General features: G+C 39.2%; 5 protein-coding genes across 6 annotated transcripts; 3 read left to right on the plus strand and 2 right to left on the minus strand.

Annotated features, from left to right (window-relative positions):
- The first annotated feature begins 71844 nt into the window (after positions 1–71844).
- On the plus strand, positions 71845–78224 carry katnbl1 (katanin p80 subunit B-like 1). Its single transcript, XM_054618596.1, has 10 exons — positions 71845–71995; positions 72546–72686; positions 72831–72868; positions 73072–73351; positions 73478–73593; positions 73690–73740; positions 74401–74490; positions 74771–74875; positions 75728–75821; positions 77652–78224. The coding sequence occupies exons 2-10, from the start codon at positions 72678–72680 to the stop codon at positions 77682–77684; spliced, it is 816 nt and encodes a 271-aa protein (XP_054474571.1). The 5' UTR covers positions 71845–71995; positions 72546–72677; the 3' UTR covers positions 77685–78224.
- Positions 78225–78953: 729 nt separating this feature from the next.
- Positions 78954–82223, plus strand: emc7b (ER membrane protein complex subunit 7b). Its single transcript, XM_054618727.1, has 5 exons — positions 78954–79313; positions 80214–80333; positions 80460–80598; positions 81061–81141; positions 81397–82223. Exons 1-5 carry the CDS (start codon positions 79075–79077, stop codon positions 81544–81546), a joined length of 729 nt encoding a protein of 242 aa, XP_054474702.1. The 5' UTR covers positions 78954–79074; the 3' UTR covers positions 81547–82223.
- A 3824-nt stretch (positions 82224–86047) lies between these two features.
- Positions 86048–97249, minus strand: LOC129106991 (muscarinic acetylcholine receptor M5-like). Of its 2 annotated transcripts, XM_054618314.1 has the most exons (2): positions 97208–97249; positions 86048–87538 (listed from the first exon to the last, which is right to left on the minus strand). In XM_054618314.1, the coding sequence occupies exons 1-2, from the start codon at positions 97247–97249 to the stop codon at positions 86048–86050; spliced, it is 1533 nt and encodes a 510-aa protein (XP_054474289.1). The 2 variants fall into 2 exon arrangements, with proteins under 2 accessions (XP_054474289.1, XP_054474288.1); XM_054618313.1 differs by lacking the exon at positions 97208–97249 and having other exon boundaries at positions 86048–87589.
- Positions 88302–116936, plus strand: aven (apoptosis, caspase activation inhibitor). Its single transcript, XM_054618315.1, has 6 exons — positions 88302–88557; positions 90398–90569; positions 112712–112782; positions 114113–114208; positions 114322–114628; positions 115766–116936. The coding sequence occupies exons 1-6, from the start codon at positions 88357–88359 to the stop codon at positions 115918–115920; spliced, it is 1002 nt and encodes a 333-aa protein (XP_054474290.1). The 5' UTR covers positions 88302–88356; the 3' UTR covers positions 115921–116936.
- Positions 116937–117191: 255 nt separating this feature from the next.
- ryr3 (ryanodine receptor 3) lies at positions 117192–232454 on the minus strand. The gene is made up of 105 exons (XM_054618316.1): positions 232378–232454; positions 208400–208519; positions 203483–203587; positions 197544–197618; positions 197084–197162; positions 196634–196746; positions 194453–194537; positions 194018–194111; positions 193041–193115; positions 191492–191648; positions 189936–190100; positions 188660–188781; positions 188344–188524; positions 187522–187657; positions 185353–185448; positions 185103–185221; positions 183616–183749; positions 183075–183316; positions 182068–182260; positions 181465–181681; positions 180957–181061; positions 179824–179927; positions 179258–179341; positions 178608–178767; positions 178292–178436; positions 177393–177598; positions 176937–177111; positions 176063–176271; positions 175680–175843; positions 175225–175273; positions 174954–175114; positions 173552–173714; positions 172449–172535; positions 171687–171913; positions 170767–170979; positions 169350–169959; positions 168647–168847; positions 166018–166120; positions 165539–165673; positions 162166–162439; positions 161486–161600; positions 158272–158404; positions 156878–156972; positions 156106–156241; positions 155823–156006; positions 154130–154232; positions 153186–153306; positions 151447–151616; positions 150654–150874; positions 150098–150188; positions 149812–149952; positions 149051–149214; positions 148760–148838; positions 148467–148556; positions 147784–147927; positions 146659–146721; positions 146458–146533; positions 146227–146350; positions 145411–145526; positions 145237–145304; positions 145013–145134; positions 144729–144778; positions 144582–144642; positions 144248–144486; positions 143926–144007; positions 142931–143061; positions 142672–142790; positions 142132–142330; positions 141267–141361; positions 140812–140957; positions 140485–140572; positions 140277–140369; positions 137733–137900; positions 137207–137266; positions 136960–137094; positions 136369–136481; positions 135118–135214; positions 133986–134098; positions 133611–133662; positions 133467–133523; positions 133212–133311; positions 132717–132796; positions 132464–132540; positions 132296–132369; positions 130370–130450; positions 130142–130230; positions 129921–130049; positions 129702–129806; positions 129212–129293; positions 127792–129074; positions 127621–127673; positions 127385–127550; positions 127143–127229; positions 125478–125672; positions 125218–125348; positions 124920–124962; positions 123908–124035; positions 123468–123528; positions 122629–122775; positions 121491–121625; positions 120901–121057; positions 120719–120783; positions 120248–120348; positions 120109–120160; positions 117192–117291 (listed from the first exon to the last, which is right to left on the minus strand). Exons 1-105 carry the CDS (start codon positions 232423–232425, stop codon positions 117196–117198), a joined length of 14502 nt encoding a protein of 4833 aa, XP_054474291.1. The 5' UTR covers positions 232426–232454; the 3' UTR covers positions 117192–117195.
- Positions 232455–236825: the final 4371 nt, after the last annotated feature.

Genomic DNA, 236825 nt, shown 5'->3' on the forward strand with positions numbered 1-236825 from the left:
GTTCTTAGGAATCATTTTATCATATATATATATATATATATATATATATATATATATATATATATATATATATATATATATATATATATATATTCATGCTCGCAGAAACAGAACCCAACAATACCTTTGAACAGCCCAGGAGCACAACTTCATAATGAATAATTTGCGTAACTGTGTCCATATTATATCATCCTCCTAAAGTAAGCCTTATCCCTGAGCTACAGCTTCAAACTAATCCTACAACTTGCGTAACTTTTGGCCCTGTTTTGATTTTTTAAAGCGGCATGTGTGCCATATTGTAACATCATTAAATCTCTCAATCATATCTGTCGACATGCTTAGAGTGATTTCCAAGCCGGGCTGCAAATTGCATAAATCTTGATTTTGGAGAATTTACTTACATACATTCATTCGTGATATAAACTGGGCCCATAGCTTAAAAAGCCTCTCCATGAGAAGGATGAATTTGTCCGGCGTCTTTAAGGAATGATCCATTGCCAGGTGAAACAACTTAGCCAAGTCATCCATTAAATCATTCATTTTATCCTGTGCCAATAATTCAAAGGGTTCAAAGTGTTGTTTAAATCTGGTGATTTAAACAAAGCTCTAGAGTGTCCACACGCTACCGTATGCATACATTTGCAAGTTGGATAAAAACCTCACATAATACACAAACTGTTCGGTCCCAAAAACATTCATTCATTCATCTGTCTGCGGTAAGAAGGTGATTGTTATGTAATCAATCATGGTGTGTAAATATTACATAATGAGGACTGGGTCGAGGTTTGGTGGACACACTAGTTCTGAGATGAACCAGATGCCGTCTCGCTTAGTTTTGAGAACACACTGGAGTCATTGAGTACCGAGGAGGTTCCACATATCCTGTCCACGGGCTGTGTGTGTGTGTGTGTACGTGTTTGAATGTGTGTTTGTGTGTGTGTGTGTGTGTGTGTGTGTGTGTGTGTGTGTGTGTGTGTGTGTGTGTGTGTGTGTGTGTGTGTGTGTGTGTGTGTGTGGTTTACATCTCCACAGAGTGCTAAATCTACCAACTGAGTGAACTTTTTAGTGTGGCTTTCTGTGATTATTTCACTTTGATGTAGTTTGGAATCAGCCTCTGTCTCTCCTGTTTCATAGGCAGTGCAAAATGAGATAAATAATGTAAAAGCTTTTCTTCACTTGGTTCATAAACGCCAAATAATCCAACTGATTTGAGATCAATGCTTCATATTGGCAGGAGGGTGTGAGTGATAGTAACATGTGAGTGTCCAATAGCCAACTGACAGTACGACATTCGCCTGTGAACTAAACTGCCATTTACATGTTACAAATTCACTATTTTACATGGAGAAGTCTAACAAGCGAAAAACTGAAATGCTGTCCAGGCCTGTCATGATATCGAATTAGGTGTATGATATATTGTCCCAGAAATAATTGGGATAAACAATATTATTTTCATTTTAAGACCATTTAATTCCGTGCCTGAGGGGACAACACTGGTAATGATCACCATGCACTTACATGAATGGGACCACATACAAAGATAATTAAATTACCTCGTTTTCAGTTCGAGTTGTCCTATCAACAGTGTAACAGAAGTCTCTCTTATGATTACATTACATTACATTACAGTCATTTAGCAGACGCTTTTATCCAAAGCGACTTACAATCAGTAGTATATTACATATCATTCACCCATTCACACACTGATGACAGGCTACCATGCAAGGTGCCACCATCAGACTCTAACTAACATTCATGCAACATCCAGTCCACACCGATGGCAAGCCTTCGGGAGCAACTTGGGGTTAAGTATCTTGCCCAAGGACACATCGACTGCCGAAGCCGGGTATCGAACCACCGACCCTCTGATTAGGGAACTACCTTGCTCTCCACTACGCCACAGCCGCCCCTCATTCACACAAACACACACACACCAATGGCATAAACTTCACGAGCGGTGATTTGATATGTGGACTAGAGCAGCGGGCGATCGATCCGCCAATATTCTGATTAATGGACAACCCACTCTATATCCTGAGCCATACATCTCAATACATTTCTGTGCTGCTCTGGTCGATGTAAGTTGCAATACAAAAATGGGATCCAGGAGATGAAATTGTAAAAAGTAAGACGTATCATGCTGAACACCAAATCAACAACAAACAGATAAAATGTACCTCACCATAAAACTGATATTAGAAAGTCAAGACAAGAGTTGTATCAGTGCAAAAACAATACTAACCCTTATAGCTCAAATATGCAGTTTGACACATTGTCTCACTCTCTGTATTAAGATAGTCGATGTCAAGCCGCCACTTTGTCTCAGGGGCAACTCATGGTATTGCAATGAAGAATACTCCTTGGGGCCTATGAAGCATTTTCCTGGAAGACCACCATCATAGTTGCCCCCGAAGGCTTGCCATCGGTGTGGACTGGATGTTGCATGAATGTTAGTTAGAGTCTGATGGTGGCACCTTGCATGGTAGCCTGTCATCAGTGTGTGAATGGGTGAATGATATGTAATATACTACTGATTGTAAGTCGCTTTGGATAAAAGCGTCTGCTAAATGACTGTAATGTAATGTAATGAATGAGTATTTGTGTATCTCCTGGTGGGCAGTTGGCACATTGTATGCCATCAGTGTGTAAATGTTGGCATGTGGCGTAAAACGCTTTGAGGGGTCTGAAGACTAGAAAGGCACTTTTTAAAAATGCAAGTCAATTTACAATTCTATAACAATGCCAAGCTCAAGGGCAGTACTACACTGTACTTCCTGGTAAATCCTGCTGTCCCTTCATGATTGATCCTTAGTCTGGCACAAAGCCACCTTCAAACTAGAAGCTTTCACAGTGTTCTTCCTTTGGGCAGAAAGTCATCTGTTTCAATCTGCTGCAGGACCAACATCAATGATCACCATAAATCTACTGAGCTTCTCCGCGTTCTGTTTTCTGCCCTTTTCAAAGTTATATCTCTGTAAAGCTTCTCGCTCCAAGACAGGCTCACATATAACGTGACTTTCCCTCCCACTGAGAGGCCCTGTGCTTCGGGGTCTTTGGAATGGGGAGCAGATGCTGGAGGAAACATCAGGTACTGACAACCTGAGGGTGGAGGAGAGGATGTCTCCTCAGACTGACAATCCTCCCTCAAGGGGTCCTTCTGTTGAGCATTTAAGCTACTTTTAGCTCACCATCTCTCTAATCAAACTCATCAACCCCATTTTAAGCAGCACCAGGCAGCTGTTTTCAACAAACCAGCTCTGATAAACCCACTGACCACTGTCTTCTCAGTGCCAGACACCAGACAAAGAGACAGATGGACCTACTGACTGGCAAGCGAGCTAAAAGCCCAAAATAGTTATTTCAGGAAGATCAAGCTATAAGAAAAAGAGAGGATGGATGTTGGACTTTTGTCAGTCCAATGGGCCGGACACATGACTCCAAGGAATGCTAATGGTGCTCAAAGTCTTCTGAATGTTTTAGCTGATGCATTAGATCACTTTAGCAGTTGATACTACATCAAGCCTTCAGCTTGTTTTAGAGTTATTCTGCCCTCAATTAACCACAATAATTACATAACATGCTTTTAATATCCTGTTGTTGCTTCAGTTTACACCAAAGTCGACACCTGCATCCCCTGTTTTCTATCTCATCACGCACTTTTGCTAGGATTCATCACCGTCCTATTTGTCCAGCATATTCACATTCATGGTTGCTAATGTATCGCATGTATCCTTGAAGTCTAACAACCTAGTGGGGCATGAAATCCTGCAATTTTACATTGACGTTTACTTTGATGCAATTAAAATGTTGCATAAACATTGCTCCATGGCACTGTAGTCAAAAACTACTTCTATGGTTTGTATAACATGTTTGTCATTTTTCTATGGATGTCTAAGGACCTCTGTATGTGTTAGACTTAAATGTGACACATTGTTTTCCATTTTACTACTCTTTAAGACACCAAGACACTTTAATAGAAACTTCGCATTGACATGGTGGAGGGTGGAGGTGGGTGGAGAGTTTGTTTTAGCTGTTGGAGCTCTCAGTAACTGAGTAACTGGTCAGTCCATTTTTTGCGTTGCTTTGCAAGAAGACACTCTTGAAGTTCCTTCCACTGAAATTCAGCCATCCAAATATTTGTATATTAATGGGATTTTCAAGTGTTTGAGATCAGATGAACTCTGATCTGCTGCTCATCTGCTCTGTTTTTCCTGTCAAATCCGCCAAGATGTTACACAATTGCTTTCCCGCGGAGGTTGACTAACTTTAAGGGCCTAGTCAAATATTCCATTAAAACAGAAAGCAATCCGCATATCTACAGGCACCTGCAGTATGACTACATGCATTGCAATGGGTAAATTCGAACACTGATTTATAGGAAAAAAAAGGTAAATCTTGTCTTATTTTTCATTTTGCTGTGTTTTTCATGGCTAGCGGGATTTCAGTGATCTGCACCCAGAAAGCTGAGAGCAGTGAGGTCATTATTAAACCCTCAGAGCAGCCAAAAGGCCAATTAATTTACCATCCAGCAGCCTCAGTTGAACCGGGAGCATGTCTAAAGCAAACCAAAGGACAGTCTGAGGTCATACCAGACTTTGATCTTGTACTATGCTTTTGCTTTGCTCAAATTCAAAGTGCAGCTGTTTTACTAGCAGGGAGCAAGAATTTAAAAGGGTAAGAGGAGAATTACATCACTCTGATTGTTATAAAACTCAGGAGTTTGGCTTCAATTTACAGGATTGGCTAACTAGCATCTGCTAGATAAAGAGGAGTAACAAAAACAAACAAAAACAAACTATATTATTTCAAAAGAAATATGTGACTTTTCTGAAAAAGATTATTTTGTTACACAACAGAAAAATAGCAGTGTGTGTTTTATGATCCATTCCAAGTGCTTTCTATAGGAAGAACCATTTGAGATAAGATACACTGTACTGGTCCTATGCAGAAAACTTAAAGTGACACAGCAGAAGTATAATATTAGATTGATGAGTTACTTAAAACAGTAGTTAAACATTTTGAGAAACATGCTTTCTTGTTGAGAGTTTGATGAGATGATCAATACCACTCTCATATCTGTCAGATAAAGTAGGAAGAATGGAAACAGGTGAAAACAGCTAGCCTGGCTTCGTCCAGTGCTACTAAGGGTAAACATGACAAGTTGTAGGTTTACAAGACTTGATGTGAGGAACTATTTCTTGGCTAGAAGTAAGGACTTCTTGAAGTCTTTCCATGTAACACTTTACAAAATACACAACTTGTCGTTTTAACACTTTGGTTATACATGGATCATACAAATAAGTTATAACATGTTATTTTTTGTAGTTTTAGAGGTGTATCTGTGCAGATTTTTGCCACATTTGGACAAAGCCAGACCAGCTATTTCCCCGTTACCAGTCTTTATGCTAAACTATACCAACATTCTGTTAGCTACAGATATGAGAGTAGTACCAATGTAAACCCACAAGAAAGAAATGCATGTAGTGTTTCCCTAAATGTCAAATAATTCCAACTCCATTATTACAAAATACATTATGAACAAAAACAATACAAAAAAATTAACGTAAAAAACACAAATAAAAGGCAATTATTACTTTATACTTCAAACTTAGATAAGAAATAACTATTAATTACATTGAGAATAAAACTAGTCACAAATAAATCAAGGAGATTAGGAAGTTGTAAGAACAAATTGTATAATAAATCACACTTGAGGAAATGTTATTATGGTGGTGTGTGTAGTGTCTGCGGTGTTAGTATAAATGATAGTGATGCCCCCCTTTTTCAATTTCAAGGACTATTTTCTTATTATTTAACAGGCAAACACCAAATTCTGACAACTTGACCTGAGATGCCCCGCATTCAAAGTACAGCTGTGGTGCACAGTTTGTGGGAGACAACAAGTATGTGTTGTGACCTTACCAAAATAACTAGACGGCCACTCAGAGAGCACAGAGCTTTACCAAGGCCGTCTCCATTAGTGAAAAATAATGTGTATATATCGGCCACTTCATTCGGATCCCCTCCAAAATTGAACGGGTTCGATGCTGCACCAGTCCACAAAGTTTCATGATAATTAGGCCACTGGTTTTTCCTTAATCCTGCTGACAAAAAGACAAACAAATCAATAAGCAAACAAACCAGACCAACAACATAACCTCCTTGGCAAAGGTAGTAATCGGCAAAACAGGTGCATGCAAAAAAAGCCATCATGACCTAAGTTGGATAGTCAGTGGAAAAGCACTTGGAAATGTTAACATGACAGCTTCAGCACTAATCCTGGCTGAATGATTGGCTGCTCAGACTTCTCCCTCTATGACATGAACTTTTCAGAGTCCAAAGTTCAGTATATGTTGGGCTGAAACCTAGAACCAATTATCATTAATTCTGAAATGACACAGTTTTCTAACATAAATCAACATACTTCCTTTGGTTAGGCACAGAAGCTGAAACTCAATCATGTTGGGATGCCATGTACTCTGTCCCCTCTTTATATTTTATGACAGCTGTGCCGTTTCTGACAGCATGATGCCGGCCGCAGTGTGCCAGGGTTATGAGATGCCGTGTGGTCCACGCCCTCTGCAGTCCCATGGTGGTTCATTAGTGATCATTTTCCAAGAATTGGCTGTAGAACATTTGATAATATAACTACACTGGATGTTTTAATGAAACAATGCATTGAGCCAAAGAGTGACATGATACCAGAAACGGCCAGAGTGACTTTCTTCTCTAGGTGGCTGTAAAACGGATAAATGAGAGCTAGTTAGCACAGTTTGCACATGTGAACACACAAAGAAACTTGCATATTTCTTTGTGTGGGAACTTTTATTTTCAATAATTATTCCTATAAACTTCCCTTGTTTATCACATCTCCTCTTTAGGGCTCAACTGTTTCAGTGTATTGATGCTGTTTATTGTTTATAGTTTGGTTTAGATTAGATTAGGAAGTAAAGTCATTAAATGACTCACAAGCATATAAAATGTGCGTGCCTGTTGTGTGTATGTGCCTCTCCACATGTGTGCAGCGTGTTTATGCGTGTACTGTAGGGGCGGTCAGACGCAGCCATTGACAGAAGAAGAGTGGGCCTCCAAATATTGACAAAGTGTTACGTCAGATTTTTCTCAAAGGTCAGACCTCACAAAACCCGGTCGCTCCTTTAAAAACTCAAAATAGCCCTTGACTGCATTCCTGTCTCCCTCCTGAGACACGCAGGCCAGACATAACAGTGTTCTGACTGTGTACTGAAGTGAAGGGCTGCTAGCACCTTATCAGTGCTGTGTGTGTGTGTTGGACGTGGGTGGACAAGTTGTGTGTTTGTGGCACAAAAATTAACATTACTGGTTACAGAGAAATGCAAGAAGGCCCGATTAATACTCAGGAAACTGTTGGTTAAATTAAAGCTGAAGTTTTCTTTTAAACTTTCACTTTATCTCAGTTATGTTGCACTGCAATAATGGATATTTTACATAACAAGAACTCTTGCTCAAGTACTCTGATGCATTTTTGCTGTGATTTTATGTTATGTAAGTACAATTTGCCAAAGGGGAAATCCCATTCATATTGTGCGGCACTTTTCACAGGCTTTAATATCTCCAGCCATCACAAATTGCAGAACTCTGTCAACAGAACTTGTAAAAACAGCAGCATATGCACCGATGCCAGCAGTCCGAGGTATCAATGTCACACTCCCTCATATTGTTTCAATGCCCTAATTGAAGCTCCAAAAATCCCCAGATTTTCCCCCGAGCTTATCAGGTATGAATAACACATCAAGGATCAGTGTTAAAAAAAAACTTTCGCGGAGCCGAGGAGGGGCCAACTTTGATTGTTCAGTTAACGAACTGCAACCGACTATTCTTCTACAGTTCACCCATGAATATGGCCAGCAACTCACATAAAATCCTTTAATAATGTTGTAAACCTGCAAAAATATCAACTTGCTTACTCACGTATAACTTACTTTAGGATTAGTAACATTTCCGCTGAAAGTAGACATCCTGATTAAAACATTTTGATCAGTCAGTGTTTCCCACTGAAAAAAAACCCTCTAACTTCAGGGTCCCTTCTACAGCCTTTTAAATGTCTCTTTAAAAAAACTTTAGAGTTAAGGTAAAAACTTTAAAAAATAATAAATTAAACTATTGGAAAGGTCAATGAACAACTTGAAACAGTTCATAAGTCAATTGTAACTTGATAATGTGACCTTAAACTAACACGATACAATAATATTTGGAAATTAATTTTATCTTTTCTTTTTTTTTACGTGTCTATTAAGAGTCAGACCACATCAAAACAGCCGAACGGTGTGAGGCGTGTTTAAATTCCTCAAGGCTGTGTCACCGTGGTAGGTTTGTTTCCAAAATACGGCAAAACATATTTGTTTTTTCCTAACAATCATCTTGGCTGTCAGCACATCATTGAAACAAAGTATTGACAAGTAGCAGCAAAAAATAATTAGTCGGGAAGATAAAACATCCACACTGACAAATCCACGTCTGTGCTCAGTCTCTCTCATAATAAAAGTTCAGGCTTGTCCGATCATGTCTCATTGACAGCTTGGCTCTCTCTCAGATCGACGCTTTAACAAACATGTCCTTAACTAGTTTTCTCCCAAAAAACCATTAGCCACTTTTTTGGGGGGTTTCCTCTTGCTTTGGGGCGTGTGTGCAGCTTGTCACACAATGTTGCGATCCTCGCTGGAGTTAAGACCAGAGAGGTATCTACGCCTCCGGCGGGTTGAACATATTTCGCAGATTTAATATCTCCCCCCAGCATCTGGGAGATAAAAGGCTATAATGAGGGTTGAAGCAGCTGCCAGATAATCTCAAACACCATCTCTTCGCACGCTGTTTATCACTCAGGTCATTTAACATACTGTACAAATTAGCTTCCGAAAGAACACTCTCTCAGGGATTTTGTGCAATTGCTAATGTCACTTAGCAACTTTGTACATTACATTGGTGCGTCCGAAGTGAAGCAAGAGCACGTTATTTCCCATGGGTTTAGAGCAAAATTGGAAATCCAGTCGAATTTCTTCCCGTCTTCAGTCTTGCAAGCAAACATGTTCCTTGGGTTTACTTTCCATATTCTAAGATAAAATAACATTTACTACAGCCATGCTGTGGCCAGTCAACTCACCCATGGACTGATTCTTCTGTCGAGCTGTTTTTGTTAAATCCCTAATGGCCTTTGGCAAACAGGAAATTGTGTTTGTTAAAGGCCGCTAAACACTAACTGTTCAGAAAACTCACAAAAGTGTTGTTGTGGTCATATATGGCCGTACTAGAATTTTATTTTTGTCCTGCTAAGTGTTTTATAGATTGAGTCATTCTTTTAAAATTTACAAGAATAAAGTGTGATGAATATGTCCACTGTCCACTTATTTTTGAGCAAAGAGTCAAGAGTCGAACCGTCTATTTACACTTCATCAAATATTGTGTTGTTGAACTGTTTTTGCCCCTTCTCTTGGACAGTAATCAAAAAGTTATCAAACTTTCTGTTTCTTTTGTTTTTCTTTTGTTATACTCGGGTCTTAAAACCATGATTTGTGTGTGTTATTCTACAGTAGTTGAATACTGAGATCCATGAATGAGCAGCTTTGAAAGCATGCCAACAGAAGATGAAAAATAGAGTTCCGTAATTCCTTGTTTTTTCCATGACCCTTAGAATTTTTTTAAAATTTCCACTTTTCAAATACACATTCATACTCGACTTGGTTCATCTTTGCACTTTTCACACTTTTTACATCAATCCGTGTAAAGTATTAGTGGTTTTCTTTTCTTTTTCTTTTCTTAAATTTTCTTTTTTTTTTTACCCAGTTTGAATTCTCTGAGGGGTTATCTTCTTGAGTTTCTGATCCAAACCCCTGTGAGACTGATACTCATGGGAATATCGGAGGATCTCCAGCAGATGAAAAGCGTCATGCCCCCGTGGCGATGTTCAGACTGTCTGGCTCTGTCTTTGTCCCTCTGACTCACTGTCATCACAGTCATCGCCGTCTCTCCCCATCCACTGTCCCACTCCAAGCTCCTGTCTGGAGCCGTGCACGGCTAAGCCTGGCTTGGGTTTGCCTATATCTGGGTTGTCACCACCCGCCAAAGTGAAATTCACTGGAATCCAACACTGACTTCCAGTTTGCGGTCCTCAAAGCTTTTCCCACTGCTTGAGCCAATAAACAAATAACAACATGATTGAGTTTCGCAGATGCAGCCAAAACTTTTTTCTCTTAAACTGAAACATGATGCAGATTATTCTGGAGCTTTAAATCAATTTTCAAACCCGCGGCCAAAAAAATCCAGGGGAAACATGAAGTGTGGACAGTGTATAATCTGGGATGTCATGCTTCATAGAAATCTAAGTGAAATCCTGACATTTCCCTAACATTTTTCCACTAAGACTTTTCATTTTGACGCAGGTTCTCCATCATGTCACCGTAGTGTTTTGAAGTGGAACTAACTGCCTGTGGCTGAAGCTGCAGTGGAAAAGCAGTGATGCAGTTGCGGAACGAGTGTCTCCTTTCTGGTTACAATTAAGTGATTTATAATCTGGCTGCTCCTCTGCTGGGTGTCTGGGTTTCTTCTTCCCTTTCCCCTTTCCTCTCATTCTTTCCTTCATCGGCCACTGTAAAATAAGTGAGAGTGGATCTGTGTTGTTGCCACATCACAGACTCATTTGTCAACTACACCAGGTCATTTTTAGTTTCCCAAAAGGTTGCACTGTACACTACTCAGTCTGGTTATTTGATTAAATAATTAAGCAAATTACATGTAATAACAGACAATAAATCTGTTTTGTAATATTAAAAGCGATTGATCACATTGTTCAAATAATTGAGATGCCCTTTAAACAATCAAATGCAAATCTAATGGACGCGAAGAAAAGAATGCACTTGCTGCTGTTTGATCACCATTGAGTAGAAATCCCAAACGTAAAAGACTTTCCATGGTTGTTTTGGAATCTCCGTCCTAAACTTGTTCACACGCTCATCTCCAGTTGGACGGTAGGAGAAAGTCTGATCTCTTTCAGAAGGATGCAGGAAAGTTGTTCCAAAGACATGTCCAAACTAATTAACTGGTTGACATTTTTGGGAAATTCTGTGTGAGTATTTAGATTTTTGTTTTTCTGGTGACATGCTCATCTCTTCCATGTCCTGACTTACGTTACACTGAGTTCATTTCTGGTGTTAACCTGAAGAAGCATACATTTGTTTTGATGGTTTTCCAGTGTACCCATTTTGAAAGCTGTATCGTGTTACATTGCCAGCAAGTTAGCAGCAGCAGCTTTAATGTCAGTATATAACTGCAAAGACAAATTTGCCCCAATACAGTGAGGTGAACCTTAAAGCCACTCTGACAAGGAGTTTTATGTGATAATAACATCTTTGGAAAAATAAAACAATTCTCATTTAAATGTAGTCAATTCATCTCTTCGCTCGGGTCGGAAAACTAGAAGGGGTAGGCATTGTTGTCAAGGACAAAGCTTCCACACATGGGCACTTATGTTGGACATTTTCTAATTATACAAAGTGGCTTTAACAAGATCCAAAAGGGCTATGAATGCACTATGATTTATTGATTTAATGGCATTTAAAATGTAAGGAACACAAGTTTAATTTGAGCTCATTTTGATAATTGCATATAAACATCCTCAGTAATTTCCTTATCGAGAGAGTCCTCTGGAAATTGAACGCTAAATTTCATCCAAAAACATACATGTTTTCCTTCTATGTGGATTTCCTGCATGGCATTACAGCCTATAAATCAACCAACTATGTTTTGATGTCAGCAGCAGGAAATGGGTTATATAGTCGACCTGTTATCTTCTAGAGGAGTCTGGATGCCATGCATTTTTTTCTGTAGGCCACAGATGAGTTGTTTAGCACAGCAGTTCTGCCGTTAAGTCGGAACGGAAGCACTCTTCCTTGATCATGGCCAGAGAACAGAGTACTTAGAGGCTGATAAGGCATTCTTGCTCACTATCAGATGCAGCCTAATTGCTCTGAGGTTATTATTGTGTCTGACGGATAACTACTTTGTAAAGGCATACGATGCTGATTTACCCAGGCAGCTTTGCCCCAAATATGTCAGTGGATTTTGTCCAAGAACTGTGATGACGTGATAGAAATTCAGCCCAGTATTCTTCTGGGTTTTAAAGTGAGTGGAGGTACAATTTTCGTGCCTGAAATCCACAAAAATATAACATTCTTTTACCTTTATACCTCTTCCGTGATTATTTAAATAATCCGTAAATATTTTGTCTGTGAGATATCCAAATCCACTTTGGCCCAGTTCAGTCGATCAGGATTAAAATGAGATAGAAAACCATTACAGAGGAAGTAAAGATGCTGTGGCTCAAAACTGGGTGAAATTCCCTTTAGCAGTCTAAAGTGTTACATAATGGGCCCTAATGCATCACAGGAGCTGGAGAAAATCGCTGTATTACTGCCCAGATTGGACAAGTATGCCTTTGATCCTCTGAGAAAAACAGAGGCTCCAGGCACAGTCAGCACTTCAACTGATCTGCCGACGACAGTATCATTAGGAGACATCCACCTACCTTTTCACTAGTGATTGTGAGGTATTAATATCCATTTTTTTACAATATTTCAGCCTGCCCTAAACAATAATACTGTTTAGTTTCAAAGACATAACAAGAAACTGTTAAGAGCTCTGAGATACTAATCCAAAAGCAAACCTCTTTTGCTCTAAAGGGATTTACCCTTTGTCATCTACAGAACCAGAAATAATTCCTTGACCTGAAAACCTTAAGATCCTGAAGACCCTGGGACACCCTTCTTATATTTTGATTGAGCCTTTACATGTATTTGTAGCGCTGCAGTCTGTGCTGTTGGTCTATTTGACTCATTAAAGCCACAGCAACAAGCACCAGTATGGACAACAACACTGGGGGCTGCAACTGAAGATCTTTTATCGATAAGTTAATTAATTGTTTGGTCTATAAAATTAGTTGATGTCTTTAAAATGCTTGTTTTATCAAAAAACAAACAACCCTAAAATATTCAGATTTTTATAATAATAGAAAAAGAAAAGCAAAAAATCCTCTCAGAAGCTAAGCTGTTTTGCTTGAAATATGACTTAAACAATTCATCTGTTGTCAAATTGGTTGCCAATCAATGCTAGGATGATCAAAACGTTTTCAACATTGAATCTTTACACTATCCCAGTTCTGGAAGGGACATGTGTTTAATTTATCTTTGCATGACTAACCAAAGTTTCAGCTATCTGATGTGATGAGGAAGTTGGCTCAAAAACTAAACCAGACCAGGACAGACCACGATGGATCACATTACAGCATTAGGACTCAGGGTTGGTTGTCACTGATGGGCAACTGATACAGAAATACCAGTTTGCTCCCAGTGGCTCAGTCTCCCTGCAAGCTCTGCTGCAACCCAAATTTCGGCCTCACCATTGGACTGAAACATGGCTCACACGTGTGTCAGCTGATAAAAAGCCTTCAATAACAGACCGAGCTGTTTTGGTACTCCCTGTTCTCCACAAGTAAACTTGATGCAGCTGTCCTGGTCTCCTCCTTGTAAATGACATTGTACTTGCTTACGTTATTGGTTATTTAAATGAGAATACTGCAGCTGGGCATAGACACACACAAGAAAGTTATGTTGATTGTTTTTATTCTATTTTATGCATAACAACTGTGTTTCAAGCTATTTGTAGTTGGATATAATTTGTTATCTTTGCTTATAAATAACCCCCCATTCTCTTTTGTTTATAATCCGTGCACATGTTTTTAAAATACATTTTTTGTATTGTTTTGTATTTTTGCAATCTTGTTAAGTATGTAGCTTTATAACAAGGTCAACCCAAACCAAATAATGGTTTAATATTACAAACTCAATCCAACCCTCACTTTTGTTAATACATAAATAAGGATGGATGTAGTCAAGGTCGGCCTTTTAAGGGTCAGTAGAGTGTGCAGAGGTTTTAAAAGGGTTGTTAACTCAATAATTGCGCCTAGCTTGGTGCCAAGTATTACTCATAATGCATTCATAAATTACTTATTATTGTTTCTACACAGATGAATTGAATAATTCCGACATTAGACAATTTAAGCAAACATGCCAATAATGGAATGACAGTTAATATGTCTCATTATCACATAATACAACACTGGATTACGTGTGTGCATACATATGCACCTCTGTGTGTGAAAAGTTTAAAATGCATCAAATTGATGTAATTGTTTCCAACGTATGGCTCTGCAATGTCAGGGGCCACCACAGTGGAAGTCACCTTGCCTGTCAGCTCTTGTTCGGGGCCGCAACAGACAAAAAGTGTCCATCTACCCGTAGGACAACAGACCTTGTAGAGGCTGAAGAGAGCCAAGCGCATGGAAACATGACTGTCGTTCTGTGTTTTCAAGACATTCTGAGCCAATAGCTAACATCTGTGAAAACCATGAGACGGAGCAGTAGGGCTGCCAGCCAGATACTGAAGTTAAATTATTGATCCCGGTTTACGAGAAGGTCAAGGCCAAAATCTGATAACGCAGAAAAGCAACTCTAGAGCCGCTACAGATTTAATGTCTCGCCCAAGAACTCTTGACTTGAATTTTGATGTTTACAAAATCATTAGAGTGAATAAAAAGGCAGTTTTTAGACTGTACTGTTAAGGACTTAAGACCATTTTCACAGAAGGCATTTTGATTTGTCATAACAGAGTAGGCACAGGTGCCATTACGAACAATAACAATGTCTCAATTAAATATTGAGACATATCTACCCTATATCCACCCTATTCCACTTTATTATTTTTGTAATCTTCTTCATCATTCCTATGGGTAAAAAAGTAAACTTGTATTGAACAACAGCATCATAAAACAATTAAAACAAATGGCTTTTTTTAGGCTGCAGTTGGTGTTACTGGTGAATTGTATTGCGTTGTAGCGACAAGTGTTTGTGATATTTTGTCCACCCCATTTTGAGTTGCAAGATTTGACATTGGGTACATTTCAATTAACGCTTAACAGCCCTCAACATGTTGCCGTTGAACTGGCTCATAGCTAACGTTGCTAACAGTGCAAACTACAGCAAAAGTGCTGAGTTAACAGGGTTTACCTGAGGGGGAATCAGAAGGTGGCTGCTATGCTTCTGCAATGATGCTGTGGGTCAGGACGGCATTATCAGCGGTTACCGCCTTATTACAACTATAACTCAGTTGTTTTTTTTTTATCTTAGTAGACATAGAGATGTGCAGGCCCCTGGAGCAATACTGGGCCCCTCTAGTTTTCACTTTGCTTCATTGGAAAAAGAGAGAGGTGGACATGTTGCATAACTTTCCATACAGAAACATATTTCTGGCAATTTGCCAGGTCATTGGCTTTCCACCTCCCACTGCATCCAAAGGTTGCACAGCTTTAATGTGCTTTTCCTTTGCAAAGTTCTGGACCATTTGCTCCTAATTTGATGGTTCCTAGCACCTCTTATTCACACTCTATGCACTCTTTATGCTGTTTATGATGCAAGGTAAAAGTCACTTTTCTCTGGACTGTGGAGGAAAAAACCTGGAGAGTACGTCATGACTTTATTCTTTAAAGAATAGAATTGACTGTCAATGCGAAATAAACTTGTACCTAGATTGAGGCTTAAAAGATTTTTTGTGAAATGGAATTAAGCTGCCTAAATATGTGTTTATTGTTTCTATGCCATAGTTGTAAATACCCTGAGAATGACATGACTTTATGTAAAAAGCACCTTAATACAGCAATTATTAAGTATCAAAAACAGGAAATATATTCATGCTGGATTTTGTTTACAGTTAGTTTGTAAAATATTATTTTGCCGATGTCATAAACAGACTGAGGAAAAAACACAACTTATTTTAGCATAAGACTCAAATACCATGTGTTTTTTATCCTTTCTTTTTCAATTTTTTTTTGATTGAGCATATTCCATGCGATGTTCCTGCACATCTGGCTCTTGTGTGTGCCACTGTTCTGCTGCCTTCTGGTGACTGGAGCTTGTTTCTTTATGACCAAATGATTTCCTCATTTCCCAAATCTGTAGCATTTTTCTTGACACTCAGCCAGCCTGCCAATGTAAACAAAGTACAGAGAAGCTCAGATTACAACACACAGGCTCAAGGCGTTCCTGAGAATGGGAGGGACGTGAGGTCACAGTGACCTTGACTTTTGACCATCAAAATCAATCAGTTCATCTTTGAGTCCAGATGGATATTTGTGCCAAATTTGGAGAAATTTCCTTGAAGTGTTCCAGAGATAAGGCCTCCACAAGGATGGACCGGGTGTTCGGACAACATAACTAAATGATTCCTCCTGTCACGGCTGCCACCTGTGCATAAATATAGTTAATACATTTGAAAATCATGGATAAAGACAAGAGAATATTTTAAGATATTATAAACACCACGTAACACAGTGCTACCAGTCGTCCGCAACCCTCCAACCAAAATCTCTCATTTCTTCATGTCATCACTTTTTCCATCTGTTAGATTAAATCTTCTGAAAAATAGCCCCAAGTAAAATGGCTCACATCGTATGCGTCAGCGGAGGATGCCTTGAATTACAGACAGCTGCTGCATAAGAGTCCACCTAGTGTCTGATGTGGACTGAGCAACAAAGGAAGGAAGGAAAAACAAAGAACATATGAAGGAACAGCGTAATCCTCTTTTGTGATAGACGCCTTTGGCTTGAGATCAAATGTGAATGAAGAGCATCTTTATTACATTTGAGATTTATGGCCAAAAATGTTGCAGTGGTCAAATGGTAATAACTATTATTCTTGTTTTGTGAGCAGAAAACCATGTAGTCAAAAGCAAGGTTTTTGTTTATAATGTACAGTTGAAAAGCTAACAAGAATGCTATTAAATCAAATTCAATAGATCAAATGAGTATGAAGTGATGAACGCCTTTTCTTTAGCACCTTTAGCTTATTGTTTGGTTGTCCAACTCGTGAAAACTGCTCCCATCAACCATGTTTCTAGCTTCGAGCTGTTTTCAGCAGAAAAGTTGACAACATAACTTCATTACAAAATTAGCGACACTCATGTAAGGAGCCGTTAGCAAGCTGAAGAAACAGATATTTTGCTCAGAAGTGGATGGACACAAAAACTGAGCTAAAGGTTGAGTGAATGTTGAAGACATTCATCATGTGGATAGAAACTCAACTACGACTGCTAATGGAGCTCCATATTTACGGAATGTGTTTAAATGTTGTGGGCAATTATACATTTTTATAAATCTACAATCATATGTTCCATATATTTTCTTATTTAAAACCAATCCTATGAAAATGCACTCCCACGAATTCCCCAGCCTGTCAGCCCAAGCCAATTGGTTACTAGTGAAAATAATACTTGGGTATTTTAATATATTTATATGTATATAATACAAATATAGTTTTTCATTTTCAGTAATTTCAAAACACAAATTTAACTCAAACAGAAGAAAATAGTGCATTTGTTGAACTATTTTTAGTCAAGGGTTTTGTGCGATAGTGAGTATTTATGGCATACGGTGTATGTGAGATTGACTCAGAATAAAATATAGCTTGTGTTAATTATAATAAAGGAACATTTTCTCAACAATGTGTGTTTAATAGTTTTGGGATATGAGGGAAAATATGGTAAAGAGTAATAATATCAGGTTTTGGCAACACATACTATACAAATTAGTACGATCATTGTTGGTTTTAACATTTTCATTGCATTTGCTGGAAAAAAATATTTCATAACCAGAATAATCCTTTTAAGGGTACACTGATGACATGGGCACCAAAAGTCATGTCAGGTATTGAACAATCAACCCAAACTAATAAACATCATAATTCAATCCAATTCAATATAATTCAATTTAATTCAATTTAGTTTATTTTGTATAGCCCTAAATCACAAATCATAATTTTGCCTCAAAGGTATTTACAATGTGTACACAAACGACTTCCTCTGTCCCGGGACCCTGGCATGGTTACAGGGAAAACTCCCCAAAAATAACCTTTAACGGGGAGAAAAAAAAGGATGAAACCTTAGGGAGAGCAACAGAGGAGGGATCTTTCTCACAGGATGGACAGAAGTGAAATAGACGTCACGTATAAAGAATGACATAACAGAGTTACAACACATTCAATACATATTAATGATTAATGAGAGTAGCCGACAGAATAATGAAGTTCTAGTTCTAGTTACAGCAGCAGTGGATATAATTGAATAATGATAATACAATCATTACTGGTATCAGTAATAGTATTAGTAATGTGACCAATAATGATAATAGCAGTGGGTCTCAGCAGGGCAACGGCAGGAGGCAGGATCACGGTCAAGGTATTACCACGATCCATGGAAACCTGTGAGGTAAGAAAGCACAAAGACTCTGGGGAGGAAGCAAAGTTAGTAATGTGCAATGATAGGAAATAAATTCTTACAGAAGGAGAGAGGAGCTCAGTGTATCCTAGGAAGTCACCCGGCAGCCTAGGCCTATAGCAGCATATCTAGGGCTGGACCAAGGCAAACCTGAGCCAGTCCTAACTATAAACCTGAGACAGTCCTTAATATAAACCTGAGCCAGCCCTAAATATAAGCGTCATCAAAAGCAGAGTCTTAAGCCTTCTCTTAAATGTGGTGTGTGTGTCTGCCTCCCGGACTGAAACTGGAAGCTGGTTCCACAGAAGAGGAACTTGATAGCTGAATGCTCTGACTCCCATCGTACTTTTTGATACTGTAGGAACCACAAGTAACCCTGCATTCTGGGAGCACAGCCGTCAGGTGGGGTAATAGGGTACAATAAGCTCTTTAAGATATGATGGTGCCTTTTTAGGGTTTAAGGCTTAGGGCTTTGTAGGTGAGGAGAATGATTTTAAATTGAATTTACAGTGAGCTAGTGCAGAGAAGCTAATACAGGAGTAATATGATCTCTTTTCTTGGTTTTAGTTAGTACACCTGCTGCAGCATTCTGGATACATTTGAAGCAGCCTGATTATAAGGAATTGCAGTAATCTAGTCTGGAAGTAACAAATGCATTAACACATTTTTCTGCATCGCTTTTAGACAGGATGTGCCTGATTTTTTTAATGTTATGTAGGTGAAAAAAGGCAGTCCTTAAAATTTGTTTTATGTAGTAGTTAAAGGACATATCCTGATCAAAGATAATTCAGAGATTCTTTACGGTGGTGCTGGAGGACAGGGCATAACTTTATCATTAGATAATTGATTTCGGAGGTGTTCTGGGCCTAGTAGAATAACTTCAGTTAAGTCTAAGTTTAACATCAGGAAGTTGCAGGTCATCCAGGTTTTTATATCTTTAAGACATGCTTGAAGTTTAGCAAACTGGTTGGTTTCGTCTGGCTAAATCAATAGATATAATTGGGTATCATCAGCATAACAATGACATTTATGGAGTGTTTTCCTGTAATATTACCTAATGGAAGCATATATAAGGTAAACAAAATTGGTCCAAGCACAGAACCTTGTGGAACTCCGTGACAAACTTTTGTGTGAATAGAGCATTTATGGTTTACATATACAAACTGGGATGATCTGATAGATAGGACTTAAACCAGCTTATTGAGGTTCCTTTACTGCTAATCAAATTTTCTAGTCTCTGTAATAGTATGTGATAGTCGAATGGTGTCAAATGCAGCACTAAGGTAAGTGCAGAGACAATCCCTTGTCTAATGCAATTAGAAGGTCATTAGTAATTTTCACCAGTGCTGTTTTTGTGCTATGATGCACTCTAAGATCCTTACTTTTGAACATTTTTCAGGAACCAATCATCCTTACCTTCAGTGAGAACACTCTCATCATTACTGTGAAAAACAAGCAAACACATCTATTTCCCCATGCTGAGATAATTGGCTGTGGGTTTGCTGCATGGAGCCCAAGGCAGGAAACTGCCACGCTGCTACCCGCATCAGACAGAGTTGTGTTTGTTTGGCAGTGAGGTAGGTGGGCCAGGCAGGTCCCCATGGAGGACTGAGCGGGCTGAGCTCTGAGGCATGTGTGCAGGATAAGAGAAATGCCAACCAACACAAGCGGTAGATAAGGCAGTATGTCCAGACGGACAGTGTGTCCGAGGTTGCAAAGAATACTTAGACTTGCAAAATGTCCCTTTTGGGGCACATTAGAGCTTATCAGTAGGTGACTGTCTGTGAACATACTGTACCTGAATCTATCTTCTGTGCTTTTCAGTTACACAGTTTGATTTCAGATGGTCAATGGTAACTTAACTGTGACAATTAAGCTGAGGCTAGCAGTCAACAACATGAGGCAAAGGGATTCAATTGCGATGCTAAAAATGATGAAGACTAAATGGCTCGAAAATAAAAGCTGTTTCATGATAGAAAGCCAAGCAAAAGTGCGAAGAGAGATTTTGACCAAATGAGTGGTAAGAGTGTTAACTTCCTGTGATAAAGGAATACTGTAGGCTTGAAAGGTGGTTATAATGGATCGCAAAGGTGACCTAAAACAAAGGTATTACAAATCCCATGGAACATTCTCACACCACTGCAGTATAAACCACTACACAATTATTGTTTCATTTCATTTTCTTACTATTTAGCTATTTTGTGAAGTAACTACAAGAGTTAGGAACATATTGAAGTAGATCATAGCCGTGATAGTTGATAATGCTACAGGGGTGGCTTGAGATTCTTAGTTGCCGTTATCGTAATTATCAAAATGAATTGCGTTTGATTTCACTTTGATAACACTTCACTACACAATTAGCCTGACTTTGTTTTCTTTTGGGGTATTTTAAGTAATTTTTTTCAAGAATATTGAAGAAATGTGTTGATTAAGAGTAAATAGTTTTTATTTCTACATATAGTCCACTCTTGTCACCATTTTTGTAGACATTTTTCTGTCACAATTATTTTTTTTCTGTCACAATTTTTCTGTCAAATGTCCATTTGTTTATTTTGCCATTTTGAATTACGAGTGCAGTGCCCATTCTCTAGCCTGGCCAAGTGCTACTTGTGCTTGCAGTGTTGTCGAGAACCACTCAGCGACCTCTAAAGAAGTGAAGCAGAGTTTGCATCCAGCAACAAAAGTGAACTGCAGTCAACGAGCTGCAGCCTCCACAGGTTCTCGACTCATGGTGGAGTTACACCAAATCCAGCCAACAAATGGAGAGACCAGGGGGAACCCAATTGGTCCGGTTTGCTCCTGCAAGTGAGCAAGGCTTGGTTCTGGCTAGACTGTTTTCAACATGGCGGCCGGGTGCCAAACTTCCAAATGTTTTAGCTGAACAGTAAACTAAATGCCTAAACAGCACAGACTGTTTGATCTGAGTTTCGAGATCCTACTGCCTTGCAATGGACAAACTTGATTCCCATAAAGTTGGGCTGAGTCATTATGCAAATTTAGATAAGGCGACTGGTGAATCAACACACCGAGTTGCTTCAATCATGCAACACGCGGTTGGCTCTCTTACTCTCCATAAAAAATGAATCGGATTGGTCGACTTTACATACATCAACTAATTTGGTGGAACTCCACCTTCAGTCTGCTCAGCAATGTTGAACATGTCACTTGTCCAAATTGCCTCCATTCCCTCAGGTCCTCGGCAACACACCCACCAAGTGTGAATAAGATCTGATAGACAGATCTTGATATGAGAGGGACACAACCACATACATACAGACAGACAGACTGAGTGATTCCTTGCTTTACAGTTAGTGTGTGAAACTTTCTCGTTCAGTCCAAGTGTGTGTGAATGTATGCGGTCATATTTGTACTTGAACTGCGTGAGTGCTAGTTTCCAATACTCTAAATTTCTATATCAAAACATTCTTCTGCTTGTTTTCTCAAACTGGATTTCCACTGGTTCCAACAAATGCTCTTCCACTGCTGAACAGGGCCTTGTCTCTGCTACGTGAGAACGTAAAGGACTGCTTTCTTTTTGTGAACGTCTGGCGAGGCCATGTCGAAGTTGGCCAGACCCTTAATGCTCTATCCTGGTTCGGTCCGGTTTCCACACACTTCACTCATTGACAAGGGGATGGCAAACTCTTGAGATTGTCAGCATCTGTCCAAGAGAAAGCAAAACAAGCGCTGTTTCACACATCTCTGGCCCAAACGTGGCTCCACTTACTGTCAGAAGAATTTCCTCACTCTGCGTGATGAATTCAAGGTGGATCAGTTGTCTCTCTCACAGAGATGGAGGAGGCCGTCTGACTGCTGCTACCATAACAGTTTCCTCATCCGGAAAAAAGAGAGATCAAAGACGCAAGGAGAGGGGAGGAGCAGACTTCCCTCCTGCTCACTGAGTAAATGCAGGGAGTTCTATCTCTCTGAATGGATGATTAGATTGTGCAGGACTCCGTCATCTGAATAAACACAAGTTACTATAGTGACCTGTTTGGAATCTAAACCACAGACCAAGTGTTATTCCTCTTTATTTATCTCAATTAATAGGAAAAGCTATTGATCACATGGAATTTTATCGCCCTCGGCATATTGTGTGTTTTTTTTCAACAATCTGAACACAAAACAATCGATATTTTACTGCTGCCAGAACCTAATTAACACAAAATATGGTTTTACTTGAAGTCAAAACCGGGAAACAATTTGCCACCAACCATAAAGAGCTGCAAAAAATCTTGCCTTCTGATGTTTGTTTGGAACCCCTGAGTCATCGTCGAAGCTAAATGTCCTGACAGCATGATTAGAAGTTTGACGTGTGTGCTTGTGGCACATTTCAATGTAACACAGCATCAACAGGAAATGTCGGTTTCCTGCCACATGGAGATGATTGGAAGAGGAAGTTAATCCTTCAAAAGTTGACATGCACTGCTAACTGATAGCTAACAATGCTGAGTTCAATACAAAATACTTTAGATACAAGAATGTCAGTTATGCAACAAAGGCCACATCCAAAGTCACTAAAATAATTATATTTAGCCTCATAACATTGGTAACATTAGCTTAATTTGTGTGGTGGTGTTTCAAGATTCATGTAATTTTATCTACGGTGATCTTAGTATTTGGCTAGCAATGTTTATTTAATGTTTAGCTTGTTCACTTATCAATGATGTAGTCCAGATTATAGCAGGAATACAATATATTCCTACTTCGTTATACTTTATTTGAGGGAACTATAACGTTAGGTAACTTGACGCAACTGTCACTAATATAGCTTATTGTAATTTGATGGGTTATTGTTGTGCGGACCTTTAAGCTAAGATAGCTAATATGTGCTAACACCAGTTGTCACTTGTTAGCACACTAAATATTAATGATGGAGAGCAGTCAAACACCAGTGTCAGTGAGGCCAGGCATGTGTACTATGAAAGTCAGTGCTTCGTTGTGATGAATCCTCAGAGAATTATCACCTGATTTTGCAGTTCACCTCAGATCTATGGAGCATTTAAGCATATTTTCTACACTGTGTGTAGTTTATAATTAGGAGGGGTGAAGATATAAAAATACAAATATGTTTGGTTGAAGGTTTTTCCTCTCTGAAATATAAAAGCACACTAGTTTGACGTCAGTTGTCAAAACTAGTTAGGCTGCTGGCTTCGGTTGTTGTAATCATTAATTTGATTACCTTTCACACCTCTGCCAATTGTAAAATGAGCTTGGAATTAGTTATACCAATCTCATCTGTGGCTTTCCTTTTGTTTGACCTTGGCATTTCGTTGACATGTGGAGGTTTCATGTGGAAACTTGTTTTAATAGTTCAGCAGTAGTGATTTTAGGAGCTGGAGGAAACAAGGCCTTTTTAAAATGTTGTATTTTTTGTACAACATTTATTACTGTATGTTGTATGTTGAATTATTATTTTCCCTTTATCCTGCTGTTATTCCAGCAGGATAAAGGGTGTAATGGCAAATGGATATAACCATGTCATACTGGAGCCTACTGCAAAGTGTTGAGCTGTCATTTAATTATTGTCATTAAATGCATACTATTACGTTTATATGTTCAACAGGGCTCTCTTGTGTTCATGCATGGGTCACAAGCATTTGTGAAATTTGTCAAAATCTATAAAAAATAAATAATCTCATATTGTAGTTTAGGGTGCCAGTGGTAGATTTGAACTGGAATATTAATAATCTTGGATTTATTACACCTCATCTGAGATTATTTCTGGATAGTCTTGTAGGGTGTGCAGTGCAGCCATTCTTTCCATCTTGTACTTCAAGCTTTAAGACATCCTGTATGTCTATGGATATCCAGTTGTATGTTGGTAAAAGGGCCAGTGCTTTTGTACTGTGAAAAGCTGCAGCTCTACCCACAAAAACAAGCCGAGGAAAGTCTAATTCTGCATTGTAGTAAACAAAATGTAGGATCATATTTTACCTTAGCATTGGTATGGGTCAGATTCCAGGCCCACTGACCTGTGAGTCCCCGCTGCCAGCTGCTAATCAGCCTCCTCCAAATCGGCTCCCAGCACATGAGCAGCGATGGGAAGCAAGGTTTCCACCACGTTCTGTCTAAACGCTCTCAGATGAGAAAGTCCCTGACGTAGGTAAACTGGAGCCAATGCCAATTAGGATGCATTCATGCCTCATGAGTGTTTTCCATCTGCCTCAGTACATCGATCAATTTCTTTATTTGCTGTAAGGCTCTTTAGAATCTGGTTCATTGAGATATTCTGTTTTTTTTGGGCAGAATTAGTGAGCTGTCGGTGTTGGAATGATAAAACTATGAATATTCTACGGTTTTTCTTATTTTACAAATTTGTTTTGAATATGAAAGTACATTTTGTGTTTCTTGTGCTTTCCGACAATCATGTAATAACTGTGATAGATTACAGGAGAAGGATGTGTGGTGTGACAGATTATGGTGGATGTGTGGTGAGACAGATTATTTATTTGTTGTGACTCAGCAATGACCCTCAGAGCCCAAGAATGTATTCAAATTGTCCGTCTTGTACGATGTTTTTTTGTGTCTGGTATTAGTGCTGACATGATAATTAATAATAATAATTGGGATCACCACTCGGGTGGCTCTCACTTCTAAACAAAAACAGTCTGTTCCGAAACACACAGGGAGTGTGGAAGGCAGCAGCTCGGATCACTGCCAAGAGGGAACAATAGTTACTCTGTTGTCCTGGTTTGGCCTGACCGGCCTCACTGTGGGCACCTCCTGCAGCTCCTGTCTGCGGACATTCCTGGCATACTGCAGTTTGAAGTTTGGACATTGAACGCAACACTTAATACAAAGTTCTTGCACTCCAGAAGGTCTCATAGAAAGGTGTGTTGGATCATAAAGCGCCTGTTGCTGTGATTGAAACTGGTGGTCTGAGGTGGTCTGTGAAGTAGACACACAGGTGCAATCTCATACCAAAAATGCATACCAAAATATTTCTGAATGCAAACAAATCTTAATGAACACACCGTCCTACCTGCTGCAACACAGTGACCAAACCGCCGCTATCTGTGTGGGACTTGAGCCGGAAGAAACAAACAGTGTGGCTGCTTTTGTGGCATCTGCACACAAACAAAGCCCCATGTCTTTATGTGTCTGTGGTCAGGGAGGAAGCTCATCATATCTGGAGAGACATGTCTGACTGACATCCATCCATCATGTAATTACAAGGGCCTGTTACTGTATATCCGTCTGAAAGTAGATCACACACTGTGCAGCCTCCGTCTCGACCAGCTGTGACATAATTGATGTCTTCCTCTCAGCGCTGTCTTCCTGTTTGTTTGATCACACTGACACTGCACTCTTTGCCTAGCACAGCTGTTTGAGGGAGAAATCCCTCTTGCCCATGTAAGGGCAGACCCAGGCGGCATAATAGGAGCTGTCCATTTTCCCATGGAGGTCGCTCAGCTGAGGTGGCATTTGCAAAGAGGGAACTGAAAAAACCTGCTGTCTCCCTCTTTGTCGTAGCAGAAAGAATGACTGTGCTGTACAGGAGTTTGCAGAGACATTAAAGCAACAAGACCAGAGATAAAAGGGGAGACTTTCCCTGTGTTATAGTTTTCTTTTATTTAGTTTTTTATGTTTTTATTTGTCCCCATCTTTGGTTCTCAATCTTTATGATGTTGATAAAAAAGTTTTCTTTATTCCAAGTCCTAGATAAAGAGTACAACTGTTTATGTGACTCCAGACAGACATAAGATAAGATAAGATAAGATAATCCTTTATTAGTCCCGCAGCGGGGAAATTTACTCACTATCATGGCACATATAGTTTTTCATTTGTCAGTCTATCTGTATACATATATAACCGATATAGCCATTATAATAAAGGCCAAATCAAGCTTGATCCCTTAGGTGTTTGGTCTCTAGCATGTTGTGGTGATCATAAACTCAAAAAATAAACTCCAAACTATTCAACTTGAAAGTAAAGTTATAATGACAGGGACTTTTTTGGTCTTCAGTCTAGTGCAAACCTGCTGCCTTTACTTTACTTTATTACACTGCATTGACTCAGTGTCTGGGTAACAAGACCCCCCATATATATTTATTGTTTTAAATTTTACAACAAATTTAAAGATTTATGTACAGTAAATTCAAACTCAGCAGGAATCAAACTGAAACTAAAAATAATGAAAATATTACGTACAGCTAAATTTTATACATTAATAAGTGTATTTATTCACATTAATTATGAATCACAAGCGTCTTCTGTGGAAACCTATAAAATGTGTAAGTGCCTTATATGGAGGCCCTCTCTCAGGTAATCTGGGTTTATATTGACAGTTAGTGCCAAAGCACCATCTAGATAAAGTTTAACAGGAATGAGGAAATGCCGGGTAAACCCCACACGGTGTTCAGACGTCATGTCGCTGTTGCTGCTCCAGCAGGGGTTCACATTCCTGACAGCTGATTCAGACACAAAAAGTGATTTCTTCAAATAGTGATTTCCATCATATTGGCATGAGTCAGTAATTTCCCTGTAAGACAGCAGTCAAACAGTGCTTCCTCAGGCATGTAACCAGTTTAACTCTTGGGAAATTATTTCACTGATGGCTGTCTGGAGCTCTGTCTTTACTATTTTAGTCTGTCTACCAAATGATTCATACAAACAAAATATGCTCACTTAAATTCTTGGTTTAGGTTACATTAGACATGCAGCCAAATATTACAAAAACTAAGAAATCCTGACCTTGAAGTCCAGATAATCACTATACTTATTTAATTTTATTATAATATTCAGATGGTTGGTCTGAGATTAAGAGCTAAACCCAAATTAAGTCATTGTTTCCGGTAAAGCATATTAATACAATCTTGGGCAGAAGCCCTTCAATATTCATAGGGCTCAATATTAACTTTTAAAATGGTTGCAAGGCTGGCAATCACCAGCTTTAGGTTGTCGTCCAAAATTAATTAAAAAAAATATACATGCTTGTCATTTATAGTCACCTTGTATGCGAGTAATTAAAATGCAAAAGAGTTATACTTCAGCTTTATATAAAAAATCTTGTAATGGTTGCTTCTCGGCTCAAGTGCTTGACTAGCCCCGTGGTTCTGTAGGCTATGCTACCTTGAACTATTGATCTTGATGTGTCACATCATCGAGGTGCTGTACATGCTTTGCAGTAAAATTTTCTATTCAGCTCAAACATGGCGGGATACATCTCAATTTACACATATATTTGGTGATGTTGATGGGTTCCTCAAACTTTTCACTTGGCAATATTTGAATTTAAATTGTAATAGTGTTTCAATTTGCAGGCAACTCAGCTTCTTAAGTCTCAAATGAGAAACTAAAAGGTAACTACTGGATTTTTGTGTATCAATGCATTAGTTCCTTTTACAACATTTGCAATGTAAATTTTTCAAATATTTTGAGCCAGCGTTCATTATTTGCGATTGCTCATTGCTAAGTTTCCTCTACTGGCTTTACTCTTAATTGGTAGCATAGATACAAACAAAACAATGACCCACCCAGCATTATGTCATACAGTAGAACTACTACTGGTTAAAATCTCCACAGAGTACTTTTAAGATGACATATTTTAACCTTACTCTATTAGCTGGAAAATGAAAAAACACTTGTCACACAATAAAATCAGGCACCAAACCTGTTGTCATTACAGGAAAGAAAATCCTTTTTTTTTGGATATTATCTGAATTCAGGAACTCAGTATATTTCAAGAGTTATATTTCACATAACGTAAATTAACTCTTTGCAGGGTTTTTCAGGGGTTTGAACAAAATATAATTTTGTCAAAGGTCAGTAGTTGAAAACAACACGAGAAAAGAATACCTTAAAAAGTCACGTGACTCGCTCCAGTACATGTTGATACAAAAATATGCATGGTTTACAGCCTCCCTGCAGCTATCACAAGCCTTGTCTCCGGCTGCCCGGAGGTCCATCCACTGGAGGTAAATTCCAGGAACCAGGAGTCTATATGAGCTCCATGTTGGTTTTTATTAGCAGTAAAGCCTTTAACAGTCCTCCCAGAAAGACCTCAGCTTTAGCAGATCCTCCATGCTATTTAAATCACGAAACTGACGGTGGGTATGGACAGCATGACTTTGATGAGGCTGTCATGGATTACGCTGTCTGGTTAGGTGCGACTCATAATATGTGTCGCATTACACTGACTGCAAGGCGAAGATATAATACATGCCTGTGAGATGAAATTAAGTTCATGAGGTAATGTCATCTACAGCATGTGGCCTACTTTTCATTGATGCCAGCAAGTTTTACGAGAAAAGTCCAATTTATTTACTGTAAAAAGTAGTTTTGGGCTGCCATCAGCATTAGTTACACCGTGTGAGCGACATATTCCATGAGAAATACAAACTTGCTGAATTTAATGCCAACCCAATGACTAAGGCAGCTTCTAACAGCATTTTATTAGGAATATTACTCCGGCCAAGCTGAATTTCTGGATGAAATGTTTCACGCCTTCATACCTCACCATTTAATGGCATTGACAACTCCATAGGGAAAGAGCACCTCGCCCCTGCTAGGTGATCCTTCATCTCATTTATAAATCAAAGTCAGTATTTCTGGTCATAAAGGGACACTCTGTGCACCCACGGGTTCTCTCTGACACTCTCTTTCCTCTCCAGCAGGGCCAGGTCACCTACAGTGCCTCCCGTGTTCACTCCCCTTTGAAGCACTATTTTGATGAGGAATGGTGTTTTCCGTGCATTAAACATTTCAAAGCCGGGTTGGCGAGGGCGATCAAAGCGAGTTTGTGGGCACATGAAGTCCTGCTGCCTCGGATCTCTCTCCTCTGGACTTGTAAAAACCTGAGAGGGCGATATTTTGGTCCGGCGCTTAAGACCTTTCTTCCTCCTTGTTTTTCAGTGGCTGTGGCCTTGAGCCGATGTTGATGAGACAATGGTGATGACACCCGCTCGCCCCGCCACTGTCTTTTGATAGTAAAGTCAGGGCTTTCCTGAGGAATCTGCCCACGCAGGGCTCTCTATCCCCGCCTTTGAACAAGCAGCAGGTTCCCATTAGGAAGACTTGGAGGGAAACGACTGGGGGGGTGAGCCCTTAACTTTATGGGGCCCACTCCTCATCCTATTGTTTTATAGGGAAGACAAAGAGTAGAGGGGTATAATTTAGGAGATGCAGAGACAGAGCAGTTGCATGTGAATTCTCAAGAATGTATTGCTACATACAGGGAGGATCTCTGCAGAGTGGCTATTATTATATGGAACTGCTCGGTAAACACGAGGCTACTGTCAGTTAGCTTAGCTTAGCACAGAGGCTGGAAACAGTGGGAAATCTGTATATCTGGATTTGTTAGAATAGTGACTTCCAGGGGTTCAGCAAGAAAGTGAATGAGCCCATTTCGTTACTAAAAGCGACACCTTTACATTACACAAAGTTGTTTGATCCATTGTTAATATAAAACATTGATTCGTTTTTTATTGGCTCAGCTATAGTGTAATTTTATTATGAAACAATACTGGATGACATATTGAACTTAAATGGCATTGTTCAACCACCAGTGAAGCTTTCTGTACAGCCGTATGCCACCTAAGAGGAGCTTGTATTTTTCCAAACATGGCTCAAATCAACAGCTTTTAATTGAGTTGGAAACATACAAATTTGTGTGCCTCACTTTCACGTCACTTTGGATCCTGTGGGCGAGATAAAATTCAGTGAAAGTCGGCTCTCTTAAGAAGCCTTAAGGACAACCAAAGTCTCCTCACACAAATAACACTTTTGGGTGTGAGAGTGAAAACAACTGGCAAACAACAGCTTTGTCTGCATATGATAGAGGTTATCCACTGTTCCTCCCACAGCAATAATTACCATCAATAAGAAATTGATGAATTGACTCCAGATGTTGAATTAAACATTTTCCAGCCTTCCCTCTGTGATCGATTCACATGCAGTATTGGCCTTTTTGCAACCTTCCGTTGTCATCACCAATTCACCGTGTTCTCCCAAGTCCAAGTAGTTAAATCAAGTTTTCCCAACCTGGGGGTCCGTCTCTCTCTTGGCTACATTACTTTCCGTAATCCTTGCGTGTTTATTGCGAAATACAGAATCATTTGATTATTTCGTGCCTCTAAAAATTATTCAAATTAAACAATTTAAAATGGAAATAACATAATTTTCTTTCGGTTGGACTACTCACAACTTGTAGACATAGGCTTTGGCTCAGGAGGTAGGAACAGTTTGGTCGACTAGTTACTGTAATTACAGTTCACTGCAACACACCAGTTTTTGTGTTTTTAACCTCTCTGCTAGGAGACAGCCATGGCCGGAGGCATTTCTTTTGCGTTTAGCATCTATCTGTCCCGTTCTCATGAACCTGGTATCTTAGGAAAGCCTGCAGGGAAATTCTGCAAATTTGGCAAAAACTACATGGACAAGGACGAACCGATAAGATTTTGGTGGTCAAAGGTCAAGGTCACTTGACCTCACCTGGTCCCCGAAGCAACTTTGAAACTGGGTTGCATTACAACCAATTTTTGCTTCAGAAAAAAACAAAAGCAGAAACTTAAACGAATCTGGAAAGAAAATGGCTGAGAGACGCGGTCAATACCTGTTGTCTTCTTTCTTCTTCAGCGAGAACTGAATGTGAGGTTGTGTCAGTGTAATATCTGTCAAAAGTAGTATGCTAGCTAATGTTAGCCAAGGGCTAGAATATTTACAGTTGCTTGGAAAGACATGGACAAAGTATGTCGTCCCGCAGAAAAGGTCGTCACTTTAGAAAACATTTGTGTGGCGTTCTAGAAGAAATGGACAAACAACTTTTGTTTTTTAATTTGCAAATTGCTTTGCATCGCTGTTCATGGGTGAAAGAAAAGCAAATATTAAAACTTTGTTTGGACAGAAGAGATCAATATGAGTAGAGGGCACTTTCATATCAGCTACATCTGCAGCTTGTGAAAGGAGTTGTGACGAGACAAGGGTTAAAGCTAATGGTTATTTTGATTATCAGGTGAGAAAAAATAATGATTATTTCTTTATTAATAGTTTCTTATGAAAAATACCATCACAGTTTTCAAGCACAAGGTCATGTCTTTAAATATTTTGTCCGTCTTTAAGGGGTCATAACCCAAAAGCTTTCCCCAAAACAGGCTGGGAGCTACTTATTAAAATCACTCTTCCTAAACTTACCTTTACAGTGAATGAAATATGATAAATGCTTTACAGTGAGCGCTTGAGGCATCTTCATTGCTTAGTCATTTATCTACAGCAGGCTATACCCAGATATTATATGTACACCTAATTACTCCAAACCTACCGGGTGAAATTTACTAAGTCTGAAATGTTTGTGTTTAGCATCCTGTCGATAGGGACAGAACCATCGTTGTGAAATGTGAAAACCTGCTTTTCAATCTTGACTGGAAATAGATGTTTACTTAAAACGGTTGCCGAAGGTTAGCTAAATACTTTCCATGAGCGGCAAAAAGAGGCGCCTGTGCATCTGACCGGGAACGAGATTGGATTTACCTGCCCGACATCAGGCCTGCGGAGGACAGACTTCATAGTGTGTGAATGAGGTTAGTGCTGAATAACATCTGACAGACATCTCCCTCTGGTTTGAGAACCCTATTGAATAATGAGCCATTCATAAACATCCCTCTGTTCATTAATTAACTCCTAGAAACAAGTAAAATTTGCTTTTTAATTTTACATGACTTCCGTGAAAGGAATCTTTCCAGAAATGACTAAATCAACCCCGTCACCTGACCCTGAGGAGATAAAAAGTTTGTTCTGTTATTTAAATGGAAGGGATAATCCACAATGAGAATACACCTTGCTTTTTACTCACAATCCTTGTAACAGCATGCAAGAGTAACCCTCCAGCTATGAGTATTAATTCACAACAGTCTGAAGGTCATAAATATCCTCCAATATCCCTCACTGCCATGAGGCGTTTTTGGACCAAACAGTTCTGGGGACTCCCTGAGAGCAACCGCCCTCTGGGCAGCTCCCCCGAGAACCGCAAATCCTTTTTTTTTTCTATTTGAAATTCGCACCGCCAATAAAACTTCTATGGACACCAAAATCTTCCATGTGTCCAAGGGAAATGATGTCTACACTCGAACACCATATGATACAGTACATACAACGACACAAACTGCAAAATAAGTTTTGTTTCCCTCTTTCTGGTGTGTTCTCGACTCCCCCTTTCTTATTTTTTCTGTTTCCTTGTAATCTCAGCTTTTTCACAAACTCCCTCTTTATCTTGCTCTTGTAAGGCAAGTCGAGAAGCCGACAATACATTTTAGTTTTTAACATTCGAGGGAAGCTGGAAGTAAGCATGAGATGATAAATGACAAAGAAAATGTTGAAGACAGGAAGAGGGTAGCGAGAGTCTAAAACATTTAATTTCATGAAAGAGTTGACAATTTGCCCTTAAGCTGCCTCAGCCAGCAGAGAGTTTTCAACTGCTCAAATTATCTGGCCAGCTGATAAATCAATCAGGCACTTTCACACTCTTGTTATGATACATCGCTGCTCCAGGTTCAGTCACTCTGCAGCTTTTCTATTAAAGCTAACCAAACCAAACACAACCTCCCTGTAGTCATGTTTCTTTGGCTTCACAGCACCGACTACGTGCCCACATCCAGCAGCGGTTCCTGTACACTCTGCCATTCGTACTGTAGGTCCAGAACTCTCCGGCTCAGGCCTGAAAAACCTCTGTGTCTCTGTCCAACCCCCCCTAGAACCAGATCAGAGCCTCTCTGTGGAGCCCTAAAGGTAAAGTCCACGATGTTACCTGTGGGAGGTCTTCCTGGGTGTTGGACCGGAGCTAGGAAACAACGGATAAATTGAATTTCCACATTTTGACTTGTCTCACAGCCGTTTTCTTTCTCTGATTTTGAGCTACGCATAGGGGTGAGCTGAACAAGTCTCAAACAGATCCATTCAAAAAGACGTATCACTCCTCCTCCCCTTATCATCCCCTGATACTCAAAACAAATTGGCTCGTACTCATCTGAAAAGCTTTTGCATTTTTATTGGCGAGATATGGTTTGCTGTCCATTATGTCCTTTCTCTCTTCATTTCCTGCCCCCCTCAAAGGTTGTTTTTTTTCTTAAGTATAGCAGCACTATTTTGGTTACTGTTTAATATTAATTTCTTACCACTGTGAAGGCATTGGCCAGCTTCACAGATAAGTGATGTCTGTATTTAAAGCTGGGGCATGTTGAAGCTATTCAGTAGTTTTTCCAGTCAGGAAAATCGATAAAATATGATAATGTTCTGCCGCTGAGCAATTCAACCATTTGATCCTGCAGACTGTAAAAGAAAAAGTCACATGTTGGGACACGTTTAGTGTAATGGCTGTGTTTTCTTCATGAGCAATTCAATCTAGTTGATTTGCAGAATTAAACAAAAATAGAACTGTATGTATGAATGTACATGCATGTAAACTAAATATAACTGTTCATTATGCATAAGCCAACTAATAGTTTTTGGGGAAATGCTTCTTAAACAGTAGCAAATATTGCATTTGTTTCAGACACTTTAAATGCATTATCTAGTGCTGTAGGAATGAGTCATAAAACCTTCAAATGAGTCAGCATTTTTGCAGTACCAGTTCCCTCCTCTCAAAGTCAACCATTATTTTAATGAGTTTTTGGTTGGATGCCTGAAATAAGGTATGTGGTTAACAAAGCTTAAGAAATTTTAACTTTTCGTTCAAAGATATAAAATACTTCATTAAATATCCCTCTTGTGAATAATGAAGCCCATAGATATCCTAAAAAGTTGGTTGTAAACAAGTGGCTACAAAACGTCATCAAGCCAAATAGTCGGCCTTACATTAGTATTTTACCTCTGCCGATTGTATTCTCGCTTCAAAATCCTAAAAGCGGTGTTGCATTATGAAAATTATCTTTCTGAATGAAAAAATTAATGTTTGTTATTTTTCTCCCATAATCCAATGGAAAAGATCCCATGGGAACCAGCACAATGTTAACTTCCGGGTATGGCCTACAAAAATATGTAATTCCTGCAACACTCTGTACCTGTTTGTTCTTGTTTTTCATTGTTATGAAGGAACCTGACTCCCACTTTAAAGGTGCACTTTTTGGAGGTGTTTTGGTGCAATGGAGATCTATATAAGAATAAGATATCAGAATTGGATTCATAGGCAATACTCGATAGTTAAATAAATGTATTGGTGGTTTTACTCATTTCATGGGATTTGTTGACATCAACTAAAATATGGAATAGAGACAGCCCTAATCCTTTAAATGTGCAGAGTACTCGTTATCTTGTTACCAAAATGTAAATTTAGCCCCAAATGAATAGTTTCATTGTCTGATGACTAAACAGAAAAATGCTCCCCACGATTTATTCCACATTAACTGTGAATTTATCCTTCTAATTTCTTTCCAGATCATTTCACCTGGAATACCTCCATCTAAATTCTCTAGATTCAACATGTTGGACAGAGTCCATCAACCTCCAGTAGGTTAGGACATTTTGTTCCCAAACAGAAGAAAGCCTGGAAAAGCTGTTTGGAAGCCATGAATCTCATGTCCTGGTAAAGTACTTGTCGAGTCATTGATATTGATCAACAACACAACCATCCACAGAAATGTTACAGCCATTTTGAGTTATGGCCCACATATTTTTCCTTCAAATGATCCACTTTTCAAAATATTGTATCTCATAAATAGCTATTAAAAGAGCAGTTTTGAGTGATAACTATCCTAATTATTTCAGCTTGATGAAACATTTGTGTGTTTTAGACATTTTATACAGATTTATTTTCCAGTAATCCACAAAATGAAGATGATTGATAGCTAAGAGGACTGAGAAAGTTACTTTATTCGAGTTGTGCTTTGCCAGATCAAACTAATCATTATCACTTCATACTTGATTTTCGGGGCTGCTCTGGTGAAGACATAATGAACTCTAGAGGATGATTCTGGGAGGAGAGGCATATTTCAGCAGACCTCCAGTTAAAATTGACTTTTCTTCCAGATGGGAAGAGTTTTCAACAGTTTTCAACAGTCACAGTCACAAATATCCATCTTCTCTGACTTCATGTAATGCGTTTGTGTTTTGGTAAGCCAGTGCAGTAAACCAATCGGCGTCCTGTGAGGAGCTACTGGCAGCTACAGCCGTTACTATTGGTGTGTGCCAGACGACACGGATAGTCAGCTGGTCGTTCAAAACAAACAAATGCTTTTCTCAATGGAAAATGTATTTTCGCTCTTCTCCAGACTAGCTTTGGCAAGAGTTTGATTGACAGGTGGTTCATCCAATCACCTACTAAGGGTTTCTTGAACATGCCTGACCTTTCCCAAACAGTTTCCATCGACGGCTTCGAAAATGGTTCTGTTTAACAAACCATATGGCGGGTCAGATAGACACTGTCGTTCACAGTGCATTCTGTAAAAACTACAACCTGTAATCTAGCTAATGATAATGTGTGATAGTGGTTACTACTGTAGATAGTAAGCTACTTAGCCTTGCATGCTGACATTTGCAGCTGACATCAGAGCAGACAAACACTGTCTAATTTAGTCCTTACACTTTTAATCATGTGTTTTTAATATTTTACACCACCCGTTTGGAGTCTAACGATGCCAACTCTTGATTTTACTACTTCCCTATTCACCCCACCTCGACGTGCAGAAATCCAGAGCTTCACAAGTCTGCTGGGCCTAGTTATGGTGGCTAAGCTGTTGCTGTTTGTTGGAGGGTTTTAGCGGACGGACATTCCACCTAATAAACAGGCCGAGTGTTGCCCGTCAGTCAGAAGCACCTGGGCCTGAACGTACAGTAGCCACCCCTGTGTCCCGCAGTGAGGGGAATACAGGTCCACTGTGGCGGGATGTTGACCCCAGTCTCTTCCACCAACTTCCTTTGATGGACAGTATGTCTCCTTTGCAGGTGTGCATCAGCCTTATAAAGAGATGTCTTTGTGTGTCATGTTTGCCCTCTGCCCGTTTCATCATTAAGCTATTGGAATGAGAAAAAAAAAAGCGCTGTGGGGGCAAAAAGTGACCAGCCATCTAGGTTTACCAAATTATGAAGCAGCTTTCATGAGAGAGGGGGGCCCCTGCTGCAGTTCCTGCCGAACACACGGATGTCTGTTTGCAAAGGGAGCGCTCGCGGTCTGCCCATGCTGGCTTGTTGCCCCGTGTCCATGCATTCCCCGCTTTGCAACCCCTATACATACCACTAACTGCATATTCACTCTTTTTTTGTCTCTCACGCCTCCCCACAGCCCTACAATCCTTTTAATTCTCCCTCGTTCCCAATCTTTCGTATGCCTTCACCCTCGCCTGGAATGTTTTTACACAGAGGGAAAATAAACCACCATATATACCAACGCCCAGCACTCCAATCTCCTCCATTTAGAGCCTGATTCAGGGCATTAGGGATGAAGAGGGGAGGTGAGGAAGAGCACACGGCAGCCGACATGCAATTGTAAACTTAGCCGCCTCAGAAATGTTTACCTGGACCTCCAGTGTCATACTTTCCTTGGGTGTTACTCTTTCTCTCTCTGCACCCGCAGAATGGCGCCTTTGTGAGCAGTGAGAGTTCAGCACCTTCCCGGCCCCACGGCTAGTCTTTCAAGCTAATGCTTCATCATATTCCTGCTCAAGAGGAATGGTTCTTAACTGGGTCCCCAAAAGTCCATGTGAAGATATGTCCTCTGTATTTTTTTGTCAAATCTTTAGGAAATGTGTTTTTAAATCCGCCCTTTTCTTGCCTGACATGTTTTTCGTGTGTACAATTAGGAGGAAGTGTATTTCAATTGCATTTACCTGCTCGGGCCACTCAGTGTAGATTTGCTTTGGCACCCAGAGAGCTGGGTGTTTTCTTTTGACAGGACCAGCTTTAATGTGTTACATAAGGAAGTGACCTCTGAAGGAGTGAAAACATACGACAGAAATGTAAAAAGGATTTCTCATTGCCAAAATAATATCCACACCATATCCATTGAGTTGAAGTCACAACCGCTTCCAGAGGGGTTTCAGTATTTTCGTCACAAGCCTTTGGCTGCACTGCTCTCTGTGGTTCACTTTGGCTCCATTCTCATCTCTGTTCTGCTTCCAGTTCTTCGACTGGCATTTATAAATAAAAAACGTCAACGTAAATTTAGCTACTTTTTCTTTTTACATCCAATGTCACCATGTCATCAAAAAAGGAAAATGTGTAGTCTTTCTGCTTTGAGGTTCTTGAGGTCATGAGGTATCTGTAAAGATCCTCGATTGGGGGTTTACTTGTTGTCTTGGACATGCTGTTAGCAAAAGTTGTACAGCCATTAAAGGCACAACTACTCTAAATGTTTCAGGGACATGTGTGAACTGTGTACCCAAAACCTGTTTTGGGTGTTTATGTTTGTATTGAGAACATCTAGATCTATTTGTTCTCATACCAGTAATTGTGATTGATGATTGATTTGTCACAAATGGTAAAAAAAAATCTGGAACCATGGATCACCTTTAGGCGACAGCACAATAATCACAACACCAACACAACATTACCCCAAACTGGTAGATTTAGCGAACATGTTAGCAACAATTTGCTTATCTCCAAATTTAGCAGAAGGCAACCTAAGCTCTTGGAGTCAGACGAATGTAAGTCCAACACTCTTCTTTAAGCTCTTTTTTTGGTCTCCATCAACTCCAAGCTGCTAAATGCTCCACTATCTTCTCCAGCTAGTCTTTACCTGTGTCTGGCTGCCGTTAAGTGCTGAGCTGGAACAATACAGTACGCTGTTTACAACAGATTTAGACTCTTGTTTTGGTAGCTGAACGTGTGGGGCGGGACATGTGCCAAATGTTTTTGGGCAGTTCCTGCTGTTAGTTACAAACTGCAGAGTTGGATTATGATTATCTGTGGTTGCTTCGCTACGAGAGACATCTTTCTATTAAACATAGTCATTTGATCCATTGTTAATATAAAACAACTAATTATAGCAGCTTTAAAGCTACTTAGTGTTGGTTGTAGTAAAATAATAAATCACTGTCTTTAATTGATAATGAAAATATCACTTGCAGCTCGAGCTCACATGCAACCATGGAGATTTATGGCACCTCTGATATTTTCAGAAACAGAGTGAGAAACCTAAAGTAACATAGCAAGGAAAGCTGACATACAGGAGCCACCTCTGTAGATGGGAATTTTCTGTGTGAATCGTTAAAGTTGTTGAGACCCTCTGATGGCTATCAAATTCCGACTGATGCTTGGACCTGTGGCCTCAGGGCTGCTGAGTCTTCAGGTGCCTTCAGGGGCCTTGAAATGTCCCTCTGACCAGGGCCAATGTGGGTCAGTTTACCATGCACCAGTGCTGCAGACCCGGGGCCCATCAGATAAGATGTCCTAGGACATTCCAGAGTCGCGGCCCCCTCCTCTAGGGCCCGTGCAGAGATTCCTCCGGAGCGCTGGGGAAACGGCTCCCTCTGGAATGCCGGGATTTGATTGATCCATCAGAAGATCAGGCTAAACCTACAGAAGATGATCTTGACTTTGCTCCAGCTACTTTTACTCTCCAGACACATTGGAAAAAATTAAACTAACATTATGAGAGATTAATTGTTCTGTGTTGTCAGCAGTGGAAATTTGTCGGCCTCATACAAACTTTGATAAACTTACAGCCGTAAGGAGAGAAAGGTTATTTTACTGTTGGTCTTCAGTACACTGAGGTCCATTTTTGTTGGTTTTCCCTTGATGCTGTTGTAGTTTCTGACTCCAGTATTCATTTATTCATTCGTGGCTATCATCACTCATGCTTACAAATCAGCACTTATGCTTGGTTCCTGCATGTTTTTAGTAGTAACAGTTGCAGCATAAAAATATGGGTTTACAGAACATGTACAACCATCATGTGCAGCTGTGGATGTCTTGACTTCAGGAAAAATATACTGCTCCCCCAAATCAATAAGCTTATCTTATATACATGTTTTCATTTTGAAAAGTCTATACATTTCTGTACAACTCTTATAGGCCACATGTATTGCTTAATTACTCTGGATATTGATCGGAATCAAATTAAACACATACAAGTTTTGCAGACACATTTAGTGTTTACATTTTGGGACATTTTGGGCCTGAAAAATTAAGGGGAAAAATAAATTAGGTTTCTTCAAAACCTTATTGCTGTGCAAATAAGTATTATATAAAAGAAATGTAAAGACAAAGGTTTGGTGTTCTGCTCCCAGTCTGATACAAGGCCAGACTGACAGCCAGTGAAAACACTGCAACTGCTCTTTTAATACATCAAGCCAACGTAGACAATTAACAAACACAATGAAATTCATATGAAAAATAAAACTACTTACATGCACATCTTTCCCATGCCAGAAGATTGAACCACCAGAAGTTTAAAAATAACACTGGATGTGCTGGATATGATTTATGTTATGTAATGAGCAATAAAAGTAAAATGCCTATGAAAACAACACAGATTATTTCTGTGAACGTTAGATGTTGAATGCAGACCTAATTTTTCTTCTTTGCTGTTATTTTTTTTGCAGAGAGGCTTTTAAGCTCCCTGCAAACATGCCAATAAACTCTTCAATCACACAATTTCGGTGTTGGAAGAGGTATTTTAGCTCAGCATGGATGGGTGCTTCAACAGTCCCAAGGGAGACTATGGGAACAGAAATTGGTTCTTTTTTATCCAATTTACTGGAAAACCATTCCTGCAACAAAGTGGATGGATGTAAATATTAGTGCTACCCAAAGCAGTGACATCCACCTCCATCCTTCCGCAAATTGTCCCTTGAGGCTCTTACGCTTTCTTTATCAAGCACATGATACCGTTATAACAAAAAGGCACAAACTTCTCCATCATTGACGCCATCCTGTGGTTCAACACCAGGCAACTGTCTGTGGCCGTGAATGATCATTCATTATCTTCCCTTCTTTCATTAATTATAGAAACATGAGATTTATGGATTATTTTCAGTATTGATTCATTGTTTAGTGTATGAGTAATAGGAATATTGTGAAAAAAACATCACATGTTCAAGGCAGCATAATCCAAATCCAAAGGTTGAAAAAGAGTATGTGTTACTTCTTCTTGATAAACGACTTACTACAATGAATTACTCTATAATCACTCAAAAGCTGAATTTTCAATCATCCAATTCATTAATTGTTTTGGCAGTTATGATGGTATGTTGTTTTCCCTTAAAACAAAACAAAAAAGAATCAATAAACCAGGACAGTCGAAGCTGCTAGGAATGATTCCTGAAAGCATTAAATGCCCTTAAGTTTAACGTTTTCAGCACCTTAAAAACACAAGCATGTTGAGTTGGTTTTTACAAGACATATTTTTAGCCTCCAGCTGGTATAAATCCCTCAATATTCCACATTAGACTCTGTGAAAACCTGTCTGAGGTGGTTTATTTTCTTTGCCCGCCAGGAAGCCCCAAACGGCTTACAGCCTAAATTCAGTCTTTGTGTGTAAAGATTGAAATACTTGCACGAGACAGCATTTTGTTCAAATGGGAAGGTCAAGTCCAAGGAAGTGGTATTGTTTCTTTTTATGCTTGTGATATTTATAGAAAGCCTCAATTTAGCCTGAAACAGCCCAGTCCTTTTTGGTGAAGCTGTGTGGTATGAGATGTAAAATATAAATTGGCAGTGTTTCACCACAAATCAACTTCCCCTTGGATTTAATGCCATGGCTAAAAGCATTTTGTCTGTTTGTCTGTACCCAATAAATAAATACCCAATATTGTCAACAAATGTGGCTCATGTGAAACAGTCTGTGTGTCTACTCGTTTTTGTTTGAAGGAGCAAATAAACAACTTAAGCTATTGTTTAAGAGTTCACAATCATTCAATGCTGTTTCAGTTGACCCTTAACTATGGTTAAATATGGTCTTGAAATGTCAGGAAGGTATGAAAAAATACTTAATGCCCAAGCCTATTCTGCAAAGCTTGACAGACCTACTGCGCTTGGTTGTGTTTCTGGGAATATTTCCATCCAGCAACAACACCTGACCCTGGCATATCAGTTTTTTAGTTATAACTCCCCCTTATTGACTCAAGCAGGCAAGACAACATGCATTTTACATTAAAATGATCATATTCCTAGTACTCTAGTATTATTTCTTTTCAACCCAACACAGTTGTCCAACAGTGACTCAATTCCGTTACGCTCACTAGGTGCCAAATATTGCACCAGTGTTGCGACTCTTTGTGCAAAGATCGCGTCATTTCATAATAAAGCCTTAACGAACATTTACATAATGAAGACCAGTGTCTGAGTCCATTATTTTAACCATGTCACGTATTCCATGTCTGAAAAGGCCTTATATAAATGCAGAAGTTCTCCAGCTGATAAATCTCCCTTTTTAAATGACTGTAGCTCCCACGGCTGACAAACCAACCTCTGCTGTTAGATATTTTGTAATATGGCAGCATCAACTCCAGCGTCTCATCAAAGATACATATATCTAGTTCTTGTTTTGAACTGCAGTTAAAATGTCTCTGCACGCTTAAAACAAGGCAGAGGACTGAGTGAGTGTGATCTACTGCGTCTCCAAGTTCAGAGACAGAGAAAGTGCCAAAAACACTGAAGTTGCCAAAATACTTGCTCTATGTCATCATTATCTCTTCTATCCATTCATGTGTTGGATGGTAGAACTTTACTTTTAACAGACGCTGATATAATTTACGAGCAAATCCCTGCACAGTATCCAGCAGGGAAATGGTGAACTAGTCATGCACTGCTAGAAATTACTTTGATGGAAGATTTTCCACATCAATGCAAAAGATACAAAATAGGACTGGATAGTGTAATACGAATATAGAGACCTTTTATATAAACCTGCAGGATGTCTTGGTGGTTGGCTGAAAAAGGAGAATACATGTATTTTTCTCCAGCTCCTGGAATCTCTACAGTAAAAATTTAATCTAGAAATCAAACAGCATATAAGAAAAGACAGAGCTTGGCATTCTCCTCAGACCAAACATCCGTCTTTGCCAGTGACTTCTGGCCCTCCTGCATCAACAGCAGCTTTGTGCAGTAAAACTGGCCCCTTTGATTTGGCCTATTTCATTTGCAGGCAGCCTGTACTGTACGTTGCAGGTAGGAGTTCCAGAGTACACAAGCCTCTGGATATGACGTGCGGTGCTTTTAGGACCTCCTGAGCAGTCTGTGAAAGGTCAAAGTGCTTGTGAACAAGCTGAGCAATTGTCAAATAGCAGCAGCTGGTTGCAGTGCGACATGCCAGCATCAGCTGAGGCCAAGTCTCAGAGGGGGGTCATAGGGAGGAGGAGGAGGAGGAGGAGGAGGAGGAGGAGGATGTGTGTAAAAGCCAAGTGAGCCTTTGCTTTATTGGGATGCTTAGGTATGACATGTCGTAGGCCACAGAACTGCCATGACCCAAACATTAGCCTTCCGTAAGATTTTGACCTCTCAGTTTTTTTCCCTTTGTGAAATCATCAGCTTTGTGCCACTAGACGTTAACAAATAATGCAGGTTATGTTATATCACACTATAATCAACCAATTTACACATTGGAGACTGTTGAGTACTGGTCACAGAGCATTCTCAATAGCTGCCCCCTCACTCTGGAACTCTCTCCCCAAACACATCCAAGACTGCAATAATCTTTCAATGTTCAAATCAGAAATCAAAACTCACCTCTTCAAAACTGCTTTTAATGTCTGACTAATGCTGTGTGTTTTAAGTTTTAAGTTTTTAGTGTGTAGCTTTTAAATGCTGTTTTTTAATGTCTGTAAAGCGTCTTTGAGTACTCTGAAAAGCGCTCTATAAATAGAATGTATTATTATTATTATTATTTGTCATTTCAGTCGGTGTTTATGGGAACCACAACATTACCTACAAATGCTACATAACATGAAAGGTAATTACCACGTTAACTAATGGGCTATTAATGTTTATTTCTAGCTCTGTCTAGCTCTGTTCATTTCTTTTTAGGGAGTGTTTTCATAGCTATGGATGAAATGCTTCTCATAGTGTATATGAGAGAGACACCCCGTTTGTCTTACAAAGAAAATGTGTCTAAGTGTGCACTGATCAGTCTGCTAGTATAAGCTGGTGACTTTTGACGGCTGGTCAAACTGACATTTTTAGATTTCAACCAGAGTTAACACATAAACGCAGAAGCAACCAATGTTAAAGAGAAACCCTATTGTATTGATCATATGAGTGACTGTAAATTATTTACATAGCTGTGAATCAACCATTGCTGCTGTGAAAGTACATTTCAATGTAAGATCTAAGCAGAGGGGTCCCAACTTATTAAAAAATAAAGCAATGTCTACTTTAAACCCCTTGCCACTTGTTGCCTACCAGTTATGTCCAGTTCAACCAATAATTTTGCCTTATTTATATGAATTCCATTAAATTATCCAGTAATTTGCAAAAAAAATGTGCAAAGTTTATGTAATTGACAACCACTTATGGAGACCCAGCAATCCAGTCTTCCATCAATAAGAGTTTTTGAAGGCTGATAATAGGGCCGTATCCAGAGAGCCCATGGCAATGCGTTAAAAAAAACGGCATATAAACACCACAATATTTCCCACATTCCCTGGTGTCATTTTTACGCATTTAAGGCTTTTTGTGTCTCTGTACGCCTCTTTCTGCTTTTGTCAATTAATGCCTTGTCGTTACCATGAAACGGTAGCGGTTATTTTTAGGAAAAATAATTAAGGTGAGGGTTGAAGTTTAAGGACACAAAACCACTTAAGTTTAGGAAAAACATCATGGTTGGCATTTTCAGTACACACTACATGAAGTACAAATGACACGCAAAAAACAAGAGAGTCGTTCTTATTGCATGAAAAAAGATTAACAAATGAATTCATAAACCAATATGTGAGAGCGAGCTAGTGAAAACACTGGGCAATACTGCCATTTTTATGATTTAGTCAATTGCGAAAGTTGTTACTACTTGTCATTATTTTTAGATTTGGCAATTTTTATGATTAAATATTGTCATAGAACCTCAGAGTGAAACAATCTCCAAAATGTAGACCAATTTTTTGAAACAAAAACTCTGAAATCAAAATTAGATTATTGAATTGTTTTTCTTTGGGTCACTGGTTCCTTGAGGCAGGCTGATACATTATTATCCTCACATGATTGTTGAACGATCAGATGAATAAAAACATGCGCAAAGAAAGTATAATTTCATTTTACAGATTTTTTCATTGTTCTTTGGTCAAAGAGGAATTTCTATCATCCTCAGGGAGGGCCACATTGTTGAACAGCCAGAACACACAAAGGCCATTATTAATCAAAATCTGTCCAATTTCTGCATACTGCCACATCAGTCTGATCCAGTCAATTTATTTTTGTTGCAATTAGTGAAATTCAATCAGTGTCTTACCTCTTCAGCCAAAATGAAGAGACCCGTCTTGTTTGATTAGAGTTGGGTCGATCACATCCTTGTGGTGTGGCTCTTACCCAGACCTTCACATCCTCTTCCTGCGTTTGGCGTGAATGACATGAATAAGATTCAGTGCTTTTTCTGTCTTTGAGTCTGGGTCAGAAGTATCGTAACTGTGCCTCATATGACTTTGTCTTATTAACTAAGTGGTACTGGGCCAGGACACATGTACATACACACTTTAAACACACCCAAAGTCACCTTCTCTGTACTCATCAAGGGCCCATGTGAAGTCTGGATCACCGGCTCTGTAAGTCACGGTGGTACCAACACCACTGGGTCAAAGCTTATGCCCAATGGTATGTGTTATCTGCCAGCGGATGGCTGAATCCTCATGAATGCTACATCACCCGATCTGCTCCACACAGACACACTCAGTGAGTCGTTCATTCGCTTGCTCACACACTGCAACTGTTTGGCAAACGTCCTTCTGCCTGCTGACAACCACAGGCCTGTTTCACAGATCTCCCCAGCAGCCCTCTCCTCCTCCTTCCTCTAAAATTGTTGACTTTACCCACTTCGTTTTGGAAGGAGGAAAAGAGAGCAGTGGGCCTCCGGAGAGACACGACCCAGCCAGAGGCCTCAGTGAGGCAGCTTGAAGGCCGGCCTCTGTTCCCCTGAACCCTTACTCTGACAGGAGAGGTACTGAGGGACAGTAGATAAAAGAGAAGAGATGGAATTTTATGGAAAAATGTTCGTTTAACTTTCCAATGACGGGAACACACATTCCTTTTTATCTACTTTATGTGTCAGTGCAGCATTCTAACATGAGTGAATCATTATATTCACCTTATTGAGTCAATATAGCGGACATGTCAGCAAACAGCTGCGTAACTAGATTAGCATTTATTTGGAGCCGTGTCTAGGTGATAAATTCTAAGTCCAATATTCACTCTCTGTTTAGCTCTATTTTTGTCTCCACCAGCTGCTGATGCAAATATCTGTCTCTTTAGCTGCTGAAGGCTCCACTGTTCGGTTTACTTTTTGAATTGCTAGTTAAATATCCTCACCTTAAGATTTGCACTGTAGCCCAATGATTCTGATAGCCGACGAAGCAGCTGTGCCTAAATCATCTCTCATTTTTTATGTCTGTTTGTATTCACAAAGCAGAGGTTCTGTTGCCATGGTTACCTTCAAGCGTGTTGTACTCTTTCCACCCCTGCCCAATAACTGTGGATGTGGTGACCCAGTGTTGTGTTCACTTAAACACAACACTTACTCCATGGGTTTCTTACAACTTAGGGATGGGTCATGATTTAAAAGTTTTTACGAATTGTCATTATACAAAAATATCCAGTACATGTGTCTTTAAATCAATTGTCGCTTGTTATTACAAGCGCCTGGTAGTTATAGGTTGGTCAAACAAGTGTGGCGCATTCAATTTATCTTCCTTCTGTTGTGGATTGCTGATTAATATCCATGCATGTGGTTGTGTGTGTGTGTGTGTGTGTGTGTGTGTGTGTGTGTGTGTGTGTGTGGAAACTGGGGGATGTGATTTAGCGGCGATGCATCATAAAACACACTTCTTTCAAAGTCAACAGAAACATAATAAAACTCTTTGTCTTTCCACTGATCCAACAATTTGGTCAAAATAAACCTTAATTGACTTATTATGGTTGAATAGTATATCTGCCCATCCCTATTACAACTCTTTGGGTACTGCACCTTGCTCTTGAGTTTGCCTCTTTAGTGAAGCAAACAAACTGTTTTCCCTCAGGTGATTAAAAAAGAAGTGTAAAAAAAAGATTGACATATAAGGATCATAAACAGTACCAAAATATTAAAACTGCTCTTTTGGCTATGAAAATTCCTTACTTTGACGCCACCCAGTAGTATTATGAAGGATGACACTGGTAGACATTAATGGAGGCAGCTACACACATGCATGACTGCACCCATTTTCAACTGTTTGGTTTATCTTTCTGCAAACAAAAACTTAATGCATCAGAGTAATTTGAAAGATGCAATAACCAAATTTTAATTCCACACATTTTTCAGCTCCCAATGCTGATCCTTCATTGTATCCAGCCCAGTGTTTGGGTCTGTCATGTTTGTTTTTCTCCTCTCTCAGACGGCCCCTAACTGATCACCTCCAATGTCTGTTTTCAGAGCCGCAGGGGTTGAGTGCACATGTGACATATACACACTAACACACACTGGAGGGGTCTGTTTTTTTGGAGGTGTAAATTAGGAGAATACAGATGAGTGAAGTGAGTGGTCCTTGGTGTGCCTGTGTGTTGTTAGTCGACATTATTCAGCAGCTTACTGCACCCTAGTGTAAAGTCGTCTCCTCTGTCTTTTATGATGAACATAAACAGTGAATGTGCACATGAACACACACTTCTTTAACAGGGTACATACACACACCACAGTGCTGAGTGTGATACTTTGTCATCCAAAGATATTTACTATAAATCTGCACAGTTGTATGTTACATTTTGCAAGGTGGTGACGGCTGTGGCGTCTTCACACAATGAGGTTTGCAGTCGCAGCACTGCAGACACTTGTTTGTGGAGTGCAGAAAAATAACAGGCATGAGAGCTTAGCTGCAAAGATTGAGACAAAACTTCATTATCCTGAAGCAAAATCTCTCTCCTGTTGTGTATCTTAGTTCAACTGAAGCAGGAAACACAGAAGAATTTGACCATTTAGCCAAACATATAAACATTTTTGTGATAGATTTATTTTCCCTATTTCTCATGTACAAGCGTGAAAAACAACTGGATGAAAACTCACATGCCATCATGATGGTCCTTTCTTATGTGCTTCACGTATGGCCTTTATTGTATAAAGAAACACACAAAGCCTTCAAACATTTACAGCACTTATCCTTTAATAGCTATGTTATGGTGTTGTTTGACTGTCTCACTGTGTTGATGCAGGGGAAGCTCTTCCTTTTGCTGAGGACAGCACCCCAGAGAACTGAGACCTGGACAAGCCAGACACACTGTTATCAGTCCGTCTCCGTTCCATGGATGAGACGGTCCTCAACCAAACAGGAAATCTGTCGACAATCAGAGAGGAGGCGAGAGCTGGAAGTGGGGAAGATAAAACAGTAATAAAACAAAGAGAGGAGCGAAGAGAAGAATGCTGCCATGCTTCCGTAGAGTATTTATATATATGTATATATATATATATATATATATATATATATAAAAATATAAAACATATTCTGGTTTGTTGAGCATTTGTTTGTTTACCACATAATTCCATATGTGTTCCTTCATAGTTTGGATGTCTTCAATGAGAAGGTGTGTCCAAACTTTTGACTGGTACTGTATATATATATATATATATATATATATATATATATATATATATATATATATCATTTAGCAAAGCAAGTGAGTGCCCATAGCAACAGCAGGCACACTTATCTCCTCCCCCTTGAGGAGTGTGATGTTAAACACCCGGGACTTTTAGCCGTTGCAGCCCTCTCCACGTCCAGAAGCCAGGGCCCCGCCACAGCTCCAACTCTGACGCCAAAGTCAGAGAATTCTTCTGGTACAGTCCTCAACACTGCATCGTCCGCCAGTGATACCAGTGATACCAGCCTCCACGCACACAGTGCCTGCGGCCAGCGCTGCTGACGCAACTGGAGCACTGCGATTGATTTCCACAGTGATGGCGCAAAAAATCTTCACTCACATCAGCCTGTAGTTGTATTGCGTCCTTCATTTAGCAGACCTTAGTGTACTACTGCTTCATTCTCCCAAGTGGGCTCTAAACATCCATGTTGGAAAATGTCACCCACGGCAATTAATCCAAGTAATGAGAAACAAATCTTGGAATGTTCTCCCCGCACATTTTCTTAAAGGCAACTATTTATTTTGTTGATGTCTTTCTGTGACCGTTAATGGAAAAAGCACAGCTGTGTAGTAGGGCAAAGTTCAAACAAAACTCTTCTCCAGAACTCTTATCAACTCAGAGTCAAAAGTGTTCGCAGCCAACAGGACGATCTCGTTCTGGCTTAATGTCTTCATTTTCAAGGCAAGAAAGTTAAGCACGCAACCGCCACAATAACTTTGCAGTAAACAGTCATATAGTGTAGGTCATCCTTTAATAACAATGTTGGCGGGCCATTCCCCTGCTCCTCCTGTGTCCTTTAGCGAGACACCGAACTCCAAGTTTCTCTTCACAGCAGCCCACTGCTCCTAACTGCTAAAGATGTATATGACGATTGAAATAACGTCTTATGTTTTCACATGTGGAAATAGCGCGTGAATGCAAATCTCTGCACATCTGCGACATACAGCTACAGAAAGTCACAGAGGCAGGTATGACAGGCCAGTACTCCTCCTCCATCCTCAGCACAGTGCTGCTCTGTCAGGAGGCCAAACCCTAAAACCACAGCCTCATTAAAAGTTACATAACTGCTCAACAGATGCTCACTGTCACAGTCCTTCTACCGAGCTCTGCTGCTTCTCTAATAAACACTGATGGATGTCCCTGGAACAGCCCGATCGCATGATACCCTCATGTGGGAAATTCTCCTAAAACCTGGTGCGTCACATACGTCTCCACATTTTCCACTCTGCTGCCTTCATGCAAACGAATCTGCACTTTAAATACCTGGGGGTTACAATATCTTTAGTGTATATCCGACATAATTATCAGATGGCATGCCGAAAAGGTACCTGATACTGAGCAGCTGAGTTCTGTCCAGCTCTGTCTGCCACATTAAGGGAAATGAGCCTTTTAAGCATCGAGCAGCAGCAGCAGCTGTAGATACCATCCCAGTCTGCAGCACAAAGAGGTGGCAGGTACATAGAAATGTGTGGTGCTCACTTTTGTTTGCACACCTGCAGATGTAACCCAGTAATTTTGATGCGGCCTCATGCACCTTCATTAAAACCTGTGTAAACAGGGAGCTCAAATAAAATTGGGGGTTGTTTGAAGACACTACCGGCATTATTTTGATAGCGTTTTAATATCAAAACAGTTTGTTTTAATCAAGTTGCAACCACCAAAATTTAGAAGTGAAAGCCAATGTGCAAGCTGCTGTTTGTCTAATGGCCACTTAGCACTGGTTCCAAGAAAATCAGACTGTGTGGAAGTCAAGAGAAAACAACCAAGTTCCACCTTGGAAAAAGGAAATTCTCTCTGCAAGGGTCTAATGGTTAATTTTACTTCAACTAGAAGACGTTTTGTCAATATAAGTTGATAAAGGACAACATAACGGATGCTGGTGCAGATACTGGCAGAGCCCTCTCCATAGCAACGAGTCTGGGCACGGTGGAGTTGGGGTGACTGCGGGTGCCTGCAAGATAGAAAATAAGAAAAAGGGCTATTTTATGCACAAGAAATGGCACGATATTGGATGAATGAGATGAAGAGAGAGCTGCGTAGTCTCATTGCCTAACTTCGATAAACTTCCTATTCCTCAAATATGAATGTAGAATTGTTGTCCAACTAAGAACATGTTAAGTGGTTGTCAGAGCAGGAAAGGTAGATATGACCACGGCCTTTCTCTCTGAGGAGACCCAAGTCCAGCTTGAAATATGCGGAGGTCCAGGCCCCGCTGTTTCTGTAGCCCTGGAGCATATCTGGTGGTAAAGGGGGTGGTGTCGGGGTATGTGAGGCAGTATCGGACCATAGCTGGCGGAGTGGTCCAGACAGAGAGGGGCATTGTATGATTGGACTCACACAAACCCACACCACCCGACACCCTCCTGCTCCCCCTCGTACTGTACCTCAACGTCTGGCTTCTCTTCATTACACAAGATAACATTAATTCCATATTAAATAAACTTGGAAATGAGGCCTCGTTTGAAGTCGCCTTCCTTCCCCGTTTTCCTTCATACTGAACTTTGTCTCTTCAGCTAACCTCCTCTGCATCCTGTCTTTAATTTTACCCTTTACAATCTCCTTGTATCGACCTCATTGGGAGTCTGTCTGTTTGGCTTAACTCACCCTCCTCCATCATTTAGATAAACAGCTTCTTCCCCACACTGCTGACCTGACTGGGTGACCCTATGGTTTAACTGTAACCAATCGCTTTAATTGGTTTTGGAAAGATTTCCTTTCCTGTTTCGGAACACCTGAGTGGTGAGAGAGCGAGCCACTGTTCAGAGACACTCCTGAGCTCTTTACTCATTTGTTCACGTCCATCAGGGAGCCATCACTGATTTTGGACAGTTAAACATTGATCCTTGGAAATTCAATATTTAGAAGTTACACAGCCCTTTACAACTCTTGGGTTTTGACAGAGAGTCTTGCCTGCAGATTTTATGTACAGAAACTTCTCTGTCAGATGATGCAAGATGGCGACAAAACAATCTGCCTGATCCCGACAGGATTACATTGCGTTGTCTTGCAATCTGTTGACCAGCTTTTGATGCTCAGTGAATCAAAAAGCAGCTATTTAAAATCTCATTGCAAAGCTCTGAGCCATGAGTTTGGATTTCCTGGTATAAGTCATTTGATTCAACCAATATTGAAATTATCACAGCTTGGCCATCAGTCGATTGCATCTGCAGGTCAGGGTATAAAAATTCATAAAGAAACAATGGCTTCAACAGAAACCATGATAGAGTTAAAAGATATTTCTTTCCTTTCATACTGATGACAATGACAAATATTTTCCAACCTGTCAAATGTGGTGAGCTTCTCGCAGATATGATTGAAAAGCAGGATGTTTATTGAGCAATTTTATAAATAGGTCAAGAACTAAGAATTACCTTTTCCATCAAATCAATTTGCTTTTTCTCTCTCACACATTGCTCTTATTTTGCACTCTTTTATTATCCTTTTTTATTTGCCAAAAAGAGCTTTTCGTTCAAGAAAGAAAACAAAAATGATCAAAACCACATTTGATCTTAAAGGCAGGAGACTTGGAGACAGAAGAAGTCTCAGTTGGACGTCTGACTCTTGTTTTGGTGCAGAGTTACAAAAAGTATGAGCAGTGAGGTTGCAAAATCAACATCAAGTGAGAAACTCCTTCAATACAAAGAATAATTTAAGCCAGACATCTGAAATCACTCTGTAAATTGGACAATTTTGAGAGTTTTATAGATTTAATAACCAACAGTTACATGAATCAAATTAAGCTTATATGATTACTATGGACTCACTGACTATACATAGAACTTTGGATCTATATTCATCCATTTCGGGTGTTTGTGTTAAGATAAAGCTGTAAACCGCGTGACCTGACCACCATGACTCAGCTCGGAGAGTCACTGCTCTGTTTTCGTCGAGAAAAACAGACTGTGAACATCTTTATCATTCTCTTTCTCAGTTTCCTCTGGTGTACCCTCAGACTGAAACAAACTGTAGGATTCAGTGAGGAGGAATGCTGATTCCTTTCCAGCAGTCTGTCTGATGCCCTTTGCTATTTGCATGAAACAATATTTGAATTACAAATATTAAATGAGGCATATGAATGATTCATGATAATTCAGCATAAATCGCCTTCGCTATTAATGTATAACCAAACTTGGCTTTAGGAAGTTGCTTTAATTAATTCCTTTTAGTAGAGGGGGTTATGTTATGTTTGGTCACAAGAGGTGGCAGAGAAGAACGCCTGCAGGTGTGGACATTTTGATTGAAATAAAACTTTGAAATAAAACTTTACTGCTTTAAAGTAACAAGAAAATATGGATACTGAAGGCTGCTTGTAGTGCAAATGGTACAAAAATAACATGTTCACCTCCATGGAACAAGAAAAGTAACTTTACTACTCTGGATCATATAAGGATGACTTTCTTTTCCTGAATAGGTTCCTTCAAGTCAAGGCGGTTGAAGCAAAATGCTGTATATTTTCACAAGTTGTATGTTTGATCTTCAGGGTTGTTTGTAACCATGGTAACAGTATGACTCAAGAGTTGGCACAGATAGTCCGTCTATAGTTCGGTCCATCACTTTGGTCCAGACTAAAATATCTCAACAAATCCTGGTTGAATTAGTATGCAATTATGTACAGACATCCATGGTCCCCAGAGGATAAATCCTAATGACTTTGGTGATAACCTGACTTTTCCATTTGCGTGAAATGTCTTGACAACTATTGCTGTAAAAGGATTGTCATGAAATTTGGTGCAGACATCATTGAACCCTCACAATGATCCCTTCACTTTCCATTTAGAGCCATTGACGGGTCAGACATTTCATTTGATAAGTATCAGTACTGCTGGTTTACTACCAAATACCTACAGAATTAATAACATTACCATCAGCCTCAGCTGTACTTTGTGTTTGGCGCTATTTAGTAAAGGCTAGCAAGCTAACACGCAATACTAATTTGGTGAACATGATTCATCTTATACTAGCTTAACATCAGCTTGTTTCCTTAAACCAAGGTTTTTTCAATTGGATCCTCGTTAAATAAATAAATAATTGTGTCTCCGGCTGATTCATCATATCTGAAGTTAATATTTAGTTCACAATCACTGGTCGCCAAGGTTTGTTGTAGAGATGTCAGTGACAAAAGTGGCAATGATATGAACACGATGTCAAACAATATATTAGCTGATATAAACCTACATTCTTCCAGTATATCTGTTAGATGCTAATATTGGCCCAGCTACAATATTTATGTGAAGATTGAAACATGCAAACGGTGAAAAAAATGTACTGTGATACATATAGCCTGTATGTCTCTTTACCGATATTACTTAACCAGCCTGGTCAACAGTGACAAAATAACTTAATTGCAGTCGATGCTTTTTCAACTTTATGAATGACTACAGTCACTGGAGAGTTGTGCAAACCACTAAACAAGAATGTTGACTCAAGAAAAGCCTTAAAAAGCATCATGTCTATGTGATCATCCAGGAGATTTAAGTGACCCTTTGATGAGTCGGTTGTGCAACTTTTGCGGACCCTGGTTGAATCTTTGGTGGAAGGTAAACAGCAAAGACTAGCAAATACGGCAAAGCTTTGAGTTGATTCAGGCACAGACAGAGAAGATTAGACCTGCAGCGAGTAGTATGCTACTTCTAAAGAAAGTGAGCCAAATGAGTTTTAGTATAGAAAGTAATACTGTATGAAGGGGAATCTCTACTGATAAAACAACCTTAGCTTAAGTGTTGGAACTTTTTGAGGGTGAAAGTCAGCAACACAAATGAAAAATTAGTGTATAACATCATAACATTTTAATTCATTCAACAGATTTTATCTGATACTAATAAAAAAGTACCCTAACTTTTAATCAACATTTTTAAGTATGTATGGGGTTTTTTTCTGATCCTGAACTGTAAACTGTTCAAATAAACCCTAAAATCAGACTGAATTACAATATTGTTTCACTCCATTCATTCAACCTGACATTGTCTTAATGTCAGCTGATTTACTGTTAGGAGTTAAGGTTATTTGTCACCAACTAACCAATCATCAGCGTCTGACACAGTATCCATCCCACTGATGTTGTTTTCAGTCAAGATGGAAGCTGCAGTAACAATTACTTGGAGCACCTCACATGCCATGATAGTTCTCAGTTTGTGTAGGTAACAAACACAAACTATTCACCACAAGCTGCAGACCTTCTGCTCTTCAGCTGCCAGATGGCTTCACATATCCAGCATCGCATGGCCTCTGGACCGTCACCGTCGTCACTTACATCATGTTTAATCATCAAAAAAGGTCGAGCTTTCATCGGCTCCTGGTCATGAGTTGATAACGTGTTCTTTATATGCCACATTCCTTTGGGCCTTACCTGGGTAACGTGATCCGCTAACTCCAAAGATCTCCATGAATGTCACTGATCAATTCATATGTGTTTTCAACCCATGGGGGCGAGAGTAACATGAGATCTGAGACTCACTCTGAGCTCATTCCCCTGTATTTTAAGAGCTTATCAGCAGAATACTGTGGTCTTTAGGGGCAGGAACGTAACTGTTAGGCTGTAGTACTGTTATTATGCAGTTTGTCTGAATTTATTGCCCATGAGTGACAACTGTGGTCTTGCATGAGCACATGTTTTTTCTTTGCATGTGTGCAAGTCTGTAGCATCTGGTTGAGACAACAATAATGAACTGTCAGTGTGCACAATTATACTGTCAGTCAATCTTAGGCCAGTTAATTATGATTACTGTAATTAAGGGATGGACTCACAGGGGTAGATGATTGCACAGGGAGGAATTTGGAGGCTGTAAACAAGCTATTAACATGTTTACTAGTGATTAAAGAAACCATAACATCACGTTACAGGTGTAACATTACTGGATCTGATCCATATTTGATCCGAGTTTAGCATGTTCTTAATTAAATCAAAGTTCATTGAGTCATTGATTGAAAACAAGAATCATTTTTCTACAATGAGCCTTTGTGTAAATTCATGGCACATTTTCACGCTACAAGTTCCAGGAAAATTCTAAACATTGAATGAAACCACAAATAACTTAACAATAAAGTAAATATGGATTTTATATCAGAATTAATTCCAAGATCATTTAGACAAACCACAAAGCATTCCACCAGGCTGCAAAGAAGTTGTTACTGATCACATTTAAATGATGTATATAAACCACAGAACAGGAACTGCAGCCTTTCAACAACCATGTCTGGTTGACCATTCTTCTCATAGCTTGGTGATTCACAGCATTAACATACAGGACCTAAGAGGGGGGACGGGGGGGATCCAGAGGGCAGGAATGTTCTGGTGTTTAAGTCTCATGACCTGAGATACTCTTGCAATAATAACAGAGTGAAAGGCTTAGTGACTAATCAGGGCCAGCAGGAATGTAGGACACTAAAGTGTGAGGAGAAGGGGAACGTGTTGGCAGGTCTGTAAATATAATCCACTACGATGGATGCCGTTGTGATGTAAACAATGGCTCATTAATATATTCTTCTTTATTATCAAGATCTGATCTGTGTGATTTTATTTTATAACAACCATATTTTAAGTAAATGTTACATTTTTGAGTGATTTTTAAGATGATGGACAGATAGATGAGGAGGCATTAAATCTCTTAATTTTAACTGGGGAGCATTGTTTTCCTGCAGGTTCTTGCGTGATGAACAAGGGGGAAAAAATACTTCTCGAATGTGATCTGATAGGACTTTTTGAATTCACACTTTGTTTATTAAATCATCATGAATTAACGTTTTGAGACAAACTGCATCCTGTCAGGATTTGTGGGGACGATTACTTATTCACTAACCAGTGAGGATAACCCTCTACAAACACACATACTGACTAACCCAACACATAGCTGGTCTATTTCCCTCCTCGGGTTTCTGGTGCTGAGAGATTAACTTGTGCAACAGTTCTAAGAGTCGTATGTTTGTTATTCTACACTTGGTCACCAACAGCTTGAAAACATTTCCCAGTAACTGAAACATCTTTTAGTCTTTAGGACTGGAAGTCTTTCCACTGGGCAATTTACTTTCTCTGGCTTTTTGATATTTTCCCATCAACCACCACCCACTCCCAATGGAAATAGTCCCCAATCTTTCCAATGTTTAAGAATAAGACATTTTTCCTCTTTTTCCTGTTTACCTGTCGTTCCCAACCTGCTCTGCAGTTGCCATTAGTGTGTCCCTGCCAATCCCAGAAACTAGTACACCTGCTGCCCATTCCCTCATTATGTCGCCTGCCGTACAAGCTCTCTTTCAAACATTTGCTCTGCCTCTGAGTTACTTGGTGGTTCATCCCTTGGCTATATACAGTATGAGCTCTATAGCTACAAATGCCCCTACCTGAGGGGTCAAATGCCACATACTAGAGCCACACAATGGTCAAAATATGGCACATGACGGAGCTTTTTTTAATAGATGAAATAGCTGCTGTACAGGTTTCTTAGCAGGGTTTTTTCTTGCCAGGACCAGTTTTGTTATCTCCTGCTACTTTTCTGATTCCAATCAGGCAAAATGGCTATTTGTAAAGTCACTACTTCTATGAAACACATGCATGCTTGCAACATGAAACTCTGCATGATTTCATGAAACAGAATTTTCTTTCTGGTTCTATATTGATACCTGGCCCAACAGAACTGAACGGACATTGAGGCAGTAGACTTCCAAATGTGTTTGCACATTAATGTGTTTTATTTTTATTTTATCCCAATCATTAGTGCAGGAAGCCAACAGGTGGTCAGCCTGCTCAGCCAGAGTTCGTCTCAGATACGCAAGAGTCATTTGACCAAGAGGACAACCCAGTAGAATCAGGGTTTGAAGGAACAGCCAGATGCTTCACTACCTCAGCCTGACTTTCTCTCAGCCAACCTTTCCACGTTGTGGGACAGGAGCTCTGCATGCTGCAGAGAACGTGATCGGCAAGTGTTTTTTTACTTCTTCACATGGCCATATGTTGATGTGCAGAGTGTTATTCCAGCAGCACGGAGAGCCACAGGCGGGTTTCTCACATCTGCTCAGCATGTTGCTGTGTGTTCAGTTCCAGTAGGAGGCTTGGCTGTCCTCAGACCACTGTTCTGGTAGTGCACAGAAGCAGAGTGGTGTAATGGGCTGGCGACCTGGTCAGCTGGAGAGGACAGACATGTGTCGGCCCACAGATGTCTAAATACTTCTTCTATTTTTCATCCACACTGGCTGGACAAGCCATCTGACAAAAGTAAAGCTGCAATCTGTTCCTGATATTTCCGTTTGTGGCTCATTGACTGAGCTGTTTAGTTCTGCGTGGGAAGTGGTATTCGCTGTGTGTGCCCCCTCTCCCCTCAGCTATTTATTCACTTTATCTCTGCCTTTTGGTTCAAATTGTAGTCAAATATTTTTGGGGTTAGTGGTCCGTGATTTGTGCTCTCTCCAGGCTTGTCCAATTACTTCTCATTGAGAATTGACGGGTGAGTGAGAGAGCAGTGGAAATATTGTTATAGTCCAGCTGTGGTCAGGTGGTAGAGTGGTAAGACAGCACAGCATGAAGTAGGAGGAGGAGGAGGAGGAGGAGGAGGAAGAGGAGGAGGAAGAATGCTGTAATATTTGTAAGTTGTCATTCATCAAACTAATTTGGAGCCCCTATGACACACGGATTATATGCAGCAAGTTATTGCAGTGAATATGTAAAAAAATTTTAAACCTGGAATGTTTTCTTTTCATTAAGGCTTCTTTGGTTAGATAAATTAGTCAATCAACTGGGATAATTCATTTTTTTTTTTTTTATGTCATTTGTTATGGAAAATGCCCGGCACTTACTGATTTATGCTGAAAAGTGGCAAATTTGCTGTTTTTCATGTTATTTAGAACTAATGGTAAGACAAAACAGCAATTTCAATCTAGCACATTGGAATTTTTGTGCTATTTTGAAGACAAAACAATTAATCGATTCATTGTAAAGAAACACACACACACACACACACACACACACACACACACACACACACACACACACATATATACATATATATATATGTATATTTAATCTCAAAATTTGCTGTGACCTATTCTGCTCGGAGCGCCAAAAAGACTGCATCTGAAAAAATTCAACTATACCATTTTAAGATTACACCAGCCGTGACACCACATCATGCCAGGGGCATAAAGTGTTGAGGATGTATGTTGCAGGATTTGAAGAAGGGGGTGTATCTTATAACATCGTGGTTTTGGCTTACTTGTCATTATCTTATTTGAAATTTAGAATTTAGAAAGTTAGTCGAAATGTTTTGTTGAATTGCAAAATGTGTCATTAGCAATGACTGTAAGTTTAGGTTAGCTTTTTCTCTTTTTGCTATCAAAGCACACAACACACACACTAGTAGGTGAACTGTCATGACCAAATTTGCATCGCTCAATATGAAGTGAAGTTATATGTTGTTGGGAGTGAGGCATATGATGACTGACTTGTCCATCTCTTCTGCTTTGGTTCAGTGAGAAATAAGCTGCAGTTGATGTTAAGAGAAGACATTTATTTTTATTGAAATGCATAAAGCTTCAGTTTTACAGCTTAAATAGAGACATTACACAAGAAAATTGATAGTGTAACGTCCCATCTTGAATGTAAAAAAACATTTTTGAGGACATTCCCCAGGTCCCCAAACAGCATGTTGCTCCTTAACGGTAACATAAACTTATCCTGAAGGCCAGAATAGAATATGATATACATATGTGTTTTTCTTGTGTTGAGAAGTGATTTTCCCACAGGTTGAACACTTGACAGACTGGTTGCTGACGTGCAGGGTAGTATATCAGCCTTCCATGGATCTAGTTTGAGACTAAACCCAGCCAAAGAAATTAGCACTTGAACGTGCGGAGGGTAGCTCCCTTCAGAGACCCAGTGGAGCTGTCAGGCAAGGCACGTAGCACTATGGGGTATCCATAAAGTAGCCAAATGGAAACTCTTTTCAATTAGCTTGCAATGTTTTGTGAGGGAAACACAAACACACACACACACTTAGGCCACATGAGGCCGGGTGTAGTGTTTCATGGAGGTGAGACCCCTGACGGTACCAGGCTTTAAAACATCTTAAGCTCAGCATGAATCTTCTATATTGCTTTTACATAACTCCATTCACAGCAAATTATCCAGCTGTGCATGACTCCTGTGAACAATTTATGAAAGTCATATTGCATTTTGAGGAGTGTACAAACATAAATGCACAAAGTGCATGCGTTTATGTTGGTTTTGAAAAGAAGAATTGCATTTTTGAGTAGGTTTTTGAGTTTTTGTGTGTGCTTGTCTCAACTGAGCAGCTGTATGCGTCTCCTTTAGGGCTGCAAAAAAGATTGTTTTCATCAACTTATCTGCATATCATTTCTTGATTGATTGATTCATTATTTAATCTAAACGAAAGTATGAAATATCAGATACTGAAAAGATATTGTTTTTGATGAAATGCACGTTGAGTTTTAAGATGCACTATATAAATATAGTTTTGCAGTTTCATATACTAAAAGTTACTGTGAGGACCTTTTAATGGGTTATGAAACAGTCTCAATTTGATACTGATGCCTCTATATGACCTTTATGTGTAAACGAGACCATCTGAGAGAAAATAGCTGCATGCACCTGCATGAAATCCGACTTCAGCGGGGTCTCAGGCTGCGACCAGCCCACCATGGACTGACCCTGATCCGGCGTCGCTGCCACCTTCAACCTGCTTTCGGAAGCTCTGGGGAGAAGAGTAGATCTCTGCGCCCTGCAGCAGCTTGTCCTCCTCAAGCCAGGAGCAGAGCTTCCCCTCACTGCTCTGCTGGTCCCTGCTGTGAGCCAACACTCACACTACGTTGCTGGAGACCCAGGCAGTACTGCTGGACCCGCTGGAGGACTGAGCGAAGGAAAACTGTTAGACCCTGCTGCAGTAAAATGAAAGGTTTACAAAAGGGACTCAGAAACATAACCACTTTCGACCACGGGGCCCGTCAAAATCAACACAAAATAAAAGTTACTTGTAGTAGCTTTAAGCTCACCGCTAGACCTATGAACAGTGCATAAAGGGAAAAAAAGACAAATGAATGCTTTTGCAAACTGCAGAGCTATGAAAGAATCTTGCCAATGGCAATGTGTACTACCTGGCCAAATCCTCCATACGTTAGCTGGTTGGCATGCAGTAAATATCACTGCAACACAGTACATATATGTCTTCCTGCAGGAACCATACTAAACCATTGTACAGGACCTCGTTGCCATTGTGTAAAGCTGTTAGCATTGTGTACTGTATGTACCCAGATTTGGGTACATTGTGTGCTATAATTTGACTGGTTTGTTGCATCCTAACCAATAACATAGGCATTTGCAATTCTGTGTATTTTTCCATTGATGGACTCTTTCCATTCTTCTGCTACTTTATAAAGTTTTCTGTGTGTGTGCGTGTGTGTGTCTGGGTATATGCATGGTTGCATGCATGCATGAGTGCAAACATCAGGACGTCATGATCATCCAAAGCCATATGTAGAGAGGAAAATCCTGACTGGCCTAAATCAACAATAAACATCAGTGTCACACAGCCCAACACCCTCCTCCTATTTTAATTTTAGAATTTAAAAGTGTTTAGTGTAGTCAGTGGTGCAGATCACTCTCCAGTGGACGCTAGTAATGTTTATTCATCCGTACACACAGTCAGCTGTATATAGCTGTGGAATATTGACTTCATCTCCGAGTGCTGGGAAATGGACAACTAATCTCCTGTATGAGGCCGCTCTTTCATGTCGTCTGTGGCCTGTATGTTACGTGTTGGGATCCTAAGGTTACAAAAACAGGCAGCTGACAGGGAGCCATGTGAGAAAGGGTCAAGATGGAAATTGAATTACACTTGTCAATTGCTAATAGAGCCTAAGGTAGCTGGTTCATCCTTGGTGGAAACAAGTTGTTGAAAAGAGTTACAAAAAACAGATTATAGAAAACAGATTATGTTCAGATCAGATTTCTGACTTCATGTGATCTGTATCCAAACTATAAGCTGGAAACTGTCACTGCTGTCAGTTCTCAGTCTGGCTGGGAACCTCTTGTGTCAAGTGAAAGGTCAACACTGAGGTTAAGGACAGGGGAGCCCAAACGTATGCCATGCTATTCACCATAATTCCAAATTATTATTATTTTTATTTTTTTTATAAATGTCTTAATTGAGTAATACAGATTTAACAGACAAGTGAAATTCAGCTGCATTACCATATTCTGTGAAGCATGACATCTATCACATCTGTCCTCCACATCTGGTTAATTTCAGTTAGCCAGACTTAAAAGAAGTGAATTCAGGGCACATTGCATTTGAATTACAAACCCTAGCTTGATCAAGAGTTCTGTTGTGCTTTAAATTCTAACAAGACACATCTTTTGTAAAATTCAATTCTGGTGATGTGCACATCTGCCATAGATTGGCAAAAGTCTCCAACCTCTTGGGTTGATTAAACCCCTGAGGTACAGGAAAAAAGAAAATCTTATTCAAAGGGTTTTATTTTGCAATGTTATCGTAGTCAATAGAACCACTGACAAGAGTTATGAAAATAAAAGCCAATGTGTAATAAATTAATGATTTCTTGAAAGAAGTGGATATATTTCCAGCTACATCCTCTCACCCAGCTCAACCCTTGTCCTTGTTCAAAACAAGTGTTGAAGCTCAAAGGTCAATCTGCAATCCAAATAGGCCTGCCCTTTCCAGACATTCCCGTCTAGGAGGTGCAGCACATAGATGCATCTATTTCCTGTCAATTTCATGCTCTCTGCTATGAACGACCAACGTGCAGAACATTTCTAAAGACCTCAAGCCAAAGCATACATTCAACTAAATTTGATCCATAAATCTCTGGCTGAAAAAAAAAAAAAATCTGTCGAAACTCAGTGCAGCCATATGTTCTATACATGCTAAGAAATGTGGTTTGCAGTGTGAGAGCACTTTATCATCATTGGGTCTGTGCGCATGCCGTGAAGTTATACAAGTGTGTTTTTACTGGCTTGGCCTGAGTTTCACATCCTGAATCCAAATGATTATAGTAACCGATGTAGACGTTTGATAGTGTTATACTTGCCGGTAGCACTCAGGCAATTGCTCAAAGTGAGATGGGTTAGCATAGAATAACAAGCAGATATAGCGGCTCCTTAAAAAATTGGAACATGTGACAGAGACTTGAATGACAGCTCAAGGTCAAAGGTTAAATGTGAAGGGGGCAGCTGAGAATCAGGGTCACTATGCGAGAGTCAGGCGGCCTGTGATGGTCTGACGTAGGTTAAGCTCTGAGTTATCACTTGTCAGGAGTTGTTCTCATGTTGTGTTTGGATGTGATGTTGATTGTTTTGCTGTGGCCTAATTCGATTTCTGAGACCTTTGCCTGGTTGTAAATTATGAAGGAAGACATCCGCGTCCTAAAGACCATTTCACACATACTTGATCAATGGCTCTTTATTCTTTTATAAATACCGAGAAGTGCAAATTAAGCTATCAGAGAAATTACACCTGTTTATGCTTGATGCTCTGTTGCTGGGCACATGTTATTTTTATAGTTGTTATGAATGGCTGTACTCTTAGGCAATAGATAAGTTGTTTGAAAATGGGGATAACGGTGCACTTTTTTAGACATTCTTTCCTGCAAGGCATCCATAGTGTTGCACTCGGTTTTTCACGTGAAAAGTGACAGAAATTGCTGTGTCAGGAATTTGAAAAAAGGTATTTAAAGATAAGCCCAAACTCTGGCTTTTTCTCACCTCTGCACTGCTGGCTAATCACAGCCATAAGAAGGTGAGAATGTAGCATTGTCAGGTTTGGAAATTTACAGAAATTGTCTGAAACCATTCCAATGTCAGACAGGTGTAGGGGGTTTCCGTAGCTATTCGACTCTCTTATGAGAGCTTCACTCCAATTAGATTTTTTGCACTTGTTAAGGCAGGACCATTGGCACCTTCATCCTTGGGTGATGACTGCTGATGGTTTCTCTGATAGACTGTATCAAACATGGACGTTATCTCCCTAACGTCTCCAATAAGTTTCTGAAGAGCCAAAATAATATAAAAGTGGGTTGCTCCAGCCGAAGCCATCTTGGCAGTTACAACACAGCCTGACTCCCGGGCCGGCTACGTGGAGCGTGGATGAAGCTCAGATAGGCCAAGTGAAGCCTGGTTGCTAAATCAAGCCGTTCCCAACTTGCTCGAAGCTACCAAGCTAGCTAAGGCTAAAAAAGCTAGGCTGTTGCTAACCGGCTAACTCTGTGATCTTGTTGCTCACGGTTGCCGATTGGTACAGCTGCTCACATATAAATAAAACAAAATTAAAGTTATATTTAACCCACCATAAAAACTGGATCACATGATTTATCCATTCAATCAATAAATTCATTTGACACATGAATTCGTATAAGGTAAAGTTGAAACACCAGTGAAATCCAACCCCCTCAGCTCCTTCAATTTGTACATTAGCGTCAACATATTTCCCCATATAGCACACACCTCCTTCTGTTTTCTTGCCAGAGTCCTCCATTCTGTCAGATCAGTGTATAGCAAAAGAGTCATGGTTGAATGGCTGATCCCTGATGGCACAGTGGTCATCCAGCGTCCGAACCACATCCACAGATTGGCCAGTGGGATGCCTGGCGTACAATTAACCACACAGCAGGCTATAATTATGAGCATCCCCTTAATGTCAACTTGAAACGGTTGGCAGGTCCCTTAACAACATGTTTCAGCATGACATTATTTTGAACTAGTCCAATTTACAATGTACTCAGTATTCACGCTGTAATGTACAAATTGATTGTGTCTGGTGCTAATAGACAGACAATGAAAGGTACATATTGTGGCCATGTTTACCCAACCTGGGTAGTTCAAAGCTATGAAAGCTGCTCATGATACATATCCAACTTTTGACAATTTGACCATCAAAGAACACAGCATGTCACACAGTAGGTGCACCTATTTCAAATATTAAAAAAGTTTAAACATTATTAGAGACCTGTGAGAGAACAAACCATACCACCTTTTGCCTGCCATGTCTTTCACTCCGTACACTCACTTTGTGATTTTCTTTGCGTAATCTTTGTGACTTTGGTGGCTCTACAACTCTAAAAAAAGACTATCCAAGAGGGACTGATCGGCTCTCCTGCAGCCGCTGGCAGCAAACCCGTCTGTCTAGACACCAAGCCAGATGTCCAGCAGCTACAGACACACACTGCCATCTAGTGTCGCAGTGAGCTCTGAAAGGATGCCGGAGTTCATACCCTCAACATCTGTTTGCTGTAAAGGGCCACCTACATGGAGATTTGTATGTCCTGACTTGGTGCAACAAAAAGGGATCTGCCACTCATCCAAACGTGCCTCCTCAGCCGACTAGAGGCTCAAATTAATCAGCACTTCGGCCCGAAATTGTAAACAAACTTGGCAGAAAACAGATCCAGACAGGCTGGATTACAAGCTACTCTTACAGCATTAAACAAACATACAACCTGTACTTTGTGGCCATATTATGGATGTTTTGAAGCTGATAAATTCAATGCATGTATTTGGTTTTTCTATGAAATGATTGTGGTTAGTTGAAATCTTCAGAACATTACTGACCGTGGTGGTAAAAAGTACATATACATTTGTCTGATAACCAAACAGTGTTTTTAATAAATAAACAAATATATATATATTTTTTTTTTAATAAATCAAACACAAACCCCTATTGTGTGCAGATCTGAGAACATTACAGGGAGCCAACTCCTTTTTTTCTTTCCCAAACAATAGCTCTTCTTTGCCATGAGGAAACAAAAAACAGAGGATGGGGTGATGTTAAAAAGAGAGAACCAGCGATGCTGCTTGAAATTTGTGAGATAAAATCTGAAGTCCCTGATTATCTGACAAAGTATGGCAATATTTCCACAATCAGCCATACAGCTGATGTGTGTTAGATGTCATTGCTGTAATTAAATTATATTAGCATGTCTCCTGCTGGTCCTCTGTGGAAGGTCCTTGTGCTGTCCCGTGAGAAGAGGTATAACATACATTAAAATATCTATAGAGGGCGATGTAAATATAGGCTCCTATAGAGGCTGAGCTGAGATGTAGTTTTATTGGTTAGGGGGTTATTAGACGATTCCCCAGGGAATTTCCCCCCAGGTATTATGAGTCAAAACACTAGCCTGGTTTGAGAAATCCTGGGCATCCGTCCCTGAATCATATGACAGGAATGCACAAATTGCTGCCACCTCTCCCTTCCTGACATCCTTGCCATCCCTTTGATTTTATTTGGTTTGTGGTCCTTGGACGAGGACCTCAAATCATTCATCGTGGCAGAGAGCCGCTCTGAGAACAGAGATGCTGTGTGTGAAGCACCTCTCAAAACAGTCTTACATAATGTCAACACAATTACCCACCTTAAACTCTAGTGGCTACAAGTAAATTCGAGGGCAGCAGGCCAAAGCTTTTTTTCACTCCCTGATTGGAGGGCTTTTATAAAGGGGGAAGGGGGAGACAGGAAAAGACAGATTAGGGAGCAAAGTTGATTGGTCTTCAGTACCGTGTCCTTTCGCTCTCTTGATAAAAGAAAGTAGCAGATTATTTTTCTTATTTGTTGTCGATCCCAAGGGAAGGAGCTTTGTGCTTCCACTTGTTAAGAACTTTGTGTTGACTTTAGATCAAATGCAAACATTTGGTAATAAGCATCAAACACAAAGTACAGCTGAGGCTGATGGGAATGTCATTTGCTTTGCAGGTAGTTGGTCATGTACCAAAAAATTCTGAATTTTACCCAGATGGTGGTTCTAAATTAAAAGAGATCTCTAAAGTTATTATAATGTATACTGAGGGGTAAATGTCCCAAAATGAATGACACTAAATCCCATAGCTGCTGAGACATTTCACTCAAAGTCACAAATGTCAACGTCATGATGGACCAAGAAGACAAATCAGAAGATTTGTAACAGTCATGAAGATTCATTGTCTGGGAACACTGTATCAAACTTTGGGCAAATCCATCTTGGAGATGTTTCACTGGACCAAATCTCTATTCCATCCACTATCACCCTTTGGTGATGATTCTACGTGATTATTGAGCACGTCTGTATGCCAGACCCCCTGAAAGTTGGACCGGCTCATGGACTGGATTGGATTTATTTTGTCCTTTAGCTTCTAGAAAAAAAAAAGATTTGGCTGAATAACACAGTTTTATTCATGTTTCGCTGCAAACAAAAGGTTTTTTTTTTATCATCGCAAGTCATGCTGCTTCTTAGCAATAAGCACATCCTGCTACAAGAGACTAAACCTTTTATGAATATGAAGAGAATTTTTCTTTCACCTCAAAGTAATTCCAGCTTAAATTTTTAACACCCGCAGACTTTTCATCTGCAGGAAACCTTGTCATATTAATCCTTCCTCACTAATGTAAATCTCCTAATACTCTTACTGACTTTGTGGGTGGTTGCTTTTGTCTGAGAAAATTAGATTAAGCGGTTCATGTTTATCTTTTAAGAGGAAATATGGTTACAAAAAGGCCCAGATGACTGAAATGAACACAGTCTGTGCATTCTTAATTTTTTTGTGAGCTGATATATAGAAGATTAGTGTAAATATGTATTACATATTCGGTAGTTACTAGCAAGTTATCTGACTGTACCCTCTTTTACAGTTAGTATCTGGGCTTCAGTAAATATTTTTGTGTTGTATAATTTATTACAACTTGGATAGATGTCCATCTCAAATTGACCATAAAGTGTGACTAATGTTTTGAATGTGCATATTAGAATTTACCTCTAGTCTATGGATATTAGACATTTTATTGTTTTATACATATTTTCTACTTTCAAAAACAAAAGGCATGTCCTTCTAGGTTAAACTGAAACTGAAATCGCATTACTCAGTCACGATAATGAAATCTGCCTCAATTTCAAACTAAAACATCTGTATGCTAATTTGTTTCAAAGCAAAGTGATGCACTCTGTAATGACTATCATACTGTATGCCTTGGAGACTGCTATATGTCACATAACCACCACTGTGAAGTATACAAGGGGTGGACACACTATTTTGAACACCTGCACATCTAATGCAATAGTGATGGACTTTATAACGCTGTGTCCTATGGTATGGACGGTAGAGACGGGAAAGAGTTAACATCATCGGACAACTCAAGAGTTTTGTATGATTACAGTGTTGGTGGCGTGAGAGTATAAAAATGCTAATAAAAAAAAATGCTAATAAAAACCACAGACTACGGCTGTATTAATTACTATATTATATTATATATTTTTAGTTCCCACTGGTTCTTTTGGTATCTCCAACATGACATAAACAACACATTAGGGTGAACATGGCCAACAGTATAACTGCTTAGCATCAGCATGTTAGCATTGTCATTGTGAGCAATTTTAGCATTCTGGAGTAGCATTTAGCTCAACGCATGGCTGTAGACTCTGGGTCTCTGTCTTTGACCTTTACTGATGTATGGAGAACCACAGTACAACAAAGATAATGCCTTTTTTGTGACCACATCAGATGGTATCATCTCACTTCAGACCGATCTTGTTTTTTGAGTCTGAATGTTTTGTAACATGCCTGTAAAAGCAGTGTAGTTTAAAATATCCACATCATTTGTTGTAGGCTTAAATGTGATTTAGATTCTAGACTGCCACTGCTCAACACAATTTACCAAAGATGAACCAAAATCTAATTACGCTTCCCTTCAAACGACTGGAACATTTTGTTTGGAAGTTGTTCATATACACCAACAGTACAATGATTTGAGTTAATCTTACTTTGGTTTATTTTAATTTGAGAATTGGTATGTTTGGGTTTGGTACATGCAACTGCACTCTGATTATTGGACAAAAACAAAAACAGCCACCAGGCATTTTCATTTTTGTGGCTGTCTGAGGAAAGAGACAGAATAATAATAGAATAGTATGTTGGACCACTATGAGTTCCTTCTCTGTGCTATGGCATAGATTCTACAAGTTTCACAAGTGCATTAAATCCAATATACTTTTTAGGGTTAGGGTTCCTATTTCTCAGTGGTTGGCTCGTAATTGTGCAGCATTCTGTGTCCATTGCTACAACAAGATGCTGAATTGAGAAGAGAAGTGGTGACAGCGCTTGAGTGATTCACATTGTTTTCATTTTCATCCTCCCTCTTAATGACCACTCACATCCTGAATATCATCCTGAGAACATTCCACTTCCATCAGGATAGAAATGTTTCACCATAAGGTGATGAAGGCGATCACTCAGAATTACTTTGTATTTTTTGGCATTTACGTCGCCCGCTAAGGTTTTCAGTCTACTTAAAACGTGCCAGGAATTTTCCTCCTTGGTAACATAACAGAGTAGCCAGAAACCACTCACTCAAAGATATTGTGAAATGGATCTTCAAATAAAAAGTGCAGGATTAAGGGGTGTGCAGCAGCCAAATGTGGCAATAGACAGCATTGACTCATTGAAGAACTTGATTGAAGATGATATGAGTTGTATATGAGTCCATAGATGAGTCTCTTTAAAGCTCCAAGATTTAAGGATTATAGCCCCATGATCACCATAAAGCAATAGTTGAAAAAGGGTTTGAGAAGACGACTCACGCCTCTGTACGACAATTATGTAGCAGCGACAACAAATGGGTCATCTTAGCTTAGCATAAAGATTAGAAACTGGGGGAAACAGCTAGCCCGGCTCATTACAAAGTTGACAAACGCTTATCAACACTTGTAAAACGCAGTAATTGTGTTCATGTTTTATCTTCTGTAAAAATGACATTTTGTGTTTTTTTGCAGGGTGTATGTACCGGACTATTTCTTGGAACAGTAATTTACTGGAGTCTCCACTGGTTGCCTGCACCAAGACTAAAACATAGACACATCCCCAAAAAACGCAAATTGACATTTTTCGCTTTTTGTAGAAATCAAACAAACAAGATCTAACTTGTTGATTAGCTTGTGTTACCTGTGGACAGAGCAAAGCTAGCGGTTTCGACCTGTTTCAAGTCTTTGTGCTAAGCTAAGCTACCTGACTGCTGGCTCCAGCAACTTAGTTACCTTACAGACCATCTAACCCTACTACTTTAAGAAACAATCATGCACATCTTGCTACTTTATTGAGTGAGATAATGATCATGTAGAGAGAGAAGAAACTTACAGAGTTTCTACAACCTACATAAAATGTATCTTCTTTCCAATGATCACCTTACGCAACGTGTGAGTGAGAAGGAAAAACTAAACTAAAAAACTCCACTGGTATTTCTGTGCCGTGTATGCTCTTGCTTCAGCATACAAATTGTTAGCAGATTTACAAAATCACAAATCTGTTAGTGATCTATTTTAAGAGAGAGTGTGTGGCGGAGCAGGTGGGTCTCCTCAGGAGTCAGAAAGCTGCAAATAGACCTGCCGAAATATTTCCAAAACAAGATACTGCCCACAGCAGATTGAACTCACTTTTGAGAAATGCTCGGATAAATTCATAAGCTTTGCCAATATCTATTCACGATTTAAACTCTGCTCAAGGCCCTGCTGCGAAGAGAATTTGATGACTAAATAAAACAAAGTAGTTTAAACCAGACCACATCGAAGGTGAGATGCTGAAAATATTTGTTGCTATGACTCCGTATTTGATCTGTTGTGTAACTTGTGTTTCCTTTTTAAAGGAATATTGCTTAGGGTGCTGTATCGTGACCAGAAGACCGAATCATTCAATTGTGAGACTCAAAAACATGAATGATCTGTACGGAAAAACTTTGTGAACAGCAAAAATTCCATGCTGTCCGTATCACAATAAACAGACAAATGCAGTTGTACAGTTGAAAAGGCAGGTAAGCTTGAGCAGACTTAAAACTAAATCTTAATGTAACCTTATTATCTCTACTCAACAACACTGTCATGCTTATGGCTGGTTCTTCTCATATTCATTTGATAAGATGTTTTGGTCTAAACAACCTTCAACAGGAGGTCATTTATATTGCCCAGACAATATATTTTTTCAAGTTCTGCTGCCCTTTAAGGGGCAAGTTAATAAGGAGTGTAAAAATAAACCATATTTTTTCAATATGTTTTTTATCTCTGAAGAGTTTTTAAAGAAGAAAATGAAGAAAAAGAAAAGTAAAAGACAAGAAGGTGGCGGGCTACATACTCTTGGTCAATTCTGAAACCTTTTGTTCAGTATGTACCTGCCCTGCCTGGTGTAACTGCTGCGGTAGATACTATTATTTATATTACCACCATATGTACATATAGATGCTAAACTGCATGCCTTTGTCTCAGTAGCTGTGCACTGTGCAGTGGCTATAAAGTTGACTCTAATCTAATCTGAAAAAAAGAAAATCATTGAAAATGATTAAAGAACTAATCATTGCATCTTCCGTAACCTGCTTATCCAGTTAAGGGTCGCAGGGGTGCTGGAGCCTATCTCAGCTGTCAATGGACGAAGGCAGGGTTCACCCTGGACAGGTCGCCAGTCTGTCGCAGGGCTGACATATAGAGACAAACAACCATTCACACTCACATCCACACCTACGGGCAATTTAGAGTCTTCAATGCACCTAAGCTGCATGTCTTGAGAACCCGGAGAGAACCCACGCTGACACGGGGAGAACATGCAAACTCCACACAGAAGGCCGTCCAGCCCGGGAATTGAACCCCGGCCCCTCTTGCTGTGAGGCGACAGTGCTAACCACTACACCACCGTGCAGCCCTTCATCATTGCATCTTTAAAATCTTAAAAGGATCGTAATGCTTTTAAGACCATATTAATAGGACTTAAAGAATATGAGATATTCACTGACACAAGAGGCCACAACATTTTTTCCAATAAGATGTCATCTGCAAGCTTCACAACAGAGTTCTCTTTATGTTGGGGATAGCAGTCCTGTACAGTGTGAACAGGAGTGGGCTGAGCACACAGCCCTGAGGGGCTCCGGTGTTCAACACTAGAGTTAAGGAGGTGTGGCCGCCAATCCGAACTGCCTGAGGTCAGTTTGTGAGTACGTCTAATAACCAGTGCCAGAGTGAGGTACTCAATCCCAAAGAAGAACCCGTTTCTGCAGCGTGCCACTGGGCAGTGACTTTTTAGGTGCAGGTACAATGGTGGCTGTCTTGAAGGAGCATGGGAACACTCTCCTGTGACTGATATGTCCAAAATGTGACTGACGACATAGGTTGGCTGGATGGCACAACACAGGATATTATCAGGACTAGCAGCTTTACTCCCTCACACTCATCAGGGTTTTTCCTCACATCCGCTGTGGATACTGACAGAGGTTGGTCCTCTGGAGACAGGGCAGACTTCCTCCGACTACATCTCAGAGGGAATATTGTACTTTTTACTCCACTACATTTGTTAAACAGCTTTAGATACTTGCCAGATTATAATTCCTCAAACCTTTCCTGTCCAGTGAAAAGCATGCATCCCCAAAGTTGGTCATTTTGAAGTTGAAGGTTTTTAATAAACTGGAGGATTAAGTGTTTTTTCTGTGCAGCAGTAGTTCAAATTAGCATAACTTTATAGATTAACTGTGGTAAAAAGCAACGTATATGAGAAACATTAATGGAGCAGTCATATTAATCATCATTTTTTGAAAGCCTACTTTAGGAACATTTTGTTGATACATAATTTTACTTAATTAAGGATTTGAATGCTGAACTTTTTACAGTATTATTTTTACAGTGTGGTATTAGTACACTGAATACTTGGATACCTGGAGGAGAGAGAAATCATAGCATGCCTTTCTGCACTGCAGCCTTTGTGACACTGGGTGGCGCCATGGCGCACTTGGATTTAAATTTGTTTCGCAATGTCCAGCAGTCGTCGCTAAATATCCAGCTTTTCGTTGCCAAAATCTATCCCACAATCCCCACACACCGGCGGTGTATTCATTTGAATGGTACAACTCCTAAACGCTAGCGGGACCTACACAGAGAGGAGTGCTCTGGAGTTCAACCAGTTTTTCACGTTTTGGATTTACACACCTGAGGAGACCCAGTGCGTCTTCACACAATGATCAGGTTTGTTGTGAAGCCTTACTGTTAAAATGGTGAAAGTAAACTGCAGCTTATTTAGCCATATGTTTCCTGAGTTGGAAAGGCTAACTAGCCAGCTAGCTCGCACTAGCGGCCCAGCTCGTTACTTTCAACGTCTCCGTGTATCCTTGATAGTTGAGCTACACGCTAACAGTTGCAGCTAACTAGCTAGCTAGGAGCATAAGCTAACTTTAAGCTAATGTCCGTAAAGAAATGCTCTGCTCAGACTGTCGGTTGCAAGACATTAAACCTACTAGTTAAACTTTAAACAACGCGTAACGTAAGTGACATTTGTTGTAGCTCACCTAACTAACATACATGCTTGTATCGCAGCAGCCAACGCCTTTGTAACTCAAATATTGCGTTTTTGTTTTGTTTATCTAATCTGAATGTCTGCTTTTAGTCTCTTTTGAAACACACTGCTGCATGTTCAATCACATGTTGAATGGAGGAGGCCAACCTGTTAGATGTTAGGCTAAAAAAAAAGTGACTTTGACTTGCAATAACTGAGTTTTCCCTTCTGTTTTCCCCACAGTTGTTTATCCAGCAGTGTCTCACAGTGTGGAAGCTGGTAAGCATGTCCGGCAACGAGAAGTCTTGAAGATCAACCAGAATAAATCCATATGGCTCTCGGCAATCCTGCCTGCATTTTTCTCCTGAAAAGAACATGAAGCAGGTATGGAGATGTGAGGACAAATACCACGTCTTATCGTGTAAATAATTATGTTTCTTAAATTCTTGTGACTTTATAGTACAGTTCAGTGGTGTTGTAGAAGTAGATATTGTAGTAGTGGCTTCATCCCTTATCCTTTTGTTTTAGGTGGATATTATAAATAAGGAAGATTTAGATAAAGAAAGGTGAGTCTCTGATCCACATCTATGGGATTCATCTAATTATGATCACTCATTCGGTCTGTGTCCCACAGATATTCCCTCTCAGTCACTGGACCATTAAGGCACCTCTCTTTAACCATTATCACCATGTCTGTGGCTATGAATTTAACGGTTATCCAAACTATGACAGCTTTGCATCTGGTCCATAACAACTTTGCTCTTGGCAGATTTCAAGTCCATTACGGAAGACACAGCCCAGGCAAAGCAAAGCGATTGTCATCTTGCAAGAGGAAGGGTTGTCCATTGGTGGAGGTGGGCTTAAAGCTGCACCGCAAATCATCAGATGTAGGCTGTGCCCGTAAACCCGGCATGGCCAACAAAGAAAATGAGCTGACGTGCACCGATGATGTGCGGGGAATGCACTATGACAACTGCGGGCTCCCTATGAACTCTGCAGAGGCCTCCAAGATGGCAGGGGCCAGCTCCAAGTACAGAGACTTAACTGAAGTGAGTTAAAACTGATGCTCTGTTCTACAAAAACCTAAATCATTTTAATTCTTTCTAGGGTTTCATAAAATTTCAACACTTTTGCAGACTGAATCCCCTTTGTGCATTGTTTGTCTTTACGTACAGCTATCAAAGGACCATGAAGCCATGACTCATGTCCTTTTCGGAAGGAACCTACGACTAAAAGTAGCCCAAACACTATGGCGAAAAAATGCCAGTGAATTAGTGGCCTACCTAATAAGGTAAATCGGTGAAAGCTAATACTGCCTTATTGTAGTTTGTGTTAAATCCTCAATCACATAACATGCTTCATCTTTAATCGTTTGTTGGTTTTACAGAATTGAAGACACAGGGGTGCTGCTTGACTGCTTACCTGTCTTAACAAATAAGTGAGTCTCATCCGGGTGTTTCACATATTCATTTTTAAACGATTCCGCTTCACCTGTAATGACTAGAATGCACAATAGTTCAGACCTGTATTAAACAAGATCATGTAGCATCATTATAGCTGCAACTAATTATTGTATAGATTAATCCACCTATTCTCAATGAATCTAAAAGTCTGTATATTGGCAAGAAGTGTGCAGCATGTGTAACATTTCTTGTTTTCACTAAATGTTGACATCTCAATTTACAAAAAATGTCAAACTAAATATCACTGGATATTTAGTATTTCCGCTTGCTAATCAATTAATTGTTTACGTAAATTATCAAACATTTCTGTTAACTTATTTTAGCTCCAAGCAACAAAATCTAAATCATGTTTTTGGAATGATCTTCTTATGAATACAAATACACTTCTTATAATATGAAACAACACCAGCACAACAGGCCAGATTGAGCATGACGTTGAAAAACTTTTAGTTAACAGAGAGGAAGTCCCAAAGTCTTAAATCGCCTCTTTCATCTGTCTTTTGTATTTGCTGATAGATAATTTGACTGAAATCAAAAATGAAGACTGTTGGAGCCTTTGTTTTTTTCTGTGCCTGCCTGCATTACTGACAATCTGCTCCCTTTCTTTCATCTTGTGTTTTCTTGTTTCTCCTCAGCCTTCAAACTGAAGCACCATGTTTGTCACTTGGTTGCTGTGTTGACCTCATGCCCCTTGTTAAAGTGATTCTTGCCAGTAAATATGAAGAGTAAGTGTCACTGAGAAAAAGTTTGTTTACTGTTTTAGTCTTGACGACAATTTTCCATGTGTTTAAGATGCTTCAGTCTGTGAGATGAATGACTAATAAACTGAAGTGAGAACTGATGAAAGCCTCTTGGATGAGTAATAATCTCTTTTCCTTAGCACTTGTGACTTATGACCTGGAGAAGTTTTAACGATATCTTTTGACATTATGATTTGACTAACTTTCTTATTCTGTCTTTTTTTTTTTTTTTTTTTTTTTTTTTTTTTTTTTTTTTTTTTTTCAGGAACATCTTGGTGGGTTTACACTGGGTTCAATCCGTCATCAGGAAATGGTGGCCAGAACTTTCTAAGAATGAGAAAAGACTGCGGGACAGTTGTTCAGAAGACAGGTGGGCAGTGAATGCTTAAATACATCCCAATGCTCTGACACAACCAATATACATATTTTGAAACTTGGTCTTATTTTCCAAGGTTTTCATTCTATAGAAATCTTTGTCAAAACAGTTTAATGGATGTACAATACTTCACTGGAAATGCTGCTAATCAGCACAGTAGAAACTGACAGGAGATACTTTAGCTCCATGACATTTAATGTTACTTATCATTATTATACCTTTTTTACTTATACTGCTCCTACTTAATATTGCACCATGCCCTCTTTGCCTTCACCTTTGGATGGGTTCTGGGCAGATATGCTTGCATCTTGGTTGTGTTACTGCAATACATTACTTTTTTCAGAACAGAGTATACATCACTTCTTGTTACATTGTTGTCTTGTCAAAGACGGAAAAGGAAAACTTCACATCCACCATAATTTGCATAAAGTTTTCCGTGTTATCCTTTTTGAACTTTGAAAATATGTTAATGTGCCTCACATGTGAACTGAATGATTCTGGGATCATAATGGGTATAAAATGGTCACTAACACTGTTACTCGTACAGTAGATATTCATTAACCTAAATGTTTGCGTTAATGAATATCTAAGAAATATCAAAAAAAATGTTCTGGTTAGAGCTGATGTTGTAGTGCTGCTGACTTTACCATGTACCTGTTTGAGTTTCTGAATCTAAGTTTTTAAGAAGTTATGTGAAAAAGTAGTCAGACATGTTTCTAACTACAGTCGTGAACATGTAGCGGGAGAGCTCTTCGCACAGTGTTTTGGGGCTTCTACAGTCACTTACTATGGGTTCTGTGTGCCATTGCCACATATTGCAATGCTAATGTTTGTATTTTATTGCAGGAATATTGAAGTCATGAAGCAGAGGCTGAAGGACTTGTGGAAGGAAGGAGCCCGGTTACGTTTGGTTCCAGGATCTACGGGAGAGCTGGCAAAGGTGAGAAGTATTATATGGTAGTACTTACCAGGGATTTCTTTTCATGACTAGTGTAGTGCACTGCCTGTTCAGAACGGGCTGAATGCTTGGCCTGTGGTTTTGCTGCTTGCAGTTCCTAGAGAACCACTTATACAAACAACTTAAAACTCAACACTTTGCTTCCTTGGGTCCTGAGCAATATACCTGTCAGTTCCTACTATTATTTACGGTTAGTAACCCTGGTGAAATACACTCTGGTTCAGGATAAAACACCAGGGACCGACTTTACCGTTAACCAAGCTAGGAAACCTGGGCCTGTGGTCCCAAGCAGCTATAGATTTAATATGATGTTTAGATATGAAAGATACAGAATTATGTAACCATTCAAAGTCGTTGTACTCTGAAATAACTGACAAAAGTCTCCGAAAACGTTTAAAAGAGAGGCAACTCAACTGTAGACTACTTTCTGTGTACCCCTAATTCAACGGAAAACATTTTAGAAATACATTTACCTGACAGAGAAATTTTACTGGTAACGTTGCAGATTCAGATTTTACTCACTTAATATAACAAATAAACTCTGCATTAATCATTTAACTATCCAGCCATATAAAAAGCTCCACCTTGAACAAATGTTAAGTAAATTTAAGTCCAATGTGTATAATGCCTCTCTTTCACTCTTCACTTGGTAGTGGTAAACATTTGAATGCAGGACATGAACTATTTGGTATGGATAGTTGTACTATTTATGGTTAATAGTTTTATTTCAGAAAAAAGTTAATTAACCACTCCAAATTCCAACATTCCCAGTTAGAGAAAGGGTGAAAAGTAAAGCAAGACAGTGTTTGGCCCACAAACAGGGACACACCCAAATCGTGGCCTACTCCCGGTCACACCAGTGAAATACACTAAGGTTCAATTCTGCTCGTGTTTACTCGCTGTTGACAATATGCTGGACTCGGAGCCCTGAAGCCCTGTCCCCACTGCTGAACCAGTGCTGTCCACTAGTTTATTCAAATTGTATCAATACTGAGTGTTTTGTATGTCTTAATTGCACCAAATATGACAAAAGCCCTCCCTTGGATCCCAAGCAATACATCTGCATTGTGTGAGGTAGAGCGGATGAACACGTCTTGAGGTATGCGAAGAATACACAGAAGGACAGACACAGATTCCTTGCTTTATAGTTTGATGCACAAGTTGACTTGTCAGGGCTTGGAAAATGTAAAAAATTGTCAAGTTTCATTTGACCTTTTAATATATGGATTATTGGCTTTGTCTGGGTTACCTGTTAAAAGGTTTCATGAAAAGTGCTTTTTCTAATTAATTTATTTTTTAGCTGAAGCATTTAATTAGTTTTCCTGTTTTTTGGCAAAACTAAATGAAAACAATTGTAAATGGTTTGAGATGAACATTGTATCACAGGTGCTCCTTCTCTTTTTTTCCACCCTCTGTTGATTTTGTGTGGACACAGTCAACCACTCCCACCTTGAAAGAGACTCGTCCACCATAAGCTGACAGGCATTAGCAGTTGAATTTGTTTTGTGGTTGTGGTTCATTTGTTTCCATCTTCACAACCTGCTTCCTCCTGACATTTCATGAGCTGTTTTAAAAGGAATGACTGATTGTAAGTTTTAAGTATTCGTTCCAGAAAGCCAAATCAACTTCCTGTCTTTATAGTCAATGATTTATAAGCAAGTTATCCAGTATATTGTGATGTTTGTAAAGGGAAAATCATGGGTGGTTTTAAAAGTTGATTAAATGTAAAACAAAGATTACTTGAATGTCTGCAGAGTACTGTTTCACTGGCTGTTACAACAACTTACGCGTTATCTCCACTTCATGTTGCAGGCCATCGAGTCTTATCTACTGCAGCTGCCCTGACGGTTGTCAATGTAGCTCTGTGAGGATGTGACCACTACTGCCGGATCATGGCTGTGTTACGAACTGATAATGACGCCAGAGAAGGAGACTGGTTCATTCTGCCACTTAAACTAAACCCCATTATTGGGACTGAACTTGACATTTCAGACAACTCCCTCAGTTAGAGCTGGAGACTCTTGCGGAGGACTGAGACACACCAACACACACACACACACACACACACACACACACAGCAAATGACTGCTTCACATTGAAGTGGACCTTGCGAAGGGGCATATTTAGTGGACCTCCATGAGACTGGGTGTAACGTTGCTTTATGAAGTGCCAAGCTCTTTGTCTCTCGCTACATCACTCTTTGCCATGGAATGCAAATGCACTTGTGGAAGTAATGAATGCTCCGCTGTTTTAATGTTTTTTTTGCGCCTGGGTTCTCTGGAATCATGAACTTGAATCTGCAACAGTCTTAAGTTATTAGAACTCCTCTTGTTTTCACTTTGCCTCTTCATATGACATTTGACTGTATAATATAAATTGTAAAAACAAGTGATTCTTTTAATCTTCTTTTAAATAAATTTGATAAAAATCATATGGATTACTTTGTGTGTGTGAGAGAGTGAGTGTGAGTGAGAGAGTGAGAAGTTACACGAAGAATAGCAAATGTGTGTAAGTAAACCTACATAATTGCTATTCCTTTGTGATCTGGCTTAATTGCTGAATGTCATCCAAAATGGCCAGACTAGTTTTTCAACAGTTTCTGTTTGTAGTTAATGCCAGGCCATGTGAATAGACTCTTGTTCTGGTTGGTGCACTTCTGTTTTTATAACTTTATTAATGAAAATAAGTTTCCATTTTCCGTTTGCCAAAACAAAAGTGTCTATCGTTTTAAATACTGGAAAGCCCAGTCATTAAAGAAAATAGGACAAGTGTAGTAAAGGTTGATTGAATTATAGGGGGACATTTTTTTTAAAATTTCGTTATGAAGATACTTCTTTAGATGTAATTTGAAGAGTCAACATGGGTATTCCTCATTGGTATTCCTAGAAAAACTGCATTAGAAACTAAACAAAATGGATCACATCACATTACAAAAGCATTACATTTGCTAACTAAATACCTAACATTCAAAATATATTATTACATCTTTAACTGACGGCTTTAAATTCTGTTTATAGCCATAGTTATCACAGGAAAAAGTACAATACATCAGACATCATCAAAGTGTCAATGTCGGTTTGTGAAATAAAGTTTTGGTTTTTTTTTTCAAAGTGACGTCATTTTCCGCAGCCACAGCTGATGTGCAGAGTCTTCCGCTCCTTCTCCAAACTGCTCTTCAGTACACATTGACGGAAATACCGTCGGACCTCATTTTAACTTGATAAAGACAGACAATATGATTTTCAGGGAAAGAATACCGCTGCTGTGGGTTCTCGTGCAGGCTGCAGTCGTCGTAGCGTGGTGCTTCACTGACATGGAGACGGGGCCTGGCGCAGGTGTAACGTTATCGACGCAGCCGAACGGAGATCGGTTCAAAATCGAGGGGAGAGCGATAGTTCCGGGGGTGAAAACACAAGACTGGGTCTCCGCGGCAAGGATCCTCGTGGAAGGGGAAGAGTACGTGGGATTTGTGAGGTAAGAAACAGCAGCATGTATACCCGCTAAGCTAGCTGGCTAGCCTGTTAGCCTGGACCGGTAGCATTAGCATAGCCGGCTAGCCGAAACCGTTGCCTGACGTGCCGCTGATGCTAACTGCACGACAGCTGCTGTCGGCAGACGGCAGACTGCCCTTACTCACTTACAGCTCAATAACTGTGGATATGACTCGTGTCACTGAAGTTATTTTCATTATGAGCTTAACCAGGCCTCTCGGTCTCATGGTGACTAACGTTAGCTGCGATCACAACAAACTTTGGCCACAAGAGACGTGTATGTTGTTGCAGCCTAAAAGCACTGAGATATATATATATATATATATATATATATATATATATATATATATATATATATATATAATAAGCCTTTATATTGAAACAAAGGCTTCCCACTAACATCATAAGCATTTATCAGTTTTATCCAACTATTTGTAGAAACCTATATATGGTATTGATTTGTCAGAGATGATGCCGAATTGAAGGTGATTGGACTATCGTAGGTAGTCCGATGTTCCCATTTAGGTTACTGTGCAAGGCTTGTGTAAATCTACAAATATAATAGGATATATAGATGTATTTCACTTGAGAGTTACTTGACAGGGATTTAGGAGATGGCTGGTCTGTTTCCTAAGGCAGAGCCTCAAATGTCAACCTAGATAACCACAATAAATTGCTAGTTTATTATATACATAAATCTGAACCTATAATTGATATAAAAGGGCTGGACAAAAGACACACTTCACAATACAATGTGATCTTATTCAACAGCTCCACATACGGCAGTGTCAAACATGTCAAAGTCAAATCAACACCTCGCTCTCCCTAACCCTAACTAACTGTACACATGAGCAGTCTTGAAAAAATCCCATTCTTGTTACAGAACTGATGGAAGTTTTGCTGTGAACGACGTCCCCTCAGGATCCTACGTTGTGGAAGTTGTCACCCCTAACTATAGATTTGAGCCAGTACGTGTTGATATTACATCCAAGGGCAAAATGAGGTAAGACTATTCTGAGAAAACAAAAAGGCATACACAAATGTCTCACATTGATCAGCATTGCATTTTATTAAGCGTACTGTTTAGGAGGCATCTCTAACCCACTTGTGACCATGTGTCATTTCATAGGGCACGTCTTGTGAACTACATCAAGACTTCAGAAGTAATTCGCCAGCCATATCCTCTTCAAATCAGAGCTAATGGCCCTCACACCTACTTCATGAAGAGAGAAACCTGGGGCTGGACAGATTTTCTCATGAACCCAATGGTAAACACCATACTGGTTATATTGCACTGAACTTGCTGAATATGTATGATGTAAGCCCCCAGGGAGGCTGTTCCTAGCTGTAAAAATGAGTTTAGATTGAGGTTAGTGAAAGTTTCGAGTAATTTGGGTGAGCAAAATGATTCATTTTTTTCCTGTGCAATGCATATCATTACATTGCCTTTCATGGCCATGTGATGTGCAGTGCACAGAAAGAAAAGTTAACTGCTTTTGTACAAGCAAGATGGTCATTAAAAGTTATTCAGTAGTCAAACCAGACTGTGCCAAACATGTGCTGTTGCTCAATCCTTGATTAAGTAAGTGTATGTTTCTTATTAACATTTTTAGTTGTTGGTAAATGTTTTCAGTTCAGACCACTCTATGTATACTATATGCAAATCTTAAAGGTAGTTATTGTTCTTCTAGGTCTCTTGTTTAAATTTGTCGTCTTTGTTACTCCTGCAGGTCATGATGATGGTTCTGCCCCTGCTGATCATTGTTCTACTGCCCAAGGTGGTCAACACCAATGACCCAGAGATGAGAAAGGTAAAGAATCCATTATAGCCTAACATATTGTGTATGCATTGAGTTCATCATCATGCAGTGTCTCTGAATTGTTTTTGGTGCATTTTGATCAATTTAGTGAGGATGTATTAATTCGTAGAAAGGTTCCTGAGAGAATAGCGTTTCAAATGTCAGTAATTCATGATACTCTGTCCTGGCCCCAACTTGAAGTGTTTTTCAATAGTCAGTCCCAGTTCTTCATCTACAGCTGTTTTCATTTCACTGCCTTCTTTACAGGAAATGGAGCAGTCCATGAACATGCTGAACCCCAACCCCGAGCTTCCAGACGTCTCTGAGCTCATGACCAAGCTCTTCTCCGGCTCCAAGGGCTCCAGCAAGGCAGGCAGCAGCAGCAAGGGCACCAGGCCAGCTGTCAAGAGGAGGTAGTACTATACATGGCCCTTCAATCTGCCTAAACAAGCTCAAGTGATGCCATGGAAGCAAGATTTTTAAGTGTCATTTTTTCCCCTGGGTCTATTGTACAGTTTTCTTTATTATTAGATGTTTTAAGCACATCTTGATTTCTAATATTCTATTGGAAACCTTCATACTGCACTGATAGAAATTTCTTAAACACTTCAAAAGCTGTTATCTTTCATTTGCTCTATACTTCCTACATGTGGCTCTTCTACTCATCCATCTTTTTTGTGCTAACCCTCCAGTGTGCATTTTTCCACTGCTGCTAATTCCACTACCTGAAAGAGAACATATATACAGAGATTTTTTTTTTTCAATTTCAGTAATATGACTGTGAATGAAGATTAATTGAATTTTAAGAGTGATAAATTCTTATTTAAAAGCCTAGATGAATAAATTACAATGCTGTATAACAACTGTGTTTTTATTTCAGACCATTTTATTTATTTTGAGAGTGAACACATGCTCTTTTCATTTTTGAATCATTGTGTGGTGTACTGTATGATTTAAGATTCACATACTGTAAATTACAATGGTACTGATTGGCAGTTCAAAGGAAGAAAGAGCTGTGTGTTGCTTCAAGATCTCTAGAGTGTAACTTTACTTTTAATAAAGCGGACAGTAAAGTCCATATTAAAGTAATAATAAAATGTGTTTGTGCTAAATGTTCTCCCTACATGATATGTCACTCTTGGTTGCTGATAGGACAGATATAAGGACAAATTAATTTGATTATAACATTTACAAACAATCCCAACTCAAGTTTCTAGCTTTTTCCAGAGCTTTCAGGCATATCACATAGTCCTCATCAGCGAAGGGGTTGTCATGGAGATTAATCTATTCAAATGTGAACGGAGTAGCTGTTATGATTTTGGGGTAAAAGTTAAGTTTTAACAGACACATGCTAAGAGTGGATGTAATCATAATTGCAAAATATCTCACACAACAAGAGATTAATCTCCATCACAACTAAACAAACTCCATTCACTGATGAAGACCCGCTTATATGGTTGAAATCTCAGTAAAGAGCAAGTAAATGGATATTAATTATGGATTTTTTCTTTTTACTACTATGGCTAAGAATGAACTTTGATGCTTTAAGATGGGATATTCAGGTAAAGTATAAACGCAAAAGGTCCTCTCTATATGGAGCCAAATCAAGGCCCTATATTTTTGATCATTTGAAGAAAAACTGAAAGTTCAAGTTTTGGTCTTGAACTATGAAAAATGCAACAATATATTGCTGCTTTTTTCGAAACTATTGGCCAGGATTTGGCTCCATATCTTTGGATCCATTGTTTGGTTTCTCCGAGCTACTGGAGAAAACATGGCGGAGTACGTGTAGAGGAGCCAGTCCCTATTGAGATATGAAGGGCTCATTCTGAGCTCATGAAAACACAATTCTTAGTAACAAGTGCTAACATACTAATGAAAACATAGTTATATTACATTCAACTTCTGCCAATAGATCCTTTTAAATACTACATACTGTCCCTTTTAGAGGTCACAATCTAAAAAGATTGGGAACCGCTGCTTTAAGCAATGAGGCTGGCAATTATAGTTAATATTGTCAACAAACCCTATAATTAGACCGAAAGCTTTCTCAATATGTTAAATTTTAGATCTTTCAAAAAACAGAAAATTATTATTAGAAAATATATACTAACTTTTTTTTTTTTAAAGCTTAAGGATTTATTAAAACAGCTGTGGACTGTACTTTTCAGCACACAATACTCAAACTTGTGAAAATTGTTTATTTATTGAGGACTATTTTCAACTGCGGATTCGATGTGTAGATTAACATTTACGGCAGCAGGACGGTGTATGTGGGATTCTCTCAAAGCAAGTTGCTGTACCCATATTCTTTATAATGAAGGAACACATCACCCAGTGGTTTACTCAAGAAGTTTAGAAATATGGTGGTATATGACAGAGGAACACATTATATCAAGTTTTGGTTACACAGCTTGTTTTTGGGATTGATTTGCTGTACAATTTAGTCTTTTCACAGTTTTTGTTGACAATAAGAAAACTATGGATTATCACTAGACTCATCTTTTAATAATAATGAAGACTGAAGTAGTATTACATCTGCAAACATTGAGTTTTAGGATCAGTGAGACCTCAGATGACCTCCGGGAGGTCCGAGCTCTGTTCCGCACTCAGCAACAGTCATATTTGTGAATGTTATCCATGGCATGTTAGTTTTATTACCCAACAGTTTGACAGGGTAATAATTGGCATCATTTCTTGAAAAAAAAAAGATTTACAATAATAACCAAATCACATCAGATTCTACACATTTGATTTGAAAGTTCATGCGGACCAAAATAAAATTCTGCCTTTGAGTTTGTATTTCACTGTTCAAATCAGTACACACAGACTCACTTTTACAAAACTGCACAGAAGGACAATGAGCACAAATTCATTCACAAAGCTCTTTTGCCTCTGAGCAGAACAAAAGGCACAGAGGTTAGTAAGATAACATTTGACATTACATCACTAAAAGACAAAGAAGTGCAATAACTTACAACAGCGTCACTCATCCATTAGAAAGACATGTTGGTAGTCAGGCTTCATTATTTTTAAATACCATGTGTCCCAAGTTTTTTTTTTTGTTGCAATAATATGAAAATTGACAGGAATAAAGGTGTGATCCATAAACAATCAAATGTTCCATGTTACCTCTGTGAAACTAATGCAGCTGTGAATGCACAGTAATGTACAGATTAGCCCTTGAACACAAGATCAAATATCGATTTAAAGAGCCAAGATAGAAAACTAAAACATTCACTAAACACTCATATACACAAAAGCAATTTACATTTACCATTATATAGGTGTAAAATCCAACAGAATCAGTGAAATTCTTATACTTTCTTATACTACAGATTACTTGAAATGACTGAAATGTGTATGCCTACAATATATCCTTTATATACAGTGCAAGTGAGCAATCGAATAAAGGAGGATTATACTGTATGAGGTGTAAAGGACTGGTTCAGTGTTTTTATCCACATGCTCACACAAAAAATAAAATGTACGTTACAAGTATGTTGTTTGTAATTCCTCTTTTCTACATTTGCCGGGAAGTGATTTCTTCAAAGTGACTTATTCAAATTTTCAGTTAAAGCTAGGTGTCAGCAGTCTGCCAGAGTTAGCTAGATCAAGCCGGGGTCTTACAATTTTGCAGTGTTTTTGGTACAAAAAATACCTTTGTCTCTGACTATGTAGATTAATGAAAATGAACCAGACAATATTAGAGATGTGCTGACATGTCTGTAGGGAAGTTGGTAAACCCGTTGTCATTCCCAGGCAACAAATACTAATGTTTTTTCACGCCCCTCGGTATCTGTTTATGCTGCATAAGGCACCTTTAAGCACCTGTATGAAACACATCAAGCTTTCAAGTAACAACAATGTGAACCCATCAGCGTCATTATTAAACGCTCAGAGAAAAGGCTCCGAGAATGTGATGATGTAGTGTAATGACAGTACAAAGACACACAGGATGGGAGGAGTGAAAATCTGCAAAAAAAGGCAGCTGAATCTTCATATTAGCTTTGGCTGAATTTTAAAGAACCCCTGCAAAGTCTTGAAATTACATTTACTTCTTCAAAATAAATAAAAATCCTGAATCTATGAACGTACTAATACATTTGAGAAACGATACAGTTGGAAGGAATCACTTTTTTGCCACTATGGAGAGGAGGAATGAGTACGCTGACCAATAACTCTTTCAACGTAAATATTGGCATGTGAGTGTTCTATTAACGGAGTACACATGTTTAGCATAGCAATCCTATGACATCGTTGGACTCATGATGGACAGTTTCAAAATGGATGCAGCAGAACCAGAAAAATCTACTTTTTTATTCCACACATTCTTCTTCTTCTGATGTAACCTTGCACTTATATTACCCACAGTGCAACTTGACTGCTGACATTTCTTTTGGTGTGTTATGCTAGTAGCAGCTAATGTAGCCGGAAGCCGCCAGCCTGCAGCTGAGATTAGGAGTAAGCTACAGAGGTCTGGTCAGCTCACTTCTCTCCAGATTTCTTTAATTTCCAAACTTGTAGTCTTCAGCAAACAATGCTGACCCAAGTGGCATCATTTGAGGCAATTTATCAGCCTTTGGAGCAACACTTTATAGAACCTTTTTCACATGCAATAGTGGTGCCCAATGCCGGTAAACAGGCTTCAATGTATAAAATCAGTGGAGTACTGATTGTATTTATTTAACAATATCAATAAATGTTTTAACCATTGTAACCATGTTTTCTGTAGTCATCTGGAGCAGCAGTTTAAGTGCTGTATCAGGCTCAGCTCATTTCCCACCGACAATCACATGCAGCAACAATCACATGCAGCACTTCATGCTGAAGATGACTACTGACTACAGTTTATATCAAGAAAATCCAAATGTGGGCAAAAGCAATAAATCAGTTCCAATATTACATTTTTTCCACATCAAGTCATTTTATTGTTGACGTTTGGGTTTTGCCCACCCCAGTACAGCTTGTCGTCGCCTCTCCTCCTCCTCCTCCACTGGCAGAGTAGAAGCATGCGGAAGGTCTTCTGAAAGGTCTTGTTGCAGAGCGCGTAGCACATGGGGTTGATGGTGCTGTTGACGTAGCACAGCCAGTAGCCAAGGTGCCACAGGGACGTGGGGATGCACTCGGTACAGAACGTGGAGATGAGCACCATGATGTTGTAGGGCGTCCATGTGAGGATGAAAGCCAGCAGGATGGCACTGAGAGTCTGGGCCGCTTTCTTCTCTTTCACAAGCACCATCCTCTTCCGCTTGGTGATCTGGTTTTTCAGGACGGGGTCAATGGGTTTGGATGTGGTGGAGGAGGAAGGGGAGGCGTTTTTGGTGAGCTCTTCTGTTTTAGGCAGGCATGGTGTGGCAGTCAGTGGTTTGCCGTTTTTACCCTTTGAGATAGAGCCAGGTTTGAATTTACAAGAGATGGATTTTTTACTGCTCTTCTTTTGAGGAGTTGAAAAGTAAAGATCTTCCGTATAATCACTCACCTGTCCATTCTTATTACTTTGTCCACTATCTTGCTCTTTGAAAGATCCCTGTGGGGTTTCTATTGACACATGCTGCTCCTCCTCTTCAGATGAGGAGTAGCTGTTAAAGGAAGTGATCTGATCTGCTTTTGCCCATGCCTCGTCCGATCTCGTGGTAGTTTTAGTGGCATTACTTTGGTTAGATGAGGACCATGAGGCCTGACTCCTCTCTCTCCTCTCTCTGGTGAAATGAAAGCAAGAATTAATGATAGTTTTCTGTGGTTTAGTCCCTTCTAGAACAACTTCAGTAGCCAGGCCCTGCAGCTCTGCCAAATCTTTGGTGCGTCTCTGCGTCTCCTTGTAGATCCTACAGTAGAGGATGGTCATAACAGAGACAGGGATGTAGAAAGCAGCAATGGCTGTACCAAATGTGATCACAGGCTCTGTTAAAAACTGGATCTGGCACTGGTCAGCAGGCACGTTTCTCTCTCCTACAAAGTATTGCCAGCACAGTATGGGTGGCGCCCAGAGGACAAAAGACACCAGCCATGCGAGGCCAATCATGATGGCGGCTCTCTTTGGGGTCCTTTTAGCCCTGTAGGTTAGCGGCCTTGTGATGGAGAAGTACCTGTCAAAACTGATGACCAGTAAGTTCATAACCGAAGCATTGCTGGCAACATAATCCACTGCTAGCCAGAGATCACATGCAAGGTTTCCCAAGGACCAGTAACCCATCAGGATATATGTGGTGTATAAGTTCATTGACAGCACTCCGATGATGAGGTCAGCGAAAGCCAGACTCAATAGGTAGTAGTTGTTTACAGTCTTCAGCTGGCTGTTGACTTTGAAGGACAGCAACACCAGCACGTTACCAACAATGGTTATCAAGCTGACAATGGCTGACACTGTAGCGATGGTAATAACCTCCCAGACGTTGTGGGGAGTCACCTGGACCTGTGATGTGTTGGCAAAAGAGCTGTTTGGAGGGTGTACTTCCATGTTGTTATCCCTCTGTGTTACTGTTGACAGGTCAGATAGAGGTGCCAGATTGTGTCTCCATTAAGACTTTTCCTGAAATAAAAAGACAAACATTATTGATTTGTTTTTCAAATGTCTCTTTCTCTCTCTCTCTCTCTCTCTCTCTCTATCTATCTATCTATCTATCTATCTATCTATCTATCTATCTATCTATCTATCTATCTATCTATCTATCTATCTATCTATCTATCTATCTATCTATCTATCAGAAGCAGAATCAGGTTTATTGGCCATGTATGTGTATGCATACAAGAAATTTGACTCTGGTTTCTTCCACTCACTAACGTACAAGGAGATCAAAGAAGAACAAAGATAAGGATAAACATTTAACTGCTATGTACACATAAATATAAAATGCAAAAGTATATATATGAACATAAAAAACAAAAACAATGACAACGAAATGGAGATAATAGTGCATATCTATCTATCTATCTATCTATCTATCTATCTATCTATCTATCTATCTATCTATCTATCTATCTATCTATCTATCTATCTATCTATCTATCTATCTATCTATCTATCTATCTATATCTGTCTGTCTGTCTGTCTGTCTGTCTGTCTATATATATATAATGACATAAATTCTTAAAAATTGATTCTTGTCTAAATCACTCGGAACCATCAAAAACGCCATTTTGTCGTGGGACACCATTCAATGTAACACTCATTCGCTTCAACTTCTAGGTGTCACATGTTAAACATTCCGGCCGCAATTGACAGCAATGGACGCTAGACCTAACGCTAGCGGAGGCAGAGGAGGCAGTTGGAGAAGAGGCGGCCGAGGTGGAAACAACAGCGACAGTGTCAGTGGTGAACACCGGGGCAGAGGCAGAGGAGGCCAATACCGCGGCCGGGGGAAAAGAGACCACTACCGCGGGCGTGGACGCGGGGGAAGCGCCCACTCAGCGGAGTTCAGACACCGGGTGAGAGAGCACGGAAGTTTACGTTACGTCCCATAGGCTGCCCCCGTTACCCCGTTACCCCAAAAGCGCGCACTGTCCTCGGACTGTGATGTAAAACTCACTAAGACCTCCTCTTCAACTCGGCCTATTGTCTATGTCATGTGCACCAAAAATACAAACTGGAACCGAGCGTTGTGAAAACTTTTAGGTATTGTTCTTCAAATCAAAGTTTCTCTTTTTTTTTGTTTTTTGGATCAAATCAATGCCAAGTTCACGTCAACACGTTTGCCAATATGTGACGTTGTTTTCCACAAAATCAAAGCACAGCCTGTATAAGTTGCAGAGCTGTGAGTCATACTCAATATAAATAGCTACAGCACACATATTGTTTAATTGCTGTGCATTACAGAAGTGGGTTTACGTGATCACAGTCTCTCTACTGTACATGCTTAATCCACATAACGAGTTCCTGTCAGCATGTGTAGAGTTGTGGTGCTCCACAACACTCGAGCATTATCACTGGGCCTTAAAGTGACACTAGAGAGTTCAGATTCATTTTCCCTCTGGGATGCTTTGTCAATTGATGCTCCTGCCATGGTAACTACAGAAATGGAAGAAAACAATAGGGGCTCTTTGATTGCAATCATACAAATCTCCTTTGAAACAGGGGCTCCTTGATTGCAATCATGAAAAATCCCCATTAATGGACCCTTAGCTACCATGTGGTCTATGATGATACTGTTGGATGAAAAATTACCTCTGTTGAGTTATTTTTTTTTCTGTGATTGTGTTTTGACATGGCACCACAGAAACTGAGCATGCCTTGTCCCTCTGACACACCAGCCCATTTCCATGACAACCTTGGTAGTGGTTTGTGCAGCCATGTGACAAAACGGCAAGAAATCTATGACGCAGACAGATTTAATTAGTTCAATGTTGGATGTCTGTTCTTAGTCATTCAGTGGGTCGTGCCGTTTACCTTGACCCGTTTTGTTAGGCTTAGCTACCAATCATGAATAATAGCTATGTGTTAATGACCAATTTACAAAATGCTCTTTGAATTTTACTTTGTGGAGCTTTGTCAGAGGAAGTGTTAATTCTGTTATGGGAAAATCTTTAGTCACAGTACCCAAGGCCAGCTGGCTTTGCAAATTTTACACTTGTTCAAGTTTGTAGAAAGGTCTGAATTACTTTTTCACACTATTTGCCGTGTCTGTATATTCTGCATAATCCTCTCCAGTTCTTTTTGTTTATATTTCAGAGGTTATGTAATAGTGTGCCAGTTGGTGCACATACATTTCCTAACCAACAATTCAGATGGGTAGATGGTACAGGAGAAAACAGATGCCTGCACAATTACTCTTCAGGACTGTGGAAGACCATTTATTTTTTGTGATCATTTTAACCCAGCACCTGCAAAGAACCATTATTTTCATTAACAATTAATCTGCAGAATATTTTCTTGAATATTCGTTTTATCTGTCAAATGTATATTTCAAGGTGGCATCTTATAAATATCTTTACATTTAAGGAGCTGGCACCATTTCACTTTAGGCATTTCTTCTTGACCAGCAAAACACCTATTAGTTTTCTGTCAATCCGATTTATCAACTTATCTACTGTGTTCATCTTCTAATTTGATTGAGGGCTAAGGCTTTTTGAACTTTCTCTCCTATCCCAATGTCCAATCTCCACATCTTGTTTCCTATGGGAAATCGTTGAATCATTTTTAAATACAGTTTCCTCTTTTCTTGAAGTATTCAGTTTTATTACCTTGCCCTTTTTAGGAGAGAATGTTGCAAAGGTTGTTGCCTTAATCTCATTCCTCACTGTGTACCCTGCCATGTTCCTCTTCCTTCAGGATCAAGATGAGGGGGACAACTTTCAGGAGGAAGGCGACAGAGTGGAGGTTTTCTCCAGGAGGAAACTGGAGTCAAACTGGGACCGTTATGAGGCCTCAGAGACGCCGAAGCCTGATGATGACTCGCCCACTCAGAGAGGAACAGACTACCACGTCCTGCTGGAGTCTGCAGGTAAGAACGCTCCACAAAAAAAGCTTGAGGAGGTTGCTTGTTTTGACCACCACACCTGTAGTGTTCAGTCAGCCTTTGACAGGGGAGATAAGTCAAACATCTGAGCTTCCCAAACACTTGAAATATTCCTATAATTCAGAGTTTTTTGGACTTAGATGTGTATACATCACAAGAACAAATGTAAGCCAAATAGCCAGGAAGCAAAGACAAATTGTCTCTCCATTACACATGTTTATAATTGCTACTACACCATTTTGCTTCAGTTTGCACAAATACATGCTGGCGCTTTTCTTTTTTCTACCAATAATGATCAAACATCACTGGATTAAAGGACCAGTACAAAGGTATTTAAGCACTGGGTTGACTTTTAGTTTGCGTATTAGCCTCTCTGGGATAACGACATGTAAAATTCACACTGTGTCAAAGACTCCTCTGAGTCTAATTGTACTTTTCTTAAGTTGTCTCTGTATCCTAATTAGTTCTAAAGAAGTGTCTGTGTTGGACACTGCTGTCAGACGGCTGCATAAATCCTTGTTTGACTTTGTTTGCTTATTTCAGCCTCAGTGCTCCGTGTTTTAGCCCCCTGGGCTCTCAACAGTCTCTCATCCCTGTTTTTGTTGATATTTCTCTCCCCCAAAGGAGCACAAGTAGAAAGCTCAGTGTCGTCTTATTAGAGCAGATCTCGAGATCTCTTCATATTTAAGAATTTTTTTCAGATAGCAGACCACAATGTGTCACATTTTGCAAAATCGCTTCGGTTGTTGGCTTATTAGCATACTACTTTTAATGTTTTATTAACTGTGGTTTAAAAGTCTAGAAATGTTATGAAAGGTTTCATAATATCTAGTGTTGGGTGATTTGAATTTTATGAATCAACAGGATGTGACCTGGGTATTAAGATGCCATTATTCAAATTAGTGCTACGCCAACACATTGACCTTTTGTTCTTAATTAACAAACATCCACCAGTTGTTTTTCCTTTTATGATGACATATAAATGAACTTGAAAGTATAAAAATTTGACTTTACTTTCTTTGCATATTTTATGTTTTAGTTTCTCATCCATTTATGTTTCAGTATATTTAAAAGGCTTGTTAATGGTTTCATAAAGGTTTAAAGCTGTACTAGTCAAAATATTTTAATATGGACAAAAGGTGAAATGACAATGTGTGATTTGATTGTTGTTGTTAATAGCGACAAATGCACAGATAATTATCAGCTGACTGCAGTTTGAGTTTCCCTCTGATTTATGGGTCATTTTTAGTGTTTTTCAGCTTTTTGTTTTGGTTTAATGGCCCACAGCTTTGCTGTTTTGGTAAAGTTTCATATCTCCTTTCAGCAACTGTTTTCAGTGAAAAAGCTTCAACAATACTCTTTGTGTTTCAGCAAACAGCCAATGTTAGCAAGTATTTGGTGAAAACAATGGAGCCTGTAGCACGTTTTAATGCAGCTTTAAGCGTAGTTTCAGAGGCTTGCAGTTATGGAAACATCATCAAATTCTGTGAGGAACACTTTGTTTTAATACGATTTCTGGCATTCAAATTAATACATGCACAAAATATGTCTTAAAATATTGGTTTTATTATCAACTTTGAATAAAACCCCACATTTGTTAATCATTGCTGATGGATGTGAAAAAATTAAATGGATCATATTTGGACCAAAGCCCTAATTTGTTAAATTCAAAATGCTAATATTACCTGCCGAGCAAGTACTGTTTCTTATTCAACATCTGTCTGATCTTGCTGTCTGGTCAGATTTCAGCCAAGTTTGTTGCCTTTAAGCCTAATATCCAGGTGTTGACTCTGACGTTCTGTGCAGTTATGAGGCCGTTTTTAACTTGGGATGAGTGTTTAAGCAGCTAAATGTTTTCACAGGATTGTTTTTTTTTCTCACGCCATTAGAGAGTTGGAGAGTTTTGCAACGCCGCGTCTCTCTCCCCTTCTCTTGTAGCGTAAATGCCAAAGGTTCTTCGGTGAGTTTTTTGACTCGTATCTCTCGTCTCTGTGTTTTGCCCACATTGTCAGATTAGTCATGCCGTACAGCAAGAGGCTGCAGCTCTCTAGAGGATACTTAATTGTATGTGGGAGGCGATGCTTTCAAGAGTCGTTTTCCTGGCCAATTAAGGTAGCCGTTGAATCAGGAATCTGCCACAGAAACCTCCCTTTTCCTCTTGGCTTAGGTTATTATAAAAGACTTCTTATTAGGGAGCTTCTTTGTCTGTCTTTTTTTGTATCCAAGGTGTTGAGGTATTCTGGTTGTTGTATTGGCAAGACTGGGCAGAAAATACAGGTCAGAAGTATGTGCAGATGTTAAGTATATTAGGATGGAAATGATTTAGAGCAGTGCATTCCAACCTTTGCGATGCATCATACATTTCTTCCAAGATTCTGAATCCCAGAGCAGAGCAGGTTTAGATATGAGTGAGATTAAGGGCTGACTTTACAAGATTTTAATCAAATTGATATGTTTTCCTATGCCACAAAGCGGTATGGCATAAGGATGCTGCCTAAGAAGACATTTTATCCGATCATGTTGTTCGTCCACTATTGTGAGAGCTGAGCACATATGAACAACCTAAAACAAAACTCTATAAATATATATCTGTGTAGGTGGGGATTGTTTTGTTCTACCTGACATTAAAGGGCAGAAAGCATTGTAATTTTGTCCAAGTGAGACCATGCAACTTTTCAAAGAAGATTTTAAAAGCTGAAACAATCAATTGATTAGTTGATTGACGGAAAATTTATGTAAAACAAATTTGATATCATTTTACCATTTTTTTTCAAATACTGAATAGCTCTGTTATTCAGATAAGACAAGGAAATCCAAATATATCAAGTTGATGCAGTTTTTCTCTATTTTCTGACGTTTTATTGTATAAACAATTACTTGAGAAAATTGGCAGGTTAATAGCTCATGAAAATAATTAGTAGTTTCGACCGTCAAGACATCAGCCATCTCCTGTTACAAATTATAAATTTAATTAATTATCAATACAAAACCTTTTCTCAATTTAATGTACTTGACATTACAGAGTCAGTGCAGTGACTCTATGACTCTTCTGTACTCTGTATTATGCTTTAGATAGGCATTTTACTTTATCATACGGTCGTTGTGGTTGCTGTTCAGCAAAAGTTACAAACCATCTGAAACTTTCAAGAGTTTCTGGCTGAGTGGAAGTCAGGCTGAGTAGATAATTAAACAAATCACTATCATCAGCTCCTCCTCCTGCTCAGTAGAGTGGAAATACACCTGTCAACACATGTAAACACTGGCTGTGTTCAAGACTGCTAATTTTCTTCCCACAATTGAGATCTTATTTAAATGTAAATAAAACAAAGTGGAAAGTAAAAATGACAATTTTGTCTGATTACAGAGAAATGCTTAAAGTTACATTTTGACTGGAAAAGAGCTGCTGTTGCTTCACAACTCCAGTGCCAAGTTGAATTAAAGATGAGTGATTGTCTTAATAAAATTGTTACTGAGGCTTTAGATACCAATTTTATGATCATAGGCATTTATGAATGGCACCTAATCTATTATCTAAAATAATTTTATGTTCACCACTTTTACTTCAATTAATAAATACAAAATTGTGGTTCTAATATAATCAGAAATAGTAATAATGTATGTGCCATTATTGTACAGTCAAAACAACATTTAACATCTAGGTGCTAAGATAAAGTGGAAATGTGGACATGCACCAGGCACATTCTATCTGCTAATGAAGATCATGAGATATGATTGAAAGCCCCAGAACACCTACTAAATGGAAGTTTATGTGAGATTGTTTTGTCAGCATTTGAAATGATCATAATTCTATGTTGGGAAATGTAGTGTTAAAGATTTTAACAGTTGAACTCCTTCGATCAACTTCATCAAAAATGGGTTTAATCGAGCTCCAATAAACGTTGTGATTTTGGTCTATTTTCTTTTCACATGATAACTTTTCCCTTTTACATTCTGTGCTGTAATAATAATTATTCAAAATATAATAAACAAATACATTCTGAGGTATTATTATAGGTAAAAAGAGTTAATCGATCCACAGGGAAAAAATCACAGGCTGCCAAGCAAAATATAAAGTAATTAAAATAAGCTCCCTCTTTACCAGCTGCAACATTCAAGTGATGAACACATGAACATAAATAATCATAATTCAATAATATAATTATTGTTCTGAATGAGGCATTCAGCATAATGCTTTTTTTTTTAAACTTTTGATACCTAAAGTATATTCTGATATACTTTGAATGTGGGACAGAGTATTTCCACACTGTAGTTTTGCTAGTTTTACTTCAGTGAAACATTTGAGTACATCTTCCATCACTTTAATAATAATGCAGTCCATACATCCCACTCCTTTCATTCTTACATTCTACCTAAGATGGTCTAGTGCAGATTCTGTAGCTGCTGTTTATATAATCTCCATTTATATAACCTCAGATAACTTCTGTATCCAAATGCATTTGCTACTGCACTGACTCCCTCAAAGAGCATTGACAATCTTATCCCTTCATGTATTAGTCAATTCATACATTAGAAATGAATGCACACAAAGGATAAATCTAAGCTCAAGGTCTATAAAGACTTCTACCTTTTTTTTAAATTTAATTTTGCCTTGACGATCTTTTTCAAATATATAATTAAGTCATCAGGACAGTCATTGGCTGACTTTCTATTTGCAAAGGCTCTATTGAAGGTCTACTGTACTCTGTGTGATTAGGAAAAATGGAGCCTGACAGGGAAATAATGTAAACAGTCTGTTTGATTTGAATTGAAGGTCATGTTGATTTCCGTTGTCTTGTGGTCTCATAGATGGCGATAATGTAGCCCCACTGCTTGTCCAAACATCCCAAGTGCTTTTAGCATTCATGTGTTTTGATTGAATCTGATGATTAATTTTCAAGGATGAAACCTTGGCGCTTTTGATTCTCGAAAATATTTCCGGACCAGTGCCTTTAGAAGCTGCTTTTGTGCAGAAAGCTTTTCATCTGAGAGGAATTTCAGCGAAACGTGGTTGTGTTGGATGAATTAAAACACTAAAAGTTGCCTTAAGGAATGAATCGCTGTCAACTGTTTCTTAACCCGAAGGTTATTTTATTTTGTCATGTCTCGTCTCATTCCTCACATTGTTGGGGGTTGATTGAGCCGTTGCCAGGGGTAATGATAACACATGGTGCAATTGCCTTGTTCTGTGTGTGTCCATGTGTCTGCGTGTGTGTCCATGTGCCTGTATGACTTGGGGGGGAATCGCTGGGCAGTTATTTACATCCTAACACGGTCATCTATCTGTACACATTAACACAAGGATCAATCCTCCTCCCCCGCAGCCGTAGTTTACCAGGGCTGCTAATGGGCACCTATCAAGGCTCAATCATAATGAAACAAAAGGAAATCGCATTAGAGCTTCAGTGGTTCAGCTAACTAGATTGACAAACACAAGGATGTTTTCCTAACCGAGATGAATAGTCCCAATCATGCCATTAATTTATATTTTCCGGTGTCGTTATGGATACTTGATTAGCCATCGAGACTGGAGGAAACTGGCATCAAAGCAGAGGAATGAGGCTGTTCATGTACTGTCTGTTTGGCAAAAACAGGAAACAAAGCGTTATTATTGGTTCGTTTCCATGCAATTGCTGATTATGATGATCCAGCGGAGGATGGTGTGAGGTCAAATAATACAGCAGATGGATAATCGACCCTTTCACTGAGATCATCCCACAGAACGGTCTACCAACTTTGATGCTTAAATATCGGTTCCATTGTTTAAGTGTAAGTACCTGAGCATATAAAGCTTCATTTCAGGGCTGCAATTCTTTTCTTTTTATGATAAACTGCCAATTAACTCATTTCAATTAATTAAACTGTCTCAATGTTGAAAAATAGTTTAAAAAAAACCAAAAAAAAAACGCCCTATAAAAAAGTTCCACACAGCCATAGGTCAAGTCTTCAGATACCTTTTTTCGACTGACCCATAATCCAACATATGAAATATAGAATTAGTGCTGTAACTAAAAGTATATATATATTTTTTGATATGTATCTATATATAATCTGTGTTATTTTTACAGTTGTTGGACAAGACATTTCATGACCACGCCACCATCAAGGACAGTCAATGACATTTTCACTGTTTTCTGACATTCTATTGACCAATCGATTAATTGAGAAACATTATCATCAAATTAAACAATAATGAAAAAAGTAATTTTCAGCTGCAGAAAATAAGCAAATCTTTACATTTCACTAGCTCAAACAAGTGTATTCTTGGCATTTTTCCTAACTAATCTATTGTTGTTTCAGTTCATATTTAAAATTTCTTTGGATAAAAATCACAGTGTTTATACCTCCAAGGATGTAGTGGTACAAGTGTTTGGATGCCAGTCATGAGACTTTTCATCCCCAGGGTTTTTAATGATACCTTAAATCAAATCATCTTACTCCTTGTACCTCCCACTTAATCATGAGTAAAAAAAAAAAAAAGAACACAGCTACACGGCCATAACCAGACTTACCAAAATATATGTAATATCAGTATCAATTAAATAACCTTTTGTGGTTGTCAAAAGTGAGTGTTTGAAATCCACATTGAACAAAATGTACTGTAGAGCTCCAAACTATGAAAGCACCAGTGACAACTGATGAACCCCAGCACTTGTTCCATGATTCATTAATATGGCTACTCTGGTTATATTTACTATTCAGTAATAAAAATTTTACAATGTTAGAATTTATAATAAGATTTCACTGAACAGTGAGTTGACAGCTGCTCCTGTGCACTGTTTAATTTCCTGTCATAATAGCCACATCAAACGGAATATATACTCACCCCTGTATGGTTCTGCCACAGCACAATCCTGCAGCGTTAAATGGCCGTTTGGCCAGATCTTTGATACGCTGTTTCTCCTAAAACTCCCTCAGTCTGGCAGAGTTTTTTCTCTCCCTGTGTCTTTCCCAGCTTCTGTAGTTCTCTCTTTCACAGCGCTGACTTCACACCTTCCCTCGCTGGCTCGCTCTTCCCCTCCCCTGTTCCCCCTGGCTGACTTTTTTTTCCTCTGTGCTCCTTTTTCTCCAACGAGGTGAAAAACACACTTGTCAAATACAGGTAGGTCATCACACGGTCTCTCATCCTCATCAGTTGCTTAGTACGAGGTACTTTGATGCAAACAAGTTTTTCAGAATCGAAGCGTAGCGCTGTATAGCTCCCCAACGGTCTGGTTTCTCTCTGAGAAAAGATGGTAAATGCAACAGCTGTTCAGTGTCAATGTCCATGTGACAGAGCAGCTTAGGTGCGTCGCTGGTGCGGTACAGACCTTTTTCACAGAAGGGTGAATTACTGGAACTCCTGGTCCTCAGCAGTTATCAAGTGAAGATCCCATCAAAGCTTTGTTCTCTTTCACCGAAAATAAACTCATCATCTTCTGTGGGAAATTGATGAAAGCAGCATAAAGCCAGTTTTTCACTCTTTCAGCAAAATTTGAGCAGCTCCACTGGCAGGGAAAGCGGACTTAAGCTTCCTCCACCTTCAAGGCTGCACAGATGGAATTACTTTCTTTCCTCCTACCAGGCTTCTGCTTGCCGCTTCTGAGAAGTCTGCTGCTGCACGCTGCACTCACGTCCTTACAAACATGCAGATTTTAACCGTGAGCCACGATTAGGAGAAATTCCCACATGGCCGGAAGCCTCATCCTGTATTTGAGCACTGGGCAACATGCAAGAGAAGGAAGGAAGAGGTGAGGAGGTAGAGGAGTAGGATGAAGCCGAGCAGAGGAGAGGAGGAGCCGGAGGAGGAGTCCATGTGTGGATGTCAGCAGCGCTTCAGAAAGGGCCGCTGTGTGCCTTTTGCTTACAGCTGTTTGTCTTCATCAGAGAGGAAATGCATTTACACAAATGCTGGCTACGTCACACCTCATGGTGACTGTGTTAATCCCCAAAGTGTTAATCCCCTCTTTAAAAAGTATCTTGAGTGACTGTGGAAGTAGTCCTTCACTCCACTGCTTTCAGTTTGCCAGGTAATCTCATGTGCCTCATAGGGAGCACGTTTCAGTGTGTGCTTTTTGTTTCTGTTGGTATGACCTTCGCTGTTCAGATAAGCTTATGGCTGTGGGGAGGAAACCAAATTTGTTTTTTTCTTCATACGTAGCTGCCCTGAACAAATGAACACATTTTGTGAGTGGCTGAAATGGAAATTTTGTGAGAAAGAGGGATGATCTGTTGTATAGCTCAGCAGATACAGGATTTTGGGGGCTCATACTGATATTGATCTTTGGGATTTAAAATATCCTATAAAAGAATATATCGGTCAATAGTACTTTAGTAAAACATAAATACATAACGTAAACAAACAATCTTGATAGGGATACCTTTGATTTTCTTATTGTGACTGAGATACATACTGAGCAGGACATTTTATAATTGAATAATGCACTTAGCTCAGCGCTCTCTAGTGAGGAAACTGAAAATGGTAACACTGTTTTTAAATGACCACAAACCTAGTTTGGCATGTACTGAAATTTGTTGTTAGTCATCGGCCCATATAAACACTAATAACGATACATCTACAATAAGCTAACATCAGCTGATATATCGACCCAGCTGATTATCGTACTATCCCTTATCTTTAGTTAGGAAACAGCTTTTATGAAACTGGCAAGACACTTTTTTTTTGTCAGTTACTACCACTTACGGCTGGGCAATGTCACCTAAAACTAGTATTACAATTAACCTCGGTAAAGATGAATTAATGACATTTTAAGTAATACACCTGTGTACAAGATTCCCTGTCCCAACAGTGGAGGTTTTATACATTCTTTACACTGATTATGACTATATTAATAATATTTATTATTCTCAGTAGTTAACAGTTTTCTAATATGCTATTCACATCAAATAGTTAATTGAATTCTAAATAGATCTGAATAACACTTCAATTAACTTTCTCACCTGCAATCACCAGCAGCTGCGTTCCTCCAACATTGGAGTCATTTTATTTGTATGGAGGAATTTATGTATTGAATGTGACTTAAATTTGGTTGGTTGGAGAGTCATAGTGTTTCACTAGCTGTAACTTTTCTTGATTAATTGCTCAGCTGTATTACCACCACAACAATACTATCCATTTTGGGAGGAAGAATCTGGGACTTCAGCCTCCCCAGAAACATGTAGAAAATGTAATGTGTTTGTAGAATCATTATATGACGGATTAAGGATGAGGAGAAACATGGAAAAGATCAATAATACTAAATTGAATCTACTATTGGCATGAGGCTAGTCAAGGATTTCGGCTCTTTAACGTCCCAAGCTAATTCTTAACTGGCTTTAAAGCAATGCTTTGGTCTATTTGTTGTTTTTGGGGATTTCCTTTTAGTTTTTCATCCATGTCCTACTCGCTGTTGAATTCATGAGCAGTTATTTATACCAGTGAGCGGCGTCTTCTCCAGTGGAGAACAGCTTGGTGACCGTTGTTGACGCAATGAGACACATCCTCATGTGTTGTGACACCTGACATCATCGCCCAACGTCCCACTGACATGAGGCCTTGAAACATTGCCAAGTTGTCGTGAATTTGAGCGTTTAATATATTTGTACGCATTTGTACGAAGTTATATATTTCAAGCATAATTAAACCTAAACCCATACATTTTCTAATGTGGTTTAAATCAGCCAGTCAATGACATGGAACATTGGTCCAGCTGGGAAAGTGTGATGCCACAGGTCTTAGATCTTAGTCCATTAAAATACAAACAGTTTGTGAAATGTGTTGCTTCCAGTGCATTGGTCCTGTTTTTAACAGACCTCATTAACATTATTTACCAGGGTGAGTTTGTCCCAACCAAAGCAAATTATCTGGTTTGTGTTTGTACCATACTCCACCACACTGGTTTACTGTCTTATTGATACTAATTAGATGCCATGATGAACACCATTCTTGATACAGTATATTGTTTTTGAAAAATGTATGAAACGAATATTGATATTGCTCCTCCTTGAAGACTGCGGTAGAAATGGAGCTCCCTTTACTCTCTTAATAATATCATTTTGTGCATTGTGAAACGTCATGCATGCATAAATCGGTCTTTTCACTACAACAAAGGTATTCGCTTTGAAAATTGTCGCTGCATTATGCGATTATTGTAATTGAGGGTTTGATGACCACTGCTTATCATCTTCTCGCCCAACAAGCCTGCAGTGAAGAGCCACCATTTTTCTGGCTCCTTCAGAAATCACATCTTGTCCTGAAAGGACCACAGCTGTTTCCTCCTTGATAAACAGGTTGAATAGACCGGGTGCATTACTTTGAAATAGTTTCGATTTCATGTGAATATATCATGTGGTCCCCTAAGCTGCAGGCTTGCAATTGATTATCAGGAGAATGCAATACAATAGATGAGAGGCATGTCTAATGCATCCCCCAGGGAGTTCATATATTGAGGCACACAGATATACGGTGATTGCTCGATTTCTGTAAATTAAGCACATCACAGGCCTCCACCCACACAGCTCACCCCTGTGACAGCAGCACTGTGTCCCGGTGCTGTTGACCACCTTTTTTGTTGAGAATAGAGGTTATCAAAAGCTAACGTTATTGATCAGAGAACTATACAGAAGTCCTCAACTACGAGCTGTACTTATTCAGGTAGCATGAAGAGAAAATACTCAAGAGAGTGGATTTATTTTGTATTCATTTTATGAATTGTTTTAGTGTAGTCTGTTTTTAAAAAGGGAGAAAGAAAGAAAGTAGCTGTTTGTTATTGTTTTTGCGTGGCATTTTGTCTTCTTGAAGTATCTGGGTGGGGTCTTGCAGCAGGTGGTCAAGATTCGGCTTGACCAGAGATTATGCTGAAGGTTTTCAATATTTTAAGGCTGTCTTGTTGACATCTATACAATATCGAAGAAGCAAGAGATTTGTGGTGTTCGAAACAGACGAGTGGTGGTTCCCATTATTAGGCTGTGCTCAAGTTATTGGCGTATCATGCCACTCACCCTCCCAAGGAAAGCTTGAGCTACGGAGCTAGAAAAAAGCCATCGACCGATTGTTGAACCTCAGATTCAGCAAGAGCAATGTGGCCTCCACCTAATGTGGAACCCTCAGTGAAGAGCACTAGTTTATGGGGAAAAGGATGAAAACTTCGCATTAAACCAAATGTATTAGTGAATATTGGTAACTCTTGTTATGTGCAGCCTTTAAGGCTGTCAAAATATTGATGTTGAACATGACTATTGATTTTTGTCCACAGATGATATATAACTGTGTCAGAGCTGCATTGTCAAATAGCCGTTCATTCCCAAAAGCTGAGCCAATTATTTAAAAAGACTGCGGTTTAAAAAGAAAAAACAAATTATTAATTTAATGGTGTGTTTCTGTGCCTCAATTAAAGATAATTGCTTTGTGTGCTTCCCACCTCCCACACTGTGTTGCTTGTCTTGTGGTAAATAACAATAGAGGTGCTGATAATATTGGCACATAGAGCTTTCCACCAGATACATCCTCGTCCTGTCTGAGCGGTTTTTTTTTTGCATTTATTGTCAACTCAGGCTGCTCATTAGCTGTGACCAACCAAATGTACCATTTGTCACCAGTCAAACGGTCTTTATTCAAACAAACACCAAACAGTGTGCGCCCAATTCTGTCAACAGGCGTTGGTGTCACTAGCAAACCAAGATGACCCTCGCTTCAAGTAGCATTTGAATGAGTTACAACTACTTTAGTTCACCGAAGTAATATTCCCTCCAATGTAGATAATAAGGAATCAATAGCATGTGATAGACAGCTTGGCTTCTGTAATTGTGCCATCTTGAACCGGCCCCATTACTCATGTTTAAGATCTTGTCTTGCTCCGAAGTCCCTAAGAATATGAATGTGACCTCAGTCTGCAATTGGGGGACCAAGATGAACGAGAGTCATTAAAAGCTCCAACAGAAACACAAGCAGAGTTGACTCCGGGGCATTTGTGCCTTACAACAACTAGTCAGGCTAGAAAATGAATTGCATTAAATGTCAACGTACACATTAGTGCAGCAAGATCACGTCAACGTCCACTGATGTCCAATATTAAATTAAATATCTATAGACGGCACTTTGCAGCCTGTGCAAAGTGCCAGATGGGTTTCCTGTCTATTTTTACAGCAATTTTATGGTTTAGAATCCCCTCTCCTGATCAACATCCTCACATTTTTCCTTAGACACCACCTCTCTCCTTCAAGCATCATGGAAAGCTTCCATTGATACTATAAAATAATAAAGACCCCCCTCTCCTGCGGCTCTTACCGCCCAATTTTAGACTATGAAATATTAGCTAAGGTACTGGCTGTGCGTTTGGAAGCTGTCCTGCTATCTTTAATTTCCGCATAGCAGACAGGCTTTATTAAGAACAGACTTTTTTGATGTGAGAAGATTATTTAATGTTATGTACAACTCCTCGAACTCAAAGGACCCCGAATTATGCTTTTCCACTTTTTTCCACTCTTTCCCTCTTCTTTAGTGTGTTATATATATTTTTTCATATGTAAAAGGTCCGTAGAGTGTAAAACCTGAAGTCCACGCCTAAAAGGAGTTGCCCTCCCCCTCAGAAGCTCCTGAGCTGCCTGAAACGGCTCCATTGAATTCTCTCCTTCACTTCAGTAACTTTATGAGGTCATGATGTTACAGAAGTCATGTAAAACTCCTTCCGGCTAGTTTGTCCCATCCTCAAACAACAAAAGAGAGGGACGGAGCTGGAGCTCCGGAGGAAGAGTTTTTGAAATGTGAAACGTTGACCAATCACAACAGAGCGGGCTAGCTTCACCATTCAGAGCAGACTTTGCTTTCTGGAGGGAGGAGCCAGCGCTACAACGGCGCATTTCAGAGAGGGGGTGAGAAGAGGTGCTGCAGGACAGAATGATGAGAAAAACAAGGCGGGTTATGAGCATTAAAGCATATAAACATGTTGTAACTGTAACTTGAGATAAAAATATGCACCCTGAAAATAGCATAATAGGAAGTAATTGTTGATTTGATTTCCACATTCAAACCTCTCTTCATGTGTAATTTGAGAGGTTTTATTTTGAACCAATCATCATTTTCTTTATGGCAGTATTCCGGTCAAACAGCTTGGACGAACAGGATCAGAAGGGCTGTGTTTTTATGAGTCTACATCTGTGCAAGTTGTTTAATATATCTTTGTTTAAAGTCATTTCTCTCGCAACTCAAATGTGTCATCCAATGCAGGCGATTTGCTGATTTTAGATTAGATTTGCTTGATTCAACCTTATTGTCATTGAACTGAGTAAAGGCACTGAAATTCAGTTTAGCATCTAACGGGAAGTGCAAAAAGTAATGTACACAGTAGTATCTAGAATCAACAGTTATACACAGAATAAATATAGAATGGAGAATAAACAGTAGATATGAATATGCTAAGATATATACATTTCGTTAAAAATATATAGTGCTGGAATGAGTAAAATAGAGGCAATATTGAGATATTGTATACAGAATAAAGAGCTGGAAGTTCATGCATACAGTTTACTGAAGACCACGGTAGGGTTTTCACTGTTAATATTAAACAAGCAAATTGAAAACGTCGCTATGAACTTTGGGAAATTTTGCACCAGAAGACTGGGCACAATATTTTCAAAAGAATCCGGTGAAAAGAACTCTTCCACATTGTCTTTGTGAAGCCACAAGCACAATTAATGTTCCTACAAACCGTATTTGTCTTGTAAGAGTGTCTTAACAGAGTGCAGCGGGCGCTGTGTGTGTTTAGTGTCTTTGAGAGTGCAGCATCATGACTCAGTCAGACTCAGACAGTTTTGAGTGTCTCCTGATGAATTTACTACAAAAACGGAGGAACTCTGGATTTCTGGAGTGAATAGATCAAACCGTGGTGGCTGCTCTGGATGTCTTGTTTGGATTTTAGTACTACGATGTCTGTCACATTTCATCCGCTCAAGTCTTCAAAGGACTGAAACATTCATGCTTTCTGGCAGGTTGGTGCTTATTTTAGGCGATCCTCAGGTCTTTATTTAGCTGCCCGTGGGTGCTTTGTTCTTATCTTCATGTGGCCTTTGAGGCCTTTTTGTAAAGAGAGAAAAAAAGGCTTTGCCTGTGAAAACAAAAGCGCAGTTTTTTTTAACCAATTTAACAAATAAAATGCAGCAGTTTGTCAGTTTTTGTTGTGCGTACATAGCATTTTCCCAGCTTTTTTATTTACTTTTTGCAAGGTGAATAATGAATATTTGCCAGGGCAGCTAAATAACTAAAATGTCCTCTATGTTCCTGGCGGATCTGTGTTCAGACAAGTCAGTGTTGCCTGCTTGTTTCATGCTATTGATCCATTTTAAGCATGGTGTTGATCAGTATTAGCTGTTTACTCATCTATTCAGCTAACCTAATAGCTGAGGCTCCTTGCATCTTCATAATGAGGGACCCAGATGTCCTGGCACTCTCGGCCGATGGTTATTTCTGCCACAGGGACCAGCGCCGGGAGGCTACATGTCAGCCTAAATCACACACTTATTCTTAGCTGTCTGGAGCAAGATGACGTCGGATTGAATGAAGAGAACAGCGAAGAAAAATGTTTTCCTATAAAGGAGTGATAATAGACTACCTCGTTCAGAAATTGTTGTTTGTATTGATTGTGTCTAAAGATTCGATTTGTTGCATGCTTTACCTCTCGAGTCATTTTTCAGCTCAAGTAAGATCGGCCAGATTTACACATCAGTGCATTTTTGTAACAGAGAGTCAATTTCACCGACGCCAGTATGAGATTCAGTTGAGTAAGAGATATGCAGTTCTGCCGCAAATACACAGTTTTTATAAACAAAAAGAAACATTGATTATCTTAAAAATCATTGCAACCCCTAGCTTCACGTGGCAATGTTCACCACCAGTCTGTGGGGGTTTAGCTAGTTTTAGCCACCATAGCATCGTGACTCAAGGTGTGGTAATGTCGGTTGACTGAAAAAATGAATAAAATAAGAATATAAATGTTTATTTGAGGGGATTTCTATGTCAGGGACTTAAGTCTGTAACATTTTTAAGTATTTATCAGTTTAAATTTATCATTTGGTCAATATTACTTTATATTTCCATCGGATTCAAGCTTACAATGCTTTTGGATTACTCTTCCACTGCTTCTGTGTATTGTCCTCTGATGTTATTATTTCATACGAAAACATGAATGTATTTAAGTGGCTATCAAATTGACATGGATCACAGTACTGTGTATACTGCACTAGCTCCACATATTTCTTTTTGGACACTTTTGATCTCAGTAGTCCGGAAATTAATATAGAACATGGAAAACAACAAGGATTGTAGCCTAATGATATCCAGCTAGGCAATTTATGGATGTCTGTATCACCTGTTTGCTTATGATTGATTAGATTCCGGTTAGGTAGAGCCTGAGCCACAGCATCGAAGCTCTAAACAAGCTGGACGCCCATATACAACACATCTAATGAGAACGAGGCCTCGGGTTGATCGGAGCTCTTCTGATACGACTTTGTCATAAACACAACGTCACGCAATCACAATTAAAAGTTAAGAGTAAATAGCTTCAGCCCTCTTTATTGTCTCGCCTGGTTTGCTCAGGATTTTAATTGCAATTAGCGCAGACAGTGATTTATCGATGCATAGTGAGTTTTCAGCGCTGTGCCGTGTTAGGCTAATTGGTTTGGTTAAAAAGGCGTGACAGGGAGCACGCTGGAGGTACTGTAGCTCTCTGACGGAGGATCGGCTCCATAGATTGCAACAAGTTCCTCTAAACTGTCTTTTCTGCATGTTTTCTTAGGTCTGTATTTCTCTTTCTTGCTTCCATCTTCCCTCAATATTTTACTCTTATCTTTCCTTTTGTCTTTCTCCAACAATTTCCATCCTGTCCCTCCTCTTAGTGCTACCAAACACCTATCAGATGGGATTTGTCACAAAAGTAATAACACTCGATCCGTTTTCTATGAGCCGCCTCGTTCCATCTCCTCTCTTATCAAGTGACGATCTGCCACGACAGCCGGTTTAAAAAGAGTAGTAATCATTCACTGATCACACACCATTACTCCACAGCTAAATGAAGGGGGAAAGAGGGAGCAGGGAATGTGTGTATTCCTCTTCCAGTGAGGTAAAATGTCAACATTTCACTGCAGGTGTTAGTGGAGACTGAGCAGCGGTACTGTCGCTCCTCACATGTCCCTCCTGTTTCTATTCAACCAGTCTCTGCTGGAGAGGATAACCAAGGTTAAGTTAAGGCTGCAGCTGTGCACAGCGAGTCGACTGAGTCTGTGCAGCGCTGTGTACTAAAGGTGGGGCTCACTCAACAAGGATGTGCAACAGTGGTGTGTGTGTGGTGTGCGTGGCTGTCTGCACTGGAACCAACAGGGCAACAGTGGCCTGATCTGGCAAACAGGACACACAAGTCATGTAATAACATCATCAGCTTTCCGTCATCCTGCGACATCTTATATGTATTTTCTCAATTCATCACCCTGTTCATATCAGAGCGATACACATCCAGCTCGTCTTATCTCCGTCCTGACTAGGTGCTAGTGCTCGACAGTCTTACAAAGCAGAACAAGGGGGTGGGGGGTGGGGGTGAAGATGAACAGCGGTAGGGTGAGAGCAGAGTGAGGTTGAGTGGAGCAGGAAAAGAGCAGAGCGGAACAGAAAGGAGCAGGAAAGAAAGGGCAGGAGCGAGGCCACAACACATCCCAAATATAAAAGATGAGAGCGGGACGAGCCATACATAGCTCCGAGAAGCCGGCCTGCAAGCAAAAAGCCACATTTGTTAATGTGAGGTTGAGCCAGCGAGATGTCAAGAGACAGGATACCACATCATACAGAAGTTACACAATGCCATCCCAGCCACTTAGAACAAAGCATGAGTAATGCAGTGTTTATTCACTGTGGAATAACTCAGCGAGGTTCACTGACGCACTTAGACAATCATTTCAGTTATGAATTGATCTTTAATCAGTGGTGTAGTGTGTCGTCAGGAGCTTTACTGGCATTGTAGTAATCACAATAGTATTCAACTAAATTCTTACGCAGGACGGGAAAAGTTTCTTATGTGGTTGAATAATGTGTTGAATACAGTTGAATAATGTGGGAATGACGGAAAAGCAATAAACACTTAACTAAATGTTTTGTAGCTGTGGGTCTTTCAGTTTACTTTAGTTCTGAAACAATCAGTCGATAAAGCGACTGCAATGTTAAACAGAAAATGTATCAACATTTTTGGTATTCAATAAATCCTTAGTCATTTATCCAAGCTGAATGCCTAATATTTTCTGGTTCTGATCTGATAAGTTGGATATTTTTTGGGTCAGATCACAATCCAGGATTCCAAGTTGAAGTTTTAGATTGTACAGAACAAAATGTGACTGCAGAACTGCTTTGATTTTTATCCTTTATAACATGGAGGCAACTAGTAACAATTTGTATAAAGGTAACAATAAGTAGAATCAAAAGCATTTACAGCATTTTCTTTAAATAAGCTGTATTTAAGCATGTTTTCGCAAATAAAAACATGAGTCATGCCAAAGATCGTTAAGATACAAAACGCTAAGGGGTCTTTTACGATATTAACAGTGTTAAAAGTTTGCTTGATCAACATCACCTCATTTTCTTTCCTGTCAAAAATCTGTCCATCTTGTTCTTTAGAGGACTTTTTGCTTTCTGGACAAACATTGCTAATGGGACTTTTGATAGCCCTGCAAACATCAGACCACTCCTGTATTTTTATGTAAACAGGCCCTATCATGCTATTTTCCCGGTGCATATTTTTATCTCAAGTTACAGTTACAACATGTTTACATGCGTTCATGCTCATAATCTGCCTTGTTTTTCTCCTCCTGGCTGTCCTGCAGCATCTCTTCTCACCCTCTCTCTTAAATGCGACGTTGTGGCGCTTGCTCCTCCCTCCAAAAAGCAAAGTATGCTCTGATTGGTCAGCTAGTCCGCTCTGTTGTGATTGGTCAACGTTTCACATTTCAAAAAACTCTTCCTCCGGAGCTTCAGCTCCATCCCTCTCTTTTGTTGTTTGAGGGCGGGCCAAACTAGCCGGAAGGAGTTTTACGTCACTTCCGTAACATTATGACCTCATAAAGTTACTGAAGTAAAGCCGTTTCAGGCAGCTTCTGTGGGGGAGGGTAACTCCTTTTAGGCGTGGACTTCAGGTTTTACACTCTACGGACATTTTACATGTACAAAAATATATATAACACACTAAAGAAGAGGGAAAAAGTGGAAAAGCATAATAGGGCCACTTTAACTTATCTTATTTTCCCTATATCAACATAATACACAACAGTATATGTTTGGTATTTTTGCTCTTTTTTTAGCCATTAATCAGCCCGTTGTTGTAGCTCTTGTTCCAGTTACGATCTTCATATTTGATATGAGGGCTTTTTGTGTGAACTAAGCCCAAATACCAGCATTTATTTAGTGGAGTGCAGTTTGATTCAAATGCATATTTTCACAGAGCTTGGTGACACGTGGGACTACAGGTCTAAAACAGCTTCAGCCGAGAGCAGAGACGGGGATTTAAGTCTCGCAGATCTATTTGGACGAGTAGAAATGAAGAGTTGGCTTCGATCTCTCTTTCATTTTCCTTCATTCGCTTCTTCTTCTTCTTCACACGCACCCATCTTCCTCCTCCTCCTCCAACCCTCTATCTCTTTCTTTCTTTCTTTCTGTTTTCTGGAGGTTTGACTGAAGTTTTTCTCATCCTCACCGGCATCCGTTGCCATGGTTGTGTCAGCGCTCTCCGAACTACCTGGGATGGTATTTCCATGGACACAGATCAGGATGACACTGGGCTGTGAGGTGTAGGAGGGAGGCAGTTCACCGGTGTCAGCAGTCCTGTGTGTTGGAGACAGACAGGAGATGGAGGAGGAGGAGGAGGAGGATTTGGGTCTGCAAAGCTATTAAACAAAGAGGAGCAGGAGTTGAAAAAAGAGGAAAACGGAAGAAGTGAGAGGCCGCTGTTGAAGGTTAATTTTTTTACACAATGCAGATAAAAATTTTAACGCAGTTTAAACAAAACAAACTGTGAACAAAACAAGAGGGATGAATCCCTCGGGAAGTCTCGCACTGAATCCTGAAGCTGTTGCATTAACACCGGAGACGACATATTAACATTTGAACGACATGATTATACAGATTTTCCTGCACTTGATGATGAATCACAAATTATTGTCTAAATGAGAAAGTGACTGTTGGATTAATTCTTCTGTGTTTACATTAAAGGAGATGGAAGAACTGGTTTTAATGGGTAATTTACTGACATTGATATTTAAGAATAAGAAGAGTCGGTCAACAAGTTATCGACTTTGAAATTTAAGTATCATGAATAGTAATAAAAACAAAACATTATTTCATGAGAATTGAAGTAAAAATATTCATAAAATACAGCTTTAATTTTTCATTTGCAGATACCAATATTATTTTGTGATATGCCAATAAAATCAGCAAGGATAATATATCATTTTTTTGTGTTAATCGGGTCCTAGTTTGCATTCTTGGATTGATATATTTCTGAAAATATGGGATTGGGACATTTTTTATTACATGTTTTTGACCTTTCTGTTCTGACATTCTTGTTGTTCATTTAGATTTGGGGCAAAAGGATCTTCAGGGGTAACATCATAAGAAACACATTTACAAATGGTTATTGCTGATTGATATTTCTTTTAAATAGAATATTGGATTGTTTTACCTCCTCAGGAGCCTAAAAGCTATTCAAATAAGACGATCTGACTAGGGAACTTCTTGGCTATTGTGCTGCTTTTGGGTAAATTGATCATAAACCCAATCAAAAGTTTGACACACCTTCTCATTCAACTACTTTGAAGAATCTAAAATATATATATTCTGGTTTGCTGAGCATTTGTTTGTTTACCACATAATTCCATATGTGTTCCTTCATAGTTTGGATGTCTTCAATATTAATCTACAATGTAGATAAAAATAAAAATAGAAATAAAGAAAAAACATTGAATGAGAAGGTGTGTCCAAACTTTTGACTGGAGTACATTAACAAAGAAATATTGACAAATGAATGCTTTAATAGTTTCCTTAGGTGTGTGCCAAGTGTTTGATAAGTGATTGAGATTATTGTAGGGGGTTAGGCAAAATATGTGGACTGTCATTTTACTTCAACAAGCTTCATCGTGTCGACCTTATCCAATCTTTCTTGACTTTCTCACAGAGTTAATGGCTCCTTGGTTTCTTATTTGATGGTGAGGCGCGTGTGTGAGTATTGTTACCAAACAATCTTCTTAAGATAAGGTTTAAGATTTCGATTTTACGTCCACCATAGCCCGGTTAATATGCCCAGCGTTTTCTCTTTGAGGGTAAACATCAGTCGATTTCCTCGATAACACACGTATGCCCCCCCCCAGCCGTCACATACAGCTGACATTCCCCTTCCCTTCTCTTATCCGCCTGCCTCGCAGTCATTATAACCTTGATAATGCTCCTATTCATAAATCATGCCTCCTCAGCCTGTTTGACAGCAGGGACCTCGGCCGTCTGGCAGCCTTTCCTTCTTGACCCCTAACCTTTACTCCCCGTGCAGCCAAGCAATCAAGAACAACCGCAGATGGTGCTGAGCGTCTCCGTGTGAAAGGCTGAGTGTCTTTCATGTAACAGAACGAGAGGCTGCGACTGACTGCAGCTCCTCAGTCAGGTCTCCCACTGACTGTCCATCTGTGTGTGGCAGACTGGGCAGAGTCTGCTGTGCTTGTGAGCTGCTTCACCTTCAGCATACTTTGATTTAAGGGAGTAAGCGTTGCACATCCACACCCTGTGTGGTGAAGCTTCAGCCAGAACAATATTTTGTTTACCAACTGCAATTTCTTACTGGTTTTAAACCAGTAGAAATTTACTAGAAATAATCCTGCAGGAGACCATAGACTCATTTGTACTGTACATGCATTTTTTTATGTACAGTCTTGTATGCCAAATATGAAGCTACAGTTTGGAAAAAAAAGGAAATATTAGAAAAAGAAAACTCAATTAATAAATCTTTTGGGGCATTTTTGCCTGTTTTCAGCCCTAATTTTTAAATCCACTTTAACATTATAAAGGCTATTTTTGCCCCATGCATCTGTTAATAATTTACTAAAGGATTGCCATAATTCATTTTATTTATTCAATTCAGCCATTGTTTTTGCCTCAGACCTCAATGTTTCTTTAGATGCATTAGTGCTGTGACCATTGTTTGGACTCTGGTGGTTGGTGCTTGGCCATGACATAGTTGCGTCACACACCCATGTCGCGGCTTCTTAAGGTGGAAATACACCCTACACACAGGGACAACCTTTATCTGTGGCCCCCCATTTAAAGGGCCTCAAACAGCTATAGATTTGTTTTGATGTTTGGATGTTTTCTTCACTTTGGACATAGCTTTCTCCCCCTCAAGTATTCAAGTAATCCTTCCTTCTATGTTTTAACAAAGATAACATTTCTCAACTTCCTCTAAATGTATTCACACTCAGCCTGTTATTCCACCCAGAATTACAACATTGCTGCGAGGTTGTGGTGAAAGCCACATCCACAACATGAGGAGTTTTAATAGTGGTGCTTCACATCTGACACGGTGCATCCTCGTTGAGCAGTTTGTATTGGATGTCGTGTTTTGACTGAGCACTCCTCATGGTTTCTCTCTGTACCGACATACATTTCATCCGAACAGTTTTCTCATTTGTTCATCTGCGTCTGTTTTTCTTGATTTAAAAACTCAGCTTCCAACACCTCAGAAAATTCTCTCCTGGATGTGTGGCACTGCTGCTGCCGTTTGTGATTATTAACAATACAACCTCAGTGCCTTTCTAGTTACGAGAGCCCTCAGCCAGCCGATGTTTTGGAAGCAAAGTGGTGTCACATGCTCGCCTGATGTAACTCTCATACGGATCAACACTTTAAACAAAGCTATTAACTGCTTGCCAGAGAAACACTGTGTTAGCATTTCAGACATTTTAGGTGTGAAGGCCATTCCTTTGGCTTACATGAGCCTAGCGTTGTGTTTGTATTTTAGAGAAATGAATAAACTGAAGAGATTAGTGTTGTTTTTATTCAAACTATAACAGACTGCAATCCTGTAGGACCTTGAATGCTGCAGTTGTATGTCAAACTCCGGTCTGTGTGTCTTTCTCAGGCGATTCCTTCACTCAATTCCGGTTTTCAGAAGAAAAGGACTGGGAGATGGACTCATCTGCAGCCAGTCAGGTAAATCTATATTCTACACAGTCTGCAGCATTCTGCATTGCTTTTTTGTCTTTCATGGATTTAACCCACTGTCTCAAACAGACATTACGTTTGGATTGAAATAGCACAGCAGTTAGAAAGCAGAAAGAGCTAAGTAACACTTGTTAGCTCCCCAGCAGCATGTCTGTTGGTTGGTCGGTACACTAATATATCTCAACAACCATCAGATGGTTTGGCACCAAATTTTGTACAGACAGTCATGTTACCTAGCGGATGAATCTCCCTGACTTATCCTCTTCTGCCACCATTAGTTTGACATTAGTGGGTGTGAGTGAAATTGTCTCAACAATTACTGCAATAACAATGACCTGCTAGTTTATCTTGACTTCCAGTTGCACATATTTTATCACTAAAACTGTCTACAGGACAGCAGAGTTGCTGTCCATCTTTCGGCACAGGCTGAAAACTCACCTCTTCAAGAAGTATTACCCTGAGCCTTCCGCCTAGCACTTATTGTATTCGTATTAGTTTGTTGCACTTATTGTATTCGTATTAGTTTGTTTCTCCACTATACTTTTGCTCTGGTTTATGCTCTTAGATGCTTGTTTAAGAAAGGAGATGCACTTATTCTCTTGAATACCTATGTTGAATACACTTATTGTAAGTCGCTTTGGATAAAAGCGTCTGCTAAATGACTGTAATGTAATGTAATGTTATAAAGAAGTCTCAAGTCTGATTCCTTATATACTACGATGCCCTCATTATGATAGATTTTGCTGAAAAGCTAAAGCGATATCGATAAGGCAGCGTAGACCCATTCAGGATCAGGACTGATGCTGATGACCAAGGTGACCAAATCATTTTGGGGGAATTGACCTCCAAAATTGAAGCATTGCTTTAACTTACATGACTTGAATGTTTAAAAGTACACGCAAATATACTGTTATTGCTTATTTGAGAAAATAAATTTAAAAAAAAGAAAGCTTAAATTTAACCTTTTTAAATCATCATTAATCCCGACTCTACCAGCATTCGGTTCCTGGACTCTTTCTACTCTTTAAGTACAGTCAGAGCTACAATGCGTTGTACAAATGAGTACTGACCTGCACTAGTAGGCTAATTACAGTATAAAGAATTAGCATGTTGCATTGAAGTTTTGACAGTTTTTCACATCCCCAGGCAAAGAATAGATCCCACAATACTTCAATTATAGTTTTATCTCATGCCAGACTTTTGATTCCATATCATGATGAAGATCCGGTGTGCTTTGGCTGTAGATTTTAAATTTTCAGTTGAAGTGTCCGCTGGATTGTGGCTGATTTTACAGTTTGTTTTCATGTTCCCTCTCTAGTTGTCTGCAGTGTTTGTGGACCTCCCAGCGCTCGCCCAGATCCTTCAACAAGTGCCTCTCCATCAGAGGCTCAACCTGGAGGCTGAGCTGCTTCAGGTTGGCTGTTTGACTGAATATCCTGCACCAACTAATGTTTGACTTGAAGGTTAAATATTTCTTATCGCATTGGATTCCCTGTTGCAGTTCATTTTAAGCTTATCCTGTTGCAGGTCTCTACACCATTAGAACTGCCCTCCCTGATCCTCACTACTAAGCAGGAGATGCCCAAAGCAGCCACATTTACTCCTACGTCTGCAACTTTAGAAATCGCCAGCACTGACCAGAAAGTCCCCGTGGCTACAAACCCAGCGTCAAACTCGGACTCACCGTTTCCCTCGAGTGCTGCAGAGCCTCCGGTGGATGATGGTGGTGATGAGGAGCTGGACCAGCTGCTCAGTTTACAGAAACCAGTCTGGGATGTTTCAGGAAGTCAATCCGTCAGTGTCGCAGATGAGGAGAGTGCGGTTCCAAAGAAAGGTGAGTGCATTCAGCTTGTTTTATTTAAAAAGGTCTACGCTGTATTTAGATTTGACATTTTTGGAAATGTGCTTATTGGCTTTCTGTGGGAGAGGTATATGAGAGGATTGATACCACTCATGTCTGTACAGTAAGTATGAAGCTACAGCTAACAACCGCTTAGCTTAGCATAAAGACTGAACACAATGGGAACAGCTAACCTGGTTCTGTCAAAAGGTGACAGGATTTGCCTATCAGCAAATTTAAATTTACCAATTAACATGACATAACATTTTATGACATAATATACCATGACTGTTCTTGACATTTTTATTATACTATACCACTACATTTACAAACTATACTAGACTCTACTATGACATTTACACAACAACATATTAGACATACTAGACACTATCTTTTCTTGACCTTTTTCTACATACTATGACTTCTTTCGACACTCGTTACTATATAGTTTTCTATGAATTTTTATGACGTTTTTCGACACGCTATACTATGTGTTTTTGATGGTTTTTTTCGACATAATTATACTGACATTTTTACAACATACTATACAATGATTTTTTTTACATATGTTTGAGCCATACTAAACCATGATTTATCATGACGTTTTTCGTCATACGACATGATTGTTTTCAACATAATTTACCATGACTTTTTAGTAATTCTTTTGACATCGAAACGCTATACTATGACTTTTTGAAAATCTTTACTTTTCAAGATTTTTTTTTGACATACTATGCAATTTTTTCCTGACTTTTATGCCGTTTGACACACTATACTATGCGTATTCATTACTGTTTTCTACATACTATACTGTGATTGCTTTTGACTTTTTTTTAACATACTATACTTATTTCACGACGTGTATCAACATACTGTACAATGCCTTTTTTTGTTGATACTATTTCACATTTTTCTACAAACTACTATGCATTTCTTTGACTTTTTTTAAAAATAGTTTAGTATGACTAACAATACAAGGCCATTGACATTTTAATCTCACTGATGCAAGCTCGATCTTCAGAAATTAACATTCAGCATTGAAAGGTGCTTAAGCGCAAAATAGATTTCATGTTCACAACTTATAACTAGGTAAGTCACATTTTGAAGACCTTATGTTCTTTTATTATGCAGCGCTCGAGCAAGTGAAGGAGATGGAGCCTGTGTTGACAGAGGAGAAAATGGATGAGGCAAAAGACAAAGATGTTACACCTCCCAAATCTGCTTCCGTCAAGCAGGAAATGACAGAGGAAGACCTGGAGGACTGGCTCGACAGCATGATCTCCTGACCATCAACAACCAAGGAAAGGACTTGATTAAAGACAGGAGATGTATAAGGAAACTGGACTTAACCCTTCTCGTATTTTAATTTAGCCTTCAGATGACCACCATATTTTTCCTGGGCTGAATGAGAAAGAAAAGTGATAATGTGTGCAAATGTTCCTGCTGCACTTCATGTTTCAGAGACAGAATTCTTTGTTCCTTGTGTAAGTTGCACATCGCAAGATTGTCGCAGTCAGAGGAATCTCAGCTGCATAAAAGGACAGACAGATAGTGAAATGTTGCTTTATTGCGTCAATTGCTTTATTCATTTCCTCCCCCTCATCAAAATAAATGCAGTTTACCAAAGCTACTACATACATACAAATAGCCATACAATAGCAGTGAACTATTTTGTCGCGAATAAATCCTTGAACTAGGTGGGTTTTTTTTTTCATTTCCCTCTGTTTAGGGGTTCTTTCACTCTGACAGAGGTGCAGGTTGGCATGACAAAGCTTAAAAACAACCAAACTAAACTACATTTACATAACTATAATCTAGATTTTATATGACAAATAATTTCTCTTTTTATAATTTAAAAGCCGCAAAACTATGTTGAGCTAAATCTGCTTGTAACTAATCCAGGCAAGAGCACTGCTTGTGTCAGGAGGGACAGAATGATTCATTTTTTGCATAGTTTCTCATAAGGCACGCTGGCACTTGATAACACCTAAAGTCAGTCGTCTCTGGTCCTGGAAGAACCATTTTCTGTAACTCCTCATTTCATCTGACAAATTTTTAAAAGGCAGATCAGGTTTTACTCATGTCGGATAATGTTTACTGGATCAATACAGATCATACTAGAAGCACACATCCATTCAGTTTGTTTGATAAAACATGACACAAACGTAACATCCTGGTGTTAACCTAGAAATTGTGCATATTCAGACATTCAGTTGTCATGCTGTAACCCTTCTCGTGTATCAAATGTCTACACACACAACAAATTGTGCAACAGGTTGGGGTTAAGCAAGTGAAAAGGCAATGTGAATCAGAATCAAAAGAAGACTTTGCATATAAGAGGCGTCGTGGCAAGTGACTTTTTTTCAGTAATGTGGAAGAGGACTTGGATGCACAAACCCAAAGAAATTCAAGAAAAATTTCTTTTTGTATCACCATGGCAGCAGACAAAGTCCAGAGAGTGTTGACGTTCTGTTAACAGGGTGAAGTCAACTTCACTGTCCCTCATAAATAAAAGGTAAGTAGAGAGGCGTGTTTGAGGCACAACACAAGAATGGCCCTCTCTAACCCAACTGGTCCTCGTATTGTTTACGGAAGCAGTCTCCAGTAGGGAAGAAGTCCCAGCATCTCTCCTGGTACAACTTCCACACATAGGACTCCTGGAGGAAAAAAAAAAAGTTTATAGTTTCAGTAGTACTCAATAAATATCACATATTAAGATTAGTTTACTAGTTATGGTGAGTACCACTATGACTGAGGACTACTATGATTAAAAAAAAGTAATTTGTATTTCTCGTTAAAAGAAATAAGAACGTCATAGTATATTAAACCCTTAAACAAATGGTAAAAAGTCATGGTATAGTATTTCATTTAAAGAGTAAAGTAAGTCATAAAAATGAATAGTGAAGTTTAAAAATGTAATGGAAAAAGTAAACGGACTATATGAAATAAAACTGGAGAGGAGTGTGTTGAAAAAACAAAAGTGAAAGTATAGCGGGTCGAAAAAAGTTGTGACAAAGTCATAGTATACTATGTCAATATAAGTCTTTGTATAGTATGAGAACAACTTCGTAAAAAAGTTGTGGTATAGTGTGTCTAAAAAAAGTCATGAAATAGTAATATAGCGTGTCGAAAACACAAAAAAACGTCATAAAAAGTCATGGTATAGTGTTACGGGAAAAAAAATTAAAAAAAAGGTTATAGTATGTCAATAAAAGTCAGTATGGTATGGAAAAAAAATTGCTAAAATGGATACAATAGAGTATGTTGAAAGAAATTCTAAAATAGTCTTAATATAGGATGAAAAAATAAAGTCACAAATGTAATAGTATAGCGTGTCGAAAAAAATCATTAAAAACGTATAGTATAGCATGTCAAAAAAGTATATTATAGTATGTCGAAAAATAGTATAGCGTGTCGTAATAATAAAGTGAAGGTATATATAGTATGTTGAAAAACATCTTAAAATAGTCATTATATAGTATGTCGAAAAAGTCAGAAAAAAGGCATAGTATAGCATGTCGAAGGAAGTTGTAAAAAAGTAAAAGTTTAGTTTACCAATAAAAGTTATAGTATGTTGTAAAAAGTCATTATATAATAGCTGTCGAAAAAGTAAATAAAAAGTCATAGTTTAGTGTGTTGATAAAAGTCATAAAAATATTCAGTGTTGAAATAAATAATAAAAAAGTCAGAAAAAAGCATGTGGAAAAGTTAATAAAATCATACTATTGTATGTCGAAAAGTCAGAAAAAAGTCATAGTATAGGATGTCCAAAAAATGCATTGTATAGCATGTGGGAAAGAAAGTCACATAAGAGTCATAATATAGTATGGCAAAAAAAGGCATAAAAAAGTTAGAGTATAGCGTGTCTTAAAACGTTGTTAATTTGTCATAATATAGCATGTTGGAAAAAAGTCATTTAACTAATAATATAGTATGTCAGAAAAAAGTCGGTCAAGTCATTATATAATAACTGTCGAAAAATAAATAAAAAGTCATAGTATAGTGTGTTGATAAAATACATTGTATGTGAAAAGTTGTAAATAAGTCATAGTATGGTTTGTCGAAAAAAGTAATATTAAAAGTCAAAATATAGTATGTCGTAAAACATCATGAAGAAGTCATAGTAAAGTAAGTCGAAAAAGGTAATTGTATAGCATGTTGGGGAAAAAAAATGAATAAAAAAATAGTCATAATATAGGATAATAAAAATGTCAACCAGTCAAAGTATAGTATGCCAATTAAAGTCATTGTATAGTATGTGAAAAACTCCTAAAACAGTCATAATATAGTATGGGGGAAAAAATCATAAAAGTCATAGTATAGAATGTCAATAAAAGTCATAATATAGTATGGGGGAAAAAATCATAAAAGTCATAGTATAGAATGTCAATAAAAGTCATAAAAAAAAGTCATAATATAGTATGGCAAAAAAAGTCATACTATAGCATGTCGAAAAGTCATAAATAAGTCATAGTATAGTATAGTATCAATAAAAGTTAGAGTATAGTATGTGACAAAAGTCAAAATAGTCATAATATAGGATGTCGATAAAAGTCATTGTATAGTATGTGAAAAAAAGTCCTCAAATTTTCACAATATAGTATGTCAAAAAACATTAGAAAAATAGTCATAACATAGTATGTTAAAAAACGTCCTAAAAAAGTCTTAGTATAGCTTGTCGAAAAACGTAATAAAATAAAAGTAGTATAGTTTGTCATAAAATCTTTTCTATGCAAATTGTGACAATAATGTGACATATTTATATTTGTGACTGTAATGTGTCAAGAAGGATTGTTGAAATGGGTGATTCCTACCCGTGTCCTACAGAGCTCTCACATGCTCATGGGATACAAGCACTGCATTGGTTTTGATTAGTGAAACGTCCAAATGAGCAACAGGAAATCTACTATTGCAAATTTGGTGAAACGGGCCCGGGGATTTAAAAAAACATTATATATATATATTGTGTGGTACTGTAAGAAAATACGACAGTAATTTATACATCATTAAGTATTATTTAAATTAAGACTGAAACTGAGTGATCCATAAGACCAGCCTTTATTTTCTGCGGAAAAACAAAAAGTGTGTTCACAACATTGAAGCTTTGTGATTTTTTTCTCTAATGGCAGCTGAAAAATGATTACTTTTGCAGCTGTGAGGATCTGCAACAAAGATTATTTTTCAACTACAAAATTTGTGACATAAGAACAGTGCAGGCAAATCAAATAAAAACAACTTGAATCTCAGGTGCACAACAAAGTGGCAAAGTGAACCCACGCATTGCTTCTTCCTTCTGCCGAGCTGTACTTATGCAACATCACAAGTGGGTTGAAATGTTGCACAAGTAAAACCTACTGAAGTTACTGTAACCTTCCTTTGGTCTTAAGATTCATCAGACATCATATCTCACAGGAGAAAATGCTGTAGAGAAGAGAAGCGCAGCTTAAAGATTGGTTTGGAGACTCGTCACATACCTGACCCGTGTGTTCAGTCTCATCCTTGTTAATCAGGTACATCAGGAAGAACCTGCACACAGGAGCAACATGAGGTGTGAAAAATGTCCACATTGTAGATCAGAAATACGGATCGACTTTGATTTGTCGCTGCACTCACAGGTAGTTAGCTAGGTTGTGCTCTTGTAAGGTGTGGGTTTCAAACCCGTGAGGCGTCCGGTCAAAGTAGTCATTCCCGATGCCACAGATGAAGCATTTGGTCTGAAAGAGGAATTAGAGTGGATGTTTACATTTTCATACAGGACCAAAGTATCACTTCTTATACATACCGCAATACCCTTCTTTATTACAGGGCAAATACGAGGATTGTTTTCTGTTATCTTACAGGAGAAGATAGTTACTGTTGTAGATATATTTTCTGCATAATTTCGGTAGACAGTTTTCACATCAGACAAAATGAACCAGGCAAATGCACCAGACTGGGTTTGTTTAAAACAAACCAAAGAGTTTGATTATTAAAGCACCCTTCGTATCAGTATTTTCCTACACATCTATGTATCTGCATATGACTAAAATAAAATCATGTTGTGTCTGAATTGCTAATACAACACAGTTTCTGGTTGAGTCTCACCTCCATGTCCTCCTTCACCTGCTCCTGCTGGTCTCTGAGCTCACCAAAGGCATCAATGATCAAACCTGAAGGAGGGTGCAGCAGTTGTTTGTACGGCACGACTTATAACACATTTGTAGTTACGTTTATGCTTTAGTAAGCAGAACACAGATAAATGACATGACAATGCAAAGATTGTGTACCCTGAATGATGGCCAGCAGAATGACAATGACAAAGAAGAAGAAGGTGATGTCAAACAGGATGCGCCAGAGCTCATAGGGGTCTCCAGCTGGGTCCTCCAACTCGTCTCCAATACCACCACCAGCTCTCACACCCACATACATGTGGAACAAATAACACTGCCAATAGAAAAAAAACAGGAAAGTAACTTTTATCTTCACTTTTTTTTGAGGAAGGGGATCATGAGTAGAGTATTAAAGGCAGTTGTGTCTTCTTTTGTGATGGCTTTTATTTTCGTCCTTCATTTCAGACAAAAAACTAAATTAATTTCACGATGTTACTGAGTATTCAGTTTGCGACTGGAAATTTTGCGTCATCTGGTGCTAGAAGATGATATAAAGCATTCTTTTAGAGGGAGAAAAAACATTTAATTTACCAGTTATGTAGTAAGTCATTTGTGATATTTTTCATTGTTTTTTAAAAATGTATTCTTACTAAAGAATTTTTTTTTTCTAGTCAGTTTAGTTGTCACCTTTGTCCTTGCTGAAGGCTGCAGACATGGAAAGACATTTTTTTCCACTTTTTAAAATGTTCTACTAAATAAATATGTACCGTCATCATATCGTCACACTTCATGTCGGGCTCGTCTTCATCCTCGCTCTTATTGTAGAACTTCCTGAAGAAGTTGAAGGCCACCACGGTGTACAGATAGACGACCACGGCCAGCAAGCCCACGGTCAGCACAAGCTAGCAGGAGAAACAAATCATGAGAATACATTGAAGTACGTACATATCACTGTAACAATTTACCTTTATTTATTCCCAGTAACAATTTGAACGGAGAGTTGAGGGGGCAGCAGTGCCTGTTCTTTTTTTAAATGTAGATTGTTAGAGGAATCTCTGTAGTTTATGTCAGAGAACTGAAATAACATGTCAATGTCAGGGCAGTCTGATTTTTATAGAGTAAGTTCAGCATAAAAGAAGTGCAATATTCTTCGGCCTTGACAGCTGAATTTAGGATTTTATGGGGGCTTTCATCAATATATATATATATTCAGAAACCTTCAGCAATTCAGTAGTTTAAAGTCACAACATTACAGAACTTCTTTCTGAAAAGAACTCCATTTCTATGTGGACAACACCTGGTATATTTACTTTGAGAAAGAAAATAAAGACAATAAAAAGATGAAACCCCCTTGCAGAAGCTAAACATTTCAACCTTTATTCCATTACTTTTAGCCATTTCAACCATTTATTCACTACTTTTTGCTTGTTAACCAATAGTCGTAGATTGACTACTTTTAGCTAAGTATTTTTAACACTTTATCCATTGCAATTTAACTAATTATTTGAGTTGTCATTATTTTTAGCAAGCTATTTTAGCCATTCAAAGCTTCGAGCTAACGGTTCTGACTTCCCAGCTTGTTTGCTATGAAATCACAGTGAGAAGTTAATCAAATTCTATCTCATCTTTAATTTGCCTGATATTCTGGTAAAAATACTAGGTATAAGTTGTTTATACTGTGCTTCACTAAATGACTGCAAACTAGACTGCAGACCACAAACAACATACCTTTACTCTTTTAACAATTACAAACCCTACAAAATGCCCTTAATTTTAAGGCTTTCTAGATCTGAGGAGAAGCCTGGGAGAAGGGAAGATAAGGAAATGCTGCTCTGTCAAATGATTGAGCAGTGATCACCGTTGATGTTCTTATGTGCTCTGGTTCCCTCTGCTGGTTGTACGTACCTGCTTGCCGTTGTGGGTAACGGAAGACAGGATGGTGCGAAGGGTCTTGATGCCCATGGCGATGTCCAGCAGATGGGCAGCAAAGAAGAAGTTGTTGAAGTGCCCGAAAATGGACACGGTGGTGTACCAGATCAGATACAGAAAGTACTGCAGGGAAATAAAGGCAATTCATTAGTGACAAATGATGGGTCCATAAAATATTTTCAAAATCTTTGCATTACTATATATTTGTACATTTGTCTTCAAGCGGGTTCAAAATCTTATTGTACAGTTTGTATAGTATACTATTGGGACATATGTAGATTTTGCATCATTAAATAAACATTTTATTCTCCAGATCTTATTTTTACTCTTATTTTAATTAAATTTTGTCATTAATTGCAAACTAGTCTCTGAGCACAGCCTTCATAGTATTCCAACCTGCATTTCACTATGCACCATTTGTGTGTATGTGTGACAAATACAATCTTTGAAAACAACATCCAAGGTGTTTGCTGGTTGACTCTACTATGATTTAAACTTCTTCAATAACCAGTTAATCTAAACGTCAATTCTGCACTCCTTTCCCAGAAGAACTACCCATAAACTTAACCATTGGCATTTTCCTATTCATAATGCTATACTTTGACTGCTTTCATCTTACATACGACTCTCCTGGTTAAATACATTTAAATAGAAAAATGAATACAAATGATGCTATCTTATCTAACTTATTCAATGAATTACACAAATAACTTTAATAGCCAGAACCCTGATCACAAGTCAAACATTTCAATTTATTCCCCCCCACAGTGCTGTGAATACAAAGTGCTTTTAGTACACACATTACATAAACTTACATTGTCAGTCAGAACCACGCCCATTTTCCAGATGTGGTACTTTGTATCAATGGAGCTCAGCCTGCCAACGAGAAAACAAAATGTTGAATCACAGTAGTGGCATTGCTGTATAGCTCACATGCAAGCATAAAAAAATAAAAATAAACTATAACTATGCATGAGGATTATAAGGTGTTTTATTTTGAGTCCTGCTAATTATCATAAAAAAAATGTGAAGATACTGTATTGTTTATGGTTAAACTCAATGATTGTCTTTTATACCTGAATCCATCCAACAGAACCACCACACCTTTATCTTCAGGTGATGTTCAAACATTCATGCTCGAGTTAAGGCCTAATCTAAAAGCCTTTTGATTCAATTTCAACAACATCTTAAGACAAAGAAACTCATGTTTCTTTTCATTGGTTGTAAATAGAGAAAACAAGAGTTGAGTTCTCACCAGGAGAGCAGGGAAGCTTCCTTCTCTACGGCCTCCACTGTTGGGTCAAAATCCAGAGCGCTCTTATCCAGGCCTAGGAGCTCAGCGATGCGTTCAGCTCCATAAAGGTCACCATATTTGTTGATCACCTAAACATTCAGAGACATAAGAGATCAGCTCGGTCCCAAACATCAAACTGTGAGAAAGAAGTACAGTTTCTGTTTTATAGACGATGCAGCAACGCAGGATGCTCCAGAATCTGTATAATGTATATCCATACTAACCTAACATAACATGTTAACAACTACTGAAACTGCATTACATAAACAATCTTCTAATATGGATTCCAGGAAGAAATGTTATCTATAATATGTCAAATAAGGTGGTCTGGAGAGGAATTGTTCAAGAACCCCTCAATAGGTGACCAACCACGAATCCAAAATGACAGATACAATATTACTACATATCCATTCATTCATTCATTCAATGAAATTTTGAGGAATCATTTTGGGCATGCCCTGATGATGATGTCATGATGTCCACACAACACACAAGAGTACAATTAAAACAGAACAAAATGCACACAAAAAGAAAAAAATATAAAATACATACAACAACCAGAGAAATACAGACAGTGTTAAAAATTGTGACATTCAAAAGCGGAGTAGTTTGTAATCATGGTTTTAAGTTAACCCATAGGTACAATTGTGTTTAGCTTTAATTTGTGTGGTAAAATGTTTCAAGTGTGTGCAGCACAAAAACTGAAACCAGTTTTCGCAAAATAAGTGCTTCAAGCTTTGAAGACACTTGTAAGAGTCAAATACTGACAATAAGACCAATTCAAATTTAATAAGGACATGATATAGGGCCTTTATAGATAAATCGACAACAATGCATGTCACACTTTACTGTAAGAGATGCCCACCATATCTAGTTATATCGTTTATTTCAGTGTAAAGGTATATGGTTGATCAGTTGTCAGTATCACTGCAGTGTCGTTTACTTTGGCCTGATATTCTTCTGAAACACTCACCTTGCGCTTGATAAACTTGTCCCAGTAGTTGCTGGGGAAAGACCTGTAATAGAAAAGTTACAGTTAGTTGTGGAAATGCAATAGTTTAATAAAACTATTTAATTCCCTCCCAAAGTCTGATATATACTGAACAGCTAGGAATGATCATTATTTTCATTATTGATTATTGTTGGGAAGCTAGAATCTACACGGTTGGCATTTGATTTGATTTAATGACTTAGAATGACTGATAGGAAATGAATCAATAACGATCAACAACTAATTTAGTGATTAGGTGTGAGCGAGGCCAGTGACTCACGGGGTGTTGATGACGAGTCGATCCCACTGGCCCTTGATGTCCTCGTCGGACGGCTGTTCGGTGATGTAGAGACCATCAAATTCAAGCTTCCTGGCAATCTCTTTCTCCCTCTTGAACACCACCAAAGGAACCTTGAGGCAAAATATTAAGATGGGTAACTAAAACTGTAGCTTACACACAGGAATCATCTGCAATGAAAATATTATCCGCTTGGTGAAGACAGTCTGTTGAAATAGTAATAGTATCTTAAATATACCGACCTTCAGACAGTAGTACCCGAACAGACAGACGAGTGAGATGACAGTATGGAATATAGCCAGGAAGCGCAGGGTTGGTAACATGTAGCCGCTGCTCTCCTGCAGGACAAACTCATCCATGTCGAACAATGTGTTCGCATCCTCCTCGCCATCCCACGTGTGATCCTCATCTATTTCTTCATCAGCTTCACCAGTGACCTAAAAAGCAAAGAGTAAATTTTGCATATTCACTTTATGATCAGTGTCATTTAAATGTTCTTATTTAATGTTAATATTAACATTAAATAAGAACATTTAAATGACCTTATCTAAACACACAAATTAAAAGCATCCCTGTGAATATACAACGGTCAGAGCTAGTGATGTAGTATAAACAGTGAAAAGACTACTTACTGTAGGTGGGTCAAACAAACAAAGTACTTTTAATCACCAGAGCTATGTATGAGTCTCAAAGTGTAATTGAGTCATTTTGAAGTAACATTTCAATTTTTTTGGTTTTTAGTTCACATACTTATTTTCAGCCAACCCATGATGTTTTTCCTTAACCGAAGTGTTTTTTTTGCCAAAACCTGAAGTTAATTTAGTTGGCTGAACGTTAAATTGTTTCCGCAGTGTAGATGTGTAATTTTAACACGTTACGTGCCACCACCACGCAATGCACTGTTAAGAGGTCGTGTTCATTTCACGTATTTCTGTAAGATCTCGTTGACTTTTTTTTCCTACTACATATTTATTTCTAGTTTTTGGTTTTATTCTTTGTCCTTCAGGTTGCCTAATATGCTTGCTGAAATTGTTAGTGATCATCACATTAAAATCAAGGTGTTTACATAATAATTTCAATGAAACAGCTGGATAGGTCGAGGGATATGTTTGGTATCCCCAAAGAACAGCAATGAAGAAAAAATACCCCTTAGTAACTAAATCAGACTGCTTAAGTATGACATCAGCTCTAGCTAAACTTATGCATGTTTGTATGGAATGAAGATTATGGAAAACTTAAATGTCTAGTCTTGTTACTTTCTTTTACAGAATTTCCGATTTTATATTATTTAGTTTTTGTACATTTGCTTGTGTTGAGACAACATTAGACAATTGAGAAGTTTGACTTCTTGTGTTGAATAAAAAAGGTGGTGTAGAAACACAAGTTAAAGAAACTGAAGAAACAATCACAATTTAAAAGGAAGTACAGTTTTTTTGGCTTTGGGTACTATCTGGGTACGAATCTGAATTGAAGCACTAGAAATATGTAAAAAGTCAAAATATCATCAGAATGTTTTTACAAGAGTGGATTGAAAGAGTGCCATTCAATCGAAAGAGACTGATAAAATGAAATTCAAGCTAAAGTTCCTCTAAAAAAAATGAAATGGTAGCAAATCAAAAACATTAGTTCCGTGTGGACTGAATATAAATGCCAGATTTTCATATTTTCTACATGGTTTTCCATTTTTTTCCTCGAGTTGACCAGTGCTCTTTTAATAAGGTCATCCTGTTGAACCCTCTTTTTCTGAAATGGTTTAAAAGCACCAACTGTTTAACTCTAAGCATCCAACTCCTACTACTAAAGCGTAGTAGAGGGAATTGCAAATTACTTGGCATTTTCTTTTCCAAATTTCTGGAAATTCAGTTAAAATTTGCGCTACATTTGGATGGAAACTTAGCTTGAGTTACCTTGTAGAAGAGAAGAATGAAGTTGATGGCAAAACACACAAACAGAGCCAGGAAACGCAGGTTGTAGAAGTTACGGGCCAGGTAGTTCTGTAGTAAAAAGGTTTGATTAACTGCAAGATTAATAACTTTGTAATCGCCTGTGTACATTTGGGGGAAAAAAACAGGTATGAGTTCCGAAACCAACAATGCTGAGGAGCAAGACATTTTGAAACAATTTAAAAGAAAGCATAAGTAGGGCTCACCAGCAACTTGGTCAGATAGACCTTCAGAACAGCAAAGATAGTCCACATGAAGGCCGGTGAAGCCTCTTTAGGCTGACTAGATCTGGCCTTGGGCTTCTCCTCCACCACTGGCGCCTTGGCCTCCTCCTCCTTCTTTGGCTTATCCTCCTTCTCCTGGTTCTCTGTGCTGTATTCAAAACAGTTTGTTTTATTTTATATGATAATAATTCATTTTCCTCACACCTAATTTTACTCACTCTGCCTTCTCCTGTCCGCTCTCGGGCTTCTCGACAGGCTTGGCAGCAGCTTTCTGTAAGGGGAGAATTATATTCTAAATGGCTGAGAGACTGAATGGAAGTGATAATGAAAACCAGAATTTTACAAATTATTTATCACACAGATGAAGTTATTGAATTGTGACTACAAACCTTCTTTTGATCAGTTGTGGAGGTCTCTGCACTCAACTCAGAAATATCACCCAGGCCCGGCTCCACATGTTTTCCTCCTTCCCTCTTGGGATTCGACAGCATCTCCAACATCGCATCAACCTCTGAGTCGCCTGCTGGTGCCATGGCTGTATCTAAGCTTCCTGATGACTCTATGGCCTCCATCTTCTCTCCTTCAATAACATCTCCGTGAATACGGAACTGGGTTGGGTCAGGCATGTTTCCGAGGATGTCAGTCACCTTTATGTTCTTGGCTCCCTCAACCAGGCCACCGCCAAACATGGAGGACCAGATGACATGGAAGAACCCAAAGATGAGGCTGTAGATTCCCTTGAAAAAGCCGATGAAGAGCATCCAGAAGAATGAGAAGAAGCCGGTAATAATCTCCTTGACGCCCAGCTTCTTGATTTTCTTGAACTGCTTGCGTGCGTTTTTAACAGAAAACATTTGGTGGACATGGCCGATCTTCTTCTTGACTGAGCGGCATACGGTGGTGAAGGCTGAGGCAGACTCCAGGGAACCCTCTTCCTCTCCTGCCAGCTCGTCCAGGATACTGTGTAACTCTTCCTCTTCCTCCTCCTCAGGTTGTTCAACCACATCTGGCTCAGAGATCTGCGAGGCCAGCTGCATCTCAAAAATGGTGTCCTCACAGAAATTCACAAACATCTCCATCTTCTCGCTCTCCGTGCCCTCGTTGACCACATCAAAGATGAACTGACGCTTGGACTCTTTGACCTGTGGCTTCTCCCACTGCTCACGGCTCGACTCGCTAATCTCAAAGTACACCCTCTCTATCCGCTTTGCACTGCCCATGGTTTCAATACGACCCAGATAAGGCTCAAAGTACCTAAGCACACTCTCTGCAAGGTCTAAGAAGGTGGCGAGCCTAGAGTCGTGTGGCATGTGTTCAGACAGGTTTGTCAGCAGCACTGCCACATTGAAGCCGATATCTTTGGCTGGCTCGTGGAACCGCTCCACGAAGTCCTTATAATTGAACATGTCATTCTCATCAGCCTCCGTACACGAGAGCAAGAATTCAATCTCAGACTGGCTGTACTGCATCTGGCTCTCCATTGACTTCTGGAACTCCTTCTTTGAAATAATGCCTTTGCACTCAGGGTCGTACTCTCTGAAGCTGTCAGAGGACGTCAGGTCCTTCAGTTTGAGGAACATATCAAAGAACTTGAGGATCATCTCCACATTGTTAGAAGACTCCACCAGGGTGTCAACCATCTGCTTTCCAATTGTTCCGTTCACCACATTACCTGATCACACACAAACACAATGCATTATGAACTACATGATTTATACTAAAGAACAATAAACGTGTGCTTGAACTGTGTCGACATGTTTGTGTTCTTGTTAATTTCTTTGTCAGCTAATGACAAATTCAGGCTCTTACCCTCTAGCAGAGACAGCAACATGATAACCATGTCCTTCTGTAAATCCATCAGCTCCTTCAACAGCTCGATCTGACTGGCGTCCTACAAGGAGATAAGAGTCTTTATGTTAAAGCTTTGCTCTGTTTTGAGTTTTCCTGAAGGAAGAACAAAACAAATATACTCCAAATGTTCACCTCAGTAATGTATTTGAATGCCTTTACTACAAGGTAATCATTAAAGAGGCCCAATAGAAGTTGTGTAAAATGTCTTAAATTACTAACCTATCATAGTTTTATGTCATAATGTTTTATGCTTGAAGATATTGATATGAGATATATTGATAAGTGAGATATATTTTTGGGGTCACAAGATGTTAAAAGTAGCAAGAAGGAAGAGAGTACTTCTATTGAACAAAATAATTGATTGTTACAGTTGTATCCTCTCATGCTGAACTATAATATTTTGTAAGGAGATGCTTTTCAAGTAGAAGAATTACAAGGTTTATTGTACCTGAGACAGCTTCATTTGCATGTTGGCAAACACATGCAAGAAGCCAACAACTGCATCCCAAAGTCTGCTGTGAGCCAAACTCTGCTGGTTCCCAATACACGGGCCCTGTAGGAAAGAGATGATGGGAAAGAAAGAAAAAAACACATGATGAAATATTTTACTAATTTCAATCTTTACATTGTGGATTTAATAGTGTTGACCCAGGGATCAGCTTCTTACCTGAATATACTCAGTCAGTGAGTTGAATATCTGCTTGGCAACAGATAAAGCTTTGGAGAAGTTGACTTTTCCAGTCTCATCAATGATATCTTTGCCAGAGTAGTACCAGTAGAAGTCACTGATAGATTCCTAGAAAGCAGGATCACATGGATAGCCAATGAAAATGGTGGTGCTAGTAGTATTAGTGTGTGAACATTTTGCATTTTGTGTGTTTTACACACCTGCAGACGTAGCAGATAGTCAACGGTGCTGATAATGATGTTGACTGTGGTTGTGTTTCCAGTTTGGGTTCTCAGGAAGTTCTGGAAATCTGACAGAAATAAATAGTTTCTCATCCATGCCCTTCCTCTTATGGATCACTGTGCCATCGTGGCGCAGTACAGAAACAAGTCATACAAACAAAACAACGCTCCATGAAGACTTTAAAATAACCATAAGAACAAGCTCACCTCCGTTGTGTCCCTCGCATAGAAGTTGCAGAAACCGAAACAAATCTTTAGTAAATTCATCATTCTGTAGCACCTTGGAACCTTAGAAGAAAATAAATCTTGGTTACAACAACTATGACCCTACCGAAAACAATTTGAGTTTTTACTTATTCAAAATAGCAAGGTCTGTAAAACCTCCTCAGAAGCAATTACTATGAGGCAAGCAGGACACCTTTCATGTTCAATACATAATTGAAGTCCAGGGCCTTTAGATTGCAGGTTTTAAACTGAATCCAAAGTGCTTTTTGTAAAAATGCCCTTAAACAACAATGAAACACAACATTTCCATAAGCTGGAGGAAGCTTGACAACTTTCACATGTAGGCGTGGGTTTGAGCCTGATGAAAGGGGTCATTCCAAGAAAAAAGCCGTGGACAGACCTGGTTACACAATTCACTTAAGAAAATCAACCAGATAATCCAGTGCACAAATACCTTTCTGTGAGCAATCAGACCATGTGAAAGTTTACATTTGTATGGAAACCAGCTTTGTGAAATATGCCCCAAATCCAAAGCAAGACAAAGCTTTGCTTAGGCTGTGGAAGAGTCCACAAACCTTCAGTCAAACCCTTGAGATATGTCACTGATAGCCTTAGAAAAACAGCTTTGAGCATCAGTATTAGGGTTTGCATTAGTAAATGGTAACATGAAAGGAATATGAACAAATAACACACAAAAGGACAGGCAATGTATTCTCGCGGATCGACTTTTTGTGTACACTCTACATGCAATTTGTCCCTTTAGACATCTGGGGGAGGGAGAGACTGGGTACCGAATACAGCAGGTAGTATGAACCACAGAAATGAGACATTCAGGGTGGAAGCATAGCCATGTCAGGATGATCTGAATTTGCTATTTACCCCGCTGATTGTTGGCTGCCATCGATGTTTTTTTTTTTAAAATGACAGGAAGGAGACAAACAATACACAAAGACATAAGCAAAAAGAGAGGACATTGGATTACAATACAAAGAATTATGAATTTATCCTCTACGAGTGAAAAACAAAGTCATGCAGTTAAAGAGAATAGTTTTAGAGGGGGTGGAGATCAGAGGCCTGGTGTGAGTCTATGTTGTATCAAGATGAGTACCGAATAAGAATTAAGTTATGGGGAAAAACAGTAACACTGACACAAGTAGTAACACTGAATTGTTTAACACAGAACTCGGTGGAAATGTTTAGCAGAGGACTGAATGATGAAAAGACGAACATAGTTTGATGTGAAAAGCGTCAAGTGAAGAGTGTTTGTGTTGAAAGTTGGAGAGAGGTTCATTTTAATGCTGGACCATGTCCCTTTAGACGGGTTTTGTACTGTTAACAGCCACTCAATAACCACTGCTGTGAAATAGATGACAACATACATACATTCTTTAATATGATCATAAAGGTTAAAAGAAATCGGTTTTATAATTCTAATAAATCCCATGGTAAATATTACACAGTCCCATAATATATATTTAAAACTCCTGCTTGTTTTACTGCAAAAGTAGACGTAAAAGACAACACACTCCCGACTTAAATGGCTTCAAGACTGTAGCGCAAGCAGCAAACTATTTGTATTAATCAAAATTCACATTAATAGCAAAGTTATTTTGATTATTTCATCTACAAGGGCCATACAGAAACTACTAATTAGGAACTAGCATTTATTAACCGCTTTCTAACGACACAGAGGTTATGCAGTTGTCATGGTTCAGCATTACTTTAGTGAAGGGAAAAAGATGTGTGTTTTGTTGTTTTGTGAACAAGAGTAAAAACATGTGCTTTCAACAGTGGGGATCTCCTGAACTTCACAAGAAAACTATGTCAAAAATGTGATGCTCAGAACACTGAGGAGGGGAAAACAGGTAGAATCAGATTGCCCATCTGGAAAGACTTCTCTTAACTTACTTGAACCTTCCTCTGTCACCATACCAAGTCCTTCTGCTTTGTTCTGCCTTTCAAATGCATTTAAGTCCAAGACACTGGGGAAAGAAAAATCAAAAAGTAAAATAGAAGCACTTGATGTAAGCACAGAAATGATCATTTTTAAGAATAGATAATATAACAGTATAGTACCTGCAAGACTGCATCAGTCCTGAGAGACTCTTGAAAAAGCCTGCATCTCTTTTCTCTTTCAGGTAATCAAGCATTTTCTGGGATAAGGGAAAAAGCATTAAACATCCTACTGTCAAAAACAAGTGCTACTCCAGTGTAATTTCTGAATATGTTGTGGGTGTATATGATGATGGTTGGACTGAAGAATAAGAATGATACAGTAGATAGGACAAAAAGATGAAAATAGTTGGATATTTTAGCTGCTTAATCTGACCTGCTGAACTTGCACATTGCCTCCATTTAAAATGGAGATTCCTAGTTTGAGGGTGCATGTCACCATGGGGCCCAGACGTCCTGATGAAAAAGGATAAGATAAAAGCTGCAAGTCAACAACATGAAGGACAAAAAAAGGTTTGTGTGATAATAAAGGATAAATCACAGCAGCAGATCAGAGGGTCTGTAAAAGAAAACACAATGTGTGTGTTTGCATTTGGCAAGGATATATTTCAGGCTATCAAAACATATTACATAATGTTTGAGATGGCAGGTCAGCTTTTTTGCAGTAAAATGGTCTTATGCATATTCATCATTTCCCCCAGAATGATATGCTTGTCATCGTTGAAAAACCTTTGAATTGCATTTAAACTTCATGTAGCTATCTCCCCAGAAAAAAAGCACTTCATAAAACAGCAGAAAGTTTTACAGAATTATTTCCCTAAAACTGCTTTCACAATGTCGAGCTGCAGAAACGATCATTGCTCATTGCTACCTTTACTGGCGCTGATCATCTGCAGCACCATTTCTGCGGCCCCACGGGCGTGCAGCCTCGCCTGCTGATACAGGATCTTTTGCTTTTCCATCTCTTTTTCCTGAGTAGCAAAACAGATGAGCAATCATAATCAGCATAAACTTTAATGTACCTGTTGTAATTATTTGCAGGTTGCAGAGTTTTGGTTTTCTAAGATTGTTTTTTAAGACTGTGACAGACATTGTTATGAGGATATCTGCCTGAATGAGAGAATACCTCGAATGTCTTTTCTTTCCCCTCCTCCTCTTCTTCCTCCTCATCCTCTGCACAGCTCTGAAGACACAAAGGTCAACATTCATGTCGTTAACTCAAGTCTTTCCAGAATTATTTAAACATCAAAAATAACTAAAAGGCCACTACCTTTGCCATCATGTCTGCATACGCAATATACAAAGGATCTTCTTCCAAGTGACTGAAAAGAAGTGAGGTCACAACAAATATCAAAAAAATGTATCATTATATTTTATACTACATGCAACAAGAGCTCTCTTTGTTAAACAATCCAACTACTACAACCTCATTGATTAAAGCATCTGTATCATCTCTTAGAATGTCACTGTTGAGTCAATTGAAATACCCGATACAACTAATTAATGAGGAAATTATTATAACACTAGCACATTTAAAATAAACCACAGATAAACCAAAAATGTGTAATATCTTCCATCATACCTTTGCCTTTCAAAAAGCACATTGAAAGAAATATGTTCACGTTCAGTAATTTAACTCTCTCACCTTCTCTCCGTCAGAGCGTTGTGGCTGAAGTGGAGGATGAGTTGGTGGAGAGGATCTGGCTGGATCTCAGCCACCTCCTCTTCCTCCTCCTCCACAATTTTCATTGGGGTTTTCTGCAAGAGTCCACAGGTGTAAACAGTTAGCACTGTCTCATCTGATCACAAATCATCCCTCTAATAAAATATATATATTGTTTTATCTTCCAAAAAACACTGACAATTGTGCCCATTCACACATTTGTCAAAAACACTGTAATGAGTCGGTAACATTCAACGAGCAGTAGCATGCAGATGCTTTTTTGTCATGTCCTGGTGATCCGTGGAAAGGACAGGGCGAAGAAGTTAAGAGTGGATGATGAACAGCGTTGAATCCAGTTTTCAAATACATGCATGTTACAGCAAACAGATGTAAGCAGTAAGCCATTTGGTGGGATGACTTTGAACATGAAGAATGACACTAACAGTATAGGAGCCTTACAAAGAGAGACTACACAAATGTCCACGAGTCCAAACTGATTTTGACATACTTGTAGAATAAAACTTTTTTTTAAATCCCCAGCATGAAGCAACTGTATCTAAGTCTGTACTTTATTCAAATTCAGTGGCACAGTTTTAGTGTCTTTATGAATTTTCTGTGCATCTGCTTACTAAGATCTAATGAAATGTGATCTTCACATGACTACGCAAGCATGCCACTGACGTCACGGCCACAGAACGTACTGTAACGTCACCTTTACACTCACACTACAGACTTACAGAGTACAGCGAAAAGACAACTGATGGGTTGGATCCTGGTCTGACAGCCAAACATCTAGTGACTCCTATTCAGAGGCCCTCCTTACCACTGCGCTCAGAAAGGCATAGCCTGCTTTCCTAGAGCTGTGAGCGCCGGAGCTGGCCCTGTGTTTCCTGAGTTGGTCATGCAGCCTCTGACCCCTGACGGATCTCTGTTTGAAGGGTTTTGCGCGCCTAGAGCGAGGGCCGCCCCTGGGTGCTTTCGGCGAGGTCCCCACCCGGGCACGATCCCAAGGCTCGACGGGCGCAGAGCTAAAGAAGCATTCGGCAGACAGGACTGGCAGAGGGGTGCCAACGCAGGGCACACGGGGCAAGGGCAAGGCGAGCCCAGTACTTACTGCCAGATCCTGTACTAGCTTCTCCTCAAAGGAGTATTCCTCTGCCTCTATCCAAAGTCTCTGATAGGCCGGGATGAAGAAGTTGATAGAGCGATGCCTGGGGAGGGGGGAGGTGAGGGGAGGTCAGGAGGAATGGAGGGGAGTGGGGAGGGAGGTACAGTGGCATTAGGGTAGGTTCTGGTGAGTTTTTGGAGGAGACAGGAAGGAGAGATGAAGGGGAGGAAGGGGTTACAGGAAATGCATTTCAGGCAGGGTGGTGATTGGTCAATGCTGGACCCACTGGCTCTTCTGACTGGTCACATTTGGTCTCTAACATAACTACAGTTCCTTCCATTAGGTTGTAAAATTCATTAGAGGAGCATGCACATTTTAGGGGATATATGCAGTTTTCCAACAAAAAGGTGCATCAATAACCTTGTTTTTTGCAATTATTAGATTTACATTGCATATTTTGCTTTAAAAAGATGCACATTTGTGTTGGAAAACTGACCAATTTTTGGCAAAAAGTCAAATGAAAAACAGATCTTTAAGAGCAGGAAGCAAAATGACATGAAACAGCTTTCACGCTGTACATTACTGTAATCGAGCATACTTTTGTAAACCAGGTAGACAACTAATAAAAGTCAAAATTGTTAAAAATAAATTTCTTTCTGTCTTTCTTCTTTTCTCCTTCAATCCTTCCTTGTACACCTGAAATGAGACAAAGGCCTGCATCTTGCAGTGTGTTTCAGCTTTCCAAATAAGTTTGTTTCAGTCAATTCTTGGGCTCATGCTAGCTGACCAATCAGAATCAACAGTGTAGAAACAATTGATTGGCAGGTAGGCAGAGATCGGTCCACAGCCTGGTGGATGAAGGGAGGGGGGGTTGAACTGATGAAGCATTCGCCCTGTAGTTTCACTTTACCGTCAGCAGGGAGAACAGGCGGTCAAAGCTGGAGGCTTTGAATGCCCTTTCCAGCCAAACCTTCCGATAGCCATTCAGGAAGTAATTATTATTTTTGTATCTGAGGGAGGATGAGGTAGTGTTATGCAAGAAAACAACACAGAGGAGAGAATGTCATTAGGGAGGTGATGAGGGTTTTACAGGGGCACACAATCAAGAAAAAGAAATGCCCCAACCCCCGACAACTACTTTGGGATTGCCTGTTATGTACGGTTAGATCGACACAAAGCCATGTCTTAATTGGGTTTTTATGTCAATATTGAATTATTGACATTGTAAATTAGTTGATAGGTGTTTAAGAGACTCACCGGGGTAGATTGTAGAGTGGAGCCATGCGGAAACACGCCACCACAGCCCGCTTACGCTGTTTGGACAGGAGCTTTTGCCTGATTAACTTCTTATTTCTCAGAGGCTGCTCCACCTGAGGGATGAAGAAATGATGCCGGTAACACGCAAAGTTGGGACCAGTTTTGTAGTGACAAAGATTCTATATGCTTGGTGCTATATTATGTAAAATGCTTTAATGCTGCAAGAAATTATTATTTTCACTATCAATGAATCTCTTAGTTACTTTTTCAAAGGACTCGAACTGCTTGTTATGTCTAACCATCAGTCCCAAACCCAAAATGTTCAAATTCAAAATTAAATAAAAGACAGAAAAACAGCACACTATTTCAATAGATAAAACAAGTGAATCTTTGTCGTTAATAATGACATCAATAACTAACTGATTATTAACATTATTGCCTAGGAAATAAAGCTGCCTTTTATGCCTTTGCTAATAATGTGTGACCTGAGTAGATATAGATTGTTGATCTACTTTTACGTCTGAAGAGTAATACTACATGTAATTACCTTTTATGTCCTCTGATGTTATGTTGTAAGAGTTATGTTTCTACCTGCTCCAGGTGGAAGACTGCAGCTGAGATGCTCTGGACTCGGTCCACTGTGTCTTCTGAGTTTGCAGGTTCCTCGCTCTTCACCACCACGTCCTGGTACAGGTTCAGTTGCCACTGAACTGCTGGGTCATCAGACTACGACACAATCAAACAACAATCAAAAACAATGAATAAACAGCAGCATTATACTTGTATTACTGAAACCGATCCTTTACTAGAAAAACCACTAGATAGAACATAATCCCACCTTCTCCTGAAGATGGAAATTCTGACGCAAGTGCTCCTTCACCTCGTCATCTGTGTCTTTCTATGAAGGGAAAGGGTATTCATAACAAATAAAAAAAATGCAGTGTTAATACCCTATTAGTAGAAAACTTAAAAGTAAATAGACAGGGTGCTTATGTGTGTATAAAGCTATCACAATGGGGAACATTTCTAAAATATTTGTGATTATATAACCTACTGAATGCCTACCGCACCAAAGAAGACATTTTTTGTCGATAAAGGGCTTTAACTGGCAATGTAAAAAAAAGAGCTACAGGTGACCACTCCACATGGTTTCCCCTCAACAAGTGTCTTGTGCTCTCATTGGCTTTCGCTCCCCAACAGAATCCCCGGCAGGTTCATATATTTAGCATGTTATATACCTGGGCTGTGTATGTGAGACACCGGCAAGCCTCTCAGCTGGCGTCTTTAACAGTTTAAACGTAGTGCTCGGGCGCCGAGCCAATGAAGCTCTGATCTTGGGTCTTGTATTGTGAACTATGCATTACCAGACTGTAGCGTATCTTGGCGAGGGAGATGAGCTCCTGGTCTCCTGGGGTGCACATGTTGAGGCCGATTGGCAGCAATTTCTTCAGGGCAGCTACAATAAGGGAGGTCTGGATGGAGTAGTACTCTCCACGACGGCGCTTGTGTTTCCTCTCCTGGTCGCCCCCGGACTACAGAGAGAAAGGAGACAATGAAATCCTAAAAGACATATCTTTTTAACATTGCTTACTTCTTAACAATTATTTTAAGTTGACCTTTCTTGTATTTGTAATTTAACTTTATCCTATTTCATTGTCTTTGTTTAATTATCTTATCTTAAATATCATTAATCTTTGCTTTATCTTAATCTCTTTGTGTTGCATTCCATGCATTACTTTTGCCATAAAAAAAAAGTTTATTATTGTAAACTGTTATCATCAATGTTATTTAGAGATCAAAAAGAATACAGCTCACTCAAACATCATCTGGTTGTGGGATACTCTCCCTGCTATGTCATGTTTTGTCATGTGTGTTTTGTTCTTTGGTTTATTGTGTTTACTTATTGTACTGTAGAAGCAAATTCTATATTTTTAGTTTTTAGTCCATCAAACAGGTTCCATCAAAACGTTTTACGTGACATCTACTATTGTTTTTATGTGTTTAAATAAAGACAATTTATTCAACTATATGAATTATTTTTCTACTTCCAAAATCAAATAAAAATCATCACATCCTTAATCATGGATTTGCATCAGATTGATGTTTTTATTTACTGAATGTTTGCTACCTTCTACCAGGCAGCGTGAGAATTTATATAGGCTTTCAGGTCACAAAAAGTGTTTCACCTTCAAAAACCATCGATTAAGATTAAACGCATACTATGACCCAAAGTGCATCAACATAAATCAGTTAACAAGCAGAGTCATCTGGGATCAAGAGCGGAGGAGCTTTTTTCTCCACTGTGGGCTAGTGCGTCAAAACACCCCAAGAGTGCAAATAAATAAACGATCCGGCTCTGCCAAAACAAATAAACAAGAAACTCCCTCAGTGACAGCCTGTTGAGTAACTACTAGACCGAACACTGTCACCATCCAGATATATGAGCCGACTTACTACAACAAATATCCCCATGAAATGTGATACTGTATGCCGTAAACCTCTGTGGAGGTGAATTGAAGAGGTTTGAACTCTTACAGTTGATTTGTAGAACATCTCACATCTAGATCAGTGTGTCCAGCAAATGTAAGGGGATCTATTAAAAAGACTGGAAAAGTGCTTAGAAGGAGTTTTCCTTTCATAAGCAAAGTTTTGTGAAATACAGTAGCAAAAAAAAAAACGGAGCACATGGGGGATCCCGTCAGCAAAAGTATTCAAGTTGTGTTCAGCTTTTCCAAAAGTGCTGACACAGTGATAAAGGACAGCTGGTGAGGAGTGAGACGAGTCCAAAATAAACCCAGAGAGAACCAAGATGTACTCTCCTCCATCTCCTTGGGTCGTTAAAGGACATATGTCTTACAGAATGAAGAGGTCCCCTTACAAAGAAAGTTAATTTTGGGAGGCCTGTGAGTTGCCTCGCCTTTACGGAGTCAATGTTATCTACACTCTTTCAAATCTTAATGGGCTAAACGTCAGAGTTTTGCTGTCTTAAAACCCAAACCATTAGCTCAATGCTAATAACAAAACAATATTTCTTGGCACAACAATGACATTTCAGGTTTACATAGTTCAATTTCTGACCCAAATGAAATTCATGCAGACAGAAGATTTGTCAGTGTTGATTCCTAATGTCCCCTAGTAAAAATGCAGGCAGAAAAAATTAAGTGGTTTCTTTAATATTTTAAAGGTAATTCAGTCTCTCAATACTTATAGCTCCTCTGACATTTATGGTACTCAGTCCAGTTATTAGTTGTTGCTAAAGGCATAAACATTACAATAATACTGTATCACTTTTAAAATGGCTAAGTCATTTTCTCTAACAGCTGACTTCTGAAGGTTTTTGGCAAATGTTACTTAAAAAATTGAAAAACTGTCTATTTTCAGCAACAAATGAATACACATCTGATTCTCCAATTGACAACATGCTACTAATACCAGCTGTGGTGACATTGGTACAGCCGTCTCTTTTTAAGGCATTGGTAGGCATATGAATGTGTATATTTTTATTGTGCTTTTTTATGTAATGTCCTTATCTGGACCCTGAGTCTGAAATAAAAGTTTGATTGATTTATTGAATGAGCATTTACGACAGAAGAAGCGTTTATGTCAGACTGACTTGAAATAAACTACAGTACCCATGTTCGTCCTAATAAGAAAAAACCTCAATGTGGCTCGTTGATGAGTTTTTAATAGTTTCTGGCCTAAAATTGAGCTCTGTGGCACAGATGAACAAGTTGCATCAGGCTTCGGCTACAAATAGGATTAATTCATTGTTGTATTAAAAGCTTTGATGAAGATGTTTTTATTAAGTTAATCAAGAAATCGTTTCAGCCCTAATCACTTTCAGAAGTCTGTGTGTCTTTGTGCGTGTCTGTGTGTTACCAGCAACATCTAATATCCTTTATATTTACCTTGGACATCTTCGCCTTGCTCTCTCCGGTCAGGAAGCCCAAATTGTTGATCTCATTCTGAACCACAAAGTTTTGCTCCTCACGCTTAAAGTTCTGGTTTCAGAGGACAAAGACAAGAGGTTGGCCAAGAAAGACATCCTCAAGACCAGCATTATGTTATCAAACTCTATATTGTGATATGACCACCTGACTGAATGGTAAGACTTACATGGGACTTGCACCAGAGAATGAAGATCTCCGCCACCATCCTGAAGAGCTCAGTGGAGTCTGCATCCGGCTCCTTCAGCCACCTGGACCTGGAATGGCAGAGACATGACCGAGAGACATTTTTTATTGAGTTACATTTAGTTGTGTTACATCTCTGCAGGACACGGCAATACTATGCATTCATTAATCCAAAATATAGGTGGTAAAAGCTCAGGGACTACAGGAAAACAATTAATGATGTTTAAAACTCGACAAACTAATGTTTGACAATCAAAATCCCCCCCAAAATCTTGCTATTAAGACTATTCTTTCTCTGCTGATATTGTACCTGTTGTTGTCCACATAACGGATGAGCATGGGGTAGAAGGCGTAGAGGTCTCTGCAGAGCACAGCAAACTCATCCAGGATGAGCAACTCGGCCTCCTGGTTGTCACCTTTACTGTCGGCCTTCAGCAGCTCCTCTTCAGCCACAACCTTCGTTTGCAGCACATCAACAACTCATCTCCAGCAATCAATTCATTAGTAAAAATGTCCTCACAAAAGACCCCTTCCAACTCAGGGGTAATCTCCTCCCTGTATGCTCTCTCAGTAAGTGACAGAGGTACTTTTACTCTCAGTGTGTGTGACTAGGCATAATGTTCTTGGACTGGCTCTTCTGACTACTGATACACCATAAATACACTATAAATACAGCACCTTATGATGGAGTCAGCAACAAATCTACTTTACCCACAGGTGTCATTGAGCAGAGGATACAATGTACATTATATTTTAGGCTCCCACCTTCACTGTCTTCATCCTCAGTTTGTCCAGTGTGGGCAGGAAGTGGGTTCTCAGCAGATCTGCTCCAGCCTTGCAGATAATTGGCTGAGAGTAGACTGAAGACAGAGACAATGGAAAATATATATTCTGGACATGGGCAGCTGAGACATACAGACACCAAGATCGGTCCTCTGTCCCTAGAGATTATTGCTCTGGTGTCAAGTGTCACAACTGTCAAAGTTTTTAAGTTAGATCAGCAATTGTGGTTTTTATCCTCATCTCCGAAAATACAAAAAGCAAAACAGGGAATATTATTCAAAAAAGTTTAATATAGGATACAGTATAAACTTTATTTGCTTGTTTAATTTACTTGTATCTAAAGATAAAATATTCAAATGTGTTTTTTAAAAGTGAGAAAGTGCTTCAGGCTATGAGCCTCCACAGCAGTCAATTATGTTTATCTGGTCTTTCCTGAACTCTCACTGAAGAACGTGCACTGAAAATGCAAATGTTCTACAAAGAGTTTATGTTATTGCATTAATATTAGGGTTTCCACATGGTCACCATCATTCAGAATAACCTTCCAGGGATTTGATTATTATGCTGAAGTTTCACTTGTTTGTTAAGGTTTTTCAAAAGTGAAAAGGAGAAATCAGGGTAGGTTCTACATCGGTTGAGAACAAAACTCACCACCTAATGACATGTAAATGCATACTTCAATGAAGCAATTCATTTGTAAAATTTGCTCTCCTGTTTCCTAAAAAGCCAAAATAAACTCAATTCATGCCCTGCATTTGCAAGTCTGGAAAAAAACACAATCTGACCAGAGGTAAACCCTTTCAATCATATTTATTCTTTCTCTAACAGCATTGAGCCTGGCACTTACCTGCAATCCTCTTCATCCAGGGTGCGTCATCGATGCCCAGGTTGTTGTTCAGGATCTTGAGGATGTCTCCCAAGATGATGCTGAGGTGTTCAGAGGTCACCGTAGTGCAGCACTGGGCACCTTCAGGAGAGTTCTCCGGACCTTTCTCCCACCAGTAGGACAGATAGTTGCAGAGCATGGGAAGGATCACCTCAATGACCTGCAGGAGACAGGCTGAAGGTGAAATGTCTGCAGGATATATATTTTGAGCCAAGAGTTGTACGAATCGATTTGTGCAAATATGCCATGTAGCTATAAAAATCTTATGTGAATAGTTACCTACATCTGGGTTGTCATGACACATGGATAGGGTCTAATAATCAGCCTTACACTCAAATCTGTCTTATCTTTGTTAAACATTTAGTCACATTTCAGTTGACCAGTGGAGGCTGTCTAGGTAAAAAATTATTACTTACTAAATTTACAAATATATGAGGGACCGAACGCCTAAAAAAATTTAGCTGTTTGTATACATTTAAATATCCCAACAGCCCCTCTGACCTGTGGCACGTCACTATAGCGAGCACCAGACTCTGAGACATCGCTGACATCTTTCAGCAGTTTGTCAAGACGAGGCAACTCCGGACCCATCTCCTCCACTCTGTCTGGCATACTCAGGACTGGAAAAGAAAAACACAAAGACAACATTTAATGGTAACATTTAATGCTCTAAAGTATAAACTGTACACAGCAACGTCAGAACATTGTAAATGAATGGAAAAATGATCAAAATAAAAAGGAGGATTAAGTGGACACTCACTGGCTCTCTCTCTGGGGGTCTTGGTGTTGAATACAGACATAGGGTTATGGGCGTTTAGGTGGGGCTCCAGGAACGCTACGGGCATGGCTCCCACCAGGGTCGCCAGGCTCTCCCCCAGCGCTGGAAGATGCCTGCAGATCAACATGTAAATTGATAAAGTGTAATTTAAAAAAAGCACACCAAAAATAAATCATTGCAGCAATCAATATGTTTTTTGAGTCTTCAAACCCCCTGTTCTTATGTTTCAAAAGATTACTGAGACCTCCGGTGCATGACATTGGTGACCAAACATTTTGGTATCATTGTTAGTACAGACTTTAACTTTAACTCAATCGTCCCTTACACCTGGGCTCTCAGTACACAGAGCCTTCACACAGCACCACATGATCTCAGGTTAAGGTAAGGTTGGGGTCAAACCTTTTCACTGGTTATTTACCAGCTTGAGTCAGCTCAAAGTGGGCAACTTTATTTTGCACAACAGTTTTAGGAGGTTTTATTGCCAGTCAGAGAATAATGTCGGTAAAGCGGTATTAACAAAAGACAGTTGACATTATGACGTGTTTCTTTTGTGTCCTCTCCAATGATATTTGTTAGATAAAATATTATCGTAACCTATGCTTTCATTTTGTAGCGCATACTGTACAACAAAAAACTGTGGCATAAATGTATAATAGTAGATTTTTAAATGTACTCATGTACATAAGTATATGAGGTATCAGAAATCCTCCTTCAAGTCCTGAGTGCATTTGTCACAAATATGAGTTAATCAAAAAGCTTTACAGCCATATCTTGATTAACAGTGACAAGCCTAATGCAGTTTATGAAATACTATTTCACAGTTCCTTGATACCAATTCTAGTAGATGAGAGAAATTATAGCGAGCATTAATCATTATTAAGAAGCAGTAACCTTATTAATCAAATAGACAGTACTGCTCATGTGTTTAACTTAAAGCCATTTTACATCCAAAGTTAAAGAAAAGTTTGGCCACCTACCTCTCCACAAAGGCGTTCTTTCCTACTCCCAGAGAGTATAAACAAGTCAAGATTCTGTAGCAGGACAGCTGAACATCATCCACTGAAACAAAAAGCATTCAAGTTTTTAGTAACATAAAACCTTAAAAACAACTGGAAGAAAAAAATATTCTCAAAGAATAGATTATGGTCACTGGTAGCACCATTCATTGAGCATCATTTGCAACTGCTATCTGCCCCGTTGCGTTTTTTAATGTTATTTCATGTTTGTTTTCCTTCATAATGCGAAATGATGTAAAAAATAAATAAAAATGAAATGGGTGATTGATAAACACAAACTCACACAGCAGGTCCAGTGCAAACTCGTATGTTGTGATGTGCTCAAACAGGGCAGTGAGGATGGGCAGCAGCGCCACAGTCACATAGTTGACGCTCTGTGTGACGCTCTTCATCTGGGCACGGGACTGCATGAACTTCCCCAGTTTTAGCATCTCTAGCAGCTTCTCCAGGTCCTCCGACGCGTTCTCAAAGAACGTCCGGAACCCGGCTTTGACCAGCTCTGAGCCAGACTTCATCACCGTTCTGAGAGAGGGGAGGGAACACAGGAGCTAATGTGCATGCTCAAGACTAGTTTTATTGTCTAATGATGGATCACTGTGCATACAGAGACAACTTACCTGGTGTCAAGTGAGTGAGTGAGAATGTCCAGACAGCTCACCATCATTGCAGAGTCACTTCCTGTGAGAGAAACATTTACTGAAGATGTGGAAAGAGATTTCAAAGCAAAGGGGCACACGAGCATACAGAGGCAATGCCAGCCTTACCAAAGAGAGAAATCCTGTGTCTGACAAGAGCTGCCAGTTTACAGAACAAGCTGGAAAAGAAAGACGGTAAGAACAGAATTGAGCAAAAAGCTTCAGAGAGAACAAAGAAGAGCTGGAAAAAAGCAAAGTAAGCAAGGAAATAAGAAAAGATCTGATGAAAATGAGTACTTTTTTACTCCTCTCACTGAGCTAAAAGGGAGGACTTCATAGCAAAAAAATCTCTGAATAGCAAAAACCTGAAAATGGAAAATGTTCACAGATTATCCATTGCTTCTACACAGTACCTGGTGACCATTTCTTTCTCTTTGTTGGAAGCACAGCCACAGCTGCTCAGGTTCATGCTGGGCGTGGACAGGAAGTAGAGACAGTGGTTCTTTAAAGTCTGATCAGCCAGAGGAAGCAACACCTGGAGAGAACAAATGCAGGTATAAGACTAAAGCCTTAATAAAATCATTATTAAGAGTAAATCCAATATGTCAGTGGTTGTGTTGGAAAAAGTGTTAAAGACCTTGGCAAAGAACTTGATTTCCTGGTCATGAGGTGATTTGTCCGTCTTTCCACTAGTGGCCATAGCCTCTGGATTAACAACAGTGGTAAGTGGCTAGGTCAGCGTCAAGGAAGAATTCTGAATCAATGTAAAGCACCTCTTAGTGCGCTTGTGTTTAAAATGTCACACACTCACCAAGATGAGCGATGAACTCCTGTGCAGAGTCAATGTACTTCAGTAGCCTTTTGAGGAACTTGTATGAAAAACGCTTCTCCATGGATGATGAATCCTGCTCTATGTCTTTCAGACCTCTGTCAGATGAAAAAGTCAAGAAATCACAAATGGTTACTCGTCAGATTTGGGATGCATACTATTTATCACTTGTATGTATTGTTATAATAAAACATTGGCTATTGAATAACAAAAAAAATCTCCAAAGGTTGTGACACCTTCTTGTTGTCAAAACCTTGTTTTTAAGGTTGTTCCTTCATGGTTTCTTTCAAAATTAAAGGTGTTACAAATTGCAAACTTTATGTCTGCGGAGGAGCTTCCACACCTATGTCATGATGTGTGTGTGTGTGGTTGTTATATTCTGTGTGCCGCAGCTGCCACTGTATCTGCACTGCGTATGTTTTGTGTGTGTGTGGCTGTGACGTAAGTGTCCGTGCCAATGTGTAAAACAATCATGCAGCACATGTGTGCATTGATCAGTGCTTCTCTAGATCAAATTACTCTTTTTTTCCATCAATTACCAAAAGCAAAGTCTTTTGATGTATAGATAAAAATGGTTTGTATTCATAGCAGTGCTGATTAAGATTTAAATTAGAATGACTTCATTAAGCACAGTCTAGCAGGTCAATTAAGGGACAGATAAAAAATAATGGTTAAGTTTTGCCCGAGAATACATGGAATCTTTAAAAGTGCTTTGAGGAATTGTGACATTGTGCTTTGTGTTTCTTAGTGTTACTTATTTCTTTAATGAAGAACAAACTGGAGTGAGAGGCGGGTAACCTTATGATGGCATATCCACTGATCTGCAGAAATTTGATGAGATCCTGGGCCTTCTCTCGGTCTCTGTACTTCTCTTTAGCCGTCAGGGTGTCATAGGGAACCAGCAGCGGGTGGGTCCCTCCTCCTGACATGTCAAATCAAATTCAAAAATCATTTCATACCCATTTTACACGGATCACTAGTCAGAATTACAGCAACTCAAGTGGGTTTTTAAACTGCACTATAACACACCTTTGCTAAAGAGTTCAGTTTTCTTCTTCTTGGCCCAGATGTTGTGGTAATTTTCTGCAACAACCTCCACTATGCCCTGCAGGTGCAGCAAAAAATGCAAATGTAATCAAGTTTGATTACAACAATGATCATTTTTAGAAAAATGATCATATTATTATTATGATTATAACAACAATTAGAAAAAGTTGAATAAAAACCAACCTGTAACTCTCTAGACAAAGTGACACTGTGCAAATCCATTGGAGCAGGACTGAATCCATCATTCTACAAAGTCAGATAGAGGCCATACAAGCACAAACTGGATTTAAATATTTAAAGCCGCAATATTTCACTGCATCAGTTATTTTTGATATTCCTCTTCAAATCAATATGAGGTTTACTACCTTTTGCTATCTGGCACAATACAGCTGTGATTTGATTGATTTCTGACTCAAAGCTTTAACATTTGCAGTTCTTAACTTTTTGGTAGCTTTTTCCTGGAACAATGCTCTTCTGTACACAGAGTTATGTGTTTTATGCGCCTGGTTTGGCTTTTCTAAACGGAGTAGCATATCAGTGGTAGGCATGAGCACTGAACCAGCATGGCAAAACATTCAGAAGAGAAAATTAAACCTGATGTTACAGAACCATCAGGATATGAAAGCATATTATGAAAAGAATTGAAGGTGCCGGGAGAGGGGATCCATTAAACCATTCTCTTAGATAAAAGAGGTAAATTTACGAGGAAGACTTCACTCTGCTAGGTTGGATCAACCTCCTCACCAAACAGACTGTTAAACACTGCAGTAATGTAAGCCGCTGTCTGAATGTTGTCCGAAAGTAGCGTTATTATGTTAAGGGCGGCCTCTGAGCAAGGCAATGTTCCTGAAAGATACATATAGGCGTCATTTTCATGTTCTTACTAATATTACTCATATATTGTGCACTCGGCTGCTCACATTACCGCAGTGTTTAACGCTGTATGTGTTGTAGTTGTTTACTGTTGAGAGCCTGTACTTTCACTACGATACATTGTGTCTTAGAGGCAAAACATTTTTTGATTTCTGACCCAACTACAACAAAAAAAGAAAAATGCAGTGATTAGTTTTACAGTAAGTCCAAATTTGATTTTAATACATTTTCAATGGAGCCCTATTCTAAATTATCTTAGCAAAAGCGATGGCTATTTCACACAGGGGACAAAGACTACTGTAATAAAGGAAATATTATGAATTAATGTCTGTTGGATAGTAAATAAGTATTTCAAAGGAAACATTTGTGAGAAAATAATGTCTAATTGTGATGGAAAGACTACCACAAAAAGTAGAAATTACATCAGGATGTTACCTGAGACTCAGAGATCTTTCGTTGTTTTTCACTTTCTCGTTGTTGGATCATGGCGTCTCCTTCTTTGGTCCTCTCAATGTTCCAGCCCATAGCCAGCATGCTCTTCAATGACTCTCTCACTGGCCAGCGGTAGGTTTCTCTCTCCTAAGTATTAAACACACACAAATTAAATGTGAAAGTTCAACATGGGTGACAATGTTCAGACAAGTCAAACACATCTGATGTGTAAAAACCTTTCAAAAATGTTTTAAAGGTTATTTTTCTACTGGACTTTCATGTTAATAAGTAGTTTGAGGTTCACCCTTACTGAATGGATGACCTTTTCATCTCCAACTTGATTTAATAGGTCACTTACAAAACATTCAAATTGCCCTCCTTCAGTTTAGGTAAGGCAAGGAAAAAAAAAGTTTTCTTCAACAGTCAAGATTTCAAGTTGGCCAATTAATTTGTCCTCTGAAGAAATTGCAAAACTGGCTTTGGCCCTACATGTAACCAACACCATTATTCTGTCATCACAACTTTGCCACTGTGAGAGGTTCTTTTTACAACTTAAACAATCTGTAAAAGCTGACCAAGCCTAGAGTTCTTTCACTCAGAAAAAAAGACCTTATGTTTGATACACAATCAGCAGAATGCTTCATACTCCCCAAACAGCTGCTGTGTATGTACCAGTGTGCATGTACCTTCTCACTCAGAGCTTTGTAAGGCTTCAGCAGTGGATGGGTTTTGGCCTGCTCATCCAGGCTGTCTCCATGTTTCCAGCCTGCTGACACCTGCAACAGCAGTTGCAGCCTTATAGTACTTTGCATTTCAGAAATATAAACTAAGTTGTATAAATACTAATATATTGACATTTAATTCATGCCATCTCTGATATAAAATAGAAATGAAGTTATCTATTTTATATCAGAGATGGCATGAATTAAATGTCAGCAAGGGGGAGGAAAACCCTAAAAACATACGGACAGGGACTAACCTTCTCTGAGGACCACTTGTCATGGGAATGCTCTGCATATTTGTTGGCAATGTACTCAAGTTTTTCAGGAAGAGAGATACTAGAAAGTGGAGATAATACATTTCAATCAATATTGTAAAGTGAATATTACTTTGATATTGAGCAGGTAAAAGCATTGTTTTAAATTGCAGACAAACCCACCAATCTCGATTCAATTGCCGTTTTAAACGAAAGCTAAAAGTACATCAGTTGTATATATTAGATTTGTTTTAAATTGTGCCTTTTAATCTAAAAGTTAGGTAAATAACTCACTTGGTGGTGTTGATGGGTTTAGGATCAAAGTTGCCCTGTGCATCCATTGATGCCTGTTTTTCCAGTGTTGCTCCAAGACTGGCATCCACAAAGTCTGGAGGCAAGGCTCCAGCGATAGCACACAGGGATGACGTGGCCACTTTGAAAAGGTCAGCATCATACTTCTACAGAAAAGACAGACACAGCAGAATGAAGGCATGTCTGCTTAGCTATTGGATGGGCAGACTGAGTAGAGCAAAGACAGGGAGAGAAAAAGAGGAGGAGGCAAAATAAAAGACAGCTGGAAAAAAGTCTGCACCAAGTGATGGCTTGTCACAGACTGATAAATGATTCATGTGTTTTGGCTTCGCCTCAGCGGCACTGCTCGAAGGGACTTCATTGAGCTTTCATTTCACTACCCCTGACTACCAATAACTTTCTTTTCTCATGAGAGCCACACTCAGGTGTTGAAAACTCAAGTTTTGTCTGAAAACAGGATATACAAAATCAACAGCAAACAAAGTAAAGTTTTAAGAGAGCAGACACCGATAGACTACTAAACATTTAGTTATGCAACAGAGAGGGATTAAAGGACAATATTGCTTTGCCTCCTGATTTATGCTCAGAGATAGAAAATGAGCAAGAGGAAGAGTAGATAAAGAAAATAAAGAGAAGTAATAATAATAATAATAATAAAGATTTCCAAAATCATAAACACTACAGACACACACTGTCAGAGAATCTTAATGAATACTTCACACAACAGGTTTTTCTGGTTGTACCTTCTGAGAAAGGGAGTCAAATATTCCCCAGAAGAGTTTCTTGGTTAGGAGGAGCTCCTCCTCGGAGGCTATGCCAAAGATGCCCATACCAGAGGGCAGGCAGTAGTACTTCCAGTTCTGCTCATAGTGGTTGGTCAGAAGCTAGAAATCAAATAAAAAAGAAAACATAACAAGTTTAGTTCAAGTTTATTAAAAATGATTGCACATCAATGGCCAAAGAGTAAGGTGTTTACTATTTATACTGTCTTTCATGTATAAAGGTTAAAATACATATTGCTTATCTCACCTGTATAGGTATCTTGCAGTATTCAGTGAGCATGGGAACGTCAAACACCAGCCGCCTGAGTAGCTGCTGCATCATGGAGGGACGCAGGTGCCTGTCATAAAAATACACGAGCAGTGAGTGGAGACTCCCTAGATTTCATAAATCTGATACAATAGCTACAATAAATACAGTGCAATTGGACCAAGCTGAGCACCTGAACTGAAATATACATGTCCTCATATCAACTGCAAAAAGGAAAACATTCTTATGAATCCCTACTGAAGTTTACCTGCTTTGACTGTATAAATGTTATAAAGTAAAAAATATCGGATTATTTGAGTTTAAAAGTGCCAAAAGATTGGTTAAGTGTTAATATAGCCCTTAATCTATTATACCAAATGTCAGTGTTTCCTGCAGTTTGTCCTACGTGCTGTTCAATACAAAATGTGTTGCAGTAAACCAAGAAAAGCCATTTGACAGTACCATTGTTTGAAAGAATAAAAGGTACAGCCTCTGCAAATCTCCAGCTCCCCTTTATTATTTTCCCTCAGCTGAATCAAAGCTCAGCAGGCCTTACTTGCAGATAGCCAGCAGACACTCCTCGATGGAGTCCCTTTGGGCTTTGGTGAGGGAGCGTCCTTTGGACAGCCGGTAGATTGTCTGCAGCGTGGAGTCAATCAGCTGTGCGTAGTGTTCTGTGTTGCTGAAGAGAGCGGCACAGCGGGTGAGCAGAGGCAGCAGAGCCGAGCCGATGTACCTGTTCATGGCCAACGCCGTCTCAGTGGTGCTTAACAACTCCTGTGGAACAGAATACAATACATGTGAACTAAGGGATGACGAGGCACAGAACAAATGATTAATAGAAAGATGGAGTAAAAAATGGGCTCCTGGCACCAGCAAAAATAATCAATATGTGTTCAAGGACCAAACAAGGTCTCTGGAGAGAGCCTTACACATTTTTACCTGAAGGCCACCTCAGCCCTTGACACGCTTGAAAAGGTAGTGGTGAGCAGAAGTGTTTTAAGTTAGTTGCAATCTGCAAACTTACCACTAGATGCCACAAAATTAGTATTTTTTATTATTTTTATCTAATGAGCAAACTGGAAATTCAAATTTACCTGTGCACACTGGAATGATAACTATGATGACAACACCATCACAGTAAGAAAGGCAATATGAACAGAGAAGACAAAGATTTATTATAACACATGCTAGCAAAAAGCACTTTTACTTTTTATGTCCCATGTTTCTCTTATAGGAAACATGGGACATAAATGTTTTGGTAATTAGTGATTAACAGAATGGATATTCAAATGTGAAAGAATGCTTAGGATATGTAGTGAAAGTTATAGGGTTTTTCTATCACTCACCGTGTCCAGAGACGCAGAGGCTCGCAGGTCAGGCAGGAAGCCGACCTCCAACATGTGGAGCAGAAAGCTCTGGTCCTCGATGCCGTACACTCGTTCCAGGAAGAGCACCATGGAGGCCTTGTGGTCCGGACAGAAACAGGCTGACATGTCAGGTTCTGTCAGTGTACCATCTGAAGGTTAAACACATTTTAAGGGGAAAAAGTTTCATGTCAATGTGCCGTGTGTAAACATTGTTTTTTGATAATTAAAGTGTATTTAACCTAAAACATTACTCTTTAAATACAGTACGAAATGATACATAAATTATTTATTATAAACAAAAGACGTAAAAACAAAAAAATGAATGTATTTAAGGTAGAAGTTATTCCGGGAATGACATTTAAGACACAGCTTGCATTCTTATTATAAAATGTCATTAAGAAAATTGGATATGAAGGCTTTTTTTCATTTTAGGTAGAATGATAACTACACATAAAAACATACTGCAAAGGTGCTAGAAACACCTTGTAGGCACAATTTTTCTCTACAGTAGAAACAGAGGGAGAAGTGAAGAGATATTTACTCCTAAAGGCCTGGCTGGTAGGACACATTTTCATGATATACATCCAGAGCTTAGCAGAACTGAGATGTGCACACCAGCTAAATCAACATTTTTTTTTCATATTTCTTGGCAGTAAAGTAATGTGGCATGATAGCTCAGTAGGCAGCAGAGGAAATTAGAATCTGATATATTTTAGCTGGTGTTTGTATATTCGGTTTAAATCATAACTTGTTATCAGAGTGCTGTTTGTGAGACCAGTTTCAGGATGAGAGAGAGAGGACGAATGCACACCAGTTTTAGATAGTTGGTGACCACGATGAAAGCACAAGTGTGAAGGAAAATAGTCACACATTTGTAGACACAATAAAATAAATCATTCAATAATTCACCATTGTTTTAACATGACAGTCTCTCCAGGGTATTAAGGGACAAAAGAGCGTGTTATCATACATCTACATTTTGTAGGGGGAGCAAGTAGCTGCCTGACTCATGTTGCATGAGAAAGCAATTTGATCAAAAGCTCAGTTTGTAAAGTGCCTTACATCTTCATGTAAGTAAAGGAAGACAGCTAAACATAAAATAGGCACAATATATTTCTTAAGCGTAAGGTTAGGCAATGTATCAAAAAAGTCTCCAAAATGATATCCAAAAGAATACAGCCTTATATAGACCCATGATATTATGAGACATAGCTGATACCATTATCAGGACAAAAACAAAATACCCCTAGCACCGACTGTGTTCCTAAAGAGGAGAACTTGGGGATAGACATACTATCTCACAACTAGATTTAGAATGAATATATCAGAAAACAAACAAACAAACAAAAAAAATTGTCCTATTGAAAAAACTATTTTACATAGAGAAAAAATAATTCTATAATTCTAATTATCAATTTTATTTTATTTTGCGGCTACAAGTGTGCGACTATCTTCCTTCACATCTGAAACCACTTTCAGCCTTTAATCCAGGCCAAAGACCCTTTTCTGCATCAGTGGGGAGGATTATCTGTGCCACCTTTGGCTTCTATTAGAGGTTTCTTCCCCGCTACATTTTCAAACCAACCATTTCTTGTTTTTGTTGCTGCGCCTGGTTCAACTTCATTTTTTGCCTTTTTATCTTTTGTTATTCAACCATCAACATCTGCATGACTTCATAAAAAAAATGAATAAAACAACAACCACCAAGACCAACATACCTTTATTAAGCACAGGCATTTTGAGGGGGATGCTGATGATGCCCACCAGATCAGTCGTTGGAACCAGAGAGCGCAAGATGGCTCGGATACGCAGCGCTTCACCTTTACCAGCATTGATAAGCTGTGATAGACACAAATAGGAAATATGAATAATACATTTTATCTAAAGAGCCCTTATCAAAACAAAGTCCTAAGTGAGTCATGGTAGAACATTAAATGAAATACCAAAATGATAAAATACATGAAGGGCAGAGTTAAAGTCTAATCTTAAAGTCATAATAAATAAAAAAACAATAACATAAACAGGCAGCTGAGATAAAATCTAGATCAGATAAGCTTTCTGAAAAAGTATGTTTTAAGAAGAGACTTAAAAGATGACACTGACTAAGCCTTAATTCCTTGTGCAGGTCGTTCCAGAGCCCTGATTGTAAAAGCTCTGTCCTCTTTAGATTTAAGGCTTTACTCTTGAGGAGTCATAAGATCAATGCCAGTGGATCTCAAACAAGGAAAACATTCATAGGGGATTAAAGGGTCTAAAATACTGTGTAGTCTGGATCCAGGTCATGAAGAGCCTTAAAGGGTAATCAATAAGATCTTGAAATCCATTCTTGGACAAACAGGGAGCCAAGGTAAAGAGGTTAAAACAGGTGTGGTGTGATCAAACCTCATGGTTGTAATTAAAAGCCTAGCAGCGGAGTTCTGTACAATCTGAAGCTGTTTGATTTAAAAAAGAAATTAAGACAAGAGATGAGACTGTTGCAATAATTAAGGCGCAAAAAGAGAAAAGCATGTACAACAGTTTTTGCATTTTAAATATCCAAAATACAACATATTTTTGCATGTATCCAACTATTTCATTCAGGTCATTGTAGTTGCCACTCTTATTGTTTAGAGGATGGTGAACACATGAAAGTGACTCTGTGCTTGATGAAAAAGCTCCTCACATGCATCTCTGGAGCGCAGCGTCCCAGCAGATCAATAAGAGCCGAGTAGAAGGACATGATGGCGTTGCCCATGTGAATAACTTCTCCTTCTTCCTCACCAGGCCTGAAACACACAAACACACATTACATTACATTACATTACATTACAGTCATTTAGCAGACGCTTTTATCCAAAGCGACTTACAGGAAGTGTAACACATATCTAGGATACTGCAAACCACCCTCTTACTGAGAAAAACAGGAGCCATTAACTCAACTAGTAATTTCAATGTAATTTGGGGAGAAAATGGGTATCAGAAGAGCAACAGATAATAGCAGTTTTGTGAGGAATTATAACAATGTGTTGGCACAATACACAATCTCCTTTCAGACCACTGAGTTATACACATTGATTTTGACTCGCTTCCCAATCCCCTCACCTCACTTCATGCAATACAAACCCACCTCATTAAAATGCAGCCAGTGTATGACAGTCTTTGCATAATGATGTGAGCAGGCAACACTTTCCACAGCTTTACTCACAGCTTTTAATAATAATAATAATAATAATCAATCCTTTATTAGTCCCACAATGGGGAAATTATTTCTCTGCATTTAACCCATCCCAGAAGAGCAGTGGGCTGCAATGAAGCGCCCGGGGAGCAACTTGGGGTTAGGTGTCTTGCTCAAGGACACCTCGGCATGTTGCCGGTAGAGGGGTTTGAACCACCGACCTTGTGGTTACGGGACAAGCGCTCTACCTTATGTGCCACAGCCACAGGTACTTTGTAAAAATGTGTATTGAGTATTGAATTGGGGTGACCCCGAAGTCGTGGATTTGTCCTAAGGAACCCGACTTGTAGCATTGGCGGTGAAATGCGGTCATGAAACAAAAGATCATTCTATTCAGGCTGCATACTGATGGTAAATGTCTGATTCTATCGAGAATTGCTTTTTTCTCCCAATCAATCATGATACATAGTCTATTCTCTCTCTCTCATCCGCTCCCTTTCAGTACTATGGACAGCGCCACACCTACACACACACACCCCCTACAGACTCTTAGTCTAGGACACCCCTCAGCCTGAAAAAGACAGGATAAGTTAAAATAACTTCTTCGTTCTAGAAGGTTCTTGTAATTGAAACACTAATTAAATAAAAAACAGATGGTAACTTTCTTCCACTTTTATATTGCAGGAATGGATTATGAAAAAAAAGCTGAGGGATGTTTTTGCATCATTAAAGGGACATTTTTAAGTCCCCCCCCTTCACTTAAAAAAGTATTTTTCTTATTGTTTCCTTACTTGGATGTTTGAGCTTCACTGTACAGGATGATGAATGTTCAGGGACGTATGCCTACAAGCATGATTTTGAGCTATAACAGCTTTTTGGGGGAAAAAATCGTGATCCAGTATGCAGCTCACACAAATGTGATGTGGACACTTAAGTCCTCCAGTGTAAATACACTGACAATAGGCAGTAACGTAAACACATTTGCATACTTATAGGTAGGGTATGAGGAAGAATGAGCAAATGTGCTTTGCAGAATTAGTTTGACCTTTTTTGTGTTAAAACCATTCAAATTCACCACAAAGACAAATATAGTGGGAGACTTAAACACTGAGTGCTCAGTGGGGTTTTAGTGTCTCGTGAGGATCGTAATGCTGATTCACAGACTTTTTAACCGATGTAAGAAACTGGTGTGGATTCCTACCCAGTAGCAACTCCGATGGCAGTCTCAGGCAGGTCCAGGGCAGGATCTTCAGAGATCTTGATGGCCTCATTCATGGCAACCAGCAAACCCTGACCTCCCTCTCCCCTTAGTGCTGGGCCAAAACACTCAGGACGTCTGATCAGCAGCTTTACCACCACGTTGGCATTTTCTTCCACACTCTCACCTGGTACACAAACAGACGGGATAATCTAAGTTATTCCCAAAAGGATGAGTCAGAGTTTACTGTATTTCTGTTGTTCACCCAGTATGAATGTCGACATACCATTGCAGAAGACGACGAACCTCAGGAAGGACAGGTATCGCTCGCCCTCTATAGGGTTCCAGCCGAGGTCTGGGTAACCCTTAGCAACCAGTATGGCACAACTCTGAAGACCACAGCCTGCCAGATATGTCACCACCTACACACACACACACAAATTTTCTGTTTCACTACTGGGTTTTATAATGGCATATTCTGTCTTTTTGACTGTCAGTGTGGGTAAGAGTGATGGCTTGCTGAGAAAGCTTAGTCAAATGGGACAAAGTCATAAATCATATTTTAATAAGAAAACTTGGGTAGCGTGAGGTTTCTATATCTGTCTGGTTTACTTTCACCACACAAAAGGCCAGCAGTGAGGAATTGTAATAAAAAAACAAGGATAAGAATCTGCTAATATCAGAGAAAATAGATTTTTTTTATTTAGAGTTCATTAGAATTTTAGGCCAGCAGTGATACAAATTATATAACTTGATATTTTCATTATTTTTCAACATAACATAACTGTTCAACCTTTTGAAGTATATGCTCATACCAGCAAGATAATTCTAGCAACACTCTGAGGTGGTGTACATTTTTAAGTCAGTTTGGTATTCATTCAGTCATATGATGCATTCTTATGACGTATGTCTAATTATTCAAATAATTATAATTTAATTTTAAATCAACTTTTCTTGAAGCAATGTTTGCAAGCAGTAGTCTTTTTTAAATATAAATTATAACATTTCAGACTCAATCATTTAGTAAACATGTTAGTTTATGTGCTGAAGTGACAAACCTTCTCCAAGTCAGGCTCTTCAAGGGCCAAAGCCAGGCCGTTGTTGTCCATCACTGAAGATGCTGCAACATCCAGCGGAGTGGAGCCGCGCATAGCTTCAGAGGCTACACACGCACACACACACACACACACACACACACACACACACACACACACACACAGAATAGTGTTAAGGGCAAAGAAAACTTTGCGCTGTTCTAAACAACAGGGGGCAGTCTATCTACATGATATGATACAGAGAATGGCTTTGAACAGTAAATGCTTTATCGCTTCAATGCTTTATAAATTCAGTACACTTTAGATGCTCAATTAGAGTTGTAAACTATTACATAATATACTTATAGAAATGATGTATAGGATGTTTCAGAGATTAGCTGTGTCACTATTAATGGACATACGTGTCTCCTATGTACTACAATGATCATTATTGTAATAAATGCATGTTTTAATAAGCACCTTTAAAAATAAATGTTGATAACAGTCAGATAAATACTCTGGGCAGATAATAAATCATAACCTAATGAATGTTCTGTGACTCAATGTGCAAAAACACTTGCTGCCTAAATAAATTGTTACATTCCCATTGGGCACATTAGATTTAAAAAAGATATTTCAGTCAATGGTTTATAATTATAACTATGGCCTTCATGCAGGCAAAGTTTAACAGAAACAAAGGACACAAGTCACGTCTCCCAGCACCTTCACATTGACGTGTGATTTATGAGTAAGCAAATATCAAATGTTTCATGTTAGGAATTATAAACTGTTGTGTTTGCATTCATTGGTCTTCTCCACACCATCTCCTCTTTCTGAGGCAGGAGCTTTAGTTTACAGAAGCGACCGAGGCAGCAGCAGCAGACGGAGCCCAGTGACTCATCAGTCCTGCCCTGCATCACTAAATAACCCCCGTCCCTAGTTTTTTTTTGTCTTGTTCTCTGCAATTGCACCTCTCAAACTGATACCCTAGCATAATGTCGGCGATAAGTTCGTGTCAAAACTTCAATAAGCCTAAAAACCCCTCCAGCGAGTTGCACCTATTGGTTTCAATGAACATTTTGCATTATTTTGGAAGCAGCAAAAGGGCATTTAGGTTTCTACTGTTAGGAAAATTCGAAGAAATTCTAAATCAAGTCATCCATTTTACTTCTTCTCTCATTATTTCTCTCTTCCACGATACCCTTTAACTTTTTCACACCACCACATATTCCTCTTTAGAAAATCTTGCATATTTTTTTTCACATTTTTCCATACAACTTTAAACCTCTGTTTTCCTCTCAGAATGATATAAACTAACCGTAACAGAAGAAAATGCTGAAAGGCAACAGGCTGAAAGGCAACTGTCAGAAGATAATAGAAGAGTAGACCGTCTCCTTTGTAAATCTACAAGGACTTACCCAGCCCGACACTGCTGTTCTCCAGCAGGTAGCTCAGGTGGTCAAACATGGCTTTCTGGTTCTGGCGGCTAATACGACAGAAGTAGCACAAGAAACGACAACAGCTGGCCACCATCTTTGGAAAGGTGATCTCCTGTTGACAAAAATAAAAACACAAATGTAAAGATGTGCTAAAGTCAAAGGTTTTATTTTATTTAAACTCTAGTTTTATTGACATTTTCAGGCAAAAAGAAGGGGTTGACATGGGCAACATTAAACTTGTAACCGACAGACCCCCTGTTTGTTAGTTACTATGATGATGTAATTTGTGGGCAGAGTGCAGGTGGAGCCAGAATAATTCAATGGAACATATAAGTTAAAGCTGGCTAGCAAGTTTTTTTGATCATCGCTGAAAAAAATACTAGTTTCTCTCAATATGTGCAGACACTGACTCACCAAGACTGCGAGTGTTACTTGAGAAAGTTTAACCAGTGGGACCACATTAACCAACACCTACGCAGACGGGATTTCGGGAGAGGACAGATAGCTAGTTAGCTACACTAGCTGGCTTGTCCATCTCAAGAAATGGCAAATTGGCTAGCTAGTCTTCAGCCTCTCCTCCTTCTTACTGCGAGGTGGTCTCCTAATGGCAAAGAGAGAGACAGAGGGGCCATTGAACCAGCTCTTCTGCTGGCCACTAGCCTGCTTTTGGGCTGATTTTAGTGTGGCGTTAACTTGGTGGCATTAGCAAGGTAGCTTGCTTACTAGCCAGCCGTTAAATTAATCAAATTTAACAACTTAATGCATCCTCCTCACACTATTTTCACAGCATGGGAAAGCACATTGTTATCACCAGATAAATGACAACTTTGTTCTGATCTTTTTCTTTGACCAGTGTTGCAATGAAGTGGGGCAGAACTGGCAAGCAGGCTATGCTGATTGGCTTCCTGGTTCCCCCATGCTTTGGTGCTGCAGTGGCTGCAGAGAATAAGCCCAACAGCCGGCCATCTCTTCATCTCTCTAATAGTTTAGCCTATAAACAACATTTCTCTCCATCCCTCTAATAAATTAGCCTGCAGTGCAGCAGCCATGGCGACTGAGGGGGTCAGCAGAAGGCTAAGGTAAAGTATTGGAAACATTTTCTCTCCATCTCTAAAATGCTTTGCCTGTCCCTGTTAACCCCGTTTCATACGTTTTTGCTTGCAGTTGCAAAATATCCTATTTTCTTCAAACAGAACTCTCCCCGGGACCTTGAGTTGGTAGTCTTAGCCCAAGTTTACCATATATCGTTCCAATCATCTTCAGATATCTTAAATCCTGATTCTTTCTCCCATTTCTGTTTGACGTAGACAGTAGTGTACATTTCAGATACTCAGGTCACGAGAAAACTATTTTGTAGATTATATCAAGTATTTCCACAAATAAGGCAAATTTCAATCTATTGGATATGTCTGGAGTCTCATATGCTTGTCTCTGAGAAAAGCTGAAAGCATAGTCAATAAACAAAATATATTTTCTGTTCTCAACACAACTGGAAAACTATTTCACCACCAAGTCCATGCATACAATCTTGTTACCCCTCTATCATTCTCATTCTAGTGTGGCTTCAGTCCAAGGTTCAGTGAGCATAAATCGAAGAGCAAAGTCATTTTTGTCAATGTCGGATTTGAAAGTAAATTGTTAAAAAAATATACAGATACCAGACTGAGGTAAATCCACACCTTATCTCAGGCAAATTACTCACTGCAAATATGAAGACCACAGAAAATCACACTCATCATCAGACAAGTTGCCCTATATATTCAACAATCAGATGTTCTAAATGTTTCCACTTCTAAAAGCAGATTTATCACAGTGTTTGACAGCCAAATCAATTTCACCTTTCTAATGTGCTTAAGCCTTTGTGAAAATGCTACCTATGTTGTTACACTGTCATTGGGAATCAACATTTAATTTAAGTCTGGGTGGAAAAATAGAAAACCCATTCTTAGCTTTTTTTTGTAGTTTGTTTTATACCTTGATTATGTAACTGCATTTCAACATATCATCAATATGTTATTGTAAGATAAAATATTGTAAACCATTTACACTTACAAGCAGGGGTAATGCCACTTTATATAGCTACAGTAAGTGAAGTGCACATATCAAGTGGCAGTAAACTGGTCTGGAATTTATGTCTGAGACTGTGTGATGAGATTGTCAGAGTCAGATGTGAAGGCCTGAATGTCTCTCTGAGGTCTTCCTGTCTAGGGTTTAATTCATGCTTGGCACTGGATGTGGCATTAAATCACAACCATCTCTTTCAGCTTCTGTCAGCACTGCCCAAAAAGGACAGGCTTGAGAGGCCTCCCTCTCACCCCTCTCTTGCCCTCCTCTGCCCTCTCCATTACCCTTGTGGCTTTTCTGAGTATTATGTTGTTGATCTTGGCTTACATCAACATCTTAGGATACACAGTCTTTTCCTGAGATCAGTATACAACCTATTAGGAATAAAATATAAGGGTCTGTCAGGGCTTTCTAATCAAGTTGGCGCAGGTACAAAACTACTAAATCTAAATCTAAATCAGAAACTTAACAGTTCAGTACTGCACGCTCAACACCGATATTTTTGGGGCCATCAGACTTTACTAACCCGGGAGTGAGAACCTTTGGAGGGGGCAGGTATAACGGTTAAGGGACAACATTTTGAACTAAGCTCCTTTGTTCAAAAGGCAGGTTAAAGCTGCCCTGTGAAGTTTTTCTTGTGAACAAACAAAAGTTATGTTTACAGCCAGTGATACTTACTAAAACACACTTTGCATATCATTGAAGTCTGACAAAAGTGTTGAATATATTTTCTCCCTGCCGATTTTTTCAAACATTTTTATCCTGCAATGTTTACACTGAAGTTTACTTGCAAGAACCCTTCTTCTCTCCAGCATTTGTTGGCACATTGTTGCTTTTCTTAGAGCATAACTAGTGGCTTTGGATCAATGGATCAGTGTGAAACCATCAGCAGGATGTCTTAGCTGTCTGTCATCCACACATGCATGGGAGTTAACAAATGCATGCATAAAGAAAAAGGGGACCATTTCTTTGCAACTGAGAAAACCCAGTCTACTGATGAGGACTGTCAAAAACTCCAGAACAACCGTGTTATTGGACCTTGAGTTGAGATGGTTTGACACTGGGTTGACAATAGCTAATAAGTCCTAGCGAGTCTCAAAATGTTAATATGTGGTCACGCCCTTCGTACCTGTGACTTGTCTCCTCCCAGGACGTTGACCATGACCTCCATGACGGTCTCATGCATGCCCAGCACTCTCATCAAGTTGGGATGTTGGTAGAAAACTTTATTGTTCATGATGTCACTGGGAACACAAGAAAATAATACGTGAATGTGTTTTACATCCCAACTTTTTGAGGCAATATACAGCACATTAAAGACAGGGTTGGTAATTATCATCAATAACATTTAAAAAATGTTTTTCGCAATTTCATTAGGCCTGAATGTAATCACTGGACATGGAACCTACATGTCTACCTACCTGCATGCGTGTACTCTGCGCATGCAGTCATTGCCCATCATTAGAGTCTTCCACCAGCCGCTAGCTTAACAGCTATGCGTACCAACAAAAGCAATGTTTGTCGTTTTCCTTCATTATATATTTAAGTTCCTAATGATAATGTTGGGGAATTGGCTTAAGAGGGAGGCCTTAATCCTGCTATACTTAGCAACATTTGGAGCTAGTGCTGCTAGCTACTTTTAGTGACAAAGAGGTTTTGGTGGGATATGTTTTTAGATCTAGCGTACTCTTGCTAGTTCTCAAGAATACCAACCCTGTCTTCAATGTATGTGTGTAATCCCTAAATATTATTAAATATCAGAATTTTACAAGTGTGTATGTCTGTGGTTATTGCAACATATTTTCTTACCCAAGTCCATCAATCATGAGTTTTTCCTCCTCCTTGCCCATGCGTACTGACAACAGAGACCTGATTTGACCCAGAGACACCAGCAGGTTAATAGCATCCTGCACGGAGGCGGCACTGATGGTGTAGGATTTCTTCATGGCCCGGAGCAGCTCCCCGATGCCGTCATACTGCCTCCTTAGCAGGCTGAACATCACTCTGACCAGCTCTGGGTCCTGGATGTGAGACTCCTGCGCCCAGCTGGTTATGGTCTGGGAAATCAGCTCCTTCAGGTTGGCTGGAGAAGTGAGAGTTCAACATCCAGGCAGTGAATAATGATATAGAGGTTGTTTTAAGTTTCGCTATAAGAACCCACTACATGCATAGCAGACAGCAACTTACGCCAATTGTTCTCTTAATCTTATGTAATAATCACAGGAAGAAATGTATACACTCTCTCTCTCTCTCAAACAAACACACACAAACATCTACATATACAAAGTGAAAAACTCTTTCAGCTGACTAAAAAAGTGTGGATATGTTATATGGAATTAACAGTGCTAAACATAAACCTTTGTCTCTCTCTCATCAACACCACACTAGTTAGTTCATACTTATTAGCAAGCAAATTCCAGAAATCCGAAAATACATTATTTCTCTGCATGAAAACAAAATGCTGAGGCCTTCATGGAAGGAGTGCTTAGTTCAGATGTAGAGTCAAGTAAAGTACATTGACATCTTTAATCATGTTCGAGTCTATAGTCTATAGACTAGGTTATGCTTCTACTTTTAACCATATATTACTTCAAAAAAATCTTTATGTCTTTATGTACACTAATGACACTGTCATTTATACAGTATATCAGTATACTTTGAAGTAATGTCTAGAAATATATGTAGTCTTGAAATGTCAATGGCACTGGGCAAGCGTGATCTGTCAGTTTAAACAGACATGACCAGTAAACAGTACATTAATTAAGAATTTAACATGGTGTGTCAGAAAGATAATTTAAGCCTCATCACCATGATGGTGGGACACATGGTGTCCTCATATTAAAATGGTATTTATGGATGTTGCTTATACAATATGAGGCTGTCAACTCTACCTACACTCATTCTCTAAACATATTAATTATTTGTATTGCTCCCTTGTTCCCCCTCTTACCAACAATGCTAAACTCAATGCAACAGTAACAACATTTACTCATCACTGAGCAAACATTGATTCTAAAACATTGGGATTAGAATATATTGATTTATCTTTTTTAAAGCAAAATGCAGCTACTAAAATATATCCTACTAGTCTCAAGCCCTTTTCTTCCTGCAGTAAGGTAACTTTAAAAGGTTAGGGTATAATTTACTTTTGCCTATCCTTCAAACTTTTAAACTCCTTGGAAGAAAATGTCTGAAATTGTTTCCAAGGACTGTTTAGAAACAGCTGTGGGCTCTGTTCCCCAGGCACCTCGAAAGGTTTTTCATTTAAGAAAAAAAGGAAAAACATGTCTCTACCTAATGCATTTATAGTAGAAGACAAACAACAAGATAGATGTATAGAAACAGATGGAAATTAAACTGAAGGGGAGTTTTTTTTTTTTAAGGTGTTTGTCTGGGTAATCCTTTGAACCTTTGTTTTAAGGTGCGATCAAACAGACAAGCAACAATACAACTGAGCACAACTCCAAATAAACTGTATTGATAAATGGAAAGGCTGTAGCTAAATGCTACACCTCTCCAAATCTAGCATTGTTATTCCAAAGCTATCGCTAAACTTTGAGTGTTTAAGTCAAACAGCCAAACATCTGTGCTGAACAAAGGGTCAGATTCGAGCAGAATCCTAATGAGGGACGAGACGGTAACAAAAAGAGAGAGAGAGGGAGCCAGCTGCCCTGAAGGTGAATGCCTCACAGATTCACATCTGCTCTGCATCGTCTCTAACAGTAGCTCACACGGGAGTCATCACTAACAAACTAAAAGTACCCTGTCTGCAAGCTATATTGCAAATAACCACACACAGTCAATATGGTGCTGTTTATAAAAAGTTGGCCGAATTGTTAATTGGTGCTTCTACAAAAACATAATTTTTTTTTTTTAATATACATTTAATGAAGCATGACTATACTGTATATGCCAGTGTCTACTGTATCCAGCACAGCCGAAGTTCGCCACTTATACAATAACATTGTAATATCGTCTTTATAAATTCTATCATGATGTAGTCAGTGTACCTGAAGTAGAAGTGGAGTGATGTAGGAGTGCATTAAAGAAAACATATTTAGTAGCACTACATGTTGACCACCATAAATAAAACAACCCGTTCCAAACAAAATTCAAAGTGTTGCAAAATTCATTGAAACGTCTGGAATCTAAATAGTGCCCTTCAGCAACTCAGTCCCTAAAAGACTTTAAGACTAAAGAAAAAACATGGATTTTTCACCATGAAGCATAATACTACATTTACAGATCAGACATCAAAATAACATTTACATGTTAAAACAGATGAGTATAATTGACATTAACAAGGAGCAGCTTGTTTCCTCGCCCATAATTGAATACGTTAATATGATCTTCATGTGATGTGAAGAGGTGATCCAGGTCTTCCACAATCATCTTGAATCACATCAACTGTCCTCTTATAAAACGTTTCAATAATGCATGCTAGGTGTGGGAGGCTGGAGTAAGGCATTAAAATGTATGGAAGAGAGTCTTGTAGTAGCTGTCCATTAGTCTGCTACTATTTGAAACAGAACATAGCCATGCTTTCAGCAAAGGGCGGCAGAAAATAATAATGAAACCACAGACCCCAGCTGGAAGCAAGGAACTTGTTAAACTAGTAGCCGGGCAGTGTCTTATGTTCTGTATAATATATATTTAAAAATTATTTTAAGGTTCTTTTAATACCAATTTGGTGTTTAATGACACACGTAGTACATTCAAAAATACTTTGTTATGGCTTATTTCCTTTTCAGCAGACCTTAAGATATTGAATAGATATTGATAACATGGCATGCAACAATTTGTTGTGTAGCACTGAGATTAAATTTGAATTGCTAGATGTTAGTCCCCTACTTTCTGTCTGCATCTTTGTATGAAATCAGGATCCAAGTATCCTGCGATGTCAGTCGATAAGAGTTTACAAAATGTAATGATTTTTACCTCTTCTTTATAAAAAGTAAAAGTTGTTGTGAGACTTTCAAATGCACTCCTGTGGTTTGACAGTGCACTTGTTTATTGCATTTTGTCAAGCCTATAAAAATAACTTAACCCTTTAGAGGTTAATCTCTGCATCCAATCCTTAATCTCTAAATTACGAGTACATTTGAATAATTTACAATTTCACAAAAATACTGTGCTATGAGAAGTTCAGAAATGTTCCTCTTTGGTGTTCAGAGTTACTTACTGGGAGCAGCCTGCTCTTCCTCGGTGTGTTCCTTCTCTGCCTTCTGAGGTGGACCTTTGATTTTGTAGAGTAAAGCGAGGAGACGGCCTTTTATGGAAGTGTCCTGCTCTTCCTCTTCCTCCTCCACTGGAATTCCTGCAAGGGGAAACACATAACTGTCAGACACTCAGAAATTCAACATTTTGTATCAAGTGCTTAAATGTGCAAAAAGTTAGTAATACTAGTTGTAGTATATGAGGACATAATATGTTGGTGCTTAGTTATTTCTGATAACAGATAAGCCTAAAATCAATGTGGCTGGTCGACTTCATTTCTCACTAGGCATATGACGAGTTCATACAACACCCCAAAAAACAAAGATCAAGAAGAATCATTTTGTGTGAGAAGATATCCTCCCTCAGCCAAATACAATGTATCAACATCAATTAACCAAATTCAACACCATTTGTAAAATAATTGAAAGAGCAGTTTGACTCTACCACAGTGCAGTCGCAATTCTTCATGGAAGGAGTTAAGTTCATCCTGGATCCCCTCAGGACAGGGGCAGTCCTCCCCTGCACTGAAATTCAACAGGATGTTGATCTGCAAGAAACAGACAAACATAAAAAGAAGGTTATAATCAGAGTGTGGGAAAGGGAATCTTAAAATGTGTTTTAGGCTCTCTAAAGAGAAAGAGAGGGATGAGGAGAAGGGGGAGAATTGAGCAAATAAACACACAGGTTTGTGAAAGTATGAATAAAAGGAGGCTGGCATACAGAGTAGATAGCATCTAACCGGTCATACATAACCCAACGGCAGAAACTTGTGTAGTCTGCTGCAGTGAGGGCTCACATGGGCTGTTTATAGATGGTATCTGTCTGATCAATGCAGACAGAAATCATCTGATGACGGGTTCACACTGCTTTCGCCAGCCAACAAAACCCACTAATAATCTAATGTAAACCTGATAAATGACAAAATATGCATCCCATGTATGCCAATGCTTTTGACCTTCCTCCCCTCTCTGCCGGCTGTTAAACTGGAGTTTCAATTCACCTCGATTTTTAGCCCCCACATGATTACAACAATTATCTAACTCTGCAATTGTGGTTTTTAAATAACGCTATTCCACATACTTGTTAGTTGTGTCTAAACAGAGAGTGAGTGTGACGGGTAGGCAGAAAGAGAGAGAGTGAGAGTGAGAGTGAGAGTGAGAGAGAGAGAGAGAGAGAGAGAGAGAGAGAGAGTGAGAGAGAGAGAGAGAGAGAGAGAGACATTAGCTCTCCACAAAAAAGCAGAGTAGCAGAAAATGTGCTTCTGGTGTGAACAGCCAGGCAACTGCTCATACGACAATCGGCACGCAGTGTGAACGCAGTGTAAAGCCTTTTCCATCAACTCTAGTGACAAGTACAAATGGATATCTTTAAAATAGCTTTAATGATAAATTATTCTAAATAGCTACAAATCTGCTGTGTTTGCTGTATGTCACAAGCTAACAGACTAAATATACATGAGCTGCTTCCTTCAGCAAAGCAGAGTCCAGCTTTTGTCTATTTCCGGCATGGCTTTTTAATAAACCATGGGAGGAACATTCAGAAAACTTGGAGAATGTTGCCTACAGTATACACCTGCTCCTAACCGCGACAGTACTTTTTTTGGTCAGGGATCAGTGTAGCTGTAGATACATGCTTATCTGCAATATTTTGCAGCTCAGAGGAAATGCAATTAGACATTTTGCAGAAGTGCAGATCTAAACTTTTGGCTCCCTCTTTAAGGCACTGCGGTGTTGTATCCAACAACGCGGCACAAAAGCAAGTGATCTGAGCATAAACAGAAAAAGAAACAAATGGGACTTTCTGGCCATTAGCAGCAAGAATAATGTTGTAGCCCCTCTCTTCTTCGGCTCTGAGACACACTGAAGGTAATATGGATGTTAAATTGGGCCTACTCATTAGCTACAAAGATCTGAGCCCCTAGCACTTCAGTGCGCTGACACAGTTATTACACACTGGGCTGAAAAATACTGAAAGCAGGTGGTGTAAGGGAGAACTGAGATCCATTAATATACTTAAGTTTGTTTTATAGCAGCAAGATCAAATACTTCATCACTGAGTCTCGACAACTTTTTCATCTGCTTCTATTGATGCTTTTTACATCTTTATACATCAGAAAGCAGGGAATCAAACAGTTTATTAAGGAGAAGAAAGAGAGATGTGTTTCCACCATCAAACAGTTAGATGGTAACACGTATGCAAGTAGCCCTTACATGTATGTCTAGTATTTATGGTGCATACACACAACTGTAGAGCTAGTTCTGAAAAGTGAAAAAGGCTGATTGCTTCAACATGTGTTGTGAGAGCGAATAAACCGTCAGTGGGATTATTTTGAGCTGCAGGTTTAATTTAGGTGTCCTAGCAGCACCATGCCCTGGTCAAAATAAGTATATCTGTAAATCTAGCTCTTTGCACTTTGAGTTTTTATACTCAAAGTGCTTATAGTTCTTTTTTTCTTTTTTTATACAGGCATTTAACCTTGCTAACAATTTCAAATGCCACCCTATAAATAAGTGGATTGATGTTGATTCTAAAGATTTTACGCACAATGCATTCTGACTGTTAAATCCTCTTTGGAACAAATAACAATTTTCTACTCTTATATATCAGTTGTTTATCTCTCAATGCAGGGTCAACCCCAGTTCACTTTAGCCTCAAACTCGGGCCAATTTCCCATTCGGGAATACCAGCTGAAAATAAAGTAAAGAAACAACTGTAAACTAAAAGGCACTCCCTTGCTCCCTGTGCTCCAGTATCGGCCTCTGACTCTTAAGTTGTAATTATTTAAAGGGCATAGCTATAGGACGTACGTCATGTGGGCGTTTTACGTTAAATTGTGGTATGCACGTAATAGTAATGGAATATTAATTTTAAATAGCTGTTTTCGGCATAAGGGCAATAACAAGATATTTTATGCAGGTAAAGTAGTCATTGATTCTTTTTCACCCTCAAGCTTGAGTAATCATCCAAGGTTTGTGTTCCGATATAATACCTCAAACAACCTTGAACATATATTACATCTCAAACTGGATTTAAACAGTTTGTCATGGTGTTTGGTCCATTCAAAATATAGTACCTGCTCATGTGGGGGTGAACGAAATTCTTTAGTCTTCTTGGCAGTGACGGCGGCAGACATGTTGAATGCCAGCATCAGCTCATTGTAGCGGAACTTCTGGTTGAACTGCAGCTTGGAAACGAAGCTGTCGGAGAAAGAGACAATGGCCTCGATGCGTTGCTTCAGCTCACAGTCACAGAAGTAGTGCAGCAGCTCACACATCTGAAAAGAAGAAATTAATTCAGCAAGAATGGGAATCTAAAGTTCATTTAGAGGTAACAGTTTCTCTCTGTGTCTGTTTTGTTTGATGTGCTTTATAAATAAGATCATTTTCATATAAACTGATTCAATGATTTGTGGATGTTTAACAGAGAGAAACCTCACATATCATTGCACTTTCCAAGAAATATCTGCCTTCATCTTCATAATGGAAAGATTGTAGCTGTCTACAGGATTTTGGACTTTTTGTCATTAATAGGAAAATTAGTATTCATCCAGTGCCACTTATGCAGTCACTTCTCAGTGAGATAACTCATAAAAGCTTTGAATTGCTGACAAATGAGGAATTAGTGTACCAAATCGGAAGAAGTGAGATAAGATGGGGAAGTTTTAAATCAAATTAAACCTTGGAATATTAATAGAGTGACTTCATTTCAAGCAACTATTTCCAATCTCACATTTAATCGCTGAAATGTGTGTGTGTATATTTTATAACTTTCCTTACCTTGCGTTTAACAGACTCGGGCAGTGACTTGTCCAGCAGACCTTTAACTTGCGGTTTACTCTCTTTTGTCTCCTCCTCTCCCGCCTCCACGGCCTTCTCCTCGTTCTTGCTCACATCCTCCTTCTCCCCTATGACTGCCACCTCATCACCCTTAGCTTCTTCTCCCTCTTTGGCCTCCCCAAACACGTTGGGGTCAATCAGGAGGAGAATCATTCTCACCTCCTCACTGGTTAAGACTCCCATGATTAACAGCGTTCCAATCAGTTTCAGGATGGGGACAAACTGGTACTCCACGCTGCCGCCGACCGGGTCTCGGATGTGTATGCCTCCGCCCTGCACAGCCTCAGAGAGCATGCTGATGGCTTTATCCTTCAGGACGCCCAGAGGGATCTGGGGGCTGTAAAGGTACTGGTGGCGTTTTGTGTTGATGATGCCGACGGGGGAGAAGTTGACCCGAGGTTTGAGGGAGGTGCTCAGGTCAACACCAGGCAGCGAGTGCCGCTTGGACTCATCAGGGAACAGCTTGATGGAGCGAGTCTCATCCGTCACAGGGATGATGAACTCGTTATTCATCATTAGGCGAGCCTCCTTTGCCGTCTCAAGATGGATGCTGGCAATGAGAAGAAGAATCAGGTCAATCATCGTGGGAAGGTATTGGGTTTAACACTTATCGGGTGATAACCATTCAGCATTCTAGGCTTATAAATATATTTCCCTTTGTGTTATAATTATAGCTCCACAGCACAAAATTACCTGAATATATCTGTGGGAGGTGACAGGGTTGCTGATCAATACCAGTGAGTCAGCAATTACCTGACTGGCATTCTGCAATGCTGAGTTCTTAAATGCATTGTGGATTATTATCACAGTTGAAAGTAACACTCCCCACCTACATGGATGTTAAAACCCTCCACTTGAAACTGCATTTTCAGTGTTATTTGAGGTAAGCACTATGTTTTGAAAGTAGCAGGTGAAATTTGCAATGTATGATTTATTCAAATTATGTCTGTCTGTGGTTTATTGACATTGTGTGAAAAAAAACAGAGACTGAATTATACTGGATTACAGGGAGGCATTATTAAGACTTATTCTGACATATTAACTTTGTAGTCTTGTGTGTGGCTCGATCACTTTAAGAGTTAATGGTACTGGAGATGATGTTGTAATAAGTTCCAATTCTTTCATTGTTCATCATTAAATTCTTTGATGAGTAAGAATATTGCCAATTTTTTTTTTGTGCAGGAAAATAAAGGTTGTTGAATTTTAACACTTGCAGAATTGTAGACTTTTTTTGTATTACTGCTAACAGCATTGTATTTCCCACTACAATTTCTTAAACTGCAGGAAACTTAGAAGAATAAAAAAATCCTAACCATATCGAACTATATTAAATCTAGAACAAATGTAAATACCACACCTGATTAGTACATTGTAGAAGCCCTCTCTCAGCATGCCGGAGAGGTACTGGTTGTCGATGGTGTAGAGGAGCTGTGATTGGTCCATGTGACTGCAGAGGGCGTGAGCAACGCGGGTGTTTCCCAGGGCACAGAGGGCAGAGTACAGCTTCAGTGTGTGGTAGTGGAACTTTCTCAGGTCTTCGTGTTCAGATAACTCCAGGATGTCCAAACACCTAGAAGAGAGCAGGACACAAATGGGGTGATTGGAGGATAATTTACGTTGCAGCAGTATACACTTGGTGGCAAAACTACACTTTCATTGCTTTTACCGATTTACAACATGACAATATATGCTTGAGATGATACACAACCTGCACACAAAGATCCCCTCTAATATTTCAAGGTGCATTAGGTCACTGAGGCCAGTATTAGATATAGGTATGTTTTTTTTAAACAGTTTGATTAGGTGTCTTGATCTGAATGGTATTTAATTCACTTAATTAGACAAAAATAGACATTCCCGTAGGGCTATTTATCCAAAAATAGTTGACAAAACAATCTTTACTGAAAGGCTATCATCTTTTTCATTAAAATGATTTTACAAAAATGATGGGTTTTTTAGCATCAAAATCAACTTGATTGCAACATTACCACATTTACTTTGAAAGAATGCATTTGCAAATGAAGCGCAAGAGTTTACGGGCAATTTGGTCTTAATATGAACAGCACAATTTTTGTGAGAAAGAGGTTGTAAATCATTGACTAAGGTGTTACATAGTGTGATCACCAAGGTATTAAAGAATCATGGCTCTCGTATGGCCGAGGCTTTTTTTCCCAAGATGATATATAACATAACAATGTGGGACTGAACCAGTCATATACAGAGGTGTAGCTGATTGCAGTTCACATTGTGAGTCTAAATCACATCCCTGTTGCACACCTGTTCTCTTCAGGTATATGTACAGCCAACATCTCCAGCGGTTCCAGACACTGGACCACCCAGCCATGCCTCTCGCTGACTCGAGCAGTTTCCACGTGGAGGAAGGTGTTCGGCATCCGGCTCCACAGCACAGCCACGATGGTCTGCACATCCAGACGTGGAGGGCACTGCGGCACCGGGTTCCTGTGCTCACTCTTAAATATGGCAGACGAGAGCGGCATCGCATCCTGGGAGCAGAGGGAGAAAAAAAGTATTATTAGGAGGAAAGATAATAGAAAAGAAACACATTTTAACTAGTTAAAGGACCATGTGCTTATGATTTTAATATTACAATTTCTTGAATAAATATGTTGATTCTAAAAACACTTCTAAGGGATTTAAATCTGTAGAGCCTTCAGTGGAAACCCTGAGGGATCCTCATAGTAAAACAAGTTTTTTAACATAATATTTCATACACATTTATTTCATTAAATCATCCCAAAAAATGTATCGACTGAATACAAATGTATTTATTTATATTTTTGGGGGGCAAACACTTCCAATATGGTTCATAGAGTAACAATGTGGGTCTGTTGACCAGTGAATGACTACTGTATTCAAGGATGAGGGACATTAAAAATTAATGAAGTTGCTTAATGTTATACATTTCATGGCCACCTATTTAATAACGGAATATGAGGGATAAGTGTAAAAAAAGACCAAATGGTTTAAATCTTTCTACTCGTTCTGGTGAAGCATTGTTGGATTTGAAAACAGACTAACCTTGATCTTGACAAATTCAAACTGGAAGAGGTTTGCACTGGTAGGACGTATAAACACAGCTGGGAATAGCTTAGTATTTGGCTCCACCTGAAAATAAACAAAACTCGGTCATCAACATTATAGATTTAATCATTTAGATTCACAGGATGTAAAAATGCACCAAAAGGAAACTAAAGCCAGATCTGTCCTGAACAAACCCCTTAGAGGAATCTAAGTTCTTGTTGAATTCTTATATCAGCTCATTGTAGATCTGATGCTCAGCATTCTGCTCTTTCTAGTGTGTCAGAAGGCTTTTAACCTCTAAGCTCATGGATAGCTGGCATTTTAAATCCAAGTTCAATGCGTATCAGCTGGTGTACTGATGACCGCCATCTGAGACAAATGATAAATACAAAGAGAGAGGAGAAACAACTGAAGCCATAACAAGACAAGAAGCTTTTCATCAAGTTAAAAGCCTCCTGACTCTTCTGAAAGCGTCCTCAATTCACAGCTAAATCACAGACTGGAAAGAAAAGAGAAAAACGGGTGCCAATAACCGACAAAGTAACATTTCATGGTCTAGTCAGGTATTCAATATGAGTCGTTAAAAGCTTGAGATCAGAGACGCGAGACGAGGATTACCGGGCTGATGTCTTCCTTTGTTAAGAATCCGGTATAGAAAACAGATGAGAATTTAACTGTGTAAATTCCTTACTGCCTTTCTGCAGGTCTAATTTACTGTAATACTCATTTGTTTACTTCACATTACCTGGAGGAAAGAGAAGGTATGATATTTTGAGTATGTGCTGCAATCAAAATAGGTGTGGGCCATCCTCCCAAAGATTTATTACAACAAAAATACTCATTAGTTCTCAATCTCTGAATGTAATTGTTATTTAGCCGAGTGTTGCGGAGTAATAAGCAAAATTTCAATTATAATAACTCTTTCTCCAGACCGATCGGACAATAAAAACTGCATACCAACTACTGCAACCAAGGAAAAATACTGTATATTTACCACAGGAGAGAGAAATAATGATGTGCACATACTGATGTTCATGAGGCAGACTGTCCTTCTGCGTTAGTCCTCTGCTCCCAACTACTGTGCTTTTATTCTTATTTACCTGATATGTTGTTGACATCTCCTTGCCGTTGGCCGTGAAAGAGACGAGGCCAGTGGCCAGGTCGATCAGACAGCCGATCTCCAGGTCAGAGTTGGAGCGGCTAGAGGAAGACGGGCCGACTGCATCAGCCCCACAAACCATGTAGCAGTTGCTTCTCATGACACTGCAGCAACAAAAGAAAATTGAAAAATAAGAAATTTGGGCACAATATATTTTTGTTATGTGTCACATTCATCGATCTGCGTTGACTAGTGACTCTTGCCTCATTTATATTAATTTTGTTACACACAGAAGCTCTCTTCCCTTTTAACTCCCCTGAATACTGGATGAACAAGGGAAGATAAAAGACAACTGAATATGTCTTTGGTTCCTCTCAAATATGCAGCGCCACTCCAAGGTTAATAAAGGCTTATGGGTAATTTACAAGTGTAAGTTTGCATATATACATACATATATATATACATATATATATATATATATATATACATATATATACATATATATACATATATATATATACATATATATACATATATACATATATATACATACATATAACATTTGAATATATATATACATATATATATACATACATATATACATATATATATATATACATATATATATATATATATACATATATATATATACATATATATATATATATATATATATATACATACATATATATATATATATATATATATATATATATACATACATATATTATATATGTATAATTATTATTATTATTATATATATATAATTTAATTGACCTAAACTTACTTGTGAAAACCTATTTGCTGTTTCAAATGTTACCATTGGCAAAGTTTGCTCATGTAAATTAATTTACTATATGGACAGAGCCTGTGAAATAAGTTATTGTCGAAAAATACTTTTGCCTTTTCTTGCAATAGCTTTTTGGCTTTCATACAGCCAGAATTGTATTCAGTAACAATATTATCTCCTTCCCATCGATTCATGTTTCAGCCTCTTACATTTTTTTAAAACACAGCCCTACCCTACAATGATTGATGAACTTAATGAATTCTACTTTGAACTTGTCTTTTATCAAACTCACAAAATGAGAAAAGTCTTGCAAATGAATGGAAGTTACATTGTAAAAAAACACAGACATATCAAAAGGACATTCATTTCTGAATACCCATTTCACACAATGTCCTTAGGTGCTCAGTGCAGAGCAAGATTCACACTGTGGCCCTCAAACAATAAAGTGACCTTCCCTAAATTACCGGCAAGGTGACACATTTTTGATATTCTCAGATCCTCCAATTTCCTCAGATAACCCAGTAAATCTGCTGACTCTCCACGTCAAAATTACATCTCTCTATGTTTCATGATATCCTATAAACTCCAGATGAAAAAAAGGAAAGGAGCTTGCCTCTCATGGACTCGGCCCCTCTCATCTCCGAGGGTGACAGTGACTGTTCGGGTCTTGCTGAGGCTGAAGTTCCTGCTATAGTAATGATAGTCCGGTGTGACCCAGCCCACCCACGTTGATGCAGGGTCTTGTCCAGCAAACACTCTCACTGAGTGGTAGTACTGCCATAAAAAACACACAGCAGAATAGGTTACGCATGGCAGACAGAGAGCAGTGATCCATAAAAAAAATGTTTTCAGATTTGTTTCTTTGAAGATATTAGTTGATTTACAGTTGTGATGCTTCTACAGTCAACAGTTCCATCTTCTTTTGGAGGATGGCTGCAAAGACAAAAATACAGGTTTTATGAACAAGGGGATCTTTCTTTTTCTTTTCTTTTTTGAATTGCACTTGCACTTTAGGCTAAAGGTCAACCAAAAGGACATGGCTCTTCCAGTCTGCAGGTCAAAGTTTCCTTGGGCTGAACCCAAAATTGTGCGTGAATGAGCATAAAAATCCTGATGGGTAGGTGGCAGCTTAAACGGCAGCCTCTGCCATCAGTGTATGAATGGGTGTGTAAATGGGTGAAGAAATCTGTAGACATGTAGTTTTAAAGCACTTCGAGTGGTCGGAAGACTACTACTAGAACAGTCAAACAATTCAACTGATGTTCCTTCAAAACGATATATTTCTTTGAATCACAACAATACTCTCCACTGCTGCTCCAGTGTAGTAGTGATGTCTGACCTGAGTTTCAGGGATTCGTCCAGTATCTTGTCTGCAGAGTAGAACTCCACAGGCATGCTCATTCTACAGTAGGTCATGTCACTGTTGCTGTTCTGCGTGCCAAACGTCTTGTGGGTGACCTTGAGGCAGGGAGGGCTGTCTACCGTTCCGTCAATCCTTGTCACCTGGGGAGTTAAGAGTCAGGTGGAGGGAATGACGATCCAAAGAAGGAGACTGATACACAACATGTCCATCAACTCCGGCAGCACTGTTCATTATAGCTGTTTGTATGCATAGAGCAAGTTAGAAACTAGCCAAACACTTAATGACCGGTTATCAAAGCTGTTAACATCTAAAGGACAATCCCAACAGCAACAATAATAATAACAAAAATGATTTTCCACCTCGATATGCATGTGGTCTTGGGGTATGTTGACAAAGGTGGGAAGGCGCTTGCTGAACCACATGGTGATGTCTCTGTTCATGTTGACACCGAAGGGCTCAAAGCCTTCCTGGAGACCACACATGGTGTAGTATTTAAAAGTGCTGGCATCCTTGCCCAGGTTCATGTGTCCAATCTGAGACATGCCCATACTGCACACAGGGATGAAACCTGGAGGAGAGTTAAGAGACATTGGTGGATTTGCAAGGCTAATATTGGTTTATTCTAAAGTGTGAAATATCATCCAGTCATGCCATCCCTTGTTGCAATGTGCGAGGTTCATCTTCGAACTTAGTCGAACTCAGATGTTTTTGTAAGACTAACAATCTGTGACCTGTCTCTGTGCCATTAAGAGCTAGACTAAATTAGTTCAGTGAATCTATAACCGTGGGGAAAATAAATCTTGGTGCATGCATAAAAGAAAATTATTTTCAAAAATGAATTATCAAACTTGATTTTACGGCACATAATTTTACTAAAATGTGAACCTTTATTAGCCTTAAAAAAAATTATTTCAGCATACTGTCATGTATGTAAACTGTCTATACAGCAGAATGCATCACACCATCAACTATGAAAATGAATTTGAACCATTTAACATTATTCAATGTCACTCTCTCTGCCTTGTCCTGAAGGATGGTTCATTTCCAGGGTAATGGGCCAAAGTCTCAATGGACTTCATTAGGTTGCAACATCATTAGCATTTTTATAACAAGTTTTTGTTTTGTTTTGCATCAAACACACCCAGTCCTACCACTAGAGATACTGAGGATGAAACACACACAGAATAAATGAATGAATAAGCACAAAAGTTCACTGAATTATGAAGCCCTCACCGTCCTCCGTCTCAAAGTCAGTGAAGCAAAGCTCAGAGCCCTTGCTGGTGATCAGGAGCTCTCCATTTAGGGTGAAAATCATGGATTTGTCCTCCATGTTGATCATGCATCCGACCACGTCGCCCTTTTTCCAAGCCTGTCCGAAGTAGCGACTGCCTGCGTGCATACGTCGACCCTTAACAAAAAAGACAAAGCTTTAAGTTTCTTTGTAGCATGTGTCATATGATCACTAATCACTCATAAACCGGTTACTATCAAAGTGATCCTATTGTACAAGCTGCCAAAATATACTGTAATACTATTTAAAAAAAACATAAAGCAAAAAAATTTTCATTAACAGTTTATATTTTTTATTACTTAATAATACTCTCCACAAATATTTAAGATATATCTCCTTTCATACTAATTCATCATAAGTATTGCACTGTCCACAAAATCCTAACAGAGCTGGTTTACCTTCCATCCGTCGAAGACGAAGGCCTGGTCATCTGTTCCTAGTTCGACATCGGGCCTGCAGCCTGGTCGGGCCCAGCCAACCCGCATATCACCTCCACTCAGCGCCTCAAACTCAAAGTACCACTTTCCCGTCTTCACTGCATATGTCTGCTCCACACGGAAGAAGCGGATGGTCTCGATGCTCTGATCATCAACCACATGGAGGGCTAGATATGGGAAGGGACAGTAGAAGGTTATGCTTTGACTTTATAGGCACATTAAATAACTACTGACACCAATAGCATATGAAGCTGATTTTATGTATCATTGTCAGTATCAGTATGAAATTATATAATAACATCCTGGCTATGACACTAAACATGAAAATCACAAAGCACTTAGTATAATCTTGTAACAATTAGTGCTTACATTTTCCAGCAAAGATCTTGATGTAGGATAGATTTTAACATACCATGTATACCATAACATTCACTGACTTTGTTGCTTCAAAATAAAAGCTTTGAAATAACAAAATAACGGGGGACTCTAATTAGGATGAATTTATATGAAATGGAATGTATTTATCAGAGAATAAGCAGAGCTTTGTTAGCTTCTGTGAAATAATTTATCAGCCAAAATATCCCATGGGGCATACTATATTCCTATTTAAGTTGACTCTTGAGCAGCCTGTTATGTAGGATTTGGACTTAATTCCATTTTGAAAATGCTAACTGAATTACAGGCAGTGATGGCAGACGATCATACTGAACTTTACAGTACCTTGTGAAATTAATGTATGCAGTTTTAATTTGCCAAACATATTCAATCGTTCTAAATAGTACCTGGACCTCTACATTTTTAACTTAAAACAGGAATTTTAAGAATTTAGTATGTCAGCTGTGTCAGCAATAGGGTCTCACCCTCCTGGTCTGGGGGGTCTATGTCATATCCATATCCAACCATGGTCCTGATGGCCTCTCTCAGACTGTCTCTGTTAGATTTCTTAGTGCGCTCGTCCAGAAAAGCATATGGCACCAAGCGGGGATTACGCCTGCTCTTCAAATCCTGACACAGACAAGAAAATTGAGGAGTAAGACGAGCATAAAATACAAATAATACTGTTTCAGCAAAAATCTTCAACAAAATTTCTAATTTACTATCAACTCTAAAATAATTCAAAGACCAGACCAGTATTATGCCAGTTTCTTTCTAAATGTGAAGAATAATGACTATTACCTGCTGGATGCCATAGGTCCATCCTTGTTTAATTCTGTCTTTGGCCCACACGTTGTGTGCATTCTCAGCTAGTTTATCAACTAGAACCTCTTGACCTGCAGTCAGTTTCACATCAGAGAGATCAAGTGGCGCAGGCTTATAACCGTTAGTCATCACGTAGCTGCAGAAGAAACAACATTACAAAGGAAAAATCACTGAAAATCATATTACCATTTCACTAGACACTAACAATTAAAATTGGGTCAATTTATATCTGTTATCTTATATTTGTTTTCATCTTTAGTGGCAAAACCAATGATTAACAATCAGGCATTATAGCTTGAAGGCAAGTGAATAACATATCAGAATAATGTTCAAATTCAATACAATAAATAAAACCAATACAAAGCAAATAACAAAAACGATGCAGTGACTTCACGGTATGAATGGCTGAAGAATATTTTCCATGTGATTCAGCCATTCGCCCTAACAGATTGATTGTTTTAATGATTGTTTTACAAAATGTACTGTTATAAATGTCGGTAAATCATATTGCTACAGGGATAAACCATAACATCTTGATGACTTGAACAGGATGATATCATGCGACACACAACAAAATGCATCATATTTGTTTCTAGGATGTCATGAGAAAAAAACTGCTAACTTACTCTTTGGGAAGTTTGACTTTCTTCAGATCATCAGCAGCATTCACAAAGACCTGGGCAACGTGGCATCCAAGAGCTAACAGGGTCCTGAGGATAAAATAGACATTTAAAACCAAAAGAGAGATAAAGACCATAACTGATATCAATACTCAAGCCCCATTACACCTTGTTAGATGTTTTAACCTTACACTGGCAGAATCCATTGAGAGTGCCACATTTTAACACAGCTCACTAGCCATTGATAAATCTTAGAAGATCAATAATTGCACTGCAAATAGTAGCCGGATATGGCTGTTTGGACACATGGCAGTTATTGAGCATTTGGCTTGGCTCAATAAAGCCAAGCCAAATGTTTTTACAGTGAGGTGACTCAGTCAGTAGTTGGCTCAAATAAGCTTTGGACCCAAGATTTCTTAAAAATCAATACTGGAATTCACTCAGGAGATGCAAGTCATTACAAGCACTGCTTTAATCTGAGCCTTAATCTGCCTCTGTGCAGCATTGAGCAAAGAGCAGAGCCAATTACATGAATAGGTAATAAGATTATTTAGCCAACTGCTAGGCCTTACTTAAGTGTTTCACTAGACATCTGCACGTTGTAGTTCCTTTCAGTTTCAGGAAGTTTTACGAAATCCACAAGGCAAGGGTGCTGCCTCTTGTTGTCATCCCGAACCTGAGGAGAAAGCAGTTGGGTGTCATTACTGTTTGAATCATGTCACAGCAACAAATGTGGATTCTTTTTTTCTCTTCCTTTTGGTCAATGAGCCCAAAAATATAAATAAATCTTGCTCAGTGTTGAGAAATTAAAGAACTGGACTGCAGCTGAATTTATCTGAAGTAGATTTTGGCAGATGCATTTCTGTTTGTTTTGCAATTAGATTAATTCAAGCCTCAGGTGGGTTTTTTATGAAGCAAATATAAGCCTTATTCAACTTGAGAAGAGAGTCACAGTGGCAAGAGGCTCAGCTGTCAGTGATCCAATCGAGTAAAACTCTTCAACGCTGCCAGTGACTCTTTCTCTGATAATATTTTGTTATTCAAAGTTTTAAAGAGAAATGATGTGAACAAAAGGTCGACGCAATACACAGTAAGGTCAAGCACTCCGATTAAAACAACGAAGCTGTATCCAACTTTATTATCATTCTGCTTGCCGAGTATCTGCTGCCTGTCCAAAGAGGCGTCTGTCTTTGAGTCAATCAATGTAACTTTGAGCTCACTGAGGTTTGTTACAGAACAATAAAATACCAAGCAGCAGTTTGGACCTAAATGTTGTCCTTAATAACAATAAAAAAATGAGTTATCCCTTTGTGTGAAGCTTTCACCCAGTCGTAATTAATGAGAATGTCAAATGCCTGGAAGGTGAGACTCTCATTAAATTTGTTTAACGGCTGGTGTGGCGAAGGCCTCAGTTGGGAAATGATTCTGCGATAACCACTACAGTACAAAAGAGGTAGAGTGTGTGTTCAGACTTCTGAGAAACTGTTTGCAGTGAACAGGGAGTGTTACGGACACATCGAGAAAAATTGTCGAGGCAAGCAGCATTAAACTTTGGATGTTTTTCAAGAGGACAGAGATTTTAGAGGTAAATAGCCATTAGCCTGCATTAGGCTGGAAAGGGCTCAAGTTGACCTTTGTCCCCCACCCTCTACAAATATACCCTGTGTTTTTGTGTATTGAATGAGAAGATGGATAGCAGCTTTACCTTGCCATAGGTCCAGCCAAGTTCAATCTTGTTCATCCCCCACAGCTCGTGGATGTTTTCTGCCAGTTTGTCCCGGACGTTGTCCAGGTGAGGGGGAAGAACAATCTGGAGAGTGAGAAGGAGAACAGATGGTACAGTTGGATGATCACAAAGACGCCAATGGGCCAACAAATTAAGATTGCTGTCATATCTTTCTCCTGACTATGCAACATTAGCATCCTGGCGGTTGTAGGAAGGTTCACATTATTTTGGCTTTGTTATACAGCGGTACAGAGTCTGCATTTATTATGCATTTGTGGAAACGTTTTCTACAAAAATGTTATCTCTGTGATCTAAATAATATCCCCAAATCAATGTCATAAGCAGTATTTTATGTATAAGTGAATGCAGTGAGCCTTTACACTCTTTAAAATAATTGATCTTGTTTATTTTGTAACTTTAAATTATATAAATGCACCTTGAATTTACTGATGCAAAAGTAAGATTTCCTTGATGTTGCTATGCTCACCTGGCTGGTGTCAACTGGAGTGGGGATGAAGGAGGCCTGAGAGAGGAACTTGGTGGTTCCCAGCAGGTCACGAACCCCCTCATGGTCCCTCTTGTAATCCTTCACAGGCTCTACATGCATCTTCTCTTTAGGCAACAGCGCCTCATAGCACGGAGAGTAACCAGCGGGAGGCAGGAACTTGAAATCTCCGTGGCGTCCACCCAACAGGAAACGGGCCCTGAGATGAGAAGTTACATAACATTGCAGGACGTTATGTAATAATATTCATAGACACTTTAATTCACCATGGGTTTTTTAAATGTTTCTTTACTTACTTTTTCCTTTCCTTTTTTATTTTTTCAATTCATTTTGAATTACATAATACAAGGACTGCAGTCTATTAAACTTTTCGTTGATATTTCTGCTACAAGTTAATTTTGTACTTAGTAACACCTACTATCAATATAATTTTGTAACACCTACTATCCATATAATTAAAGTTTTAAAAAAGGAAAGATCCGTTTTTCCTTGGGTAGGTTTTTTGTCATTCAGGACGCCAATTCGGTCCATTCTATTGGGATTGCTTCGTCATCTCATTCCCCATTAATAAATGCGGAGCCTTACTTGACACCTGCAGAGAAGCTGACGACAGGGAAGAAGAATCCTTCGGTGTTAAAGTCCTCGAACATGCCCTGGACAGGCTGCCCATTGATCCTGAAGGACATGCTGGGAGCGCCCAAATCCAGACAGCAGCTGACCACATCATCTGAGTTCAGCAGGTGCTGGTTAATGGAGGCCACGGCCCTGGGGATACGGCCTAGACAACATCGGGCAGAGACAGAGAGGGAGGATGGATGGCTGTTAAAGCAGCAACGTCATTGCGAATGTAGGGCAGGATGATGGGCGAGGGGGAGAGAGGGGAGCAGAGAGGTGGAGAGATGGTGGATGAGTGCTTTAAAAGGGATGACATGAAGTGTATGAGAGGAGGTGATGGATCTTTTAGTAGATTTGGAAAGGAAAAGAGGTGAAAAAGGTGTATGCTTTCAGGGTGAGAGCAGAAGATAGGGGGTATTCAAGGACTCAAAGCCCTAAAGCAACAAGCCGACAGTTGGCTGAACGAATGCAAACACTGATGTCGTTTTCTTGTAGGCGGAGAATATGCCTTTAACTGGCCTTCACCTTTACAGTATGTGAAGATGTTAGGTCTGTAATTTACTTGTATTTTCTGGTTTGCCACACAGAGATTTTCAAGAAAGGGCTTCAATTGATAGACTGCTTTACAAGTTTAAGGCCCTTAAAAGGTTTTGTAAAATCTCTCATATTTCTCTGTTACATTACATTTGGTGAAAAAACATATTTACTTATTACTCTAAAGAGTTTAACATTAAAAAATTCATTAGGACCTCATTGCTAATTCCAATAAGGTGATTACAATTTTTTGAGTTTAAGTAAATGCGGAACAACACACATTTACACCTTGCATACACCATGGAGGTAAAATGAACACTAACTCTTCAAACCCGGCTTTGGGTGAACAGTTGGATTTCTATGAGCCCAAATAGGTTTCCAATCTCAATCACCCTCATATTATAAAACTAACCAGTGGTGCTGGCCTTAAATAAGAAGCCTACCTGACCAGAGATGAAGTCCATCAAAGCTGTAAGAGTACAGGTCATCCCCGACACCGTTGCCACCCCATCCTTCTCCTCCACCGGGGTACGGAGCGTAGCCTTTAGTGTTGGCCCAGCCTACCCTCAGGTGTGTCGGCTGGCCAGTTAAAAAGTGGTCCACCTGATCGATCACCATCTCAAAATACCACTTCTTGTACTGAGCTGAACCTTCAGCCACGCCCAGGAAGATGTTTGGCCTCATACTGGAGGTGATAAAGAGAGGAAGAAGCTTAAATATAAATCATTGAATCATTCTGTTGAACCCCAAAAGCCACACTCTCTGATTCAGTACCAAGTAGTGGCACATGATTTCTTCCCATCAACCCACCCAAAACATCACCTGTCTCCTAGGAGGATGTTTTTACTTTTTGGCACAATAAGACAAAACATCTATATTAAATTTTAACCAGCTACCATGATAACACTAAAAAAGTTTGAACCCTTAAACACTTATTCATAAGTGGATGAATAAAACCATCAAGAGGCTTTTCTCTTTCTTTACCTCTGAACATCATTGACAAGTCGAGTCTGAAGCAGCAGGTCTCTCTTGGGCAGCAGGTTGTCACAGATCAGATTCTGGTTGGCTCTCACTGCCACCCCGTTACAAACACAGAGGGAACAAAGGACATCCAGAATCTGAGAGAGAGGAAAAATGTAGATTACACTTATTTCTCAGTTAAATGATCAGTTGTTTGGTCAGATTCTCTGCAAGCTGTCATGCTTGTAGCATATTCACACTGTATACATGGCCTACACATCCATAGACTTCCACCTGCCTCTCATAAAATGACAGCTGTTGTTTACAAGGATATCCTTTCATGCCTGCTACAATTTATAGGGTAAATATTAAGAGACATTTAAACACTGCATGTAAAACACATGGTAGGAATGTCATCAAACACAACAATGACAGCAGATAATATAATAATTTAACCCGCTAGCTTAACCTTTGCTCAACACTGACTAAAGTTTTATGAACTGATATGTAAATCATTTCACAGGCTCAAATGCCTTTGTACCCAGTTTAGTTCTGTTGCTGTCACCAATTAAAAGAAGGACAAAAAAATAAAGATTATGTTCGCTACTGCTAAGCTATTATTCACAGTCAAATTATTTGTTGTCCAGTAAGAGTACACTTGGATTTCCATATACTCAAAAGAGAATAATGAAAATTCAAAACAAATGATTTGAATTAAATATACATCGTGAGTAACTTCATGTATTTCCCTGGAATTATGAGACACATGTGTACATACAAATATTTCTGAAATCACCAGTGCCACATGTAGATTTGTATAAGATATTTGTATTTTTCAGCTTGGTAGTTCATCTCTTGATTTACCAAGGAAAGCATGAAGCACAACAAGCTGAAGTTGACCTCTTCCTTCACCAAAATACATCAGATAGTTAACAATATATTTTTGGCCACTTTAGCGGCCGTCGAAAGTGGTCCCAAGTATTGGACCGGAGTAAAATATCTCAGCGATGCAGTGGCATGAAATTTGTCAACAAATAAACTTAGCTGCCTGTGTTTGGGCCTTGTGAGGAAGCCTGAGAACCCAGAGTGAAACCCATGCTGACAAGGGGAGAATATTTAAGAGTAACATGCTAACATGCTAGCAGTATCATGTTAACATACTGTAACTACAATATGGTAACTATAGGCATGTTATCATGCTAAGATTAGCATCCAGCTCAAAGCACAGCTGAGATTTATGAAAGCTGAGCCAATGTCATTTAAAATAGCTACGAGAGGAAGCACAGTTGTGGTCCATAGTTTTCATCCACTCAACAATTTCATTTGTCTGGTGTGTGAGGAGCTTGTCAGCTTCTGTGACCGACTATATTTTTTGTTTTGTTAATACTGAAGCTACTTGAGCAGTTAAACATGGGGTAATACAGGCTCAAACCAGGAGTTGAAATCAATCACATTCAGTCTCAAACACCCTTAGCTTATTTTGAGGCTACTGTGTTGATATCTATGCCCACCTTGTGGTTGCGTCCATGCTTGTAGAGCAGAGAGATGATGGATTTAATGTGACTTTTCTGAATGATGTTCAGAGCTTCTGGGCTTTCTACCAAAATACAGTGGAGGACTTCCAGGATCCCTGAGAGGTCAGATAAAATATTTGTCATTATCCGAACAAATGTTAATATAATAGACCAGATCTTAGCATCAGTGGAGCATATTTTCTGTTACTCATTTTCATACTATGAGGGTCGTTGTTGACCGTAATACCTGATGAAGATTCCAGTCTCTCCAGTTTGCTGACCAACCAGTCCAAGTTTCGGGAAAACTGAGTGCAGTTGTTCCTGTTCCCACGAATCAGTGCAGCTGAACAAAAGACAACAATTTCACAAGGTTTAAGGAAAAAGACACAAATCCAATAGCTAAAAGCAGCTGAGTTGTACATCAGTCGATGTTCCAGACAGTATGACTTTTAATGAAAAATAGTCCAACATTTTCCTGTGAACTCATTGTCTGAAATCCTTGGTAGATATTAAAATGTATTAAATCTGACACACCTGACACTTACTATTATGAACTCTTTATGAAATGAAATACCTGGGACAGAATTTGAAGCCCCTGAGAAGTCAGGTGCTATATGTTCTACAAAAAGTTGAGGTGTATTACCTTGTGCCCTTTCTCTACCACCGTGGTGACATGAAGAAGTCTCCTTATTACTTTACCGTCTCATTTTTCGCCATTAGGATTCAGGGACACTAGACTGTTAATGCCCGTGAAACAATTTAACAGCACTTTGTGCCGAAGGAATACTGATGGGTGTCTAATCTCCTTTAATTCAGTCTTTTCAGGAAAGCTACCGCTCAATATGAACACATGGATAGAGCCACGAGGCAAAGGCGAGGATGTTCATTGTAATGGTGTGAATGTGAAATGTCAGAGACAGAGACTGAGAGAAGAACCTCAGGCTACGCAGACTACAGACTTCATATAACAGTCACATTAGCATACACTATAATAAGTGATGTAGAAAACCATTTATTACCTTCAATTAAGTAGGACAGACTGAGCTTTTAGCAATAATAATACTGCTATTTTTCTCATTTTAAAGAAGCCCATATCTGTAATTCTTACTACATACCTACACAATGTATAATAACGCATAGTAGTTACTTAAAACCTGCCAATATTGTTTTATTATTTTGCATAAAAGGGGCTAAGGTTTTGTGTGCAATTTTATTGGTTGACCTGAAGCAGACATCCTAAGCAGGTAAGATACTGCTGAGACTTTTTGTCAACTGCTGATTCCAGGGTCAAGAATGAAGTCTGAAACTCAACTCTTATTATGCTTTATATTGCATTATGTAGGTTATTTACAATATTTATAGGTATGTGCTATTTTAAATAGGCAATGTAACTTTGTTTATTTTTCAACTAGTGCAAAGCACTTGTGTAAAGAGGTAAATCTGCCACTGGAATAAAAATACTAATGTGTTACCATAATGGGTGATTTTGATGTCAAAGTCTTCATCTTTAAAAAGTCAACTTCAAAACCTGGACAGCCAACTTACGCTGATAATTAAGTTTATTCCTTTAAAAAAGACTGGCAGAGTTAATATAGAAAGAGGAGGAGGTCAGGACAAACGCAATTTGTCATGCAAACCCTGCTTAACCAGACTTCGTTTGCATTTTTGGTGCTGACCCCTCTGTGGGCAAGACTGGAGTGTACTCAAAGAAGTGTATTTGTAGGTTTTGAGCGTGTGTGTTTAATGTGTGTGCATGTGGGAGTACATGCTGGGGAGGTGATGAATATAAGGGCAGTCAAGGTGAGCCGAGGGGAAGCTGTTGATGGGAAAGCTCCAACGACAGCAGAACAAACAACCCAAGAAAAGTTGTCCAGAATAAAACTTTTCAGGGTCACAGCTTTAGCATTCATGACTCAATGCAGGCCCCAAGAGGACGGGATAATGCCAGCACCTGTGATGACTGGCATTTTGTTAATGATGCTATCATTTCTTCAAATATGCAGCTCAACACTTCATAACGTATCCACACTGATCCCAGAGAAAGATGACTTAAATGTAAGGCAGGACGGATTATAAAAAAGTTATACAAGACGAATTCTGTCTTCGCTTCTCTCTCCACTCACTTGATACAAATAGTTAAAAATGAATGTCTCATAAAAGGTGTCACCGGCTGGGATCTCAGAATGTGGCATAAGAATAGAGCAAGAGTAAGAAGGAGGGAGTTGATGAAGGGTAAGGAAGAAATGAGGAGGAGAATAACACAGGCAAGATAAGAAGCGGAACGTGTGAAGTGTGAAGGAGAGGATGAGGATTTGCTGAAGACAATGTCGGAAGATTAATACTGCATTCTGCCCAGGGTCAACAGCTGACAGAGGATGTGGATATTTCATGTGATTAATCATTTGGGCCTGCTTACCTAAGAGTTCGTAGAGGAGGTTGAGAATGTCCTTCCACGCAGCGCCTGCCTCCTCCCCTGCCCTTTCTCCAAAGTGAGCAGGATTGTTGTAGAGGTTCATCCGGTCGATGCATTTGGATAGCAGGGCCAGCATGCCCTGAGAAGAGGCAGGATTATTGCCATGCAGGATCTATGATTCACCTCATTGCACAGACAGTACATTCCTTTTGTAACAAGATTTAAAATACTTTTCTTAAACTTCCCTTAATGGGGTGAACTGAATATCATTTTTAAGTCACATGACATATTAACTGACTGTATTTAAATAAAAATTGGAACGGAAATAACACATCCCAATAAAAGTAATATAGAAAACAAATTCAGGGATAAGAGTTTTACAACAGGCTGTATGTTCATTTTGAGTTTGAGCCTAAGATCAAGGAAATAAAGTTTTTATTACACAAGGGGCACATTTTTTGCACATAAAGGAAGCCACAAAACCCCCAAGTCAGACACTAGAATGTAAATTATGTTCTCAGGGTGCGACCATCGACCGCAGCAGGTCCGGTCGAGGACCATTGTTGCATGTCACTCCCGATTTCTCCACTAATTTCCTCCAGTCTCTCTTTTGTCAAAATCTACAATAAAGGGTTACCAAATATGAATTACGTCAGTCCAGTATAAACTGTCTCGACTGTCATGTTGATATATCTTTCTTGAAGTTACGTTGCTCCAGTGGGTTAAATTTGTATTTTTTGGTTCAGTTATCCGCATATGGCAACTTCACAATAGCGTTAGCGTTTCTGAATTAGAAGTTTATGGCTCCACATCGTCCGCTCTCACCTCATCTTTGAAGAGGTCTTGTCGTTTGATGAGTGAACGGAGATGACACTGTTTCTCCTCGTGCTCCAGCTCTAAATCGGGCTGTTTGAAGTACTCGATCAGGTCATTCAGCGACTGCAGCACCTCTTCAACGTACCCGGCCACCACCGTGGACTCACTCTCCGCAATAATGTCCAAAGCCCTGGGGGAAAGGCAGGGAAGATCAAGATGGAGAATCAAGCTGTAAAACTTGAAATAAACCAAAAATTAACATTGTGTCATGTTGTGTGACAGAGGAGACAGATGAAAGTGTTCCTGAATAACCCCTTGTCATTACTTAATAAAGTTGGTGAAGAGGATCGTGCTGTTGCGGATGATGCGAGCAGCCCGAGACTCCTCATGCTGACAGCGCTGCAGGATAAGCCCATCGTCCATGTGGCCCTCAGAATGCAGGCAGGCCTGGACAAGGACAAACAGACACATACATATGCATTTCATTTTTAAGCAGATACTCTGTAAACTTCGAAAAAAGTTATATATGTATGTAAGGTATAAAGGGAGTCTCCTGCAGCTGGTGGGTTTAGTTACACCACTACAGCTCAGTAAAACCTGACTCACTGTAATCAAACAGCATAATTAAGAAGAGGGTCGAGGTGGGGGGTCTGACCATCACCTCGAACATATCGGGTGCATAAGTAAGCTGCCAAGGCTGCAGAGACTGCCTGGCGCCTAGTGAAGGCGCGTTTGATGACTTTGGAGGCGTGCCCAGCGATGAGCTGCGTTCATGTGCCGACCTAATCCCCCCTGTCTCACCCAAAACTAACTGTCACCCTCCACATGGCTCATTATCACATTTAAATGGGTTGCTACATGATGCGTGCAGGGCGGCTGAGTGTCAGGGGAGAGGGGTTATATCAAGAATATCCAGGGTAGATAATCATTTCAAGTAGAGTGGAAAATAAATGTTTGCTTGTGTAGATGTTTAACTAGCCATATAACCCACTGGTTTGGTAAGGTGTGATTTGCTACTGTGCACATGGGCTTTTAGGTGTCTGAGACAAGCTATGGCAGGCATTCAGGAGCTCACTGTAAACACAAAGGGAAGAGAGATGCCAGATACCATATCCATAGTTATTTGTATCACTATGCACCAGTGCAAATATAGGTTCATAATTAAGGCACTGAAACCTATGAAGTATGATTAGCCTAAAATATGTTCCTAAATGGATAATAGGTCAATTCTGGGAATAAAAAAACAAGGCTGGAATTAAACCAGTATTTTTCAAATCTCAATATACTACACATCATGATCTGCAAAAAATTCACAACAAAATAGTGGAAATTTTGGGATTATTTTGTCAAATGTAAACTCTAAATCTTTAACTTTGTCAGTTTTTGTTTACAATATGCTTGAAATTACCTGACATTCTGATACTCTCCTTTAGACACAAAAGCATTTCAGATAGTAAACATTGAGCAACAGCGATAAAAAGGGAAACTTTAGGTATGTTTGTAGTTCAGTAAATTGTAGGCTCCGAAACGATTCATTATAATGTACCTCTCGAATATTCAGTAAAACATAAGGTCTGGAAGAACCTTTTTATCCTATTTACCCTTCTTTTCAGAGGTCCAAGGCGAGAGGATTTGGCATCAGGCGCCAGATAAGACAGCCACAGTCCTGTCGCCACATGCATGACGAAGCAGACAGAGTCTCCATACTTGATCTCTGGCATTCCCATGCCTTCGATGTCCCTCTTAGGACCCGAGTCACCCTTTTCCTGTTGAAATTAAGAGGCACATACCCACATCACCAACTAAACACACAGAGAAAAGCAGCTCACGGGCATTGAAATATGACAAAGGAAGATATATTGTGAATAGATGTTAATCACAGAGGCAGGTTGAGTAGAGTGCATTCATTGGCCTGCCAGGAGGTTGCTGCTGGCCTCATTAGCTCTACTACATTTCTGGCTCAGCAGAGATGGAGCGATTCAGCTGATTGCAGTCGACAGCACGTAGCGGGGAACATATTAATGCCAGTGTTGAACATTGTAGAGCATTGACCTTTTCAGATACAGGAACCAACCAGCACTGGGTTGGGTTTATCATAGGTGGAGAGAGAAGAGGTTACGAAATACATAAAAAATAAGAGTTTTGTGTATTTCTCTTTTTTGTAAGAAGCATGAATCCCCAGTAATCCCAAAATGCCTGCTGAAAATAGTGATTACAAAGGGCAATTACACTGTGTTGTCAGGAAAATTAAAGCCTCCAAAGTGGACAGCACCTAATGTAGATAAAAGGATATCTACAGGGACACAATGGTACTCGGTGAAGGTGACTCATGGCATTGAGCTGTTTATGTGGTTGTAGCTATTTTACCACAGGATATAAATGTAGGATTCATCATAAACACATAGGAAATAAATAACAGGAAATAGCTGCATTTTTAGCTTTAAAACACAATTAGGAATCAAAGTCACTGGACCATAACGAGAAATCTTACTTCCGTGTAAACTTCTACATCTAAACTTCACAACTTACATGTAAACACCTCACTGAACAACCTCATTAAAATACCCTTTTCATCTTGAATTTAAGTAAGCCAAGTGCTATTTTTGGCAGTGAGACATTATTTTTGGAATACGCACTATTAAAACAAAAGAACTGAGGAGTCCTCCGGTGAGAGAGTGTTCAAAACAGAGCGTGAGATAATAAAAGGGAGGTAATTGAGGGAAATAAGGCAAGGCAAATAAAAAAAGAATGAGTAGTTATTCTGAAACACCCGATGCATACGAGTTATTCCTTATATTGTAGTGTTGATGGTAAATATTTCTTGACTCCTCCTAAAAGATAGTTTCTACTTCCCAACCAGTTGCTGTTGGGTCAGTGAACAACATAAATGTTTACTCCAACATTAACATTGCTGTCTACAGCAACTGTGAAAAGGTCAAATTATTGTGGCAAGAAATGAGTTCATTAAGAGTTTACAGACCCGTCTTGGGAGTCTCTAATGAAGCAGTCTGAGGAAGATATTTTGAGTCCTCTTTTAATGAGTTAAGTTGACTAAAAACATTTATTCACATCAACACCCAAGGCCTTTTAGATGGTACAGCTAAAGTAGTAAAAACAGAAAAATGTATAATATTTCTTAGGGATAATGAGAACTGACCTTGGAAGACCTGAAGCAGAAGGACGTGGTCTTGGTGTCAGACTTCTCTCTGTCATGCAGGACCAGTCCACGGTCCTCGGTCAGGGCCAGGTAATGGCCAGTAGCGAGGTGACGTAGTCGGAAGGCCTGACCCCAGCGAATGTGGCTACCGCTCCAGCTTAACACAGAGTACTGGTGTCACAAACTTTGGATACGACTCTGGATTGTTTTTCAACACTGGAAACCTCACATGGGTGACTTTACCTTCATTTTGCAAATGACAGGTGACAGGTATCGTGAAAATAATAAAAGACGTTCCTGGCTTTTTAAGGAGTCTTTTTTTTGGAGCATAATGACAATAAGCATTTAATGTTGTTGTATTTGTTAATGCAAAGCATTATTATATTTAAATGTTCCCTGCCTGAGATTGAGAGTTGCTCTTGAGTAGGACTGGATATCAAAATGTATCAAGTATCAAAATATGGCATCAAAGCTCTGTTCAGATTTAAAGGTTTGTTTGCTTATTGTGCTATCAGACAGTTCCTAATCTGGATCACAGTTTTGATATTTTAAGATTTATTGAGACGAATTCTCCTGTTGGCTGCTTACATATAACAACATTAAATATTTTAAAATGTATTTTGTTAAAAGAAAAAAATATTGCTCTGGTATCAGTACCTAACCTTTGATATAATTTCTTATATTTATCTATTTCTTATACATTTTTTTATAAAAATTGAACACCCAGCCTAATTCTGGAATCCAATTAGTTTAATTACTGGCTAGAAATAACACATTTCCTTGAGCAAAATCATTTAACCATGCAAGCTAGTTGAACTTCAAAACTCAGCCTGACTGCATGAATGAATGAATAAGGATGCCACTGATAAATATTAATTTACATGTTGAAAGGAATTCTATAACATAGAGATTGTTATTTCACCCTTCATTGAAGATTAAATCAACCAATTATATTTTTTAAAAAATGTTTTTAAAAACAATCTGCAAGTGGAATGAGAATATCAACTGAAAAATATATAAAGTAAATTTTTCAGTGGTGCTCAACCTTCTCTATACTCTCTGATGTAGTGTGGAAAATACTGTTGAAAATTCATCCCTAAGCCGAAAAGGAGAACAAGTGCCTTAATAGATGCACCTGCGCCCTTTCAAAGTGTACAGACTCTGACAGGGAGTCCCAATGAGAGCTGGCAGACAATGTGACTTGAGGGAAATTGTGTGGGTGGCAAGTTAAAGAAAGGAAAGAAAGAAGAGGGAAGGGGAATGGAAGTAGATTGAAAGGGATGTTGAACAGAACCTCACCCTCTGAAGGTCTTTGCCATCTAATTGGTAGTGGCAGTTCAAAATAGGAGGTAAGGTATATTTATAACTTCCAGTAGAGTGCCTGTGACATTTGTACACAAAGCACCAATTATACTTATTCTCCATGAAGAGATCTCATCAAATAAGAAAACACCTCTATACATTTCTGGGGAGATCTATTCCTGGGTTTTATGTAACTTTACTGTGGTAATTTTATTCACTATGTGTGAGTGTTTTGGTGTGATCTCACCTGATCCTGAGAGGCTCCAGTCTCCAAAGTGAGCGGGCCCTTGACGCTCCCTTACCCGCTTCATAGTTGACTATCCTGAGAGCACAAAGACACAAGAGGGGGCTTCTATCGTATACGAGTCTTTCAAGTCACAGTTGGAATAAAATAACGTGAAGAATTTCTGCTTCTGCTATACAGTTCTGGCACAGGGGATACCAGTGATGTTAATTAGGTCTCACTGTTCAAACATTTGGCAAGAACTTTTGTGAAATAGTTTCTTACAAAAGCACAATGTTTGCAATGGATATACATATATATATATATATATATATATATATATATATATATATATGTTATTTAAATTCTGCATGTGTTATGCTGATGGTAATAACGTGCAATGCCCATGGAATTTTAATTAATACTTATTTTCCTTTACATACCAGACCATTCTTTTATTGTATTTTTTAGTCTGATACAAAGAATGATTATCTTTTTTTTTTTTATGCTGAGGGGTAGGGGTTGTCAGAGTTTTTGGTCGTGGAATGAATTGTCTGCTTACTATAGGTATGTTATGAGAACCGATGCTTTGGTACCAAGTCCATGCCAAAATTCTTAAAATGTGACGTGATGGTACTCATTTTTCGACAGTACCATGGGTACCATAGATAACGAGGTAGGGCTCGATACTAACAGAGATGTAGTGGAGTAGAAGTATGAAGTAAAAATGAAATGGAAAACTCAAGTAAAGTACAAGTACCTCAGTATTGTTCTCAAGTACAGTTCTTAAATGTACTTAGTTACATTCACCCACTGCTAGAGTAAAACGTTCTTCACTGATCTAGCCAAATGCTTTTGCTCTCAAGGTGCACCAGATTGAAGCATTAAACTTACTAAATGTAAAAAATGAATTGCCCCGGGTCATCACGACTCAAGGTCCACCCACCGTCGTCTCACAAAATCCTGTGGGGAACACTGTACCAAGCTAATTATCTACTAACCTCTGCTCCTCGTCACTCTTGTCTGCTCCAGGGATGGTCAAGCTCTCATCATGCCCATGACAAAGACGCATCACATGTCCTCCAGTCAAATACCCTGAAAATAACAAAAGCAACACTGTGACACAAGATACTCCACATTTTCCTGTCTTTTCCAGAGACAAACCATACAATGAAAAATATGTCATGGAAACATGGACATGTAAAGAATACAAAATCTAAATACTTGCTATTTTCTGCAAATATTATGATGAGTTCAGAGCTTCAATTTAGATGGGGTATTTTTTATGGCTTAACATGTCCAGATTAGACGCAAGTGAGCAATACTATATGAAAACAATGATAAAATGTCTATAACTGTCTTGGATGAGAGACAGTTGTGACAGTGGTTGCTTCATTTTTTTGCTGGGGTCACGAACTTGCCTACAGCTATGTTGCCTGAAGAGCAGGTAGGCTGGACGTTCCACAGGGTCTGCATGAAGGATGCATCCACTTGGATGTTGCCATTGGACATAGAGAGGTGCTGCAAGAGATAATCATGTTATCCAGGGCTTAGACAGAATAGTGGAGAAATGCCAGTGAAGTAGGTGTGTTAGCAAGACAAATACTGAGATTCAGCAACACCGCACACAGGAGGGAGATGTCCCAGTGTTGGGATTCGAAAAAAGATTAAAACAACTTTGTGTCCTTCCTCTTTAGCTGCCAAACAGTGTTATAACACTGTGGGCTAAAAAGCACTGCTGCATCAGGGATTCTCTGTGCAGCAATGATCAGTTTATACTCTACCGTTATTCCTCCAAGCAGAAACACACCATTTCCCTTCAGGTAGGATTCAGAGGGGAGTGAAAGCTCAAAAGGATCCCGGTCTTCAGCTACATCTTCACAAGAACTGATGTGTTGATTGTCCAAAACATGAAATCTGGTACATCTTGTTCCATCACATTGAATTCCGCTTAAAACTGTACTTTTCCACCATTGTTGGGCTGTATATAACCATCAAGTTTGTGTTGTTATTCTATAGTCTGTCTTGGTGTTTTTCAAAAATGTACAGTATATCATTTGTTCAGTGCAATTTTCCTTTAATGTTTACAAAAGATATGCATTGATTGAGTGCTGTGCATGAAAATATTGCAAACCAGTGTGGGGATTACAATTGTATGAAGTCAAACTTTTTGTGCACAAGCTCTCCCTAAAAAGATGTATTTTTATTTTTAAAGCGCACTTGCTGAAATTCAACTTAACTGGACAAGAACACGCAAAGCAACAAACGCTGTGTCACAACCTCTATGATAGTTCACATTAATGGAGCACTTGATTGCTTATGCATACATTTCTGATGAGTCCAATTCTTAAAAGCTGAGCTTCTGTCGGGCCAAAGCAGGTGAAGATTTCCCTAAAGAAGAGATGAAAGTCTGGCTCTTTGCCAGAGTAGCTTTAATTGCACGTTTCCCTCCCTGAAGGGCCAGAGCAGCCACTAGAAGCCATCACGGCTCACTCTCCTATGCTTGGCACGTCGCTGTCCCTCCTCCTTTCCATTTCTCTCTAAGCCTCTTCCTCACCCTCTCCCCCTTCAAATCTGCCTCTCCTCATTCTTTACCAAGTAAGTTAATTGAGGTCGGGTGTATAGCTCTGCATAAGAGAAACGGTATTCACTCAAAGCTCAAAAAAATATTTAAAAAAATAAACCGCACAGAAGGGCTTTCCAAGTAATCAGATTTCAATTACAGATAGCAGTGTAAAGTTTTCAAGTTTTCCCCTTGATTTGCCTTGTCACTCTGAAGATGGCTGGAGTGAGACGGGTATCAGAGCTTTCCGACGGCTATGAAACTTTCCAAAGTGCCTTTTTGAGATAGACTGAACCAAAGCAGATATCCTCAGCTATGTGAGGTGTATAATCTCCAAAAAAACCCATAACAATCCCTCTATGCACTTGGCACATTGTCTGCCTCTAAACTCTTGCAAGTGTAGAGCAGACAATTCTGTCTGACATGAAAACAATTGGTTGAGAAATAATGAAGCCCCAAAAACAAAAGTGGAGAAAATCTGAAGTGAGAGATCTTACAAGAAAACCAGATAAAGGGAAAATGAGAGATGATATAGTGTGTATCAGAAACTAGTGACTGTACCTGAGGTATCCTTAATGTCTGAAAACTGTAAATATTAATCAGAGAAAAACCACTTATCTGTAAATGAGAAACTGAGTGGAAGCTTGGTGGTTTAATGAGAATTGCTCGAGCTGCAACTAACCAATCATCATTTATAACAGTATCTTCTTTCAAGTGTCTGATGGTGAGGTTTAAAAACAGATGATTCCCAATGACGCGGTCTTCTACTTTTTGAAGAAGAGTTGTTGTGGGAGTGCTTTGGTTCATGACATCAAAATCAAAATGCTGACTGAGCATGTGGTCTGATCATTTATATTGTTTACAGGAAGCTAAATATCATTTGAAAAAGCAAGCTAAAGATAAAACATAATGTGTGTGCAGTGTTGTGTGTGCCTGTATTTGTATGCATTGTATTTATAATTTAGCAAAGAAAAATAAATGCAATTTTGAAAGTAAAAAGTATCTGAAATTAATAAACAAAAAATCTATTACTGAGATATTGAACTTTGCCTACCAGGTATCTCTCTGTCGACACGCTGACTAGGATCAGGTCATCTCCAATTCTGACTTTCTCTCCCTCGGATCTCTGCTTGGACGCAGGGTGGATGGTCCACCAGCAGGCCTCTCCTATTGACACAAATACACAAAATAGTCATATTAGTGACATTCAAGATTATCGTGACACCCCTCTTTTGTTAAAGCATCTGTCTATTCTGAGTGGCAAAAGACCTAAAAACAGCCATCATCTGAGGAAGATCAAAGCGTGATTAATGTCTTCAAAAATTTCTGTAGTTCAAATGTCAAACATAGCACAACTGTGTTTTACAATCTTTCTCCCATGAGTATTGATTCTATCTCAAGGTTGGTTCAACCTGAAATGGTTACTCATGAGGACTGAATTCAATTCAAAGCAAAAGAAAAAAGCCATGTGAACTCTGTAAAGTGCCTGTTAGTCATACTGTACCTATTGAATCTTCTTGTAGTCCGACATCAAATGACAGCTTGTCTGTCAGAGACCTAGATGTCTTCAAACAGGTCAGGTACTGGAAAGTGACACATTAATTAGTGTTAAGTCAAAGGAAACATTAAGACAATCTGAGAGACGAATTTAGCTCTCGTACAGATTTCTAATAAAATTATGACTTAAATGATTTATTTGTGGATCAAAACAACAAATACTATTGGACTTGGAAATACACATAAGTAATGCTAAAACAATTAGGTATTTGATTGATTAAGCAAAGTTATTGACAAAGTAAAAATGCTAAACATTTAATTTTTTTCAGTTTCTCAAATGTGATGATTTGCAGCTTTTCTTTGTTTTGTAAATGAAGTCCCTTTGGGATTTTACCTGTTATTCTCACAAACAAGTTATTATATGAGGGTATTTCACATTATCTATCAAATTGCAAGTGGATACTCACCATATCACTGAAGGAGTGGCGAAGGAGGATGGCATGACCGTAAAGCAGGGTCCGGTGTCCTCCTCCCTGAGCCGCCTGCCAGGAAATACACAGGTAACAGACCATCATATCCTAGCATCCTTGACCTCTGGACCCTGTCAGGTTTGACTTATCGCATCTCTAGTGGACTTTATTAACCTCCACTTCACCTCTTTGTCACACATTAAGTTAAGGAGTTTCCTCTGCTTTTGACCCTGTGTGGGTAAACTGCACAGGACTGAATGGAAAAAGTATCAACCTCAGACCTCCATTCCAAGTGCAAGCAGGACACAAACAAAAAAAGAGGGAGGGAACAAACAAAACCACACACAAAATCAAACAAACCAACATACATAAATATATTCAGTCATTAGACATTCGCCCATTCCACCAAGAATAATTGTGATACACTGTAGCACGATGGCAGAGGAAATGTGAGGAAATAGTTGAGCAAAAAAGAATAAAATATATGATTTCGTCTTCACCACTGAGGCGAATAAAGAATAAAATACTTACCCTTTTAATCAACCTCTAGCAGCAGAAGAAAAAAAGAGATGATACCATAAGCAGTGACATCAAAATCATCTTTGTATCAACATTTTCTAATGGTTTTCCATTATAGGATTATAATACATTTTATATTATTTGTTTTCATTTTAAAATTAAAGGACAACTAAGTTGCTCCTTCATTCTTTCATATTCTTTACTTGTTCAGCTTAGATATTTCTCATTGCCACATTGTAAATTCCTTTTATTAGCGCTATAAACAGACGATTCTTTCCTTATTTAGAGTGTCCTGTCTACCAGATTTGACTAGTTTTTTGAGTTGACAAACAATATTTTAACTCCTAAGAGAAACAGCTGGGACCAAGCCCTGGACTGGCACTGTAACCAGAGTGACGCACAATGCAGTGTTTCAATAAGCAACACATGGAGGCTTCTTTCTTGTCTAGTTGTCAGCGTTAATTTGAGCGTTAGCTAGAGGGGTCACATTTAAACTGACCTTAAGGGAACACCCAACTGTCCCCTGAATTTGACCCTAATCAAATTCTTTTTTGGCTACCAAGTCCCTCCCAGATGGCTTGTAAGACAGTTAAAAAAGGAAACAGAGTTTGATCAAAAGAAAAATGGGAATAGTATCCTGCAACAGCTGGGAGTGAGGGAGGGGTACAGAGAGAGCGCGAGAGAGAGAGAGAGAGAGAGAGAGAGAGAGAGAGAGAGAGAAAGAGAGAGAGAGAGTCTGTATTTCAGGCCTGCTGTCATGCTGACACATCAATGCCAAGAACTATGACCTTTGGATTGCTGCCTCTGACACTAATATGTACTATTTAGCTTCAGATTAGTCCTGAGGAGCATATTTAGCAACATTTGAGGATTGCTTTTCTCTCGTGTGAAGAACCAATCATAGATGTACATTAAAAATATTGAGCAAACAAAGCCACCAGAGGACATGTTAGTTACTTTAAACGTCTCAGCAGCTCAATGATGGCTAGCGTTACACCTAGCTAAAAATAAGTGTAACACTACCTTATATTTCTGTTTACCTTCCCATTAACATGAAAGTGGCTAGAATAACAACACAAATGTCCTCAGGAATCACCATAGAGTGAAACCAACGTCTCTCAAAAACAGTTTAAACTAAAATTGGGCGTTATAATTAAGTAAATTACGTTTTTTATCTTGTGTAGCTAGCCCATTTTTTGGGGTAGTTATTTACCTGTAATCAGAACAAGGCGTGTTATTGTTAAACAAGACTTACGTCGACATAAATTCTTCTTCACTGTTACAGATAATTAGAGCTGCTCTTAAGAAAATTAGTACGGAAAATTAAGTTACATAATGTCTTAAACATTTGCTTCTCACACAAAGATAACGCTAACCTTAAAAGGCAGCTTTCGACATTTACCCTAACTTCACAATAGTCACGTCAACTTGGTCTTCCCTTGACAACATCACGCCAAACGTTACTATGGCATATATGCCACAGGATTTTTATTGACCTGTATTCCATACATCTCCAATCAATGGTCATGGTATCCCGGATGTCTACAGTTTATCTCCGAAGGACTGTGCCATGTTTGAGTAACTAACCAAGTGTCTTCATCGATCAAGCCACCTTTGATCTAATTTCTTTATCTTCATCCAATGAACGTGAAGAGTAACAGTGGTGGAAGAAGCACACTCGGATAGTTAAAGTCATGGATTCAAAGTATTATCATCAAAATATACTTCAGTGGGCTACCAAAAGTAAAAGTACTAATAAGATTGAATGGCTTACTTAAGAAAATATTGATAAAACTTCAAAATGTGAAGTATTTGTTTTTTGTTTTGTTTTTTAAATACATTGGGGTCTGGTAAGTTGTGACAAAAGTGTCAACGCTATCCAGTTTACAATAATAATTTAAAATGTTTGGCCTATACTTGATTAATAACTTCCAAACTGGTTCTAAAACATTGTCAATTCATTTATTTACTACTTTGAAAGCAGTGTAATGGGCCAGTGTAAAATAAACACTATTTATAACCCATCGATGATATTGCTGGCGTTGTTATGATCACTGATATTGAGCCAACAACTCAGTTATTTTTTTTTTTTCTAGCCTGCATTGCTTTATGAGAATGAAAGTGTGTGCTTGTGTTTGCTAAAACCTGACAGAGCCATTACACCAAATCATGACTAAGTAATTAACCTAAATGTTCACTTCATATATTAAAAGCTTATCTTACATGGAAGAGCCTCCACATGGAAATGGCACACTAATCACTTTTTCCAAGGCTGTGTAGAAGGGAGTCATGCCAGACTCATTTGCTAAGTACCATCTGATATATTGATTCTCATGTATATTTCCATTGCCCTGTCCTTCAAATAATTTGGATTAATGAGACGATGATTGTGCTCCATTTGCTTTATATTTACTTCATAACAGTCCATCAAAATCTGATGTAATAACTGAAAGTTAGGAGAGAAAAAAACCTTGGAAACATTACACATCTGGCCATGTTATTCTAAAAAATAGTGTGTAGTGTATTGGCAGTCCACAGTGTTGTGTGAGTTAAATGAAAAACAGATAAATAATCACCTACAACAGCTTTGCTCAACAGCAGTGTATGTGACCACTCTGAAATCAAAACTGATTTCAGGACATTTCCTCGTGTCAATACCCTTAAACGTAAATAATGTTAGAGACCAAACCCAGAGAAAACAGAAGTGCACACCCAAACCACAAACTATGTTTTCTGCCAACGTGTGGGTTTTCAGATCTGTTCATTTACATTCATTAAATTAGATAAATAAGGGAGCTCATTACTACCTGTGGTAAGCATAATCTTGTGAAATATGTATATGTATATACATTTAACAGCACAACATTGTAAGCTGTATACTAAGGCTTGAACCTTATTGCATTTGAAATCAGAAAAGCGATAATGAATAGCTTAAGCAAATGAGTAGCAGACACGTGTTTGGATGCTTGCACACAAAGTAGTCTTCAGAGGCAAGGCAAAACATTTGACTCCTGTGAACAAGGTGACAATGATGACAAATGTTTCAATGCCAATGTTTTGTTTCAATGTTGAGGACTTATTCACCAGAGGATGTCTATTTCAAGATTGCCATAAATTCAGAGACGTCTTTGACAAGCTAATTGATTGTCTCCAGGCTGGCTGAGGGAAAGAGAACATGTCGAGCCGCAATAAGGGGAAAGCTTAATTTACTATCCAGAAGGAGTCAATTTGTACAATATGTGCTGAGGTGGATAATTGAAATGTATTACCATTAGCTTAATATCTCTTTACATTGAAGTACCTGCCAGAGATGTTTAAACTAAAGGCTGTACACGCTATAAATGCAGCTTTTTATGGCAATCGAGAAATGGTCATCACTTCAAGTGAGAGCGCCGGAAATCCAACCCTTTCATTTGGCAGTCAATCATGCACACTGACAACATGATGGATGAATGAACTGATGGACCTACCCATTTTTCATGGTCAGCACTCTAGTAACACACAAATACAAATGAAAAGAATGTGTTATTTGGGTTTTATGGCAGTCAATTACACAAATCTGAGAGCAACAATAGAGAGAAATGGGCCCTTATAGTGGAAAGGAAAGAGGAGGGTGATTTATTAGCCTTGCTACCAGAGAGTTTGTATTCTAGCCAACATCATGTTGTCTTGCCAAACAAGGCCAGACAACAATGTTGCACTGTTAAGCACAAAACAAATCTGCTACCCAGGCTAATAACAATGCAGGTCTGATTCACCAGTGAAGAGGACCAAAATTGTTTAAAATGCTGTGCACGAAAGTACAGTAGTAGCCACAGAGCCATCCAGCACAACACAGATTTCAGATTATCTTGCATTAGCATTGTGGGGTTTTGTATTCAATTCATCTGGCAAATAGCACCGAATTTGTGGTATCTCCAATTGCTGCAGCTCTACTGCACAATAATTTATGAAAGCATAGCTTTGTCATCTCTGTTCCAACATACCAGTGGTCTGTCCAAAGCTAATAATAATAATAATAATAATTGGGCCCATCAATTGAGGAACTTTCAAAATCAACACAGACCATGTGTATCCAATAGGAACAGTGATGAAAATTAACACAAAAACTAAAAAGCAGTTTCTTGTATATTCAGATTTAATGCTGGTATCTATTTGAGAACTGTTGAAGCACTGTTTTCTCTTTGTTTTTCCCATAATATTTTTTTGCATTTCATCTGAATATTTGACGCCATCCCCTCCCATATCTTGACCTCCCTCTCTGGATCTAGAAGGGCTGGGTGATGAGATTAAATGACACATGAAATGACTCTGTTGGAGAGCAGCAGCCTGAGTGAATGTAAACATCAGACAGGCGTTTACAGACAACACGTATTGCCTACCATAGTACTTCATTGCCTGTCAATGACACCCCCGTGGCACCACAGAGCCTCTGCCCAATCAAAGATTACTTACCTGCTCTAATAAACATGCCAAGTGAGCTGGAGTAGAGCCTGGAGGAAGGGGCTCACACTTAAGCGTAAATCAAAAGAGCGGAGCTATAGGAGAAAGGAGGCTGTGGATGTACTGCAGAACCTCATTCTCAGATAATTTCTCTTTTCTTTATGTATATTCCAAGTGTAACTTTGGAATATAACTTGTTATTATTTGAAGCAAGAGATTAAGTGAAGTTATTAATAACGTCCAACGCAGTTTTTGCTTGTTTCCTGACGACGCTGTTGAAAGCAGATTATTTTTTGTTATAAAATTCTAAATTATTGACTCTAAAAAATGTTTTGCAGGTTCATGGCACATTCATATGTACAGCGAATGTACTTTTCACCAAGTGGGGAAGCGGCACTTCCTGCTAGCAGGTCAAACAGATACCTCTAAGTTATTGTCAGTATCACATTTTGGTAGATGTTTCAATTTATTAACTTAAGTAATAGATGTCAAAGTTGTGCTGGATCTATATTTGATTCCCCAGTCTAACGTCAAGGATGGTTTGAAGTTTTTCTTCCTTCTGTGAAGTTTATATTCCTGAAAAAAACATTTGAATGCATCATTTTTGGAATAACAGCAACATTGTCAGGTCTGCCTCTAAGCAGATTTAGTGCATTTCCAACACTGTTACTTCTTTGCCAGCACTGGGTTTTCTTTTCAAGATCAATGACTAAATAACCGGTTTGCTAAATTTCGTTAACTATAAAACAGTTATTAGGACAGTTATTAGGATCAAGTAATATCCCAGAAACACAGTATGAGACTTCTAACTGAACCTTATTTTTATTTTTTTAAAACAACCTCAAGGGCATTTTGCAACAGACTGCTTGACTAAAGATTAATTTGTGCTTTTGTATGCAAATGTTGGGTGTGTTTGTGTGCAAGAGAGAGAGAGAGAGTGCTGGGGTATCAGTGGTGAGGAGGGAAGTACTCACCGCTTCGCTGTTTTGCCCAGTCTTAGCCAGCATCTCCTGCAGGGCCCGCACCGACAGGGCCTGCTCCAACACAAAGTTACAAACGCACAAGTCTGGAGGGACATACTGCGGGATGTAAGGGAGAAGGGAGAGATGGTTGGAAAGAAACATTAGTCGAAGAGGCATTGACAAGGTGTTTTGAACAAATCAAGCTTCTCTCCTGAGAACACAAACTATATCCCAGGAGTTTATTCTCCCTGACTCAGTTTTTGCCTTTTTATGTTACCTGAATAGCCTCGAACAAAATGCTGCACCCAACTTCCCTGATTAACAGAACTCAGATATTTCACATGACATATACAACATGAAAAAAATACATGATAAGCTTGTATACAATTGAAACTAAAGAACTAGATTTTTAGAGTTTTTGAAATATATGGAATGATCAACACTTATGATGCTCATTGACATTGTAAAAGATGACACGTGTAGTACCCAAGCAGTTTGATGGACCGTGACATGCAAGCTGTGGCCAAAATAAAAATAGCAGTGTCAGATTTGGTTCAATAGATTCGTAGCCTCCTTCTCTCTACTTTCCAGAAAAACTCAGCCTGCGTGCGACGTTATTTTCGCACTCCGTGTAGTTACAGTAGTCCGGTAACTTATCAACGCCCCAGCGTGTCCGTGTTTGTGTGTGTGTGTGTCTGTGTCTCCGTCGTGTGTTTGTGTGTGTGTGTGTCTGTGCGTGTGTGTGTGTGTGTCTGTGCGTGTTTGTGTGTGTGTGTGTGTGTGTGTGTGTCTGTGCGTGTTTGTGTGTGTGTTTGTGTGTGTGCGTGCGTGTGTGTGTGTCTGTGCGTGTTTGTGTGTGTGTGTGTGTGTGTGTGTGCGTGCGTGCGTGTGTGTGTGTGTGTGTGAACGAGAAATAAAGTAGCTCTTAGGAGACTGCAAAAAATATATATATTTAAAATCTTTTGGACCGGCCGAGAGTGCGGGTAACAAGACACCCAATTTAATTTTGGTGCCTTTATAAATATTGTTCTACTCTGTAGCTCACGTTTGTTAGGATCCGTCATGTCACTTTCATTTTGGTGACAGTAATGCTCCATATACAAATTCTTATTTATTATGTTCGATTTATCTATATGCATCTTAAAGAAATTAAACTGAATCAACTTAATAATAGAGAAATGCAGTTATATAAAATATGCTGATTAATTAAACACGTGCACACACGCATGTTAAATTGTACCTACATTATCGTATTCACTTTATATTGCCACAGCAGTCATCAGTTACTAAATGAATTGCAGGCACTGATATGAGACAAGAGACAAATGATAGGATTAAACTGCTCAGTGAATAATGGTGCTCACAAATAATTCTGATGACTTGCAACTTCTTTGCAATCATGGTGTGTTGCTAACGAGTGGCTGGGGATTATGAGGAGGGCTGTCAAAAGGTGTGCAGCCCGCAGTTGCAATGACAAATAATTTGTTGGGCTAGGGCTCATTCCTCAGCACTCAGCATAGTTTGGTTCGTGCTACAACAGGCTTCACATCTGTCTTCCACTTTCAGCCCGCTGTTAGAAGTTTGTCTCTAAACTTTCAAGCCATGTTGCAGACATTAAATCAATTCAGTAAATTCATTAAAACAACACATGCAAAGAGGGTACTAAAGAATAAAAAGGGATTACATAATGCTAGTAAGTTACTGGATTCTCAAAAGCAGTTCTGGCGCAGATCTGGGGATTTGTTCACTACTTGCATCCGCTTTTCAGAAGTATGAAAAATGAATTAACCGTATGATTTTTTAAGTGGCATTACACTGAATATGACATCTAACAAACACATAAACAAACAACAGCCTAAAAACCCCACCCTCTCATATAATAATACATACCAACCTAATTTTATTTGAATGATCCTCATATCATTTAGTACATACTTACTGTTTATGACAACTATAGCCAGCTTCACATAACATGCTATCCATCTCTCCCCAACACAGAAGAGAACAAGTAATGATTTAAGGGTGTTGGGTGATGGGCCCTGATTTAGTAACACAACCGGCTGACCCTTGACCTCTGCAGTGAAGTGAGAAATGTGAGCGGAGGGGAGGGCTGCCGGGTGATAACGAGGATGGCGCTGCTCTGTTGCTCAATACAAACATGCATGGGAACCTCCAACACCACTGTGTGTCCAGTTTTAAGAGCTGCCACCAACAGCCTGCACACAAATGTTGTCTACTCAGATATTCATCATTTAATTACATTTATACCCAGATAAGATGTTTCCAGTGACAAACAATCCAGGGAAATATCAGGGAAAAATCGAATTATCTCATCAGAAAACTTTCGACAGGGTGAGTTGAGGATTTGCATTTGCCTGTATGAGGAGCCGACATGATGCAGCTACACCTGGGGTGTCATACACAGTGATGACTCTCAACCTGCTGCAGACCGTACAACTCTTATGAATTATTCACCGCTGATATTCCAATTATCATACTTCTTCCAGGGTTGGGCAGACATACTGAACATTTCGCATGTCTGGGAAATGAAGAGACTGTCTCAGCCGTCACAATAACCTTTAGAAAGTCTGCAGTCAGTTTAAGACAATACAGTAATATAAGCTGTGAAAATGAGTAAAGTGATCTTCAAAAGATCAAAACATCCTATACAAGCTATTCAAAAGAGATCAAATCAAGTGAAATACAATTATTTTTTCAATCTTCTCAAGGTTGTCTATTGTTGTAAATCCCATTAACTTCCTCTTAACAAAGGCTTGTAAGATAAAATGAGTGCTTTACAAATGTTAAAAAGAACTATGTGATATTGAAGGACATAGCTGATATTCTCTATGTTTGTTATTGTCAACAAATCCCATGAAAAGACCATATCCAACAATAAAACAGAGTCTACACTAAAAAACACTGTGCACTGTGGTTTATTTTTTTAATACAACATACACCGTCCTAAGAATACTCACTAGAGCGACTAGTGGGTAATAAACCATGACTAAAAAGTAGTGCCAGATCAGCTGTTGGATTAACAGTGTGCAGCTGTGTTAGGGTATTATGTTTAGTCTTTTTTAAATCCAAGAATATATTCATGATCTGTTTTTACATTTACAGCTTCCAGAAAAACAATGTATGAAGTAAATAAATCAATGCAGAAAAAGGCAACTATGTATGTGCGGTATGTACTGTAAATCTATATCAAGCCATTTATTTGAATATACACTTCTTATTATACGATTTCACTTAATTTTTAAGATGGTATTTTACCTCCTGAATATTATAATGTATAATTGGATGATGCCACTAATGGCCCAAGTCTACAATATGTGATGGTAGTACATAAATGGAGCAACATCATATTAAAACCTGCCTGGATCCAATTCACTCAGTACTCATTTCTCCCGTCTAGCAGCAGTAAGCAGCCAGGCTTAATTTAAGGGAAATGAGGTGTCAACACCTGAGATCCGCCAGCAGATGACGGCCCTTCACCTAGTGCCAAACCAATGCCGTCACACTGTACACTCAACCACATTTCACACCCAAGGAGGCCCGAAGCATTGTCACCGGTACCCAAGGTGAGAGGGGAGAGGTGTTTGTGATTGGCTGCCTAACGCTCGGCAGGTGTTGCCCTCACAGTAATCAACAGTTCCAGGTTCGGTGAACAGAAACAATCCCCAAATTTCATTCAAATTCTTATTGCTCGGCGGCTAAATTAAATCAGGCTTTACTTGATATGCACAGCTCATAAACCTCCTGGCATTGGAGAGTTTTCTTTAGTTGTGATCCTGTGATTATCACTCTGACACAAAGTAAGTGTGAAGCCTAAAATAAAACAGTAAGAACATCATCAGTATAAATATATGGGCTGCATTGTTGATCCCACGGAGATCTCCATTACTGAATGACAACAAACTTGCTCTCAACATTAAAGGTGCTCAAAAACCTTCCTATCACGAGACATATTCTCCAAAGCAAAAATGATCTGCATCATTAAAAAAAAAAATTACAGTACGTCTTGTCAGAAAGAAGATTAATGAGACATGTTACAGCTCTGTTTGTGTTGTTACAACACCACAGGCAGCAAAATGCTAATTTTTAATCACACAGGGACACAAAGAAACTATACCCCCATTTAACATTTACCATTTCTGCTATATGTTATATATTGATTTTGTTGTTTTCTCTGCCTTAGTGCTATAACCAATCACTGGGATGCACCAGTGCAGAAACAAGAACTTGAGCCCCAACTGGCCCCATGAACACTGTCAGTTGTGTTTGTTGGGGTTCTGTCCAAGCTGTAAGTACCAGAGCCAGGAACTGAACCTGGATTAGCCCAGGGATGGGGGTTTGGATGTATTTCCTCAGCCCCTTCAAGGCACTTATTTGAGATTGTTTTTTATCTAAGTAGTTGTACTTTGCACCATAGGGCCTTCTACTTCATCCCTATTATTTGACAGGAAATCTCATCCCAATAAGAGTGGGTGTAGCCGACAGCGGAGTGAAAGTGTCTCTTTGATTTACGGTCCATCGGAAAGAGCTGGCAAGGAACAAAACTCAACTGCAGTATTTTTTGCAGACTGTAATTTAATTTAATGCATTTAATGCATTTTAATTGACACTATGTAGTGTCAATTAAAATGCATTAAATTATTAAAGTAACTTACAGGAAATAAAATAATATACAACAGAACAATGTGCACTTATAGCTTGTAAATTGGTGGTTACATCTAGTTTTCAGTCAAAGTATTTTCAGAAGCAAGCTTCGGAGTAGCTTACTGCATCAAATTAAAGATCATAAATATATTGATGTACTTCATACCAGCTATGGTTGCTTGTTTCATGTCAAACTCTGCTACTGACTTCCCATGTCTTCATAATATCTACAAACACAAAACACAAAACAAACTGTGTCATCCTCACCTTGGCTTCAGATGTGGGTTCCAGGTAACACACTCGGTTTCCAAGTCCCTCGACGGCCAGGCAGAACTTGCGATGCTCCTTCTGGATTGAGGCCACACACTGGAGCACCACCTCGTCATCCTGCCAGAGAGAGAGGAAGGTTAAAGCCAAATATGTTTAACAGTGACCTTTCCAAAAATATTAACAACCCGAAACAAGAGGAAAATAATCAATTGGCTCAGATTTGTTGCTTATCATGCCAACCACAACTTGGAATAAGGTTTTTAAACTGATACCCCGAAATGGTCTGCTAGCAAAGCTTTCAGATAAAAAGCAACCATTGCAACCAAAACCTGACTGTATAGAAACAAGAAATAGGGATAACGTTTTTATATAACAATACAAAAAATGCATTATATTATTTGTCATGTATTGGTTATCAAAATAAGAAACCCAGAGGTAACCCGCATACAGAGAGTGTTTTTAGGTAAAGTAAATTTGTAGTTTGAACAGACAACCATCTCAGCAGCAGAAAAGAAAAAAATACAAATGTAATTAATAGCAGCGAGAGCAAAGCAGCATTGAGCAAAACATTTTCTAACCATGTTACGCAGTCTTTGGTATCTCTATGGGAAAGAGGAAACCCTCGATTCAATCAATCAGTGCAACCAATAAATAAACATCTGTATCTGTCGGGGTCGAGAGGGTATGGCTGTATTTGGCAACACACAAACACACACAATATTGATTTGTATGTGTACTACGTGTGTGTGTGTGTGTGTGTGTGTGTGTGTGTGTGTGTGTGTGTGTGTGTGTGTGTGTGTGTGTGTGTGTGTGTGTGTGTGTGAGTGTGTGTATGTCTCCTGCCAGCTCACGTCCCACACTAATCTGAGCTGATGGTTGCCATGGTTCTGGCTCCCACCTCCTTCACAGCAGTATTAATTCAATAGAGATACAGGCTGTACAGCATCCACAGACTCAGGAGGCGAGATATCAGACCCTGACAATATTTCAAAACAATGACCCAAAACTACAAAATTCAGGGCGATCACAAAGGTAAAGTCCCCCTGAATGGTCAGACTCGTGTGAAGAAAATAATTTAAGAGGGTTTTTCAGCTTCAGATGCACTTAATTCAAGTCGTTTGTATTTTATTAGAAAGCATTCACCTCATCTCCTGTCTATCCAGCAGTAAATCTGTCTAAAAAAAGTCTAGTCTTGGCTAATTATTATTATATATAGTTATTCCACACTGCTATAGAGATGGAAATAAAATTGAAACAAGGAGAAATAAGTGTCTTTCTTAAAACCCAGAACAATTTTCTGGTAATTACAACATGGTTTTTGGCTCTTTTAACAGATAAAAAGTTCAAAAATAGACATTGTAGGAGGCCTAAAGTCAATCTCTTTGTTTCATATTTAGTGTGAGGTGTTCATATTATGTGTTGGCGGTACACCACAAATTAGATCTTCAGTCTTTCTGGTTTATACTGTATATGTGGGAGGTGTTCACAATGAAAAAGGTAGTGACTGGACTGTCTTTTACTCTTCTCCCTTAACAATAACACATTGGAAAATCATTAACCAAGCAGTATGAAGCTATTTTTGTGAAGTTATAGACTACACATTATTCTTGATAGGCTAGAACACATCTATTTTTAATTTACGGGGAACATATCATGCTCATTTTCAGATTCATACTTGTGCTATGGGTTTCTACAAGAACATGTTTACAGGCTTTAATGTTCAGAAAACTAATTATTTTCCTCATACTGTCTGAAAAACACTTTTTTAATGCCTGTCTCTTTAAGACCCCCTCCAGAAAAAGCCCAGTCTGCTCTCTTTGGCCTGCAAGAAAAACTACAGTTCTCAAGCCGTGTCGGGAGATACTGAGATGATGAGAGGTATATTGTAATGAGCCTGGATGTGACATAGGAAGCGGAGCCAAGTCTGAATGGCTTGTTGAATCACATTCCCAGCCCACATACAACTGAGTTACTATCTTATTGAACAGTCTGTGGGTTGGTAGGCACTCCAGATACCCAAATGTTCTCTTCAATATATTTTGTCCTTAGTAAAATGATAATAATCATAATAACAACAACACACTGTATAGATAAAGTAATTTCTGCCTCAGAGATGTCATCAATATTATTCCACATAAAACACTTTAAAGTTGGAACAGAAACAGCTGCTTATTAGTAAAAAGGCTAATTTGAGCAGATTCAACAAAAAGGCAAAGTACCTAAGTCTTTGGTATAGACCAACAACCATATTAAATTATATTATTATATTGGCAGTTTGGATGTGGGGCAATAAAAAAAATAAAATGTATCTTCAAGCACTTTTAATGGATAAAGTGAAGCACAGTAGAATTAAATGTCACAGGGAAGTGAATGAGAGGCTGAGCTGGCACAGCTATCCATACCAGCAGCGTTTTAAATACCCCAAGACCCAACTTTGGGCTTCAGGGAGGTGATTACTGATGGCAGAAAGCATCAAAGTCCCTGCTGCAGCTTTCCCGGTAGATGTGTGATGGAGCAAACACAGCTTGTTGTTTCAGGCCACAGATAGGGAAACTCTATATGGCCACGGGATGACCGAAGACTTGTCACCTCTTTAAAATCAAGTAAATAAACCTCTTTCTTTCAGCTGTTTGTGGTGGCTGTGGACTTATGAAACCAGCTGGGTCCCTGGCACCATTAGTGGCAGGCTATATCTACTTGTGTATGTAGCATGCCCTTTTTAAGGCTTATAAAACTGCTAGCGGAGGATTTCTACTGCAAAATGGTTCTATTACTGTGATTAATTTCATTAAATGATTTGTTTGTCAGTATGGAACATCCTCTAAAGGAGCATTTTGATCACTAAAAAGTGATCAATGTGCTGTGAAAGCCAGAAAGTGACACATATTCATGCATAGCTGAATTTGATCACATTTGACAACCACACTGAAGGGCTCAGATGCACAGAAATTAAATGTTGCTCACTTTGATAGTGCAGCTACAGAACCAGAAGTGGTCAGAGTTGCCCTGGGATAAAAGGCTACATAAACTGGATGCCATCAAGACATCTGAGTAGTGAAGCAATGGAAAGAAGGGCAGTGTTGATGATGATGCCAGCATCGCTCTGAATAAATACAACCTCAAGAGACAGTGTATGGGATGGTTTAATGCCAAGAATGGATACATAGTTGCGTTCTCTAATAAAAATCCAATCGCTATCATCAGATCTCAACAACTAATGAAATAACCATGTGTTCCCACTGCCAAGACAGTCTCTTAAGACACTTTTCTGTCTCTCTCTGCACCTCTGACTTGATCCCAAGCCAGAGAATCTGGCGAATCCGAGGCAAAGTGATCCTCGCAGTAGCAGTGTGACCATCTGCTAGACAGCTAAAGAGCAGCATCAGTACTATGTATAGGGTCCCGGTCTGCAGCAGGAGGAGGTTTGGTGGCTGCTTTACCCAGCTTCCAAGTGTAGAGTGGGAACTTGACCCTGCCCTCTCACAACCCGATCCCACCCGTCCTTCATTACCCTTGTGGATCCGGCAAGTCCGACACCTCTCCACCCTATCAAACAAAAGAGTGTCACTCTGGTTGGAGCTTCCATTGAATGGCCAATTGCACCGTCCGATGTGTCTTCAACAAACCCTTTACCACCCTTCTCTAGCGTTTTTTTCTTCTCCTACTACACTAAGCAGCAAGTGTCGCTTAACAGACAGCAACAGGTGTATGTGTATGCATGTGTGCGCGTGCGTGCGTGCGTGTAGAGCCCAGTTAAACCAGCTGAAACCGGAGAGCTACAGATGCTCCGTCGTGCCAAATAAACTCACACAACTCACCCACTGATGCCACCAATGTGAACTTGAGAAAAGGTGAATCTGTTCAATCCCTCAGCGCTGCTATTTTGACACTCATGCTTTGCACATGCTCAGTTGAGATCAACAAGCAGACTTTGATAGGAGAAAAAAAGGCAGACAGGTGGTTTGAAACAAAAGGGAAATAAGAAAATTCAAGCCCGTTTTGTATCCTTGTTCACACTGTCTCGGTGTATAGTCTGTCTGAATTGCTCTGACTTCTCAAGGGTCGTGTTCCTCGTAAATGTCAGGCAGGGTGCTAAGTGCAGGTTGAGCTACGTGTTTTTAGTGAAGCTTAGCTCACAACATGGGAAGCCAAGAAGATACAGTGTAGATGTGTGAGAACTACAACCTGATAACCAGTTAAAGGCTGATGTTGGTTGAAATAAGGTGACATGGTCCTAAAGTGAGATTCAAATGTTAGTTTCTGATATGAAATACAAGAATTTCCACAGAGCCTGTAATTGTGAAATAAACTTGCTATGTTTGGTTCGCGGGCTGTGAATGTGCCCCAGCTTTCACCTATCTAAAGAGTCGCTGTCAACCACGAGAACCTGACCCTAAATAATTCAGTTTTCATTTTCAAAATGTTCCGACTTTAAAGCAGTAGTGGCATTTCAATTTTCAAAACCTTGTAGAGCCATAGAAAATGGGAGAATTTGTGAGACTGTGAAAAAATGATTAAAGGCATCACCGAACCTGACAAAATGCATGTGGGACTTGACAGTCTGTCGCTGCTCTGTCTATTAATCCGTTATGATACAACTCAATTCAGTTGGCTGAACTGGATGCACCTGCAACTACATCTCTATCTCTCAACAGAAACAGGGATGCAGTGGATTTGTATTTAAAGGTTGGCTAACTTTAGTTATGATCTCTGACTGGTTCCATTATTGAGATAAGCTTGATAAACAAGTGATCCAATTATGTCAAAACATATACAATTAAATGAGCAAACCCCCCCATCCCCGAATTAAAAAAAGGGTACTGCATGGATTTGTACAATTCAGGTCTACCAAACCATGTGATTGCAAGATTCATTAAGTGGTTCAGTAGTTTCAAAATCCATATCAACTTTGATGATAGTGCTCCTTATTTTCGAGTGACTGCCTTTAGACATTGACATACGTTCCGGTAACTTTCTTGAAAAGGTTGGAGCAAATGCAAGTCTTTGTAAATTACATAAATGGTATTTGTTCCAGTTAGTCTCAAGAAATAGCAGGGTTCAGTATATGTATTCAATTGCCAAATGCCATGGAGACAGGTGATCTTTCAGGTTAAAAAAAAAGCCTATGTCTGGGCACAAAAAGTAGTGACTGTTTATATGAAGGGAAATGTACTAAAAAGCATTCTAAAACAAAAGCCAACCTTACACTATTCAGCGATCAAAGTTTGGTAGATGTGGACAGTTGGAAATTTTAAGTTTAAAGTTTAAACTTCGGCTGTCAGCCATTTATTTGGACTCAAATCTTTGGAGAAATAGACAGAAAAATGAAGATGGAGCTCATATTTAACTATACAAAGAAGCCCACGGCACTCAAAAGCCAAATACCCATTCACCTTCTTAGTTCAATGTTTAAGCAGCAGTAGCTCCAAAAGGCCAAGGTTCCAATCATTTTTTCTACAAAAGCCAGACTGCTTTCCGTCATCCGTTTCTTGTATATGGCTTTACCGGACCACACCGTCCCCAAAGCACGCAAACAGCTGCTTAGTGTGCCTGATAGGGCCTCCCTGTTTCCTCCATAGTGTGGAAGACAAGAAGCTTCCCACTGTATAACCCTCTACATGAGAAAGAACTCCTTAAGTTCTTGGGAACAATGGAGCAACTTGGTCTGAGGGTAGTCTTGTTGTGGTCACCCCCGAGTAGCAAGCAACTTGAGTTCACCAACAGGGTGGTTAGTTCACACTCTCTCTGAGCTGATGTCAGTGCAAGCAGCAAAGCTGTCTTGGATGACAACACCTTCAGAAACAAATGCTCCAGAGGCTCGAAGGGACCCTTAACCAAAGGTTTTGGCGTTCCTCCTGGCCCCTAGCAACACTTGCCTCACAAAAAGATTGGCCTGAGACCGATCCGTCACCTGAATCTTTGTGGCAGAAAAAGATTTGCTATTACATACACTTGAACAGTAGCATGAGACAGACCTCTATCCATCAAAATCTGCAAAAAGGAGAGACTAGACCCAACTGCCCATGACAGTGGATCTAGCCTTCTTTCCTCGCACCATCGTGGGAACCCTGACTGCTTTGCCTTGAAAAGGGCTATGGAGGATCCGGGATGGTCTGCACAACCTGTACAGACTGTCCAGCCCTCATCAGCTTTTCCAACTGGAGCTACTAGAATGACCGACGGTTGCTACTACCTCACTCTCTGCAGCAGGAGAGGGACGAGGCGGAATGGCGTACAGCAGCTTTCTTGGTAGTGGCACATGACAAATGCGTGCAACCCCATTGATGGATGTTCCTGCTGTGCCGGGGAGAAACATATAGGGCAGTGGTTGTTGCGTCGGTTAGCAAACAAACCAATCCCGCTTTCCCAAGCCAGTTCCAAATCTGCCTGACCATAATGGGGGGGAAGCCTGTGCTCATTTTAAGAGGTACGACTCTCAACATGAGGTTTGGCACCCCTGTTCACCAATCCCGGGATTTGGAGAGCACTCAAAGACAACAGGTGCTCTGAGGCCCACAACCACAGGCTCTCTGCAGTTTCCAACAGAGAAGCTGACCAAACTCCAACCTGCCTGTTGATGAAGGCCACCGTGGTGCAGTTATAAGTCCACACCAGCACTTGCCTCACCTGTACCAGTGGTCTGAAGAGCTGGAGGACCAAGAACACTGCCTGTAGTCTGAAGAAGTTGTCAATGTCTAGATGTTAAGGACGGGTTACTATTTGTAAATTCCTCAGGCAAGAATATTCAAAATGGTATGTGTGTAGGAAGAGATTAAAGATTCAACAGTAAGCCAAGCTACTTGGCTGTATTATACTAGTATTATTAGCATTGGGTAATATTTTCAGTAAAGCAGGCAACTGTTAATTGATGATCATGTATTTTTTGTTTTCCTTTTTTTGGGAACCACAATTTATTTGCAAGCAAAGCCTTCATTATTTCTGACTGTCAGACATTGTTTCTGTAAAAGTTAGGCTTCCATTTTGTATTTGACATACCTTAAAATAAATGTTAAAAAAATTCCCAAATCCATGTCCCTGTCATATTAGCAATCAACAATCATGTCTAATCATGCCATTGGCATGTGCGCCTATAATAACGTGTGTATACAGTACATACACCTGAAACCCAAATACTGTATAATTATGCAGAATAAAGCAAATTGATATTAGTATCTTTTGAACAACTATTTTTGTGATATAATGCACGTAGGATCAGAATGGTTCAGTTCAAATATTTCTTACAAACTGAGCCAGTAAAAACTGAGTTTTGCTGATGTGAGTTAATTTAGTTTAATTTTTTCACAATTATTTTTTTCACACTACAACAATTTATACATACAGTTTTAAAAATACAACATCATTACAAAGAAAACAAAAACAATAAAATCAAGGATAATATTTTGAAAACAAGGTGTAGGATTAAGCCCAAGGGTATTAAGCCCACCCCTTTTCTTAACAAAGCATTACCCTTACAAAACAAAAACAAACAACTTAAAAAGAACCACAACATCATAAATTACAAGCAAATAAATAAAACGATAAACTAATCATATTTGGCGCATTCAGGTCACAGCAAAACTGCTGGAGCAATATGGCCCCCCAGTATGGCCGGTGAATGCTTCTCCTCCTCGTCTCGCTGATGTAAGATCCTGAAATACATCAGACAGATTTTAGACACACTCCTGTCTTAAAAGGGCTACATAGAAATATCGTCTGTTCATTTCAAAACTTGCTCCAGTAAATATCTACTCACCTCTCCTACTCTGAACACTCCACAGACTTCTTTCTGTCTCTATTTTTCCTGAGATCAGAGAAAGTTTTTGTTCGATGCAGCACATCTTCATCAACAGCTGCTTTTTCTTTCTGTCCTGACCGAGCCTTGGTCGACTTACGGCTGCTGATTCAGGTGGATGGGCCTTCTTGGCTGAAGATAAATATTTTATGTTAATTCCAAATCTAGCTACAATACATAATGTCTACTCACCTCTCCACAACCTCCTCCTCTTAACACACCGCACCGTGTCGTATGTACACTGTGGCGGTGGTGCTCGGAGGGGACACTCCACCGATCAGGTTGAATGTGGAGAGTGTGGATTGAATCATAGCTGGGGCTGCAGGTCGATGGACTTGCATGGCCATAGAGAAATATTTTCTGTTTATCACAAATATAGCTCCAGTAAATAATATCTACTCACCTCTCCTCCTTCTCATCCTCCTCATCTCCTCCTCTCAACACACCGCAGACCTCGCTCTCTTTTTGTCTGACTCGAGATCAGAGGTCCATTCTCCATCCAGCTCGTCTTCACCATCAGGTGCTTTTCTTTTCATTCCTGACTGAGCCCGGCTCTCAGTCTGGGTGCTACTTGAAGTATGTGTGCTGTGGCGGTGATGCTCAGGGGAGGGGAGGCTCTTCCAGTCCGGTCGCACGCAGAGAGTGTTGGTAGAGTCTTGGCTGTTACATGTGGGTGGAGTCGGGTAGTTTTTTCTAACCCTCTTTCTCTCATGATCTGACAACTGATGGTTGTCAGCGTCGTCCCCATCAGCCCTCTTCCGCTTGACTCTTTGTGAGACGCAACTGTTGCTGCTTGAGGTGGACGAAGCTTCATGGCTTCTCCGAGACCTCTTTCTTTCAACATCATGATGAACCACGTCTTCAAAATCAGCCTCTCTCTTCTTCTGGCTAATATTGGGTGGATGTGCCTGGGCCGGGGGGGTCCTCTCAGCTGTGCTGGCCTGCATGTGATTGCCAGAATCCTGGCTGCTGCTGGACGTGGATGAACTTGCAAAGTTTTCTCTACAATTTAATAAATAGGAGATTAACCAATGGAAAATAATTGTAACACAAATAGACATTTAACTGATCCCACTTACAAATATTTTTGGGGAAACTGACTGATAATGATATGACTGATGAAGGCGAGCCTACCTGTGCCATCCAGACCTGGCCCTTTTTGACAGATGAGGGGTTTCGCTCATTGTCTCATCTTCGTCATCAGCTTTTCTTTTCATCCCGGAGTTGACTGAACCCGAGGTAGTAGAGCCGGGTTGAGGGGGACAGAGGTCCATTAACTCAAAACAGGACCTAACACTGCAAAAAAATAAGCATTACATGAATGAACTTCCTCTACCAAGTGTATGCACAAACACATTCCGATAAGATACATCAATGGTTCTCTTCTACACACATCAATACAAGTGCCAAAACTGAAATCTGAACATTTACTTACTAGGTGCTGCGATGGTACCTTCTGACCATGTGGTTCATGCTTGTGAATTGATGCTTGAGCACCTGACTGGGTGTAAGTCTCTTGACGGCATCAAGCTCAAGCATCCCATTGAGGAAGTGCACAAAAACTAGCACGTCATTCAATTCTTCAACTTTATCAGCATTTTTTTCACTATTGATGATGCGGATCTGTAAAATGAAGAAACAATAACATCAGTGGCCATGGGTATCTTAAGTCACCTCCAGGAGTGAATGCTTCTGTATGCTTCAGAAATATATGTATTTTTTAGGTAAATAATTTTAAAAAAAAAAACACGTACATGCATGAGATCATACAGCGAGGTGAACTTCATGCATCTGTTCTCCCTCGACTGAATCCCAGTCTCACTATAGAACTGTTCTGGTGTCTGAACGGACAGTGTTATTGTTAGTAATGACATTCTGAGTACAGGAAACTTGGACAAACGGGCGGAGAGCCCCAAATATTCTACAGTATGTTAGAAATGCAACATAGACAGAATTAAACCAGACACAAATTCTAGGTTCAAAGAGCAAGTCAGTTAGGTCAGAGTAGTGGTGAAGTGGCAGGTACCTTGAGTTTCCAGGGACTGTTTGTGGAGTTGTCGTCCCGATTGAAAAACCAGTCAGTCTTGCGTCCGAGGGTGAGCATTGTGTCCGGTGGCTGACCCTGAGTCTCCACCATGTACCTCATCTAAAAGATACAACACATCGTCAAGTCACAACGGGAGTTCAGATGGAGGACTTTCAGTGAGTTTTAACTGATTCATTTCTTTATACATTTCCCATAAACGCAAGAGCAATTGTTCCAATTAAAAACAAACAAACCTTTAGCAAAGAGAACAGGGGTGAAATGAATAACTATGCCATTAAAAAAGAGGTTCAAGAGTGAAGAAAAAATATATAAATAGTTTTTATTAACTACATATACAAAGTCAATCAGATGATCAAAATTCAAGTAGTTCTTACCATATCATATTCACTCGTGCCGGGGTAGAGAAAGATCCCGAGGTAGAGTGTAGCAGTGATGCAGCCCAGGGACCACATATCTACGGCCTCAGTATATGCGAGACCCAAAATAATCTCTGGAGACCTGAGAGAGGAAAAACAATCATGATCACACTAGCCACGATTACAATATCCATTATTTTGACAGGCACAGGTATCACTCACAACTTGAAGGATTATGACCTCTACTAAAACTGCAGTGAAACCCCTGACTGATCAAACATGGATTCAATCACTCACCTGTATGGACGGGTCTGAATGTAGGAGCCCAGGGTGGCAGCTGACACCTCACAGGCCAGGCCGAAGTCAATGACTTTAACTCGGTAAGGCTCCTGTGTGTGGTTCACCAACATGATATTTTCTAACTTGAGGTCTGCATGTATTATTCCGGTGGTCTTCAAGTGGCCCAGTGCGTTGGCGAGCTGAAAGGTTATTCAAGTCAGTAATTTCATAATAAGGGCAATGATATTCTATCAGTATGCTTAAGTGTGTTCATTAATACAGGAAGAACTACAGAAGAACGTACCTGCTGGACAATCGGTCTGATTTCCTTCAGCTGGAGGGGTGCGAAATATCTGTCCCTCATAAAGTCATAAAGACTTTTGTCCAGGTGCTCGAACTCCAGACAAATGTGATCGTTGCTGATGAAAAACTGGTACCATCGAACTAGGTTGCATTTGTCAGAGTCCAGCGTTTGAAGTTTTAACAGGGTATTCACCTGGGGATACGCAACAGGTCACAGGCAGATGTTATATTAGCTTGAGCCACAGTAACAAACCACTATATTATATGTTGTATTGTAGGTACTTCCATTACAGTTGATGACAAAGCATTGTCACACAAATTTTACATTTCAAACTATGATGAGCATGTCAAGGTTCTTCTCCTACCTCCTCTACTGCCTGCATGATCATAGAGCCCTGATTTTTCATCATTTTGATGGCTACAGTCTTCATGTCGGAGGTCCTCCTGCACTTAGCAACAGTGCCAAAGGCGCCTTGCCCCAGGACAGACTCCACCAGGTAGTTGGAGGAACTTGAACAGAGCAAGTCTCCAATGACTACCTGGTTATGATCGGAAGGTACAGTGTCGGACACATTTGAAGCCATCAGATGCGACTCCTGCTGCCAGGAACTCAAAGCTAAGAAGAATGCAGATGTGGACACAACGTTAAAGCACAATGTAACACTATAACAATAACATTTTGATGAAAGAATTGAAAATGATTATGTGAAAACAATCAGCAAAGTTAAAATACTTACCAAGTGCGGCAGCTGATGTCACTTGGATTGGTTGGGATTTTCGCCGCAAAATGTTGGAAATAAATTTGTGGAGATCACAAGTTCGGACAGATACGAGTCTTTTGTAGGTTCAAAATTCAAAAGTGAAAGTTTCAAGGTTGAGGTAACTCTTGATGTGCGTCTCTCTGAATCTCTGAAGATACTGAGCTCTGACACTGGGTGACCCTGGCTTGGGCATTGCGAGAGTTCTACATTCTGTTCTATGACACAATTCTGTTCCGCAGCAGCACAGTCTCAACTTGCCTTTAATGACAATTACATGTTCTGAATGAACTATAATGGTTAAGTAAAGGGTATTATGATAACTGTATCATAAGCCGGACTGATACATAGTCAGTGAAGGGTCGTTGGTGGATGCAACTCTTTACCCCTACAGAACTCACAAACTTTAATACCATGATATCTGATACGATATTTTGACAAAAACAATAATACTGCATTATGCAGACAATCACCTCATATTTAACAGCTGATTCAGATATACACATACTATAAATATATCTTTAATGTATTAAAAAGGCCTCAAATTGAACACAATTATCAATATGACCGCATCCAATTTAACATAGTTAAATTCAGGTGAGTGTGACTGTAGTGAAAGCAGCAGAAATGTCACTTTAAGTTGCCACTGAAAGTGTGAAACCAATATTAACATATTATCCCCTTTTAAGTTGTTAGAGCTATCTTGTAACTGAACAGTTGGTTCTTTACATATTTAGCAGTTATAGCATGACATTTTCATTAATTTGTCCGATATTCACTCTCTTTTAGCTCTGTTCTGAGTCCAACTCTTAAAAGGAGATATATGACTCTAGCTGCCAAATGCACCACTATGCTCACCAGCTCATCGCTAACTGTCTGGCCCAAACCCAATGTCCACAGTCACGTACTCACAGATTTTTAAGCATGCTCTTACCAAGTTCATGAGGGCCAGAGGATTGTAAAAAATGCTTTGCGCAAGAAATTCGGTTGACAGCGTGTTGCGAAAGCCCATTAGCGTTGAGATTCTCCTCCTATCACTGACGTCCTGAAATTGTGGAATCAGAAATGGAGGAAAAAAATATTGTAGCCGTAGGTGGGCACCAAGAGCTCATTGAAGATATTTTTCTGACCGGACGAAACCATGTGTAAAAATGCATGCGTTTTAACCATGTTGTATTAGCAATAATGGTGCCGTATATACGCCATTATTTTGAGCATTCATGGAGCAGCTACAAAGTTAGCAAATCCTGGCACTGATCTAGCCAAGCTCCATTCAGAAAACAAGCATTTTAAAAAAGTTGTTTGCCTGTTTTCTTGCAGTTAGTAAAACGTTTTTTTTTTTTTGGCATCATTAAGTAGTTATTTTGGCATCCTTTTTATCTGTTTATAGCAATACAATAACAGCAAAGGTGTTTATTTGGGGTTCCTACAGCTGTAGGATAACAAACCACACCAACGTGTGGTTTGCTAGATACAGCTCAATGAAATTCATTGAGCGCCTCTGGATGATATTATGAACCAGCCATGATTGATGGAATGTCTACACATTGGGAGGCCCAGCTCCTCTCCAGCACGTCTAGCGCAAGTGATGTGAATAAAGACAAATGATCCCGCAATCAAACTCCCGCGAGTCATGCAACCTAAAAAGATCACATTGGGCATCTGTCCCTTGTTTGGTGCTGAGCAGGTAGTGCACAGTGGGTTTGAAAGGAGCAGTGTGTAGGATTTAGTGGCAGGTAGCGGTTAGGTTGCAGATTTGATTCAACTAAACGCCTTTCCTCTCACCCCTTCCTTTTCCAAGCATTTAGAGAACTACGGTGGCCTTTAGGTAATGTAATAACGCAAAAGACCCTCTCTAGTAATAGAGAGTAGCTTGTCCATTCTGGGCTACTGTAGAAACATGGTGGTGCAACAGGGTGGGCTCTATGAAGAAGACTCCCTCTGTAGATGAAAATGGTTCAAAAAAAAAAAAAAACAATTCTTAGTTTAATTTGATTTACACTAATGAACACATAGTTGTAAATATTATATTTTATTTCTACCAACCATAAAATCAAGATGTCCTTACCCGAATACGTGCTGACCCCATGTATATAGGACAGCACACCTCGCTGCTAAGATATCCCATTTATCTTCAGGGAATGGCTATTTGCCCACTGACTGCCTTCCTTCACGGATTGAGTTGCAGCTTCTATTACCTCATCAGAGTCTCAGCACTCATCCCCATGACGGATCTTCAGGACATGGCTCAGAGTACCTCTGCGCAGAACATGCAGATGATCAGACCACCGCCAACTTCTCATCATCAGGACTTCCCACTAGTGATGACCAATCTGGCGGGATGTGTTGGGCAAAAGCTGCCCCTTCCCGATTCCACCCTAGCGGTGGTTTTTATGGCTGCCTAGCTCCAGCTTTTGTCCGGCTTCTTGTACCAGACATCTGGCAGTGTGTTGAGGTGTCCAGCAGCCATTGAAGACAAGAGCCCTGGATGCAAGTCTGGTGGATTTTCTTCAGGTTCAGGATCGCATGGAGACATCTTATCCAGGCAAACCCCTTCCAGTTGGAGCGATTTCTTCTGTCAGTTAGCGCTTTAAATGTCTAGATGAGGAGAAATCCCACCTCAGCTGCCATCTGCCGCCCGCTCACCGCCAGAGATAAGCCGAGATGAAGCTGAGACAAAGCATGACGAAACGAAAGTGAGGAGAAGGAAGCGTTGGCGGGATGGAGCACGAGTCTACGAGTCAAGAGGCTGCTGTCCGGCTATTCCCTGTCCGCCCTCCCCTAAAGCAGATGGGTGAAGACGAGGCTGCAGCCACTGCACAACTGTGGCATGAGGGTCTTCTTTCATCTTGACGACATCATCATCATGGCCAAGTCCAAAGAATTGGCAATTCCAAAGGACCCAATTGATGATATACCTGATCAAATTGGGGATTGCGGCTGTTCACAGGCCAGGTCTGTCGGCCCCAAAATGGCATTGATGTATATCTATGGTTTTCCCAGCAGAAGAACAAGTCCACCACCTTGTAGCAGTAGCTTGATTAAACCATATATTTACATTTATAGGCTACTCTACAGAGTAGATATCTGCACTCTATGAAGTGCGTATTAATATATATATATATATATAATATATATATATATAAATATATATATATAAAAATCTTGCACGCATTTATAGATCTTATTTTTTCCATCTGCAGATCATGTAATACACATTTGTGACCATTTTGAGCTCAATTTGGCTCCATAGCATTTAACATTATGCCATTGCTAACACACGCCATGTGCAGAGATATGCACATGCAAAACTTGTGGAGGTGTACATGTCTGAGACGATGTCATGGGTCTAAATTAATTATGCACTGCACCTTTCTGCTCTATATTTAAAAAAATATAATATGCAGTCAAGCATGTTTTGCCCACAGTACACTGCCATGGATCACAGACTCCAGGATTTATATGGTGTTCCTATAACAAATTGGATTTTCTTGGCATAGTTTGTATGCATATTGCTTTAGAGCAGCTTCAAATAATAGAGGCCCCCACATGCATGTAAGGCTGAGGCGTCCACCTCAGCAGAAGCGCTGAGAAATGGACGAACTTGGAGCCTCTATAAAGTCCAACATCCTATCTGATATCCCAGAGCGGTCACTGTGAAAGACAGAAAATACAAGTGCACAGATCAGGTGAAGGGAAACATTAACTTAAGCCCTCATTTCTCCCTCTAAGCTCATGACAGTTGTTTTCAACCTCCATCCTCTATTGTCAAATTTGATGCAAACTTTAAATAATTAAGCTCTCATTTCACAGAAGCCTCAGGAGAGGGCAACGAGACGAAATTAAAGCAAGCACTTTTTCTTAGGAATAGATTTCACAGAGGTCAGATCTTCATCCCTCAGACAGACCGAATAGCTATGGGTCAATAATTAGACAGGACACAGGATAAATTCAATGAGCATTTAAGTGTTTTGCAATACATCAGCGGCAGTCTGTGACAAGGTAAACCTCCCTCCTTACAAGGTCTGGAAAAGGTTTACAGATCCATCAAGCTATGTCATCTCTAGACTGCAGCTGTCATGGTCAGATGCACACAGTAAATAGAAAATGTGGTTTCTAAGATGTTGGTGGGCTAACTGAGAAAGTAAAGTTGAGCAAATTATTAGCAAAATGACAGAATCAGAATCATGTTTTCCCAAAGTGAGACATGCGTAAATCCTTTCTTGTCAGAAAATAATCAAATGGGATCAGTAAGTTAAACAATGGATAATTTCATAGCAGCAAGAAAATTGGGTTTTGAAGTGATTGAGTAATCTATCCCCCCCTTATCATTACTACAAGGTGTCTTTGAGCAAGGCACTTAATACCCAACTGCCTGTATGGCAAAGCGCTCCTGTAAAAGAGCTTTCATGCTCAGCAATTTAAAGCCCCTTATAATCTATATCCTTATGATATCAATGTCTCTAATGACAATGTGAAAAAAGTGCGACAGTTTCATTGCATTGTTTCGCTGTCCGGCCCATAACTTTACTGTTTACGTTCCCTCTCATAACATGGTTTTTGCCCACAGAAGGCAGCTGTTTTCAACCAAATTGTAAAAAAAAACAACTACCTTCTCAACACCAAACAGCAGACGGACACAGTTAACAACAAGCTGGTGTACATAGTTGAGCATTTAGCTGCGAAAGGTAGTGTAGGAGAGTTGGTGGAGACAAAAAAAAGCTAAAATAAAAGTGACTATACTAATGTAACATTTATAATCAGATGGAAACAAACACCGCTCCAATTAAAAGATGCTGGACAATAAGAAACTGTTTGCCAACAAGTCCACCCAATAGACTTAAACAGGCCCTATTATGCTATTTTCCGGGTGCATATTTTTATCTCACTTACAGTTTCAACATGTTTACATGCGTTAATGCTCATAATGCTCCTTTTTTCCCCTCATCCTGGCTGTCCTGCAGCATCTATTCTCACCCTCTCTCTGAAATGCTCCATTGTAGCACTTGCTCCTCCCTCCAAAAGCAAAGTCTGCCCTGATTGGTCAGCTAGCCCGCTCTGTTGTGATTGGTCAAGGTAATATATATATATATAAACACACTAAAGAAGAGGGCAAAAGTGGAAAAGCATAATAGGGCCACTTTAATGACACATCAGTGTTGTGCTCACAACTTGTTTACCCTGCCTTCAAGTTGCAAAACAAATCAGATATTGCAGGTTTAAGTGCCTATGTGGAAATATCACAAATATCTGTGTTTTTATTTAAAGTATCTGCTGTCCAACTATCATCAGATTCTGATTCAACTGTTGCTGAGCTCTGACTGATGCACTTAAGTAAGTTACATCATGTTTTTTTCAACTGAGACACGCCCGCTTCAAACTAGCAGAAAGATCTTATAGAAGGAAAAAAAAAAACCATATATAGTACTTTTTATAGGAAACAACTAAGACTGTTCAAACTGTGGTAGAAAAGAATGTGTTAATTTGGATCCCTTTTAACTCAGCAAGAGGCTGATTGAGAAAATACACATTCTTTAAGATGGATTGATAAAGGCTACAAACAACGCTAACTGCTCGAGAACAAAACCATTATGGCCACGTAGCTAATAACAAACTCAACCATGTAGGTGTTAAATGAAAATGAACCAAGTGACCTAAGGGACACTCAAAGCGATAAGAGGCTCACGTCTGCACCTCTTTCAGTCCTCTGTTGATTAATGAAGGTAATTATTTGAGTCGAGAGTCATTCAGTCTGCTGCTGCTGCTGCTGCTCTTAATGGAATTCTAGTACAAACTCTGGACCACCACAACAACACACTGCACTGCATCATTCCTGCAGAAACTGACACATCAAGTAACATTTATTTAAATTAATGGGTATTTTATTATGATGCATACTGAAAGGAATGATGTTGTAGAGTAAGTGCATTTAGAGACAATTTAAATGAGGGATGGATTTTGATTGTATAAGGTTTATTTATTTAAGTAAAGTAATTCATTTAAGTACATTTTCAAGGCAAAATAAATCATAGACCAAGAAGAAACATGTAGTAGGTTACTTATATCCTCAAAATTGCAGTTAATATATTGTTTTAAAGTTAATTTGTTTGAACATTTTTCGATTGATGATTTTAGGAATTAATACACAAGGCCAAATCTAGCTAAAATGACAATGAGCCTTGTCTCACCACTTTCATAATTTATGGTTATGTCATAAGCTTTGCATCACCAGTCCAAGGTTTAAGACAAAGAATAATGAAAAGAAAGAGAATACAGTCGTCTCTCTGGAAAACAAAAGAGCACAGATTGATACGGGCCTTTTTCTCAGTGCAGGAGAATATGTCCATGTTGATTTGGGCCCCCAATTTTTTTTGGTATTTTCTTCAATCTTCTTCTGAAGCTAGTTCTTACATATCTTCAAACAAATTCATACATTTTTAATGCAACTCCAAAAGGGAGCTCATCACTCAATAAATATTTAAAACAAATTTAAAATGATCCATTAGGCTATTATTCAATTTAACAGCCCCCCCCAGTTAAACCCATCACATCTAATCTACACATTAAAAGGAACAAGGAGAGTTAGTGACGTAAAGGTCCTGCCACCTTTACATCAAGGTTGTTTAAATGATGGCGATGGCAGCAGACTCGCTGCCCTTCAGCGCTCCCGACTAGAAGGAGCAGGAGCTGCCAAAGAACAAACTGTTGCTTTGCCATCACAGCCTGCTCAATCAATACAAAGGAAATCCTTCCCATTCAATTTAAATCAACTGGAGGGAGGCTCACCAGAGGCAGCAGGATAAAGCTGCCTCTCTCTCTCTGTCTCTCTCTCTCCAACTCTCATTGAAGAAGCAAACTTTGCAAAGGGCGTTGACTAGTCCAATATAGTAAACATTGAATGCTGGAATGATGACTGGATGACTCTGAGATGGTATAGATTTTCTTTGCACAAAGAATTTCTAAGTCCATGGTGCTTTTAACTTTCCATTATTCCAGTTGGTAGAAGGAGAAGAAGCCGTATGCTCAGATTTATGCTCCTACAGTATAACTTCTACTTAGACTTCTTGATATGAAACCATTTTTAATATGTATTTGTTTACCAAAGAACGTCTTTTGGTAAAGATGGTAAGACAATTTAATACTTGACAAAAATTTGAACTTTCTAAAACGGTTCTCCTAAAAATAGTTTATGGTGGAAAAGTCAAATTAAATGCATCATGAAATGTTAAACATTTAAAAAACATGACAATGGATACAAACCACTGTCTTTGATGTCAAAATCAAACGCATTGTTCCCTCATCCCTTAAATTTGAATGGAATGGCATTGCAAATTTGTAGCAGTAGGAAACCGAATTGTAGTAAACAGGATTGTCCACTGAGATAAATTATCATTATTATACCATTGGGCCTCTTTTTTATCTTTCTGGTTATTCTTTTTTTCAATGTGTCTAGTTAACAAGTTAAAACTAGGTGTCAGATTTTATTACAGAATGCTTCCAGACAATCGCCTCAAATCAACTTGAAGAAATTAAAGAACATAAAAAATTAAAAATTAAAAGAAAGAAAAGGAAAAAAAAAAACCATTGATTACTAACAAAGAAAAAAGTATAGCAAACACTGTAAAGTTAGTATTTCCTCCTCTTCATTTTCACTGACACTTGACCCAACTCTTGCTGTACTGGTCAACTCTTCCAACCAATCAGAGGAGCTCAACCAATCATCACAACAATCAATAAAAAATAAGATTATACCTAGTCTTCATCCCTTGGTTTAAGATCAAATACCGAAAGTATTTCAACAACAATTCTCAACCATTCAGATAACAATAGCTCAATAAATGTGACTTCAATCTTTTCTGGCCATTTATGTGCATTAAACAATTATTGGACGTAATGTATGCGATTAACATATATGCCATCTGTTGATGAATAATCCAACAAGTTGTCCCACATTACACATTTGAAGATTTAGTGCAACTACTGCTGTGTTCGACTTGAAAGCTCAGTGACACCGTCTATCACTTTGACATGGTAAGCTTAAGAACATGCTGTATATTACCATGTGGTTTCAAGCACTTGATTTCTAAATGCTACTTTATCCCTATAAACATGGTGTTAAAGCGTCACTGGTCTTGTGCTGCCCAAGCTAAAGCCGTCCCCCTGGTGTGGTTTAGTGCCAGGGAGCAGAGCTGTATGTGCTGTGGAAGCATCATCGGGCTAAATTTAACCCCCAAGAGCCTTGGTATGCAGAAGGCTTCCAGAACAACATAAACTCCAAATAAGCCCAGAGGAGCTACTGACGGACTGCAAGCCTTGATCACCTGGTTTTAACTGGTAAATGGTAAATAGAGTGTATTTGTATAGCGCTTTTTCTTCCGACAACTCAAAGTGCTTTAACACTACATGTTTTAACACTACATGTCATCAATTACCCATTCACACCCATTCATACACGGATCTCAAAGGCTACCATGCAAGGTGCCACCTGCCCATCAGGACTATCTAATCATTCATACTCATGGGGTTAAGTGTCTAGCGTCTAGCACAAGGACACATCAACATGTACTAGCCAGGGATCAAACCTCAGATCCTCCGATTGAAGGACCACCCTGAACTTCCACTGAACCACAGTCGCCCCTTTAAAAAGGTGTAACAGTGACAGCTCACCTGGACAATAGAGTTTAAATTAAACCTAATTACTTCATCAAGAGCAGGGGGGAAAAAAAAAAAAAAAAAAAAAAAAAAAAAGTCTTGACTGGCCTTTAGTTTAACCACACTTAGTGACTGTGGCTACACCAGCCAAGCTTTATATTCTCATGCCTGTGCAGTTTACAATGATAGCAGTGGGAAATTTACCACAATTAAGACTCAGTAATTCTATAAAAAAGATAGGGACAGAAGTCAACAAAAGGCAGACTTCTCATTTCTAGCCAACTAAACTTTTAAAATCATAAAACAAAAGGATTTTTTCACCAATAAAAATGTACCATTTTTTTCCCCCCATTCAACTCATAATTTCACAACAACTGTCGAACATTATTTTCAATATGACAAGCCTGCCAGATTCCTGATTGATCTTGATAATTCCTATCAGCACCCTCTTCAGTCACATGAGCCACACATAGCAATCCTGGATCCTGAAATTGGCCACTTGGTTCCAGCTGAAGTAATGAGGAGATACAGATAGATATCTGAGAACCAGACAAATATACAGCAGGAGAAATTTTAAAAAAAGAAAGTAAGGATTTTTGATTGATCTCAATGGCAATATCATTGATTTCAGGTGTTTTCCCTGATCCAAACACATTACAGCAGGAGAAATCCTTATGCTTTTGAAGTTGTGTTTATAATTTTTAAATCAACCTCTTCACTCGTCCTTTGCTGAACATTGTCTCGCTAATACAGACCTCTTTAGCACGTGGAGAAATCCAAAGCTTTGCATGCCTAGATACTGTTGCTAAGCTATGATAGGGAAATCAATATCTGAGGGGACAGCGGTCAGTTTAAGCTCGAACACATAGAAATTCTTATATTTCCGATGAAGCATGACAATCACCTGGTTACACAGTAATCAGCTGACGATGACACTGTGATCTAGTGTCATTTCAGTGAAGAAGCAAGTTGATTTTTCTTCTTTGCTTGGCATTAAATCATTGTTTCACACAGCAACACAACCGATAAGTAGCAATACAACAAATAACATATGGGCAGACTAATTGTTATCTTATAGTCACATTAGGAATTCTTCTAACACTGCAGTTTGCACTCTGAGAAAAATTTACTTGCACATTTTCTAATTCCAGCATAAATAAAAGCCAAAAACACATTGTTTGAAGAACAAGCCGAAGCTGAACACAGATCATTTTCTGAAGATAACCACAAAAATAAAATACTAGTTAGTGTGTACTGAAGTATGACATTTTCTTTCCATTCAACAATTAAATCTCTAGGGAGTTAAAGAACTGCCCAAGAAAAGCAATCGCTAATCAGTGATCAAAACTTTTAATACGCTGTGATGTTATTCTGACACTAATTCAAACTTTTGTATCTCCATTATCAGCTTCAGTGTTGGTCTATAGAGTTACAGCCATGACTGCTGTCTTCATTTTGCAGTAGAGGTGTAACATTTTCCTCAGTTTCCTTTGACAGAGCTCCACTCATCGCTGCCAGCTTTCCCAACGTTACACATCATCAGGTGAGACTGGGACCGTGCCGAAATTGAATCACAATGTCAGGACTTCTGTCAACACCTGACAGCCGTCTCCAATAACAGGGACACTTTGCTATTTTATGTCTTATAAACATCTGACTTGGAAAAAGTAGAAAAACCAACAACAGATAAAGATCCACCGCATTTTCTCCTGTTTTCCTTCTGAAAACGAAACAAATGCAATCATTTAAACAAAAGACATGGCAGTTGTATTCAGCACTATACCATAATGTTCAACAGATTGTTATGCATGATATTTCAATTTATTACTTTAGGGCTTTGTGTGAGGAAACGTTTCTCTCACCACTGAGGTTTGATAACAAGGCTCTGAGGAGCTCAAAGGAAACCCCCTTCTCTCAAACCGCTGTTGTCATCAAATTACCAGGATGCCAATGTGACAGTAGAATCTGAGAGGCATGGGTCAGCATATGTGACTGGCAACACAAATAGTAGGAGCTGTTAAGGGTCCCGCCTGCCACTAACAACCAGCCAAGCCTTCACAGGGATTATATGTATACATTAATGACACTGTGTATATCAACATCTCAAAGCCATGAGAGAGAAGTGCACTGTTGTCACTTGTTCAGCCAAATGGACATCAATGGAGAACCATAGCAAAGAGAACGTCACTTTAAAAAAGGACCAAACCAGCATGTTTAAGTTAATTTATGATCACATATGATAAATGTAGATTGGTTCTACTCGTCCTTAAGTATTAAAGTCTGAAAACTGTGGTCTTATTCTGATACGATTTACCAGCACGGGGGTCTAATGAGATAAGATATCAAGTTCCATTATGGGAAATGAGGATCCAGGTGCTAACCACTAGGTTCTGAAAATTGGGATATCTTGACCTCTGCTGTTACTGCTCAAAAGCCCTTTATGGAAGTATTATATTAAATCGCTGGACTTCCCTCTATCGTTTTGTGCATTTCTCCTACAGTTTTACACAGCCATTGACTTCCATTTATTTCTGTACACAATGTATGAGAGCAATCTCAAAACTTGTGCATCACATGCATGACCTCACTGCAGCAATGCAACCTGCTGTTGACTGCGATAGATTTCAACTCCACAACGTAAGCCAATGGTTCCATCAGCAAAACGTTTCACGTTTCTAAATCACAGCCTCATTGTTTGCGCCATGGTTAGTCGTGATGTAAAGTACAAGTGATTTGCTTAAAACATGCAAATCTGCCGGTATAATCCTGAAATCTAAATCCCAATAAATGTATTATTTAGATAGCAGAAAACAACAGACTTCAACCAGGTTTCCGATAACACATGACATTATACCAATACAACATTTGACGATTCAAATCAAAGCGTATATTCCCACAAAATGTACAAATAATGTGCAGTTAAAAAGAAAAATAAATAAATAAATAAAATCAACAAAAGTAGAAGGACAAGCCAATAAATGCATGAAGTACAAGGTATGAAACCAGGTAAACATCCCTGCTGAGCATGTTGCATGTGTTTTAAATCGTATTGCTCTTCATGCAACATCTGGGTGACAAATCTTCATAAGGCATAAGAAGAATAAGTGCACGACAGATAATCCCACCACACCAACATACAAGCAGTCATATCATTTACAAGGATAACTGCTCTGCATATCCACGGAAGCAACCTACGTCAAACAACTAAAATAGTAATAAGCAGAGGGTGTCTTGTTTGTGTGAGCACAACTTATCGAAACTCTTCTCCCAGAGGAGGAGATTGCATCCATGAGAAAGAAAAAGCATAAAAGACCCGTGATAAATTGAATGTTTTGTTTTTTTTCACAAAAAAAAAAATAAAAAACAAGACATCAGAAAAGCCACGAATGTTGGAAAATGAGAAGGGGCATGTGTTATGAAATGGCAAGAGAGTGCGAAGTCAGTTTTGCCCTTGCACCAGCAGACGGGTTGTCTCATTGAGATCGCCCACATCAAGAGTCCTGCCGACAGGTGCGAGGTGCAGCGTGCAACCTGCGGCAACTTCCCCCCACCACCACCACCACCCCCAAAAAAAAAAAAAAAAAAAAAAAAAAAAAAACCTCAATCAATTTTCATGCACAACCAAACTCAAAATGAATCACCGACGATGCATTTTCTTTCCAAAAAAACTTCCACAGTGATCCAACTTGGATCGGCGGGCGATTCACTTAATTGACGCGCAGTCTCACGCCGCCTCTGGGCGTTAATTGGCTCAGCAGCACGCACACCTGGGAACGATCTTTACTTACAGTTCTCAAGAACTGGATCTCGTCTTCTCCTTCTCCGCCCTCAGCCATGGCTGCGAAGGAGCCTGCTCAGACTCTGGAAGCCACCACTGACTGCCGGAAGAAACGCGATGCTGTGCCTCTCAAGCCGATATTAGCATACAGCTCATCCACAGCCATATAGGGCAGCCCGGCAGAGCCCCCTCCTCCTCCTCCTCCTCCTCCTCCTCTCCCACCTACCTACCCCCTCTTCCTCCTCCTCCTCCTCCTCCTCTTCCTCCCCCTCCCCCTGCGCCCCGACGCCAGTGCGGACGGAGCCGGGGCATCAGAGGACGAACCCCCGGTTCTGGTGATGCTGCTCTACCGGTGGTTATGATAACGAGCTAAAATAGAAGAAAACCCCCTTTTTTTTTTTTTTTTTTTTTTTTTTTTTTTTTTTGCCAAATTGAGTCAGCAGTCAGAACGGCTCCCTGTCTGACAATGACGCATGGTGGTCAGATGAATGGCAGCAGTGGGGTTGAATATAAAGTTATGAATGGCTCTGTCTCTCTGTTTGCACCAACCTCGCCCTCCTCCTCCTCCTCCTCCTCCTCACACCTGAAAACTACACACTTGTAAATGCAATTGTTTGATTTTAATTGTTTGTTTTTGATCTTGGGAGGAAAAGGAACTGTTGCTGGTTTGTTGCTTATTAAGCATTGGCTACTTACTGGTCTGCTTCATTGCATATTTCCCTACTTAAATTTGAGCACATGCTACTTAATCCTCACTTGTGTGCAATTTTGCTTATTTACTTACTTTACATGCTTCCTTGCTTATTCTAGAGTGATAAACAGACTCTGTAAACTCCCCCATCTGTTTTTATTGCACTATATAAAAGTCATCAGTTAGGCTACAAGTTATGTCATTATAATTTTGCAATAAGATCTACCAGTGGCTCTATTTTTAATCGTTGGCCCTCTGTTGCAGAGAAATGGACTCCATTATCTAGATTTAAACATTTGTTAGATTTAACACTGATGTTAGTATAATGTGAAGATATATCGTTTCTCATTTTCAATTAATCAAATGCTGATTTTAATTGATCAGTTTCCACATCAAATCTCAAATATATTTTACTCACATCCATAATATTTTTATTTCACTCAGAACTAAAGGTCATGCATACGCAGTGCAGATTATGAACAGATAATCCATCCATCCATCCAAATGATCGATCTTGATTGTATCGACCTTTATATACAGAGCGAAGCCCAATTACAATCTGTCAAGTGTCCATTTGTGCAATTCATATGCTCTCATTCAATGGTCAGGAGACACACAAGACAAATCTGCTCCAGATTTAGCCTCCTGCAAGAACATCGCTGACACCTAGTGGACATACTGTGAACTTCCAGATTAACTGTGTATATACTTCCCATACAAAGCCAAACTACAGAAATCTAACCAAAATCGTTTTTGTGAATGTTTTACCTTATAAGAAATATTTGAAAATAATAATGTACAGAGGATGCACAATGAGCCTTAGCTTAAGCTTCTTTACAGCCTTTTTTCCAACCTATTTTGATGTGCCATCATCTTAATAATTGAATTTGTTATACCACATACACACATAACTATATATACTATAACTATAACAATATATACATATATGTATAAGGCAGTTGCTAGATCAACCCATAACAAAAAGGTAACACCAGATAACCACTGCATTAAACTGAGTCATGTAAGTGCCATCAAAGCCAGTCTCATTTATTTTATATTATAAATCATTTTTATTATCAGTTTTGTGACACCTGTACATCATCTTAGGTTTTTTGTCTGTTTAACAAATAACAACAAAATGTACAGAGGATGCACAATTAGCCTTAGCTTAAGCTTCTTTGAGAGCCTTTTTCCAATTGTTTCCTTTATTGAAAAATCTATTTTAATGTTCCAACATCTTAATAGTTAGATTTGTTATACCACATACACATATTTATATATAAGGCAACTGCTAAATCCACCCATAACAAATAGGTAACACCAAATAACCACTACATTAAAACTGAGTAATGTAAATAACGTCTAAAGATACCAAAACCAGTCTAATTTATTTTATATTATTTATCATTTGTATCATCGGTACAATATCTCAGGTTTGTTGTTCAGTTCAGTGTCCATTTGACTCGTTGGAATTGTGTCTCTGTATCTCTGTGTAATTGGGGGGGAAATGACAGATGAGTCCACTTACTGGTCCGTTATAATGGTCTTTTTTTAATCACAAATAATGGTGAATGAGAGATTCAAATGATTTCACAGGCTGCAGTTGTGCTGCATAATATAAATTACATTTGCTTCTTTTTTGAGTAACCCAACACATAACTGTTTCAAAACTACCTGTAAAGACGACGTCGCTGAGGTTTCAGTGAAGTTAACAGCTGTTTGCTTTCTCTAGACTTCTGTAATCCTTCAGAGACAGCAGTAGGTTTGATAAGCCAGGTGCACTGACCAGTGTGCAGCTCAGCGTGGTGCACAGCTGACCTACATACAGTCCATGGTCAGTATGGCCGAAGGGCAGATGTAACTTCCATATTTTAGGTTAATATAGAGATTATACACAGCCTTTGGCCTTAACTTACAAGCAACAACATTATTTCTCCTCAGACAGTGGTGGAATAAAGTACAGCACTAAATAAGTTTTTTCATTTTTATGCTACTTAGTTAGCATTCAAAACATTTTCATTAGGAAATACTTTACTTTTTAAAATGTATCTGACAGGTAAAGTGACACATTATTTTCCACATTGAGATTTTACATGAAGAACAGGTTATCAGTTCATAATGTCATAAATTAAAGTACCTACCAACATACACACAGTACTTAAAGTTAGCTCTAACTACACCAGCTACAACATGAAAATGCTTACAAAGTCATCGATCAGTAATAATAAGACAATATTACAATATGTATTAATCTAAAGGCGAGAGGGCAATTCTGCTGTACAATGGGTATTTTTTTTATGTCCTTTTTTTTAAACTTTAGTATATTTGCATGATTTTAAATAGCAATAGCAGATTAATCGAATACAGTGCAGTGTTATAGAAAACACAACATTATATATATATATATATATATAAAATAATGTATATTCAAGTTAATTTGTCTGAATACCCCTTTACTTCTTGAATGTAGGCAGCACTCTGTCACATTGTAAAAGTCACTACAGCAATTTTGTCATTGCAAATACCTGTCCGAACACAAATACCAGAAATATAAAAAATAACAAAAAACAAAAACAAAGAAAAAACAACACAGTAAATACTGGTTTACTATGTTTCAGTAGATGGATTGAATGATTAGTTGGAAATCATCACTGAGCCTACCGTCTTTTTGTAGTGGATCTTATCTGAGGAACCAATAGGAGTCTCTAGAAATCTCACGAGCAGCGCTGATTGGATGGAACCGGTGCTTGTCACTTCAGGGGGCGGGGAGTTGTCTTCTGTCACCTAAGGGTCACTGCAACAGAGGAGAAACCTGCTGCTGTACGAAGAGATGATACCGAGTAAGTGAATGTTTCTAAAAATCTAGTTATTTTTTTACAAACATTGTATACGACAAAGTTTCAAAAGAATGTGTATATTAGCCTAATTTATTTTTTAAAACCATAGTCAATAAGATGTTTTCTAAATATACTTTTTTCAGTACATTGTTGTAGATGTGTTTAGATGTGTTTGGATTGTTTAGTTTACTAAATGAAATAAAATAACAAGAGTCTAGTTAAAAGGTAGTGTAAGTGTGTACTCTTACACTACCTTAGTACTCATATATTTTACTAAGTAAAAATTGCAATACTACAATGTCAAAAATAATTTGTCTCAAGTAAAAGTCCAGCTTTATCCATGACAATCTATTTAAGTTGATTATATTTTGCAAAATATTTTGAATTTGCAAAATATAGAGTGCAACATTGGCTACCAAAATGTAGTAGAGTAGAAGTATTAATAACTATAGAATGGGAATTGTGATATCTTCGGATATCAGTTATTATGATATCAGGATATATACAGATGCTGAGACTTCACCTTCAGTTGAGCCAACTTTATTGCAGATAACAACATTGAACGTTACAACATGACCATGCTGATAGTTCTGCCTCTCCTTGCTGGGTCTTAACCTTCTGCACCCCGACTCTATATCCTCCCACTAGGCAAATAGCACTGGAGCCCTCTATTGGTCCTTGACTGCCATAACATACAAAACAGCCACTACATAACAGAAATACTCAAGTAAAATACCTCAAAATACTTTTATCCGTGGAGTTTGTGAGTCAGGAGTAATAGAAACAGTTTCTCTCGTGTTTCCAGTGAATATATATTTTCTGTATCATCACCTTTAAGTTACATAACTGGTAAACAGGGTCATGGCATCAAGGAATTGGTTTCATATTCTTGCAATATTAACCCGTAGTCTACGCTGTTGGTTGCCTTAG

The sequence above is a fragment of the Anoplopoma fimbria genome, chromosome 18, assembly GCF_027596085.1.
Source record: "Anoplopoma fimbria isolate UVic2021 breed Golden Eagle Sablefish chromosome 18, Afim_UVic_2022, whole genome shotgun sequence".
Classification (NCBI taxonomy): domain Eukaryota; kingdom Metazoa; phylum Chordata; class Actinopteri; order Perciformes; family Anoplopomatidae; genus Anoplopoma; species Anoplopoma fimbria.

Excerpts from the sequence above, each read along its gene's own strand:
- LOC129106991 (XM_054618313.1), bottom strand. The coding sequence starts at position 87,589 with ATGGAAGTACACCCTCCAAACAGCTCTTTTGCCAACACATCACAGGTC.
- ryr3 (XM_054618316.1), bottom strand. The coding sequence starts at position 232,425 with ATGGCTGAGGGCGGAGAAGGAGAAGACGAGATCCAGTTCTTGAGAACT. Across the intron at positions 194,538-196,633 it reads TGTCGACAGAGAGATACCTG|CACCTCTCTATGTCCAATGG; the intron begins GTAGGCAAAGTT and ends TATCTCTTGCAG. Across the intron at positions 179,928-180,956 it reads TTGGCTGGACCTATGGCAAG|GTTCGGGATGACAACAAGAG; the intron begins GTAAAGCTGCTA and ends CTTTCTCCTCAG.
- emc7b (XM_054618727.1), top strand. The coding sequence starts at position 79,075 with ATGATTTTCAGGGAAAGAATACCGCTGCTGTGGGTTCTCGTGCAGGCT. Across the intron at positions 79,314-80,213 it reads GAGTACGTGGGATTTGTGAG|AACTGATGGAAGTTTTGCTG; the intron begins GTAAGAAACAGC and ends TTCTTGTTACAG. Across the intron at positions 80,334-80,459 it reads ACATCCAAGGGCAAAATGAG|GGCACGTCTTGTGAACTACA; the intron begins GTAAGACTATTC and ends GTCATTTCATAG.
- aven (XM_054618315.1), top strand. The coding sequence starts at position 88,357 with ATGGACGCTAGACCTAACGCTAGCGGAGGCAGAGGAGGCAGTTGGAGA. Across the intron at positions 88,558-90,397 it reads CAGCGGAGTTCAGACACCGG|GATCAAGATGAGGGGGACAA; the intron begins GTGAGAGAGCAC and ends CTCTTCCTTCAG. Across the intron at positions 90,570-112,711 it reads CGTCCTGCTGGAGTCTGCAG|GCGATTCCTTCACTCAATTC; the intron begins GTAAGAACGCTC and ends TGTCTTTCTCAG.
- katnbl1 (XM_054618596.1), top strand. Across the intron at positions 72,869-73,071 it reads GAAGATTTAGATAAAGAAAG|ATTTCAAGTCCATTACGGAA; the intron begins GTGAGTCTCTGA and ends TGCTCTTGGCAG. Across the intron at positions 73,594-73,689 it reads TTAGTGGCCTACCTAATAAG|AATTGAAGACACAGGGGTGC; the intron begins GTAAATCGGTGA and ends TTGGTTTTACAG.